Source organism: Rhamphochromis longiceps, unplaced genomic scaffold (genome assembly GCF_057381845.1).
Source record: "Rhamphochromis longiceps isolate RC_006_pf unplaced genomic scaffold, R_longiceps_female_GT1.1 unmapped_scaffold_4, whole genome shotgun sequence".
NCBI lineage: Eukaryota > Metazoa > Chordata > Actinopteri > Cichliformes > Cichlidae > Rhamphochromis > Rhamphochromis longiceps.
In genome coordinates this window covers 1,158,561-1,417,841 of record NW_028187224.1, presented here as the reverse complement: position 1 = coordinate 1,417,841, position 259,281 = coordinate 1,158,561, and the positions used below count along the sequence as shown (strand labels likewise).

General features: G+C 42.4%; 8 protein-coding genes and 9 long non-coding RNA genes across 24 annotated transcripts; 9 read left to right on the top strand and 8 right to left on the bottom strand.

Moving 5' to 3' along the window:
* The first annotated feature begins 17,003 nt into the window (after nucleotides 1-17,003).
* LOC146640635 (uncharacterized) lies at nucleotides 17,004-23,857 on the top strand. The gene is made up of 3 exons (XR_014910002.1): nucleotides 17,004-17,484; nucleotides 19,245-19,312; nucleotides 19,689-23,857. It is a non-coding gene; the product is annotated as an uncharacterized LOC146640635 (long non-coding RNA).
* Nucleotides 23,858-35,136: 11,279 nt separating this feature from the next.
* LOC146640634 (uncharacterized) lies at nucleotides 35,137-36,845 on the bottom strand. Its single transcript, XR_014909988.1, has 3 exons — nucleotides 36,528-36,845; nucleotides 36,345-36,438; nucleotides 35,137-36,002 (listed from the first exon to the last, which is right to left on the bottom strand). It is a non-coding gene; the product is annotated as an uncharacterized LOC146640634 (long non-coding RNA).
* Nucleotides 36,846-36,987: 142 nt separating this feature from the next.
* LOC146640628 (uncharacterized) lies at nucleotides 36,988-126,503 on the bottom strand. The gene is made up of 10 exons (XM_085400072.1): nucleotides 124,700-126,503; nucleotides 122,542-122,704; nucleotides 119,209-120,900; nucleotides 118,924-119,097; nucleotides 114,078-114,131; nucleotides 113,513-113,553; nucleotides 107,766-108,950; nucleotides 107,254-107,440; nucleotides 37,401-37,517; nucleotides 36,988-37,110 (listed from the first exon to the last, which is right to left on the bottom strand). The coding sequence occupies exons 1-9, from the start codon at nucleotides 125,270-125,272 to the stop codon at nucleotides 37,462-37,464; spliced, it is 4,125 nt and encodes a 1,374-aa protein (XP_085256198.1). The 5' UTR covers nucleotides 125,273-126,503; the 3' UTR covers nucleotides 36,988-37,110; nucleotides 37,401-37,461.
* LOC146640633 (uncharacterized) lies at nucleotides 40,240-45,857 on the bottom strand. The gene is made up of 4 exons (XM_085400013.1): nucleotides 45,783-45,857; nucleotides 45,218-45,258; nucleotides 41,540-42,136; nucleotides 40,240-41,214 (listed from the first exon to the last, which is right to left on the bottom strand). Exons 3-4 carry the CDS (start codon nucleotides 41,669-41,671, stop codon nucleotides 40,528-40,530), a joined length of 819 nt encoding a protein of 272 aa, XP_085256139.1. The 5' UTR covers nucleotides 41,672-42,136; nucleotides 45,218-45,258; nucleotides 45,783-45,857; the 3' UTR covers nucleotides 40,240-40,527.
* Nucleotides 61,969-76,899, top strand: LOC146640631 (uncharacterized). The gene is made up of 4 exons (XM_085399944.1): nucleotides 61,969-62,072; nucleotides 70,256-70,361; nucleotides 74,003-75,439; nucleotides 75,765-76,899. The coding sequence occupies exons 2-4, from the start codon at nucleotides 70,344-70,346 to the stop codon at nucleotides 76,455-76,457; spliced, it is 2,148 nt and encodes a 715-aa protein (XP_085256070.1). The 5' UTR covers nucleotides 61,969-62,072; nucleotides 70,256-70,343; the 3' UTR covers nucleotides 76,458-76,899.
* LOC146640632 (uncharacterized) lies at nucleotides 64,679-65,428 on the bottom strand. The gene is made up of 3 exons (XR_014910013.1): nucleotides 65,305-65,428; nucleotides 64,948-65,010; nucleotides 64,679-64,817 (listed from the first exon to the last, which is right to left on the bottom strand). It is a non-coding gene; the product is annotated as an uncharacterized LOC146640632 (long non-coding RNA).
* On the top strand, nucleotides 78,817-83,118 carry LOC146640630 (uncharacterized). 2 transcript variants are annotated; one of them, XR_014909987.1, is made up of 3 exons: nucleotides 81,129-81,727; nucleotides 81,817-81,910; nucleotides 82,249-83,118. It is a non-coding gene; the product is annotated as an uncharacterized LOC146640630 (long non-coding RNA). The 2 variants fall into 2 exon arrangements; XR_014909986.1 differs by having other exon boundaries at nucleotides 78,817-81,910.
* LOC146640629 (uncharacterized) lies at nucleotides 95,091-97,140 on the top strand. Its single transcript, XR_014910014.1, has 3 exons — nucleotides 95,091-95,403; nucleotides 96,105-96,269; nucleotides 96,347-97,140. It is a non-coding gene; the product is annotated as an uncharacterized LOC146640629 (long non-coding RNA).
* A 10,755-nt stretch (nucleotides 126,504-137,258) lies between the features above and the next one.
* On the bottom strand, nucleotides 137,259-139,803 carry LOC146640627 (uncharacterized). The gene is made up of 6 exons (XR_014909998.1): nucleotides 139,502-139,803; nucleotides 139,310-139,356; nucleotides 138,953-138,997; nucleotides 138,084-138,113; nucleotides 137,562-137,630; nucleotides 137,259-137,354 (listed from the first exon to the last, which is right to left on the bottom strand). It is a non-coding gene; the product is annotated as an uncharacterized LOC146640627 (long non-coding RNA).
* Nucleotides 139,804-140,272: 469 nt separating this feature from the next.
* LOC146640626 (uncharacterized) lies at nucleotides 140,273-142,274 on the top strand. Its single transcript, XR_014909991.1, has 2 exons — nucleotides 140,273-141,117; nucleotides 141,742-142,274. It is a non-coding gene; the product is annotated as an uncharacterized LOC146640626 (long non-coding RNA).
* Nucleotides 142,275-169,969: 27,695 nt separating this feature from the next.
* LOC146640625 (E3 SUMO-protein ligase ZBED1-like) lies at nucleotides 169,970-172,765 on the top strand. The gene is made up of 2 exons (XM_085400000.1): nucleotides 169,970-171,550; nucleotides 171,792-172,765. Exons 1-2 carry the CDS (start codon nucleotides 171,048-171,050, stop codon nucleotides 172,441-172,443), a joined length of 1,155 nt encoding a protein of 384 aa, XP_085256126.1. The 5' UTR covers nucleotides 169,970-171,047; the 3' UTR covers nucleotides 172,444-172,765.
* A 16,028-nt stretch (nucleotides 172,766-188,793) lies between these two features.
* LOC146640624 (uncharacterized) lies at nucleotides 188,794-189,364 on the top strand. The gene is made up of 3 exons (XR_014910008.1): nucleotides 188,794-188,928; nucleotides 189,020-189,080; nucleotides 189,191-189,364. It is a non-coding gene; the product is annotated as an uncharacterized LOC146640624 (long non-coding RNA).
* A 2,788-nt stretch (nucleotides 189,365-192,152) lies between these two features.
* Nucleotides 192,153-193,648, bottom strand: LOC146640623 (uncharacterized). 2 transcript variants are annotated; one of them, XR_014910006.1, is made up of 4 exons: nucleotides 193,513-193,648; nucleotides 193,324-193,436; nucleotides 193,127-193,238; nucleotides 192,153-193,046 (listed from the first exon to the last, which is right to left on the bottom strand). It is a non-coding gene; the product is annotated as an uncharacterized LOC146640623 (long non-coding RNA). The 2 variants fall into 2 exon arrangements; XR_014910005.1 differs by lacking the exon at nucleotides 193,513-193,648 and having other exon boundaries at nucleotides 193,324-193,504.
* Nucleotides 193,649-195,126: 1,478 nt separating this feature from the next.
* Nucleotides 195,127-205,564, bottom strand: LOC146640622 (uncharacterized). Of its 3 annotated transcripts, none has more exons than XM_085399972.1 (4): nucleotides 205,319-205,564; nucleotides 200,523-200,628; nucleotides 196,587-197,687; nucleotides 195,127-196,261 (listed from the first exon to the last, which is right to left on the bottom strand). In XM_085399972.1, exons 2-4 carry the CDS (start codon nucleotides 200,538-200,540, stop codon nucleotides 195,569-195,571), a joined length of 1,812 nt encoding a protein of 603 aa, XP_085256098.1. In that variant the 5' UTR covers nucleotides 200,541-200,628; nucleotides 205,319-205,564; the 3' UTR covers nucleotides 195,127-195,568. The 3 variants fall into 3 exon arrangements, with proteins under 3 accessions (XP_085256098.1, XP_085256100.1, XP_085256099.1); XM_085399974.1 differs by having other exon boundaries at nucleotides 195,127-196,258; XM_085399973.1 differs by lacking the exon at nucleotides 205,319-205,564 and having other exon boundaries at nucleotides 200,523-200,795.
* A 1,923-nt stretch (nucleotides 205,565-207,487) lies between these two features.
* On the top strand, nucleotides 207,488-209,780 carry LOC146640621 (uncharacterized). The gene is made up of 2 exons (XM_085399994.1): nucleotides 207,488-207,785; nucleotides 207,994-209,780. Exon 2 carries the CDS (start codon nucleotides 208,300-208,302, stop codon nucleotides 209,629-209,631), a length of 1,332 nt encoding a protein of 443 aa, XP_085256120.1. The 5' UTR covers nucleotides 207,488-207,785; nucleotides 207,994-208,299; the 3' UTR covers nucleotides 209,632-209,780.
* A 14,021-nt stretch (nucleotides 209,781-223,801) lies between these two features.
* Nucleotides 223,802-226,920, bottom strand: LOC146640620 (uncharacterized). The gene is made up of 2 exons (XM_085400016.1): nucleotides 225,819-226,920; nucleotides 223,802-224,041 (listed from the first exon to the last, which is right to left on the bottom strand). Exons 1-2 carry the CDS (start codon nucleotides 226,399-226,401, stop codon nucleotides 223,935-223,937), a joined length of 690 nt encoding a protein of 229 aa, XP_085256142.1. The 5' UTR covers nucleotides 226,402-226,920; the 3' UTR covers nucleotides 223,802-223,934.
* Nucleotides 226,921-227,921: 1,001 nt separating this feature from the next.
* On the top strand, nucleotides 227,922-255,370 carry LOC146640619 (uncharacterized). Of its 4 annotated transcripts, XM_085399955.1 has the most exons (5): nucleotides 227,922-227,976; nucleotides 228,673-228,745; nucleotides 245,042-245,147; nucleotides 248,487-249,671; nucleotides 249,997-255,370. In XM_085399955.1, exons 3-5 carry the CDS (start codon nucleotides 245,130-245,132, stop codon nucleotides 250,687-250,689), a joined length of 1,896 nt encoding a protein of 631 aa, XP_085256081.1. In that variant the 5' UTR covers nucleotides 227,922-227,976; nucleotides 228,673-228,745; nucleotides 245,042-245,129; the 3' UTR covers nucleotides 250,690-255,370. The 4 variants fall into 4 exon arrangements, with proteins under 4 accessions (XP_085256081.1, XP_085256080.1, XP_085256082.1 ...); XM_085399954.1 differs by having other exon boundaries at nucleotides 227,928-228,745; XM_085399956.1 differs by lacking the exons at nucleotides 227,922-227,976; nucleotides 228,673-228,745 and adding an exon at nucleotides 233,415-233,746 and having other exon boundaries at nucleotides 250,000-255,370.
* Nucleotides 255,371-259,281: the final 3,911 nt, after the last annotated feature.

Genomic DNA, 259,281 nt, shown 5'->3' with positions numbered 1-259,281 from the left:
TAGGTTGGCACAAATGTAGGATTGTGTTTGTGATATCACGATGTGTCTGTTTCCTTTTCATATTACACTAAAGAGATCATCGCCTACAAGCCTGCCGTAAACGAACAGCATGTCTATAAAAGCCCATTCATCATCCGGCCCTCCTGCTCAAACACAACCATGTAGCGCTCATCCCTCCACCCGTCTCATTCAGCATCCACACACATGTTGCAGGGAACGGGAAATAGAGTAGAGCAGCAAAGCTTGATTTCCTTTAGGATTGGTTAAACTAAAAGACGTTGACAAGGAATTTTAAGGGTTTTAGGAAGCATAAAACCGAAATCAGTTGTATTGGATACGAGTATAAATGAGTGCTTAGGCTCATGCAAGAAAAAACATCTTAGACAGGATATGACAAAACGTACTGTGATACAATTCTTCATTACTACAGCTCATTGAGTGCTTTTGTAAAAAGTCAAATCTGTGTGCTCCATTAAACCCTGTAGAAGTTGTTTCGAATGCTGACAGTGGACAAACAAAGTTGTCATTTAGCTTAAACATTAACAGTAGAAAAGGCCCGATAGGAATCTAACATCCTTGGAATCAAGCTGTGGGAGTGAGTTTTGAAACCTTTCTGTAGGACTGCTTTAAACTTGCCTTCTTGGTGATGTGTTGTCTGATGTCTTGTTTGACTTGAGCAGATTCTTTACGTGCTTTAAGTTTCTAACACATTTGCTTTAACCAGTAATTGAAACTGCTGAGTAGGAAGTACTAAAGTGGGTGTTGAGCATGTTGGGTGTGTCCTTATTACCTGTTTCGATGTTTTCTTTTAATTGAAAGCGTTTCATGAATATGAAATGCTTCTGCGTAATGTTAAACGTTATAAAATATTCTTATGATTTAAACTCTGTATTCATGGCTTATTCTTTCCTGGCCTTTCCTGTAAGCACTTTTATGCTCGGTGGTAAAATATCACAGAACAGTTTGGCGAGTGTCATACCGCCTGGATTAGTGGCTCAGCTGGTAATTCAGAGATTTATGTAGCTTAGTTTGCTGTGTCATGCTGATTTGGGGAGACTGGACACAGACCTGAGTCATTCTCTTCTGGGTGATCACAGTGGTTACTCTCCTCCCTTCCTCATCTCACCCTGCAAAGAAATCTGCCTTGACCTCTTCCTCTGTGTTAGTTTGCTGTCCTTTCATTAGCTAGCTTTAGGACTTCTCCTCTCCTCCATGAATGTATCCCCACTAATCCCATTACATGCTTGTCCTTGTCCCACATTTATCAAACATACTTTTTAAAATCAAACAGTTAGAAATGACATTCATTACTTCATTATGTAACATGTCCCTGTGATCTAAACAGCCTGTTAGCCCTCGGAGCACATTTAAGTAAATTGAAATAATTGTGCCAATAAATTAGATTTGAAAGCTCTTATTCTAATTTTCTGTTTTGATGATATTTGGGATATGCTGTTTATGTAGAACAGCTAAAACTAGTTCTTTATATTCCCATATAAATGATAAACACACATTATTTACAAAACACTGCCCGGTGGACGCCAAAGGACGGCCTGTTTTGATTACGCTGGGATCTTTTTGGAGCGCACATTTTTGGTCTACGATCAAAGCTGCCACACCACGCTGGATTAATCTCCCAGTAGCTGAGTTTATGAAGTCATAAGAAAGGAATGTCCCACACGTTCCTGCTGTTACACCATATTTGGACTGGGACACCTTTGCTAACCTCTGTTGCTCAATGACACACTGATTTGAATCTGAAGGCGCTGGCGACATATTTGCAGCAGTGTGGGTTCACAGAGGCTGTTTGGACTCTGAGCATGTGACACACCAGTAGCGTGCCACACTGGGCCTCTCGGGGTGGCGTACAGTGTCACTGTGTGTGTCTATTTAAGTGTTTGTCGTGTAAATGAGGACAACCAAGATATGTGAAGTATAGAGTGGTGTACCACAGTGACAGGTTAATGTCAGTGTGAGTGTGTGTAGCAGTTTGTGTGGCCAGAGAAGGTCAGCAGCCTCCAGAGGACAAAGCGCTTGTGTTCTTCCACAATCGCCCGTTTGATCAGACAGATCATTTGGCATCTGTCAGGCTAAAAACAACAACACAACATGAAACCAAGCATACGCTCTGCAGTCCTGCAGCTAACTCCTGACAGTCTGTCTGCTGTAGGCTGAAGAAATCAGGGGCTCATTCATCTGCACCTGTCAGCGTCTTTATGCTAACAATAGATCAAACAGTATGTGTCCACAGGATGTGTAATGTTGAAGGTTACCGTACATCCTTATCTCCAGCACTGAGAATCAGTTATCACTGATCGCTGTCTCTGCTTTGTTTTGACATGTTTCATATTTATATATTTCATATTTATAAGGTAAATACCCTACAACATTACAGAGAAGAAGAAGTAACCCCAGGCTCGGTGAGGGGCAGCCATCTGCCGTCACCAGCTGGAGGTGATGAGTGGAAGACTCGATAGGCCACTCTTATTTTCATCCACTGCTTCGTTACCTCGACACGATGTTTTGGATCATCGTCATGCTTGAACATCCATCTTCATGGGACGAAGGTTCCTCGTCACAGTACGATACGCGGTCCTGTCTATTGGCCCTCCATGCAGGGAGGTCATGTTGTGCTCTTAGCAGAAAAGTGACCCATGTTTCCACCGCTTTACTGTGGGGGCGGTGTTCTTTGGTTTTTAGTGATTGTAAAGAAGAAAAAACCCATTAAGTGCCAACATAACATAAACCTGTAGTTTTAAAAATAAATAACTACGAATTTTCAAAAACTTCTTAACAGAAAATCTGTTTAAACAAAAAGGTTTTGACCTGCTTTTTAAAAGAATGGACAGAGTCAGCTGTAGACTGGTGCAGAGCCTTGGTGGTTTCTCTAATCCAGCACAGAGGCCAGTACATTAATCTAAATGCAATGATGGAAACGCATTGATAATTTCTTCCAGTGCAGCAGAGGAGACCATGTTTAGAAATGTTAGGAGTGAGATAAAGATTTTACACAGTTGAAACTCAGAGAAGACTCAAACATTACACCAAGATTTTGAATGCTGAACTTAGCATGTGAACAAAAACAGAATAGAATAGAATGCGTTTTATTGTCACTACACACATGCACAATAAGCTTCAGAGCATCTCCTATTCAGTGCAGACGTGGGAAAGAAAGAGGGGTGAGTTGCACAGTTCTGCAGCACTATCTACAAATATAGAAACAAAACATAGTGCTATATATTACAGTGTGGGTTACTGCACGTAAATTAAGTGTTGCACTGTGGTGATGATAGTTGTGTAGTCTGTGTGTAGAGGTCCTAGATTGGGGGGTGGAACTGTGTTTATCATGTGTGAGTTCAGGCTGGTTATGGGTCTGTGGGTCTCCTTGCTGATGCACCTGTAGCGCCTCCCTGAGGGAAGCAGGCTGAACATGTTGAAACCAGAGTGGGAGCTGTCCTTGATGATGTTTGCTGCTCTGCTGAGGCAGTGGGAAGAATAAATGTCCTTCAGGGAGGGGAGAGGGCAGCCGATGATCTTCTGTGCTGTCTTGACCACACTCTGAAGCCTCTATCCGCCTTAGTGCAGCTGCCGTACCATACTGTGATGCAGTAGGTTAGCAGGTTCTCAATGGACGAGCGGTAGAAGGTCAGCAGCAGGTTGGAGTTCAGCTTGTACTTCCTGAGGACTCTCAGGAAGTACAAGCTATATGGGATATCTTGATAAACCGAGCAGATATTTGATGTTTACACAACTACTTTCTCGCCTGAAAATATGTTAAAAGTTTATTTTGTGACCCAGAAAGATTAGTATGAGTAATTTTAAAACTTAGTAGCGGCCGCCATTGCTGGAAACTGGAGTTTGGCTGGGCCGCGCTATGAATTCTGGGATATGGTAGTAATTTGGACAGCCTTATAATCGCAGTATAATCGCAGCCTTTGCGGTTAGAAAATTGCACTTGATCATGTCGCGATATTATCGCAAATGCGATATATCGTTCAGCCCTAGCTGAGATGTTGTCTGTCCAGGAGATGTCAGCAGAGATGAGGACACCAAGGAACCGGGAGGTGTGGACCCTCTCCACACGCTCCCCGTTGATGTAGAGGGGGGCCAAGTCAGTGCCTCCTGACATTGACAATGACCTCTTTGGTTTTCTTAGTGTTCAGTCCCAGGCTGTTTTCTGAACACCATGCTGCCAGCTTCAGGACTCTGTATGCTGAATCTTTCATCCGGGCTGGACTTCTTATTCTTGACTGAACTTGGCTTTGCCCTGGTGAGTTCTTTTCTTTCTCAGAACCAACCCGATTCACCTTTCTGAGCTCACCCCAGTCCACTGACAGAGGTGGAGGGCCAGCTTCAGTTTTTAAAAACAAATTTCGATGTCGGCCGCTGTCATCATGTACCCCAGCTTCGAGGTGCAGTTATTGGAACTGAACTGAACCTCATTTCTTTGCGCTGTGGTGTATCGCCCCCCGAAATTTGTTACGGATTTTATTTCTGAATTTGCTGACTTACTGGGGAGTGTCGTCTTACGCTATGATCGTATTTTAATTCTTTGTGATTTTAACTTCCACGTTTGTTGCGAGGACGGCTCACTAGTCAAAGACTTCCTTGCTCTTATGAATTCGTTTAATCTCACCCAGTTCGTAAGTGATCCAACTCACACAAAAGGTCACACACTCGACTTGGTACTGTCCCGTGGTTTGGATATCTGCATCACGGACATTAAGGACTTCGGGATTTCGGACCATTTTCCGGTTTTGTTTAATACTGTTATTAACAATGTTGATTTGTATAGTGATGGTTCTCTACGGCAAACGCGCTCGATGAGCTCTCAGTCACTTGCTCATTTCACTGCTGCTTTTCTTGATTCTCCTCTTTCTGATGTTAATGGTATTGCAGATTTATCAGCGGAGGAACTTGCCAACCTTCTTAATACTACATGCGCCGACATTCTTAATTCGGTGGCACCTCTGAGGACAAAAAGTGCCAAATTGTTACGCCAACCCTGGCGTAATGACCCTACCGGCGCCCTTAGGCGTGGATGTCGGCGCGCTGAGCGAAAATGGAAAAAAGATAAACTCCATGTCTCTCTGGACATGCTTCGTAAATGTCTATCTAGGTATCAAAAGTCTGTTAAAGCTGCTAAATCTGCCTCCTTCTCTGGTATTATTTGGTCTAACTGCCATAATCCCCGAGCCCTTTTTAGTATTTGTAATTCCTCGATAAACCCTTGCCCCTTTACTTGTAGGGATGCCTCTCCTGTACTTCGTGATAATTTTTTTTAAATATTTCACTGACAAAATTTAAGTTCTGAGGGCGTCTCTCTCATCTTGAGTCGTTGTTAGTTTCTGACCCTGTTCCAGTCCCTGAATGCTTGACTGTCCTTCAACAGTTCAATCCACTGTCTTATTCTCATTTAACAGCTATAAGTGATCATCTCTAACTCCCCCCGTGATATCGTTCCCTCTCGTTTTCTTAAGGAAGCTTTGCACACTATCGGTCCCTGTATCCAACTTTTACTAAATGTATCCCTGTCATCAGGTTGTGCACCGTCAGTATTTAAGCGCGCTGTCGTGCAACCCATTATAAAGAAAAAGGATCTTGACCCTAGTGCTCTAACTACAGACCGATCTCCAAACTCCCTCTGATATCCAAAATTCTGGAAAACGTGGTTCTAAAACAACTTCAGTCCTTCCTTGATACTAACGGTATCAGTGAAAGTCAGTCTGGCTTTAAACCTCGCCATCGCACTGAGACAGCGTTAGTTAGGCTTTTTAATGATCTTCTTCTACCTGTGGGCCATTGTTTTAGTTTTACTAGATCTGACTGCTGCCTTTGACACAGTCGACCACAAGATTCTCATCTCTAGAACATGTCGTTGGTCTTAAAGTTATAGCTTTATCTTGGTTCATCTGTCAGAGAGGTTGTTTTCCGTAGCCATGGAGCAACACTCCTCGGCCTCTGCCCCATTGTGGTGTGCCTCAAGGATCTGTGCTCGGCCCAGTTCTTTTTCCTTGTACATGCTGCCTTTGGGAGTAATACTTAAAAAATATAACATTTCCTTTCACTGCTACGCCGACGACATACAAATTTATTTCCCTTTGACATCAGATGTCTCTACGTCTCTGGAACCCCTATTTGACTGTCTAAATGAGGTCCAAACGTGGTCACGTCTCTCACACTGAACGAGGATAAGACAGAAGTTATAGTTTTTGATAGTCACACCCCGCTGGAACAACTGCCTTAGGGTCCCTTGGTAGCCATCTCTCACTCACTGTTAGAAACCTTGGTGTTTTCCTGGACAGCTCAAGAAATCGACCTCCTCTGTGGTAAAAAACAGTTTCTACCAGCTGCATCAGATATCTAAAGCAAAGCCATACCTCCCTTTGAAGGACCTTAAAAAACTCATTCATGGTCTTATCACTTCCAGATTAGACTACTGTGATTCCCTCTACTCGGGCCTCCCACCTTCCTCTATTCACTGGCTCCAGTTAGTTTGAAATGCAGCTGCGCGTCTCTTAACTGGAACTAGAAATTATGCCCACATCACACCAGTTTTAGCCAACCTACGTTGGCTCCCTGTTGATTATCGTACCAATATTCAAAATTCTTTTGCTTACCTTTAAAACTTTAAACAATTTAGCTCCCAGCTATCTACGCGAGCGCCTCCATTTGTGCATCCCTAATAAGGCACTTAGATCTTCCAATCAAATGCTCCTGACGCAACCGAGGTCTCGTCTGAAGTCCAGAGGGGATCGGGCCTTTGCTGTCGTACCTCCCAGACTCTGGAGTAACCTCCCTCTTTATATTCGTCTCTCCGAGTCCATGCAGTCTTTTAAATTGCGTCTTAAAACTTATTATTTTAGTCTGGCTTTTGATCCAAACTACTATGTTATTTCTATTTTGTTTATTTATTTATTTTGATAACACTTCTGAAGCGTCAGAGCTGTCCTTGCCTGTGATAGAGCTGACCTGCCATAGGACACTGGGACGAGTGTAAATCCAGGCTGAATTCCTTGTGTTGGACAGTATTTGTGTGCAGCAGCAGAGCGCACAAATCAAACTGTATGTTTTGGTAAGCCTGGCCTTCTTGTACTGGATGTCAGTGAGCCAGTAGCTGGTGAGTTTATCACATTAACATTTTTACTAGCAATTTCACTAGCTGGGACCACATCCTCAGTTACGATGAACGATGATGGATGAGGGAGCGTGTACTGGTGCTGCAGTGTGGGGAAGGCCTCAAAGAGGACCGGCAGCGGCTCCTGGGCTCCAGGTGGGCATGAAAATGAGAACAGAGGGTATTGGTGAAGGGGGCATATATAAACTGAGGCGGCGTGAATGAGGTGTAGTCCCACTCCTGAAATTCAGATAATATCTCCACTTAGAATAAACTGGGTCAAAGAAAAAGTGCCTCTGATTGGGCTGCTTTCTACAGTTGGCTGTGAGTCCATTGCAGGGCATCAAACATGGATAAGGGGTTGTTTCAACAGTAATTCTATGATGAAAAATTAACGAGGCATTTATCAGGATCTATATTTAATTTAATATCTATTTAACATATTTAATCAATATAAAGCTCAGTGTCTATTTCTTAGCTTGTAAAGTTGTGAAATTCATGGCAGATTCACTTCTTGGCTGTTTTGCGTTTTATTAGATAGTTGATAATAAAGAGTGTCTTTGCCTGTGGCTTTGTTAAGACTGCAGGTTTTTGTCCGCCTGACCTTTGGTGACCTTGGCGAGCTCAGGATGAACAGGCTGTCTGCTCTGTTTGGGTGTGATGCTGCCTGCAGAGACAGTCTACTCTCATGCAGACACAACATCTTTACTGATATAACGTGGTCATGGACTCTTCTCTGTTCTTCCTTATTAAATAATAGTAAAATGACTCTGCAGTTTTGATTCAAAATGCACCAGGTCTGCTCAGTCTGAATCACACCGTTAGAGCCAGACCAAATGATTGGAGCACCAATGTTAGCACTCAAAGAGTCTAAGCAGTACCATAAACAGTGGTAACCAGACTGAAAGGCAGCGCACATTTCGGTGCTTTATTTCTGTGCTTTTTTTTTCCTGAGCTGTCATACACTTTAGATTCTAGCCAATCATTTTACGTTTCCGAGGATAGTAGGCGGGCCCAGGTACGTACGTTCTTTTAGAGCAGAGCTCCAGATTAAAAATGCCCAAGGCGAAGCGGTCAAAGTCTGGCTGTACTTCACAGCAGAAGATGCAAACTCAGCAGCAACAAGTGCTTTAAGCTGATACTGTGATGTTGTCAAAGGAGGTAACACCTCGAATCTGATGACACACCTGGCGACGCATAGCATTTTTTTTAAAAGCCGAGAAATGCGCCGTATTTGATAGCTTGCTGCGAGACCTCACACCGTGCACATCTACTGCGGGTGTGGTGCCTGTTATCGGACCCGGAGTTAGCAACATCCCCAAGAACCCGAAGAGGAGAGTCCTGGCCCCTAGCCCTGCCAGTGTAGCAGAAATGATGAGGATGATGATGCAGCAGCAGCCGTTCTTCTCTGCCTGAGTAGCTTAATGTTGTTTGTGTGTAATTTACGTTGAGTAGGCTAACCACGTTTTTTTTTTTTTTTTTTTTTTTTTTATTAATATTTTTGGATGGACAGAAACATTAATAAATAAATATACAACTGCAATAATCATACTGTCAGTTCTCTGTCCATTTCTAAACAAACAAACAAACTAAGACAAGCAAACAAACAACACACTAACAAAAAAAAAAAAAAAAAAAAAAAAAAAAAAAAAAAAACCCACGTTATTACATTAATGCATGTAAGGTGAACTAGCAAACATCATCATAGCTACATGCGGCTGTCTTCTTGTTTGATGACAGATACTCCCTTCACCCTGGCCAAAAAGGCTAAAATGACCAAAGAAAAAGTGGGAAACAGCTAAACATGAGAGGTTTTTGGACAAAGTTTGTGTTTTTTCCATTGTTTAAGCACTGCTTCCAGCCAAGAGTGATACCATATATGCCCCATAGCTGCAGAAAAGGCGAACATTGTTATCTTTTTACAAAAAACAGCTGAACATGAGAGGTTTTTGGACCAATTTTGTGTTCTCCATTCGTTAAGCACCGGTTTGAGCACCGTTTAAGCACCGGCACCGTTTCAAAAGTAACGGTTTGGCACCGGTATCGGATAAAACCTAAACGATACCCATCCCTATTAGTAATAAACATTATCTGATTTCACTGCAGCTTTTACGAGTCAGCCGTGCTATTTCTGATAGGCTCCCCTCTTCTCTCTGTGAGTGTCGCTCATAGAAAACTTGGACACATTAGCCGGTCATGTGAGCTGCTGCCTGTTAGTGCACACGCCGCTGCCGCCTCGCAGCAGCCTGGGATTCCTGATTTACTGCTAATTCACTGAGCAGAAGAACAGCGTTTAATGGGGCTCTTTCCTAAAAGTCGTGGCCTGTGTGAGGGATCGTGGCGTGTAGTGTATGTGTTGTTGGCAAGCCGTCACAAGGGGGCGCCCTTCGACAACTTACCTTTGATTTTGTGACTCATGAGCAAGAAAAGCATAATGTCAGATTATTAAATGTAATTCATCTTCATAGTAAAGGAGGAAACACGGATGTTTCTCAGTGACTCATGTTTGTTGTGCTGTGTTTTCAGTCAGTTTGAGACAAGAAGAAAAGAAATGAGCAGGAAGCAGAACACATCACTGTTTGCTCCTCCTTTTATATAATAGGACTAATACAGCAGTGTTAGATATGTAAATGGCTCCAGCTGTCATAAACTAAGATTCAGGAAGTTCTCTGATTGAAATGCTGGCAGGTGATGGGTAACCCTCCCCAGCATGTTCCCAAGCGTTGCATACAAGCCACTGAAAAGTAGCTGACGACAGGCTGACTGTCTGTGTGGAGAATCAGTAGGAATACGATGGATGAGCACATGAATCTGACATATTTGGAACAACCAGGTCTCGTGAATGACGTCATTTTTACTCCACGTGAAGAGAAAAACATGTAAACAGATCGTGAGCATCAGATCTGTTTATGCACTGCTTCAGTTTCCTGCTATCCAAAGACGTCAGCTGACGGCCCCGCCTGCCTTTGTTGTCTCTGCCCAGCCTTCCTGTCGTTATCCGTGTTTTTGCTCCCCATCCCCTCTGCCCTGTTGCCCTGACAACAGACAGACACCTAGGTTTCCTTGGTGACCGGGCAGTTTCCTGCCTCCCTGCTTGGACGCTGTGACTGTAGCACAGAGTGTAAGATGTGATTTCAAAGCCAAACCTGGGGATGTGTGTGCTTCACAGCACGCGGCTGTGAGCGGCCCGACCTCACAGGACACGTCGAGCTTTGTCTGGGTTTGGATTTAAGGAGCTACAGGTTAGAGGAGCAGGGACAGAAATCGTCTGTCAGTGTCCCCGTGAAGCCATCGCTGATGTGATTACTGCTGTTTCACATCAAACACTGCAGTTTTCCAGCAGTGGAAAGAAGCTGCTTTTGCTGGCATCCTTATGGAAGTTTAAAGTTTACATATAAGTCATGCAGACCGTCAGTGATGCAGGTGTGTGGCTGTGATTATGACAGTTGGACGGTTTCTCCCCTTCTTAGTCCAGAAGACGTGGACACGTTGGACTGACAGCAGCACTGTTCCCTCTTGTCCTCGGTCAGTTTGTATGTTATGTTTACATACGGCTTCTTCTTCTTTGTTGTGGATGCAGGGTGAACTGACATCATGCAGTCTGATTAACATTTCCCACCAAAGAGCAGAACTGTGCTTTTCACAGATGAGAGCCGCTGCATGCTGAGCACATGTGGAAGAGGCTGCAGAGCATCGTGCTGCTGGAACCTCGTCAGCACGGCTGCTCTGGTGTTTCAGTGATGGTCTGGGGGACATCCCAACCACTCAGCACCCTTTGAGTCGCTCTAATAACAGCTACTTATTAATAACATTTGTGCACGAAGCTGCCACATAACACCTGGATTCTTGGGGTGTCTCTGCACCTACACAGAATGGTTTCAGTGATGGATGGAAGAACCCTCAGACGATGCCTTGCGTTGGGTTCTGCGTCGACTGGACGCCTTGTGTCGGAGGTGAACCGTTTGGATTTAAAGGTTGATCGTAGCGCTCCCTCTGTGACTCCCAACATTAACTAGCTCACTCGTGAGCGAGAGAAGATCAGCTGTGATCCTGTCTGCTTCATGTTTGTCGTGAACGTGAAATATTTTTCAGTGTAGGTGGAGCACAACCAGTGTGTATTAAGTTTCACACAGCACAGGTGAAACAGCTACTAACCATCACTGCAAGCTCGACAGCAGGAGCCGTCTTCCTGTCGCAGTATACCCCAAACAGCTAATTATTGGACTGCAGGGAAATGGGACGGGTGTTGGTGCCATGAGGGAAAACCGTCGTTCTCCTCGCTCCTCCCTTTGCCTCCTGCTTGCTCCTGCCGACCCCGCTGGTCTCCGTTTTCCCCGACACTGATTAACCCCCCTCCTCTTCCCTAACAACGTTAGGCCCCTTTGATCTCCAGCACTTAAAACCAGCAGCTACCATTGTGCCATCCAAAACATCTCTGTGGTTGCTATGGTTATTCACTTAGATACAATTACTATAGCAACAGTGTTTCTGAGGGCTGGGGAGGAAGTGGCTCAGCAGGGATCCAGGTGGAGACACATGAAAGACACAGGCTGCATATAAACGGTGGATCGGTGAGGGCCGGCCCTCCTCGCCAGCCTCGCCATCGATACGATTTCTCTTTATGTAAATACGTGACACAGATATGTATGTTGAAGAAAGACAGAACATCCTTTCACACGATCCTCTGACACACTTGTCTCTACAATTGGATGTGAAACAGACTTGAAAGGAAAGAAGTCGTGTCAGGTATTAACAGATATATCAAACACATTATCTTCATATGCAGGGGTTAAGACTCTGTCATCAAACACCTTTACAGAGAAAAGTAGCCAAGTGTGTGAGATGATAGCTACAGTGAGTGACAGCTTAGCAAAAATCCTGAAAGTTGGACACTTAATGTCAGCTTTGTCAGCCACACTGCAGAGCTCACAGAAGGCCCACAGCTCTGATGACTCAGTGGATGGAATAAAGCCCTCCAATGTGAACTGCACAGTGGTGTCATCATCACGTGTCCTTCATCTTCTCTGGGATGGATCAATAGATGGCTGATCCAGCCCCGTGTCATGAGGCAGCGCTGCCTGGTTGGCAGAATCTGACCCCAGACCAGCTATATACCATGTACAGTGTTCAATCAACCTTTCACTGGGCATGTGTATAAGGTCACAGCTGTCAGTGTGCTGGATATTTGCAGTGTTTTAAAATGTATTCCACTACAGACTACAGATTACATGCCCCAAAATGTATTCTGTAACGTTACTCAATGAGAGTAATGTATTCTGAATACTTTGGATTACTTAATATATTATCATGTTGTTTACAACTACATGAATGTACTGTTGCTGTGATTTATTACTGTTACTGAAGGTCCGCGGCTCCGAACCGTAGTAAAGGGACCTCTGGCTAACACGTCGGGTTCGTGTCGGGCTCGTAGCTGAAAACGAGCTTTACTTTGTTGTCTGGGTCGACTTTGCTAGCAGAGACAGAGAGGCGTTGAAAGGCTGCTCCAACAGAACTTATTGTCAAAGGAGCAGAACAGAGTCAAACCTCTGTTCTTAGAACTGAAGAAGCTTCTGGATGAGAGGTGAAACGTCTTCAAGCAACTTAAAGAAGTCCAGACGCTTTTCTTTGCAAGCTCCTCAGACTACGATGACCTGGATGACTGAGAACCTTCACAGACAACAGAACTTATTGTTTCGGAGGAAAACAGGAACACGGTGTACGGTCGAGTCTTAACAGCTTACTTACAGCTGGGCTCGTCAGGCTCTCTTCTTGCAGTGGTTATTATTATATTTACATGCTTCCAGCACCCGTTTCTGCTCGGTGACAGCTCGTGCTTTTCCTTTCTCTCCCTCCCTCGCTCACAGACACATCACGGGTACAGCAGTCCATTCTCCCTGCAGCACGGACTACACTGCCCATGATGCTACATTCTGCCTGTTAGCTTAGCACAACAACAACAAGGCCTCTCTCACCCAGGAAACACGCAGCGTGTCACCCTGTAACCATGGCAACCACAACGCTGCCGCCTGGAACAACAGAACATGTCAAACAAACCCAAACAGTCCTGACCCGCCACAATATGAAACAGGAAAGTACCGCCGTGTAATCCATTTATTTCAACAAAGTAACTGTATTCTAAATACCACCTGTTTAAACGGTAACTGTAACAGAATACAGTTACTCGTACGTGTACTCCGTTACTCCCCAACACTGGATGTTTGTCATATAATTGAAATATCATTAAACTCACTACTCGTACTCATAAATATGGTCCGTGCACAAAGCAGCGTCGTCTCTTTCTAACCATCCCTGCTCCAACAAACACGAGGTTGTTTCCATCGCTGCTGCTGTTCCATGTTGTTCAGCTCTTATTGTTACTGTAAGTCTCGTGTTTCTTATTTGTGTGAGACTTTGCTCCTGCCCGTCACTCTGCTGCTGTTCCATGTTGTACAGCTCTTATTGTTACTGTAAGTCTCGTGTTTCTTATTTGTGTGAGACTTTGCTCCTGCCCGTCACTCTGCTGCTGTTCCATGTTGTTCAGCTCTTATTGTTACTGTAAGTCTCGTGTTTCTTATTTGTGTGAGGCTTTGCTCCTGCCCGTCACTCTGCTGCTGTTACATGTTGTTCAGCTCTTATTGTTACTGTAAGTCTCGTAGTTCTTATTTGTGTGAGGCTTTGCTCCTGCCCGTCACTCTGCTGCTGGAGCACCGGGATTTCCCCAATCAGGACAATAACGGATGTTTCTGTTCGTTTCTGGTCTGTACATGTTTTATATCAGAGCATCTCCCAGAATCTGAACTGATCAAAAAGTGCCGACATGTCCGGAGGGATTTTGGCCCACTGCTCTTTACAGCTGCTTCCACAGATTTAGTAAAGGAGGCTCTGGAGGCTGGCTAGCCCACTTCTTCTTCAGCCCCTGCTTTGTTTGCACCCATCCACGGCCACCACTGTGTGTTTGACTGTGGGGATGTTGGTGTGTTGGCCCATCCAGCACCTTTCCTATGATCATCCTCCGCCCATGAGGCTGACTGATCACATCATGGTCAGAACTGCTGCTCCCACAGTCACCGAGCTTCATGCTGACGCCCTTTGCATCTATATGCTGAGAGTCCCACAGCCAGTCTGTGGGATCCAGGGTTGTAGAGGATCACACACTTCATTCAGGGACATGCAGATCTGTTCATAACTGATATGTTTTTTGTTCGATGTTTCTAAACTCAGGTAAAAATCAGAGACTGTTCATTTCTCTGTAAGTGAGCAAACTTATAAATTCAGCAGGGAGGATAATTGTTTCCCCGTCGTAGTTCAGTGTAGCTAGTCTCTTAACCCCCAACCAACCCGCTGCACCTCCTCCCTCCCCTCCCTCTCATAAAATATTGAGAGAGCCTGGCACTAGGCCAGACGCCCCCCTCCCTCTCTGCCAGGCAGACGGCCAGCTGACGGAGCATGTGGCTGTGGGAGGGGCACGAAGGGCGGCTCGGCTGAGGAGATACAGTAACCATGAACATATTCGTTCTCTAAATGAACGCCACGAGTTGTTCCCACATCGAGCTGCTCTACTCTGAACTCATTCACACGAGCACTTTCTGCTCGAGTGCTTCCTCTGTTCACAGCCACACTCACGGATGCGCTGGAGAACAGCTCGGGTAAGAAGTGTGAACAACATGCTGGCATTTCATTCTACCTGCAGTGGTCAAATCAAGGCAGTGGTCAAATCTAGCTTCTTTCAGCTCAGGCAGCTGCAAAAACAAAGCCAATTCTTTCACGGCAGCACTTTGAGACAGTGATCCAGGCCTTTGTCAGCACTCGGCTGCATTACTGTGATGACCTTCATGTTGGGGTCAGCGCATCATATATTAGTCAAAATGCTGCAGCTCGTCTTTTAACTGGCACTCGAAAGTTTGAGCACATTTCCCCTGTTTTAGCTTCACGTCACTGGCTGCCCATTTCTTTTAGGATTCATTTTAAAATTATTTTATTTACTTTTAAAGCTCTCCATGGCCTCGCCCCATCTCATCTCTCTGAGCTGCGACAGCCTCATACAGGCCAGCTGATCAGCTGCTCCTGCATGTACCCAGGACTGGGCGTAAACTTAGAGGAGATCCTGCTTTTGCTGTAGCAGCTGCAAACTGTGGAGCGAGCTTCCTTTGGAGATCAGACAGGCCACTTCTTTACCTGTTTTTAAGTCTTGAAAACCCGCCTCTTTACCCTGAGCTTTGACACCACGTGAGATGTTGGTTTTTATTTCAGTTGTTTTTAGGTGATTCGATGCTGTTTTATCTTGTTTTGTTTTCATTTGATGTTTTATGTGTTTTATTTATTTATTTTGCTGTTTTCTGTTGTTCTATTGTTTTAACTTATTTTCCGTGCAGCACTTTGTTCCTGTGCTGGCTATTTTAAAGTGCTTTATAAATAAGATTGGATTGGATTGGACTGCCACCAACAGCTCTGTAACACACTGTGCACACAATGCTATCATTGTCTTTTCTTTTTAGCTGCTTTTACATTTTAGTTGCTGACTTCTGATAAACTGAATAAAACAGGAGAACACACAACCTGGAAATCTTCAACCACACACAAAATACATACGTTTCCCTGGTAAAGTACACAACCTCTGCAGTACCGCTGAGTTTTCTACAAGCGCACAAAGCTGCTACCAGCTCTGCTGCTGTGACCTGTGTTACCTGTGTTAGGCTCTTACATCCATACGATGGTTGAAGGACCGGCCGTGTCCCGTCTTCCTTCTGTGCATAATCGTGGCCCCTGCTGAAAGCTGACCCCGTTCTCCCACAGTGTTGCTGAAATGGTGAAACTGGAGCACGAATCGATCTGGGAGCTTTGATGAGAGATCAGCTGAAGTTTGACTGCAGCCTGATTCACTTTAGGACAACCAGTTTGCTTTGAATGTTTTTCTGCCTGATTCATTCTGATACACAAACACAGGCTGAACGGTGTCTGTGCTCCCACATCCTCAGTGTCCGTCTCAACACCTCTGCATCCTTCACTCACTTCTTAGCATGCAGGACGTGTGTGTGTGTGTGTGTGTGTGTGTGTGTGTGTGTGTGTGTGTGTGTGTGTGTGTGTGTGTGTGTGTGTGTGTGTGTGTGTGTGTGTGTGTGTGTGTGTGTGTGGCACAGGGGAATGTGGGACTTTGTCCTGATGTGAATGTGTGTGTGGATCTTCTCCTCCCGGCCTATCACAGTGAGGAATGGAGGTGGTGTCAGTGTGGGTCAGTGTCACTGGGAGCTGTGGGCGTCTCCACAGTGGGCCTGGGAAACTTTGAAAAGATGTTTTCTTCTTTCGGCCATAAAATCCAGATCTTGGTTTCCTCTTTGTGAGCACAACAGAGACTCCCCTTGTCTCTTACACAGCCCCCCTTTGGCTTTCATGCACACACACCCACTCAGGGAATAAAGTCACTGCAGCCATTTAGCTGCTTCTCAGCACTCGCTGCATAACCTGAGGTTGGTCAGCCGGTCGACTCGTCGTGCATAGTGACAAATGAGGGATTTCAAATATTTCCAAAGCGATGCATCAGGTTTCTTTGCAGATGAAGTGAGACGTGGATGTTTCACAGCACCAATGAAGATTGTGTTTAAGTGCAGCCGGGCGCACGCTCCCCCAGCGACGCCAGCTTCTTCTCACCGTGCAAACACTTTGATTTGAAATAGATTACAGCCGTGAGTGTTTGACTGTGATGCACTGGTGATGTGTTCAGGGTCGCAGGTTTCCACCCGCCTCGTCTCTTTGCATGCAGTGAAGGAAACTATGCAAACTATGCAAGGTGTGCAGTAACAGGTCTGAACAAACCAGCAGCAAATAACTTCCAGTCTCCACAGGTTCAGTGCAGCTGGTGTAACAAAACGTTTGGTTACAACATATTAATGTTCGCACACTGCTGTAAAAACAGTTTTATTAAAATGAACGTGCACTTTTGTAGAAGCTCGTGGTGAACGCTCCACTGCCTTTGTTTTATTGTTACTATTATGTTGTGATGGGTTGAACAGGATGACTTGAGACGTGTGCGATGTGACAGAATAGACAGATGGAAGCCTTCATGTTGGATCAGAACGACGTCGGGCTTGTTGGTCTGCTGTGGTTTGATCAGAAGACTTCCTCAGATCAGCACCGTGGCCCTCCTCTTCCTCTCCCCCATCTGCTTCTTCTAGCAGCTTCCAACACACTGAGGTCTCTGACAGTGAGAGTGACTCCAGTGTTCCTGTAACTTTGAAGCAGAGGTTCAAGACAGATTTGATCTTTCCTTTCCTTCTGTTTGGGATTGAAGTGATGTAATATCAGGGGGGGCAGGGGGGGCTATGATGTCCTGTCATTCTCATGTAAATCTGTGTTGGGAACATTAATGTTTAGTAAATGTGAAGTTAGCAGAGCAGTTTTGGTCTGAATCACTGACGTCTTTCTTAAATACTGCAGGAACAGTTAGGAGTGTAACTGTAATCTGTAACTGTAGTTTGGCTGAGCTGGAGTCTTTGGGTTCATCATGTCGTTGGATGCTCACCTCCTGCAGCTGCTGGCTGCTCTCCCAGATGAGAGATGATATCTGAATGTCCTTTATAATAACCTTAATTCACCTCGCACACACACAATGAGCTGTCTAATCAGCTGACTGGAGCAGGTGCTGTGTGTGAGAGCGATGTTGGGGTTGTGAGGGCCCAAAGAGCTGGATCTCAGCCCCTGTGGAGGACAGAGGGGGTATGGACGTCGCGTGCGTGGACACCACTCCTCAGCTACTAGCTGCAGATGTGCAGTGCACATGTGGAACATGCAGCACCTGAAAGCCTCTTTTCCTCTGGAGTTAAACACTCTCCCTATCTGTTCACATACAGGTCTGTGTCCTCTGTACAAACCGCTGGTGACCGTAGCAAACTGGCAACCAGAGTAATGGTAAATGGTAAATGCACTGGTTCTTATACAGCACTCTTCTACCCTCCCTAAGCACTAAACCAGTTCCAGAGCATCTAATAAAAGCACTGGCAGCAACAGGGGCCAGTATCCCGCCCAAGGTGACTTTGGCACGCAGACTGGAGCAGCCGGGGATCGAACTACCGACTGACGTCCTGAGCCACAGTCGCCTCTTTTCCAGTAGAACATAACTGCCTCAGCTCAACTTGACTCTACTCGACGCTGTTTCTCAGTTACAGTTGAGCACCACCTCGGTGTGGGTGGGGCTGTTACAGCAACACAACCTGGAAGTCCCGTGACGCAAACACAACAAGCGATGACATCCCGGTGATGGAACATCTGCACCCCGTCACTGGACTTCCTGTGTAGCCGTTTCCCTCGTTGCCAGGCAGGTTTGAGTCTTGAAGGGTTCGCTCTCATAACTGATCCAGTGATGTCACTTCCTGGCCATCGGCGGCATGTATCTGGGACACAAACTGGGCTTGGAACTGGGTGAGAGATGAAACTCTGAGGACCTGCACAGACTTGCTGCCTCGCTCTTTGTGAGGAACGTCCTTCAGGAGTATGAAAGGGAAACTAGCAGTTTATTGAAACCAGCTGCGCTTCAACCTCAGATGCACACAAAGTAGACTCGTTCCCCAAGAGTTTGCACTTTGGATCCCAGGTATCGAACCAGCAACCCTCTGATTAGCAGATGAGCCAGTCGGGCTACAGCTACCCTACGTGTGTGTGTGTGTTGCCTGTTCATTCACATAATCCATCTTATCTCTAATGAAAAAGCCAAATGAAATCCTCAGATTTGCCCCTCAGGTTCCCACAGTGTTCAGGTCCCACATTTGAGCCACGACTGTGGGTCACACAGAGCATGTCCTTTAGCCTTCTTTGTTTTTGGATTGTGTGCCACAGAGTCTCACTGAACATGATTTTGGCACGTTTGCTGAGATTGTTTGAAAAACAAGCTAAAGAACACGTCCACGATGTGACAGCAGCTGTGGGCCTCGATGGAGCCCACGCTTGTCCTGGAGGCGTCCTCTGTGGAGTGAGGCCGGCTCACATGGTTCAGTCTGAACAGGGTGAAGCTCCAGCTTTGACCTGATTAACTTCCAGTAGTGGAAAAGCAGCTGTAACTGCATTTTTCATCACTATTAATGGGATGCTGCTATGACCTGCTGTTAGTGGGAGCTCAAAGCCTGAGGCCATCATTAAGATCTGTGTGGGTCTGTGTGGGTCTGTGTGGGTCTGTGTGGGTCTCTGTGTGTGTCTGTGTGGGTCTGTGTGGGTCTGTGTGTGTGTGGGACACTCACTGAGTAGTAGTCGACTGACCGACCCAAACACGGTGACTTCATATCACAGGAAATATTCAGCTCAGGCTTCTGTCTGACGCTTTGCTGTCTCACATTTAAATCACAAAGGTTGTTTCTACAAACACCCACTCATCTATCGTCCTCTTACACACCGGTCACAGACCCACTGCTGAACTCACAATATCATTTATTTTGTGTGTTTGATTGGTGGTACAGTTGTTTTATTTTGTGTGTTTGTTACACAGGAAAGCTGTTATTGATCAGTTTGAGAGTAAAACAGAAATTGTGAGTGTAAATGTGGAGATTACAGTCGTTTCATGCTGTAACCTACAAAATGCTTTGTGCAGACGAGTCAGTGAAATCATCCTGACTTCTTTAGCTCATGAACACAGTGTGGGGTCAGTGTTAACAACATGGTGCAGAAAGGAAACACAAGCGTGGAGTCGGTGGGATTGTGCAAACGGTCGCTCGTGCATCAATCAGCTCCAGCTGTGATGCATCTCTTTGATTAGTGGGAGCAGCAAACTCCATCCAGACAGCTTCCTTTGTTTTTTTCACTTGACTAATCAATCAGCGCACAGCTCCGTTTAGCACACACGCCATCTTTAACGACGGCGTGGAGTCTGTGCCCTGTTCCTCCCACACACGAGTGTTCGTTCATGTTCGGCCTTTGTGTCTGAGCGTTTCCTCTCGGTGTGTCTGTAACGAGGAAGCCACGGGCAGGTCGCACACAAACGTGTGGCTGCCGAGTGTGCGAGTGTGGCAACGTGTGGCAACTATTCTGGTTTGCCAGCGACGTTTCCAGATAAACACTGGTGGCAGCTGCTGCCATGGCAACACCATTGTGCTCCCTCCCTCCCTCGCTCGTCTCCCCTCCCTCTCCCCAACCACTCCTCTCTCTCATGCTCCGCCGGCTCAGAGAGCGAGGACCAGAGAGGAGAGAGGTCAGCTCGATTCAGAGGACAGAAAGAAGAAAGGAATAACCCGGAGTGGACGGGGACAGGATGAGCGAGGACAGCCACTCCCACTACAGGCTGGACCCCAGCGATCGCCTCAATGGGCTGGGACAGAGGAGGAAGAGACCCAAGAAGGTAAACGAATAGATGGAGAGCCACGTGGTGCAAAGTGTGTAAGGATGGAGCACCCCACCCTGCAAAAAGAGAAAGGAGGTGGGGTTAGGTGAGGTTTGTTTATGTGCAGACGAGCGTCCACATGATGTTAGGAGCACCGAACCATCTCTCACCCCGTCGTCTCCTGTGGAGTGTGTGGCTGCTCCCCCACAGCAGTTGTATCCTCTCTCATATCCTCCGTCTCCTGGTGTTGTGTTGCTCCACAGTGAGTCGTAGTAGGAGGCTCACATGCTGTCAGGGTGGGTCCCTGCTCGCTCTTTGTGTGCCTGTCGTTGGGGGTTTTGGTGTTTGCAGCTATCAGGAGGTTTGTGTTGTAGCCTGACGTGAGAAGTGTTGTTATTATCATCATTTTTAACATTTCTGCACCGCTACAATAAACAGACACACACCCATCAGCCTGTTTACAGATCTATACGCCCATAAAGACGTGAAACACACATTGCACAAATCTACTATAACGTGTTCATATGTGTTATAAAATAAAGAGGTAAACTATTAGCTGTTCAGGTTGATTCATAAATATGACATCAGCACGTGAAATCCTTCTGCTGACATCCCTAAAAGCTCGTCTTAATATCATGTCAGACCAACGAAGCCGTACAACACAAATAACCAGACCAAACCAGGGTTGTGCGTCTGTTGTTGAGAACATTGTCAGTAAACCACAGATCAGTGTTTATGTACCAGTGACGTCCTGTCAGTCTCGATGTAATGATTCCTAACAGCGCGTCTTTGTGTGCCACCTGCTCGCTCAGCAGCTACACAACCCAGGAGCTCCGTTTTGAAACAAACCTTAGCACAGTGTTTGTGTGTCCGCCGGGAGAGATGTCTCACTCTGTTTCCATCCTTTTCTCGTGAACAGCGATCTGGTGTTTCTGAGGACACAGAAGCATCCAGCGTCATTATTTTTGTGTATGTCGTGTGAGCTGAGAGCTGTAACCAAAGGTAGTGAGCGCGTCGGCCTTTAACGTCGCGGCTGGTTGTGCGATCGCGTCGCCGCTGAACTCGTGAGAGTTTGTCTCAGGGATCTTTACATTTGAAGTCAGGTGAACATCCAGTGAACTAACAGAACATTCAGGAGCATTTACTCTCATGAATGTCAGACAAACTGAGGTTTGTGTGTCAGTTAGATTCTTTAAGTCATTAAAGTGTCTCTGTTAGGAAAAGCATCTGTTTCCTCCACTTCTGCAGAACTGCGTGACCCGTAGCATCATTGCAGGAAGTATCCTGTGACAATGAGTGACTGCACATCATCATTATCAACACATAAACCTGTGGTCTGGACCTGCAGTTCTTATTTTTACTGTCTGGTTTTGTGTAAAGCAGCACTTCAGTAAGCACCTGTGAAGCACACAGTCATAGTCGAGTAATGAAGCGATCCATATGTGAAACATATTCCACGTCTACAGGATAGTGGAGGTTACATGGGTCAACCTGGCAAACTGTACCAGCACATGTGATCACACTGATAGCAGAACACAGGTATGTGAGTCTCTACGACGAGGTCAGAAACCAGTAACAAATGTTTCATGTGATTCGTTTTTCTCCAGTTTGTCTGCAGTGAACCTTAAATACTCACTGAACCAGCTGTTTCCTGATGTGGTGACGTGTGTCGGTGATGAAGCCAACACTCTGTCCAGTGTTGGGCAAGTTACTTGAAAACAGTAATCAGTAACTAATTACTTCCCAAAAAAAGTAATCCCGTTACTTTACTGATTACTTATTTTCAAAAGTAATTAATTACTTAGTTACTTTTTAAAAACCCGATTTCCAACCTGAAGAGGTGATAAAGCGATAGATCTTTCAGCCCAATTCTACTTTTTCTGCATAATCCATCATACAAAATGTAATCAAATGGAAAAGTCTCTTTTTAAAACTTGTTTTATTAGTTTTAATCTTTTAACTTTATGCATCAAGCAAACATTTAATTATCTGCAACATTCTCTGACTGGAAGAAATGAGTTTAACATTTAAACCTATTTTCTGCACATTCCAGCACATAAAATAAAATATTTTGTGTGTTTACACTCAGTCTTTCAAATAGATGCAAGTAAAACACAGCAGAAAATAAATAAAGTCAAAGACTCAGCGGTCCTGTTGCTCTATTTTCACCTGTAAAGCAGGAGTGGGGTAGGCGGAGGTTTACCCTGGTGCAGGTGTGCCGCGGTCAGTGGAAGAATCCGTGAGTTTCTCTGTGAGTTTCCCATTACGTCGTAGCTACTCGGTGCTTGTTGGAAGTTTAGGGGTTTTTTTCGCTGTAAAAAGAAGTTTTCTTCCCACGCACAGCGGACACTAATGTTTTTGTCACTTTTTATGGAATCAAACTCAAAGTAAGGTCAGTACTTCCACGCTTTAAACGCTGCACGCTCATACTCTCTCTGCACTCGATATATGATCCATTGTTGATCTGCACACAGCTGTTGTCACTAACGGCGCACTCGCTTACGTCACTGTCGTGAGACATTCTCGCAAAAAAATCACGGTTTTAGTAACGCAGTAACGCAGCGTTCCCACGGGAAAGTAACGGTAATCTAATTACTGTTTTTGCAATAGTAATCCCTTACTTTACTCGGTACTTCAAAAAAATAATCGGATTACGCGTTACTGGAGCGTTGTTCTCCTCTGTAACAAAGCAGTGATAAAGGAATAGATGCTGATTTTATTAACTTGTGTCTTTGTGCTGCTGGATTCAGTCTGAAGCAGGCAGCAGTGCTGAACCTACCAGTGTAAATGTGATGGTGGAAGCAGAGGCCAGCACTTGGCAGTGCTAAACACAATAAAAGACTCACAAGTTCCTGCTCAAAGGTCAGCTGCCTTCAGATCAATCATTAACCTGCAGCAGGTTGTGGCCTGATGTGTTTGTAAGAGTTTCACTTTCAGGAGGAGAAGATTTAAACGAGTCACACAAATGTGAACTACAAAGTCTGTGACACACAATTTATGCAAACTGCAGTAAATCTGACCTGAAGAAATCCAGTCTTCTGCCTGTTGTGGTTGTGACAGCTGCTCGTAGGAGAGTTTGTTTGTAGGAGGTGGAGATGTTCTCAGATCAAGTGCGTAATCGTCTCTTTGTGTAGACGCTAAAAGCTGTGAGCCAAAACTCTCTGCTCTGAAACTCTTCACTCAGTCCTCACGCTGAGAGTTTAGAGGCTGAACTTCTTGTTCCTCCATAACACTTTTCATGAAACAGCAGAAATGAGCTTGTGTTTCTCAGCAGTGCGCACACAGAGAACCGATCCTCTCTGCTCAGTCTGAACAAATCAAAGTGAAACGTCAGTGAAAACACAGCTGCTGATCAAACTGTGTCAGATTAATGCCTCAATGTTTCACTGTGACGTTAAAAAATACATAAAAATGATTTAAAGAAGTAGGAGGCAGATTTTCACAATAAGAGCACTTTGTTTTTAATTCAGTTAATGTCAAACTGTCATCAACACCTCTGTGTTGTCTCTGAGCAGATTCAGGCATTACTCAAATAATAAAGGCTTTCTTTCACTATTATACTTTTCATTAGTCTCCAGGTTGATGATTATAAACAGAATTATTAAAGTTTTTATCATTTCAGGCTGAAAATCAACATGAATTTGATTCTAATCAAAGAAGCTCCTTTAATGTGTGTCATTAAAATCCTCACACAGACTTAAAAAGGCGACATTAACATTAAAATAAATGAAAGAAGCTTCAGCTGAGAGCTTCATGCAGTCATCATCAGCAGCTCATAGCAGTCACAGCTCTTTATTACGCAGCTTTGCAGGAATTAAAGTGGCTGAAGTGTCAGAGTTTGTGTGAGAAGCTGCTTCATGGACAGCTGCACACACGTCTTTATTATTTCTTCATAAACCAAACACACAGGTTTGTCTGCAGATGATTTAAAGTGTGTCGTTGTGCAGTTAAAGCTGTTTGTGTGACGCCCTGACCTCCTGGGAATGAAACAGCCAATCAGATCCATCAGAGAGAGAGCAGGAAGTGTTGTGTGTTTGTGACAGAACAAGGAAACAGTGATGATGATGAACATAAAGGTCCTCTGATGTTTCCTGTTACAGTAACGCTTGTTCATCTGTTGCTCTCCTACACTTTCCTATAAATAAAGGAGAAAAAGTCCGTTTAGTTTCATTTCCTACAGCTCAGAGTTACACTTCACATTCCTGCTGTCACATCAAAAAGCTTCACTTTGGTCCAACATCTACATGTTAACATGAAACACAGACAGACTCAGAACATCTGGAACATCTGCACTTTGACCCAAACTGTTATAGCAGGATATTTTCTGCATATTTCTTATGTTGGACCTGTTTGAACTGTAAACGACCTGTAATCATCTGTAAATGGTGTGAGACACACTGAGGCCACCTACAGGGCAGCTGGGGAACAGCAGGGATCTGAAATCATACGAGACGTTAGTGAGTGAGAAGAACAAACGGACTTAAGATGGCTCGAAGTGATCAAAGTTGATCTAAAACAGAAGATAAATCCACTGATTCTTTGTAAAGTTCATCTGCTGCTCACATGAATCCATGAAAGATTTATTTCACTGAATGTTTCTTCAAAGCTCATTTCAACCTGTTGAAGTCATGAATGAAAGTGCAGACTGAGAGTGGATCACATGATGTTTGAGGTGTGTCATGTGACATGTTCAGTATTGTCACACATGTCTAGATTGTCCCTGATATCATAACTGCTCAAACACTGATGATTATATTTGAAGAATTATTCCTGATGGCAGCAAAGTTTGAATGGAGCTCTCTGTCTGTGCTGATTTGTCGCCCTCTGGAGGTCAAAGCACAAACCTACAGGGCAGCTGGGGAACAGCAGGGATCTGAAATCATACGAGATGTTAGTGAGAAGTTAGAACAAACGGACTTAAGATGGCTCGAAGTGATCAAAGTTGATCTAAAACAGAAGATAAATCCAAAGCAGCATCAGATGAATGTTACCATTTCCAGTTACGGTGCCCTTCATCTAATATGGAAATGTGTTGTTTTTTTTTTTGCCGTGTTGTTGTTCTTCCTATTGTGTTTAGGCCAGAGATGCTCTTCAAACAGCTGACAGACATGACCACATTACAAGAACATGGTGTGAGTCCGATTTGATATTCCAGTCAACGCTGAGAGACCTTAACCAGGAAGTCAGAGGTCAGCTGATGCTGCGAGCAGGAAGCGAACCAAGGGAAAGGTCCACTCTACTCAATCTCAAAGAAAATATGCTGGTATTTGTTGATGTTGATGGTACAATAAAAATATATAATATAATAAATAATAAAATATCATGTGATGATGAGATGTGTTGTTGGTGTTTGTATTTTCTGTAAATGTCTTTTTTAATGTAAATGCTTTGTTCCAGACAGACAGGGAATCAGTTGCTGTACGATGACATCATCTTGATGTTGACGAGGAGGGCGAGAAAAACTAGTTTTGTCCTGCAGATGGCGATCTTGCACCGTGTTCAGAGAGCCGACACTTTGATGGTGCTGCTCTACTCAGCTTACTTTAGCCTGGGTTGGACTCTATATGAGCAGCTTCCACTCTGGTTTCACTCTTAAACACACTTGTTTGATTTCACTTGTAAAAGTTGAAGAATAAATATTTTATTACAAAATTATTTGTTGATGCATTTTTTTAGGGTCAAATATCTTGTTTGATTTGAGGAATGAACTGTTAGGGTGGAAAAAGTGAATCAGGTTAAAATAGTGGTGCTTTATATCAGTGAAGATGTATAATGTAATTTAAAATGTTGATGATGGGTTGTAGTGGGCTTGTACTTACAAAACTGCCTCATTTTATTGGAACGATCCACAGTTGCATCCATTCACGGATGACATCTGACATCATTTGACATCTGGTCTGAACACGTTTGTACACAAGATGCCTCAGTTCTGGATGTTCCCACAGACTCCTCTGTGCACCTAAAGAAAAGGTCAAGGGTCAGCAGCACATGTAGTTGGGACAATTCTTCAGTCGCACAAACTACACAATGATTTTCCTCCAATGACGACTTTTCACTTGCAGAAATGGTCCTGTGTGATTTCCAGGCTGTGATATAAAAACTAGTTCCTAATGGCAGCGACTCACTCAGTAAACATGTGTTTCCTTCACCAACCTCACACACAGATCCAATAAGATCAGGAAGTGGGCAGTATAGTACAATATGTGTTATTCTGTGCTGCACTGCCCAAACTAAAGATCTGCTGAAGTGTTGGAAATGATCCAGATGTTTATTTTGGACGATACAGCAGAAGATCAGACATGAAAGTGGAGATAACACAGAAGACCTGCAGCAAAGGTCAGAGGTCAGGCTGGGCCCTGGATTCAACAATGAGCCAATGATCATCAAGCAGTGACTAAAGCAGAGCCCTGACGTTCTGACATTCATCACACAGTCAGAACAAATGTCTGCTGATGACTTCATCTCATGAAACGACTGATAGATGTCAGTTCATTGATCAGCTGAGCTGCTGATCTTCATCGTCACAGAAACATTCAGCTTGTTTCAATCAGTAAATAACTCCCACTACTCCCAGTTTGAACTGTTCCCACTCAAAATGCTGTGAGAACAATGATCATTGTAGAACTTCACAAACATCACGTGTTGTTTTCCACATGTAAGATCAGCAAACACACAGAAACTTCCTGTTGCCACACACGGCCTCTAAAATCTCTTCCACGCTTTCTGTCTGAAGTCCACTCTCTGTGTCGGATCCACAGGAAACAACAAGATCTTATTAACATGGTTTTCAATGTGTCTCCTTCCAAAAAGTCCAACCAATGAACAAATGTGTGTATTTGTGGAGGCCGAACAAAAGCATGACACATTTCTCTGTTTCTATAAACTGGAGTCAAACACAAACATGAAGAGTTTCACTGACAGACTCCAAAATGCCCCCACAGTGGATCAAAGGGAAATCCTACAGTGTGGCCAGAGACTCTTAATGGCTCCAACATCAACACATCCACAATGTTGGATCCAGTTCTGCCTCACAGAGTTACTAAGACACACCCTCTGCCAGCATCACAACAGCTCCACCTGCTTCACCTGCCTCCTCAGCATCTGTACACCTGAAGAGAAAAGAAAGGCTCCAACAGCTCAAATCTACAAAGGATTCATGAAGTTTCATCCAACAATAACATGTTTGCCTTCCACAGTGTGCTGTTAGACACCACTGTACCTCTGCCATTTCAAAAAGAGCAGCTTGGGAACATTTTGGCTCCAAACACTTTGTGTTTAAGTTCTTTGTTTTCTTTGTGAAGCCGACAACATCTGGAGCTTTGTGACTCATAGAAACATCATTTTGTTCTTTAGATGACAGCAGATTGGGACTGAATAATCAATCACTATCAAACCAATAAAGACAAACATGCTGATTTTACAGGAACTTTGTTGGAGAAGCTGCAAAGACATGAAACTGGTGGAGATCCCAAACCAGTTGATAGTGCTGGTTATTCCAAATAAAGCTGTTTCCCTTTGAGATGAAATGACTTTCTGTCCTGATATATAATAAAGATGTTGTTGTTTTTGAGCCCCTGTATTAAAAGTAGTTTAAAGTCAGCTTGAGTTTGATGTCTTTATGTCAAAGCTGCTCATGATGTTGAGCTGCTGATGGAATAAAAACAATATAAAAGCATGTAGTCCAGACTTAAATGTAGCCTGTTGTTAGCTGAGGTCCACACACAGTGTTTGACAGTGTAAAGTGTGTGAAAGGGCTGCTGGTGGAGCTCACTAGGATGAGCAGGTGACCACGAGGTGGAGAGCAGCTGGCCTGGCTTTGACCCGGGCCACGCCCCCTTTCTCTCTGCTTTGCTGTCACTTATCTTCACTGCTCTGTCCAATAAAGCTGAAAAAGGCCCCGAATCAAAGAAATCTGCTGCAGCCTCTGAAATGTCTTCTGTTTCCTTCCCGACGGCTTTTTCACCGTCAGCCCATCAGACAGTCCAGCAGCATTTATGATGATGTCATGATGTTGAAGAGGCTGCTACGGTGGCCTCCCATGACCCCCAGCCTCATCACAGCTGAGATGCAGACATTTGAAAACATTCAGCAGACAACTGAATAACAGTCCAACACAACAGTCTGTGTGCAGACACACACTGACCTTTCATATAGTCAAACACAGCTGGTTGAGTCATTTCTCTGTGAGTCTAAAGTGAATCTAGTATTTGAAAGTCCACTTCCTGTATTTGTTGTTGAAGACTTCTTCAGCTTCTTCTCAAGGACATCAGCTGCTTGTTTGGCAGCAGAGGCAGTTAAGAAGCTTCCTGAAAAACACTGAACAGTGAGTTCACTGTGGCATATGACAGATTCAGCTTTCTGTGTGCAAATGTGTCTGTGTCGACCTTTCAAATGCTGTTGAATCCAAAACATCAGCGGCTCCTCGGCTGCTCACTTCATGCACTTCTGTCTGTGTGACAGTCCAATGACATCACAGCTGTTTCCAGCCCCAGTGTCTCAGGACTGGACACCTTTAAACATGTCGAGGATCAAACAGCGTCCAGCTAAACACACATGAAACTATCAGAGCTGACAATCATTCCAATAACATCTAATGGTTCATGTATGTAGACACAGGACTACAAGGAAATGGCTCTCAGCATCTGGCTGTGGGAACACATGAGTCCCTGTTTGTGTTCAGATTGTGTGCATGTTTTAGACGTGTGTCACATGTAGAAACACAACAATCCCACAATGACACACAGATGTGTTTGACACAGCTGTGCAGCTGTAAGTTGTTTCTAATGATTCATTGAAGCTCTTCTAACATTCTGGAGACGATCAGTACATGAATCTGTTCAACACGACAACAGTTTGACTTCAGTGTGAACGTTTGCATTAAATAACCTTCTTCATCCAGCTGACAGCATCTTCATCCTATGATGTGAACAGTTCCTCCTGTTGATGACAAACCTCTGACAGGATCTGCTTGAGGAGCTTTTTCATGTGCAGCTCTCTGAGCTCAGGGCTGAGCTGCTGTTTCATCTTTAAGAGCTGCTGCCTCCTCGCCGGACTTGTTCTCCTCTTCTTCTCCTAATGACACCATTTCTGCTTCATATAAAATTCAATAAAGATGCTGACATGTATCTGTAGCAGCAACATCATTGAATCTGTAACAACTGGAGCCAAACCAGTGGCTCTGCTGGGATCACTGGTGAGCCAACACTTCCTTGTTGATGCAGATTTCAGGGCTTCCTTTTGCTCCTCCGTTATAACTGTTCTCTCTTCTCAACACATGATGACACAAAGGAATCAGCAGTGACAAAGATGATGCTGAAGAGAAGCACACACTTCACACATATAACAGACCAGTGCAGTTACACACACCTCTGCTCGACATCAGGCCTCAAACAAAGACACAAAACACTAACTTGACTCTAAACAGAAGAAACGAGCAGCTGTTTCTGTTCTGTGCTTATTTATATTTGACACACATGCTTCTCTTTGTGCAAACACACATCGCACTATAAGGGTAACCTCGCACACAATGATTGGACAGCACAGTGATGATGCTGGGAGATCCTATACGCAGCAACACAGAAACACTGAGAACTTTAAACAATGATGGAAAGTGTTATAAATGACTTGTTGGCCTCTGATCTGTCACAAACAGCTGAAACGTGTCTCTCATGAGTCACATGAAGGTTTTTGACAGAAAGGACAAAAAGTAGCTGCAGTCAGTTTGTGTCATTTTTATATTTATTCATCTGGGAGAAAAATCTGAGGGACATTAAAATGTGTTTTCAACAGAGACAAGAACATGAATATAACAGAACAGGTAAATGAACATGTTTCAAGTAAACAGCTGGACTGATCAGGTCCAAACACAGAGTGATAAACTTGTCAAACAGCTGTCATATCTTTATATAGAAGCTCTTTATAAATGCTGCTCACTGCAGTCTGTTTACTAATAATGTCAAAGTGTTAGAAACACAGAAACATCAGAATGGTCTTTGTTCACAGAAACCTGTCTGGGATCCTTTGTTGTTCTTTTGATGCAGAGTTACATTATAAATATAAAGAGTTATTTCAGAGTCTCATCAGTTTTCCTGCATGTCTTTATTTAACACATCAGCAGGGCTGAAGCTCTCATGTTAAACACACACTGATCTATGGACACGTTCATGTGTTTCTAACAGAACCAGGCTGTTATCAGCCTGCACTAACATTATGTCACACACACTGAATGTAACAGTGACAGTTTACATCATCACACAATCAGCTGTGATTGTTTCACTGTCATCAAACGAGTCAACAGGAAGTAGAATCAATAGAAACCAATCATTTACTGACAGCATGTCTGATGGAAATAAGTGCAGATTATGTATGAAGTCTAACTGCACACAGTAACTGTGTTACAATAAGGACTTAACAGCGCCCTCTGCTGGAGTGTTTCAGTACTGCGTTAACTAGAATACACCACCTCCTCCTCACACCACCTGCTACAGCTCTACTCTTCTATGACTACAGTCATCCACAGCACTGATGTGAGGTCACATGGTTCATATGTAAGGAGCACAGCTGACCTCAGGTCAGTTTAATGACTGTGAGCAGCAGCTGTGTTATTGTCACTGTGACAGGGAGACACTCTCAGACACAGCGCTCATGTCAGCTTGTTCTCATGCAGGAGGATCAGGAGCTCCATGTTTGTCTTTCTGTTTGAATCATGATGTGTTTGTGCCATCAGAGTCTGTCATGAGTACTCAGGGTTTCACAGCAGCTCTTCTGGATGCTGACGAGGACTCCAACCTCATGTTTCACCTCTCTGAGCTTCTGATGTCTGTGAACACTCGTGTTTCTTCTCTGGGCTCATCTGGACAAAAACACCTTTCTGTGTTTGGCTGCAGCCTCATTCTGACTGACAGGAAGTGTGTTATCCATGAGCTGCACTTCTGTGAGGAAGTTTCCTGCTGTGTTTCCTGTCTGTGGACAAACACGAGTGTTCCAGCTGAGGACTTGGTTCCTTCCACCTGTCCATACAGGACATCACGCTGTCTGCAGCTCTGTAAATGCAGCTCCAGGTCCTTCCACGTGCTGCTCTGTATTTGTGCAGTTTGTAGTGTGTCCTGGGAAACGTAGCACACATGGTGTTCTTCTGCTGTTTCCTCCTTTCACTGAGTGTGAAACACTGACGCTGTGCTGTTGTTCACAGAGGGGAGCTGATTCTAGCTGCAGCTGGACTCTGTCATCTAACTGAATGTGTTGGTGCTGATCACGGGGCTCTGAGGGGGGAGCAGCAGGAGGACTCTGGATGCTGACGTCAGTGTATCTGTGGAAGCTCCCACAGCGTGTCTGTCATTCAATATTGTGCTGTATATTGTATCTATGCAAAGATGAACAGACTGTGTGTTCACTGGTCTCTGTGCTGCAGCTCTGATGTCATCATCACTCCCTCCTCCACCCTCAGCAGTCCCAGCATGCTGCTGTGGTGCACCCCACCCTCACTCTACACCTGAGCCACAGACCACACCCTCCACCTCAATATACACCACAGTTTTCTCTGCTGTGGAAATGAGATCAGGAGGAAATCATCATTATTATTATTTAATAAACGCTCACATTAATGTGGGCTTATTTGTTTCATATTAGAAACATTAGTTGAGTGTTTTTAGTATAAAATGGTCAAAGTCCCTCTTTTTGCTCCTCCCCTCACCTGTGGATGGGCGGTGCTGTTACCGTGGTGACAGCTTGGATGTGTTTCAGTCCTGCCTGGTTATCACTGCAGGAATCTTTCACATTTATTACAGGTAATAACTCTGATTTTTCTGTGTATTATGAACCAAATGTATCCTGATACACACAGAGATGGATGAGCAGAGGTTTTTTTTGCAGTTTATGTAGTTACTATGGACTTAATGCATACATATTATTAAAATTAGGGCTATAACAGTTGTATTGATGTATAGCAACTTGAAATGCTCCCACAAATGGCTCCACAGCATGTAAAAATATAACAAAAGCTCTGGCGGACTTGGTTCTGTGGTCAGTCTTAAAGGGTGAAGTTAAACTCTGTAATCTTCACTGTGTCACAGAGTTCAGTGAGTCCCGTTATTCACAGTATCAATCAGATCATCAGAGAACAGCTGATCAGCAATCAGTGGTGCCAACAGCGCCTCCTGTGGTGAGAGGATGCAATAATGCAATGTAGCATTTTTCCACTCAACACTTGCAGTCATGGAAACTGTCTGTTGGATCTGTGTGACGTTGCTTTCTTGGTTAGAGTTCCTCACAAATGTCCAGATGATTCTTCTAATGAGGCGTCGACCATGTTTGCAGCTCTTTGGAAGAAAACGTCGCCCTTTGCCATCCTTACTTTTCTTTGACTTCTTCAAATGCAGCTGAACTCCAGCTGGTATTTTCTTGGACTTTGCAGCTGTTTCTGGTCATCAGTTCATTCCTGCAAACCTCTGAAGCTGAACAACAATGATGCTGCATTGCTGGCTGATCCCAAAAGGTTGATTCTGTTCATCTGGACGTTTTCAGAAACGTTTGCTCACTGATCAGGTGACTTCTTCAGTCTCAGCTGACTGCAGCTTTACAAGCTTACAAACAGCACATTTGCACAATGACTGAAAGCAGCAGCACCTGATATATATGATACTAATATAATACATATACATATATAATCCATACTAATGATGAAGGAACTGAGCTCACAGTCCATTGTTCATTCAGTGAACTACTCAGTTTATTTTGGGCCTCAGAAATGCTCACTCTGTTTGTACATCACTGTCAGCAAGACTCATTCTGCTGTGTGGACAGGAACACATGTGACATCACTTCCTGTTTGTTTGTGACTGAAGAAGTTTACAAGGAATCATTTAGAAGAGTTTCAAACATCAACTGATTGAATCCATGAATCTGAAAACGTGTTTGTGAGTGAAAGAGACAGACATGTACAGACTGAACTATCTGTTCAACAGTCAGAGTGTTTCTGTAACAGGAGACACTCTTTACACTCCACTCAGCACAGGGACACTGAGGAACCAGGAGACCAGAACATAAACCCAGGATAAAGAGTTTGAGTGAATGTGGTGTTGAAGGTGTGGAGGTGGATCAGAGTGTCAGAGGAGACTCTGTAGAAGGACAGAGTGCCAGCAGGACAGTCCACATACACTGCTGCTCTGTTAGAGACAGAGGAGGAGGAGGAGGAGATGGATGAGTTTTGTATGTATCAGAATCAGAATCAGAATCAGAATACTTTATTGATCCCTGGGGGAAATTATTTTTTGTTACAGTGCTCCATTTTAAACCAACATTAAGACAAGACAGACAATACGCTAACTAAGAATGTATTGTGTGTAACACAATAATGTGTTTAATATGCAAAAGAAGAAGAAGAAGTAAACACATATGGGACAAATGGAGACCATTGCAGCTCATCCACTTTGTCACACAGTAACAGTATAACTGGAACACATTTGCAATTTAGTTTCTGAGAGAAAGAAAAACTGATAGAGATATATGCATGTGTTATTATATTTATGTGTCCCAGATAATTGTTTTTCATCTAGTCATGGGACACCCACCCCTTCCTCCCAAGTTAACTGCAGCCAAAGCGAGCTAGTGGGGGTATTTAGACACTCACAACCAGTGGGGTAAAAAGAGCAACCAAGAAAGTGGCAGCCTGCACGGCCACAGATGTGCTGGAGGAGCTAGAAGCTCTACCCATGGAGAAACTCCTGGAGAACCTTGCTAAGCCTAACAGGGGACAGGTACTTCTGCCCAACCTGGCAGCCACAAAGTGAACTCATTTAGGTAAAGATAACCACATGCACCTAACCAGCCTGCACCAGCCTGACATTTCTTCCTCCTAAGTAAAAACCAATGGATGGATTGAACTTAGAGTCTCAGCTCAGTTTTCTATTTTGACCACCTACACCCCAAGATACTCTTTTAAAAAGTGTTGTTTTCAGATCCCTTTGAAGTTCATAAAGGGCCTGTTCATTTTCATTCAGATGTTTTATTACATAAATGTTACTGTTTTCTTTTGATTTATGCTCCCACTACACTGCACCTCTACAAACAACAATGCCACGGACTGTCAGCTGCTTTTACATGCTGTGAACATGAGTAGGTTTGATCAGAGTTTCAATTATCAAAGAAAAGACAAACTGAGCAAAAAGAAGGAAAAAAAGACCAACTTCTTCCCAACTGACAAGAAAAATACTCGTCATGTTTTCATAATAAAGGATCAGGCTCCCCATTTATGACAGCTTGGACCAATAATGTATGTTACACTGATGCTACTGTAGAGACAGGGTCAACATCTCTATTTAAATATAATTAATTTCCAAAACACAATAAAAGTTATACATGAATTATTCATTATTTTTACTATTGATAAAATTCATGTATACTAATCAAAGTTATACATGAGTAACGACATTATTAATAATGATTAATAATAATAATTCTAATGCCAACATGATGACTGTTCATAGCTCCTGCTTTGAAATACTGAACTTAAACATTGACCTGATGAAAGATCACAATTCACAGTGGCCCACTGTCAGAATCATTCTGAATATAAACTCATCGAGTTAATCTGAACCTTTCTCAAATGTGCTGTGAATAAATGCTGCTGCAAGCCACTGTGGGAAAGCTGTGTTATTATCATGGAAACATCTGTGACACATTCACAGAGGACGAGGACACAAAGGGACGACACGCAGAGGCTGTGTTAAAGTCAAAAATCCAAATCTTTAGTCCTAAACAGGCAGTGGTTACAAACAGGAAGACGAGCAGTCCATTAAACAGTCTACAGGGTCAAACATACAGAGAATTCAAACAGCTATTAAAAACAAATAACTGGACACTGAAAAACTTCAGTGATGTGTGAGGCACCAAAGGGAAGCAGCTGAGTATATTCAATGAATTCTCTTCAAATACAAAGACAGAAACTCCTACAGGCAGCATGCAAACTGAGCAGGATACACAAAGATCAGAGATTACAAAAGAAATCAGAAAAGGATTTCAAACTTACTGAGAGCAAGGCCTCTGTTACAAATCTGTCTAATAGAAAAACATGCTGTACAGATACAATACGCTCAGTGTTCATGGTCATTTAAAAACTGGCTCTACCTGAACCACTTCAATATTTTATGAAGTCACTGAGTCGACCATTTCTACAGTTTGTTTCCTTCATTGCAGTTAGAGTGCGGCTGGTAAGGATGAAAACACACACAGAGCGTAAATTGTCTTTGTTAGTAACAAACGTCAGCAAAGAAAAGACAAAACACACAAACACTCTCATGATATTCATGAATCATTAGAAAGCATCCAAACATTCTGCTCGTGGACTTTTACAGTCTTATTTGCACTCGCTCATCTTCATAATCATCCTGATCAATACATGACAGGGGAGGCTTTGAGGTAGGCGGGGCTCTCTGCTGATGTCAGCATGAAAGGCAGGACCAGCGTCTGCCACATGTTGGTGAAACATCACAGTACACTGGCGTGGTTTCCTTTCCAGATGTTGGACGTTTGACACTTCAACGTTGAGGCCAACAAGAAGACACAGTTTTGGGTCGGGTTGCTGCAGGGTTTCTAACTGAGCAAAAGCAGAAGCACACAGACCAACAGGGATCAGATGCTGAGTGTTAGAGGAACATCTGTGCTGATCACTGAATGCTGCTGTGCTCTCTTGTTGAAGTTGGCTGGTGGGACAGTCTAATAGTGATATCCTGCCCATCGGAGGAACACTTTTAAAAACACATGCAATACTTTGTTTGTGTTACAGTCACAGTTTATGTTATTTTTGTCCTTTAAAAGTGTTGCTGTACTATAAAGTCCTATAATTTGAGGCTAAAATGGCTCAGAGAGTCTCTCTCTCAGAGGATCTCCTTTGAAAGTGGAGACGGCTTTATCCGCTGATCCACGTCACTTTACCTGGATGTTTTCTTTGAAGCTGGATGAAGACTCCTCTCCCTCACTCCTGCTGCAGCTGTGTGGTCCAGTTGGCCTCTGAGGTCACAGTCAACATCTGTAGCAGAAGAGGGGAAATAAAAGTCCAGGTTACAAAAACTGGGAGCTTTTCCAAAATAGAGTGTAACTGGACTTTTTCAGCCTTACAGGCAGATAGTCGTCTGAAGCTGCAGCTTTTTCTTTTTAGCTTTTTCCAATCTCTGCTCTCGGCTTTCTTTGAGAACATGTCTGCTTTCTTGGCATGGGTCTGTCTGCTGTTGGTGAAGAGACTAAATCCACATACTCGCTACTAAGATCTCCTCAAGTAGTCTCAACCAGATTACAGTTTAAGAGTAAATGTCTCCTGAGAGTTTCACCTTGGGGAGATGCTGTCTGGCTAACATGCAATCATGAGCATTAATCTATGAGGTGAAAAAGTCATTTTAAAAGCTCCAGCCACAAGTTTTATTTCATCTGTGTTTTGGTCAGAGTCCCATCAGACCTCCAGAATGGTGTCAGAGTGTTTTCTATCCACGTGATGAGCACAGGCCTCAGGTCCAGACCTCCAGGGGCACCATAGCCTCTTTGGAGCTAATAGGTGCAAGAAGGTTTTGTTGGGATAGGAACTGAAGAGGAAACTGACGAGGAAGGCAAGGATCTTCTTCAGCTCCTCCGAGCCGGGACCTCTTTGTGGAGGCCAGCATTGGCCAGGTAGCCCTCCAGCATCGCTGGATGGCCGACAGTGGAAAACCTGGAGGAGTAGGAGAGAAACAGCAGCTTGGAGCATGTCTTTATACTGTTTAGTTTTTAGAGCCACAGACTTTCTTTTAATGTCATTGTTCAGGATCTATGACTGATTATGTATTTATTGTATTCCTCCATGACTGTGTGACAGCAAGTGGAAAAAACCAGCTTCACCTTTGTTGATATGCTTGTAATTTTAATATTGATTAAATGGCCCATGAAATAATAGAAAGCTCATATATGAAAATGTATTTTAAGAAGTAAAATGTTAATCTGAGTACAAAGGAGTACACTCACCTTCTGGTAGATGGAGGTGTAGCGAGCGCTGGTGAACATCCAGGCCTCCTCGTAGAACTGATCACTGATTGGATCCAAAACATCGATGGAGGATCTGTGTAAGCGCTGAGGATCGTCCTGATGGACAGAACAGAAGGAGAGTGAGACAAGTGAAGATATACTAAACAACACTGTGACATGAACTGAGCCACACACAGTTTGATTCACAGGTGATTGACACATTATTTGACCACGAGCAATCTTTTCTGGTTTGACGCCGTCTTTGTAGCCAGAAACCAGCTCTCTCCTCGGCTTCCTCCACTACACGCTTCCCCCACGCCAGTCTCCTCCGTCACTATAAAGGGGAGAGTCATGAGCTCCATCACCCTCACCTGTGCCGTCCAACGTCCCGCCACCAGCCTCCACTGCAGCAGGCCAGAGACCACACCCCTGCCACAATAAGTAAAAGTATATCCTTGCTGTACCCTTAATGCTAAATGTGCTAAATTAACCGCTGCCTTTGCCCCTTTGGGATTATTCTTATGTCACTGGGATGTTGACCTTTGACCTTCACATTAGAGAGATGGGCAGACATAATTAGTGTATGAATTTTAAAGTAACAGGTAATAAAGAGAGTGTAGCAAATGTAGTCAGGTTTATTACTCTGTATCACACATGAGTGCCCGAGGGAGGCGGGGCTGACTGGGGAGACACAGGAAACAGAGAGACAGGGCTGACTCGACATGAAACGATGAAACGTGGGACACGGGAACAGAAACTAAACACAGGCTGAAATGAACACTGAGGGAGGGAGAACTAAGATTACTGAGAGCCTGATAAATAAGAAGAACAAAAACCAAGAAAAACAAGAGTCAAAGAAAACCAAAAACACAAAGCATTGGGCCAGGACCCACTGCTGTGACATTTATATGTGATAAAAACATTAAAAACTGCTCACATGTTGAAATCTTTCTACGTATACTTTAGGTTCAGCTCTCCAGCCTGGCATTTGGTTAAGCATGATTCAAACATTTGATTTTGTTTAACTGGTTTTAATTATAGTTACTTTTTGTGAACATTTGTTGCAGCATTTAAAAATACATCATTTATTTTCAAACTTTTATTTGATTTAGAGCATCATATTTGACCAACGTAAATGTTTTAATTTCATATAAAATAACTGAAACAGTGAACTAAATATCTGAAATCTTTCCTTCCTTAAAAGTTATAATCCTACTTAAGTTATAGTGCAAACGCTTAAGCAACAAATATACTTGATGCTAATTAATTAATATTTCCCTTTGATGTTGCAACTATGCGGTCACTTCTGTCTTTAAACAAAATAATATTTTCCAGTTACAGAAATCATAAAGTCCAAACTAAAGTGCTACTGTTGCTATATGCATTTTATATAAATCATGGATGATGGTCCTGACATGAAGGAAGAGAAAGTTACAGGTTGCATCCTTTGACTTTGTCTCCGTGCCTTTGGGCGATTTTCAGAAGGACAGATGTTTCTGTTCAATTCTTAAATCAATTTTTTCAAACACAAACACTATTTTAAAGCTTCTAGAGAGTAAAATATTAATGATAATTATAATAACAATAATAAAAACAAAAGCTCTCAGATCCATCAAACCAAGCAGCAGAAAGAACAATAACTGAAGAGAAAACTTTAACCTTGTAGACTTCATTATGTTCCAGCTGCTCTACAGACGCTGTGACCTCGAACTTAAGCAGGTCGTAACGTATGTGCAGCTCAATAACTTCATAATCAGACCCTGTGGTATTTAGGCAGCAGAACAACTAAGAATAACAACTACAAATAATGTTTTTAGGTTTCTGTTGTACTGCAAGGTTCTGTACAGGAGAACCAAACCAAGAGCAAATATTACGTCTCATTTACACCTGAGCACGAAGAGCCATCAACATTTAGCAAATTGAATCATCTTTGTTTAGATGCAAGAAGAATCATATAGAAATGAAAAAGTAGAAATAGAAATCCAGAGCAAAGATATCCTCTAATTCAGCGTAGCACATGTGCAGCTGCTGCGATTCACATAAGCATTCGGCTCGTCGCTGTTGCAGATTTTTCTCTCGCTGTTCTGGCTCACAGCGCTGCAAACACAAAAATAAATATCCCCAAAGCTGTGGAAGGGAGCTAATTAGTAAGAGTATTGTTACTCTCCACAGGAGTAGTCCAGCAGTAGAAATCAGTCCAATAACAAGGTGTGTAACATCTAGCAGGGTGACAGAAAAACCCAGGGTAACTTCTAAGGACCTCAACGTCTCTCTCACATTGTGTTTTTTAAACATGCTTCCATTTGTCACTTCAGTCTTTACTCTGAAATACAGGAAGAGAAATCATGGCTGAAACAATTTCTCATGAAACCAGGGGTGTGGTCCAACAGTCAGTTTGGTGAGGAAGGTTCCTAACTGAGAGAAGTGACCCAGAAGTATCTGTGTAGCAGCCACAATGAATCCAGATCATGAGCTTTATTAACTGATCAAAGTCTCTTCTTTCATCTTCTGTATCATTCAGTTTGCATTGGTAATGCCCATTATTGTAATGCTTTTTTAAGACGAGCAAAACTTTATTTCACTTTGGGTTAGCTGGGATAAGTGATGGATGGAGGGAATTTTACTTCAGCCACAGAAATCCTAAACAGGAAGGAGGAGCAGAGTTACAGTGGATCACTATCCAGCAGGGAAACAAGGTTTATTTCAATTTCTTGGCCATGAGTGAGATTTACTGAGTGGGCAAATTAGGGAGACGACACCATCAGATCCCGAGCCCTCCATGTGTTAATCAAGAGACGGCTGCTGTGCTACATCCATAAATAATGAATAAATTAGGAGCTAAAGCTGAAAGGACAGTTTATTTGTACCATCAGTGAAGATATTTTACATTTGAATTTTTTATTTAACATTTGCAAGATTCAATAACATAAAGAACCTGAACAAGAAAACATTTATGTGGATCAAAATACATTAAAACAAAAACTTTATAATAATAAACTTTATAATGTTGAAACTTTTCAACCAACTGATGAAAAGAAAGCTAACCACTTGACATGAACACTACAGTAGGACAGTTTTGAAAGCTTAAAATGGAACTAGGGGAAGAGTTTGATTCACAGCTGCCTCATCAGATTTTTACAGGAGATTCTATCTGAACTCTGTGGAGCCTGATCTCAAGCTTTTTGAGTCTGACACAGAAACCAGAGGATCTTTCTGTGTCTTCAGATTCACTGTGATCCAGTGATGGGAGTGATTTCAGCCCTGAGTGATCGCGCTGATGTTTGCACAGAGCAGACAATGAGGTGAATGTTTGGGCACATTGGTAACAGTGAAACAGTTTATTAGTAACGTGGGATCGTTTGTGTGCAGAGTATGATCTGAGATTCCTGAAGCTCTTGTCACACTGGTCACAGCTGTAGTTTCCTTCCATGTGTGTACGTTCATGAAGGTTACGACTATGTGACTGTGAGAAGCTTCTGTCACAGTGTCTGCACTTGTGTGGTTTCTCTCCTGTGTGGACTCGTTTGTGTGATTTAAGCTTCCATGCAGTGGTGAAGGATGACCCACACTGATCACAGAGGTGCTTTTTAACCCCACTGTGAATCAGTTCATGTCGTTTTAAGTGATGTGATGTGGTGAAGCTTCTCCCACATTCTTTGCAGTATTTCAGTTTGTCTCCAGTGTGTCTACGTTGATGTGTTTTAAGGGCAGCTTGCCGACTGAAAGTTTTTCCACAGAGGTCACAATGAAAGTCTTTCCCACCACCACAGTGATGACAGGGTTGAGAACTGGATCCATCTGTGTCGCTCTGCTTCTAAACAAAGACACAAAGACAGTGTAAGTCAGTCCTTCAACATTTGTATCCTGAACGTCGCCTGAAATAAAGAGCATCTCTGCAGACGTCCAACTACATTTGACTGTTTCAGTTAACACACTCAGTTTACTGGGCTGCAATAACTACAATACTACCACCATAATACTACAGTAATACTAAAATCATAACTGAAAGGAAAATCTGAATAATCACTCAGAGCTGCTTTTCCATGCAGTAGAATTGCTAACATGCTAACACAGTTTAATGAGCAGAGTTGTTCCAAACAGTCAGGCTAAAATGACAAGATAACAATATAAATACATACCTCACAGTAGCTGCACTTGTAGAGTCTCTTTCTGGTGTGGATCTGTTGGTGTCGTCTCAGGTGACGTGGAGATTTAAAAGTCTTCTCACACAGGTCACATTGATAAGGTCTCTCCTCAGTGTGGGTAAACATGTGTCGTTGTAAGTCTGTGTGAGTTATAAACTCTTTGCCACACTGTTCACAGCAGTACACATCATGTCTGTTGTGAATGCGTAGGTGTGTATTTCGGCTCTCTCTCAGGCTGAAAGTTTTTCCACAGATGTCACAGCTGTATGCCTTAATTCCAGAGTGGGTAACTAGATGCCTCTGTAAGTGGCTACTGTGAGTAAAAGCTCTGCCACACTGATCACAGCTGTACGCTTTAACTCCACTGTGGATGAGTTGGTGTGTTTTTAGGGAACCCTTCAAGGAAAAAGACTTTCCACACAAGTCACAGCTGAACGGTCTCTCTCCAGTGTGGATGACCTGATGCTGTTTTAGTTTAGCCCTCACAGTAAAACCCTTCCCACACTCGTCACAGGTGTGTTTTTTCTCTCCCTTTCTTCTGTGAGGTTTGTCGGCCTCCTGAGAGCGCTGACTTCTGGCTCCATGTTGGTCCTGCAGTGACAGAGATACAAACAGAGGCAGTGAGTGAAATGCAGTCGTGGAACAAACTCAACCTTCAAACTCCATTAACACTAGTTTTAAACCTGAAGGTGGAGCGTGGCACCAAACACCTTAAAGGTCTCTTATCCCCACCTGCTGGTAGTTCTAACACATTACATCCAACCTGCTGTTAAAGATAATTCATGACTGTTCAAACACTAAAATCATGCACACACACACACACACACACACACACACACACACACACACACACACACACACACACACACACACACACACACACACACACACTTTTATAATTTAGATTATTTTGTTGTTTCCTATTACATATTTCTATAATTTGTATAAATTTATACAGAATTATTCAGTGATAATAAATCCTATGTTTGTTTATTCTAAAGGAACCCCGTTAGCTTCCACAACAGATGTTGCTCGTCTTCCGTCAAATACTCACATAAAATATTACACAATGAAGTGGATTCAAGATATCCACATAATTTCACTCTTACATCCACAGTGAGGTTTCACAATTGTTCAAATATAAGCAATCAATAATAATAATAATAATATCAATAACATTGAGGCACATTACACAAATTTCAAAAACAAATCATGTCTTACAATATTTACAACAACTAAAAGCTCTGTAAATCGGCTTTTAAGTGTTCATTGAAGTTTTGAATAATTCTCTAATTTTTTAAGGCAACTTATTCCACTTAAAAGTTGCTCTAAATGTAACAGTTTTACAAAACGTTACTTTTAACTCGAGCATTTACTAAGTTGCAGCTTGTTGAAAACTGTGTAATATGATGATGTATTTCATCTGGATACTGCAGCTGAGCAGAATAAATGTGGTGTGTTTAACAGAATTGCTTTCTTTAGAACTACAAGTAAGCCATAGAATATTTTAGCCTGTACAGGAAGCCAAGAAAGGTTATTATGCATTTGATCAATATTAGTATAGTATGAACATCTTCACACTAATCTGGATGCCTTATTCTGGACTAACTGAAGTCTGTTAAGATCTGTCTTATTAGCTGCTGACCAAATGATTGAACAATACTCCAGATGAGACATTACTAGTGCATTAATGACATCTTTCATAATGAAGAAGTGATACACAAAGAGCATTTCATAGCCATAGCTATGCCTTGTCGGCAGAGTTATGTGACATTAGTGATGTTTGTACTTTCAGCGTTAACTTGGTTTTAAAGCCTTTAAAATATACGCCGTTCAATAGTCGACCTTCATCTGACAGAGAATGTGATGATTTTGTGGATAATTAAAGTCAGTCATATATCCACAAACACAACAAGCTGAAAGTCAGTGATGCTGCTCGGTTTGCAGTCCTGAACATCACGGCACAAGCAGGATTCACTGCACTGTTAATGTTAGCTGTGTTATATTGCTGCCTCTGTTCGGTGGTGTCGAGCCAAACGCACTTTAACGTGTGTTTGAACGAGCTGACGGTTCACTCGTTAAGCTGAAAGAAAGATGCTTTAATCACAGCAGTCACACATGTGTCCACTGCACCATCTGGAACTCTTCTTGTTTACACTCGTAATAACACAAACACTAAATCCTGCTTCTCTGGTGCTGTTTTGTAGCAGTGTGTACACCTGAGACTGTCACCTGTCTGTCTGTCCTGCACTCTCTCTCTGTTTCTTTCTCTCTGATTGTGGAATAAAAGTATGAACATGTGTTTATAAGTTACACTTGTGTTTGAATCCTGCAGCTTATCACACATTTGATTTCCATGTGTGACGACTGCAAGTGTCCAGAGTGAGGACAGACTGAGGGAGCCACTGCTGCACATCATCTGTGAGGCTTTGCAGCCCTGATGATCCACCAGGACAAACTCAGCAGTGTGTGAGGAAGAGGAGGAGGAAGAGCCAGCAGCAGCTGACAGATGGAGAGAATAGACAGACTGTTCCCTGTTTGTGAAGGACTGCTAGGAAAGTTTAACATAACTGTCTGTGCTGAATCAGTCTTATTAGGTAATGTTCAAATAATGTGATCATCCCAGTGTTTTCAGTGTGGGAGAAAGTACTCAGGGCCTTCAAGTTACACACTATGAAAGGCAGCAACAAGTTTAATGTTCAGAAACCTAAAGTCTGTATCAGCAGCAGAATGGAGCTAAAATAAATGTTGGTTTCAGTTCTATGAAGCTTTGAGTGTTTTGGATCAGTAGCTGCTGTGTTTGTTGCATCATATTGCTGTAACTGTTTATATGCTTTATATATTCTGAGCTAAGTTGATCTATAGTGTTACATCATATTCTATAAGGATGTTATGTGTTTGTAGACTTTCTGCCCAGTTTGACCCATTTAGCAGAAGTCAGCCTGTTTAAGGCTCTGATATCTATTCTGTGTGACTTAAAGCAGTTATGACATGGTCTGATTTTCTCACCCAATAAAGGAATATTTCATATATCAGTCGACTCTTCATTCTATCAGACACAGTTATCACAGCTCGTACATTTGCTTTTTACACATATATGTAAGCATTCAGCCACATTTAGTACCAACATATTAAATGAACAATATTTGTCTCTTATATATGATACATCTGTATACACACTGTCACAGATACTTGTCTGTGAGTGAAGTGATTAATATAATAACTATAATATTGGCCATATTATATTTACATTGCCACAGTGAGATGACTTTAGTCTCATGAACAACATCAGCTAATTGTTATTTACAGCTAATCTTAAACGACTGTTCAGCACAGAAATGAAGCCCAACAATCATGTTTCACAGTCCTGTGGTCTCAGCCTCAGATACTCATCAAATCACACAGAGCTCATGTAGAAACAAATGAACTAAATATGTTCTCCTTCATTTCTGTCAAACAAAGCTGTATGAAACGTTTCCAGCTGTTAGTATCATGGTTGCTAGGCAACCTGGGCAGCACGACGGAGGCTAGACGTCCCATTTCACGAGCCTACGAGCCTCGCACTTCGGCCTTAGCGGTCTTTGAGTACGCGGCCCTTGAGGACTTTAAAGCTGCAGAACCTGAATCGGGAGCCATGATGATCTCCAGCCTCGTGCTCGCCAACATTCTCACCTGAGTTAAGAAGACGATCACTGAAATGGTCTCAGCAGGTCCTTTGATGACAGCAATGAAATGCAGTGGTAAGGCTTTTTGGGGATTAAGTTCGTTTTCATGGCAAAGAAGGACGATGCAGTTCATCTGATCACTCCTCATAACATTCTGGAGTGCAGGCAAAATGCTATTATAAAAACTTAAGCAGCAACTTCTCCAGGTTCCAATATTTATGCAATTCTCAAACCTTTTGGCCACGACTGTATAACCTCTTCTGAAGTTTAGTGGATATTATACATGGTTATGCTCAGGATGTGTCGGCCAGTTTCCACTGGAAACGCCTTTTGGTTAAACTGTCAGCGAGGAATTTGCATTTGCACTGTTACATTTTTATATAACTTTAATGCACATAAACAACAGCTGCTTGTTTCAGTGAAAATACATTGATGGCTTTTTAATAAAGTTGTGCAGCTGTAAAGTATTTTGTCTGCTGTCAATTCTATCGTCAGCTACATCGTTATGGCAAATGTTCAAATGTATATGGTGATAAATATCTTTGGTCATATGGTCCTGCTCTGTCTGTCACCTTCTGTGTTGAGCTCATTGTTTCCTCTGTAGTGGCTGAGCTGAGTCCAAGTAGCTGAAAATGTTCCTCTGCTGCTCCGTCAGACTCTCCTCCTCCTGCTGATCAGCTGGGACACAAAACAGATCTTTGTTAGGCTCCACACTGCACTGAAGAGTCAAAGTGTCTCATATGTTCATCTGACAAGTAAAAGAACACATTGTTGTTTCCCGAGGTGGGCAACTTGTTGGAAACAAACACAAAAGCTTTGAGCACTGATACCTGCCATTGCTGGCATTGAAAGATGCAACGCCAGCAATGTGGATTGTCAAGACTCAAACCAATCATCAAGCAAAGACAACAGGGATCATTTGTTTCTGTTTATTTAGCATTCACAGCATTTGTAGTTGCCTTCTGTGCAGGGGAAGTCCACGCACACTGTGTGGTACCGCCATCCGCAGAAGGTGCATTCAACCTCTGTAAGAGAAACGAGATTGTCTGAGACTGAAATGATATTCACTAAAGAAGTGGTGATTTGTAAAACTTCACATTTTGATCCGGGACGTACTCTGCATAAAAACAAGCGCTCACTCTTCCTGCTCAACAAATGACAAGGGCGGAGCCTTATACCACGTGATACAGAAGCTGTGCCGTGTGATGCTAAAATTAGCAGGGAAAAAACAACGGAGAGCACGTCAGGGATGATGAGAAAGTGACAGGAGAAAATCCGTCCCGGTCAACCACCCAAACATCAATAACGGGAACCTTAGACAGCGCTTCCCTATACACGTCGAACTGATATTCACTAAAGAAGTGGTGATTTGTAAAACTTCAAGTGTATGATAAGGTGAAAACAAATACACAACTGCATGTCATGTAGTTGAAGGTTTTTTTCTTTTGGAAGACCAGAAAACACTGAAAGTTACAAATTAGTCCTTTATTTATCCAGGTAAAAAAAAATCTCATTGAGATTAAAAATCTCATTTCCAAGAGAGACCTGGCGTCATGGCAACACAAGTCACATACCACACAGGTATATAACATTTAAAACAAACACAATATCCCAACATGTGTAACAAATGTATTGTGCTTGAAACAAATTCAGAATAGGTGATAAAGCAGCTGCACATGTGTGTCACGAGTAAATCTGGCTGTATAACAAACAGAAACAAGTGATCTGCTGTCTTTGCTCAACGGTTGGTTTGAGTCTTGACAATCCACATTGCTGCCATCTTTCAATATGTTGAATGCACCAGTGTAAGTGCAGCCACTCAGACTCAATGTGTTCATAGAAACAGGCGCAGATGTGTCACGAGTTCATCCAGCAGTAGCTATGGCACTTGGCCACAGGGGGCAGCAGTGGACTGACCTGCATTCGAGACTGCTCCAGCTGCTCTGTGACAGTCAGTAGATCTGCTACAAATTGCAGATCATATGCAAGTTTTGGAAATGACATTATAAATATTCCTAACTCAGCCACGGCAGCATTGTTGATGTATTACCTATATACTACAAATTATTCCACCTGCTGAAAAGTGGATCTAATGTGGGCGGACTCACACTTAGCAAATAAACCTGTGATGTGAGAATGTAATCAAACTGTTGATCAGAGGCAAAGTAATTTAAAGTTTATGATGCTATCGTCTAATGTTAGCTGACATGATGTTAGCTTGTAAACTTATGTTGTTGTCTGGGTCTCATGTCTGATCTGATGATAATAACTGTGACAACACAGAGATTAAATAAAGGACGTTGGTGGGACTTCTTATGTTAGAACTATAACTTCAGTTAAGGAGTGAGACGTAAGGTGACAAGGAGAATGAAGAGAATGAGAAAGAAGTAACTGGGAAGAGAAAATGAAAACACAAATTTTAAATGATCAAATTTGTGTTAACAGATGATGGTGATTTTAAAAATTCAAGTAATTTAAAGGTTTTATCCTATTTGTTGTTGTTTTTTTCATATTCTTCTATTTGCAAGAGGTTATTAATAAAACAGGTTCTCTTTCTGGTTTCTCTTTTTGGACGCACTCTCTACAGCTTATCACATCCAAAATGGCGGATGTCAAGTACAAAACCTCGACAGAAACAATCAGCAAGAATTTTAGCATCAGTCCAAAATAAAACTGTCCAACTACAGAGTTTTAAAATCCAACTAAACTATGAACAGAGATCTTTTACAAATAGGCTATTGATGAGATGACAGTGGTAACAAAAACGTACACATCCGCGCACACAGACAAAATGGCGGGAGAGCGTTTAACGGTCGATCTCATGAGTCCGTTACCGTGAACTATGGAGCGGCAGATTTGTGCTGGAACTGAGCTGCACACAGCTGATGTTAGCCAGGAAACATTACACACTGCTAACGTTACCTTCACACGGAGCTCCACACGGAGACGATCAGCGTCAGGCACAAACACCAAGTTCAGAAAAGAGGAACTTTGAGCAGGAAGGAAAGAGTCAGAGAGGCGTTTGAGGACACGTTTACAACCACGAACATCAGAATCTGTCTGTGCTGCATTCAAGTGCAACTTGGAAACTCACTAATCTCTGTCATGTTGTCCAAAGATGATTTATTTCTGCTGGTTTTCTTGTTTGAAACACAAACATGTGTCAGCACTTTGTTGTTCTTCACCCTGCAGCATTTGAATATTTCAGGAGTAAACTGATCATAAATTCATGAAGTCATGACTGAAAGTGCAGACTGAGAGTGGATCACATGATGTTTGAGGTGTGTCATGTGACATGTTCAGTATTGTCACACATGTCTAGATTGTCCCTGATATCATAACTGCTCAAACACTGATGATTATATTTGAAGAATTATTCCTGATGGCAGCAAAGTTTGAATGGAGCTCTCTGTCTGTGCTGATTTGTCGCCCTCTGGAGGTCAAAGCACAAACTGCATGATGTCACTGTAACCACCACGGTGACAGGAAGTGTTTTTAAATGATGAAATATGTCAGTGATGCTGATAGTGTGTTCATCACAGACGTTCAGGCTTCGTGTTGACATGAATCAAAGTTAATGTCATTATGGACCAAGGACAGTACTCTGGGTCTCCTGCAGAACAACTCGAGCTGTGATACCTGAATGAAGAGCCTCTGCTGCTTTAAAGAAGGAGGCTCGAGGCAGAGGTGAGGTGCAGACCAACCAGCTTTTATTCAGCAACTTTAACAGAAGGATCAGAAAAATAAAACTATACAGCACAGTGATGCTGACTGAAGCCACAGCATTAAACTAAACAAACATCTGATCATCTTTAACAACATCTAATAAATAATGACAACTATTTACTCCTGTATTTCCTACAATAAAGCCTGTTCAGATATTTGTTGCTGATGGAAATGTAAAAGGCTCCCAGGAACCAAAGGACAAAAACAGAGGCAACAGTCACAGCTGCAAAGGATCCCCTAACACATAAACTGGTTCGAAGATATTTTCTAGCTCTGCAGAGGAGCTTGATTGCACGGACAGTAAAAAGTGGATTCAATAACAGCAGCGAGCGCTGAGTGATATAACGGTGCTGCGAGCAGCAGTGCAAAGGCTCACACAGAGACAGCAGCTACACTGTGTGTGGATGTGATCCACAGTCACAGCTGTGGGTTTCAGTCAGTGTGTCTCTAACTTCATGGTCACATTTTAAAGCTTATTGGAGCCAGAAGATGTTCAAGTAAAAGATTTATTGCTGTACTCGTCTACCAGGATAACAGGAGGTTCATAAAGCTGTGTAATACTTCAGCTTTACATCATGCAGTAGTAGTTGTGTCCCTTTGTGTTTATTAGTGTGTTCACACGTCTACTTTAACTTCACTCTGTAATGAAAGGATTCAAATCCCTGATAAATACATACATGCTGACTCTGAGTCTCAGTGAAGGAGGAAAGGATGGATGAAGGCAGCCTAGTGTGGGTCATGTGTGTCCAGCAGTCATCCAGGGCCTGGATCCATCTGTAACAGGAAGACAAAGTCCAGCCTGTAATCATCCTATCAGGCACAGCGTTTCCATCCAGCATCCTGACGACGCTAACAACCCGTCAAACGTCTCCTCTGGTCCACAGAAGTCACACTTCCTGTGTCATGTTTACCTTTTTAAGTGTGCTATTCAAGCCTGTGTGACCAACTCTGACTCTCCAGATTCCATCCTGGTCTCTGCTGCAGCTTCTTCTACACGACTGTTTTCTGTATAATAATATCTGCCTTTCCCGTCTCTGTCCCAGTGTGCCTGCCACTCGTCCTTCATCTTTACCTTCATTATACTCTTCACCTCACTTTCACTGTATTTTATAGTCAAACCTGCACGACTTCTTCTTGCTGCACCTTTTTAAACTTATCGTCCTGTTCATTGCATCAACACCGATATTCACAGGGAGCCATAAGAAATCCACTTCTATCCCTCTGTGTTTGATTCTATACAGTAAATGAAGTATATCAAAAACAATATGTTGCCTAGAGTCTGAAGACATATCACCTGTGCTCACTAGCACGCTGCTAGAGTCCCAGCAAACCACATACCTCCATATTAGTGCGTCCTCCACCCAGTTCAAGCCAGTAACATCACTACCAGCTCCCAGTATAAACTGCCACATCATCTGTAATTCTTTTACTCATCACCAAACTTATTTGTGGGAGAACAAATGCAGATGAGAACAGCTCCACTGTTACTTTGGTCCAACCAAGTTTCAGTTAAAAACATAAAATCAAGGCTGTGCTCAGTGATTAAATCATTAATTAAAAATGTTTTCCCAGCTAAAGATCTAACGTTTAATAAAGCCAACTTAAGTGTTTTAGAGGTATTACTTGTCCCCTCGTGTTTGGGAGCAGTCTGTGGCACACAAGGTATGTTTACTATGTTTAAAGATCTTTTAGAGTGCAGCTCTCTGTGTTTTGACCAGGCCACATGTCTCCTTCTGTCACCTAAAAGTACAGAGATTTTAAAACCTTCTAGTAAACAGGGTCCCAGCTTCTCCTGGGAAAAGTCACCACTGCCATAATCCTCATAGCCCGGACCCTTCACACATCACACATCAGACTGTGGAGACAGAGCGTGAAGGTGGTAAAGAGGAACTAAGGGGGGCGAGGCTGGGCAATGTGACTTCGATTGCTCTGTTGAGGGTGGGGCTCGATGGCGAACCTTTGGCCGCTCTGGTGGGGGGTTTATGGGGGACAAAAAGGGATTGGGACGGGGGGTAGATCTGAGCCCAGCATTGACCCGCTCCATCATCTCCTCAGTGAATTTCAGGTGTGGGGGGGAGGGAGAAAGGGAGGGGGAGGAGGGTGATGGCCTGTCAGGGGTTTGGGGGACAGGGGAAGGTTGTGGTCCCTTGTCCTGGTCGTTGGTGTTGTTGAGAGAGTTGGAGGCAAATAGGGACCCCTCTTCTTGCCTTTCTGAGGCTCTTCCCGGGTGGGGGCAAATGGAGCTCCTCCTCAAGGTTTCTGCTGGGCTTTGTCTGTTCTTGGAGTACTGTTTGTTCCTCTTTATGAGATAACTCCTCGTTTATCTCAGCCTTGGCACCAAGCACAGATGGATAACGTATGGAATAAAACAAGTTGGAGGTTTAATAAACTTAAACCTACACCATCCTCCCTATTCTGGTATTTTAAAGAGTACTTAGCGTAAATATTAAGCAACCTAACTAATAGGGTTCCAACTCCCAGCAACAACAAAAATAAATAAATAAAAAATAGGGAACCACCCCTCACGCGCCACCCCATGATGCTTAATCGACGTAATCAACCTTAATTTGATGCAGTGTGAAAAAAAAATGCACAGAAATCAATTATTTTTCAAGAAATATTAAATAGATTCAACATCTTTCTTCAACAAAATTGCAGACTGCACAGATGGTACCTTCCCAAAGGAAAAAGTACTATAGCTTACTAGGGTATATATATTAGACTTAATAGTCACTATATACAGTAATGGACTTCTATTCATTTTACATCAAATTAAAACTTTGGGTGTCAGATAAGTATTTATTAAAAGCTGGACATTTTAAATGAGAATAAGAAAGAAAAGTCTGTCTTTGTGCCCCCTTTTCCCTGTTAATGCCCTATCGGCCCCCCTGGCTAAACTTTGCTAGATCCGCCCCTGCACAGTTACCAGCGTCAGCTACGTAGTAAAAGATCCTCGAGTAGAAAGTAATATTAAATAAATTGTAACAACAGCTTATCAAGCTTAAACGTGCTGCTGTTGTTCAGCCGCTGGTTTCCTCTTTCTGGTGCAAAGTGGGCCAAAAACAAACAAGAGAGACGGACTCGCGACAGAAAAGCCGATCAGCTGATCATTAAGCGAGAGGCAGTCGCTTGTTAAGCTTAACGTGGGAATGCTTTACAAACATTCAGAGATGGACTTACACACTTGCTTTACTTCTCTCGGGATAACTTTGTCGGAGATGAAATGCTGGGTTGCTAGCGAAGCTCCACATGCTATCCAGACCACCGACAGGTCCCGCATGCCACAGCCGCTCTATCACGTGATGCATACTGCTCCGACGTGCTAACGTTCTGAGGCGAGTTACGGCGTGTTGCAAGTTTTGTGAGGTGCTTTCGTGATATTTAATGGATCGGATTACATTTTTTATTTTTCTCCGATATCCGATCCAGTAATTTAGGTCAGTATCGGACCGATACCGATACGTAATATCGGATCGGTCCATCTCTACTACAAATTGCAGATCATATGCAAGTTTTGAAATGACATTATAAATATTCCTAACTTAGCCACGGCAGCCATGTTGATGTATTACCTATATTGGTATCACTGTGGGGTTGTATACTGTTGATCTAAGGTGGAATTACCCTGTGGAAATAGGAATTTTCCATTTTAGAGCATTTTGAAATCACTGAAAGTTAGGTCAATTATGGACAATTTGAAAGGGCTTTTATTTTTGAAAGCAAAATCAGAATGACTTGATACTGATATGGTATCACTGTGGGGCTTTATACTGTTGATCTAAAGTGGAATTACCCTGTGGAAACAAGAATTTTTCATTTTAGAGCATTTTGAATCGTTAGAAGATTAAGTCAAATATCCGCAATTTCAAAGGGCCATTACTATGAAAAGCAAAATCAGAATGACTTGATATTGATATGGAATCACTGTGGGGCTGTATACTGTAAATATAGAGTGAAGCTATCCTGTGGAAACAGGAATTTTCCATTTTAGAGCATTTTGAAATCACTGAAAGTTAGGTCAATTATGGACAATTTGAAAAGGCTTTTATTTTGGAAGGCATAATCAGAATGACTTGATATTGATATGGTATCACTGTGGGGCTGTATACTGTTGATCTAAAGTGGAATTACCCTGTGGAAACAAGAATTTTTCATTTTAGAGCATTTTGAATCGTTAGGAGATTAAGTCAAATATCGGCAATTTCAAAGGGCCATTACTATGAAAAGCAAAATCAGAAAGAATTAATTTTGATATGGTATTACTGTGAAAAAGCCTGCGGTTGAAAAGTGTTGATACAAAGTTCAAATAGTATTTGGAAATACGACTTTTGCTTTTAAGAGCATTATGAATTCATTGAAAGAGTACTTCAAAAATGAAGATTCACAGGGCTTTTACTTTGAAATCCAAAATAAGATGGCCTTGATAGTGACAGGGCACAATTAGGGTACAAGGCTGTGTCATATAGATGTAACATTAGAGTTTGTAAAAAAAAAAAAAAGCCTAAATTATATGTTATTATGTTCTTAACATATCTGTTTATTCACTCGAAGTTGGCTTTTATTTTGAAATCCGGTTTCCACATCCATTCCCGTAATACTTTGAATACACAGGGAACGTAAAACAAACTGGAGGCTGGCTTGACATCAGTGAATGCCTCTGTTAGCTACACAGAGTTGCTCAGAGTGCTTGTGTTACACTAGCTAATCTACTCAGTCACTTTAACAGAACTATTAACATTCACATCTCACAGAACTGATTTGATTGGAGCATTACAACACGTTTGCACAGAGCATAGGAGCGCACTGACTCTGCTTCACGAGCGCTCCACCTAACGAGCGGGCTCGCGGTGCGGTCGCGCGGGACACTCCTCTGGTTTTCTCCCGTGTTTACATATAAATAACTTTGGCGGACCGCCTTAACTCTCCCATTCACATTAACGTGGGTAACCATGGTGACAATAAACAACATTTTCGGTGCGAGCACCGTGTACCGACCTGTAAAAGCAGGTGAAGAGCAGAGTAAGGAAGACACGATGCGTCTCTGCTTTCCTCCAGAACGTGTCTGAGGAAGCAGCGGAAGGTGGGCTCCACTTACTGCTCCCCGAAACCCCGGAGCAAGCACCAAAGTTCCGCCCTCACTGCTTTCTAACATAAAATGAATCCCTGTTACATGGATTTTCTATCCTCTTAAAGAAACTGAAAATAAATACATATAGCAATGAAAAATGTCCCGTTACATGAGTGTTTTACACAAAATAATATTCATGTGGTCATTCCCTCACAGGGGTGCCACAACTACACTGCTGTTTTGACAGAGACACAGTGTGTTTATCTAACTTGGCTGAAGCCAAAGTTCTCCAGACAAATTCAGTCTGTTTCTGCCAAGTGTGAACTCACTGGATGAGCGCCAGATACACAGAATCAAAAAGGGATAAATTACTTTTCTTATGTCATGTTCCCGTCACAAACTGGCTCAAGGAGAGGGGAAGCAGGAGTCCACAGATGAAATGTTCCTATAAATAAAGTGGAATTTATTCAAACTTTACCAAAACTTCAACACATCAAATACAAGCAGTTCAGCAGGGAGTGGATGTGTGTTGCATGTGCCAGGTGGATGCAGAGAGAGGCCAGGGCCACGTTCAAACCTGAACACGCTGCACAGTGTTTTGTTCCATTTGTTAGGGATGAATGAAATGCTTCCTTGAAAGGATGTGTGCAGTCACCAGTGGGCGTGGAAGCATGTGCGCCCTCATTTGGTGGGTGTGCAAGAAAAGTCATTGTTACGCCCCAGTCTAGGGGTACAGGAACGCAACACAAGTTTGGAAGGATTGCCCCGCCCTGGTCCCCAAAACCATACACAAAGGGAAACCAATTTCTTAGTGAATCGTGATTTATTTTTCTACACTGCAAAAAAAAAGCTCCGGGGTGAACAAAGGCCAAAATAACAAACAAAACAAGCTAAGTCAGGAGAAGGTGTTATCTAAAACCCTATGTGAAATCAAACATCAAACAAAAGACAAGCGCTACACCTAACTCCCTAACTGAAATAAACAGGAGAAAACAGTGCAAGGAAAAACAATAAGGCAGCTCACCCCTTCTGTTGCAGTGCTATTTACAATGAAAACTAATGTACACACTATATACAAAACTCCGAAAAGTCGCAAAAAGTCACAGGCACAAATGTCTCAGGTGTTGGAGGCCAGGGTCAGGTCTGCTGCTGCTGTCAGTGGCTGCCCCAGGACAACTGCTGGTGAGGGATTTGAAGAGGATCACATGGCCAGGGGACCAATCAGCAGCCGTCAGCTCATCCACTGCGGGACCTGCAAAACTTAAAGGCACAGACAACAACAGCCACCAAAACAGATTATGGACAGGGCCATAACAGTCATCCTGTCACACAGCAATGCCTACATAAATCACACCACTCTGCTTAAAATAATAATGTTTAGTGAAGCAGGTGAAGCAAAGGGCTGCTTTTAATAGGCTGGGAGACCCAGGTGTGCTGCTTTAGCTGCTGAGCCTCTTATGACAGAACAGCGGAGAGTGGTAAGAAGGGAGGAGGGGGTCTGGCTGTGTTTGTGAACGATAGATGGTGTAACTCTGGGCATTTCTCTATCAAAGAGACGCTATGCTGTAAGGACATTGAGCTGCTAGCGGTTAGCATGAGACCGTACTATCTACCACGAGAGTTTACACACGTGATTATGATAGCTGTGTATGTCCCGCCCTCTGCTAACGCTGCAGCAGCCTGTGAGGTCCTGCACACTGTAACCAGCAGACTCCAAACACAGCACCCTCAGGCCCTTTTCCTGATCTCTGGGGACTAGTGGGCCTAGTGCAGGGGTCAGCAACCTTTAACACCCAAAGAGCCTTTTGGACCCGGTTTCCACGCAAAGGGTCAGGGTTCGGGAAAACACTGGGAGCCGCAAATACTTTGTGACATCTAAAATGAAGATAACACTGTGTATATTGTTTTTACCTTTATGCTTTGTGTGAACAACTACAGTGTGTTGCTTATGAAATCCATGAAGTGCTACAGAGAAAATTACATTTGATTTATGTAATGAAGACATTTTGAGCTCTTAAAGAAATATAACAAAGGAAAGCTGAACTACAATGATCCATGTAGCAAACACAAACTGTTATATCGCCTTTGGGCTTTTGGAGCCTTGACCTGACTTTTAAAAAATAATTGGAAAAAAGCTCTATGCTGCTACAAAATGAAAAATAGATTTATTTTTTTTGAGAAAAAAAAGTAATAGAATATAAATGTATTTTTATATTTCAATATCACAATAATCTTCCAATGTAGAACTACAAGTTAAAAAAGAAGTAACATAAATCAAATCCACTTCAGCTAAATACTTCTCATTTATTTCCATCTTACATGCTGTGACTGCAGCCATTCCCACATCTCTGTGAATGGGACTCATGGACATGGATCAGTGGTTGTTGATCAATGGTCCTGAGAATCTGCATAATTAAGATGAAGGAACGGAGCTCCCAGCCCATCGTTCCTGCAGCTGCTTTCAGTCTTTATGCAAATGTCCTGTTTGTAAGACTGAAACCTGCAGCTGAGACTGAAGACGTCACCTGATGATGACGACACGTTTCTCCCACAAAACGCTGCGTCCAGATGAACAGAAGCAACAGACTGACTTTCCTGGATGATTGAGATGCATCAAGACTTCATTGTGTGTTACTTCTCATTCAGCACAGACACATTATTCCTGTTAGGTCATGTCAGCTGTCACTCAGTACAAGCACAACTGTGAACAACACAAACTTCTCTTCAATGTGTCACAGAAACACTAAGTGTGAGAGCCTGTATGACACACAGGACAGACTGTAAGCTCTGCTGGCTGCACAGCACTTTGTAGCAGTTTTCCAACATGTCCTCCACCCGTGATGTCAGTGGTGGGACCCCAGTCACAGCACTCAGCACCACCTCCTTTAAATGGATTTTATAGCAGTTACTCCCGTTACTCGGTGCAACGCTTCTTAAATGTGTTTTTGCAGGATAAAACACAGCAGGTGGTGTAGAGAGGACGTCAGCTGACGGAGCAGAGGGAGGCAGACTGTGGATAAATGACAGAGTGAGAGGAGAGCAACCATGACAGAAGCACAGGTGTGGCAGATAGAAGTGGCTTTATAGACACTTATTGTCAGTCCTCGTGCATGCTGTGGAAATAAGTGTCTGTGTCATGAGGTGACATGTGAGCTTATCTTTGGTCAATAAAGCTGAACGACCAGTTTTCACTTTGCTTGTTACGCTTGTTTAGTGACGTCTGGGTTTCTGTGGAGCCCGAATTTTGATGAGTTCTGGTGAAATCATCTGAGATCATCTGAGCATCGGTGAAGAGTCAGCAGAGAAAGTGTGGGACAGAAGTTTGCTTTGGACACATGGACTGAAATCAAAAAGGAACAAACAGGATTTCCAATGGACAGTATGGAGAAGTGAAAGTACACAAAGGCTGTGCTGGAACACGTGTGTTACACTTTTTGACAGCTGAGAACAAAACACAATATTTTGCATCATCTCTGCAGTGTCTCTTCTTTCCTCTGCTGTTGTGCTTTTAGCTCCAAACTGTTTCAAATGGTTTGTCAGCAAGCTGACCTCTGACCTCTGCAGTACTAACTCCTGACCCGTACAAAGAGCGGGCGTTTCTGACCTTTGACCTGCAGCTGTATGTCTCTCAGTCTCAGTTCTTCTCTCCGTCACTGATGGAGCAGGTGTAGTTGCTGCTGACAGTCAGTCGTTTGTTTTCTCAGAGTGAGGCTGAAGTCTGAACTGTTCAGAGCATCAGGTCTCATCAACGTGCGCTGCTGTAACGCCGCTTTGTCCTCTGAGATCACCAGGTATGAAACCTGAGTGCTGACAGAGCAGCATGTTCCCCCTCATTCACCTCCACCACCACAGCCAAGGCATGCTGGGAAACTGAGGACACACAGACGGAGAACTGAAGTGTCTGCTGTGTGTTCATCTCAGAGTCCTCACAGGTGACACATTAGCTCCAGAACACCAAGCCAGGTGTTTGAAGCCTGACAGGGATTCTTCCCATCCAGAGGGAGGATTTAGCTGCACAACAATGAACATTAGTGTGTAGTTTAGAAACACAGACTGTGCCTGCACTGCATCTAGTGAAGAAAAGTGTTACTGCGAGAGAACCAGGCTCCTTTAAAGCAGCTGATATTAAGGTTGAAAAATCAACAATAAGCTGATGTAATCAACGTTTCACAAAATGGTCAGCAGCTAAAATCTGGAGCCGTTCTTTGGTGGTAATTAACAGTTTGTTCTTGTTAGCTAATTATGTCATTAAAGGTAGCAGCAGAAGCCTTGTGTTGAAAGCCCATTCACTCACACATTCACACAGTATGTGTGTGTCTGTGTTACACTGTGGACATCCCTTCTGTTGGAGCGCCATCTTGTGGCAGGTTTAAGAAATGTTCTTCTTGTAAATCCAAACTGATGCACCTCCATAGCAGACTGTGGAGGCTTTCAGTGACATGAAGACTTGATTTATACTGTCATATTCTCCTGTTACACAAAGCACAGCACGCTGAACATGGATGAACTGAAACTCCCAGCATCTGACTGAGGAAAAGCACAAATCATTCTCACACTGACTCCTGCTTGATTTTAGATTTGCTTTCAAATCCTCACACTTTCATATGAAGCACTAAATGGGCTCCAGACTGTTTATCTCAGCTTCCTGTCAAACACACTGCTGCTCACACCGAGGCTCAGTTTACTCCTCCAGCCTGGCTTAACCTGCTGTCTGTTAAAAACAGTCCCACACTCCTCTGTTTAATCCTTCTGATCAGACTCTTTGATTTTGTATTGTTTTTACCTGAAGTTGTGTTTTTGACATGGTTCTGTCTGTGAAATAAAGCTCACACACACACTGCTACAGTCCTTCATACACTTAGAAACGAAGCTGCTCCTTTCCTCAGTGCTGACACATAAAGAAGAGTTGCTTTTATATCCAACACGTCTCTGTTCCAGAAAACAGCTTCAGCAGCCTCTGAGTCTGAACTTGGAGTTGGTTATAAGCCACAGGCCTGTGTGCACAGCAATGAGGAAATATAATGCAGTAAGTGAAACATGGATGTGTGGAACAGATTATCCCAAAGGTTGATTCTGTTCATCTGGACGTTCTCAGTGAAACATTTGGTCTCTCGGTCAGGTGACTCCTTTAGTCTCAGCTGACTGCAGCTTTCCAAACCTTTGTCACTGGATCACTCACTTCATCTCCAACGTGTCCCTGACACAGACAGCTGGAGCCGTTACAGCAAAATCATTGATCATCGTTTTTAGAACATTAGCTGGTGTTGGTGGGCAGGCTAGCAGTGCTAATTGTTAGCACTAGTTCTGCTGCTCTCCCTTTGTCTCTGTTATTGTTGGTCTTTAGTGAACAATAGAAAGTGTCTTCATGAGACTGTTGCCTAATGTTCAAATGTAGATAACACCACCTGCACCAACCTGTTACACAGCACAACCCTCTGGTGTAGCTTTGGCTGGAGCACATATTGGCAGCTCCAGTGACATCACCACTCCATGGTGACATCATCTCTACAGACTGTGGCTGTTACATATCCTCACCTGGTAATAATAAGACTGTCCTCAGCTGCACACAGCTCCAAGATGAACAAACTGAAGTAAATACAAATTAGAGTTACGATAGATTGAAATCTTGTAATCAGAGCTAATTCTTAGTGAAACTCTCACAACATCATATCATGATCCTGGGTTAGTGTCTCGGTCTCAGATCACAACATCAGCACAGGCTTGGCTTGGGTGAGGTATTGAGTGGTTCTTGTCCATGACAGCTGCAGGTACAGTGCCATCAGCCATGCTGCACCACATGTCTGCCCAGGAACATTAGTGTGGCTGAGTCTCATGTAAACATTGTGCTAAAGTGGTGGGAAAGTGGCTGCAAGCTGGCTGCACTGTGTCCAATACTCTCAGTATGATATCCACAAACCTCTGAGTGTCACAGAGTGGGCCTGTGCTCAGCTCACTGTGCCCCATTCAATTCTACTTGCATAGTTTTACAAGTAAAATTAAAAGTTGCTCAATGATAAGTTATTGTAGTAACAACTAAGTCCATGGTCATTATTTGTTAATAGTAGCTTAAAGCTTCTGCACCAATCATGGAGCAGCAGGTTTAGAGCATGTGGATCTACAAAAGTAAGTCCCAGTAAGATGGGCTGAGCCTTACATACTAGAAGAAACATGTCATTCCCAGCAGATGAAGCGCCCTTTAAAGCAGGATCTCACTTTAAACCTAAAGAACTTGCTATGAGCATGCAGTGCATTCATGGTTATTATTCATACGATTGTGGGGAGCTAATAAAGTGCAACTATCACATTACATTTTATTATTAAATTGTTGTTAACAATCCCTTCACTTCTGCTTATCTAATTCATGGTTGCAGGATGGCTGACAGCTTCCATTAGGCAGGAGGTAATGTCCATTCTGGCCACAGTGCAACCCACAATGTGTAACTGACACTATTATATTGCATTATGTCACATTGTTACATCTTTTTAATAAATGATGACAGTCAGCTGAATTTGCTGCCCCCTTGGTGGAGGACATCAGGATCAGCAGCTGCTGCTCCATCACAAACACCACAGAAGAAGAACAACACTGGATCAGATTATCTGGACGTGTTTGACAGGGACAGTGTTCATGTTCATGGACATCAGGACAAAAACAGACGATGGAAACCTGCCAGATTTGAGCTAAACTGCTCGTTTCCATGTGTAGTCCCTGGGAGGTCACATGACCAACAAAGACACACAAGCTGTGTCCCAAAACGTCGGCCGCATCCTCCGGAGGCCGCATTTGAAGGCCGATGACGTCACAGCCAGGCGACGAAGGCTGTCCCGATTCCTCGACTCCTTCAAATGCGTCCTTCATTCCCCCGAGTTTGAAGGATGGGTCGGGTGTGTCCTTCGTGGCCCACCATATCCCAGAATTCATAGCGCGGCCCAGCCAAATTTCAGCTGCCAACAATGGCGGCCGCTACTAAGTTTTAAAATTTAACGAGGGAGCACTACTTACTTACAATGAATTCCTTACACTATATAATTTTCCCGTCAGTGTTGGGGAATTCTCAATGGTGCTTGGTGCCATACCCTCAGGGACTTTAATGTTATATAAAAACACTGACAGCTCAATATCTGCCTCAGTCACTCTCCCTGATCCAGCTGAGTCAGCAGTGGGAAAAATCTGCTTTTCACAGGAACTTGGTAACAGCAATAAGAGAATACGTAGTTTATTCCAAGAAGATATCATGTCTCTCCCATATATAGAATATCTTACTGGAACCGACATGTTCCAGATATCACCTGGAAGACAGTCTGGATGATCCCATAAATATCTAATTGTGAACAAGGTGAAGGAAATCTCATATAAAATTCTTCATAAATGTGACCCAGCCAGTCACTATATGGTAACATTTAAAAGAGACATAAATACTAATTGAACTTTCTGTGGGGATCATCCAGAAACTGTGGCACATCTCTTTTGGTTCCTCTACACAGAGATTCTGGAAGAATTTAGCAGTTTTGTTATTGTCCATATTTTAAGGGAGTTTTCTTTACGATGGGAAAATGTTTTATTCTGTTTCTTTAAGTTCCCCAGGAAGAATGATAAATGTTTTTTTTATAAAATATTTGTTAATACTTTTAGCTATTTTATATCCATGAATGTAAGTTTATTAATAAAACACCATATTTCTGCCTTTTTATAAGGATATGAATTGTACATACAATCAATTTCAGACTCAACCAACAAAAAGCCTCTCAGAACAATATTTATATGTTGATTTTTTTCGCCTACTCATATCATCATTTTTTTACTCCTGGTTCTGTATGTTCATGTTCTGTTCTTTTGTAAACTTCATCTGTTTGTATGTTGTATACTCATTGTGTTTCAATAAAGTTCGATTTAAAAAAAGGTACGTTCTAAACGAAGCTTCAGACGTCACTGACCACGTGACTCTGGCCAAACGAATCAAGCCTCGACACGGTGCTTCTGAAGCAGCGCGTTGATCTTTCTGACACACGCACCGGAGCGTCAGCTTCAAGCGGACCATCACTACGTCTCACATCTAAAGGTGTCAAGGTAACTTTGAACTGAGTTCAGTCAATCTGGAGTTTTTCCAAGTTTTCTGTTGCTCTCTGTGAGAGAAGAGCGTTAAAGGCGGGGCTCTCCAGAGTCCAGCAAAACAGGAAACCACAGCTGGGTGTGTGTAAGTGTGCAAACCAATAGAATGCATCGTGGTGGGGGGGGCATCACGGGCAAGAAAAAAATAAAATAATCGGTCGTACCCATGCTTCCCCGACGTCATGCCAGCGCATATTGGGAAATTCGTAGGCACCGATCGGTTTTCTATCAGCCATTTGCTGGGAGTAAGGGCGCCCTCCGTTTGCGAGGTGCGCCTGCTGCTGGCGGCACAGGGAGGAGAGGGCGGGGCGGCGGGGAGTCTCTGGCTGGCTGGAGCGGCATCTAATAACCAACTCGCAAAACAAAATAAAAACAACAAACAGATATTATGATACAGACTTATAATCTGCACCCATGTTTTTTCTACATTCTATAAAGTGAGCGCGAGAGCCCTCGGTGCGCCTGCGCGCTGCTGAAGTCAAAGTAAACTTTATTGTCATCTCCGCTACAGACAGTCCAGCATATAGAGAGACGAGACGACGAGGCTGCAGTTACAGCGGTGCAAGTAAACAAACAATAAATATAAGAAGAGTAAGAAAATAAATCTACACTTTAGGACTCGGGGTAAAGGATCAATAACAATTTAAATTTATAATTTACAGTTTGATGATTTAAAGTCTCACACAAGCCGTCAAAAGGGGCGGGGCCGGCTGCTTCCAAGTAGAGCACATTTCATTTATAATGATGTAAATCCAAGCCCATCATGGATTCACGATCTGAATCCTGGGTTGTGTGAAATCCCAGAAATCAACCTTAGACAAAGTGAATCTGTGAACTAAGGTGTAGGTCTGTTAGGCAGGGCTGTGCAGAGAGTTTTAAAGGGGCGGGTGCTCAAAGTTAAAAAGGGGCACATTGAACCAGGCTGAATAACAACAACACACTTTCATCAAGAATCTAATATGGGCAACAAGGCAAAGCAAACGTAGCCGATGCTTTACCTGATGGGTACAATGTTGCTGTTGAGGGGTTGCTGTGGATAGTGCTGGAGGGCAGGCAGGGCTGGACTGGGACAAAAAATCGGCCCGGGCATTTTGACTGGAGACCGGCCCACCAAAAATGTGACGTCATTCATGGATAAAATCGCAAAGGATTCTGGGAACTTTTGGCAAGCGGTACTAGCGCATGCAGGCTTTCAATTGAACTCAGTTACACAGCGATAAAAAGAAACACAAAAAATGGCAAGAAGCTGCTGTATTATTAACTGCAATAGCCGGTGTTGTGCCAAAAAGTGATTGTCTGCCAAAAACTGATTTCCGGTATTTGCAAAGAAACTGATTGCTCGTATTTAAATTGCTATAAATAACTTGTTGGGCTATAATATGTGAAACATATGTCAAATGCATCCCTCATGGATGACATAAAGTCATACTGAGCTACAAACAACATTAGTGTAACAAGGTAGAAGCCGCAATCAGTCTGTGGCAGTGACTTTTATATAACCTTTATTTATGCCGTAAAAAAAATCTAATTAACATTAAAAATGTATTTTGTAAGAAGTAGTTGGACAGCAGAAATGGCTCAAATATTACAATTATTTTTCCACTACTAATTAATTACCGTTGAGCTCAAAGGTTATATTAATACACGGTTAACGAATGTGTATTTATGACGACGATTTGTGAGACGAACAAAGGTAAGTTTACCTTTGTTCGTACAATGGTCTTTCGGTGCATTTCAAGGTCCTGTACCCATCCGTCGGTAAACTGTACCTGGGCTTGTTGCAGTGACCTGAAGTTACTAAACTTCATGAGTGTATGCACTCACTCCAAGAACCGTATAATTATAAATCTGAGCGTGGTGAAAGTTGGGCAGCACGCTAACGTCTTTTGTCCCTCTGTGTGCTCGTAAGGATCTGACCCTTTCACTCCTTTGATTTTTCCTCGTATCTTTTCTTTGTCTTTTCGTCGAGTCTGTCTTTGTACGGACCGGCATTGTTCTCCGTCGTTTTGTACATTCCTTTTTTGTGCAGCACAGAAAAAACAAGAAGGTATTGGAACCGGAGAATGAACGTTTTGCGGTGCTGCAATTGCAAATGCTTGTATTTGATGCGGTACTTGGATTGTTTTGCCAGGAGTTCCCGGCATGCAATGCGCAAAGTCACGTGGTCTGTCAATCGCTATAGGAAAAACCATAAAGCCTTTGCATGAAAACAACTGCTTTGATGTACACTGCCTTGTTGGTATATATGTATCAATCTGATAATGTTAAACCTACACCATTCTCCCTATTCAGGATTTTAAACAGTACATAGCGGAAACAAAAAGACTGCTTGGTAGAGTTAACCTCCTGAACTATCTACAACACATGGTAGAAACCTGAAATTAAGACCAAGAACACTAGAGGTGAGACATGATCATTAATTAATATTAAAATTAATAAATGACAGATTTAGGGATATTTTCATAAAGTATTTATTTACCAAAACAATAGAAAACAGCATGGTAGCACAATATATTTTGTTAACACAGCAACCTTTAAATATGAAAGGAGACAGAGAAAGAAAGGTGAGAAAGAAGAATAAGAATAACACTTAATTGAGTTTTTGATGGCATTTTACACACAGTACTAATACAGTATCTAGAAAATATGGGAAAATACTGGCATCATATACAGTACTTACTTCTGAAGAAATTATATGGGACCCTGAAAAACAGGACACAAGTGAAAGGACAAAGAACTGTGAATGGCAATTGATGGACTTGCTCAGATGATCACAGTACTGGCATCTTTATTCCAGAAAGGAATTAGAGAAATCATATACACTAGTACTTACGTTGATGAACTTAAAAAGTTGAATGGTCTCGAACCTCTTAAACAAACAATGTATGATCAGACCCTGACAAACAGGACAGAAAGGAATAAAGATTAGATGAATATTAAAATCTATAAAGGACAGATTATGATTGAATTGTATCACCAAAGACTATTCACTCATCAATAAAAGGTCACCTACAACACTTCCACAGCAGCAACACTGAACATATCTTAAGACATGGAAACCTTTATGAAGTGAAAGGACAGACAGTGAAGGTTGAGAAAGAATTGTACTTAATAGATTTTTTCAGACGATGACAGTACTGGTATGCTTACTCTAGAAAAATGGTTGAATCATATTCCATATAGTACTTACTTAAAATGAACACACTTCAGTCCTCCTAAAATGACTGACAGCATCTGAAATGAAACAATGACAGATTAAGACTGTAAGAATATATGTTTATAAATGCCTAATACTCCAATCTCATATTTATTCTGTCTATTAAGATGGACAAATTCTAAGCATTTACCAATCACTTGACTTGTTTGAAGTGAAGGTAGATACTAAACGTATTCATTTAGGCAATAACAATAAAGCTGAATCTAATATTAACAATAGATAATTAGGAATGTTTTGCTCATTTTTATTTCACCTCACCAGGTTACAAAAGGAGCTTTCTCAGCAGGTCACTCTTCTCAGCTACCCTGTCAATGACCATGTCAGAGTCCAATGACATGAGAATGTCCTTTTCAGTGGCCATCAGCATAAACATCTCCAGCTTGTTTGCAGACAGGCTGCTTCGGAGTCTGCTTTTAATGAACTTGAGTGTAGAGAATGTTCTTTCACAGGCAACCTGAGTGAGGGAGAGGGTCAGCAGGTACTTGTATGCCAGCCCAAGGAGACGATAGGCATCAGACAGCATGTTGAACCGCCTGAGTATTTGATAGCAGCACAGTGGGCAATTTTTGCAAGAACCACAGCTTTCGGTCACAATTTCACTTTCTTCGTCCCATTCTTCAGATCTGTCCTTTGCTGTTCTGGTCGTGTACTCATCTACATGTGATGTCTTAAGCCTTTCCCACTGTTCAGCAAAACGTTTCAGTTCTGACTGAAGGTTATTAACTGTAGCCCTGCTGTCAAATTTAAGTAGACAGGCGCTGAGGTTCTGAAATGCATTACTTGGAAGAGAAACTGTTCTGACCTGGCTAAACTTCCTGGGGTCCAACCATGCCAAATCGGCAAGAAGAGGGCCATGCATGACAAATCGTCTGTGGATTGCTTCAATAACTGTGTCCAGGATGATGTTGTGCACTTTCACCTCATATGATTTCTCAGCATTGATTTGCAACTCATCTTCAGGCATCTCTCCGGCCATGCCTTTTCTCTTTTTGGCTCTCTTTTTAGGTAGTTCAGCCTCCACTTCCATGTCTGTGTTGTTCTCCCTCTCCTCTAGTTTTTGATTTGTCTGTTTCACAAATGTGTCTGCAGCTGTCTTCACAGTTGGAAAGTCCCTGGCAATACTTTTGAGGCCATCTTGTGTGGCAGTCACCATATGATGGGCAGAGAGAATGTCCATCCCCTTTGACTGGAGGTACTTTGACAGAGGAGTTGTTTGCTCAAACACTCTAAGAAATATCTGTGCTGTTAACACAGTTTCATGCTTCAAGAGACACTCTTTAAAGCCTCGTGCTTTGGCACAAACAGCTGGCTTTTCTTTCTCCCTCTTTTCAATGGCTTCCATCGTCAGCACTACATCAACGAAGAGGCCATCATCTGGTTTTCCAAAATGTCCAAAGATTTTCTGGAGGGCATCGTGCTTGGCCCACCACCGTGTCTCACCTATTGGACTGAGGCGTCTGTGTCTTGTGTTTTCGGTTTGTTTCTCCCACAGATCAACCCTGTGATAGGACTCCTTGATGAACACAGCTATGTCATTAAGTAAATTAAAGAGTGATCCACTTTCAATGACACTTTGTGTTGTGTCAGCAATCACAAGATTAAGTATGTGTGCATAGCACCACACATGCACATGAGTTGGAGACTGGGCAGTCATAAGTGCTGAAAAGCCTTTGTACTGGCCCTGCATATTTGAAGCACCATCTGTTGCATTCCCAGTGCACATGGTCTTGTCTAGATTCAGATGCTCTAAAACTCCAGAAAGCAAGTTTACAAAGTACTGCCCCGTGGATGCTTCGCACCTCACTATGGAGACAAGCCTCTCCTGCACAGACTCAGTAACATACCTGATGATTACTGAACACTGATCATAACCTGTGATGTCTTGGGTTGTGTCTAGCTGAACAGAAAACATCCCAGCTTTCTGGACATCACTGGCGATGCTCTCTTGAAGGAGATGGCCAAGTGCATCAATCACTGAGTTGACAGTTGTTTTGGAGAGTAGGGTGATGAGAGATCCTCTACCTCTTGATCCACTGGTCTGATGCAACTTCTTGCTTTTTTCAATGCAGTCATTCAAATGTTCTCCAAGGCACATATCATACTTGCCTAATAACACAATCAGTTCCAGAAAGTTACCATGATCGATGGTGTTGTCACCTAAAGTGTATGCAGCCTCATTCTCCACATGCCTATAGCTGAGTCCCCTCTTCCCAAGTACTTTGATCACATCCACTATACGCTCTAAAACTTGCCGTCTCTTTTTCACTTGTGCTCTGTGAGCTGACAACTGACTGCCAGCAAACAAGCTCCTGATGTTGCCTTTTGAGCACCTTAAGAAAAAAGCTTCAGCACAGGTCTGGTGTGTGTTGCTCTTTTCATGCTCCTCTGTGCGCAGATGTATATGTCGCCAGTCACTCATGCCTGTTATAAATGTGCTGGTGTCAGTCAGCCTTGCAAATGCCAGACACACAAAGCAGAACAATAAATGGCGTTCTTTGCAATAAGTAAGCCACTTCCTGTTGGTGCCATCTTTACAGCTGAACACCCTCATCACAACTGCACTGCTACTGTTCTGCTGTGGGTGGTAATCTAAGAAGGCCTGTAATATGGCAGGTTCAGGGCGAGCAAAGTAATCGATGCCCTGGCTCTCACTCTCCTGCTCTTCTATCTCTCTCTCTTGCTCTTCCATCTCTCTCTCCTGCTCTTCCATCTCGCTCTCTTGCTCTTCCATCTCTCTCTCCTGCTCTTCCATCTCACTCTCCTGCTCTTCCATCTCTCTCTCTTGCTCTTCCATCTCTCTCTCTTGCTCTTCCATCTCTCTCTCTTGCTCTTCCATCTCTCTCTCTTGCTCTTCCATCTCTCTCTCTTGCTCTTCCATCTCTCTCTCTTGCTCTTCCATCTCTCTCTCCTGCTCTTCCATCTCTCTCTCTTGCTCCATCTCTCTCTGCTGCTCTTCTGTCTCCTCTGTCACAGACTTCTCCACTTTTGATGATAAATCAGCTGGTGCAACATGGATTGGCACAATTTGTTAAGATTTTGAGAAATTTGAGAAACTAACCTTAAGCATAAAATAAAATTTACTATCAGTAACTTCATAGCACCCGCCCAGCAGTATATAAACTCCGTCATGCTAGTTACGCTGTACGAGTTATTAACCTGTGCAGTTAATAAAAGGACAGGTAATGTTTGTCGCGCTGTTGCACACACAGCACGCTCGTTTGTTTCAGTTCGTCAGTAGCAACAAGACAGCTTACCAACGTGTACGTAATAAGCTAATACTCCTGTGTGCTACACACTACAGTGTGCGCTGTACACCTACTTACTGGTTGTGTCGCATCAGTCTGTGTCTCTGAGTTAACTTGTGTTTCTCCTACAGCTCCGGACCGCAACAAATGCGCGTGCTCTTTGTGAGCTCGTTCCCGGCTCGTAACCACCGCGTTCTGCTGTCAAGGGTGATCATTGGTTAAATGTGATCATGTGACTGATGCAAGCCAGATCCTTTTATTTAGCGAAACTGTGATTAATAGTTAAATATTATTGTTGAGGGGCACAGACAGGACTCCGCACACACACACACATAAAAAAAATAATAATAATATTTAAAAAAAAAAAGTTGCCTCAACAAAAGGGCACCTTGGGCACCCATCAGGAAAGGGGCGGGTGCTCAAGCCCCTCTAACCCCCCCCCCCCCCCCCCCCCCCCGCACGTGCCTGCTGTTAGGTTAATTGTGCTGATCCTCAGGTTGGGGGATTTGTGTTTGTACTGGAGCGCAAAATTCAATCCAATGGAAGATGGACAACAAAAGTTCAAAGCCATCAGGTGCTCAGGTTAGAAAAAAGAGAAAAGATGCAGGTAAGCAGACGTGTGATTGGATAATGGCAGGTCATCCTGAACCAGTCAGACTAAACTCCAAACAATACATTATGTTACAGATTTTAATATTAATTAGTCATTGTTACTTGTTGATTTGTCCTTTTCTCATTGTGTGACGAATTATGACGACTGTTTGGTAGCTGTTATTGTCTCTCTCTCTCTCTTCATGTGTGTTTCTCTGGTGAAACAATAGTTTTGTGTTAATGTTAGGGCTGCACGATTTTGCATAAAATGAGAATCACGATTTTTTGGCTTAGAATTGAGATCATGATTCTCTCATAACAATAAATAAACATAAAACAACAAATGTCTCACGTTTTGTTGTTGCAGCAAAATGTTGTCCTGCTTGAAATTCCGTCTCCACCGTTGCTCGACGCTGCGTGTACAGAGCAGGTAGTGCAACAATAGAAAAATAGTTGCTGGACGGCACTGTGTAGCGTTTGTCTAGGGTGTTGATCGTTTTCCTAAATCCCTCGTTTTGCACAGTGTTGATGGAGCCATATCTTTGGTCAGGTGATAAGTGATAGCCTCCGTAATGTCTTTGTGCCTGCGGGAGTTCGACGTGTATAGGGAAGCGCTGTATAAGGTTCCCGTTATTGATGTTTGGGTGGTTGACCGGGACGGATTTTCGCCTGTCACTTTCTCGTCATCCCTGACGTGCTCTCCGTGGTTTTTTCCTGCTAATTTTAGCATCACACGGCACAGCTTCTGTATCACGTGGTATAAGGCTCCGCCCTTGTCATTTGTTGAGCAGGAAGAGTGAGCGCTTGTTTTCATGCAGAGTACGTCCCGGATCAAAATGCGGTACATTTGATCTCTGTTGTTTTTGCCTGATGATTGGTTTGAGTCTTGACAATCCACATTGCTGGCGTTGCATCTTTCAATGCCAGCAATGGCAGGTATCAGTGCTCAAAGCTTTTGTGTTTGTTTCCAACAAGTTGCCCACCTCGGGAAACAAAAATGTGTTCTTTTACTTGTCAGATGAACATATGAGACACTTTGACTCTTCAGTGCAGTGTGGAGCCTAACAAAGATCTGTTTTGTGTCCCAGCTGATCAGCAGGAGGAGGAGAGTCTGACGGAGCAGCAGAGGAACATTTTCAGCTACTTGGACTCAGCTCAGCCACTACAGAGGAAACAATGAGCTCAACACAGAAGGTGACAGACAGAGCAGGACCATATGACCAAAGATATTTATCACCATATACATTTGAACATTTGCCATAACGATGTAGCTGACGATAGAATTGACACCAGACAAAATACTTTACAGCTGCACAACTTTATTAAAAACCCATCAATGTATTTTCACTGAAACAAGCAGCTGTTGTTTATGTGCATTAAAGTTATATAAAAATGTAACAGTGCAAATGCAAATTGCTCGCTGACAGTTTAACCAAAAGGCGTTTCCAGTGGAAACTGGCCGACACATCCTGAGCATAACCATGTATAATATCCACTAAACTTCAGAAGAGGTTATACAGTCGTGGCCAAAAGGTTTGAGAATTGCATAAATATTGGAACCTGGAGAAGTTGCTGCTTAAGTTTTTATAATAGCATTTTGCCTGCACTCCAGAATGTTATGAGGAGTGATCAGATGAACTGCATCGTCCTTCTTTGCCATGAAAACGAACTTAATCCCCAAAAAGCCTTACCACTGCATTTCATTGCTGTCATCAAAGGACCTGCTGAGACCATTTCAGTGATCGTCTTCTTAACTCAGGTGAGAATGTTGGCGAGCACGAGGCTGGAGATCATCATGGCTGTATCCCGATTCAGGTTCTGCAGCTTTAAAGTCCTCAAGGGCCGCGTACTCAAAGACCGCTAAGGCCGAAGTGCGAGGCTCGTAGGCTCGTGAAATGGGACGTCTAGCCTCCGTCGCGCTGCCCAGGTTGCCTAGCAACCATGATACTAACAGCTGGAAACGTTTCATACAGCTTTGTTTGACAGAAATGAAGGAGAACATATTTAGTTCATTTGTTTCTACATGAGCTCTGTGTGATTTGATGAGTATCTGAGGCTGAGACCACAGGACTGTGAAACATGATTGTTGGGCTTCATTTCTGTGCTGAACAGTCGTTTAAGATTAGCTGTAAATAACAATTAGCTGATGTTGTTCATGAGACTAAAGTCATCTCACTGTGGTAATGTAAATATGATATGGCCAATATTATAGTTATTATATTAATCACTTCACTCCCAGACAAGTATCTGTGACAGTGTGTATACAGATGTGTCATATATAAGAGACAAATATTGTTCATTTAATATGTTGGTACTAAATTTGGCTCAGTGCTTACATATATGTGTAAAAAGCAAATGTAGGAGCTGTGATAACTGTGTCTGATAGAATGAAGAGTAGACTGATATATGAAATATTCCTTTATTGGGTGAGAAAATCAGACCATGTCATAACTGCTGTAAGTCACACAGAATAGATATCAGAGCCTTAAACAGGCTGACTTCTGCTAAATGGGTCAAACTGGGCAGAAAGTCTACAAACACATAACATCCTTATAGAATATGATGTAACACTATAGATCAACTTAGCTCAGAATATATAAAGCATATAAACAGTTACAGCAATATGATGCAACAAACACAGCAGCTACTGATCCAAAATACTCAAAGCTTCATAGAACTGAAACCAACATTTATTTTTAGCTCCATTCTGCTGCTGATACAGACTTTAGGTTTCTGAACATTAAACTTGTTGCTGCCTTTCATAGTGTGTAACTTGAAGGCCCTGAGTACTTTCTCCCACACTGAAAACACTGGGATGATCACATTATTTGAACATTACCTAATAAGACTGATTCAGCACAGACAGTTATGTTAAACTTTCCTAGCCGTCCTTCACAAACAGGGAACAGTCTGTCTATTCTCTCCATCTGTCAGCTGCTGCTGGCTCTTCCTCCTCCTCTTCCTCACACACTGCTGAGTTTGTCCTGGTGGATCATCAGGGCTGCAAAGCCTCACAGATGATGTGCAGCAGTGGGTCCCTCAGTCTGTCCTCACTCTGGACACTTGCAGTCGTCACACATGGAAATCAAATGTGTGATAAGCTGCAGGATTCAAACACAAGTGTAACTAATAAACACATGTTCATACTTTTATTCCACAATCAGAGAGAAAGAAACAGAGAGAGAGTGCAGGACAGACAGACAGGTGACAGTCTCAGGTGTACACACTGCTACACAACAGCAGCAGAGAAGCAGGATTTAGTGTTTGTGTTATTACGAGTGTAAACAAGAAGAGTTCCAGATGGTGCAGTGGACACATGTGTGACTGCTGTGATTAAAGCATCTTTCTTTCAGCTTAACGAGTGAACCGTCAGCTCGTTCAAACACACGTTAAAGTGCGTTTGGCTCGACACCACCGAACAGAGGCAGCAATATAACACAGCTAACATTAACAGTGCAGTGGATCCTGCTTGTGCCGTGATGTTCAGGACTGCAAACCGAGCAGCATCACTGACTTTCAGCTTGTTGTGTTTGTGGATATATGACTGACTTTAATTATCCACAAAATCATCACATTCTCTGTCAGATTAAGGTCGACTATTGAACGGCGTATATTTTAAAGGCTTTAAAACCAAGTTAACGCTGAAAGTACAAACATCACTAATGTCACATAACTCTGCCGACAAGGCATAGCTATGGCTATGAAATGCTCTTTGTGTATCACTTCTTCATTATGAAAGATGTCATTAATGCACTAGTAATGTCTCATCTGGAGTATTGTTCAATCATTTGGTCAGCAGCTAATAAGACAGATCTTAACAGACTTCAGTTAGTCCAGAATAAGGCGTCCAGATTAGTGTGAAGATGTTCATACTATACTAATATTGATAAAATGCATAATAACCTTTCTTGGCTTCCTGTACAGGCTAAAATATTCTATGGCTTACTTGTAGTTCTAAAGAAAGCAATTCTGTTAAACACACCACATTTATTCTGCTCAGCTGCAGTATCCAGATGAAATACATCATCATATTACACAGTTTTCAACAAGCTGCAATTTAGTAAATGCTCGAGTTAAAAGTAACGTTTTGTAAAACTGTTACATTTAGAGCAACTTTTAAGTGGAATAAGTTGCCTTAAAAAATTAGAGAATTATTCAAAACTTCAATGAAGACTTAAAAGCCGATTTACAGAGCTTTTAGTTGTTGTAAATATTGTAAGACATGATTTGTTTTTGAAATTTGTGTAATGTGCCTCAATGTTATTGATATTATTATTATTATTATTGATTGCTTATATTTGAACAATTGTGAAACCTCACTGTGGATGTAAGAGTGAAATTATGTGGATATCTTGAATCCACTTTATTGTGTAATATTTTATGTGAGTATTTGACGGAAGACGAGCAACATCTGTTGTGGAAGCTAACGGGGTTCCTTTAGAATAAACAAACATAGGATTTATTATCACTGAATAATTCTGTATAAATCTATACAAATTATAGAAATATGTAATAGGAAACAACAAAATAATCTAAATTATAAAATAATGTGTGTGTGTGTGTGTGTGTGTGTGTGTGTGTGTGTGTGTGTGTGTGTGTGTGTGTGTGTGTGTGTGTGCATGATTTTAGTGTTTGAACAGTCATGAATTATCTTTAACAGCAGGTTGGATGTAATGTGTTAGAACTACCAGCAGGTGGGGATAAGAGACCTTTAAGGTGTTTGGTGCCACGCTCCACCTTCAGGTTTAAAACTAGTGTTAATGGAGTTTGAAGGTTGAGTTTGTTCCACGACTGCATTTCACTCACTGCCTCTGTTTGTATCTCTGTCACTGCAGGACCAACATGGAGCCAGAAGTCAGCGCTCTCAGGAGGCCGACAAACCTCACAGAAGAAAGGGAGAGAAAAAACACACCTGTGACGAGTGTGGGAAGGGTTTTACTGTGAGGGCTTCACTAAAACAGCATCAGGTCATCCACACTGGAGAGAGACCGTTCAGCTGTGACGAGTGTGGGAAGGGTTTTACTGAGAAGGCTAAACTAAAACGGCATCAGGTCATCCACACTGGAGAGAGACCGTTCAGCTGTGACTTGTGTGGAAAGTCTTTTTCCAGGAAGGGTCACCTAAAAACACACCAACTCATCCACAGTGGAGTTAAAGCGTACAGCTGTGATCAGTGTGGCAGAGCTTTTACTCAAAGTAGGAACTTACAGAATCATCTAGTTACCCACTCTGGAATTAAGCCATACAGCTGTGACGAGTGTGGGATGGGTTTTACTGTGAGGGCTTCACTAAAACAGCATCAGGTCATCCACACTGGAGAGAGACCGTTCAGCTGTGACTTTTGTGGGAAGTCTTTTTCCTTGAAGGGTTCCCTAAAACAACACCAACTCATCCACAGTGGAGTTAAAGCGTACAGCTGTGATCAGTGTGGCAGAGCTTTTACTCACAGTAGCAACTTACAGAAGCATCTAGTTACCCACTCTGGAATTAAGCCATACAGCTGTGACGAGTGTGGGAAGGGTTTTACTGTGAGGGCTAAACTAAAACAGCATCAGGTCATCCACACTGGAGAGAGACCGTTCAGCTGTGACTTGTGTGGAAAGTCTTTTTCCTTGAAGGATTCCCTAAAAAAACACCAACTCATCCACAGTGGAGTTAAAGCATACAGCTGTGGTCAGTGTGGCAGAGCTTTTACTCACAGTAGCAGCTTACAGAGTCATCTAGTTACCCACTCTGGAATTAAGCCATACAGCTGTGACGAGTGTGGGATGGAGTTTACTCTGAAGGCATCACTAAAACAGCATCAGGTCATCCACACTGGAGAGAGACCGTTCAGCTGTGACTTGTGTGGAAAGTCTTTTTCCTTCAAGCGTTCCCTAAAACAACACCAACTCATCCACAGTGGAGTTAAAGCGTACAGCTGTGATCAGTGTGGCAGAGCTTTTACTCACAGTAGCAGCTTACAGAGGCATCTAGTTACCCACTCTGGAATTAAGGCATACAGCTGTGACATCTGTGGAAAAACTTTCAGCCAGAGAGGGTACCGAAATACACACCTACGCATTCATACCAGACATGATGTGTACTGCTGTGAACAGTGTGGCAAACAGTTTACAAGAGACGCACACTTACAACAACACATGTTTACCCACACTGAGGAGAGACCTTATCAATGTGACCTGTGTGAGAAGACTTTTAAATCTCCACAGCACCTGAGACGACACCAACAGATCCACACCAGAAAGAGACTCTACAAGTGCAGCTACTGTGAGGTATGTATTTATATTGTTATCTTGTCATTTTAGCCTGACTGTTTGGAACAACTCTGCTCATTAAACTGTGTTAGCATGTTAGCAATTCTACTGCCTGGAAAAGCAGCTCTGAGTGATTATTCAGATTTTCCTTTCAGTTATGATTTTAGTATTACTGTAGTATTATGGTGGTAGTATTGTAGTTATTGCAGCCCAGTAAACTGAGTGTGTTAACTGAAACAGTCAAATGTAGTTGGACGTCTGCAGAGATGCTCTTTATTTCAGGCGACGTTCAGGATACAAATGTTGAAGGACTGACTTACACTGTCTTTGTGTCTTTGTTTAGAAGCAGAGCGACACAGATGGATCCAGTTCTCAACCCTGTCATCACTGTGGTGGTGGGAAAGACTTTCATTGTGACCTCTGTGGAAAAACTTTCAGTCGGCAAAAGACCCTAAAAGTACATCAACGTAGACACACTGGAGACAAACTGAAATACTGCAAAGAATGTGGGAGAAGCTTCACCACAACAAGTGAGTTAAAACAACATGAACTGATTCACAGTGGGGTTAAAAAGCACCTCTGTGATCAGTGTGGGTCATCATTCACCACTGCAGGTCAGCTTAAATCACACAAACGAGTCCACACAGGAGAGAAACCACACAAGTGCAGACACTGTGAGAGAAGCTTCTCACGGTCACATAGTCGTAACATTCATGAACGTGGACACATGGAAGGAAACTACAGCTGTGACCAGTGTGACAAGAGCTTCAGGAATCTCAGATCATACTCTGCACACAAACGATCCCACGTTACTAATAAACTGTTTCACTGTTACCAATGTGCCCAAACATTCACCTCATTGTCTGCTCTGTGCAAACATCAGCGCGATCACTCAGGGCTGAAATCACTCCCATCACTGGATCACAGTGAATCTGAAGACACAGAAAGATCCTCTGGTTTCTGTGTCAGACTCAAAAAGCTTGAGATCAGGCTCCACAGAGTTCAGATAGAATCATTTAAACTTGTGTTGAACTGAACTGGTTGCTGGGCTGAACTTCTACATAATACAGATCTACATGGGATCTTCTTTTCTGTTGTTTTACTGAGTCAGTTTTGTCCTTTTTTCTCTGTCCTGGTTTTGCTCGTCTGTAAATGATTGAAACTCAGTCAAATAGTTCATTGTTCTCCAGCAAAACGTTTTGGAAACTCATGTTTAACCTTTAAAACTCTGACATGTTTTAGCACACAAGGCTTCATCGGGGAGTTCACTCATGATTGGACCATGAGAACAAAGGTTTTTAGTTCTTTCAAAGAGAGTCTTGGAGATGTTTGATGTTTCTGTTTTTCTGAAACCACCTGAAAGAAAAACTATTTTTCTTGCTTTATGTAGTGTGGAAGTTTTTAATGTTTCTTCATCTGTGATGTTCTTGAATGTGTTCACGTGAAGATGGTATAAATAAACTGTCCTTTCAGCTTTAGCTCCTAATTTATTCATTATTTATGGATGTAGCACAGCAGCCGTCTCTTGATTAACACATGGAGGGCTCGGGATCTGATGGTGTCGTCTCCCTAATTTGCCCACTCAGTAAATCTCACTCATGGCCAAGAAATTGAAATAAACCTTGTTTCCCTGCTGGATAGTGATCCACTGTAACTCTGCTCCTCCTTCCTGTTTAGGATTTCTGTGGCTGAAGTAAAATTCCCTCCATCCATCACTTATCCCAGCTAACCCAAAGTGAAATAAAGTTTTGCTGGTCTTAAAAAAGCATTACAATAATGGGCATTACCAATGCAAACTGAATGATACAGAAGATGAAAGAAGAGACTTTGATCAGTTAATAAAGCTCATGATCTGGATTCATTGTGGCTGCTACACAGATACTTCTGGGTCACTTCTCTCAGTTAGGAACCTTCCTCACCAAACTGACTGTTGGACCACACCCCTGGTTTCATGAGAAATTGTTTCAGCCATGATTTCTCTTCCTGTATTTCAGAGTAAAGACTGAAGTGACAAATGGAAGCATGTTTAAAAAACACAATGTGAGAGAGACGTTGAGGTCCTTAGAAGTTACCCTGGGTTTTTCTGTCACCCTGCTAGATGTTACACACCTTGTTATTGGACTGATTTCTACTGCTGGACTACTCCTGCGGAGAGTAACAATACTCTTACTAATTAGCTCCCTTTCACACCTTTGGGGATATTTATTTTTGTGTTTGCAGCGCTGTGAGCCAGAACAGCGAGAGAAAAATCTGCAACAGCGACGAGCCGAATGCTTACGTGAATCGCAGCAGCTGCACATGTGCTACGCTGAATTAGAGGATATCTTTGCTCTGGATTTCTATTTCTACTTTTTCATTTCTATATGATTCTTCTTGCATCTAAACAAAGATGATTCAATTTGCTAAATGTTGATGGCTCTTCGTGCTCAGGTGTAAATGAGACGTAATATTTGCTCTTGGTTTGGTTCTCCTGTACAGAACCTTGCAGTACAACAGAAACCTAAAAACATTATTTGTAGTTGTTATTCTTAGTTGTTCTGCTGCCTAAATACCACAGGGTCTGATTATGAAGTTATTGAGCTGCACATACTTTACGACCTGCTTAAGTTCGAGGTCACAGCGTATGTAGAGCAGCTGGAACATAATGAAGTCTACAAGGTTAAAGTTTTCTCTTCAGTTATTGTTCTTTCTGCTGCTTGGTTTGATGGATCTGAGAGCTTTTGTTTTTATTATTGTTATTATAATTATCATTAATATTTTACTCTCTAGAAGCTTTAAAATAGTGTTTGTGTTTGAAAAAATTGATTTAAGAATTGAACAGAAACATCTGTCCTTCTGAAAATCGCCCAAAGGCACGGAGACAAAGTCAAAGGATGCAACCTGTAACTTTCTCTTCCTTCATGTCAGGACCATCATCCATGATTTATATAAAATGCATATAGCAACAGTAGCACTTTAGTTTGGACTTTATGATTTCTGTAACTGGAAAATATTATTTTGTTTAAAGACAGAAGAGACCGCATAGTTGCAACATCAAAGGGAAATATTAATTAATTAGCATCAAGTATATTTGTTGCTTAAGCGTTTGCACTATAACTTAAGTAGGATTATAACTTTTAAGGAAGGAAAGATTTCAGATATTCAGTTCACTGTTTCAGTTATTTTATATGAAATTAAAACATTTACGTTGGTCAAACATGATGCTCTAAATCAAATAAAAGTTTGAAAATAAATGATGTATTTTTAAATGCTGCAACAAATGTTCACAAAAAGTAACTATAATTAAAACCAGTTAAACAAAATCAAATGTTTGAATCATGCTTAACCAAATGCCAGGCTGGAGAGCTGAACCTAAAGTATACGTAGAAAGATTTCAACATGTGAGCAGTTTTTAATGTTTTTATCACATATAAATGTCACAGCAGTGGGTCCTGGCCCAATGCTTTGTGTTTTTGGTTTTCTTTGACTCTTGTTTTTCTTGGTTTTTGTTCTTCTTATTTATCAGGCTCTCAGTAATCTTAGTTCTCCCTCCCTCAGTGTTCATTTCAGCCTGTGTTTAGTTTCTGTTCCCGTGTCCCACGTTTCATCGTTTCATGTCGAGTCAGCCCTGTCTCTCTGTTTCCTGTGTCTCCCCAGTCAGCCCCGCCTCCCTCGGGCACTCATGTGTGATACAGAGTAATAAACCTGACTACATTTGCTACACTCTCTTTATTACCTGTTACTTTAAAATTCATACACTAATTATGTCTGCCCATCTCTCTAATGTGAAGGTCAAAGGTCAACATCCCAGTGACATAAGAATAATCCCAAAGGGGCAAAGGCAGCGGTTAATTTAGCACATTTAGCATTAAGGGTACAGCAAGGATATACTTTTACTTATTGTGGCAGGGGTGTGGTCTCTGGCCTGCTGCAGTGGAGGCTGGTGGCGGGACGTTGGACGGCACAGGTGAGGGTGATGGAGCTCATGACTCTCCCCTTTATAGTGACGGAGGAGACTGGCGTGGGGGAAGCGTGTAGTGGAGGAAGCCGAGGAGAGAGCTGGTTTCTGGCTACAAAGACGGCGTCAAACCAGAAAAGATTGCTTGTGGTCAAATGTCAAAGGAGCTTGCAAAGAAAAGCGTCTGGACTTCTTTAAGTTACTTGAAGACGTTTCACCTCTCATCCGAGAAGCTTCTTCAGTTCTAAGGTCAAATGGTGGAGAGTCCCAGATATAAACCTAGTGGGAGTTTCCCCCCACAGAGGGACAAAAGGACCCCCTGATGATCCTCTAATCGCCTGAGCCAAGGTGTGAAACTGGGTGTGGGCCCCAATCAGCCAGAGTTTCGGGTGTGTTCATTGTGAAACCTGGCCCCACCTTATCATGCGAATTCCTGAGATCAGATGGCCCAGGATGTGAGTGGGCGTTAAGGCGTCTGGGAAGGATCTCAAAACTGGATTATAGATGGCAGAGAGTTGGTGTCGTAAACCCCGCCTCTGTTCAAAGATGGTCGCTCACAGTGGACATAGATGCTTCTTTCACTCCTCTTTCAAACCATCTGTCCTCTCTGTCCAAAATGTGAACATTGGCATCCTCGAAAGAGTGACCTTTGACCTTAAGATGCAGATGGACTGCTGAGTCTTGTCCTGTGGAGGTGGCTCTTCTGTGTTGTGCCATGCGCTTGTGAAGTGGCTGTTTGGTCTCTCCAATGTAGAGGTCTGGGCATTCCTCGCTGCACTGTACAGCACACACCACATTGTTAAGTCTGTGTTTTGGCGTTTTGTCTTTCGGGTGAACCAGTTTTTGTCTGAGCGTGTTGCTGGGTCTGAAATACACCGGGATGTCATGCTTGGAGAAAACTCTCCTGAGTTTTTCTGATACACCGGCTACATAGGGGATGACAATGTTGTTGCGTCTGTCCTTCTTATCCTCCCTCGCTGGTGTCTGATCTTCTTTTCTGTGCCTCTTTTCTGACTTTAAATTCGGCAAATAGGCTCCTTTGACTATGATGACCTGGATGACTGAGAACCTTCACAGACACTTGTGGTCAAATAATGTGTCAATCACCTGTGAATCAAACTGTGTGTGGCTCAGTTCATGTCACAGTGTTGTTTAGTATATCTTCACTTGTCTCACTCTCCTTCTGTTCTGTCCATCAGGACGATCCTCAGCGCTTACAAAGATCCTCCATCGATGTTGTAACTGGTGGCATGATGACATTGTATATAATTTGGATTATTTCTTTATCTTGTCAAGATCCATGTCATGATTTTAAATTGTTTAAGCTGTACATTACTGTTTGTTTTTTGTAGTCAACGTTTTGGTGCTTTGTGCTTTTATTTTGAAAGTCAAGTTCGCTTACAAGTTGCGCTAGTTTCCTTTTTGGGTAGAACGAAGAAAACACCAGCGCTGTTTTCTTCGTTCACCAGCGCTCGCTACACCTCCATCTACCAGAAGGTGAGTGTACTCCTTTGTGCTCAGATTAACATTTTACTTCTTAAAATACATTTTCATATATGAGCTTTCTATTATTTCATGGCCATTTAATCAATATTAAAATTACAAGCATATCAACAAAGGTGAAGCTGGTTTTTTCCACTTGCTGTCACACAGTCATGGAGGAATACAATAAATACATAATCAGTCATAGATCCTGAACAATGACATTAAAAGAAAGTCTGTGGCTCTAAAAACTAAACAGTATAAAGGCATGCTCCAAGCTGCTGTTTCTCTCCTACTCCTCTAGGTTTTCCACTGTTGGCCATCCAGCGATGCTGGAGGGCTACCTGGCCAATGCTGGCCTACACAAAGAGGTCCCGGCTCGGAGGAGCTGAAGAAGATCCTTGCCTTCCTCGTCAGTTTCCTCTTCAGTTCCTATCCCAACAAAACCTTCTTGCACCTATTAGCTCCAAAGAGGCTATGGTGCCCGTGGAGGTCTGGACCTGAGGCCTGTGCTCATCACGTGGATAGAAAACACTCTGACACCATTCTGGAGGTCTGATGGGACTCTGACCAAAACACAGATGAAATAAAACTTGTGGCTGGAGCTTTTAAAATTACTTTTTCACCTCATAGATTAATGCTCATGATTGCATGTTAGCCAGACAGCATCTCCCCAAGGTGAAACTCTCAGGAGACATTTACTCTTAAACTGTAATCTGGTTGAGACTACTTGAGGAGATCTTAGTAGCGAGTATGTGGATTTAGTCTCTTCACCAACAGCAGACAGACCCATGCCAAGAAAGCAGACATGTTCTCAAAGAAAGCCGAGAGCAGAGATTGGAAAAAGCTCAAAAGAAAAAGCTGCAGCTTCAGACGACTATCTGCCTGTAAGGCTGAAAAAGTCCAGTTACGCTCTATTTTGGAAAAGCTCCCAGTTTTGGTAACCTGGACTTTTATTTCCCCTCTTCTGCTACAGATGTTGACTGTGACCTCAGAGGCCAACTGGACCACACAGCTGCAGCAGGAGTGAGGGAGAGGAGTCTTCATCCAGCTTCAAAGAAAACATCCAGGTAAAGTGACGTGGATCAGCGGATAAAGCCGTCTCCACTTTCAAAGGAGATCCTCTGAGAGAGAGACTCTCTGAGCCGTTTTAGCCTCAAATTATAGGACTTTATAGTACAGCAACACTTTTAAAGGACAAAAATAACATAAACTGTGACTGTAATACAAACAAAGTATTGCATGTGTTTTTAAAAGTGTTCCTCCGATGGGCAGGATATCACTATTAGACTGTCCCACCAGCCAACTTCAACAAGAGAGCACAGCAGCATTCAGTGATCAGCACAGATGTTCCTCTAACACTCAGCATCTGATCCCTGTTGGTCTGTGTGCTTCTGCTTTTGCTCAGTTAGAAACCCTGCAGCAACCCGACCCAAAACTGTGTCTTCTTGTTGGCCTCAACGTTGAAGTGTCAAACGTCCAACATCTGGAAAGGAAACCACGCCAGTGTACTGTGATGTTTCACCAACATGTGGCAGACGCTGGTCCTGCCTTTCATGCTGACATCAGCAGAGAGCCCCGCCTACCTCAAAGCCTCCCCTGTCATGTATTGATCAGGATGATTATGAAGATGAGCGAGTGCAAATAAGACTGTAAAAGTCCACGAGCAGAATGTTTGGATGCTTTCTAATGATTCATGAATATCATGAGAGTGTTTGTGTGTTTTGTCTTTTCTTTGCTGACGTTTCTTACTAACAAAGACAATTTACGCTCTGTGTGTGTTTTCATCCTTACCAGCCGCACTCTAACTGCAATGAAGGAAACAAACTGTAGAAATGGTCGACTCAGTGACTTCATAAAATATTGAAGTGGTTCAGGTAGAGCCAGTTTTTAAATGACCATGAACACTGAGCGTATTGTATCTGTACAGCATGTTTTTCTATTAGACAGATTTGTAACAGAGGCCTTGCTCTCAGTAAGTTTGAAATCCTTTTCTGATTTATTTTGTAATCTCTGATCTTTGTGTATCCTGCTCAGTTTGCATGCTGCCTGTAGGAGTTTCTGTCTTTGTATTTGAAGAGAATTCATTGAATATACTCAGCTGCTTCCCTTTGGTGCCTCACACATCACTGAAGTTTTTCAGTGTCCAGTTATTTGTTTTTAATAGCTGTTTGAATTCTCTGTATGTTTGACCCTGTAGACTGTTTAATGGACTGCTCGTCTTCCTGTTTGTAACCACTGCCTGTTTAGGACTAAAGATTTGGATTTTTGACTTTAACACAGCCTCTGCGTGTCGTCCCTTTGTGTCCTCGTCCTCTGTGTCACAGATGTTTCCATGATAATAACACAGCTTTCCCACAGTGGCTTGCAGCAGCATTTATTCACAGCACATTTGAGAAAGGTTCAGATTAACTCGATGAGTTTATATTCAGAATGATTCTGACAGTGGGCCACTGTGAATTGTGATCTTTCATCAGGTCAATGTTTAAGTTCAGTATTTCAAAGCAGGAGCTATGAACAGTCATCATGTTGGCATTAGAATTATTATTATTAATCATTATTAATAATGTCGTTACTCATGTATAACTTTGATTAGTATACATGAATTTTATCAATAGTAAAAATAATTCAACATCTCTATTTAAATAGAGATGTTGACCCTGTCTCTACAGTAGCATCAGGGTAACATACATTATTGGTCCAAGCTGTCATAAATGGGGAGCCTGATCCTTTATTATGAAAACATGACGAGTATTTTTCTTGTCAGTTGGGAAGAAGTTGGTCTTTTTTTCCTTCTTTTTGCTCAGTTTGTCTTTTCTTTGATAATTGAAACTCTGATCAAACCTACTCATGTTCACAGCATGTAAAAGCAGCTGACAGTCCGTGGCATTGTTGTTTGTAGAGGTGCAGTGTAGTGGGAGCATAAATCAAAAGAAAACAGTAACATTTATGTAATAAAACATCTGAATGAAAATGAACAGGCCCTTTATGAACTTCAAAGGGATCTGAAAACAACACTTTTTAAAAGAGTATCTTGGGGTGTAGGTGGTCAAAATAGAAAACTGAGCTGAGACTCTAAGTTCAATCCATACATTCGTTTTTACTTAGGAGGAAGAAATGTCAGGCTGGTGCAGGCTGGTTAGGTGCATGTGGTTATCTTTACCTAAATGAGTTCACTTTGTGGCTGCCAGGTTGGGCAGAAGTACCTGTCCCCTGTTAGGCTTAGCAAGGTTCTCCAGGAGTTTCTCCATGGGTAGAGCTTCTAGCTCCTCCAGCACATCTGTGGCCGTGCAGGCTGCCACTTTCTTGGTTGCTCTTTTTACCTCACTGGTGGATGAGCTGCAATGGTCTCCATTTGTCCCATATGTGTTTACTTCTTCTTCTTCTTTTGCATATTAAACACATTATTCTGTTTCTATGTATTTGCTATGATTTGCTATTTGTTAAGTAACATTGCTTCACTCACTATGCCGGGTTTGTGTGTGGAAGCATTCAGTTGCTGGCAAATCAAACATTCTGCAAATGAAGCTGAATACTCAGTTACATGTTTCTTTACATCTTATTATGTTACAGATTAAGTCATTTGTTCTTACTTTGTTTGTCTTTCCAGTCTTCATGAGGGTCAGGTGTGGGGAAACGCCCGCCCGGCATTTCCTCATTTTAAAGTCCTGCTGATGCCACACATGACATCAGCAGGTCAAACCAAGTGGAGGGGTTTCTTTTTCCATAGAGATGCTTCCTTTTGTTTGTTTTAAGGTTTAAATGGATTTGTTGAATGTGTTTCTTTTCATCAATACTGCCATTTAGTTGTGTAAATGTGCATGTTAGAAGTGTGAAGAGGTTTTGTGTTTAGAAATGTATAGAAACCAATCATTTACTGACAGCATGTCTGATGGAAATAAGTGCAGATTATGTATGAAGTCTAACTGCACACAGTAACTGTGTTACAATAAGGACTTAACAGCGCCCTCTGCTGGAGTGTTTCAGTACTGCGTTAACTAGAATACACCACCTCCTCCTCACACCACCTGCTACAGCTCTACTCTTCTATGACTACAGTCATCCACAGCACTGATGTGAGGTCACATGGTTCATATGTAAGGAGCACAGCTGACCTCAGGTCAGTTTAATGACTGTGAGCAGCAGCTGTGTTATTGTCACTGTGACAGGGAGACACTCTCAGACACAGCGCTCATGTCAGCTTGTTCTCATGCAGGAGGATCAGGAGCTCCATGTTTGTCTTTCTGTTTGAATCATGATGTGTTTGTGCCATCAGAGTCTGTCATGAGTACTCAGGGTTTGACAGCAGCTCTTCTGGATGCTGACGAGGACTCCAACCTCATGTTTCACCTCTCTGAGCTTCTGATGTCTGTGAACACTCGTGTTTCTTCTCTGGGCTCATCTGGACAAAAACACCTTTCTGTGTTTGGCTGCAGCCTCATTCTGACTGACAGGAAGTGTGTTATCCATGAGCTGCACTTCTGTGAGGAAGTTTCCTGCTGTGTTTCCTGTCTGTGGACAAACACGAGTGTTCCAGCTGAGGACTTGGTTCCTTCCACCTGTCCATACAGGACATCACGCTGTCTGCAGCTCTGTAAATGCAGCTCCAGGTCCTTCCACGTGCTGCTCTGTATTTGTGCAGTTTGTAGTGTGTCCTGGGAAACGTAGCACACATGGTGTTCTTCTGCTGTTTCCTCCTTTCACTGAGTGTGAAACACTGACGCTGTGCTGTTGTTCACAGAGGGGAGCTGATTCTAGCTGCAGCTGGACTCTGTCATCTAACTGAATGTGTTGGTGCTGATCACGGGGCTCTGAGGGGGGAGCAGCAGGAGGACTCTGGATGCTGACGTCAGTGTATCTGTGGAAGCTCCCACAGCGTGTCTGTCATTCAATATTGTGCTGTATATTGTATCTATGCAAAGATGAACAGACTGTGTGTTCACTGGTCTCTGTGCTGCAGCTCTGATGTCATCATCACTCCCTCCTCCACCCTCAGCAGTCCCAGCATGCTGCTGTGGTGCACCCCACCCTCACTCTACACCTGAGCCACAGACCACACCCTCCACCTCAATATACACCACAGTTTTCTCTGCTGTGGAAATGAGATCAGGAGGAAATCATCATTATTATTATTTAATAAACGCTCACATTAATGTGGGCTTATTTGTTTCATATTAGAAACATTAGTTGAGTGTTTTTAGTATAAAATGGTCAAAGTCCCTCTTTTTGCTCCTCCCCTCACCTGTGGATGGATGCTGCTGTTACCGTGGTGACAGCTTGGATGTGTTTCAGTCCTGCCTGGTTATCACTGCAGGAATCTTTCACATTTATTACAGGTAATAACTCTGATTTTTCTGTGTATTATGAACCAAATGTATCCTGATACACACAGAGATGGATGAGCAGAGGTCACATGATGAAAGAACAAACATGGAGTCTTTGATTTATTTAGATATTTATTGATGAATGCAAACAAACCTGACACTGAACCATCGTCCAGCAGAACAAACCTGATCACATGACCTGCTGACCCAAACAGTGCAAAGCTCCATGGCAACAACAACAAACAGCCTCACATATGTTAACAGAGGCTGTTAGAAGCACAGAGTCTTTACAGTCTTCCTCCTGTTTGGACACAGATCTCTGCACATCTTCATCACAGTTACTCACGGACGTGCAGAGTGTGTGGATATCAAAGCTAAGTTTCCACCATGTTTGTAGTCTGTACTGGGACTCATGGAGCATCTCTCTATGAGCACTCAGTGCTTTAAACAGTGAGTCCCACTCTCAGAAAAATTATGGTTCTTAAATGGTTCTTCAGATGTCTTCATGGTTCTTTAAAGAACCATCATACGTCAAAGAACCTTTTTATTTTGTGGATGGTTCTTCAGCTATTACAAATGGTTCTTTAAAGAACAAAAGGTTCTTCATCCTTAGCAATCTAAGTTTGATGGTGTAAATGGCATAAATATTTATTCACTATAACGAGGCTGTTATGCTCCGGTCATTTGATGTTTCCAAGATAGATGTTCTTTTGTAATATAGTTAAATTTTCGTTGTATATTTCATTTATCCACCATCATACATACAAGCTAAGAAGAGGTCGTTATACTAACAAGAGGTATCAATGCTGGGCCAAAGTTCAGCACATGGTTAAAGTTTGTAATCCAGCCGGGGTCTAAATATCACTCAGCAGCCAGAGCTGAAGCAGGTAGCATCAACACATAAATCTACTCTACCCGGTGTAGAATAAGGAGGGGTACCCGCGTACAAAGTAAGAGATTTGGAGGCATTGGTTAAACAGCTTCCACCTATAACTGGAGGAGGAGCAAGGTGGTTGCGTGAATTACGCAGGCTAACAGAAGGAGAAGAGCTTGCTATTGGTGATTTTCGCGCCATTTCTGCGCGATGTATGCTCGGTGGTGGGCTAGCAGATGTAGAGGCCATAGCTCGCACAACTCGCTATGCAAATGATTTGCCTTATCCTGAAGTGCAATGTGCCTTGTCTGACGCAGTCCGTGACAAGTACCCAACCCCCAATACAGGTGCCATACCTAAAATAATTTGGGACCCCCAAAACACACCTAGAGAATTTTTAGAAAAAGCCAGAGATCAGTGGTTGTTAGAAACAGGTACTCATCCGGGTAGAGAAGGTGAACATCAAGCGTGGTTTCGTGCAGCGGTGCTGGCAGGGCTGCCAAACCAGGTCATAGAAGATCTACAGAAAAATCCAGATTTTGCCGTAGCAGATTCGGTGCAGTGGGAAAGACACGTCTCACATCGTTTACAGCTGGAGCAGGACAGTGCGAACAAGCAGAAAAAAGAGTTGGAGGAGGCACAAGCGTCTCTGCTCAAACTACAGTTGGCGGAGGCCAGAAACAAAGCCGGCGAGAAGAAGAAAGAGGAATAAGAAAAAACAGAAAAAATGATGATAGTTGCGACCCAGCCTGGTCCTGGGCCCGAATGGCCAGATAGTGGCCCGGGTCCCTACACTAATGACGGATGGCCCGCCAATGCACCAAGGCAGAACAAACCCACAGGGAATTGGGGAACCGGTGGATCGTACAGAGGGCGTGGTGGCTCAGCGGGGGGAGTACAAAGAGCTCGTAACACGGGGAATCTCAGCGGTGCGCCTTGGAATGTCTGTTGGAGGTGTGGAGCAGAGGGTCATTGGAGCAGAATTTGCCCAGAACCTCGTCAGAACTATCAAAGACGAAACTACCAATCCCAGGCACGCGGAGCTCCGAGAGCAAGAGATGGCTATAGGGGAGCATATCAGGCCCCAAATCCGAGTGCAGCACCAGCCGCGCAGTATCCAGTGGCTGACTGGGGGGAGGACCAGTACTGAAGGGACCCGGAGGGACCAAACAGCATGGGAATGGCAGATCCCATGCTGTCAATGATTGTAGAAGGGACAGAATTGCCCTTCTTAGTAGACACTGGAGCAACATATTCAACCTTGAGAGCAGCACCAGACAGTGCAACGTTGTCCTGCCACACAGTGAACGTGGTGGGTTTTTCCGGGATCCCGATCACTCTGCCAGTGACTGACCCAGCTTTGACAAAGCTGGGCAAGCAGACTTTGAAACACAACTATGTGGTGTCATCGCAAGCGCCAGTAAATCTCACGGGCAGGGACCTGCTCGTGAAGTTGGGCGCCACAATCACATGTTCAGCAGATGGATTATCTGTGACTCTGCCAGGAGGACAGCATTTTCCGTGCCTGGGAACAAATACAAAGACTCAATATTTGCTTCAAGACTGTGAAAGAAAAAGTCGACATCTACTGGGGGAGATTAGTGAAAGAGGATGTTCTGAGGCAATTTCAGCTGTGGAGACCCTGGATAATGAGCTTGGCAGTTTACTCCCCTCCGCGCGACCCTCACCACATCACCCTGTTTTATGATAAAGATAATGACGACACCTATCGTGAATTATTTCAGTCTGATCTTGAGGGTCAGACGTGGAATGTGCAGACACATGACATCTACATCGGACCAGAAGGTGTAGCCGCGGCTGTGAAATTAACTGATGAACAATTGCTTTGGTATAATGTGGGAGAAAATTCTGCACCCCACATTGCATTGGCGGTCCACCAAGGTCATGGTGCAGGTGATCTAGGTCCAATGGTCAGGCGAGCACTGGACGACACAGGGTGGCAAAGAACCCAAATTCCTAACTTATGTTATGCTCCAAATTGTAAAACCTATCGCATAACCTGTGCCTGTGATGATACAGTGATCTTGGAACATAAAGAAATTTCAAAAACACATGCTGAGGAGTGTGTAGATCATCCTCACGCAGTTGCTGGACTGTCAAATCTGCCCAACAGTCTATGGTCAAAAGGGCCCACGGATGTTGGCCTAGCTGAGTGTCCTCCTGTCTTGTTCCAGCTCAAGTCAAACACACCAATCTATAGATCACAGTATAAACACAAACCTGAAGCAGAGGAAGGAATTACAGAAACAATAGAAGGCCTGTTAAGGGCCGGGGTGTTAGAGCCCTCTCACTCACTGTGGAACACACCAATTCTACCAGTGGAGAAACATGGAACAGGAAAATACCGCATGGCACATGACTTGAGAGCCATTAATGAAATATTACTCTCTACCACTGCACCTGTACCAAATCCGTACACAGCTTTATCAGCTATCACATGTGACCAAAAGTGGTTCACGTGCATTGATCTGGCAAATGCATTCTTTTGTCTTCCTCTGCATGAGTCACTCAGAGACATTTTTTCATTCACATACAGAGGCCAACAACTCAGATACACACGTTTGCCACAAGGCTTTGCGCTTTCTCCAGGCATTTTCAATCAGGTGCTTAAAGAAGCCCTGTCGTCATGTAATTTGCCTGATGATTGTACATTAATACAATATGTTGATGATCTTCTCATTGCAGCCCCGTCAGCAGCGGATTGTACAGCAGCGTCGTTCGTTGTGTTGAATAGGTTGGCGGAATGCGGCTTTAAAGTAAGTAAAGAAAAGCTGCAGTTAGTTCGCCCTGAAGTGACCTTTTTGGGCCGGGTAATCGCACACAAATCAGTGGGCTTGATGAACACACACAGAGACCAAATTCTGACACACCCAAAACCGCGAACTGTGAGAGAAATGCTTTCTTTTCTTGGTTTAACAGGTTACAGCAGGCAGTTCATTCCGGATTACGCAGGCAAAACTGCCCCTTTAAGGGGCCTAATGAAGCAAGTTGGCGTTCGAAACCTTAAGGCTGAATTGCCTTGGACGCCTGAAGCTGAAGCCGCATTTATTAGGGTAAAACAGGATTTGTCAAGGGCCTCAGATTTAGCCACACCCAATTATGATGAGCCATTCTATTTGGATGTTTCTGAAACAAACTCAATTGTAAATGGAGTGTTGTTTCAGAAAAAGGGGGGGGGGGGGGGGGTAGATATGTGCTCATGTATGTAAGTGTAAAACTACATCCAACAGAAGCAAAGCATCCTACATGCACACAACATGCAGCAGGGGTCGCTAGAATTATCCAAAAAACAGCACATGTAGTGAGAGAACACCCACTAAAAATACTTACTACACATAGTATAGTGGCATACGTGAATTCACAAGCATTTTGTATGTCACCACGGGCACAACAGAGACTGAGCAAAGTCTTAGAGGCCCCAAATTTGACATTCACACATGAAGGAATTAACATGGCAGATTTAATGGGAGTAGGGGAACCACATGACAGCGTTAAAAGAGCACAGATTGAGGAAAAGATTAGAGAGGACCTGAAGGCCGAACCCATACCGGGAGCTGAGGACTGGTTTACTGATGGATGTTGCCACCGAGATGAAGGAGGACTGAAAGCAGGGTATGCGGTGGTTTGCAGAGTAGAAGGAGATTATCAGGTCAGAGAGTCAGGAAGAATTGAGGGAAAGCAGTCGGCCCAGAGAGCTGAAGTGATAGCCCTAGCTCGAGCCTTGAGACTAGCCAAGAACAGGAGAGTGAACATCTACACCGATTCGGCATATGCGTTTGGAGCAGCGCATGTGGAGCTGCCTCAGTGGAAAAGAGCAGGATTCAGAACAGCAACCAATGCACCTATTTCCCACAAACATGAAATGGAGGAACTGGCAAAGGCCTTGGCTGACCCAGATGAGGTGAGCATCATAAAATGCAAAGCTCACTCCCAAGGAACCAGCATGGTGGAAAAAGGAAACCAGAGAGCAGACGAAGCCGCGAAGGAGGCCGCAGGCTACAAAGGACGGAGACAAATGATACAGGTAACTCCAGAAGAGGAGATATCTGTTGACCTGATTGAGGAAGTTAAACAGGCCCAGGAGGAGGCATCCCCAGAGGAAAAGGGGGTGTGGAAAAACAAAGGAGCCTGGCAGGATGGATATTTGTGGAGGGGCCCAGACGGGCGCCCCGTGCTGACAGCCAAAATGGCAGGACAGAAGGTGGATGAGGCCCACGGACTTGCCCACGTGGGGATAGCCCAGATGGAAAGAAACTTGTGTCATTGGTGGCATCCTGAGCTGCGAGCAATGATAAGAGAAAAGGCCAGGATGTGCTTAATCTGTGGGGCACACAATCCTAAGCCAGCAGTAAAACCGGAAGTGGGTAAGTTTCGGCCCCCTGAGAGGCCGGGAGAGGAGATTGTTATTGATTTCACTGATATGATTGATTCCGGGCCTGGCGGTGTAAGATATTTGTTGGTGTGTGTAGATGCTCTGACCGGCTGGCCAGAGGCGTGGGCTACAAAAAAGGAGGATGCTAAGACTGTCATTAAGTGTTTAATTAATCATTACATTCCCCGTCATGGGTTCCCCAAAAGAATTAGATCAGATAATGGAACCCATTTTAAAAATCAAGATTTGGCAAAAGTAGAAAAAATGTTGGGCGTCCAGCATAAATTTGGAACGGTCTATCATCCTCAGTCCCAGGGAAAAGTAGAAAGAATGAACCTAAATTTGAAAAACAAATTGGCAAAAATTTGTGCGCAAACAGGGCTAAATTGGGTCGCAGCCCTGCCGGTTGCGTTGATGACCATAAGATGTTCTGTTAATCAATCCACAGGTTTTACACCATACGAGCTGCAAACCGGGAGACAGTTTCCGGCACCTTGGACGGTGGGCTCGGTTGAACGGGACAAAAAGGGGAACCGGTCCCACGCAGAATACTGGAACGAGTTAAAGGCGCTCGTGTCCAGTTTCACAAAACAGGCGGCTTGTAAAGGGCCCACAGGAGAAGGAGAGGTCCCGGACGCGAAGGCAGTGTGGCTGAGAGTCATCAAACGCAAGTGGAAGGAACCCCGCTGGATTGGTCCATATGAGGTGTCGGCTCGGACGGCGACAGCAGTCCAACTGAAGGGGAAAGGCGACACCTGGTATCACTGGACGCAGTGCACGGCCGCGCACGAGGGCTTGGTGGGGAAGGATTAATCTCCACCCAACACAGGTGAAATAGAGAGGCAGAATAAACCCTCACACCTGTGCAACGGGCCGACCGGTGGTCTACCCGGAAGGTCGAAGAAAGAAGAGCAGCCTAGGAGGAGATCGCCGCGCCAACGAAAAGGAGCGGTACCACACTGAAGACCTAGAACAAGAGAGAGGCTCTGATAAAGGGCTTTGAACTTTATACTATACCATAATATTCACATACCACCATGCCATCACAACAATCAGACACTGGTGATGAAAGAAGAGTTTTAAAAGCCATCACAATGTTTAAAATTATTATGAGTTTGATGTCAATTATGTTGCTAATCATGGCTATTTGTTTTTTGATTTGTTTGTTGCAGACCGACCCGGGAAACCAGTCTGAGCACGGAGGTCATGCCAGTCCGGCGTTGTTTGATACACCAATTACATCACGCGTGATCCATAGTGATTTGAAACTGCGGGCAAGAGTGAAGCGTGAGGTCTCTGGTAAAAAGGATGAGTGTCTCAGCACATATGGTGGTTTAGAATTAGATTATGTTATTGGCTCCACAACTTCTTTCACGTTTGATCTGTGTGATGTTGTTAATTGCAGGGACGTCGGCAGTGCCTGGAGGGGATATAATGTGTGGGTCTGTTGGGATTATTCAGTGAGTACGCACTGCGAGAGGGGAAATCGTCCATATGACAGCTGGTGCCGTAATTGGGACCAGGTAAGGGGTTACACTGGGCAAAATTGGGAACCGTTAGAATTAGGATCCGAAAATGAGCTTAAACTACAGAGGGATTTCAGCCCCTCTGGAAACGCGTTAACCTTATCATTGGGGAATTGGCATCGTAAACAATCTATGTATTTAATTTTGGGGGTGGAAACAGCGGGGGTTGATCCAAAAGGGTTAATTAAGGTTAATTTCCTAGAAAAACTAATCGCGTACCGTCAGGTAGAGAAGAAATGACAACTCGTGTGATTTCCAGCCCCACCAGCTCTGTTGCATCTTTTACAGGGCGAGAGGGGAGCGGGTCGTCGGAAGCTACACCAGAAGAGCACGAACCAAGGGAGAGGCGAGTAGTGTCGGTGGACTACACCACCTTGAAACCTCAGGATTTGATTGAACGCGCTACCGGGTTCAGTGACAGTAACATCTGGCTGGACTGGATAGCCAAAAATGCTAGAGAACAAAAAGTGGCTAATTGTGTAGCTTGCGCTTCTGCAAGGCCGCGTTTATTTATAGAGCCTGCACCTCTGCATCCAGAGGATTCGTGGGGCTATAATTGTATGTTGCAAATAACTAGAGGAGCTGTGAATACGGGGAACTGCACTGTGTTGTCCAGTCTATTTCCCCCTATTGGCAAGCTCACGCAAGTAGGGCCGTTTATGCCCCGGAAAGATAATTATACGTGCTTCAAGTTTTCCACAGATAAAGTTAAATATCGGTTGGGGGAAATTGACCCCAGTTGGTGTTCGGTCACCCAGACGGGGAGGACCACCAACAATGTGAGTGATGCAGCCACTCTAATTGGGACTTGGGCTAGGAGCGGGCTGTATTACTATTGCGGGCACAGGACTCTACTGGTTCATGTTCCTCTTGGGAGCGTGGGGACGTGCGCGATGGTGAGATTAGGAGCGCCACTTATGCTAATCGGAAATAAGGTAAAATCAATTCCCACACACAATACGCGCACATTGGCAGCCAGGCGCAAAAGACACATTTTGAGGAAGAGAGGAATTCTTGTCTGAAAATATGCATGATCACTCCGGTGTTGATAGTCCGTTGGAAGGCTGGCTGACCTCAGTGTTCGGACGGTGGAAGGGGGTTATCGCTTCGGTCATGTTTTCTTTGTCTGTTGTGGTGGGTATTATGGTTATTTGTTGTTGTTGTCTCATCATTTGTGCCAGAAGAATGTTTAAAAGTATGTCTGTGAGGGCAGTGGACTCTGGAGTTATTACTCCAATGTCCATGATGCCAATGATGCATGTAGAACCGAATGTGTAGGCCAAGGAGGGACACAACTGTTTTGTGACCTCTGGATTCTCCAGAGGTCAACAGAGGGAATTGTAGAATAAGGAGGGGATGTTTTTTCTCATTATTATCCATTATTTTAATATGGCATTATTAGTTCATCAGAAGTATATAACCAGCTTTGCATTTTACATAAATTGAAGTTTTTGACCTTATATTATCCTTTGCATTACAGTGATGGTTTTAACTTTAGTTTGATTTTTCCCTTACAGGTACCAGAATAATAACATGATTTTTCATTGCAGATGTAACCATGATCATTCCATACACATTGCAGTTTGTTGCTTATTCTAGAGTTGTGCTCAAGTTAATTAAAGGTTAAAAGCTACAGCCAGCGTGATGTCTGGCTGATCTATGGAGGGCAAAGGCTTTGAGCTTGGAAGGCCACACGCGCTTACACAGCACTTATACGATGTTATCCTTGGTGATTTTGTGCTTAGTCATGTTTTAATATGTTTTAAGTAGAAGTAGCTGATCCAGCAATATTCATTTAATATTATATACTTGATTCAGAGCAATACACACTGATGGTCTTAATAAATGAAAGAGTCCTTGTAGCTGCCATGTTGTGTCTTAGCAGGGTACAGACGGTTCCAGGAGACGGGGGCAGTCAGCGTCTGCCCTCGGGAAGGAGACAATGTTATTCTTTGTGTTAAATAAAATTGTCAACATTGATTGTATTACACCTGTCACTACGCATGAGGGGGCGTTCTAATACCCTGATTTCATAAAACTATGGTGATGTGTTTTTTGAGATGAGATCTGAGACTGTCTGCATACAGTGTCCATCTCCCACGTGTGACCATTAAAATCATCGTTTGACTTAACCCGGCCGGACCAGTGTTGTTATTGTGGGTTTTTCCTCTGGTGTCCATCCCCAATATTTTGAACCTTAACACCGGCTTAAATCACAAGAGCACCTCTGACCAAAAAGCTGTAGATTTTTCTTGTTTGCACAAATTAATCCAGATTCACATTAATTGTGTTCACAGCTCCAACAAAATGAGGAAGAGGAGGGGGAGAAACACAATTAGGTTGAATTACAATTGGATGGAAGGCGAGGACAAGAAGAAGGAAGCTTAGGATGAGGAGGAAGAGAAGCAGCAGGAGCATCTTTAGGGATCCCTATGATGTCATTGAGGTTTGTTTCATTAATATGGTCCTCTCACAAAGAACGATGACTTGTTTTAGTTCACCTACTTCCTGTATTAAATAGTGATGTGCAAAATGTTGTGAAAAAACATGGAGCAGGCACGTATACTGCATCTGCAGGTAAATGAACATCAAATCTCTAAGACAGACTGAAATCTGTATATTTATCACCCTTATGATAAAACCCATGTCAGCCATTGGTTTATGGACTTTGTATTTTGAAGCCTCAACATTTGCATTATTGCTGTTGCTATGTTGGGACCATATTAGGATGAGGGATCAGAATCTGGAGTCATGCACACTATTGTTTCATTTAGTGTGTATCCATAAGATTCGTACAGCAGATCCAAGTTGTGCCTTGAAAACAGGAAAGTCGTCTGCATAGAGGAGAACTGTAATAGCAGGCTTGTACAAAATGAGGCTTTGTGCACTCGTTTTACTTCTGTCACCCTGTTTTGATGCAGATTTCACTTGAAATCAGGCAAGAACTGGACTTATTTTTTATAATGTGTTCTTGTGAATTGATTGTGTATCGCATATGTTTGATTTGACTTTCTGCAAGACAACAGTCGTCCACTGGCCAAAAAAGTTTTCCAAATACCGCCACGTGATCAAGCCTGGATTTAGAAAAGAATAGCAAAAAAAATCTGCACCTCCTGCTTCAGATGCAATTTGTGTTTCTGTGTTCAGAGGCAGCGGCGAGAGGGGAGACCTCGGCTCATCCAGCTGTAGAGCCTGACCAGGAGGAGTCGAACATTAACTCGGCTCTTCCAGGGCACCCTGCAGACTCGGCTGCTGGCATCGGCGAGGGATGACGTGAACGCCAAACTGGAGTCCATCACAGGTCAACTGCAGGTATGTGAGTCAGACCTTCTGAGGAGGGTTTCACTTTTCTCTCTTCTTTATAATTGACTCTTTTCTCTCTCTTTCAGCTCCTTGTCTCAGAGTGGGAGGGGTTTGAAGCACAAAAGGAGGAGCTTGTCGTTTGGTTGGCTGATATGGATGTCCGCCTGAGTGAGGTTGACCAGCTGACAGGAAACACCAGTGAAAAACTGAAACAACTGCAGGTGTGGGCTTGTTTTGATATGACATATATTTGATATGAAACATACGTCAGAGACATTATCCTAAACTGGACTAACAAAGGACCATGAGTACAACATGAAACATACATTACATAGCGTAAGGCTGAAGTTCATTGATCATTTTAATCATAAACTTGTTGTTGAAATGTTTTTATTGAACATGCAAACATCTGCTGATGAAAATGTGTTGATTTATTGGTCTGTTATGAAGCTATTGCTATTTCTAATGTGTTTTATCACTTTCTGATGTTTTATTAATTAAACAATACATGTATTGTTGTGTTATCTGTAGCTATAGTTTTTATATGTATATTTATTTATAGTATAGCAAATATATTTAATTATTACTGTTTAAAACACTTATATGTGACATGTATCAGTAGTGATGTTGTGCTGAGGGTTAAAATGCCTTTTTGTCTTTTGGTATACTACAAAATGACAATAAACCATTAATATATGTCTATGCTGTGCTCGTATTTATTTTACCCTACTCAAATTCAATTTATGATACATTTTATTTTGAAAGATTTAAAATGTTTTTTTAAAGAACCACTCAAAAAAGGTTATTTAAAATGGTTCTTTTAAAGAACCATTTTTAAAAAGGTTCTTTGAAAAACCATTAAAGGTGCCCCAAAGAACCATTTCTTGATGGTTCTTTGGGGCACATTTAATGGTTCTTCAATGAACCACTGAAAGAAATGGTTCTTCAAAGAACCATTGTTTGAAAGGTTCTTTGTGGCACCAAAAAAGGTTCTTCTATGGCATCACTCTAAAGAACCACTTTTGGTTCCAGTTGGCACCTTTATTTTTCTGAGTGCAGTTTAACCAGCAGCCTTCACACCACACATCACACAGACATGGAAACTTCAAACCTCAGACTGAAGACACCATCAGAAATAAACAGATTGTGATGAAGATGAAGAACTGGAACAGTTTGCTGTGGTTTCTTCTGTTCCTGTCAGAAATAAGAGTCTGGCAGCACTTTGCTCTCCTTCCACATGTTTAAGGAGGAAGTGAAGAAGAGCGAGTGAGTCGTCTTCCTCTGTGGGCCCAACATCAGGCAGCAGCCACGTATTTTTAAAAACCCAGCACACTGCTTCAGAAACACTGAGTCCAGGTGACAGAGTCATGTGATCAGTGAGGTCTTTACTCAGGACGTCACTGCTTCAGGACCTGATTCAGAGGTTTATAAGGACGTGGGATCATTAGTGCTGATGTTGTGTGAGAGCTGGTGAACCATGGGGAACATAAATAACAACCAGGCCATCAGCAGTTCTACCCCCAGCTCTAAAACCTACATAATACACTATACATATAGTTATATAGGTTATAGTATGTTATATATAAACGTAGCTGAAGCAGTTTCATTTGTAGCTTCACGCTGCACTTCATATGTTTGTCCACCAGATGGCAGCACAGAGGCCTGTGTTGGAAAGCTTTGAGTAATGAAGCATTTTCAATCCAAGCTTCAGAAAGCTTCATGTGGTCATCAAGGAAGCAACCAGGAAATATCTGCTGTGTGTAAAAACAGCAACACAAGAAACCAGGATGAAGACAAGAAACTCAAAGCTCACAAAACAGGTGGAGCTAATTTTGTGACGTGTTTCTGTAAAAACACCACAGAAGTGAATCATCAAAGTTTCCATGTGAGCTGATGATGCTGCTGCAGAGTTTCTGTGAACCTCCTGTGACCCCGCCTCCTCATACAGAGACATCTGATTGCTCTTCAAACTGCATCACGTGGACACATGTGATTGTGTGTTGTAATATTGATCCCAATGCTGGTATCAGTCCTGGATCAATAACACTGGATGGATGCGTTCAGCATGGAGCCCTGAGCTGTGTTACAGACAAACATGGAAACTGACAGGTCTGTGTCATTCACAGTCTGTAACACTTCTAAACAACAGAGGCTGACCCAAGTGCCTCAGAGCCAGGCACGCTCACATCACAGCTCTCTAAATAAGCCAGTTTCAAAATAAGAGCTGAAAGCTGTGTTTGCTTGTGTTAGCTTATTATTGTGGAGACTAACATTCAGTGATCATGTGTTCAGACTCATAATGATTACTCTCAGAAATCCTGATCTTTGTATTTACTGTGTGTTGGATCAATAACTGAGATTCATGGTATCACACAGCTGTGCTGCTGCTGATGTCAGCACATCTGGAACAATACGCGATATCTGCTACCAGACTGAGCAGGACGTGAGACCTGTGGACTGTTTAAAGCTGTCCCTCCACAGCTCACTCAGACCTGATCCACACCTCAGTGATATTCTCTGACTTCCTCAGTAGAGACAGAAACCATTCAGATCTGGGACCATCAGCTGACTGATGATGTCACACAGACTGTGTTTTTCAGGAACAGTGATTCTGATGTGAGCCTGCTAGCTGACAGCAGACCTGATGAAAGCACATGTTCACATCTGTGAGGACAGACTGGACTCTTTGACTGCACCTTGGTTCTCCTCAGAGGTCTGTACAGGAGCATGTCCACCCCCACTGAAGATCTCAGTCACTGTGAAACATAGAAAGCTGCTTGTGTGGCCTCTGCCTCACATGTAGATACAGCTACAGGTTTCTCTGTCAGTCAGACTGAAACAGTGTCCTGATGCTGCATCATTCAGCTCTGTGCCCCAGTCAGCATCACTGGGAGCTACCAGTGTTTCTGCCCTTTTCCTGTAACACTACACTCAGCACAGGCTCAGCTGGTATCCAGTGTTGGACTTTGGCTTCAGCTGCTGTGATAGATCCTCTAACATAGATCAGCTCTGCTACATGTTGTTAGATAAGTGCAGCTGCTGTCATGTCCTGATGTTTCTCTGGCTCAGCAGCTTCTCCATCAGAGGTTCACATGGAGCTGATCCAGTATCTCCAGTAACTGTGTTCTGTGCCTCACTGGTTCATCCTTCTGTCTGTGTGACGTCAGTCAGATGTTGAAGTTAAACTCTGTAATCTTCACTGTGTCACAGAGTTCAGTGAGTCCCGTTATTCACAGTATCAATCAGATCATCAGAGAACAGCTGATCAGCAATCAGTGGTGCCAACAGCGCCTCCTGTGGTGAGAGGATGCAATAATGCAACGTAGCATTTTTCCACTCAACACTTGCAGTCATGGAAACTGTCTGTTGGATCTGTGTGACGTTGCTTTCTTGGTTAGAGTTCCTCACAAATGTCCAGATGATTCTTCTAATGAGGCGTCGACCATGTTTGCAGCTCTTTGGAAGAAAACGTCGCCCTTTGCCATCCTTACTTTTCTTTGACTTCTTCAAATGCAGCTGAACTCCAGCTGGTATTTTCTTGGACTTTGCAGCTGTTTCTGGTCATCAGTTCATTCCTGCAAACCTCTGAAGCTGAACAATAATGATGCTGCATTGCTGGCTGATCCCAAAAGGTTGATTCTGTTCATCTGGACGTTTTCAGAAACGTTTGCTCACTGATCAGGTGACTTCTTCAGTCTCAGCTGACTGCAGCTTTACAAGCTTACAAACAGCACATTTGCACAATGACTGAAAGCAGCAGCACCTGATATATATGATACTAATATAATACATATACATATATAATCCATACTAATGATGAAGGAACTGAGCTCACAGTCCATTGTTCATTCAGTGAACTACTCAGTTTATTTTGGGCCTCAGAAATGCTCACTCTGTTTGTACATCACTGTCAGCAATAGACTCATTCTGCTGTGTGGACAGGAACACATGTGACATCACTTCCTGTTTGTTTGTGACTGAAGAGGAAGAAGTTTACAAGGAATCATTTAGAAGAGTTTCAAACATCAACTGATTGAATCCATGAATCTGAAAACGTGTTTGTGAGTGAAAGAGACAGACATGTACAGACTGAACTATCTGTTCAACAGTCAGAGTGTTTCTGTAACAGGAGACACTCTTTACACTCCACTCAGCACAGGGACACTGAGGAACCACGAGACCAGAGAAACCTAAACCCAGGATAAAGAGTTTGAGTGAATGTGGTGTTGAAGGTGTGGAGGTGGATCAGAGTGTCAGAGGAGACTCTGTAGAAGGACAGAGTGCCAGCAGGACAGTCCACATACACTGCTGCTCTGTTAGAGACGGAGGAGGAGGAGGAGGAGGAGGAGATGGATGTTTGACTCTTATTGTGCCTGACAGAATGAGGACCACGATCAGAGCAGATCAGACTCCAGGACTGATCAGTGAGTCCAAACACACAGTCACCACTGTCTCCTTTCCTTCTGATGCTTCTGTAACTCACTGATATAAAAACGTTTCCTCTCCACTCGACCTCCCAGTAACAGCGACCAGTCAGACCATCTCTCTACACAGCAGCTGTTCCCAAACATCAAATCTGTCTGGATGATCAGGATATGACTGAACCTCCTCCACACAATGTGCCTCAATGTTATTGATATTATTATTATCATTATTATATAATAATAAAACCTTTATAATAAAACCACTAAAAACCTTTATTCTAGCGCTTCTAGACTTTAAAGTCAGCAAAGAGGCACAGAAAAGAAGATCAGACACCAGCGAGGGAGGATAAGAAGGACAGACGCAACAACATTGTCATCCCCTATGTAGCCGGTGTATCAGAAAAACTCAGGAGAGTTTTCTCCAAGCATGACATCCCGGTGCATTTCAGACCAGCAACACGCTCAGACAAAAACTGGTTCACCCGAAAGATAAAACGCCAAAACACAGACTTAACAATGTGGTGTATGCTGTACAGTGCAGCGAGGAATGCCCAGACCTCTACATTGGAGAGACCAAACAGCCACTTCACAAGCGCATGGCACAACATAGAAGAGCCACCTCCACAGGACAAGACTCAGCAGTCCATCTGCATCTTAAGGATAAAGGACACTCTTTGAGGATGCTAATGTTCACATTTTGGACAGAGAGGACAGATGGTTTGAAAGAGGAGTGAAAGAAGCACAGTGTTGGGGAGTAACGGAATACATGTACCGCCGTTACGTATTTAAAATACAAAATATGAGTAACTGTATTCCGTTACAGTTACCGTTTTAAAAGGTGGTATTCAGAATACAGTTACTTTGTTGAAATAAATGGATTACACTGCGGTACTCTCCTGTTTCATTTTTTCGCGGGTCAGGACTGTTTAGGTTTTGTTTGACAGCTACGTTCTATTGTTCCAGGCGGCAGCGTTACCATGGTTGCCATGGTTACAGGGCAACTCTCTCTCTCTCTCTCTCTGCGACTGTGTGTTTCCTGGGTGAGAGAGCACCTTTTCATTGTTGTTGTTGTGCTAAGCTAACAGGCAGAATGCTACAAGCATAGCTCTAAAGAATGTAGCATCATGGGCAGTGTAGTCCGTGCTGCAGGGAGAATGGACTGCCATACACGTTATGGGTCTGTGAACGCGAGGAGGGAGAAAAAGGGGAGTGGAAAGGTAGGAGTTGTCATCAAGGAAAAACGGGAGCTGGAAGCATGTAAATATAATAATAACCACTTCAGCCAAGAAGAGTGCCTGACGAGCCCAGTTGTAAGTAAGCTATTAAGACTCGACTGTACACCGTGTTCGTGTTTTCCTCTGAAAACAATAAATTCCGTTGGAGCAGTCTTTCAACGCCTCTCTCTGTCTCTCGCAAGAAAAGTTGACCCACACAACAAAGTAAAGCTAGTTTTCGGCTACGAGCCGACAGGGACCCCGCCGTATTAGTCAGAGGTCCCTTTACTACAGTTCGGAGTCGCGGACCTTCAGTAATAGTAATAAATCACACAGCAATAGTACATTCACGTTGTTGTAAAAAGCATGATAATATATTAAGTAATCCAAAGTATTCAGAATACGTTACTGTCATTGAGTAACGTAACGGAATACGTTACAGAATACATTTTGAGGGCATGTATTCTGTATTCTGTAATGGAATACATTTTAAAAGTAACCTTCCCAACACTGAAGAAGCATCAATGTCAACTGTGAGCGACCATCTTTGAACAGAGGCGGGGTTTACGACACCAACTCTCTGCCATCTATAATCCAGTTTTGAGTTCCCTTCCCAGACGCCTTAACGCCCACTCACATCCTGGGCCATCTGATTTTTGACCAGGACATGTCCTTCAACGCACATATTAAACAAATATGTAAGACTGCTTTCTTCCATTTGCGCAACATCTCTAAAATTAGAAATATCCTGTCTCAGAGTGACGCTGAAAAACTAGTTCATGCATTTATTACTTCCAGGCTGGACTACTGTAATTCATTATTATCAGGATGTCCAAAAAACTCACTGAAAAGCCTTCAGCTAATCCAAAATGCTGCAGCAAGAGTCCTGACAGGGACTAGAAAGAGAGAGCATATTTCTCCTGTTTTGGCTTCCCTTCATTGGCTTCCTGTTAAATCCAGAATTGAATTCAAAATCCTGCTCCTCACATACAAGGTCTTAAATAATCAGGCCCCATCTTATCTTAATGACCTTGTAGTACCATATCACCCTATTAGAGCGCTCCGCTCTCGCTCTGCAGGCCTACTTGTTGTTCCTAGAGTATTTAAAAGTAGAATGGGAGGGAGAGCCTTCAGTTTTCAGGCCCCTCTTCTGTGGAACCAGCTTCCAGTTTGGATTCGGGAGACAGACACTATCTCTACTTTTAAGATTAGGCTTAAAACTTTCCTTTTTTCTAAAGCATATAGTTAGGGCTGGACCAGGTGACCCTGAATCCTCCCTTTGTTATGCTGCAATAGATGTAGGCTGCCGGGGGATTCCCATGATGCATTGAGTTTTTCCTTTCCAGTCACCTTTCTCACTCACTATGTATTAATAGACCTCTCTGCATTGAATCATATCTGTTATTAACCTCTGTCTCTCTTCCACAGCATGTCTTTATCCTGTCTTCCTTCTCTCACCCCAACCGGTCGCAGCAGATGGCCGCCCCTCCCTGAGCCTGGTTCTGCCGGAGGTTTCTTCCTGTTAAAAGGGAGTTTTTCCTTCCCACTGTCGCCAAAGTGCTTGCTCATAGGGGGTCATATGATTGTTGGGTTTTTCTCTGTATCTATGAAGCGCCTTGAGGCGACTTTTGTTGTGATTTGGCGCTATATAAATAAAATTGAATTGAATTGAATTGAATTAAGGTGGGGCCAGGTTTCACAATGAACTCACCCGAAACTCTGGCTGATTGGGGCCCACACCCAGTTTCACACCTTGGCTCAGGCGATTAGAGGATCATCAGGGGGTCCTTTTGTCCCTCTGGGGGGGGGGGGGGGGGCACTCCCACTAGGTTTATATCTGGGACTCTCCACCATTTGACCTTAGAACTGAAGAAGCTTCTCGGATGAGAGGTGAAACGTCTTCAAGTAACTTAAAGAAGTCCAGACGCTTTTCTTTGCAAGCTCCTTTGACATTTGACCACGAGCAATCTTTTCTGGTTTGACGCCGTCTTTGTAGCCAGAAACCAGCTCTCTCCTCGGCTTCCTCCAATACACGCTTCCCCCACGCCAGTCTCCTCCGTCACTATAAAGGGGAGAGTCATGAGCTCCATCACCCTCACCTGTGCCGTCCAACGTCCCGCCACCAGCCTCCACTGCAGCAGGCCAGAGACCACACCCCTGCCACAATAAGTAAAAGTATATCCTTGCTGTACCCTTAATGCTAAATGTGCTAAATTAACCGCTGCCTTTGCCCCTTTGGGATTATTCTTATGTCACTAGGATGTTGACCTTTGACCTTCACATTAGAGAGATGGGCAGACATAATTAGTGTATGAATTTTAAAGTAACAGGTAATAAAGAGAGTGTAGCAAATGTAGTCAGGTTTATTACTCTGTATCACACATGAGTGCCCGAGGGAGGCGGGGCTGACTGGGGAGACACAGGAAACAGAGAGACAGGGCTGACTCGACATGAAACGATGAAACGTGGGACACGGGAACAGAAACTAAACACAGGCTGAAATGAACACTGAGGGAGGGAGAACTAAGATTACTGAGAGCCTGATAAATAAGAAGAACAAAAACCAAGAAAAACAAGAGTCAAAGAAAACCAAAAACACAAAGCATTGGGCCAGGACCCACTGCTGTGACATTTATATGTGATAAAAACATTAAAAACTGCTCAGATGTTGAAATCTTTCTACGTATACTTTAGGTTCAGCTCTCCAGCCTGGCATTTGGTTAAGCATGATTCAAACATTTGATTTTGTTTAACTGGTTTTAATTATAGTTACTTTTTGTGAACATTTGTTGCAGCATTTAAAAATACATCATTTATTTTCAAACTTTTATTTGATTTAGAGCATCATATTTGACCAACGTAAATGTTTTAATTTCATATAAAATAACTGAAGCAGTGAACTAAATATCTGAAATCTTTGCTTCCTTAAAAGTTATAATCCTACTTAAGTTATAGTGCAAACGCTTAAGCAACAAATATACTTGATGCTAATTAATTAATATTTCCCTTTGATGTTGCAACTATGCGGTCACTTCTGTCTTTAAACAAAATAATATTTTCCAGTTACAGAAATCATAAAGTCCAAACTAAAGTGCTACTGTTGCTATATGCATTTTATATAAATCATGGATGATGGTCCTGACATGAAGGAAGAGAAAGTTACAGGTTGCATCCTTTGACTTTGTCTCCGTGCCTTTGGGCGATTTTCAGAAGGACAGATGTTTCTGTTCAATTCTTAAATCAATTTTTTCAAACACAAACACTATTTTAAAGCTTCTAGAGAGTAAAATATTAATGATAATTATAATAACAATAATAAAAACAAAAGCTCTCAGATCCATCAAACCAAGCAGCAGAAAGAACAATAACTGAAGAGAAAACTTTAACCTTGTAGACTTCATTATGTTCCAGCTGCTCTACAGACGCTGTGACCTCGAACTTAAGCAGGTCGTAACGTATGTGCAGCTCAATAACTTCATAATCAGACCCTGTGGTATTTAGGCAGCAGAACAACTAAGAATAACAACTACAAATAATGTTTTTAGGTTTCTGTTGTACTGCAAGGTTCTGTACAGGAGAACCAAACCAAGAGCAAATATTACGTCTCATTTACACCTGAGCACGAAGAGCCATCAACATTTAGCAAATTGAATCATCTTTGTTTAGATGCAAGAAGAATCATATAGAAATGAAAAAGTAGAAATAGAAATCCAGAGCAAAGATATCCTCTAATTCAGCGTAGCACATGTGCAGCTGCTGCGATTCACGTAAGCATTCGGCTCGTCGCTGTTGCAGATTTTTCTCTCGCTGTTCTGGCTCACAGCGCTGCAAACACAAAAATAAATATCCCCAAAGGTGTGAAAGGGAGCTAATTAGTAAGAGTATTGTTACTCTCCGCAGGAGTAGTCCAGCAGTAGAAATCAGTCCAATAACAAGGTGTGTAACATCTAGCAGGGTGACAGAAAAACCCAGGGTAACTTCTAAGGACCTCAACGTCTCTCTCACATTGTGTTTTTTAAACATGCTTCCATTTGTCACTTCAGTCTTTACTCTGAAATACAGGAAGAGAAATCATGGCTGAAACAATTTCTCATGAAACCAGGGGTGTGGTCCAACAGTCAGTTTGGTGAGGAAGGTTCCTAACTGAGAGAAGTGACCCAGAAGTATCTGTGTAGCAGCCACAATGAATCCAGATCATGAGCTTTATTAACTGATCAAAGTCTCTTCTTACATCTTCTGTATCATTCAGTTTGCATTGGTAATGCCCATTATTGTAATGCTTTTTTAAGACGAGCAAAACTTTATTTCACTTTGGGTTAGCTGGGATAAGTGATGGATGGAGGGAATTTTACTTCAGCCACAGAAATCCTAAACAGGAAGGAGGAGCAGAGTTACAGTGGATCACTATCCAGCAGGGAAACAAGGTTTATTTCAATTTCTTGGCCATGAGTGAGATTTACTGAGTGGGCAAATTAGGGAGACGACACCATCAGATCCCGAGCCCTCCATGTGTTAATCAAGAGACGGCTGCTGTGCTACATCCATAAATAATGAATAAATTAGGAGCTAAAGCTGAAAGGACAGTTTATTTGTACCATCAGTGAAGATATTTTACATTTGAATTTTTTATTTAACATTTGCAAGATTCAATAACATAAAGAACCTGAACAAAAAAACATTTATGTGGATCAAAATACATTAAAACAAAAACTTTATAATAATAAACTTTATAATGTTGAAACTTTTCAACCAACTGATGAAAACAAAGCTAACCACTTGACATGAACACTACAGTAGGACAGTTTTGAAAGCTTAAAATGGAACTAGGGGAAGAGTTTGATTCACAGCTGCCTCATCAGATTTTTACAGGAGATTCTATCTGAACTCTGTGGAGCCTGATCTCAAGCTTTTTGAGTCTGACACAGAAACCAGAGGATCTTTCTGTGTCTTCAGATTCACTGTGATCCAGTGATGGGAGTGATTTCAGCCCTGAGTGATCGCGCTGATGTTTGCACAGAGCAGACAATGAGGTGAATGTTTGGGCACATTGGTAACAGTGAAACAGTTTATTAGTAACGTGGGATCGTTTGTGTTCAGAGTATGAACTGAGATTCCTGAAGCTCTTGTCACACTGGTCACAGCTGTAGTTTCCTTCCATGTGTGCACGTTCATGCCTGTTACAAGTACTTGAATGTGAGAAGCTTCTGTCACAGTGTCTGCACTTGTGTGGTTTCTCTCCTGTGTGGACTCGTTTGTGTGATTTAAGCTTCCATGCAGTGGTAAAGGATGACCCACACTGATCACAGAGGTGCTTTTTAACCCCACTGTGAATCAGTTCATGTTGTTTTAAATCACTTGATGTGGTGAAGCTTCTCCCACATTCTTTGCAGTATTTCAGTTTGTCTCCAGTGTGTCTACGTTGATGTGTTTTAAGGGCAGCTTGCCGACTGAAAGTTTTTCCACAGAGGTCACAATGAAAGTCTTTCCCACCACCACAGTGATGACAGGGTTGAGAACTGGATCCATCTGTGTCGCTCTGCTTCTAAACAAAGACACAAAGACAGTGTAAGTCAGTCCTTCAACATTTGTATCCTGAACGTCGCCTGAAATAAAGAGCATCTCTGCAGACGTCCAACTACATTTGACTGTTTCAGTTAACACACTCAGTTTACTGGGCTGCAATAACTACAATACTACCACCATAATACTACAGTAATACTAAAATCATAACTGAAAGGAAAATCTGAATAATCACTCAGAGCTGCTTTACCATGCAGTAGAATTGCTAACATGCTAACACAGTTTAATGAGCAGAGTTGTTCCAAACAGTCAGGCTAAAATGACAAGATAACAATATAAATACATACCTCACAGTAACTGCACTTGTAGAGTCTCTTTCTGGTGTGGATCTGTTGGTGTTGTCTCAGGTGATGTGGAGTTTTAAAAGTCTTCTCACACAGGTCACATTGATAAGGTCTCTCCTCAGTGTGGGTAAACATGTGTTGTTGTAAGTGTGCGTCTCTTGTAAACTGTTTGCCACACTGTTCACAGCAGTACACATCATGTCTGGTGTGAATGCGTAGGTGTGCATTTCGGTTCCCTCTCTGGCTGAAAGTTTTTCCACAGATGTCACAGCTGTATGCCTTAATTCCAGAGTGGGTAACTAGATGCCTCTGTAAGCTGCTACTGTGAGTAAAAGCTCTGCCACACTGATCACAGCTGTACGCTTTAACTCCACTGTGGATGAGTTGGTGTTGTTTTAGGTAACCCTTCAAGGAAAAAGACTTTCCACACAAGTCACAGCTGAACGGTCTCTCTCCAGTGTGGATGACCTGATGCTGTTTTAGTGAAGCCTTCAGAGTAAACTCCATCCCACACTCGTCACAGCTGTATGCCTTAATTCCAGAGTGGGTAACTAGATGACTCTGTAAGCTGCTACTTTGAGTAAAAGCTCTGCCACACAAGTCACAGCTGAACGGTCTCTCTCCAGTGTGGATGACCTGATGCTGTTTTAGTGAAGCCTTCAGAGTAAACTCCATCCCACACTTGTCACAGCTGTATGCCTTAATTCCAGAGTGGGTAACTAGATGTTTCTGTAAGTGGCTACTTTGAGTAAAAGCTCTGCCACACTGATCACAGCTGTATGCCTTAATTCCAGAGTGGGTAACTAGATGTTTCTGTAAGTTGCTACTGTCAGTAAAAGCTCTGCCACACTGATCACAGCTGTACGCTTTAACTCCACTGTGGATGAGTTGGTGTTTTTTTAGGGAACCCTTGAAGGAAAAAGACTTTCCACACAAGTCACAGCTGAACGGTCTCTCTCCAGTGTGGATGACCTGATGCTGTTTTAGTTTAGCCCTCACAGTAAAACCCTTCCCACACAAGTGACAGCTGAACGGTCTCTCTCCAGTGTGGATGACCTGATGCTGTTTTAGTGAAGCCTTCAGAGTAAAACCCTTCCCACACTCGTCACAGGTGTGTTTTTTCTCTCCCTTTCTTCTGTGAGGTTTGTCGGCCTCCTGAGAGCGCTGACTTCTGGCTCCATGTTGGTCCTGCAGTGACAGAGATACAAACAGAGGCAGTGAGTGAAATGCAGTCGTGGAACAAACTCAACCTTCAAACTCCATTAACACTAGTTTTAAACCTGAAGGTGGAGCGTGGCACCAAACACCTTAAAGGTCTCTTATCCCCACCTGCTGGTAGTTCTAACACATTACATCCAACCTGCTGTTAAAGATAATTCATGACTGTTCAAACACTAAAATCATGCCCATCCCTCCTGATTGTACACACACACACACACACACACACACACACACACACACACACACACACACACACACACACACACACAATTTTATAATTTAGATTATTTTGTTGTTTCCTATTACATATTTCTATAATTTGTATAGATTTATACAGAATTATTCAGTGATAATAAATCCTATGTTTGTTTATTCTAAAGGAACCCCGTTAGCTTCCACAACAGATGTTGCTCGTCTTCCATCAAATACTCACATAAAATATTACACAATAAAGTGGATTCAAGATATCCACATAATTTCACTCTTACATCCACAGTGAGGTTTCACAATTGTTCAAATATAAGCAATCAATAATAATAATAATAATAATAATAATAATAATAATAATAATAATATCAATAACATTGAGGCACATTACACAAATTTCAAAAACAAATCATGTCTTACAATATTTACAACAACTAAAAGCTCTGTAAATCGGCTTTTAAGTGTTCATTGAAGTTTTGAATAATTCTCTAATTTTTTAAGGCAACTTATTCCACTTAAAAGTTGCTCTAAATGTAACAGTTTTACAAAACGTTACTTTTAACTCGAGCATTTACTAAATTGCAGCTTGTTGAAAACTGTGTAATATGATGATGTATTTCATCTGGATACTGCAGCTGAGCAGAATAAATGTGGTGTGTTTAACAGAATTGCTTTCTTTAGAACTACAAGTAAGCCATAGAATATTTTAGCCTGTACAGGAAGCCAAGAAAGGTTATTATGCATTTTATCAATATTAGTATAGTATGAACATCTTCACACTAATCTGGACGCCTTATTCTGGACTAACTGAAGTCTGTTAAGATCTGTCTTATTAGCTGCTGACCAAATGATTGAACAATACTCCAGATGAGACATTACTAGTGCATTAATGACATCTTTCATAATGAAGAAGTGATACACAAAGAGCATTTCATAGCCATAGCTATGCCTTGTCAGCAGAGTTATGTGACATTAGTGATGTTTGTACTTTCAGCGTTAACTTGGTTTTAAAGCCTTTAAAATATACGCCGTTCAATAGTCGACCTTAATCTGACAGAGAATGTGATGATTTTGTGGATAATTAAAGTCAGTCATATATCCACAAACACAACAAGCTGAAAGTCAGTGATGCTGCTCGGTTTGCAGTCCTGAACATCACGGCACAAGCAGGATTCACTGCCCTGTTAATGTTAGCTGTGTTATATTGCTGCCTCTGTTCGGTGGTGTCGAGCCAAACGCACTTTAACGTGTGTTTGAACGAGCTGACGGTTCACTCGTTAAGCTGAAAGAAAGATGCTTTAATCACAGCAGTCACACATGTGTCCACTGCACCATCTGGAACTCTTCTTGTTTACACTCGTAATAACACAAACACTAAATCCTGCTTCTCTGGTGCTGTTGTGTAGCAGTGTGTACACCTGAGACTGTCACCTGTCATGCACACAGGTGTACACATGGGTATTCACAGACGCGGACTACAGCTTTCTTGGCTGCTGCCTCAAAGCACACTGTGCGCTGTCTATCTTGAGTGTTGCACAATATCGTTTATTATTTAGTAACTATTGATATCTATGGCTAGCTAGTTTATTGTGATGGTGCTTTTTTTTTCTATTATTATGTTGCTCTTTGTTGTTTGCTGTCTCCTCTGTTTTTTTTTTCTCCATACAGGTGACCCAGGAGGTTTTTTTTGTTTTTGGTTTTTTTTGTTTGTTTTTTTTCTCTCTTCCCCCCCTTCTCACCGTCTCTTCTCCCCTTTGGTTTTCTTTCTTTGTCTCCCCCTCTTTCTTTCATTCTTTCCCCCTGTCCTATCCCACAGTTATGTCTGTCCCGTTTGCAACTGAAAATAAAATAAATTCATAATTATAATAAAGGTCAATCAAATGGACCAATATGGCAAGGCCATGATGATCCACTTGGTAAAATAAATCCGCTTGGCATCTTTCTTGGCCTCAAGACAACAATTCTGATGGCTATAGATCCAAACGGGACACAAAAAAAAAAAAAAAAAAAAAAAAAAGAGACTGTCACCTGTCTGTCTGTCCTGCACTCTCTCTCTGTTTCTTTCTCTCTGATTGTGGAATAAAAGTATGAACATGTGTTTATAAGTTACACTTGTGTTTGAATCCTGCAGCTTATCACACATTTGATTTCCATGTGTGACGACTGCAAGTGTCCAGAGTGAGGACAGACTGAGGGACCCACTGCTGCACATCATCTGTGAGGCTTTGCAGCCCTGATGATCCACCAGGACAAACTCAGCAGTGTGTGAGGAAGAGGAGGAGGAAGAGCCAGCAGCAGCTGACAGATGGAGAGAATAGACAGACTGTTCCCTGTTTGTGAAGGACTGCTAGGAAAGTTTAACATAACTGTCTGTGCTGAATCAGTCTTATTAGGTAATGTTCAAATAATGTGATCATCCCAGTGTTTTCAGTGTGGGAGAAAGTACTCAGAGTACTCAGGGCCTTCAAGTTACACACTATGAAAGGCAGCAACAAGTTTAATGTTCAGAAACCTAAAGTCTGTATCAGCAGCAGGATGGAGCTAACAATAAATGTTGGTTTCAGTTCTATGAAGCTTTGAGTATTTTGGATCAGTAGCTGCTGTGTTTGTTGCATCATATTGCTGTAACTGTTTATATGCTTTATATATTCTGAGCTAAGTTGATCTATAGTGTTACATCATATTCTATAAGGATGTTATGTGTTTGTAGACTTTCTGCCCAGTTTGACCCATTTAGCAGAAGTCAGCCTGTTTAAGGCTCTGATATCTATTCTGTGTGACTTACAGCAGTTATGACATGGTCTGATTTTCTCACCCATCCATCCATCCATCCATCCATCCATCTTCATCCGCTTTATCCGGGGCCGGGTCGCGGGGGCAGCAGCCTAAGCAAAGAGGCCCAGACCTCCCTCTCCCCAGCCACCTCCTCCAGCTTGTCCGGGGGAATACCAAGGCGTTCCCAGGCCAGCCGAGAGATATAATCTCTCCAGCGTGTCCTGGGTCTGCCCCGGGGCCTCCTCCCGGTGGGACATGCCTGGAACACCTCGCCCAGGAGGCGCCCAGGGGGCATCCTTATCAGATGCCCGAACCACCTCAGCTGGCTCCTTTCGATGTGGAGCAGCAGCTGCTCTACTCTGAGCCCCTCCCGGATGGCCGAACTTCTCACCCTATCTCTAAGGGAGAGGCCAGCCACCCTTCGGAGGAAGCTCATTTCCGCCGCTTGTATCCGCGATCTCGTTCTTTCGGTCACTACCCACAGCTCGTGGCCATAGGTGAGGGTAGGGACGTAGATCGACCGGTAAATTGAGAGCTTCGCTTTTACACTCAGCTCCCTCTTCACCAAGACTGACCGGTGCAGCGTCCGCATTGCTGCAGCTGCAGCCCCAATCCGTCTGTCGATCTCCGGCTCCCTTCTCCCATCACTCGCAAACAAGACCCCGAGATACTTGAACTCCTCCACTTGGGGCAGGAACTCATCCCCGACCCGGAGTGGGCACTCCACCCTTTTCCGGCTGAGAACCATGGCCTCAGATTTGGAGGTGCTGATCCTCATTCCCGCTGCTTCACACTCGGCTGCGAACCGTTCCAGTGCGAGCTGGAGGCCCTCACCCGATGAAGCCAACAGAACCACATCATCTGCAAAATTTTTTCTCACCCAATAAAGGAATATTTCATATATCAGTCTACTCTTCATTCTATCAGACACAGTTATCACAGCTCCTACATTTGCTTTTTACACATATATGTAAGCACTGAGCCACATTTAGTACCAACATATTAAACGAACAATATTTGTCTCTTATATATGATACATCTGTATACACACTGTCACAGATACTTGTCTGTGAGTGAAGTGATTAATATAATAACTATAATATTGGCCATATTATATTTACATTACCACAGTGAGATGACTTTAGTCTCATGAACAACATCAGCTAATTGTTATTTACAGCTAATCTTAAACGACTGTTCAGCACAGAAATGAAGCCCAACAATCATGTTTCACAGTCCTGTGGTCTCAGCCTCAGATACTCATCAAATCACACAGAGCTCATGTAGAAACAAATGAACTAAATATGTTCTCCTTCATTTCTGTCAAACAAAGCTGTATGAAACGTTTCCAGCTGTTAGTATCATGGTTGCTAGGCAACCTGGGCAGCGCGACGGAGGCTAGACGTCCCATTTCACGAGCCTACGAGCCTCGCACTTCGGCCTTAGCGGTCTTTGAGTACGCGGCCCTTGAGGACTTTAAAGCTGCAGAACCTGAATCGGGATACAGCCATGATGATCTCCAGCCTCGTGCTCGCCAACATTCTCACCTGAGTTAAGAAGACGATCACTGAAATGGTCTCAGCAGGTCCTTTGATGACAGCAATGAAATGCAGTGGTAAGGCTTTTTGGGGATTAAGTTCGTTTTCATGGCAAAGAAGGACGATGCAGTTCATCTGATCACTCCTCATAACATTCTGGAGTGCAGGCAAAATGCTATTATAAAAACTTAAGCAGCAACTTCTCCAGGTTCCAATATTTATGCAATTCTCAAACCTTTTGGCCACGACTGTATAACCTCTTCTGAAGTTTAGTGGATATTATACATGGTTATGCTCAGGATGTGTCGGCCAGTTTCCACTGGAAACGCCTTTTGGTTAAACTGTCAGCGAGGAATTTGCATTTGCACTGTTACATTTTTATATAACTTTAATGCACATAAACAACAGCTGCTTGTTTCAGTGAAAATACATTGATGGGTTTTTAATAAAGTTGTGCAGCTGTAAAGTATTTTGTCTGGTGTCAATTATATCGTCAGCTACATCGTTATGGCAAATGTTCCAATGTATATGGTGATAAATATCTTTGGTCATATGGTCCTGCTCTGTCTGTCACCTTCTGTGTTGAGCTCATTGTTTCCTCTGTAGTGGCTGAGCTGAGTCCAAGTAGCTGAAAATGTTCCTCTGCTGCTCCGTCAGACTCTCCTCCTCCTGCTGATCAGCTGGGACACAAAACAGATCTTTGTTAGGCTCCGCACTGCACTGAAGAGTCAAAGTGTCTCATATGTTCATCTGACAAGTAAAAGAACACATTTTTGTTTCCCGAGGTGGGCAACTTGTTGGAAACAAACACAAAAGGTTTGAGCACTGATACCTGCCATTGCTGCCATTGAAAGATGCAACGCCAGCAATGTGGATTGTCAAGACTCAAACCAATCATCAAGCAAAGACAACAGGGATCAAATGTACCGCATTTTGATCCGGGACGTACTCTGCATGAAAACAAGCGCTCACTCTTCCTGCTCAACAAATGACAAGGGCGGAGCCTTATACCACATGATACAGAAGCTGTGCCGTGTGATGCTAAAATTAGCAGGGAAAAAACAACGGAGAGCACGTCAGGGATGACGAGAAAGTGACAGGGGAAAAATCCGTCCCGGTCAACCACCCAAACATCAATAACGGGAACCTTATACAGCGCTTCCCTATACACGTCGAACTCCCGCAGGCACAAAGACATCACGGAGGCGATCACTTATCACCTGACCAAAGATATGGCTCCATCAACACTGTGCAAAACGAGGGATTTAGGAAAACGATCAACACCCTAGACAAACGCTACACAGTGCCGTCCCGCAACTATTTTTCTATTGTTGCACTACCTGCTCTGTACACGCAGCGTCGAGCAACGGTGGAGACGGAATTTCAAGCAGGACAACATTTTGCTGCAACAACAAAACGTGAGACATTTGTTGTTTTATGTTTATTTATTGTTATGAGAGAATCATGATCTCAATTCTAAGCCAAAAAATCGTGATTCTCATTTTATGCAAAATCGTGCAGCCCTAACATTAACACAAAACTATTGTTTCACCAGAGAAACACACATGAAGAGAGAGAGAGAGAGACAATAACAGCTACCAAACAGTCGTCATAATTCGTCACACAATGAGAAAAGGACAAATCAACAAGTAACAATGACTAATTAATATTAAAATCTGTAACATAATGTATTGTTTGGAGTTTAGTCTGATTGGTTCAGGATGAGCTGCCATTATCCAATCACACGTCTGCTTACCTGCATCTTTTCTCTTTTTTCTAACCTGAGCACCTGATGGCTTTGAACTTTTGTTGTCCATCTTCCATTGGTTTGAATTTTGCGCTCCAGTACAAACACAAATCCCCCAACCCGAGGATCAGCACAATTAACCTAACAGACCTACACCTTAGTTCACAGATTCACTTTGTCTAAGGTTGATTTCTGGGATTTCACACAACCCAGGATTCAGATCGTGAATCCATGATGGGCTTGGATTTACATCATTATAAATGAAATGCGCTCTACTTGGAAGCAGCCGGCCCCGCCCCTTTTGACGGGTTGTGTGAGACTTTAAATCATCAAACTGTAAATTATAAATTTAAATTGTTATTGATCCTTTACCCCGAGTCCTAAAGTGTAGATTTATTTTCTTACTCTTCTTATATTTATTGTTTGTTTACTTGCACCGCTGTAACTGCAGCCTCGTTGTCTCGTCTCTCTATATGCTGGACTGTCTGTAGCGGAGATGACAATAAAGTTTACTTTGACTTCAGCAGCGCGCAGGCGCACCGAGGGCTCTCGCGCTCACTTTATAGAATTTAGAAAAAACATCGGTGCAGATTATAAGTCTGTATCATAATATCTGTTTGTTGTTTTTATTTTGTTTTGCGAGTTGGTTATTAGATGCCGCTCCAGCCAGCCAGACTCCCCGCCGCCCTGCCCTCTCCTCCCTGTGCCGCCAGCAGCAGGCGCACCTCGCAAACGGAGGGCGCCCTTACTCCCAGCAAATGGCTGATAGAAAACCGATCGGTGCCTACGAATTTCCCAATATGCGCTGGCTCTGGAGAGCCCCGCCTTTAACGCTCTTCTCTCACAGAGAGCAACAGAAAACTTGGAAAAACTCCAGATTGACTGAACTCAGTTCAAAGTTACCTTGACACCTTTAGATGTGAGACGTAGTGATGGTCCGCTTGAAGCTGACGCTCCGGTGCGTGTGTCAGAAAGATCAACGCGCTGCTTCAGAAGCACCGTGTCGAGGCTTGATTCGTTTGGCCAGAGTCACGTGATCAGTGACGTCTGAAGCTTCGTTTAGAACGTACCTTTTTTTAAATCGAACTTTATTGAAACACAATGAGTATACAACATACAAACAGATGAAGTTTACAAAAGAACAGAACATGAACATACAGAACCAGGAGTAAAAAAATTATGATATGAGTAGGCGAAAAAAATCAACATATTGTAACGTGCAGTGGAGATGAAGCCAGCCGCGGAGGTGTGCAGGTGGATAGCGAATGAGCAACAGCTTCTGACTTTCCAAAAAGTACTCATTTATTTACAATATCAAAAATAAAAGTGCTACCTCTACCACACATTACTAAAGAGCACACTAGTCCGCGTACACACGGGAGCATCCATTACAGGAGGAGTGCGAAGAACAACAAAAAGGGGGTGACACCAGTCGTGAGACAGGAGGCGCCGCCATGTGGTGATACACTGCATTACAATAGCAACTGTTACATAGTCCCCCCCTGGTGAGAAAAAGGCTGTCCTCAGCCGTACACAGCTGAAAAAGCACACACCACACCTAACAGTACCCTATACATAGAGGTTACAGTTAAGATTGGTGCACACACACATTGCAAAAGACCATTTAAAAATGAAATTGGTAAAAATAAGACGAATATGTACAGTGGAAAATCAGTTTTCTTAGTTTTTTTCACTTTTTTCTTTTGTTCTTTTTTTTTTTCTAAGTAAATGCCAAGAATGAACCTTAACGCACGAAAGAGCCATAAAACTGGATTAAGTAGAGCAAACAGAAACATCTACATATCATGACTCAAAGTAGCAATGCAACAAGACAGCATCAAACAGGTTTAACAAAAACATTTCACTTCAGATCAAGCCTGGTTGTGTGAAAATCATTAGTCCATCTTTTGTTGCTCCAGCCAGACGTAACTCTGGGGCAACGTCTGGGCCTGAGATTGTAATGTCCACCAGCAGCTGGGTGCTGGACAGATCTGGGTGAAACACTCTCTGGAACAGCGCCCACACCAGAAGAAGAGTCAATGTCCGGTAAATCAAAGGGGAATGGCTCAGAGTCAATGTCAGTGTCTGCAGGGGGGCCAGGGTGGGCCTGAGAGTCAGAGTTCAGACCCTCTGCGGTCTCTCTCTCAGCAGGCAATGAAACAGAATGTTCTTTGGAAGTGAGAGAGTCCCAGGTATGGAACGGTTGCATGTTCACAACATGATAAACACCTGCATCCACACCGGAGTCCACCCAAGTGAGCCTGTAATTAACATCACTGAGTCTCTGAGATACACACAATGGTCCCTGAAACAGTGGTGCAAGTTTAGCAGTAAAGTTAGACTGAGCGTCTGACCTGGGGTGCGTCTTAACTCTCACAAGGTCACCAACACGAAACGTGGCATGTCGATGTCTGAAGTCTAGGGATGGGTATTGATAAGATTTTAACGATTCCGATTCCATTTTCGATTCTGTTTAACGATTCGATTCTTTATCGATTCTCTTATCGATTCTTTTTTTATTTTTTAAAAAGGAGAACACTAAGGTCGATTAGCTTAGAACTTTGTTTTATATCTTCTCTTTGAACAAGATAGAAATTTAGGAGTGACATGGCCTTACAAACCCAACAGTGAGATCTTAAGAGATCCAGCCTACGGCTCTTCAATGGGGTGTCACAGGGTCCCCAGGAAAAAAAATTGTAAATGTAAAATAATAAAATAAATATTCTTCTGTAGCAATAACAAAGTATAACATAAATTGTTCTGTGGCAATTACACAAGAATATCCAGTAATGTCCCTGCCTACAATTAAACACATTCACTTACCAAAAATCGGGGGCATCTGCTGTGGCAAACGGGTGCAAGCCTTTGACCACAAACTTAGACACTGCTCGGTGACATTCGTCTATCCTGGCCTGAAAGGAGACGCTACCGGTAGACTGCAGCGAGAACTGCCAGCGAGCGCTAGCCAGACTCTGTCTGTCTCTCTCATCATGGTCACCTACATGTACAGTAATGGCAGGTCTTGTAATAAGGCAGATCGCGCTAACATAATATGCACTGTTAGTTGATTATTTACCTGCCGCATTAACGGGAGAGGACGTGCAAACGTTACCGCTGCTGCTGGGTTGAGAGTCACGAGTCCGGAGCGGAATTAAAAACACGTGTCATCGCGTGTTTTGTGAGCAAATGCTTTTGCATATTCGTAGTGTTTCCTCCCTTAAATGCAATATCTACTTTGCAAGTTGCCCTGTTGTCATCGGTTCTCATAAAGTATAATCAAACTTTTGAGCGTTTGAGCCGCTTAGGCGCCGTGTTTCCTGCCAGGTAAATGACACTCCGCAACGTGGTGACGTCATTCGGGGCGACTGGAATCGATAAGGGAATCGTTTGCAAAAATGGCAAACTATTCCAAGGAATTGAAACAGTGGGAACCGGTTCTCAACAAGAACCGGTTTTCGATACCCATCCCTACTCAAGTCATAGTAATGTTTTTGTCTGTCATGGCTATAGTCCAAAGCTGCTTTGGCGTGGTTGTGAGCTTCCTGCAGGGAGGCTCTCAGAGTCTCAGGGTAAGGCACACCCGGTTCATCAACACCTGCTGTAGAAGGCTGAGTGATAAGGTCAAGCGGGGTGTCTAACTCACGACCATAAAGCATCATGGCAGGAGTCATACCTGTACTGTCATGGGGGGCGGTGCGCAGAGCAAAGCAAATCTGAGGGAGAAACTTGTCCCATGATGTGTGCTTATCACCTACATAAGCGCGGATTGCAGTTTTCAGAGTCCGGTTGACGCGTTCAGTAGCATTTGTCTGAGGGTGATATACCGTAGTGAGTCTGTGCACCGAGCCTAAGGCAGAAACAACATGTTCAAAAAGCTCACTCACAAAAGGAGACCCTCTGTCAGAAATGAGGTAAGTGGGTGTACCATGCCTAGCAAAAATGTCAGTGACGAATTTACCAGCTGCTACCTGAGATGTAGCTTCTTTGACAGCACTGGCTTCAACCCATTTAGTCAAATAGTCAACAAACACGATCAAATAAGCATTACCAGTGGGGGTGCGGGGAAGTGGTCCAACAAAATCCACACCCACATACTCCCAGGGTTTCTGGGGGACAATGGGAACCATAAGACCAGCTGCTTTTTTCTGACTTGGCTTGGTGAGTTGGCACACTGAGCATGAAATCACATAGCGTTTCACATCAGCTGCCATTTTGGGCCAGAAAAACCTAAAACGCAGTCTAGCCAATGTCTTAGAAACACCCAAGTGACCTGCTGTGGGGTGGTCATGGTAATAGTCCAGCAAGGTGCCTCTCATGGAAGTAGGGGCAAACCGTTTCAGCTCTTTCAAAGGGTGCAAAGCACATGTGGACTTGGGTTCTCTGTGATACAAAAGAGAGTCATACACAACATACTGTAACAAGGTGGCATTGTCCGAGCTGTTCAGAGAGTCTGCTTCAATGTCTCTGAGGAGTGGACCTGTGACATGATCGTCTAACTGCAGCTGCCTCAATTGTGAACGGTCAGCCAGAATGACGGGGGGCAGAGTACGAATGTCCAGGCTGCCCATAACAGCATGATCTGGTAAAAGATCAGTCGGCCTGTCACAGGTCAGAGGCAAAGGGTTGCGTGACAATGCGTCAGGAACTTTGTTCTGTGCACCAGGTTTGTGCACTATTGTGAAATCAAAGTCCTGCAAACGAAGTGACCAGCGGGCGAGTCGGCCCGTTGGGTTTTGACGAGACATGAGCCACCTGAGACTGTTGTGGTCAGTGAAGATAGTAACATGAACACCTTCAACATATGGGCGGAAGTGTTCCAGAGCCCATATCACAGCGAGGCACTCCTCCTCTGAAGTGCAGTAGGGGAGTTCAGCTTTGTGAAGGGAGCGACTAGCAAAAGCCACAACATACTCACGACCCTTGTCATCCTTTTGCATCAACACTGCCCCAAGACCAATGTCACATGCATCGGCGTGAATGGAAAAGGGATGGTTGAAGTCTGGAAATGACAGGATCGGGGCTGATGTGACATGATCCTTCAAAGTGTCCATGGCCCTTCGACAGCTGTCGTCCCAGTGGAAAGCATTGTCCTTTCTGGTGATGGTGTGAAGAGGTTCAGCATGGCGGGCATAATTCTGAATGAAGCGTCGATAATAGCCAGTCAAGCCAAGGAACTGACGGACGTGTTTCACTGAGGTTGGGGTATCAAACTCCTTAACCGCCTTTACTTTGTCCGGATCGGGCTTAACACCTAATGATGTGATGCGGTACCCAAGAAAGGTGAATTCATCGAGGCAGAATTGGCACTTTTTGAGCTTCAATGACAAGCCAGCAGCCTGGAGTCTGCCCAGCACCTCCTCAAGATCCACTAAGTGCTGTTCAAAGGTAGGTGAGGCGATAACAATGTCATCCAGGTAGACTGCGCACGTTTTGCAAATGAGGCCAGCAAGCACAGAGTTCATGAGTCTCTGAAAAGTTGCAGGTGCGTTGCAGAGCCCAAAGGGCAGCACCCGAAACTGGAAGAGACCGCAGTGAGAGATGAAGGCAGTTTTAGGCTTCGAGTCCTCTGCTACAGCAACCTGCCAATAGCCTCGCGCTAAGTCCAATGTCGAGACAAACTTTCCTCTTGCCAGAAAGTCCAAAGACTCATCTACACGAGGCAGGGGATAAGAGTCTTTTCGGGTAACTTGATTGAGCCCTCGAAAGTCCACACAAAACCTTGGTTCCGTGGCCGCTCTATTTACAATGACTACAGGAGCTGCCCAAGGGCTTGTGGAAAGTTCAATGATGTTGTCCTTCAACATTTGTTGCACTTGTTCTTCAATCACACGTTTCTTAGCAGGTGACGTGCGATAGGGTGGGAGATTGACAGGTGTTGCATTGCCAGTCTATGGTGTGCTCAGTGAGAGCCGTTCGACCAAGTTGACCATCAAACAAGGAGCTAAACTTGCTGAGCAGATTTAGTAAAGCATCCTTGTTGTTCTCTGAGAGACTTGCTTCAGACAGTTTGGCTGTTAAGTCTGAGCGAACCAAGTCCAAAGACATCAGTGTTCCAGGTGAATGTGAGTAATCATTTTGAAGGTCCTCTTCATTGTCTGCGAGTGGGCAGGGGATGTCCTCAATGTAGACTGTTCTAGTGGGAATGTGAATAGAAACAGAAGCTCTTGCCATAAAATCCATTCCCAGAATGAAAGGAGAGGACAAATCTGGTATTATGGCAAAACGCTGGTAAAAGTTCTTGTTCATGAATCCAATATTGAGCCAAATAACACCAACAGGGATACAGGGAGCATTATTGGCGAGGTTAAGTGCAGGACCATTCCACTCACTTGTGTTTCTCGGGTAAGAGTCATTTACTTGAATGAGATCTGTTCGTTGTTGAAAACACGCAGTTCTTTGAATCTTTGGGCTGAAGGAAGGACAATACTCGGTGTATCAATGCTCAATCAACAATCATTTATTTCCATACAATTCAACAATAAGAGCATTAGAACGTCCGGACGGGAGAGATGCCTGCAGAGGTTCGACAGCATGTCTCAACTAATATGTGAATATGTTCTGTTAACTCAAAAGTATAATGAGAACTAAACTACATACAGCTCACACACTCTATATTAAAGGGTATAATATGATCTACAGCAGTATTCTAATTCAACTACTTTGATTACATATATAAGGTAACATATAATAACAGAATAATATCACATCGTACAGCCGAGAGGGAAGCACCTGTGTCGAGGGTAGCATCCACAGATGAAGCATTGAAGTTCACTTTCGTTCTTAGTGGGGTATTCCAGTGGACTTGTGAAAAATTGTCTTCCAAGTGTCCAAGACTGTGTCCACCCTGTAGTGAATCGGGCGTGTGAGGCTCCGTTAGTAACTGGGGGAAGGTTGGCCTCTGTGAAATGTCCTCCCCCCCCGCCGTAGTTTCCCGACTGCCTGTATTGTGGCTGGGATGTGGTGCTGCTTAATTCCACCTTTTCATGGCCAGGGTCAGAGGGGCCAGGTGCTGGCAATGGCTGGACTGGGCCATGCCTAGCGGTGTTCGAGGCTCGTTGTGGCAAATGAGGTTGGGTGTTACAGTTTGGGCAGGTGCGTGTAGTGAACCCTGGCTGAGAGCATTTGAAGCAGTAAGGTTCAGGCTTATAGTTGTCTTTGCTACATAAAGCAGGCTGTGGTCTTTGTGGTCCAAGCACTGAGTGAAGCTCATGAGCGCGTAGCAGCAGGTCCATTACAGAAGTGACATTAGCGCCATACAGGGCAACTCTGTATTTTTCGAGAGCATGTTTACTAATTAGGTCAATTCTGTCTTTTTCAGGTGGGGGGCTCTTCAGTTTGTCAAACTCACTCAACATGTGGGCAACAAAGGTTGGGAGCGGCTCGTCCTGAGCCTGAACACGATCCAAAATTCCTCTCAGGATGCGTTCTTGGTTGTCGGAGGGCAGAAAAACTGTCTTAAACAGTTGACAGAATTGAGCCCATGATGTGATGTGGGAGCTCAGTGCCTTGAACCATTTCCAGTAGGGGTGCAACGATACACAAAATTCACGGTTCGGTTCGGTTCGATACTTTGGTGTCACGGTTCGATATTTTTTCGATACAAAAAAAATGTTCATGCCTTTTTAATTTGTCATTTATTAAAATTATAAATATATATTTTAACACAAAAGTACAGTTTTTAAATTTAACCCTAACCCTTGTGCGTGTTTTTTAGCTCGTCATATTGCAGCCACAGAAATTCTTTTGTCCATGAAACCATAAAGCTGCACTTTCTTTTTGCCTTATAGTCTGATTTGTCATAACTTCTCCGTTTTGTGGTAAGCTTTTCTTTGGCTGTCACTTCTTCACCCTGACCTGTCTTATTTGGCTCAGCAGAACTAAAATATATATCTGTCTGTGAAGGTTCTCAGTCATCCAGGTCATCGTAGTGAAATATATATCCTGCCGCACTCACATAAGCTCAGCGATTCTCTGCGCGATCAACCTCTCACATGTTTAAGCTGCGGGAGATTTCACTTGTCATGTTTGCATAGTAAGCTAACAATTAATAAGACGATGTCAGAGGAATTTGTGCACAAATTATCATCACTCACAGATCAGTGCTGTCGCTCTCTATACACAGTTCGCGCGATTGCAAAGTGAAAGCAAAAAAACAAGCGCAAATTCAAACACGATTTCAATATGTCACATATTGACAGTGGCTCACCCAATGACATAATTACCCAGCTACATTTCTGAAAGAATGCAAACGCATTGACATATATTTTTCCTTCCTACAATAGCCCGACAGGCAGGGCAGAGATAGCCCCGGGACGTCGGGCTAGCGATATTGCGAGCCCTGTATCTGATTGAGGAATCACTCATCTTTGGAAAAGAGAGTTTATTACAGAGAAATGTCTCTTTCCAAAATAAAAGCTATACTATCCGCTTCTTCTGGGCTATATTCTCAGCAGCATATTAAACATATCAGGTCTCCATAAGGAGAATCCTGTGCTAACAGCTGTCTAAATGACTCGGCTAAAGTTTGTAGCATGCATGCTTGTTGTTTTTGTCTTTGCACTAGGATGATGTCGGTGTAAATGTGCAGTCATATTCGTTTTGTTCCCACTAGTGCTTTCAGGTTAATCTCGTTGAAATAACCTTAACGCCACAACACGGCAAATCTCCGTTAACGAGCTACCCTATACAGAGGGGCTAGACGGCCAACACGTTAACGAGCTAACTGCGCTAACACACTAGCTCCCACCCATGTAATTGAGCATTGCATGGCACATCCAACATACTGTTTTACTTTAGTCCATGACTCGCTTACCTTCAGGGTCATACGTCACATGAAAACCAAAATAATTCCAAACGCCAGATCTGAATGAGGGTGGGGAGGTCCACTTCTGTCTTGCTAGCTTGCCCTGCGCTCTTCCTTCTGACCATGCTGTCTGTGTTGAGTGCTCAGTGAATCTGCGTTCGACTACTCCGCCTAGGCTGCACTCTCGAGCCTAAGCAGAGTAGTCAAATGCAGATTCACTGAGCGCTCAACACAGACAGCATCGTCAGAAGGAAAGTTGATAAAATAAATTACAAATTTTGTATTGTTCTTTTTTTTTTCTCCCCTTTGGTTTTCTTTCTTTCTCTCCCCCTCTTTCTTTCATTCTTTCCCCCTGTCCTATCCCACAGTCATGTCTGTCCCGTTTGCAACTGAAAATAAAATAAATTCATAATTATAATAAAGGTCAATCAAATGGACCAATATGATGATCCACTTAAAATAAATCCTCTTGGCATCTTTCTTGGCCTCAAGACAACAATTCTGATGGCTATAGATCCAAACGGGACACAAAAAAAAAATAAAATAAAATAAAAAATTGAAAAAAATTGTATTGTTCGATACATATGCGTACCGAACCGAAAGCACTGTATCGAACGGTTCAATATCGATACGAATATCGTTGCACCCCTAATTTCCAGGGCTCTTTTCCAAGAAAGTGTGGCAGTTCATTTAGCAATTGCCCATCAGTTAGGTTCAATGAGGCTTTGTATATGCCAACTGTATTTAACCAGTCCTCAGGTTGCACTTTTCCGTCCCCAGCATACACAGGAGGCTCCAGCTTTGCGTGATGTAAAGCTGCCGCAATCACTCTGGAAGTGCTGCTGACTTCAACTGAGTGAGATGGGAGGAAAGGATTTGTAGGTTGAAATGGGTTGCTGGGCAGGAACGGATTGGTACTGTTGGTGGGTTCAGTTTTGTCCATCACATGAACATGAGGTGTCGATGTGGCCATTGGGAAAACAGGAGACTGTGGGACTGCAGGAGGGGGAGAGTTCCCCGTTGTGAGTTGGTCCCACTGCCTTAGTAAACTCTGCTGTATGTTCAGTGAGTCACGTAAACAATCACTAAGCTTATTCACCTCAGTTCTTAACTCCACCACTTGTTGGCTAAGGCTAGGAGTCACATTTTCAACTATCTGGCACATAGGTAACGAGGTAAGTTCCATGTCTGAGTCAGAGTCGTCTGGGCAGTGTGCCATTGCGATTTCAAAAAAATTAAGCCGCTCCAGGGCACAGCGCAGTTATTGATATAGCAGTAAAAGAGTCAGTTAGGTCAGACTAGAAAGACAAAACTGCAAAAATGCGTTCAAGATTAAATTTAGAAAAACCACATATAAAATTTCGCCCAACAACTGAAATTAGACTGGAGTGATCAGAACCATGTTATTACAATAGCATGTCTGCAACACTAGAGCTCAATGCAAGATTAGTTTTAAGTTGTTTCGTTATACTGAGCCGAAGACCAGCACCAACGGTTGTAGTCGGCCAAGCTATCACTTACATGTGCTACAGTCAGTCTCAGCAGAGGGAAAGGGGAATGAAAAGCCAGCAGAAATGTTCATGTCCAGGCTCTCCACAGAAGAATTAATCCTTAGAAGACGAAACCAACAACAAATAACAAATCCACGGAGTCCATTCGCGTCGCGGAGTCAGCTTCTCTCTTTTTCTTTCTCCCAAGCGGAGCAGCGGCACATCACGGTATCCAGAAATTAGTCGGGTCCAACCTGAGCTGAGGCTGCGGCCATGGCTGGAGAAAACGTCCGAGCGTCCGCAAAACTGGGGGGATTTCCGAGACAGTTCACGTGCTAGAAGAGAAGAATCCTCGGCGGGATGCAAAAATCGTCTGAAGTCCAAGGGGAAAAAGTTCGGGCGCCAGTTGTAACGTGCAGTGGAGATGAAGCCAGCCGCAGTGTGCAGGTGGATAGCGAATGAGCAACAGCTTCTGACTTTCCAAAAAGTACTCATTTATTTACAATATCAAAAATAAAAGTGCTACCTCTACCACACATTACTAAAGAGCACACTAGTCCGCGTACACACGGGAGCATCCATTACAGGAGGAGTGCGAAGAAGAACAAAAAGGGGGTGACACCAGTCGTGAGACAGGAGGCGCCGCCATGTGGTGATACACTGCATTACAATAGCAACTGTTACAATATAAATATTGTTCTGAGAGGCTTTTTGTTGGTTGAGTCTGAAATTGATTGTATGTACAATTCATATCCTTATAAAAAGGCAGAAATATGGTGTTTTATTAATAAACTTACATTTATGGATATAAAATAGCTAAAAGTATTAACAAATATTTTATAAAAAAAAACATTTATCATTCTTCCTGGGGAACTTAAAGAAAAAGAATAAAACATTTTCCATCGTAAAGAAAACTCCCTTAAAATATGGACAATAACAAAACTGCTAAATTCTTCCAGAATCTCTGTGTAGAGGAACCAAAAGAGATGTGCCACAGTTTCTGGATGATCCCCACAGAAAGTTCAATTAGTATTTATGTCTCTTTTAAATGTTACCATATAGTGACTGGCTGGGTCACATTTATGAAGAATTTTATATGAGATTTCCTTCACCTTGTTCACAATTAGATATTTATGGGATCATCCAGACTGTCTTCCAGGTGATATCTGGAACATGTCGGTTCCAGTAAGATATTCTATATATGGGAGAGACATGATATCTTCTTGGAATAAACTACGTATTCTCTTATTGCTGTTACCAAGTTCCTGTGAAAAGCAGATTTTTCCCACTGCTGACTCAGCTGGATCAGGGAGAGTGACTGAGGCAGATATTGAGCTGTCAGTGTTTTTATATAACATTAAAGTCCCTGAGGGTATGGCACCAAGCACCATTGAGAATTCCCCAACACTGACAAGTTTGACGAGCATCTTGACTTTTGGTCTTTGGATATTAACAGTCCTGGATATGTGACTTCTTGTTTAACAGAAATGTTACAGAGAGCATTTGCAGTGCAGCCTTTAATTGCTAGTAATTCACATTTTTTTAGATTTAGACATAAAGCAGATGCCTCAGAGAAATCACTAATAACACTAAGGGCTGGACGGATTTGATTTGCATTCTTCAAGAAGAGTGTGGTGTCATCAGCTAGCTGGCTGATGATGAGCTCCTTATCAGCTGTGCTGATTCCTTGTATAACAGGTCAAATCTCGGGGTGGAGTCTTAATCATTTTAATTGAGCTATTGCCATTCGTGTACAAGGTTTTGATAGCTTTACAGAAAAATGCCAAATTTTTCCAAAGAGTGGAAAATAAATTGATGTTCAATTGTATCAAAAGCCTTTTAAAAATCCAGGAAGAGAATGAAGCTATAGTCAGATACCAAATCAGAGTAATCAAGTAGATCTAAAACCAGTCTCATGTTCTTAGAAAGGTGTCTGTTTCTCATAAAGCCTGATTGTGTCTCATCCATAATTGTGTCCAAGAACTCTTTCATTCTGTTAGCAAGTACTAAAGCCATAATCTCATAGTCATCATTGAGCAGACAGATGGGTCTCCAATTATCAATAAGAAGTAAGTCTTTGTTTGGCTTTGGAATAAGAGACATATATATATATATATATATATATATATATATATATATATATTCTACTTTTCTAAATGATTGACTATTTCAATGGAGAACCTAAATGACACGGACCCGTGTTTGTTATTACATATCTCTATTTTGAATGTGACAAGTCTATCATTGCCTGTTATTCATAGGTATTAACAGAGTTTTTGGCCTTTTTTCCTCTATAACAGTTAATTGACTCTTTACAGTGGCCTGCTATGGTTAATAATAACATGTTCAGTCATGAGTGAAATCAAAGCTTTTCTTCACTTTAGCATTTAACATTCCCAACAATATAATGTGATACCTTAATTAAAACATGGCTAATAAAACACAATTTTCTTAATGCAAACATCAGTGACTCAACATTAGCAACCAAAGGGTTCAGTCTGCAGCTCACACTCATGTGAAGCTACAGCCTCCCCCTTTAGTCTCTGTCATCCTTCTGCTCCTGCAACAACAAAGCAAGACAAAACCTCCACCCTTCTTCTACAGGCTGGGTGAATTGTTGTGGACATTCACTAATCCTAAAGTCGGCACCGTTTTTGTCTCAGTATCAAGTCAGTTAAACTTTTAGTCGTCAGTCCGTCACAGTCCAGTCACATGCATACATCCACACACATTCATACCAGATATTGCTGATAATGGAGTATCAAGCGCAACCTATTCGAGCCTCCATCACCAGCAAGATGACGTCATCATTTTAAAGGAAAACAGCTCCTTGTTTTTGGACTGGATTGACTCGCTGCAATCCTTTTAGGCTCAGGACTTCTCATGTGATCAATGTCACATATAAGTGAATTTCTCCCAAGCCCATTATAATCATGGAGAAAAACACTTTGCCACTGTTTCCAGTAAGAATATTTTATAGTGCTTTAAAGTTCAACCTCTCAGGTCTGGATTAAAGAGCTGATTTGTTAAATCGGGAACTCACAAAATACCAAAATATCACCACCGGTGGATCACACCTCTCAGATGTTCTTATCTCAGTGCACTGTAACAAAAGCACAAACAAACGCAACCAATAAAATACTAATAAAGTAACAAATACTGGGGGCCATTGCAAACATGTCCAAGCATAAAACCATCTTTCTCTCTCTTAGAGAAAGAAAACAATCCAAACCTCACTGATAAAATCAACCTAGTGTCAAGCAAAACCCAAAAATAACCAAAACTTCACCAGAAAGTTTTCCTCCCTCCCGGGACAATATTGTGCAGGAATACAGGCACCGTAACTCCTTTTGCACTGACAAAAACATGTTGGATTTACTTGATCCAATAGTGGACACTGGTTGCACACAAAGGTTTTGCTTTGGCAGAAACTTAAACAACTGAGTTAAATCAACACAACCTTTTCATATTCAGTAAACCTGCATGTTGTGTTCATAAAACACGATTGAAACATGTTCAGATGGAGTAAGTTGAGCTCCTGGAACATTTTAATCCTTCAATTGAAATTGAATGGGTCTACAACAACTACCATCCTCCTATCTCTATCCTGGTTGCAGCAGGGCTGGGAAATAACCCTGAAGTGATAGGTTACCAGGCAGGGTACACCCTGGACAGCTCACCAGTCTATCAGATAGAAACACACAGCCGTTTACATTCATGGATAATTTAGCCCAGGACCTTCTTACTGTGGAGCAACAGCACTAACCAGCATGCCAACAATGGAGGAAATACAGGAAAGCTATGATTTCCTGTATTTGAGGCAGAATTATTTTGTTCTTGCCCTTGACAGGTTAATCCACAATAAATAGCAACAGCATGCATGTGGTGTGTGTGTCGTTGTCTGCCTCTTATAACTCCAGTGATTTTCCTGTAGTTTGAAATCTTATGCGGTGTTGACACAATAATTTGTTGTAAACCAGGAAATTCCCAACTGTGGTAGAAAGCACAGCTTAGCCTGAGCAAATGTTCAAAGAAAAGTCGTCACTTCCTGATTTCTGCTTCACTGATAAATATTGTCACACTGGGGTTTTTGCAAATGATATCAGTGAGCACTGTGTGGCAGCTGGAGTCAGACAACTGAAGCTCCCACAATCAAGACCACAAACAGCTTTCAAAGGAGATTTGAAGCTTTTCTGGCAGCAAGCTTCATGATTTATGGGACTGGAACTGGAACAGAAACTACCTGATCACCAATGGTGAGCTGGCATGGAATTATTTTTATGACATTTTATCAAAGTTATAAATAAGCATGCCCATTAACACATAGTGAGTGAGCATGTTGTCTTCCCACGCAGTGAACAGCGGATGCTAATGTTTTTGTCACTTTTTACAGAGTCAAACTCAAAGTAAGGTCAGTGCGTCCACGCTTTAAACGCTGCACGCTCACACTCTCTCCACACTCGATAGATTATCCATTGTTCATCTGCACACAGCTGCGGTTTTAGTAACGCAGTAACGCAGCGTGCTTACGGGAAAGTAACAGTAATCTAATTACCTTTTTTGCAATAGTAATCCCTCACTTTACTCGTTTCTTGAAAAAAGTAATCGGATTACTGCCCATCTCTGGTTGGAGCTGTGCACTTGTGGGTTCAACCTTGTGTACACGTTTATCTTTGCTGTGTGTACTTGTACCTCTGAGTGGAAGCTGAACTCTTGAGTTCGAGTATCGAAGCATCAGCTGTGACGTTAAAGTCCAAACAGCTCGTTCATTTGACGTGCAAATGAACGAAGGTAACGCCGTTTTCATGTGGATGTGTCACTGAGACACTTTCCACATCCACAGCTCACAAAATGGGAAAACTATAGAAGTATAACAATGAAGAAGTTACTATGTTACGGGTCCCAAGGATGAAGACCTCGATGACAAATATGTTACCTGTAAAAGCAGGTGAAGAGCAGAGTAAGGAAGACACGATGCGTCTCTGCTTTCCTCCAGAACGTGTCTGAGTCTGATTTATTTCACAAATAAATGCTATAAAACACTAAACATGAGCTTTCAATATACTGTTCAGCTGGTTCCTCGTTCACATCAATTACATTTACTTATTTCACAACATCAGTGAAATATACTCTTTTTAACTGGTTCAGTTTCTCAAGTTCACACTTCTTTCCATAACAGCTACATCCTTTTATCATATCAATAAACACATCACATTGTCTTCTGCAGTGTCTTACTGGCTAAACAGTTCTATTCAATAACAGCATTGGTAAATACATTACATTTGTTCCCTCCAGTAATTTACTGGCAAAATCACTATTTAGTGCATCATGAAACACAGCTTGTTGAATCAACCCATGAATGCCTCTGTTAGCTACACAGAGTTGCTCAGAGTGCTTGTGTTACACTAGCTAATCTACTCAGTCACTTTAACAGAACTATTAACATTCACATCTCACAGAACTGATTTGATTGGAGCATTACAACACGTTTGCACAGAGCATAGGAGCGCACTGACTCTGCTTCACGAGCGCTCCACCTAACGAGCGGGCTCGCGGTGCGGTCGCGCGGGACACTCCTCTGGTTTTCTCCCGTGTTTACATATAAATAACTTTGGCGGACCGCCTTAACTCTCCCATTCACATTAACCTGGGTAACCATGGTGACAATAAACAACATTTTCGGTGCGAGCACCGTGTACCGACCTGTAAAAGCAGGTGAAGAGCAGAGTAAGGAAGACACGATGCGTCTCTGCTTTCCTCCAGAACGTGTCTGAGGAAGCAGCGGAAGGTGGGCTCCACTTACTGCTCCCCGAAACCCCGGAGCAAGCACCAAAGTTCCGCCCTCACTGCTTTCTAACATAAAATGAATCCCTGTTACATGGATTTTCTATCCTCTTAAAGAAACTGAAAATAAATACATATAGCAATGAAAAATGTCCCGTTACATGAGTGTTTTACACAAAATAATATTCATGTGGTCATTCCCTCACAGGGGTGCCACAACTACACTGCTGTTTTGACAGAGACACAGTGTGTTTATCTAACTTGGCTGAAGCCAAAGTTCTCCAGACAAATTCAGTCTGTTTCTGCCAAGTGTGAACTCACTGGATGAGCGCCAGATACACAGAATCAAAAAGGGATAAATTACTTTTCTTATGTCATGTTCCCGTCACAAACTGGCTCAAGGAGAGGGGAAGCAGGAGTCCACAGATGAAATGTTCCTATAAATAAAGTGGAATTTATTCAAACTTTACCAAAACTTCAACACATCAAATACAAGCAGTTCAGCAGGGAGTGGATGTGTGTTGCATGTGCCAGGTGGATGCAGAGAGAGGCCAGGGCCACGTTCAAACCTGAACACGCTGCACAGTGTTTTGTTCCATTTGTTAGGGATGAATGAAATGCTTCCTTGAAAGGATGTGTGCAGTCACCAGTGGGCGTGGAAGCATGTGCGCCCTCATTTGGTGGGTGTGCAAGAAAAGTCATCCTGTCACACAGCAATGCCTACATAAATCACACCACTCTGCTTAAAATAATAATGTTTAGTGAAGCAGGTGAAGCAAAGGGCTGCTTTTAATAGGCTGGGAGACCCAGGTGTGCTGCTTTAGCTGCTGAGCCTCTTATGACAGAACAGCGGAGAGTGGTAAGAAGGGAGGAGGGGGTCTGGCTGTGTTTGTGAACGATAGATGGTGTAACTCTGGGCATTTCTCTATCAAAGAGACACTATGCTGTAAGGACATTGAGCTTACATTACATTACATTTTATTTATGTAATGAACACATTTTGAGCTCTTAAAGAAATATAACAAAGGAAAGCTGAACTACAATGATCCATGTAGCAAACACAAACTGTTATATCTCCTTTGGGCTTTTGGAGCCTTGACCTGACTTTTAAAAAAAGCGCCTTCATGCAAACATCGTCGGGTCTGCCGTGATATGTTTACAACGGGACTTCTGCTCCTGAACCTCTGCGCACAGCGTCTGCAGGTCGGGGCTGTACGAAGTCACTTTATCTCTACAGGACTGTAAGCTGTCGTCTGTGAGGCGTGAGCGTGTTTGTTTGAACACAGTTCACGGTGGAGAACAGCTGCTGACATAATGTGGATCCGAAGATCCATAACTGGCCTACCTGGGGCTGAAAGTCTCCATAAATGCAGGCGTTTCGGCGGCTACACCGGCTTCCACGAGTGTGACGCTTATTTTGAGAAAATAATAGAATATAAATGTATTTTTATATTCCAATATCACAATAATCTTCCAATGTAGAACTACAAGTTAAAAAAGAAGTAACATAAATCAAATCCACTTCAGCTAAATACTTCTCATTTATTTCCATCTTACATGCTGTGACTGCAGCCATTCCCACATCTCTGTGAATGGGACTCATGGACATGGATCAGTGGTTGTTGATCAATGGTCCTGAGAATCTGCATAATTAAGATGAAGGAACGGAGCTCCCAGCCCATCGTTCCTGCAGCTGCTTTCAGTCTTTATGCAAATGTCCTGTTTGTAAGACTGAAACCTGCAGCTGAGACTGAAGACGTCACCTGATGATGACGACACGTTTCTCCCACAAAACGCTGCGTCCAGATGAACAGAAGCAACAGACTCACTTTCCTGGATGATTGAGATGCATCAAGACTTCATTGTGTGTTACTTCTCATTCAGCACAGACACATTATTCCTGTTAGGTCATGTCAGCTGTCACTCAGTACAAGCACAACTGTGAACAACACAAACTTCTCTTCAATGTGTCACAGAAACACTAAGTGTGAGAGCCTGTATGACACACAGGACAGACTGTAAGCTCTGCTGGCTGCACAGCACTTTGTAGCAGTTTTCCAACATGTCCTCCACCCGTGATGTCAGTGGTGGGACCCCAGTCACAGCACTCAGCACCACCTCCTTTAAATGGATTTTATAGCAGTTCCTCCCGTTACTCGGTGCAACGCTTCTTAAATGTGTTTTTGCAGGATAAAACACAGCAGGTGGTGTAGAGAGGACGTCAGCTGACGGAGCAGAGGGAGGCAGACTGTGGATAAATGACAGAGTGAGAGGAGAGCAACCATGACAGAAGCACAGGTGTGGCAGATAGAAGTGGCTTTATAGACACTTATTGTCAGTCCTCGTGCATGCTGTGGAAATAAGTGTCTGTGTCATGAGGTGACATGTGAGCTTATCTTTGGTCAATAAAGCTGAACGACCAGTTTTCACTTTGCTTGTTACGCTTGTTTAGTGACGTCTGGGTTTCTGTGGAGCCCGAATTTTGATGAGTTCTGGTGAAATCATCTGAGATCATCTGAGCATCGGTGAAGAGTCAGCAGAGAAAGTGTGGGACAGAAGTTTGCTTTGGACACATGGACTGAAATCAAAAAGTAACAAACAGGATTTCCAATGGACAGTATGGAGAAGTGAAAGTACACAAAGGCTGTGCTGGAACACGTGTGTTACACTTTTTGACAGCTGAGAACAAAACACAATATTTTGCATCATCTCTGCAGTGTCTCTTCTTTCCTCTGCTGTTGTGCTTTTAGCTCCAAACTGTTTCAAATGGTTTGTCAGCAAGCTGACCTCTGACCTCTGCAGTACTAACTCCTGACCCGTACAAAGAGCGGGCGTTTCTGACCTTTGACCTGCAGCTGTATGTCTCTCAGTCTCAGTTCTTCTCTCCGTCACTGATGGAGCAGGTGTAGTTGCTGCTGACAGTCAGTCGTTTGTTTTCTCAGAGTGAGGCTGAAGTCTGAACTGTTCAGAGCATCAGGTCTCATCAACGTGCGCTGCTGTAACGCCGCTTTGTCCTCTGAGATCACCAGGTATGAAACCTGAGTGCTGACAGAGCAGCATGTTCCCCCTCATTCACCTCCACCACCACAGCCAAGGCATGCTGGGAAACTGAGGACACACAGACGGAGAACTGAAGTGTCTGCTGTGTGTTCATCTCAGAGTCCTCACAGGTGACACATTAGCTCCAGAACACCAAGCCAGGTGTTTGAAGCCTGACAGGGATTCTTCCCATCCAGAGGGAGGATTTAGCTGCACAACAATGAACATTAGTGTGTAGTTTAGAAACACAGACTGTGCCTGCACTGCATCTAGTGAAGAAAACTGTTACTGCGAGAGAACGAGGCTCCTTTAAAGCAGCTGATATTAAGGTTGAAAAATCAACAATAAGCTGATGTAATCAACGTTTCACAAAATGGTCAGCAGCTAAAATCTGGAGCCGTTCTTTGGTGGTAATTAACAGTTTGTTCTTGTTAGCTAATTATGTAATTAAAGGTAGCAGCAGAAGCCTTGTGTTGAAAGCCCATTCACTCACACATTCACACAGTATGTGTGTGTCTGTGTTACACTGTGGACATCCCTTCTGTTGGAGCGCCATCTTGTGGCAGGTTTAAGAAATGTTCTTCTTGTAAATCCAAACTGATGCACCTCCATAGCAGACTGTGGAGGCTTTCAGTGACATGAAGACTTGATTTATACTGTCATATTCTCCTGTTACACAAAGCACAGCACGCTGAACATGGATGAACTGAAACTCCCAGCATCTGACTGAGGAAAAGCACAAATCATTCTCACACTGACTCCTGCTTGATTTTAGATTTGCTTTCAAATCCTCACACTTTCATATGAAGCACTAAATGGGCTCCAGACTGTTTATCTCAGCTTCCTGTCAAACACACTGCTGCTCACACCGAGGCTCAGTTTACTCCTCCAGCCTGGCTTAACCTGCTGTCTGTTAAAAACAGTCCCACACTCCTCTGTTTAATCCTTCTGATCAGACTCTTTGATTTTGTATTGTTTTTACCTGAAGTTGTGTTTTTGACATGGTTCTGTCTGTGAAATAAAGCTCACACACACACTGCTACAGTCCTTCATACACTTAGAAACGAAGCTGCTCCTTTCCTCAGTGCTGACACATAAAGAAGAGTTGGTTTTATATCCAACACGTCTCTGTTCCAGAAAACAGCTTCAGCAGCCTCTGAGTCTGAACTTGGAGTTGGTTATAAGCCACAGGCCTGTGTGCACAGCAATGAGGAAATATAATGCAGTAAGTGAAACATGGATGTGTGGAACAGATTATCCCAAAGGTTGATTCTGTTCATCTGGACGTTCTCAGTGAAACATTTGGTCTCTCGGTCAGGTGACTCCTTTAGTCTCAGCTGACTGCAGGTTTCCAAACCTTTGTCACTGGATCACTCACTTCATCTCCAACGTGTCCCTGACACAGACAGCTGGAGCCGTTACAGCAAAATCATTGATCATCGTTTTTAGAACATTAGCTGGTGTTGGTGGGCAGGCTAGCAGTGCTAATTGTTAGCACTAGTTCTGCTGCTCTCCCTTTGTCTCTGTTATTGTTGGTCTTTAGTGAACAATAGAAAGTGTCTTCATGAGACTGTTGCCTAATGTTCAAATGTAGATAACACCACCTGCACCAACCTGTTACACAGCACAACCCTCTGGTGTAGCTTTGCCCATACGGTAAAAAAATATATTTTAAAATACATTTTAAAATATATTTATATATTTAAAATGTATTTTAGCACATATATTTTTTGGCCATTTTTTGTATATTTTGAAATATATTAATAAAATATATTTCAAAATACAATTTAAATGTATTTAAAATCATTCAAAAAAATATAAATTTAACCCTTCATATATTTCTAAGAAAACACATTCACATGTAACATCTGAAAGAAATTTTTATTTGATGTTTAAAACATACATATAGCATATCAATCAAGCAAGGAATATTCATTTTATAAGTTTATTCTCATTACATACTTAAACATTCTAAAAGAAACACACACACATATACATATATGTGTATATATATATATATATATATATATATATATATATATATATATATATATATATATATATATATATATATATATATATATATATTGTGGCGTGGGTGTGGTCCTTGGCCAGCTGCAGAGGAGGCGTGACGCAGTGAGCTCCCGGGGCGGCGCAGGGGCGGGGTGAACAGGTGTGCTGGGATCTGACAGTGATTGTGTCTCTTTATATGTTGGCAGTGACAGACGGAGATGGAGGTGACAGCAGAGAAAGAGAGCGCGGAGTATATGTGTCCACGTACAACCCCGAGTTTAATAAAAAGTTCTGCATTGTCAAAGTCGCTCCGGCTGGTATTTCTTGGGTCCACCGTTACATATATATATATATATATATATATATATATATATATATATATATATATATATATATATATATATATATATAGATATATATATACACACAGTCTCAGTTCCCCCAGCTTTCACTGCAATCCTCAAAGCCCTTCTGGACACGCTGGGAAACCCCTTCCTTACCCCCACTGTAACAAACAAAAGTCACAGTTCTATTACTTTTATCAGAGTTAAAATAAAAATGTGATTTATGTTAGCTGGCTTCATTTAGCAAACAGATATTTCTGTTTATACAGATACAGATATTAATACAGATATATTTTACGCATAATTTACCTCTTTTTTTTTCCTAGATGGGAAGTCTATCCAGTTCACATTACAGTAATGCTAACACCCCTTTTGGTCGTCTCTCCTTACCTTCCAGCATTCATAAATCTGTTGACCTTCTTTGTCTGAGACCAACCACTACAATGCATCATCACCTATTTGTATTGGTAACTTACTTTACAACCTATTTTAATGGTTGCAAAGTAAGTTACTTGTGGTGTATGCAATTTTAGATACACAGAAAGTCTTCACTTACTATATATGGCTGTCATAGTGTCCTTATCAAGGGCAGTTCTTCACTCTGCGCCGATGTCCGTTTTGCTCTGTCCTCCTATAAAAAGCATGAACATTTGAGTGTTTGACTAGTTTTAGATTTCCAAAAATTTGATATTTGTACAACTAAACATTTGAACTACAATTATATGCTATTGAGCGATACTTTTATGGGTAATTTTTGGTAAAGAAACTGGTGACAGAGTTGTAGGCTTTTTAAAGTACTATTAGCTAACCATTTGAACTGACTTTCAAAGCTGATTACCTTTTAAATTGCTGTGGATCAAAACCTCCAGTGGGAAGGCGGCCATTAGAAGAACACGCACCATTGAACCTGAAAATAACAAAAACAAACAAAAAACAGAACAATATATAAGAGTCCGGTAGGGTAATAAATCTCTTCTGAAGCAATATAGTTATTTTGGGTGAAAAACAAAACATTCCTCTAAAATATATATACTGACATCAGCAATCAACATCATGATTGTAATTATTTCCTTTTTAGTACATCTACTGCTGTTTGCATGTGTCAAGCACTACGACTGTATCTATGCATATAAATTCACCATATATATCCAGCAAAAATGTTTTGTTATAGGAAAACAAACAAAGGCATTCAATCAGAGGTGAGAAATTAATTGGGAATATGAATTATAGGTGAACTATTCTTTACCTACTAGCAATCAAGCTTCTTTAACCAAGAAGCTTGAAATATTTGAATGTAAAATAAAATAAATAAATAAATAATAATAAAAATAACATGATGTAATTAAAATGCACAACTTACATTAAGGAAATCTGCATTTGTATCCACAGGCTAAAAGTAAAACAGTAAATGTGTTAGTGATAGTACAGGTATTTGTAAAAAAAAAAAAAAGAGGCAGTAACTGTGACGCTTCTAGTGGGATGCTAAATGCAGAGATTTATATTTACAGTATAATACTGCATGTACGGGTAGCTGTGTTGTGAACTGTAACTGAATATTAGAGAATCTCAGAGAAATTAAATGTATTTATTTTTTTAATTTATCAATCATAAAACCGTCTGTTTTGAAGGCCTGTTACGATAACGACTTTTTGTTGGTCGGTATATTGCACCATAAACAATTGCGACAAGTTATGTCATTGTCATTTTAAGACCATTTTATGTCTTTGAATGTATAATCATAATATAACACCATAATAATGCAAGATCTACACACTTTTGATTGACAAACCAACATCTAATTCTTAAAGTATTTAGATCATTGAAATTAGGAATCAAAATATTAGATACCTTAAAAACTTGAATAAATAGTAAGTTTTCTAACAAATAGAAAACAATGTTATTTAATGTTATTGTTTTGTTATCATTATATTTTATTTTTGTAAATATAATGGCACATAAATTACATCATCAACAATTATTGAGGTCATGTACATGTACTGTGTGTTAAGTCGATATATCGATTATTGTGATAGGCCTACTGTTTTGGTATCATAACGAGCTTGTCAAACATGCATGACCACTAAACAATGTCTAAGCAGTAGTACTGGTCTGAATGACAACAAACATAACTAGTGTTTTGGAAAATCTGTTAGAAAACAGTTATTTCAATAATTATGATTAGCATGTGACACAGACACCGCATAAAAAACTACAACAACAAATACTTACTTTAGGAGGATGGGGGAGGGCAGCATGAGGTTGAGACTTTGACATCTGTAAAAAACAAATTCATGTATTACAAACAAGTCACTTAAAAATACATTAATGTGGCAGACTGTTCCCTGTTCAGATGCAGTGTATAAGTACAATCAGGGCTGTCACAACAATGGGGTGGGGCCAAGTGGCTGCAACCCTAGGTACAATGTGCAGGTATATATAATTACATATAATATATGTGAATAAAGCAAGAATCTGTTTAGGTTAGTCACTGTGCTGACTGATGCTTGCTAGGTTTATATGATTGCAAACTGCACAAAAACAACAACAGCAACAACATTAATGACAATGACAAAAAAAATTACTTACATTTATGTAAATCTCACATTAGGAAGATCTGCATTCGATTTCATGGGCTGAAATAAATAGGCAGAAACATTACTGCTAAAAAAATAAAAAACAAAAACTCTAAAAAGCCTAAAAATGACTGAAAAAGCAAGGAAATGTGGAACATTGTAATTAGCGAACATTAATAAAGCATAACTGTTCTTTGTTTCTAACCTTGGTAAGTACTCTGTAGCCAGAAGGAGAGGTAGGATTTCTGTGAAAGCCAAATTAAATGTGAATAGGCTTTGATAGTTATTGAGAAGGCAGAATAATAAGAAAAGGCAAAAGTACGTCACAATATAATTAATTAAGTTACATATTTTGATTACCAAATTATGGAAGCGTGGAGCTGCCACCCAGGCAAAAGAAAAATAGAGCTGTATCACGTTATGACGTGAAATGTTTATTGTTCTAACATTATGCTTTTCATGTTTGTATAATACAGTGGTTCTTAACCTTGTTGGAGGTACCGAACCCCACCAGTTTCATATGCGCATTCATTGAACCCCTCTTTAGTGAAAAATAAAGTGTGTTTTTTTTTTTCAAATTAGACGTAGATATTTTTTTTACTGGTGCACAAAATGAGCCGTGCACGTCACAGCGGAGGCTCTGCCGAACCCCTGAGACCAACTCACCGAACCCCTAGGGTTCGATCGAACCCAGGTTAAGAACCACTGGTATAATATAATATCACATTATTATAATATACATAATTGTCACGTTCGCACAATATTGTACGGACGTGATAATTATGTACATTTTTCGTACAATGTTGTTCAAACATGTTGTTCAAACATGATAGTATATTGTTAGAACGATAAACTTTTCACGTTATAACGTGATATACTTATATTTCTCTTTTGCCTGGGTGGCAGCTCTACGCTTCCGTTCCAAATACACGAGAATAAAGTAATATTATATGGGAAAAGGCACCTGCTAGCTTGATGATGGAGGCGTCTTAGACTGGCCACCCGCCTTGGCTTCTTGTCGCCACTCCACGAAATAAAGGTCCGTTTCCTCCATGCCGGCTAATTATTCATCCTCATTAAAATCTCGTATATGTTCAGTTGGCAGAATTGAGAATTTTACATCTTCCAACCACTTAATTAACGCGAACATAATCGGCTTGTTTCTTCCCGTCTCCTGTATCCGGCCGTTCCTCTCGCTGTCAGATTTCGCGCCTCAGAGACGTCGTTATTTTTCAAAAAAAAAAAAAGAAGAAAGAAAGAAAGAAACAGCAACAACTACTAAAGAGAGTTTTTGCACGTTCATTGCACATTTGTGGGAATGTTTAAATATTTAATTTTTATTAATTACTTTTCATTATATCTTTATTTTTTAAACCACCGTGGCAATGCGCATGCGCATACACTCCTGCACGCAAAGGGCTTTGGAGTTGACGTAATGTCGCAATGCATTGTGGGAGCGCAGCACCATCTTGGCAGGTCACGAATCAAAACAAGTTTGCTACGAACCATTCTGAAACGTAGCTCAAAAGAAAATGACGGTATAGAGACAGATTCTGTCCAGATGCAAAGAGACGGTACTTGATTGTTGAAATGTGGACCCGTATGAAATATAGCCGTGGAGTAGAAACCCTGAAGACCAAACCACTATTGACTTAGCATGATCTACTCTCATACCTTGTCTGTGGAGTCAGAGCATACACGGCGCACCAATTTCGCAATTATAAATCTCTGGAGGCGCACATCCAATTCACCAAGGACTGGGTACAAGATTTGGCTATTTTTAAGCCTCCACGTTGTGAGTACGCCGTCATTCAAGCAAAGGTAAGTCAGCTTGAGTACTGCGAGTAAAATGCGTTTGATTCCCCCCAACATTCAAATTAGTGCTAGCAAAAATTCATTCGTGAGGGGGAAATTACAGTGAGAACATGTAGAGGCTCTGTTAGAGGGATAACATAGTGAGTTCAGTGCATTGATGTGACATTGTCCTGAAGGATTTAGTTATTCTTTATGGTTAAAGAAATTGCCCTAATTAATTCATATTTATTATAAATAATCCTAATTACACATCTTGCTTCCTTGTTTGTGTCCTGTGTCACTAAAAATACATTCTGTTTTAGTTTTATACATTGATTAATGACCTGCAGAATCTGCTTGTCATATTAGGTGTCCATAATTGTCACTTAAAGTTGAACTTTATGTTTTCTCCCTCCTGAAAGTGATTACATCCTTGCATTACATACTTTAGGTTCATTTTTTGCTGATAGGTTTCTAAAAAGAAACATGCAGATTTAGAATATAACATGCAGCGTTCTATAGATGGATACATAAAAACACTTTATTTGTTACATTTATGATAAATGGATTTGAAAGTAAATAAAACACATTTGTGTCGGCCTTGGCTCATAGTTCTTGTCTTTAAATGAACTTTGTCTGTGTGTGTTTCAGGTCCTGCACTCTTAAAGACTGAATTGCAGCATTGCAGCCACAGGTCATTGTGAGCATCACAGGGAAGGTTGAAGCCGCCCACTGCAGCTGTATGGCTAGAGTCGTGGAGACTTGCAGCCATGTCACTGCTCTTCTGTTTAATGTAGAAGCAACAGTGAGGATCTGTGGCACAAGGACTGTTACAGATGAACCTGCATACTGGGTTTTGCTGGGTAATATGACCAAGATACAGCCAGAGGTTGGCCATAAGATAGACTTCTCCTCTTCAGCTGCCCAAAAAAAAGGTTCTTGATCAAAACATAAACAGACCATTCGTTGTGACAGGTAAAAGAAGCCATCCTCAAAAAAGAAAAGTTCCACCTGCTACTGTGGAGGAGTTGGATCAACTGATGGGACAATATTTTTCCAAGCATAGTTCTGTTCTGAATAACCCATAATGTTTTAATTTAGGGGGCCATGTAAATACTTTGCATTTACTGAATATGTACTTACTAAATACCACTGTTCAAAAGTTGAATAAAGAAACAAAGAAATGTTTGCCTATTTTTAATTAAAAGCACTTTGTAGAACATCACATCAGTTACAATGTAGAAAAAATGTTATGTATAGTTTACAAATGACAAAATGTTCACATAAAATCATGACAGCATTTGTATAATATCACCCACTACTAGCATTCTGTAATTTACTGTCTCTTTTGAAAACTTATCACTTATCACATGGAGAAACCTTTGGAATGCAAGCATGCTGATCCACACAGGTATGCACACAGGTGTACACACGGGTATTCACAGATGCGGACTACAGCTTTCTTGGCTGCTGCCTCAAAGCACACTGTGCGCTGTCTATCCTGCGTGCTGCACAATATCGTTTATTATTTAGTAACTATTGATATCTATGGCTAGCTAGTTTATTGTGATGGTGCTTTTTTTTCTATTATTATGTTGCTCTTTGTTGTTTGCTGTCTCCTCTGTTTTTTTTTTTCTCCATACAGGTGACCCAGGAGTTTTTTTTTGTTGTTTGTTTTTTTCTCTCTCTTCCCCCCTTCTCACCGTCTCTTCCCCCCTTTGGTTTTCTTTCTTTCTCTCCCCCTCTTTCTTTCATTCTTTCCCCCTGTCCTATCCCACAGTTATGTCTGTCCCGTTTGCAACTGAAAATAAAATAAATTCATAATTATAATAAAGGTCAATCAAATGGACCAATATGGCAAGGCCATGATGATCCACTTGGTAAAATAAATCCGCTTGCCATCTTTCTTGGCCTCAAGACAACAATTCTGATGGCTATAGATCCAAACGGGACAAAAAAAATAAAAAAATAAAGTAGTCTCAGAATAGTGAATTAAACCAACATTTATTGTTGATTTTTTTTTTTAACAAGAAAAACATTTTTCAACTGAATAAAAACAATGCCAATAACCAAAATAAATAGAAGCGTACATGAAAACTACACAGTCCTTCACCTTTCTGTCTGATTTTTTTAAGGAAAACAGTTTTTCATTCCACTAAAAACAGGACAAACCCACCAGCATGAACATTAAATAAACTATTACAATTGTAAAACAAAACTCATTTACAAAATGTAATAATTATCAGTGGGTCCCAGGAAATAGAATGTGACATGGGATTTAGATTTCCGTTACCAGGATGGTCGGGTTCAGCGTAGTCTTTATCACCACCTGTCAAAGACACATCATCAATATTCATGTTTGCTCAGGTTATTCACTTGTTCACATCTGTCTGAGATCATTCATACTGTTGTATGGATGTGTGTACAGTATGTATATAATTATCAGCTATGTAAAAGATATTATCATCTCTGTTCTTACCTAGTTGGAAGTCCTCCATTCAAACTCAGAGAGCCGCTGGAGGAAGGTGGTGATCCGAGGGCTGATGCTTGTAACCTTCCTCTTTACGACACGACCTGTCTTGCGGCTTGTACCAAGTTTTGCAGGGCATTTTGTTCCCATGTCTGGATTGATCCTCACAAAGAACCTTTTAACGGAAAAAAGGCTGCTTTAATTTCAAAATTAAAACATACGTTACAGCAATCACCTATATGTTTCTGCAACTGTAAAAAGAGAAGGAGAAAAAAAAAAAAGAAGAGAAAAAAAAAAAAAAAGAAAGAAAACTTATCACTACATAAACAGCACAAGACTTAAGAGTATTTAACAAGAGCATTTTTCCCTGGTTTTACTACCACACTGGGGCACATGTTCACCAAAACGCAGCAAACCTTTGCCATCTTATCCAGGAAGGTCACCTTTTTACCCTCACATGGAAGAAGTAATCTGATTGGCATGGTGGTATGTAGCATGTAGTTTGAAGCAGGGATTTCGTAGTGCCCCATGTGTAGTGTTGGAACCCAGTCAGGATTTGTTTCATTCATTTCATAGGCTGGTTTGTTGCAATAATGCCAAATAATTAGCAACTCCATAAATAGAAGGTAGTTCTGCATGTTTGTTCTAAGTTTGTGCTATTGAAAATAAAATTAACAGGCTATAAAGAATAATATGAACTTATTTAGAACTTACCTGAATGAAAATACTGGAGCACACCAACAGATATCTGTGGCTGGTAGAGAACTGAATATCAGCTCGTCTCGCAGCTGCTATCCAGGCTAGACGCCTTCTTTTGGTAACATCCAACACATAAGCTCCCTCATGATGTTTCCAGGTGAGGAAACAATGAAAAGAGAGCCTGTTTTCAAGCTTATTCCTTTGTCGGTAGTGCAATCTAACATTACAACCGACCACACAGCAAGCATTTGTTTGGCCTGCTAATATGGCGCCTTGACCAAAAATCCTGGCTACGCCCCATCCCGTAAGATCACGCTCCAGAGCCCTATTAACGTACGGATCTAGAAAGAAGACGCTGCATTTTTAACTCTGAGGGAGATGGAGAATGAGCCTATTTCCAAAACAGTGGAGTGTGTTCCTTTAAGTACTAAATTGTATATATTGTCAAAAACTAAAGTGTACATAGCAGTTGTTGTATCTTGTTTACTGTATCACTGACAGATAATTTCAAAGTCAATGAACGCTACATTATAGTGAGATATTGTGTAATGTGAAATACTGTAAGCAAATGAATAAACAACCTAATTCGTGATAGACCTTTGACTCTGTTTTGTTTGAATCCAACTGTTTTTTGCAGATGTGCATAAAACATGTTACTTTTAGTATTGTTATCATTATCATCATTATTGCACTAAATATATTTTAAATAAAGGATACTTTGATATACATTCTACTGTAAGGTTGGAAATGTATTTTCTTCACCCTAAAATATGTTTTGAAATGTATTTTGGTTTGAAAGAAATATATTTTCAATTTCAAAAATATATTTTTTTGGAGCATCACAAATACAAAATATATTTACCATATATTTGAAATATATTTTGGCCAGGAAAAATGTATTTTTTTACCGTATGGGTTTGCTGCTGCTGACTTTGAAAATCACACCAAACATGGAATCAAATATATCGACTCGGCTTAGACTACAGAGAAGCTCGGCACTGCTCACAAAACTCAACACAAAAGGCTTTTTAAAGACAACAATTACTTTGACAGACACACAAACACGACTGAGTACAGAGCAGCTGCTGGTTTGAAGCCACAGAAATGTTCAAATGTTTAAACACACTGCAGCGTTGCAGCCGTGATGCATTTGTGCTGCTAAGGCCACACACATCAGCTGCCTTACATTTTAGTACCAGTTCATCTCTGACCATGGCAGCACAGTCTTTCCAGTACAGTGATGTTGGTGGGGACAGTGGGGACTGATTGTTCATTGGCTGTAAGCCGGTCACATGGACGTTTAACTGGTGCTTTGATTGCTCTGTAGTCTGTTGTGCCTGTGAGCTGCTCCTAAAATGAGACAGATTATAATTGTCACCATTCTGTTAATGACTCTTATTATGTGCGCTCTCCTCCACTGTCACACTAAACACATTAAATCTTTATTTTTGTGTAAAGTCAGGATTTATTGGCTCTTCTTAAAAGCGTCATGAAGTGCAAAACTCAGCAAACATTATACAAAAGTAGATTTAGAAGCTGAACAGAAAACATTTAAAGTGACAGTCAGCACAAATCCAGCTGACATCTCCATCCAACCCAAGTCTTCATTTAAAGTCATTATAACTGTGACACACGTTTGTTACAGTATTAATCCTGCCTGATGCTGCAGGGCCAACATCATGAAACAGGCTCAGCATTTATTTCCATTATGAAACTTTATCATTAAAAACAAACCATTGTTCTGCAGTCGTCCCAGGACTGTCGGTCAAACGTTCTCTCCACATGTTTAAGGCTGAGCTCACTTTATCGTCTGCCTGAAGGAGGGAAGCAGATGTTACTAAACATCACAATAAAACATATGAAATGGGTGCACATGAGGAACGTCTGCACTGTTAAAGCCATGCAAACATCTTCACACATGAAGCAGCAACACCTCTCAGTTTAGCAGCAGCTGGTAAAAGCCACAGTGATCCTGGAGCCTCCCTGAAGGACTCGTTCATCAGTAACTGTCAGGAGGACGATTAAACCTGCTGCACACGTCCTGTAGTTACACACTCGGGAGGAAAGACGACGTCCTCGCTCTGCAACATGATCTGTGTTTCATCCAGGACGCTCAAACACAGATTGGTTTCCAAATATTAGACGCACTGGTTCTTCATGCGTTTCTACCTGAGCACTCAGAGTCATTTCTACAACAGGCCTCCTTCACCTGCTGGTGCCTCTGTTTCTGTGTTTGGCTGTTTCCATCAGTGCCTGATGTTTGTGATCTTTGATCTGTTCTGAAGTCTCTCTTTGTAACACAAATGTTGTTTGGCTTCTTTTGCAAACAAGGCAAAAGAACTTTAATGGATTCATTTGCTGATCTTACTGTTCTGATGCAAAGCCGTCCTTTCAACGCTTTAGAAAGAAAACCAAACAATGTTTTTAAAACTTTCCCAAAATGTAAAAGCTATTAAAACCATAAACTTCTGCTCCTTGATCATGTGATTCTTCTTCTAGACTGTCTGTAATTGTTATTGCTGATTGTCAATAAAGTTGTTTTTTATAAGTTATGTTGTAAAGGAAGCTTGTGGCGAGGGAGGAGGGGCGACTAAAAGCAGGTTCATATAGTGGGAAAGTCCTCAGGTCATGTGAGGATATTTACTGATGCGTCAACACTGTCAGATAAAAGAACGGCTGCTGCATTTGTTCTCCCACAAATAAGTTTGGTGATGAGTAAAAGAATTACAGATGATGTGGCAGTTTATACTGGGAGCTGGTAGTGATGTTACTGGCTTGAACTGGGTGGAGGACGCACTAATATGCAGGTATGTGGTTTGCTGGGACTCTAGCAGCGTGCTAGTGAGTACAGGTGATATGTCTTCAGACTCTAGGCAACATATTGTTTTTGATATACTTCATTTACTGTATAGAATCAAACACAGAGGGATAGAAGTGGATTTCTTATGGCTCCCTGTGAATATCGGTGTTGATGCAATGAACAGGACGATAAGTTTAAAAAGGTGCAGCAAGAAGAAGTCGTGCAGGTTTGACTATAAAATACAGTGAAAGTGAGGTGAAGAGTATAATGAAGGTAAAGATGAAGGACGAGTGGCAGGCACACTGGGACAGAGACGGGAAAGGCAGATATTATTATACAGAAAACAGTCGTGTAGAAGAAGCTGCAGCAGAGACCAGGATGGAATCTGGAGAGTCAGAGTTGGTCACACAGGCTTGAATAGCACACTTAAAAAGGTAAACATGACACAGGAAGTGTGACTTCTGTGGACCAGAGGAGACGTTTGACGGGTTGTTAGCGTCGTCAGGATGCTGGATGGAAACGCTGTGCCTGATAGGATGATTACAGGCTGGACTTTGTCTTCCTGTTACAGATGGATCCAGGCCCTGGATGACTGCTGGACACACATGACCCACACTAGGCTGCCTTCATCCATCCTTTCCTCCTTCACTGAGACTCAGAGTCAGCATGTATGTATTTATCAGTGATTTGAATCCTTTCATTACAGAGTGAAGTTAAAGTAGACGTGTGAACACACTAATAAACACAAAGGGACACAACTACTACTCCATGATGGAAAGCTGAAGTATTACACAGCTTTATGAACCTCCTGTTATCCTGGTAGACGAGTACAGCAATAAATCTTTTACTTGAACATCTTCTGGCTCCAATAAGCTTTGAAATGTGACCATGAAGTTAGAGACACACTGACTGAAACCCACAGCTGTGACTGTGGATCACATCCACACACAGTGTAGCTGCTGTCTCTGTGTGAGCCTTTGCACTGCTGCTCGCAGCACCGTTATATCACTCAGCGCTCGCTGCTGTTATTGAATCCACTTTTTACTGTCCGTGCAATCAAGCTCCTCTGCAGAGCTAGAAAATATCTTCGAACCAGTTTATGTGTTAGGGGATCCTTTGCAGTTGTGACTGTTGCCTCTGTTTTTGTCCTTTGGTTCCTGGGAGCCTTTTACATTTCCATCAGCAACAAATATCTGAACAGGCTTTATTGTAGGAAATACAGGAGTAAATAGTTGTCATTATTTATTAGATGTTGTTAAAGATGATCAGATGTTTGTTTAGTTTAATGCTGTGGCTTCAGTCAGCATCACTGTGCTGTATAGTTTTATTTTTCTGATCCTTCTGTTAAAGTTGCTGAATAAAAGCTGGTTGGTCTGCACCTCACCTCTGCCTCGAGCCTCCTTCTTTAAAGCAGCAGAGGCTCTTCATTCAGGTATCACAGCTCGAGTTGTTCTGCAGGAGACCCAGAGTACTGTCCTTGGTCCATAATGACATTAACTTTGATTCATGTCAACACGAAGCCTGAACGTCTGTGATGAACACACTATCAGCATCACTGACATATTTCATCATTTAAAAACACTTCCTGTCTCTGTGGTGGTTACAGTGACATCATGCAGTTTGTGCTTTGACCTCCAGAGGGCGACAAATCAGCACAGACAGAGAGCTCCATTCAAACTTTGCTGCCATCAGGAATAATTCTTCAAATATAATCATCAGTGTTTGAGCAGTTATGATATCAGGGACAATCTAGACATGTGTGACAATACTGAACATGTCACATGACACACCTCAAACATCATGTGATCCACTCTCAGTCTGCACTTTCAGTCATGACTTCATGAATTTATGATCAGTTTACTCCTGAAATATTCAAATGCTGCAGGGTGAAGAACAACAAAGTGCTGACACATGTTTGTGTTTCAAACAGGAAAACCAGCAGAAATAAATCATCTTTGGACAACATGACAGAGATTAGTGAGTTTCCAACTTGCACTTGAATGCAGCACAGACAGATTCTGATGTTCGTGGTTGTAAACGTGTCCTCAAACGCCGCTCTGACTCTTTCCTTCCTGCTCAAAGTTCCTCTTTTCTGAACTTGGTGTTTGTGCCTGACGCTGATCGTCTCCGTGTGGAGCTCCGTGTGAAGGTAACGTTAGCAGTGTGTAATGTTTCCTGGCTAACATCAGCTGTGTGCAGCTCAGTTCCAGCACAAATCTGCCGCTCCATAGTTCACGGTAACGGACTCATGAGGTCGACCGTTAAACGCTCTCCCGCCATTTTGTCTGTGTGCGCGGATGTGTACGTTTTTGTTACCACTGTCATCTCATCAATAGCCTATTTGTAAAAGATCTCTGTTCATAGTTTAGTTGGATTTTAAAACTCTGTAGTTGGACAGTTTTATTTTGGACTGATGCTAAAATTCTTGCTGATTGTTTCTGTCGAGGTTTTGTACTTGACATCCGCCATTTTGGATGTGATAAGCTGTAGAGAGTGCGTCCAAAAAGAGAAACCAGAAAGAGAACCTGTTTTATTAATAACCTCTTGCAAATAGAAGAATATGAAAAAAACAACAACAAATAGGATAAAACCTTTAAATTACTTGAATTTTTAAAATCACCATCATCTGTTAACACAAATTTGATCATTTAAAATTTGTGTTTTCATTTTCTCTTCCCAGTTACTTCTTTCTCATTCTCTTCATTCTCCTTGTCACCTTACGTCTCACTCCTTAACTGAAGTTATAGTTCTAACATAAGAAGTCCCACCAACGTCCTTTATTTAATCTCTGTGTTGTCACAGTTATTATCATCAGATCAGACATGAGACCCAGACAACAACATAAGTTTACAAGCTAACATCATGTCAGCTAACATTAGACGATAGCATCATAAACTTTAAATTACTTTGCCTCTGATCAACAGTTTGATTACATTCTCACATCACAGGTTTATTTGCTAAGTGTGAGTCCGCCCACATTAGATCCACTTTTCAGCAGGTGGAATAATTTGTAGTATATAGGTAATACATCAACAATGCTGCCGTGGCTAAGTTAAGAATATTTAAAATGTCATTTCCAAAACTTGCATATGATCTGCAATTTGTAGCAGATCTACTGACTGTCACAGAGCAGCTGGAGCAGTCTCGAATGCAGGTCAGTCCACTGCTGCCCCCTGTGGCCAAGTGCCATAGCTACTGCTGGATGAACTCGTGACACATCTGCACCTGTTTCTATGAACACATTGAGTCTGAGTGGCTGCACTTACACTGGTGCATTCAACATATTGAAAGATGGCAGCAATGTGGATTGTCAAGACTCAAACCAACCATTGAGCAAAGACAGCAGATCACTTGTTTCTGTTTGTTATACAGCCAGATTTACTCGTGACACACATGTGCAGCTGCTTTATCACCTATTCTGAATTTGTTTCAAGCACAATACATTTGTTACACATGTTGGGATATTGTGTTTGTTTTAAATGTTATATACCTGTGTGGTATGTGACTTGTGTTGCCATGACGCCAGGTCTCTCTTGGAAATGAGATTTTTAATCTCAATGAGATTTTTTTTTTTACCTGGATAAATAAAGGACTAATTTATAACTTTCAGTGTTTTCCGGTCTTCCAAAAGAAAAAAAACCCTTCAACTACATGACATGCAGTTGTGTATTTGTTTTCACCTTATCATACACTTGAAGTTTTACAAATCACCACTTCTTTAGTGAATATCATTTCAGTCTCAGACAATCTCGTTTCTCTTACAGAGGTTGAATGCACCTTCTGCGGATGGTGGTACCACACAGTGTGCGTGGACTTCCCCTGCACAGAAGGCAACTACAAATGCTGTGAATGCTAAATAAACAGAAACAAATGATCCCTGTTGTCTTTGCTTGATGATTGGTTTGAGTCTTGACAATCCACATTGCTGGCGTTGCATCTTTCAATGCCAGCAATGGCAGGTATCAGTGCTCAAAGCTTTTGTGTTTGTTTCCAACAAGTTGCCCACCTCGGGAAACAAAAATGTGTTCTTTTACTTGTCAGATGAACATATGAGACACTTTGACTCTTCAGTGCAGTGTGGAGCCTAACAAAGATCTGTTTTGTGTCCCAGCTGATCAGCAGGAGGAGGAGAGTCTGACGGAGCAGCAGAGGAACATTTTCAGCTACTTGGACTCAGCTCAGCCACTACAGAGGAAACAATGAGCTCAACACAGAAGGTGACAGACAGAGCAGGACCATATGACCAAAGATATTTATCACCATATACATTTGAACATTTGCCATAACGATGTAGCTGACGATAGAATTGACACCAGACAAAATACTTTACAGCTGCACAACTTTATTAAAAACCCATCAATGTATTTTCACTGAAACAAGCAGCTGTTGTTTATGTGCATTAAAGTTATATAAAAATGTAACAGTGCAAATGCAAATTCCTCGCTGACAGTTTAACCAAAAGGCGTTTCCAGTGGAAACTGGCCGACACATCCTGAGCATAACCATGTATAATATCCACTAAACTTCAGAAGAGGTTATACAGTCGTGGCCAAAAGGTTTGAGAATTGCATAAATATTGGAAGCTGGAGAAGTTGCTGCTTAAGTTTTTATAATAGCATTTTGCCTGCACTCCAGAATGTTATGAGGAGTAATCAGATGAACTGCATCGTCCTTCTTTGCCATGAAAACGAACTTAATCCCCAAAACGCCTTACCACTGCATAGGGCTGCCACAAACGATTATTTTGATAGTCGACTAGTCACCGATTATTTTTGCGATTAGTCGACTAATCAGATCATCATCCATTGGACGTAAAACGTACAGCTTATTGCACCAGCAGCATCTGCTCTTATATAACTATCATTAGCTTACAGCTTTAAGTGTTTAAGGTATGTGCTAACTAAAAATAAAGACAAGATGGTAGTTTATTAAATTTTAATTAAATGTGCAGATTGTTTTGGTGAAGTTTAATAAACTCAGCCGAATTACTCAGGAACAAATAAAATACTGAAAAAAGCCAAACAATAACATTTTTAAGTTTATCTAAGTGACTTATATATCATGTTTAACCTGAGTAGGGCGGTGGGTTTGAAAACGATCTGCCGGGAGTCCGGTGCTCTCATGGCCCCCGGCTAGCTATCGAGCTAGTGGGTAACAGACGTCTCCGAAAACGTCGGAGCGCTTTTGAAAATATGTGATGTCTTGATAAACTGAGCCGATATTTGAGGTTTACACAGCTACATTCTCGCCTGAAAATATGTTAAACGTTTATTTTGTGACCCAGAAAGAATAATAAGAGTAATATTAAAACTAACTAGCTGCCGCCATTGTTGGAAACTGCGCTGGGCCGCGCTATGAATTCTGGGACACAGTTTCTTCTTCTTCGGGGTTTAACGGCAGCTGGCATCCTTGTACATGCAGTGCTGCCATCTTCTGTTTCAGTCCATTATTACACTCTTAAATCCTGCTACTTATTCCTGCTTTTGGGATCTTACAAAGCTTCAAACGACGCGTCGACTATTAAATCAGTCGTCGACGATTTTGATAGTCGACGTAATCGTGACTAGTCGACTAATCGTGGCAGCCTTACCACTGCATTTCATTGCTGTCATCAAAGGACCTGCTGAGACCATTTCAGTGATCGTCTTCTTAACTCAGGTCAGAATGTTGGCGAGCACGAGGCTGGAGATCATCATGGCTGTATCCCGATTCAGGTTCTGCAGCTTTAAAGTCCTCAAGGGCCGCAGACTCAAAGACCGCTAAGGCCGAAGTGCGAGGCTCGTAGGTTCGTGAAATGGGACGTCTAACCTCCGTCGCGCTGCCCAGGTTGCCTAGCAACCATGATACTAACAGTTATTTATATATATATATTTATATTATTTCTGAGAGTGTATCATGTAACACTATAGATCAACTTAGCTCAGAATATATAAAGCATATAAACAGTTACAGCAATATGATGCAACAAACACAGCAGCTACTGATCCAAAATACTCAAAGCTTCATAGAACTGAAACCAACATTTATTTTTAGCTCCATCCTGCTGCTGATACATACTTTAGGTTTCTGAACATTAAACTTGTTGCTGCCTTTCATAGTGTGTAACTTGAAGGCCCTGAGTACTTTCTCCCACACTGAAAACACTGGGATGATCACATTATTTGAACATTACCTAATAAGACTGATTCAGCACAGACAGTTATGTTAAACTTTCCTAGCAGTCCTTCACAAACAGGGAACAGTCTGTCTATTCTCTCCATCTGTCAGCTGCTGCTGGCTCTTCCTCCTCCTCTTCCTCACACACTGCTGAGTTTGTCCTGGTGGATCATCAGGGGTGCAAAGCCTCACAGATGATGTGCAGCAGTGGGTCCCTCAGTCTGTCCTCACTCTGGACACTTGCAGTCGTCACACATGGAAATCAAATGTGTGATAAGCTGCAGGATTCAAACACAAGTGTAACTTATAAACACATGTTCATACTTTTATTCCACAATCAGAGAGAAAGAAACAGAGAGAGAGTGCAGGACAGACAGACAGGTGACAGTCTCAGGTGTACACACTGCTACACAACAGCACAGAGAAGCAGGATTTAGTGTTTGTGTTATTACGAGTGTAAACAAGAAGAGTTCCAGATGGTGCAGTGGACACATGTGTGACTGCTGTGATTAAAGCATCTTTCTTTCAGCTTAACGAGTGAACCGTCAGCTTGTTCAAACACACGTTAAAGTGCGTTTGGCTCGACACCACCGAACAGAGGCAGCAATATAACACAGCTAACATTAACAGTGCAGTGGATCCTGCTTGTGCCGTGATGTTCAGGACTGCAAACCGAGCAGCATCACTGACTTTCAGCTTGTTGTGTTTGTGGATATATGACTGACTTTAATTATCCACAAAATCATCACATTCTCTGTCAGATTAAGGTCGACTATTGAACGGCGTATATTTTAAAGGCTTTAAAACCAAGTTAACGCTGAAAGTACAAACATCACTAATGTCACATAACTCTGCCGACAAGGCATAGCTATGGCTATGAAATGCTCTTTGTGTATCACTTCTTCATTATGAAAGATGTCATTAATGCACTAGTAATGTCTCATCTGGAGTATTGTTCAATCATTTGGTCAGCAGCTAATAAGACAGATCTTAACAGACTTCAGTTAGTCCAGAATAAGGCGTCCAGATTAGTGTGAAGATGTTCATACTATACTAATATTGATCAAATGCATAATAACCTTTCTTGGCTTCCTGTACAGGCTAAAATATTCTATGGCTTACTTGTAGTTCTAAAGAAAGCAATTCTGTTAAACACACCACATTTATTCTGCTCAGCTGCAGTATCCAGATGAAATACATCATCATATTACACAGTTTTCAACAAGCTGCAATTTAGTAAATGCTCGAGTTAAAAGTAACGTTTTGTAAAACTGTTACATTTAGAGCAACTTTTAAGTGGAATAAGTTGCCTTAAAAAATTAGAGAATTATTCAAAACTTCAATGAACACTTAAAAGCCGATTTACAGAGCTTTTAGTTGTTGTAAATATTGTAAGACATGATTTGTTTTTGAAATTTGTGTAATGTGCCTCAATGTTATTGATATTATTATTATTATTATTATTATTATTATTGATTGCTTATATTTGAACAATTGTGAAACCTCACTGTGGATGTAAGAGTGAAATTATGTGGATATCTTGAATCCACTTTATTGTGTAATATTTTATGTGAGTATTTGACGGAAGACGAGCAACATCTGTTGTGGAAGCTAACGGGGTTCCTTTAGAATAAACAAACATAGGATTTATTATCACTGAATAATTCTGTATAAATCTATACAAATTATAGAAATATGTAATAGGAACCAACAAAATAATCTAAATTATAAAATAATGTGTGTGTGTGTGTGTGTGTGTGTGTGTGTGTGTCTGTGTGTGTGTGTGTGTGTGTGTGTGTGTGTGTGTGTGTGTGTGCATGATTTTAGTGTTTGAACAGTCATGAATTATCTTTAACAGCAGGTTGGATGTAATGTGTTAGAACTACCAGCAGGTGGGGATAAGAGACCTTTAAGGTGTTTGGTGCCACGCTCCACCTTCAGGTTTAAAACTAGTGTTAATGGAGTTTGAAGGTTGAGTTTGTTCCACGACTGCATTTCACTCACTGCCTCTGTTTGTATCTCTGTCACTGCAGGACCAACATGGAGCCAGAAGTCAGCGCTCTCAGGAGGCCGACAAACCTCACAGAAGAAAGGGAGAGAAAAAACACACCTGTGACGAGTGTGGGAAGGGTTTTACTGTGAGGGCTAAACTAAAACAGCATCAGGTCATCCACGCTGGAGAGAGACCGTTCAGCTGTGACTTGTGTGGAAAGTCTTTTTCCTGGAAGGGTTACCTAAAAACACACCAACTCATCCACAGTGGAGTTAAAGCGTACAGCTGTGATCAGTGTGGCAGAGCTTTTACTCACAGTAGCAACTTACAGAGGCATCTAGTTACCCACTCTGGAATTAAGGCATACAGCTGTGACATCTGTGGAAAAACTTTCAGCCAGAGAGGGAACCGAAATACACACCTACGCATTCACACCAGACATGATGTGTACTGCTGTGAACAGTGTGGCAAAGAGTTTATAACTCACACAGACTTACAACAACACATGTTTACCCACACTGAGGAGAGACCTTATCAATGTGACCTGTGTGAGAAGACTTTTAAATCTCCACGTCACCTGAGACGACACCAACAGATCCACACCAGAAAGAGACTCTACAAGTGCAGCTACTGTGAGGTATGTATTTATATTGTTATCTTGTCATTTTAGCCTGACTGTTTGGAACAACTCTGCTCATTAAACTGTGTTAGCATGTTAGCAATTCTACTGCATGGAAAAGTAGCTCTGAGTGATTATTCAGATTTTCCTTTCAGTTATGATTTTAGTATTACTGTAGTATTATGGTGGTAGTATTGTAGTTATTGCAGCCCAGTAAACTGAGTGTGTTAACTGAAACAGTCAAATGTAGTTGGATGTCTGCAGAGATGCTCTTTATTTCAGGCGACGTTCAGGATACAAATGTTGAAGGACTGACTTACACTGTCTTTGTGTCTTTGTTTAGAAGCAGAGCGACACAGATGGATCCAGTTCTCAACCCTGTCATCACTGTGGTGGTGGGAAAGACTTTCATTGTGACCTCTGTGGAAAAACTTTCAGTCAGCAAATTACCCTAAAAGTACATCAACGTAGACACACTGGAGACAAACTGAAATACTGCAAAGAATGTGGGAGAAGCTTCACCACAACAAGTGAGTTAAAACAACATGAACTGATTCACAGTGGGGTTAAAAAGCACCTCTGTGATCAGTGTGGGTCATCCTTCACCACTGCAAGGGACCTTAAATTACACAAACGAGTCCACACAGGAGAGAAACCACACAAGTGCAGACACTGTGACAGAAGCTTCTCACAGTCAGGTAATCGTAACATTCATGAACGTACACACATGGAAGGAAACTACAGCTGTGACCAGTGTGACAAGAGCTTCAGGAATCTCAGTTCATACTCTGCACACAAACGATCCCACGTTACTAATAAACTGTTTCACTGTTACCAATGTGCCCAAACATTCACCTCATTGTCTGCTCTGTGCAAACATCAGCGCGATCACTCAGGGCTGAAATCACTCCCATCACTGGATCACAGTGAATCTGAAGACACAGAAAGATCCTCTGGTTTCTGTGTCAGACTCAAAAAGCTTGAGATCAGGCTCCACAGAGTTCAGATAGAATCATTTAAACTTGTGTTGAACTGAACTGGTTGCTGGGCTGAACTTCTACATAATACAGATCTACATGGGATCTTCTTTTCTGTTGTTTTACTGAGTCAGTTTTGTCCTTTTTTCTCTGTCCTGGTTTTGCTCGTCTGTAAATGATTGAAACTCAGTCAAATAGTTCATTGTTCTCCAGCAAAACGTTTTGGAAACTCATGTTTAACCTTTAAAACTCTGACATGTTTTAGCACACAAGGCTTCATCGGGGAGTTCACTCATGATTGGACCATGAGAACAAAGGTTTTTAGTTCTTTCAAAGAGAGTCTTGGAGATGTTTGATGTTTCTGTTTTTCTGAAACCACCTGAAAGAAAAACTATTTTTCTTGCTTTATGTAGTGTGGAAGTTTTTAATGTTTCTTCATCTGTGATGTTCTTGAATGTGTTCACGTGAAGATGGTATAAATAAACTGTCCTTTCAGCTTTAGCTCCTAATTTATTCATTATTTATGGATGTAGCACAGCAGCCGTCTCTTGATTAACACATGGAGGGCTCGGGATCTGATGGTGTCGTCTCCCTAATTTGCCCACTCAGTAAATCTCACTCATGGCCAAGAAATTGAAATAAACCTTGTTTCCCTGCTGGATAGTGATCCACTGTAACTCTGCTCCTCCTTCCTGTTTAGGATTTCTGTGGCTGAAGTAAAATTCCCTCCATCCATCACTTATCCCAGCTAACCCAAAGTGAAATAAAGTTTTGCTGGTCTTAAAAAAGCATTACAATAATGGGCATTACCAATGCAAACTGAATGATACAGAAGATGAAAGAAGAGACTTTGATCAGTTAATAAAGCTCATGATCTGGATTCATTGTGGCTGCTACACAGATACTTCTGGGTCACTTCTCTCAGTTAGGAACCTTCCTCACCAAACTGACTGTTGGACCACACCCCTGGTTTCATGAGAAATTGTTTCAGCCATGATTTCTCTTCCTGTATTTCAGAGTAAAGACTGAAGTGACAAATGGAAGCATGTTTAAAAACACAATGTGAGAGAGACGTTGAGGTCCTTAGAAGTTACCCTGGGTTTTTCTGTCACCCTGCTAGATGTTACACACCTTGTTATTGGACTGATTTCTACTGCTGGACTACTCCTGCGGAGAGTAACAATACTCTTACTAATTAGCTCCCTTTCACACCTTTGGGGATATTTATTTTTGTGTTTGCAGCGCTGTGAGCCAGAACAGCGAGAGAAAAATCTGCAACAGCGACGAGCCGAATGCTTACGTGAATCGCAGCAGCTGCACATGTGCTACGCTGAATTAGAGGATATCTTTGCTCTGGATTTCTATTTCTACTCTTTCATTTCTATATGATTCTTCTTGCATCTAAACAAAGATGATTCAATTTGCTAAATGTTGATGGCTCTTCGTGCTCAGGTGTAAATGAGACGTAATATTTGCTCTTGGTTTGGTTCTCCTGTACAGAACCTTGCAGTACAACAGAAACCTAAAAACATTATTTGTAGTTGTTATTCTTAGTTGTTCTGCTGCCTAAATACCACAGGGTCTGATTATGAAGTTATTGAGCTGCACATACTTTACGACCTGCTTAAGTTCGAGGTCACAGCGTATGTAGAGCAGCTGGAACATAATGAAGTCTACAAGGTTAAAGTTTTCTCTTCAGTTATTGTTCTTTCTGCTGCTTGGTTTGATGGATCTGAGAGCTTTTGTTTTTATTATTGTTATTATAATTATCATTAATATTTTACTCTCTAGAAGCTTTAAAATAGTGTTTGTGTTTGAAAAAATTGATTTAAGAATTGAACAGAAACATCTGTCCTTCTGAAAATCGCCCAAAGGCACGGAGACAAAGTCAAAGGATGCAACCTGTAACTTTCTCTTCCTTCATGTCAGGACCATCATCCATGATTTATATAAAATGCATATAGCAACAGTAGCACTTTAGTTTGGACTTTATGATTTCTGTAACTGGAAAATATTATTTTGTTTAAAGACAGAAGTGACCGCATAGTTGCAACATCAAAGGGAAATATTAATTAATTAGCATCAAGTATATTTGTTGCTTAAGCGTTTGCACTATAACTTAAGTAGGATTATAACTTTTAAGGAAGCAAAGATTTCAGATATTTAGTTCACTGCTTCAGTTATTTTATATGAAATTAAAACATTTACGTTGGTCAAATATGATGCTCTAAATCAAATAAAAGTTTGAAAATAAATGATGTATTTTTAAATGCTGCAACAAATGTTCACAAAAAGTAACTATAATTAAAACCAGTTAAACAAAATCAAATGTTTGAATCATGCTTAACCAAATGCCAGGCTGGAGAGCTGAACCTAAAGTATACGTAGAAAGATTTCAACATCTGAGCAGTTTTTAATGTTTTTATCACATATAAATGTCACAGCAGTGGGTCCTGGCCCAATGCTTTGTGTTTTTGGTTTTCTTTGACTCTTGTTTTTCTTGGTTTTTGTTCTTCTTATTTATCAGGCTCTCAGTAATCTTAGTTCTCCCTCCCTCAGTGTTCATTTCAGCCTGTGTTTAGTTTCTGTTCCCGTGTCCCGCGTTTCATCGTTTCATGTCGAGTCAGCCCTGTCTCTCTGTTTCCTGTGTCTCCCCAGTCAGCCCCGCCTCCCTCGGGCACTCATGTGTGATACAGAGTAATAAACCTGACTACATTTGCTGCACTCTCTTTATTACCTGTTACTTTAAAATTCATACACTAATTATGTCTGCCCATCTCTCTAATGTGAAGGTCAAAGGTCAACATCCCAGTGACATAAGAATAATCCCAAAGGGGCAAAGGCAGCGGTTAATTTAGCACATTTAGCATTAAGGGTACAGCAAGGATATACTTTTACTTATTGTGGCAGGGGTGTGGTCTCTGGCCTGCTGCAGTGGAGGCTGGTGGCGGGACGTTGGACGGCACAGGTGAGGGTGATGGAGCTCATGACTCTCCCCTTTATAGTGACGGAGGAGACTGGCGTGGGGCAAGCGTGTAGTGGAGGAAGCCGAGGAGAGAGCTGGTTTCTGGCTACAAAGAAACCAGAAAAGATTGCTCGTGGTCAAATGTCAAAGGAGCTTGCAAAGAAAAGCGTCTGGACTTCTTTAAGTTACTTGAAGACGTTTCACCTCTCATCCGAGAAGCTTCTTCAGTTCTAAGGTCAAATGGTGGAGAGTCCCAGATATAAACCTAGTGGGAGTGACCCCCCACAGAGGGACATATGTGCATGTATGCAGGCAAAGACCTGCAGTTAAAAAAAAGCGCCCCTCGACAGCCAAACCCATCTGTTCTCTAATTGGATTGTTACATTGTTGATTGACATGACATTGACCAATCAGATGAAAGGAAGAAAAATAGGGTCAAAATCCGTACTTGTAACTTGCAGGGGTTTTTTTTCTAAGTCCACACACAAATCTTTTATACACATACAAATCTTTTTTACAAGTACAAAATATTTATGACCACATTTTGAGCCCATACGAGAACAACTGAGATCATTTGTCCACAACACGAGGTTAGTTATTAATATACCGTATTTTCACGACCATAAGACGCACTGTGCTAAAAGGCGCAGTCTCAGTTATGTGTGCCCTTACTGTATTTAACACACACATAAGGCGCACTGGACCATAGGGCGCATACAAGTACCGTATGAGTATTTAAAAATAAAGCGGGAGCAAACCTGAGTTCGGTACCTTACTCACATTCCTATTGCCGGTAATCGTCATCATCAACAACACACAAGCATACAAGTGTGCGTATTTAAAACTAAAGCAGGAGCAAAACAAAGTTTGGTACTCACATTTTTATCATCAAACCCATCGAAGTCCTCATCCTCTGTGTCTGAATTGAACAGCTAAATCTCCATCAAACATGCCAGGTTCACTTTCTTCACCGTCAGAGTCACTTTCCGTGCCGTGCGGCTCCTCAGAAATGATGCCGGCTTTTGCGAAAGCTCGAACAACAGTGCCAGCAGACATGTTAGCCCAAGCATCTACAATCCATTGGCAAATTGTGGCGTAACTCTCCCGGCGCTGCCTTCCACTCTTGGTGAAACTGTGGTCTCCATCGGTCATCCATCGCTGGATGTGTTTGTCGCCGATGTGTTTGCTGCAGTAGGAGCGGAAGATGGCCAGCTTTTCCTTATAATCCGCTGGAAGTTGCTGCGCTACCGTAGTCCTGGTCCGGATGGAAAAATGGCACCGTTTCATAAAAAGTGAAAGTGAAACTGCTTTTAGCCGAATGGTGACCGTCGAAACGCTTCTCCCGCTCGTTCTTTGCTCGATGATCGCTGTCAGGGGTTTAGACATCTGTTCACAAGTAAGAGAAATAAGACACTGCAGACCGACTCAGAGTTTAAGAACGTGTACACGGGTGAATGCCTCTGAGAAGACAGACACAACGAGTACAGGCTGCTTGCTTTATTTATAGTTCAAAATGGATTACATAGCACTTCCTCTTTTAACGGAAAGGGGAGAGCTCAGGCATTGTCTTAGCTATCTAACCTCTGCACACAAACTGAAAAATAACGACACAGCAGTATTCATGCTTATCTGACATCACAGACACTGAAGTAAAGAATGCATGTATATCCTGTCTTGTCAAACATCTCAAACACTGAAGTAAGGAATGCATTGTGTTTTGTTTAACAATAGGCTTGGTTATGTGAAAATATATGAACACTAGAAAATAAAACACACTTGATTATATTGTATTTCATAAAAATCCTCTATCATTCCCTCCTGTTGTTAATATTTTTCACAGGTTTAATCAATGCATAGTCACTTGTTAGTCACATTTTCAACTTGCATGTCATTTGGTGAAAACATACATGATCATCAGTTAAAATTCATCTTCTTCAAGTTCAATCTCTGCTTGTGGTTCGTATTGGGGTAGGGAGACATATGCTAGTAGTTTTGTGGTGAACATATTGTTTACCATTCTGTGGACACAGGGCAATATGCATGTTGAGAATAAGCAAAGGAGTATGAGCAGTACTCCAACGAGTACTAGTCCTTTCATGAGCAACGTCTTCCATGACCCACTAAGAAGCCATGTGAGCCAGTCCTCTTCACCAGTGATGTAGTCCTGTCGTTGAGCTTGACTCAGTTGTCGCAGCACGTCCAGTGCGTCAGTCATATTGTTGGAGTGCACATTATCAGGAATGTATGTGCAGCAAGTCGTGTTGAAGAGCACACATAAGCCTCCTTTCTCGGCTAGTATCACGTCCAATGCGACTCGGTGTTGCATTATTGTGATGCGCACTGCATCGATTTCTTCATTCTGAGCCTTGTTGATCTTTGTTGAAGCATTCAGAAACAGTCCAAAACGGTAGTCGAGTGTCTCTATCCTGAGCATGTTTTTGGCATTTCCTGCCCACGGGAATAGAGAAAGCATTACTTTTTGTCCTTTGGTCCATGTTTGAATTCGTCTGGTACGTCAGTTCCCCAGATTGAGTCGTGAGGTTGCACGTCTCTAGTGCTCCTCTTGCGTCTCATCTGATGTGGTTCATCAAGCCTCGGGGCCTCCAGGATCCTCGCCGGGATCTTCTGCAAAGGAAGCAAAACACCTTTTCCTGCACCTCCCTAACTTATCCTATTTGGGACTCTTTAATCAAAAGCATGATCCTAATTATGTTCTTAACTTATTGACTTGTATTTATATATATTCTTCAATGTTACTCATCCCTTTAAAACTCTTTAAGCGCTGGTTTCCCGTCCGGTTGCTCGCTATCATCAACATCCTGTACACGAATTGTCGCTGCTGCAAGTGCCTCTACTCTAATCTTAAGTCACCTTTTTAACCAGAAAATCATTATAAGCGCCTATTCTACTAAAAGATCCAAAAGAAAACAACCTCTTTAATCCTTTAACCTTAACATAAAAATAACAGTTTCAGTTTTACCATATCCAAATGATCAACAAACCCCCAAACATAATCACGCATAATAAGAACCAAAAAAGTCCTAAAATGATCCTAAATTATTAAACAATTAAATTATTAAACCCTAAATTCCCCCTTTTATTTTGACACATGAAATGTGTCACAATACTATACAAAACTCAAAATGCTCAGTTTTCCCACTCATGTTCCAATCTATGTCATAAAAATAAACTTGAAACAGAACAATTATCAGTCATGTGTTTCTCCAATTAATGGTAACATGAGTTACATCAAAAATGTTTCCCCTTTAACATTTGGCATTCTCCCAACAATATACTATAATCCCATAATCTAACCCCAGTCTACAAAACAGAAATTTTCTCTGCCACACATTCACTCACATGCAGTCACACCATATATTTGCTAATAGTGGAGCTTCCCGCACGATCAGATTCTCCACCCTCAGCAAAATGAGCTCATTCATTTTTTTTTATTTTCCATAGGAAAATATTTCTTTATGCTTTTGGACTGGATTGACTCGCATAAAATCCTACAATTTTGGACAGGGACTTACGACCTGATCAGTCCCCACAGGTAGCTTTCTCCTCAGCCAATTGTAATCTGGAAAGCCCCCCTTTTATTTGCTCTCCCCGAGAATTTGTCAGCGCTGTTGCAGGCCTGCTTAGAACAGAAATGAGAAAAAATAGAGCTGATTATTAGCTCACAAAACACAAAACAAAATCACCTGACAGGTTTCCTTTAAGTGCACTGTTACAAACTAATGGGCCCCTCAGACATGTCCGTGTTTCCTAAAACTCCCTCTATTAAAACAAAAACAACAACAACCCAAACCTTACTGACAGAATCAACCCATCACCACAACAACCTTAAACACACAAGTTTTGCCACCACATAATCTCACCCCCTCAATACACCGAAAGTCTCATTAAAACCACACAATTTGCACACAAAAATCACCCCCTTTAACATACTTAAATTCAGCATAAAACCCCTTTACGACAACATATAATCACTAAACTATAAATGTCCTACCCAACTCTGCACTTCTCTTGTCTGCTATGCTTCCTCTTCTGAAAGCCTCAGTCACACACACACACAGGAAGTTCCTCCGTCACCACTCACTTCAGCTAATTTGCATACTGAGTCATCTCTCAATGAGTTGCTGTAACAACAGAAACATATGTTTAAACATTACCACCTTATTAAATTATTTTATTTCTTTCTACAGTGATCACTACTGTTGATCACTTAGTCCCAGAGCACTCCTAAGTCACTCTTTTAAAACTACTTTAATCACTTTTTGTTTTCATAACTCACTTTGTCATATAGCTTCTTTGAGTTCCTCAATTTCAAACTCAAATGTATTTTATGTTTGTGTATGTGAATTTGCATATGTTGCTTTTCCAGTGTGTCAGACTCCTTCATAATTTTGCCTTTAAACAGTCAATTTTCTCCTTCCCAAATTTACTAACCCAAATTTTGATTTCCCACCTTAAATAACAGCATTCCTTGTCCTCAGCCAGAAGTTAGGGCTCCACTTGCCACTTTCCACCTCTGCCTTAGCCCAGCGGCTTTACCCTTGAGGTCCCGTCTTCTTCACTTCATCTCACCCGTGAGTCTGAGCTCACAGGGACTGAGTGAGGCCGAGTAATCGTGACTGTGCCTGCCTTAGGTTGTCCCAGGGTTTCGAGGTGGGATCTTACCCGTCATGGGCTATCCAGCCTTCCATACTCGCCTGATACGGGGCCCAAGTGGGCAGGGGAGGGAACACACTGGCTCTGGGAATTAAAGGAATGTAAGCTGCTTCCTTCATTGCATCTTATATTAAACTATCCCACTTCTGATTCTTTCCTAGAATAATTTCACATATGGCACTTTGTGTATGTGTGTTTTCTATTCATTAATGTAATTGTCAGTTATTTTCTCTCTTCATTTTACTTTTTTATCTGTTTGTTTGTGACGTTCTACTTTAGTTCTACTAAACCTTGATGTAAAAACAATACACCCTCTTTTGACGCACATACTCTGCAGTTTGCCTACGCACGCACTTCTCTCTCAGACTTCCTCTTTTCACACACCGCCTTGCACTCACCCTACTATCAACTTTCATAGTGTTATTATTATTTATTATTTTGTACCCGTCACACCCAATCCCTCAAGTATCGGCACAAATTTGTTTCCAAACCAACAAAATAATCAAAAAACAAAAACATACATGAGTCAGGACACAAAAAGACAAAGAAAAATGTTGCCAGAAACAAAGCAGAAGTGTGAGGGGAAACTGAGCTCACAGACAGCTGCATGTGTTGGCTTTTAATAGCATGCAGCCTCTGCTCTAAAAAACCAATAAATAAAAAATAAAAGAAAATGTGTAACATGCTCATCAACTTAGCGGTGTCCACACATTTAATTCAGCTTCATAATCCTGTAGGTTTAGTTATTATCTACAGGGTTTGGCTTATTAGTTGTTATTATAGATGTGCTCTGTATCTCAGTAATATTTATCTAGGATAAATGACAGGTTTTCAAGCAGGTTAAGTGCCTCTATGCACCTAATTGGTTTAGATATTGCCTTTATTTTCTTCATCTCATATGTCATTATACTGAGTTTGAGCAAACCTTAAGCTTGGTGCAGACTACTTCATAACAATTGTCCATCTCACATCATACTGACTAGGATACTTCTTGTCAATATTAATTTTATATCATTATTAATATCATCATCTTTTTCTCTCTATATAGTAACAATAGTATATTACAATATTTTACTAGTGTATATCACTATACTACTACTGAGACAATTTAATAGTTAGGATCATCTTACTCAGCAAACAGATAATTTATAGTTCATCCAATCTGTACAATTTGCTTCATCTCTGAACAGGTTTGTGCCTACTTTTAGACTGGTCTTCTGTTTGCCTCATCTCAGATCCAACCTTCAGTCACATGCATTCTCTCTGTTGCATGTCGAACCAAGTAGTTTATTATTATATTTTATTTTGTATCCATCAAGGACGTGAATGAGCTGCAGTCTCACCCACCTCCAGGATGGAAACATTTATCTTTTCACACACTTTCCTTGGCTGTACAATGATACAGCCTTAATCTACCTTATGCATCTCTCTTTTTTTTTTTTTTTTTTTTTTTTTTTAGAAAAGGTCTTCATCCAAATCACCATCAGGGTGTATACCTCACCCCTGACGTCGTTGCCCACCTCTCAATTTTAAATACACTTAGTCATTGAGGGCTAGCAGGAGGGACTATGCGCTTACCTGCTGCTCTCTGGCAGGTAGCTCCATGCCCTCCTGGGTTTTAAATGCACCTTAGAACACACATGCATCAACACTACAATGAGCGGGTGGAGGGAGGTTTGGAGTCTTCTCCCACCCCCATTCTCTGCGGCCTGCTGGAGCGGGAGGGCTAGTAGGAGGAGTTGGCCGTCCGACTGCGGTCTGGGGTGTGGGGCCTCCCTGCTGCTGCGGAGTCGGGGTGGTCTGCCTCTCCCCACCGCAGGGAAAAGGGTAACACCACCTGGGTCTGGGTGCAATTCCCCCCTCCAGGGGCAAGGGTACCTAGACCCGGTTTGTAGAGTACGCTTGGGGAGTGTGATTGTGTGTACAGCGTCTCTTTATGTCTGTCTCCACGTTGGTTGAGTGTGGAGTGAGTGCATATGAGAGCATGAGGGTGGGAATGGATGTTTGTGTCTGTGTGTGCCTGTATGTCTGTGTCTATATGTCAGGTTGGGTATCAGACGCCACCTCTCTGGGGACACCTCAGGACCTCCAAGGTTTGGAGGCCTATCTCCACCCACCACCACTTCCCCTGCCGGTGGCGGACTCCCTCAGGTGTCGGTGTGTTGGTGGTTCTTTGTGTCTGGGGGTGGGCGTCCGGGTACACACCGGCTCACTCCTTGGCGGCCGCTTGTCGGGGCCTGGGGCCTGGGGCTCGCTCGGGCCCCTTTGGAGGTGGGGTGCCCCCGGCCTCTCGGCCTGGGGCTCGGTCACTCAGGCACAGCTGGGGGCCGGCGGAGCTCACGGGCGCGTCACTGCAACTCCCCCTGACTTCTGCTCCACGGCTGCTGGGCGAGCCCTCATCTGGGACTCTCCTCAGCTCTTACTGGAACAGTGGCGCGGCTGCCCCTCTGTTGGTCTTCCATGGTCTCTTGTGTTCTGGGGGCCTCTGGATGTCTGGAGTTTTGATCTCCTCCATACCTGCTTCACACCCTGGAGGACGGGGCTGTGGCCCCCCCACACTCCCTAGCAGATCATTACATGGAGAAACCTTTGGAATGCAAGCATGCTGATCCACACAGGTATGCACACATGGGTATTCACAGACGCGGACTAAAGCTTTCTTGGCTGCTGCCTCAAAGCACACTGTGCGCTGTCTATCTTGCGTGCTGCACAATATCGTTTATTATTTAGTAACTATTGATATCTATGACTAGCTAGTTTATTGTGATGGTGCTTTGTTTTCTCTATTATTATGTTGCTCTTTGTTGTTTGCTGTCTCCTCTGTTTGTTTTTTTTGTTTGTTTTTTTTTTTTTCTCCATACAGGTGACCCAGGAGTTCTTTTTTTTTTTTTTCTCTCTCTTCCCCCCCCTTCTCACCGTCTCTTCTCCCCTTTGGTTTTCTTTCTTTCTCTCCCTCTCTTTCTCTCATTCATTCCCCCTGTCCTATTTATTAAAAAAAAAAAAAAAAAAAAATGACAAAGGATGAACTGAAGCTCTGCCATCACGTAATGTCGCATACTGCTGTTTCTGATGTCATTTAAAAAAAAAAAAAAAGAAAAAAGAAAAAAAAAAAGAAAAGGTCTTCATATGAATGATTTCCTTTTATTTATTTCATACAATCTGGGCATGATGGGTCATAAATGCACTGATTTTTGCAGCCACGGCCACTATCTCTATGTGACATAAAAAGGGGATCGGTTAGATGCTGTTTTGTCACATGTCCTGAGGCTGATTTCACAATTATAGTGTTTTTTGAGAATGTTACATTTGGGACTTCTACAGTTAAAACAGTTTTACAAGCTCCTGTGTCTCAAAACATTTTTTTTTAACGGCACACCTTTCACATATACTACAACTGCTGGTTTGGCTTCTGACCCTAGCAGCAGTTGTTCTATATTGTAAACTTCCGCTTCATTTGTTTCACTTCCTTCCTCTCCACGTCTTCTACGTCTGTCATCATCACTTTGAAAAGATGCCATTCTGCTAGACGTTTTGCTTTTTTCTTCTGACTTTTTTCCACATATAGCTCTTTTTGCAAAGCGGTTTTTAAAGCATTTATTAAATCAGGGGTGCATTTGCCTTGCCAAGCTGGACAATATATTTTATTTTGTATTTCTCCACCTTTTTGCACTGACTATTCCTGCATTTGAACAGTTTTTTTCTAACCACTCTTCATCTGCTGTTAATTTTACTTTAGTTTTAGAGTTACCCATTTTAAACTAATTACGTCAGAACTGTGACACCTTCTCTGGCACAAAGGAGCGGGCAGGTGATCAATAACAGGCTTCTACTTTCTCACTATTTGAGAAAGCGGTTATTGATTTTACGTGATGACGCACAACCTTAGTTTCCCACTCCAGCCAGTTCGTGAGTGTACACAGGAAAACAGCTTGAGAAGGGTTCGACCGCGTATTGGGTCGTAAATGACAACTCACTTCTCTTTGTTAACACAAACAGAGCGCGCTTTTATAATTTTTATTGAGACTTTCCGTATTTTTATTGTGCAACCTTCTAACTGTTCCGTTGCAGCCACTCCCAGAGCGACCGGAACTCGTTCCGTTACAGCTGCTTTCCCAAAGCAACCGGAACTTTTAATAGCGATTTCTAGAATTTCGCTCTTGCCTGTTGTCTCTTAAATCCCTTCTGGATTGAGATCTGTCGGCGCTAACCAGGTTTACACACTATTTTAAAGGAAAATCTCAATATCAACGTATTTTAGCGCTAGATGGAATGCAGTGTTTCATATTCACCTTACTGTGGCGCTGCGTTTTGGATCCGGCACATCTGGTCCTGGCGTCGTGGGGCCTCGCTGACCAGAGATCGAATTCACGCTCCCGGATTTTCCTTTTTACTGTGCACAGATTTTTTCCAGCGCAGGCAACACGACGTCAGAATCCGATGAAAACCGTCTGTGGACAACTAGACGTTAAAAATAACAGTTAGTTATCCGGCTACGAAGGACCAATTAAATGTCAGGGGTTTAGACATCTGTTCACAAGTAAGAGAAATAAGACACTGCAGACCGACTCAGAGTTTAAGAACGTGTACACGGGTGAATGCCTCTGAGAAGACAGACACAACGAGTACAGGCTGCTTGCTTTATTTATAGTTCAAAATGGATTACATAGCACTTCCTCTTTTAACGGAAAGGGGAGAGCTCAGGCATTGTCTTAGCTATCTAACCTCTGCACACAAACTGAAAAATAACGACACAGCAGTATTCATGCTTATCTGACATCACAGACACTGAAGTAAAGAATGCATGTATATCCTGTCTTGTCAAACATCTCAAACACTGAAGTAAGGAATGCATTGTGTTTTGTTTAACAATAGGCTTGGTTATGTGAAAATATATGAACACTAGAAAATAAAACACACTTGATTATATTGTATTTCATAAAAATCCTCTATCAATCGCCTTATGTCCGCGGAAACTCAGCTGCGTATTCTTGACCTGTCGGAGCTTGTTTTCCAGCTTCCTCCACTTGCGAACCATCGATTCATTAAATTAACCTTAAATTCTCTCGCCGCTGCTCGATTTCCATGTTCCTCCGCGTAGCTGATGGCCTTCAGTTTAAACTGTGCTTCGTAAGCGTGTCTCTTTGCCATTTTCAGGGTTGTTAAAACAACGATGTCCTGCATAACGCACATACCTGTTCTTTTATACACGTATGTGCGATTGTCCCGGTATATACGATCAACGCCCACACTTCACCCTTTAACGTTCTCATGGTGTTCTCTACTATGTCCTCCTTACAACACATAGGGGGCACTGCGCTATAGGGCGCGCCGTACTTTTTGAAGAAAATCTAAGACTTTTAAGTGCGCCTTATGGTCGTGAAAATACGGTACTGAAACAACATGGCAACAGAGCAGCTGCAGAGAATTCAACATTAATGAATCGATGTCCACAACCTGCTGCACAACCTGCAGCAGGTTGTGGCCTGATGTGTTTTTAAGAGTTTCACTTTCAGGAGGAGAAGATTTAAACGAGTCACACAAATGTGAACTACAATGTCTGTGACACACAATTTATGCAAACTGCAGTAAATCTGACCTGAAGAAATCCAGTCTTCTGCCTGTTGTGGTTGTGACAGCTGCTCGTAGGAGAGTTTGTTTGTAGGAGGTGGAGATGTTCTCAGATCAAGTGCGTAATCGTCTCTTTGTGTAGACGCTAAAAGCTGTGAGCCAAAACTCTCTGCTCTGAAACTCTTCACTCAGTCCTCACGCTGAGAGTTTAGAGGCTGAACTTCTTGTTCCTCCATAACACTTTTCATGAAACAGCAGAAATGAGCTTGTGTTTCTCAGCAGTGCGCACACAGAGAGCCGATCCTCTCTGCTCAGTCTGAACAAATCAAAGTGAAACGTCAGTGAAAACACAGCTGCTGATCAAACTGTGTCAGATTAATGCCTCAATGTTTCACTGTGACGTTAAAAAATACATACAAATAATTTAAAGAAGTAGGAGGCAGATTTTCACAATAAGAGCACTTTGTTTTTAATATAGCTGTCGAAATTAACGCGTTAATTGCGATAATTAAATTTTGGAATTAATTACGTTAGAATATTTAACTATTTAGCGCAACACGCAGATAAAAAAAAAAAAATGTCGCTCCCATAATTCCACTTGATTTGTTTACCGCGCCACTGAAAATGGAGAAGCAGGAACAGGATGGCCTTCTGGATGGGGAATTCAAATACAAGAAGAACATAGATGGGACAATAAACAAACGCGTTGTAATTTGCACTCACTGTAGTAAAGAGTTTCAATTTCACCGTTCAAATTCTACCTTAAAATACCACCTTAATGCCAAACACGCGTTTGTCGGGGCAGCAGCTTCACCCGGCCTGCGTCAGACCACTCTTAGTGAACGCAGGCCACTCGGTAAGTCTTCTTTGGACAAACTGACCGACAATATAGCCAAATGGATAGTAAAGGACTGTAGACCACTAAGCATTGTGGAGGACAAGGGCTTTGCGGATGTTTTAAAGGTTGCATCTCAGGACGCGTCCTACAAGCCCCCAGCGAGAAGCCTGGGGTCTGACATCCTTTGCGCTGACTATAATGAAAACGGAAGAGCGGCACTTTGCGGAGGCTTGTGCAGAGCAGTTCCAGACTGTTGCTCGCAGGTGGAGAATTGAGGAGAAGGTGACAACAGTAGGCACGGACAGTGCGCGCAATATGATCGCTGCGGCTCGCATCATGCCATTCAATCACATGCCGTGTACCGCGCACATTCTACAGAGATGCATCACAGTGAGTCTCGCAGACAGTGGCTTTGTCACTGCGCTGGCCAAATGCCGCAAAATTGTTGGCCATTTTAAGCACAGCCCAGCAAACACAGCAGAGCTGAACGCAGAGCAGGTGTCACTGGGGCGCAAGCAGGAGCCGTTGGCCCAGGACGTGCCTACGCGCTGGAACTCCACGCTGGAGATGGTGAAGCGCTTGATCCGCAACCAAACTGCAGTAACCGCGACTCTGGATAAACAAAAGCATAAACTTGTCCTCCTGACGCCTCCAGAGTGGGACAAACTCCAGAGACTGGAGACACTTCTAGAGCCCTGCAGGTGAGCCTGTCATTGTGACCATAATTGTAGGTTTAGATTAAATGTATCAAACATACATCTTAAATCAGTTTTGTTATTATGAAAATGTCTTAATACCTAGTAATAAAAAGCTTTTTTTAATTTGCTGTCTTATCTGTGTGTGTGTGTGTGTGTGTGTGTGTGTGTGTGTGTGTGTGTGTGTGTGTGTGTGTGTGTGTGTGTGTGTGTGTGTGTGTGTGTGTGTGTGTGTATTCCACTGCAGATATGTGACTGAACTGCTGGGAGGAGAGGCCTACGTCTCCTGCTCTGTAGTTCTACCAGCCTTCTGCCACCTGCGCCGTGTCATGGAAGTAACTGATGAGGACCCTGCATATGTGGTGAGGTTTAAAGAGAAGTTTAAGGAAGACCTTGCTTCCCGCCAGGAACATACCAACTATGCATGGCTCCAGATCGCAACTGCACTGGACCCACATTTTAAAGACCTACGCAGTGTGCCCAAGACTGACAGAGAAGCAGTGTGGATCACACTGGCAGGCATGCTGCATGAAGACTCTCCTAGAAGATCACACACTGCAGAAGAAGGTCCAGCCAAGAAGAGGCTGAGCCTGCTGCAGATGGACTCTGACTCTGAGTCAGAGGAGGAGGTACAGCAGGACAGAGCCATACAGCGCTACAGAGCAGAGCCCTGCACTGCCTTAGAGGACTGTTCCTTACAGTGGTGGGCAGCTCATGCAGGAGCCCACAGCCAGCTGGCCCGCCTTGCTCGCAGATACCTGGCCACTCCTGCCTCCACAGTGCCCTGTGAGAGGCTGTTCTCTGTAGCAGGGCACATTGTGAACAAGAAGAGGTCTGCTCTGCACTCAGAGAACGTGGACAAGTTGGTTTGTCTCAGCAACTGGCTGAAGGATGAGTAGACCAGAGGACCGTGTGTTTAGAGCTTGTTCTATGGTTGAATGTGATTTAAACAATACTTTTCACTGTTGTTCATATTTTTTTGCACTAATCTACCTTACCCAAAAGGATGATTGGAGATTTTTTCTATTTTGCCTGTTGAATTAGGCCTATGTTCTGTGAACTTGAAGATGTATATGGATAAAACAATGTGCTAGATTTAAACGGGTGGAAAACATTCAGTAAAAATCCCTCACAATTATTTGAAGCCCTGTTCTGCTTGTACTGTTTGTACTCACAATTAATAATAAATAAAACAAACAAGTGTGTTAAAAACCACTATCTGTCCCGATTTTTACACATATACACATATATTTCGAGTTGCGATTAATCAATTTTTAGGCTGTGATTAATTCGCTTCCAGCACAACACCCAGCCTACGTCAGACCACGCTGAGTGAACGCAGGCCACTCAGCGTGGTCTTAGCATTAAATAACACTAACAAGTGTGTAAAAATCCGCTATCTGTCCGTATGTTTGCACACATTTTGGTCATATTTCGAGTTGCAATTAATCATGATTAATTAATTTTTAGGCTGTGATTAATCTGATTAAAAATTTTAATCATTTGACAGCCCTAGTTTTTAATTCAGTTAATGTCAAACTGTCATCAACACCTCTGTGTTGTCTCTGAGCAGATTCAGGCATTACTCAAATAATAAAGGATTTTTTTCACTATTATACTTTCATTAGTCTCCAGGTTGATGATTATAAACAGAATTATTAAAGTTTTTATCATTTCAGGCTGAAAATCAACATGAATTTGGTTCTAATCAAAGAAGCTCCTTTAATGTGTGTCATTAAAATCCTCACACAGACTTAAAAAGGCGACATTAACATTAAAATAAATGAAAGAAGCTTCAGCTGAGAGCTTCATGCAGTCATCATCAGCAGCTCATAGCAGTCACAGCTCTTTATTACGCAGCTTTGCAGGAATTAAAGTGGCTGAAGTGTCAGAGTTTGTGTGAGAAGCTGCTTCATGGACAGCTGTACACACGTCTTTATTATTTCTTCATAAATCAAACACACAGGTTTGTCTGCAGATGATTTAAAGTGTGTCGTTGTGCAGTTAAAGCTGTTTGTGTGACGCCCTGACCTCCTGTGAATGAAACAGCCAATCAGATCCATCAGAGAGAGAGCAGGAAGTGTTGTGTGTTTGTGACAGAACAAGGAAACAGTGATGATGATGAACATACAGGTCCTCTGATGTTTCCTGTTACAGTAACGCTTGTTCATCTGTTGCTCTCCTACACTTTCCTATAAATAAAGGAGAAAAAGTCCGTTTAGTTTCATTTCCTACAGCTCAGAGTTACACTTCACATTCCTGCAGTCACATCAAAAAGCTTCACTTTGGTCCAACATCTACATGTTAACATGAAACACAGACAGACTCAGAACATCTGGAACATCTGCACTTTGACCCAAACTGTTATAGCAGGATATTTTCTGCATATTTCTTATGTTGGACCTGTTTGAACTGTAAACGACCTGTAATCATCTGTAAATGGTGTGAGACACACTGAGGCCACCTACAGGGCAGCTGGGGAACAGCAGGGATCTGAAATCATACGAGACGTTAGTGAGTGAGAAGAACAAACGGACTTAAGATGGCTCGAAGTGATCAAAGTTGGTCTAAAACAGAAGATAAATCCAAAGCAGCATCAGATGAATGTTACCATTTCCAGTTACGGTGCCCTTCATCTAATATGGAAATGTGTTGTTTTCTTTTTGTCGTGTTGTTGTTCTTCCTATTGTGTTTAGGCCAGAGATGCTCTTCAAACAGCGGACAGACATGACCACATTACAAGAACATGGTGTGAGTCCGATTTGATATTCCAGTCAACGCTGAGAGACCTTAACCAGGAAGTCAGAGGTCAGCTGATGCTGCGAGCAGGAAGTGAACCAAGGGAAAGGTCCACTCTACTCAATCTCAAAGAAAATATGCTGGTATTTGTTGATGTTGATGGTACAATAAAAATATATAATATAATAAATAATAAAATATCATGTGATGATGAGATGTGTTGTTGGTGTTTGTATTTTCTGTAAATGTCTTTTTTAATGTAAATGCTTTGTTCCAGACGGACAGGGAATCAGTTGCTGTACGATGACATCATCTTGATGTTGACGAGGAGGGCGAGAAAAACTAGTTTTGTCCTGCAGATGGCGATCTTGCACCGTGTTCAGAGAGCCGACACTTTGATGGTGCTGCTCTACTCAGCTTACTTTAGCCTGGGTTGGACTCTATATGAGCAGCTTCCACTCTGGTTTCACTCTTAAACACACTTGTTTGATTTCACTTGTAAAAGTTGAAGAATAAATATTTTATTACAAAATTATTTGTTGGTACATTTTTTGAGGGTCAAATATCTTGTTTGATTTGAGGAATGAACTGTTAGGGTGGAAAAATGAATCAGGTTAAAATACTTTAAATCAGTGCAGATGTATAATGTAATTTAACATGTTGATAATGGTTGTAGTGGGCTTGTAATGTAAATGTGGTCTGATTAAATGTGACATTAATGCTGACGCTGCATAAACCTGATGAAACAGTTCTATTAGTGGGTCTGTGTGATCAGCATCAGTGGGTTAAGGTGAGGCCTTGACTAGCAGAACGTCATGTTGGTGACAACACATGAGCCAACATCAGACTCCGAGCGCTACGATGCTAAAGATCAGAAGTGTGACATCATCGTTACCTGGCAACAGCAGCCCTCATCTGACTTGATTGGAGGATATTTACACCAGCAACACTGTTTAGTTTGATATGACGGATTAACAACATGCTGTGATATCCAGTTCATCTGTAACAAATACTGGATCTAATCAGTCAGCAGATATTTGATCAGCTTATTTATAATTATACTAGAAACAAACACAACTGTGTTGGTGATTCATGCAAACTTGCATATCAGCCTTTGAAGGTTTTGTAGTATTGAGAACAAAGAGGTTGTGTTAGGGCTGAAAAGCCCGACTTGTTCTCCTCTGCAGGTCATCAAATGCACCACAGAAGTTTGGATTTACAAAACTGTCTCATGTTATTGGAACGATCCACATTTGCATCCATTCACGGTACATTTGACATCTGAACACGTTTGTACACATGATGAAAGGATAGATGGTGTTTGTGTGTCCTTCTTAAACTCAGTGTGGATGTTTCATCATGTAGAACGAGTTAGAACAAAGTCTTTGGAACATTTGGAGAACACGTTTAGGAAAGTAACATCCTGGTAGAACATTTTCTTAAAGCAGAGCAGAGCTGCAACATGACTGTGAGGATTCAGAAGAATAAAGTCAGAATACTTTATTATTATGAAGACTAAAGTGCACCTTGATGCTGCCGATGAACACACATGTTCTTTGTGAAAGCATGTGTGAGCACAGCTGACGTGCACCACACTGACCCCACTCGCCCCATTTCTTCATCCACTTCTTGCTCTTGTGCTTGAAATGAGACGCAGCAAAAGTCAGAGGCTCTAAAATCCACAAAAAGGGGGCTCGTTAGATCAGGATACTGGATGTGATCCATAGAAAACATGGATAATACACCACTTTATTTGAAGCATCTGTAGCACTGCCTCAGTTCTGGATGTTTCCACAGACTCCTCTGTGCACCTAAAGGAAAGGTCAAAGGTCAGCAGCACATGTAGTTGGGACAAGTCTTCAGTTGCACAAACTACACAATCATTTTCCTCCAATGACGACTTTTCACTTGCAGAAATGGTCCTGTGTGATTTCCAGGCTGTGATATAAAAACTAGTTCCTAATGGCAGCGACTCACTCAGTAAACATGTGTTTCCTTCACCAACCTCACACACAGATCCAATAAGATCAGGAAGTGGGCAGTATAGTACAATATGTGTTATTCTGTGCTGCACTGCCCAAACTAAAGATCTGCTGAAGTGTTGGAAATGATCCAGATGTTTATTTTGGACGATACAGCAGAAGATCAGACATGAAAGTGGAGATAACACAGAAGACCTGCAGCAAAGGTCAGAGGTCAGACTGGGCCCTGGATTCAACAATGAGCCAATGATCATCAAGCAGTGACTAAAGCAGAGCCCTGACGTTCTGACATTCATCACACAGTCAGAACAAATGTCTGCTGATGACTTCATCTCATGAAACGACTGATAGATGTCAGTTCATTGATCAGCTGAGCTGCTGATCTTCATCGTCACAGAAACATTCAGCTTGTTTCAATCAGTAAATAACTCCCACTACTCCCAGTTTGAACTGTTCCCACTCAAAATGCTGTGAGAACAATGATCATTGTAGAACTTCACAAACATCACGTGTTGTTTTCCACATGTAAGATCAGCAAACACACAGAAACTTCCTGTTGCCACACACGGCCTATAAAATCTCTTCCACGCTTTCTGTCTGAAGTCCACTCTCTGTGTCGGATCCACAGGAAACAACAAGATCTTATTAACATGGTTTTCAATGTGTCTCCTTCCAAAAAGTCCAACCAATGAACAAATGTGTGTATTTGTGGAGGCCGAACAAAAGCATGACACATTTCTCTGTTTCTATAAACTGGAGTCAAACACAAACATGAAGAGTTTCACTGACAGACTCCAAAATGCCCCCACAGTGGATCAAAGGGAAATCCTACAGTGTGGCCAGAGACTCTTAATGGCTCCAACATCAACACATCCACAATGTTGGATCCAGTTCTGCCTCACAGAGTTACTAAGACACACCCTCTGCCAGCATCACAACAGCTCCACCTGCTTCACCTGCCTCCTCAGCATCTGTACACCTGAAGAGAAAAGAAAGGCTCCAACAGCTCAAATCTACAAAGGATTCATGAAGTTTCATCCAACAATAACATGTTTGCCTTCCACAGTGTGCTGTTAGACACCACTGTACCTCTGCCATTTCAAAAAGAGCAGCTTGGGAACATTTTGGCTCCAAACACTTTGTGTTTAAGTTCTTTGTTTTCTTTGTGAAGCCGACAACATCTGGAGCTTTGTGACTCATAGAAACATCATTTTGTTCTTTAGATGACAGCAGATTGGGACTGAATAATCAATCACTATCAAACCAATAAAGACAAACATGCTGATTTTACAGGAACTTTGTTGGAGAAGCTGCAAAGACATGAAACTGGTGGAGATCCCAAACCAGTTGATAGTGCTGGTTATTCCAAATAAAGCTGTTTCCCTTTGAGATGAAATGACTTTCTGTCCTGATATATAATAAAGATGTTGTTGTTTTTGAGCCCCTGTATTAAAAGTAGTTTAAAGTCAGCTTGAGTTTGATGTCTTTATGTCAAAGCTGCTCATGATGTTGAGCTGCTGATGGAATAAAAACAATATAAAAGCATGTAGTCCAGACTTAAATGCAGCCTGTTGTTAGCTGAGGTCCACACACAGTGTTTGACAGTGTAAAGTGTGTGAAAGGGCTGCTGGTGGAGCTCACTAGGATGAGCAGGTGACCACGAGGTGGAGAGCAGCTGGCCTGGCTTTGACCCGGGCCACGCCCCCTTTCTCTCTGCTTTGCTGTCACTTATCTTCACTGCTCTGTCCAATAAAGCTGAAAAAGGCCCCGAATCAAAGAAATCTGCTGCAGCCTCTGAAATGTCTTCTGTTTCCTTCCCGACGGCTTTTTCACCGTCAGCCCATCAGACAGTCCAGCAGCATTTATGATGATGTCATGATGTTGAAGAGGCTGCTACGGTGGCCTCCCATGACCCCCAGCCTCATCACAGCTGAGATGCAGACATTTGAAAACATTCAGCAGACAACTGAATAACAGTCCAACACAACAGTCTGTGTGCAGACACACACTGACCTTTCATATAGTCAAACACAGCTGGTTGAGTCATTTCTCTGTGAGTCTAAAGTGAATCTAGTATTTGAAAGTCCACTTCCTGTATTTGTTGTTGAAGACTTCTTCAGCTTCTTCTCAAGGACATCAGCTGCTTGTTTGGCAGCAGAGGCAGTTAAGAAGCTTCCTGAAAAACACTGAACAGTGAGTTCACTGTGGCATATGACAGATTCAGCTTTCTGTGTGCAAATGTGTCTGTGTCGACCTTTCAAATGCTGTTGAATCCAAAACATCAGCGGCTCCTCGGCTGCTCACTTCATGCACTTCTGTCTGTGTGACAGTCCAATGACATCACAGCTGTTTCCAGCCCCAGTGTCTCAGGACTGGACACCTTTAAACATGTCGAGGATCAAACAGCGTCCAGCTAAACACACATGAAACTATCAGAGCTGACAATCATTCCAATAACATCTAATGGTTCATGTATGTAGACACGGGACTACAAGGAAATGGCTCTCAGCATCTGGCTGTGGGAACACATGAGTCCCTGTTTGTGTTCAGATTGTGTGCATGTTTTAGACGTGTGTCACATGTAGAAACACAACAATCCCACAATGACACACAGATGTGTTTGACACAGCTGTGCAGCTGTAAGTTGTTTCTAATGATTCATTGAAGCTCTTCTAACATTCTGGAGACGATCAGTACATGAATCTGTTCAACACGACAACAATTTGACTTCAGTGTGAACGTTTGCCATTAAATAACCTTCTTCATCCAGCTGACAGCATCTTCATCCTATGATGTGAACAGTTCCTCCTGTTGATGACAAACCTCTGACAGGATCTGCTTGAGGAGCTTTTTCATGTGCAGCTCTCTGAGCTCAGGGCTGAGCTGCTGTTTCATCTTTAAGAGCTGCTGCCTCCTCGCCGGACTTGTTCTCCTCTTCTTCTCCTAATGACACCATTTCTGCTTCATATTAAATTCAATAAAGATGCTGACATGTATCTGTAGCAACAACATCATTGAATCTAGAACAACTGGAGCCAAACCAGTGGCTCTGCTGGGATCACTGGTGAGCCAACACTTCCTTGTTGATGCAGATTTCAGGGCTTCCTTTTGCTCCTCCGTTATAACTGTTCTCTCTTCTCAACACATGATGACACAAAGGAATCAGCAGTGACAAAGATGATGCTGAAGAGAAGCACACACTTCACACATATAACAGACCAGTGCAGTTACACACACCTCTGCTCGACATCAGGCCTCAAACAAAGACACAAAACACTAACTTGACTCCAAACAGAAGACATTCTCGCAAAAAAATCACGGTTTTAGTAACGCAGTAACGCAGCGTTCCTACGGGAAAGTAACGGTAATCTAATTACTGTTTTTGCAATAGTAATCCCTTACTTTACTCGTTACTTCAAAAAAGTAATCGGATTACGCGTTACTGGAGCGTTGTTCTCCTCTGTAACAAAGCAGTGATAAAGGAATAGATGCTGATTTTATTAACTTGTGTCTTTGTGCTGCTGGATTCAGTCTGAAGCAGGCAGCAGTGCTGAACCTACCAGTGTAAATGTGATGGTGGAAGCAGAGGCCAGCACTTGGCAGTGCTAAACACAATAAAAGACTCACAAGTTCCTGCTCAAAGGTCAGCTGCCTTCAGATCAATCATTAACCTGCAGCAGGTTGTGGCCTGATGTGTTTGTAAGAGTTTCACTTTCAGGAGGAGAAGATTTAAACGAGTCACACAAATGTGAACTACAAAGTCTGTGACACACAATTTATGCAAACTGCAGGAAATCTGACCTGAAGAAATCCAGTCTTCTGCCTGTTGTGGTTGTGACAGCTGCTCGTAGGAGAGTTTGTTTGTAGGAGGTGGAGATGTTCTCAGATCAAGTGCGTAATCGTCTCTTTGTGTAGACGCTAAAAGCTGTGAGCCAAAACTCTCTGCTCTGAAACTCTTCACTCAGTCCTCACGCTGAGAGTTTAGAGGCTGAACTTCTTGTTCCTCCATAACACTTTTCATGAAACAGCAGAAATGAGCTTGTGTTTCTCAGCAGTGCGCACACAGAGAACCGATCCTCTCTGCTCAGTCTGAACAAATCAAAGTGAAACGTCAGTGAAAACACAGCTGCTGATCAAACTGTGTCAGATTAATGCCTCAATGTTTCACTGTGAGGTTAAAAAATACATAAAAATGATTTAAAGAAGTAGGAGGCAGATTTTCACAATAAGAGCACTTTGTTTTTAATTCAGTTAATGTCAAACTGTCATCAACACCTCTGTGTTGTCTCCGTCTCTGAGCAGATTCAGGCATTACTCAAATAATAAAGGCTTTTTTTCACTATTATACTTTTCATTAGTCTCCAGGTTGATGATTATAAACAGAATTATTAAAGTTTTTATCATTTCAGGCTGAAAATCAACATGAATTTGGTTCTAATCAAAGAAGCTCCTTTAATGTGTGTCATTAAAATCCTCACACAGGCTTAAAAAGGCGACATTAACATTAAAATAAATGAAAGAAGCTTCAGCTGAGAGCTTCATGCAGTCATCATCAGCAGCTCATAGCAGTCACAGCTCTTTATTACGCAGCTTTGCAGGAATTAAAGTGGCTGAAGTGTCAGAGTTTGTGTGAGAAGCTGCTTCATGGACAGCTGTACACACGTCTTTATTATTTCTTCATAAATCAAACACACAGGTTTGTCTGCAGATGATTTAAAGTGTGTCGTTGTGCAGTTAAAGCTGTTTGTGTGACGCCCTGACCTCCTGTGAATGAAACAGCCAATCAGATCCATCAGAGAGAGAGCAGGAAGTGTTGTGTGTTTGTGACAGAACAAGGAAACAGTGATGATGATGAACATAAAGGTCCTCTGATGTTTCCTGTTACAGTAACGCTTGTTCATCTGTTGCTCTCCTACACTTTCCTATAAATAAAGGAGAAAAAGTCCGTTTAGTTTCATTTCCTATATATGCCTCTCCCCACCGCAGGGAAAAGGGTAACACCACCTGGGTCTGGGTGCAGTTCCCCCCTCCAGGGGCAAGGGTACCTAGACCCGGTTTGTAGAGTACGCTTGGGGAGTGTGATTGTGTGTACAGCGTCTCTTTATGTCTGTCTCCACGTCGGTTGAGTGTGGAGTAAGTGCATATGAGAGCATGAGGGGGGGAATGGATGTTTGTGTCTGTGTGTGCCTGTATGTCTGTGTCTATATGTCAGGTTGGGTATCAGACGCCCCACCACCACTTCCCCTGCCAGTGGCGGACTCCCTCAGGTGTCGGTGCGTTGGTGGTCCTTTGTGTCTGGGGATGGGCGTCCAGGTACACACCGGCTCACTCCTTGGCGGCCGCTTATCGGGGCCTGGAGCCTGGGGCTCGCTCAGGCCACTTCGGAGGTGGGGTGCCCCCGGCCTCTCGGCCTGGGGCTCGGTCACTCAGGCACAGCTGGCTGCCGGCGGAGCTCACGGGCGCGTCACTGCAACTCCCCCTGGCTTCTGCTCCGTGGCTGCTGAATGAGCCCTCATCTGGGACTCTCCTCAGCTCTTTCCGGGACAGTGGCACGGCTGCCCCTCTGTGGGTCTTCCTTGGTCTCTCGAGTTCTGGGGGCCTCTGGATGTCTGGAGTTTTGATCTCCTCCACACCTGCTTCATGCCCTGGAGGACGGGGCTGTGGCCCCCCCACACCCTCTAGCAGATCATTACATGAAGGAACCTTTTAAAAACAAGCGCGTCCATGCTCACAGGTGTACACACGGGTGATCACACCCACAAACTACACCCTTTTTGGCTCCTACCTCAAAGCACACTGTGTTCTGTTGATCTTATGTGCTGCACAATAATGTTTAATATTTAGTATTTACTGTCATATTCCCATATATCATTGTGATGTTGTTTATTATGTTGCTCTCTTTTTTTGCTTGTTTTCTTTTTTTTCTTTCTCAACAGGTGATCGATAGATGCATTTTGATCGATGGATGTATATTTTAAAATAGTGGCGCTTTATATCAGTGAAGATGTATAATGTAATTTAAAATGTTGATGATGGGTTGTAGTGGGCTTGTACTTACAAAACTGCCTCATTTTATTGGAACGATCCACAGTTGCATCCATTCACGGATGACATCTGACATCATTTGACATCTGGTCTGAACACGTTTGTACACAAGATGCCTCAGTTCTGGATGTTCCCACAGACTCCTCTGTGCACCTAAAGAAAAGGTCAAGGGTCAGCAGCACATGTAGTTGGGACAATTCTTCAGTTGCACAAACTACACAATCATTTTCCTCCAATGACGACTTTTCACTTGCAGAAATGGTCCTGTGTGATTTCCAGGCTGTGATATAAAAACTAGTTCCTAATGGCAGCGACTCACTCAGTAAACATGTGTTTCCTTCACCAACCTCACACACAGATCCAATAAGATCAGGAAGTGGGCAGTATAGTACAATATGTGTTATTCTGTGCTGCACTGCCCAAACTAAAGATCTGCTGAAGTGTTGGAAATGATCCAGATGTTTATTTTGGACGATACAGCAGAAGATCAGACATGAAAGTGGAGATAACACAGAAGACCTGCAGCAAAGGTCAGAGGTCAGACTGGGCCCCTGGATTCAACAATGAGCCAATGATCATCAAGCAGTGACTAAAGCAGAGCCCTGACGTTCTGACATTCATCACACAGTCAGAACAAATGTCTGCTGATGACTTCATCTCATGAAACGACTGATAGATGTCAGTTCATTGATCAGCTGAGCTGCTGATCTTCATCGTCACAGAAACATTCAGCTTGTTTCAATCAGTAAACAACTCCCACTACTCCCAGTTTGAACTGTTCCCACTCAAAATGCTGTGAGAACAATGATCATTGTAGAACTTCACAAACATCACGTGTTGTTTTCCACATGTAAGATCAGCAAACACACAGAAACTTCCTGTTGCCACACACGGCCTCTAAAATCTCTTCCACGCTTTCTGTCTGAAGTCCACTCTCTGTGTCGGATCCACAGGAAACAACAAGATCTTCTTAACATGGTTTTCAATGTGTCTTGTTGAGAATTCAGTTTTACCCCGGTTCTTCTTATTCCTCGAGCATCCAGAGATGGCACCGGACTCAGTAGTCATTTTCACAAAATCTTTATTCATCTACATTCATCTTCATTTAAGCATGCACTTCTAGAAGGGAAGATGAGGCCGGTGTCCCTCTACAAAAATCTTCACTCCTTTGTTGGTTACAGTCAGCTTTATAGAAGTGACCCCATCATAAAACCCCCTCTACGGTGTGCTGCAAACTCTCTCTGTTTGTATGTGCACGAGCACGTGAATGCCTACATGTGCACGTTCCCACGTGTCTATGTGAGTGCTCGTGAGTGAGTGTGTGCGCATACCTGTGTGTATGTGTGAGTGCACATGAGTGAGTGTGCGTGTGGATGTGTGTGTGTAACAGTTAAAACACTGTGGGGGTAGATGACTCCCTAGAGGTCATAAACCCCTACCTTGCATCCTCTGGGGAATTTCCACTCAGTGGGGGAGAAGCCTTCTAAAATCTACTCCTAACTTCACAAGAGAGTGAGGCCTTTATTACTTTACAAACAGTGTCCCTACAATAATTCTACATTCTATGATAACATATTTCTAAACTCTAAAATAAGCTAAACATTCCTACAAGTCCCCCTTTTTTATCTGCTCCATGGCAGATAAAACTAAACTAAATCTTTCACCATAATGTTTTCATACTGTGACTCCCCATTTCCCAAAAGTGGCATCATGGTGTCGGCCTTTGTATCAGACTCTCCCACAGCACGATTGATGAGTCTTACGAACAAGGCTCTGATACAAGGCACACAACAACACCCACATGTCACTAATACTGCAATGAAAACAGACAAAGAAACCATAATTGACATACGTAATAAAATCTTTCCATTGCCCAAAGACAGAGGTCGTCCACGCTTCCAACAGGTCATCTAATCCCGAATGCTCATACACTGCGGTGGACGTCTTTAGGCCTTCCAGAACTCGGGTCACAGAGCCGTCGGGAACTGTGTTATTTGGAATGAAAGTACAATACATATCCCCAAACGCCCCCTTTTTATCCCAACAACATATCTAACGCCATCCGATTTAGTACTGCCATTAAAGACGTTGGACTCAACTGTTCAGTAAGCCCTTGCATTTAATGACAGCACAAAGATCAAATGCATACGAGATTGTGGACCCTTTAACGTAGTCCAACTCTACACCGCCATAATAATCCAAACACTCATCTGATTTACCTGTTTCACTACGTTTGGTTCGCTCCACTGTGGTCTGTGATGGTGGAGTTGCTGGAATGGATTCAGGTCTGTCTCTGGGCAATTCACTTGGAAGAAAAATCACAGTTACAATCACAACAGTTATCACTCCTAACACTACCATTGCTCTCCACTTTCCCCATAACCCCATTTTAGTTATTTCTCTCATCGCTTTTGTCCAATGTAATCTCACTTGTTCTTTTGTTTTGTTTTGTCTTTTTGTTTTTTATTTACTTTTGTTTTTGTCGTTATTATTATTATTATTTTTAAACCTTTATCTTCTGAGTCGGGTGATTCTCTCTTACTCTTCTTTCTTCAACTTCCGGGGTAGACTACCCTTCAGTCGTTGCATGGATCAGGGATTTATTCTGTCCCTGGGCTGGGATCCATGTAGGGGGGTCTCAGCCGAGTTCCCCCTCTTTTCCTTTGCAGAGAGCCTTTCCGACCTCTTAGGCTCTTCCGCTACAGCACACTAGCTCCAGTGGTACCAGGTTTCCCCTTTCCCTTTCAGTCGGACCGCGTGTGAGGTCCTGGTCTCCACCTCGAATGGACCCCCCGTCCACCTGGGCTCGTTCCACTTTCGTTTGTAGACCTTCAGCCACACCCACTTTGCCTCTGGCACCTCACGACATCTACAAATTGAAAAAATAACACTCCTCTCGCCACACGGCTTTCGCCATGTGTCAACTCCCCAATGAGACATGCATAAGAATGTTGCACAGTCTCCCTAAAACAATCTAAATCAAACTTCACATTTGCAACCAACTATAGATCATGAAAGTGATAAAGTACTCAGCATAACAGACAAGTATCATGTGCAGGTTTTCTCCAATCATTAAATCACTATTATTACCATAATTTGTCCCAAATCATGAATCATCCCAATTTATTCCACAATTTAATCTGTGACTTCCCTTAAACAATGTCACTCCACCCATTTCATCACTATGAGCTCAATAGCCCATCTTCAAATATTCCATAAAAGCTGCATCCCTTATTTGTTTTTCTCATGTCACTTGTCCACTTCTGCTGAATGCTACATGCACTCTTAAAGAAAACAAAACCTGTAATAAAGAAACAAACATCCACCAATTGTTCTGCTAAAAACCACATCATCAAATCACATAAAAAACTGCAATGCTGTAGAAAAAATGCAAATGTTAGCGCTGCGCAGGTGTGTACACACTTTCTCACAGTAACTTCTGTGAGTACCACAAGCCCATGAATAACACACCTCTGATAGATTCACAAACATAAAAATGGCATTTAAAAGGTTAAACCATCACGCAACCTCAGATGTTGCTATCATTTTTCTGCTCCTGTAACAGAGACACACACAGAGATACATCCACACCTTTGTCAGGTGGGGGTTGACTTCACGCAATGGTGTTAAGTCAGTCAGTCTTGTCAGCTTTTACCAGTCAGTCAGTTTGTTTTATTTCCATTCATTCATTCATTCATTCATCCATTCTTACTTTCTTTGCTGATAGTGGAACCTGTCGTCGCATTTAGTTTCCACTCTCAGCAAAATGACGTCATTTCAAAAAGAAAAGAAGAACTTTAGATCAGATTACATCGCTGAATCCTTTTTGGACAGGGACTTGTCCCAATAAGTGGCTTTCTCCAGAGCCCATTTTAATGTGGAGAAACCCACCCGCAACGGTTTTCTTCCCGACGTGCAGATCTGCTTAAAGAAAAGAAATTCACAAACAAAAATCAGTGCACTGTTCAAAAAATAAAAATAAAATGAAAAATGACAAATAAACTGAAAAACAAAAGAAAAAATACAAAAGCCCGGTCTTAGGACTTGTCATAAAATGTTCTTTCTCTTATAGGTGAGAAAACACCCGTACTTCAAAAACAAAAACAAAACAAAACAAAAATCTGCCAGTTTCACTCATTTAAACTCTGGCTGCAAGATTCTGATCACCCTGCTCTCATGTTCCCCAAAATAATACTAATTCAGTCGTCTATGTATCAGTTCTCAACCCACTCAATAAACCAGACAGGATGATGGTAACTGTATTGCCTACTTAAAATTGTGTGTGTGTGTGTGTGTGTGTGTGTGTGTGTGTGTGTGTGTGTGTGTGTGTGTGTGTGTGTGTGTGTGCCCTCACAGAAGGAAGGTCACAAACCAATGATTCTAAAGACAGAACAGAAAGATACAGTTGGAAGATGAATGATTGCGTTTTTATGATGCGTAGTAAAACGACTTCTTCTTCTCTTTGTTGGTGTTGTTGTTGTTCGTGTGCGCGCGCGCGTGTGTGTGTGTGTGTGTGTGTGTGTGTGTGTGTGTGTGTGTGTGTGTGCCTTAGAAGTCAATTAATACATTAGCCATACTTAAAAAAACATCTGAATTTCATTTAGAACTGAGATTCTAAGTTGTAAGGAGGAATCTTATGCACAGCCAGAAACATGTTTCCCCACTTTCACAATGCTGAGGTGTCAAATCCACAACCCCCAACAAATGGTTTGTTACACGCGGGTGTGAAGGGCAAGCTTTACTTACACAGCCTCACACACACTAGATTTTTAAAGTTTTTGGGTACAGGGGTTTAGCCACAGATGCAACATCCACTTTTGATAAAGATCCCTCCACCTGTTTATTTCTTAAGAAATTAAGCATCTTTTATTAAGCTCTTATTTATAATTGTCTACACAATAATAGACACCGTGTGCTCTGTGACATTATAGTCTTCTACTGCTGCTTCCATCGGTTTGCATTTTAAACTCCCGGCCTTTCAGTTTGTTATGAACGACTTTATATGTTGATGATGAACATCAAGTTCACCAGGGAAGACACAAAGGACAACTGTTTGCCTTTCCTGGACTGCGCCGTGCACATTGAAGAGAACGGCAACCTCAACATCGAAATTTACCGGAAGCCCACACACACGGACCAGTACCTCCTCTTTGACTCCCATCACCCTCTGGAACACAAACTTGGAGTAATTAGGACCCTACACCACCGAGCAGAACATGTTCCCTCTAAGCCTGAAGGAAAAAAGAAGGAACACACACATGTAAAGGAAGCACTCAAAACGTGCAGCTATCCTAAATGGGCGTTTTTAAAGTCAGCAAAGAGGCAAAGAAAAGAAGACCAGACACCAGCGAAGGAGGATAAGAAGGACAGACGCAACAACATTGTCATCCCCTATGTAGCCGGTGTATCAGAAAAACTCAGGAGAGTTTTCTCCAAGCATGACATCCCGGTGCATTTCAGACCCAACAACACGCTCAGACACAAACTGGTTCACCCGAAAGACAAAATGCCAAAACACAAACTTAACAACGTGGTGTATGCTGTACAGTGAAGCGAGGAATGCTCAGACCTCTACATTGGAGAGACCAAACAGCCACTTCACAAGCGCATGGCACAACACAGAAGAGCCACCTCCACAGGACAAGACTCAGCTGTCCATCTGCATCTTAAGGTCAAAGGTCACTCTTTCGAGGATGCCAATGTTCACATTTTGGACAGAGAGGACAGATGGTTTGAAAGAGGAGTGAAAGAAGCCATCTATGTCCACTGTGAGCGACCATCATTGAACAGAGGCGGGGGTTTACGACACCAACTCTCTGCCATCTATAATCCAGTTTTGAGATCCCTCCCAGACGCCTTAACGCCCACTCACACCCTGGGCCATCTGATCTCAGGAATTCGCATGATAAGGTGGGGCCAGGTTTCACAATGAACACACCCGAAACTCTGGCTGATTGGGACCCACACCCAGTTTCACACCTTGGCTCAGGCGATTAGAGGATCATCAGGGGTCCTTTTGTCCCTCTTTGGGGGGAAACTCCCACTAGGTTTATATCTGGGACTCTCCACCATTTTACCTTAGAACTGAAGAAGCTTCTCGGATGAGAGGTGAAACGTCTTCAAGTAACTTAAAGAAGTCCAGACGCTTTTCTTTGCAAGCTCCTTTGACTACGATGACCTGGATGACTGAGAACCTTCACAGATATATGAATATAAAACAGTGTGAACAACAAAACATCAGCTTTGGAAACTTTGATGTAAAATTCTGCAATTGTTTTCTCAGATATAGCATAAATCAAACTAACATACATCAGTGTATTATTAATGTGCACACACACACACACACACACACACACACACACACACACACACACACACACACACACACACACACACACACACACACACACACACACACACATGTGTTACAATAAACAGCTCTTATGCTTCTGTATGATTCTCAGTGCTTTCCATTTACATGTCCACAGGTTGCTGTAAGTGGTGCTTGACTGCAGTTTGCTCTCATTTCAAGTGGTTTGCTGTCACAAAGCCAACAGGAAGTCCGGCCATGGTTGAGCCAACTGAAGATGGGTTGAAGGTGGCGTCCTCGTTTCCTCTGTGAGTGCGAGAGGACAGACAAAGCAAACACCGTTTGGACAGCATTAAAATATTTACACTGATGATTAATGTTGTGTCTTTGCACCTGTAGCGATACATGTTGGAAAATGGAGACTTTAGCCACCAAGACTGCCGTGCCTGGAAACTTCCCTGTGAGTACGCCCACAAAGACAGGAAACAGTTTAGCCACCGCGGTTAATCCTCCATCATCATCATCCAGTATTTTTCACATCTTTTCTTCTGCTGTTTCCCTTGTTGTCAGTCACGGGTTTGTGACTGAAATGCGTGTGGTCGACGGGAAGCCTGACGAGTACGGCCTGAATCATTCCATCAACACCGGACGGAGTGAAACCTTTGTTGAAAACAGATTATATGGTAACGTTGCATTTAGCTTCAGTAAACTGTGAAGTTACAGCAGCAGATTTACATCACGTGGCTTCACAGGAAGTAGTCTGGACCTCAGCGCTGAGGTTCAAGCAGCTCTGCTTGCAGACGGCATCCTTCCTGAAAATGTTCTTCATCTTCCTCAAACCAGAACTTTTACATTGGTGCTGAAGTTCTATATAAAAACAGCCTGAAATACAAAGTGATGTTGTGCACTGATTACCTCACACTTTCCATGTTTCCTTCTACAGAGGAGTGTCCGCCTGAGTGTTTTGTCTGATCTGTTGTTGATCGTCTCATTGACACTGCATGCAGATCTGACACCAGGGGCCCGTTCTTCGTACCTCGCTAAGTAAGTTAGCTGGATTAGATTGTTGACAATTTCGCGTGATCTTGGATCGTTCGGTTCCCCGAAGCTCATCCGGGACTTGCTGTCATAGCAACAGAGCCGTAAGCGTAAACCTGCTCGGGAGCAGGTTTACTTTATGTAAACAGGATTAGATCGCGGCCACGCAGGTATGTCCGCTTCATTTATACGAAAGCAACAGCGATATTTTTCCACTGTTTCACCATAAATAAATATTATCAATGTAACTAAAGATAATGCAGCACTTGATCCTTTTATTGATGTCACACAGATACATACAGGTCATTTCCTAAAAAAGGGAAATGTACTATTAACATTCTATTACATGTATGTGATTATTACAGATGTAATTCATATTTCAGAGTAGTAATTGTAAATTACTTCGTGTAATCAAGATGAGAGACCACGGCTATAAAAGCGAAGGTGGATTTGGGAAGCCTGTCGCAGCCATGTCCTGTCCGTATACGCGACCAACCCATTGCGGAAGGTGCAAGATTGATAAGGAGAGTCCTCAGAATTCAGCGTATATTGCGGGACAGACAGGATCCTTTAGCTCAGCGCGACAGTGTGCTCATAGAGAGATATCGATATTCCCGTGAGGGTATTATTTACTTAACCAACTTGTTGACGAGGGGGTGCAGGACCACCACCTGTCTTTTTTTCCTCTGCCCTTTTCTTGGTTGCTGTTATGAACAAACTAACAGAGTATTACAGGCCAGTATTACCTTGCCAAGAGACGCAAAGCAATCTAAGAGATAAATATTACCATTCTGTAGAATACTCCTGTATTCCACTTTTACTTGTTCCCATGTTCTTGTGGGTCCTGTTGTGGCTCTAATGTGAAAGGGGATATAATATAACATATTATAATATAATATAATGCCATATGATATTGGACAATATAGTGTCATATGATAGATCTACCCTACCGCCTACTGGTGTTGGCCAGAGGGGCCGATGGCGCGATATGGCAGCCTGGCTACAACCGTAGCTGCCTCCACCAGTGTGTGAATGTGGGAGTGAATGAATAGTGGTATCGTAAAGCGCTTTGGGTGCCTTGGAAAGCGCTATATAAACCCAATCCATTATTATTATTATTATTAAATTACCTACGAGTTTGATTTGTCAGCAACTTTCTGCCAGCCCTCTCTCCTTGCTTTTGCAGCCTTTGCAGTGTTCTCTTGCGTTTTAATTAAACTCTGAAACTCCTGAAATCCCTCACTCATGAGTTCTTGCTCTGCTGCCGAAAAATACCGAGCACGCCCCTTGGACATTTTCGCCGACCAATCAGCGGGTTGCCGATCAATGTTTCTACTATCGATGCGTAGCCCCTTTTACGACACCCAGTGATGTCACATTCCTGCGTCCAGCTGTAGTAATCGTCAACAGCAGGTGTGTTCGGGGAACCGGATTAGCGAGCTCACGGTTAGCGCGATGATTTGATCTTGGATGTGTCATTTGATCTTGGATGTAGTAAGCGACGTACGAAGAACGGGCCCCTGGGCCCTGTTTCAGGAAGCCGGTTTAGAAAACTCAGTGTGAAAAACGATACGCAGGGTTGAGTAACCCCGAACTGTCCAACTCGGAATATTCGGTTTCAGAAAGGCTGATAACAATTAGTTCAGTCAACGCGGAGTTGCTTTAACCCCAAGTTAAGCGCGTGGACGAGGATACATAAAGCCCTGATAAGCGGAGCACAGATAAGCGAGTCACCATGGAGACGGAGGGAAAGAAGGCGCGGTCAATGTATTTTACAGCGCTTGAGGCCGAAATTCTGATGGCAGCATATGCCGATAACATGCAAATTCCGCGGAAAAAAGTAACACAGCCACAGCTGCAAAAGAAAGGGAGCATGCATGGCAAAACATAGCCGACAGAGTCAATGCGTGAGTGTTAATATAAACATTGATCTAGGGATTTCCACCCATTTAACACGTTATTTTATCATATGTTATTTTATTTGTTATTTTATACATTTTATTTTGTGATGTGATGTGAGCGCAGGTGCAACCCAACAGGCCCCAAACGTTCCTGGCAGCAAGTAAAAATGAAATATAAAAATATAGTCCAAACAGGTAAGGTACAATTGTATTATGAGCCATAGTGCTTGGTCTGTTTGTCCGATGTAAATCAATTGCAGTTAGAGGCTACATTAATTTTCTTTCTGTAAGCACTTATTGAAATTATCTGAGCACATTACAAGTACATATTTGCTTACTCTGTGTGCTCAAATGTGACCCGTTATAGCCAACAGAAAAAAAGCGGAGGCCCGAAAAACAGGTGGGGGTCCTCCACCACCACCACTCACAGAGGCTGAGCAGTTGCTCTCAGCCAAAACAGTGGGCGCCCTGTGGCTGAAGGCATCTCTGCGGGGACATCCTCTGAGTCAATAACCCCGCAAGACACAAGTGCCTACATAAGGGGTACATTCAAAATAATACATGATGTGCATACATCCTTTCTTCACAGTCACCTTTGCAGTGCTACTCATTCATTTGATAAACTCTTTACCATAATGGATTATTTTGTAGTGAAGTTATTTTCCTACTGATTTTGCCTTCCCTCAGTCTTGGTTGTCTTTGAGAGCATAATGACAATGAAGTGTAAGGTGATTGGTATGTTTGTTAATTGCCATTTGGTCCCTTGTAAGTTATAAGTGACCTGTATAAACCTCATATTCTATCAGTTGATGGTGGTGGTGTACTGCATCTGGTGCAGCCTCCTGTTGAGCCAGACCAACATGCAGTTGTGAGTAATACTCCACAGATTATATGAGTTTACAGTAGAACAGCAATGTTGTTTATTTCTTTACTGCAGGAAAATAATGAAGAAACATTGACAGCTGTTACAGAGGAGGAAGCAACAGAGACACTTTATGAGGTTTACATCTTTTAATACTTTGTGTACAGGAAATACAGGCGACCAATAAAGCCAGTTGAACAAAAAATCTGTTTATTCTTCTTTCAACATGTTGAGGTGATGGGTCAAAAGAAATGATTGTGACATATGGTGTCTCTGACTGCTCTTCCATCTTGTATGTCCGTGGGAGGGTCAGGATGTTCATGGTTTGGATCACTGCTGCTGTTTGGTTCAGAAGGACAGTGTTCTCCTCTAATTGTGGCAATGTTGTGAAGAATCACACATGCCACAATAATGTCACATGCCCTTTCTGGGGTGACCCTGAGTCTTTGCAGGCACTGGAACCGGGCCTTAAGCATTCCGATAGTCATTTCAATTCTGGCTCTTGTCCTGCAATTAGCCAGATTATATCGCTGCTGTGGGCCCGGTTCAGGGTCAGAGTAAGGGGTAAGCAAATAGGGTAAACATGGATACCCCCTATCACCAAGCAAGTAGCCAGTGAACTCTCCTAAGACAGAAGGATACACTTCAGTTCAAATGTCCCTGAAGCAATTGGTCTTTATATATTTTAAGGTATTCTCAACTCACCATGTCCAAATTTTGTGCTCAGTGTACATTCACGGAATATTTGTGAGTCATGGACAGAGCCTGGCCACTTGGCTTCCACATTTGTGATAATGTTGGCAGCATCACATATGATCTTCACAGTGCAGAGAACACAAATTAGCATCCATTACTATAATGAAATAATTTGTTAGTTTGACATGCTACAGGGAACTATGTACCTGTACATTAATGCTGTGGAAAGACTTCCTGTTCACATAGTCTCCTTCATTTACTGAAGGAGCAATGATTGGAATGTGAGTGCCATCTGTACAGCCAATCACGCCTGGGAACCCTGAAAATAAATGTAAAATTTAAGTAGTAGTTCAAGTATCACCACATCATAAATTAAGTTTTGGTCATCCTGATACCTGCAATTTTGTGGCATCCCTCTTTGATAAATCTTGTGGGTCTGTGACCGGGGAACACCACAAACGAGTACAGGAGACGTTTCAGTGCAACTGTAACATTCCTGACTGCCCGACAGACGGTAGCCTTGGAAACGTGCTCAGCGTCACCAATATTATACAGAAAGCTGCCGTTTGCAAAAAACCGAAGTGCAATACAAATAATATGTACAGAACTGAGAGCATGTCCGCGATGTGTCACATGCGTAATATATTTTCAGAAGGACAGATGTTTCTGTTCAATTCTTAAATCAATTTTTTCAAACACAAACACTATTTTAAAGCTTCTAGAGAGTAAAATATTAATGATGATTATAATAACAATAATAAAAACAAAAGCTCTCAGATCCATCAAACCAAGCAGCAGAAAGAACAATAACTGAAGAGAAAACTTTAACCTTGTAGACTTCATTATGTTCCAGCTGCTCTACAGACGCTGTGACCTCGAACTTAAGCAGATCGTAAAGTATGTGCAGCTCAATAACTTCATAATCAGACCCTGTGGTATTTAGGCAGCAGAACAACTAAGAATAACCACTACAAATAATGTTTTTAGGTTTCTGTTGTACTGCAAGGTTCTGTACAGGAGAACCAAACCAAGAGCAAATATTACGTCTCATTTACACCTGAGCACGAAGAGCCATCAACATTTAGCAAATTGAATCATCTTTGTTTAGATGCAAGAAGAATCATATAGAAATGAAAAAGTAGAAATAGAAATCCAGAGCAAAGATATCCTCTAATTCAGCGTAGCACATGTGCAGCTGCTGCGATTCACGTAAGCATTCGGCTCGTCGCTGTTGCAGATTTTTCTCTCGCTGTTCTGGCTCACAGCGCTGCAAACACAAAAATAAATATCCCCAAAGGTGTGAAAGGGAGCTAATTAGTAAGAGTATTGTGACTCTCCGCAGGAGTAGTCCAGCAGTAGAAATCAGTCCAATAACAAGGTGTGTAACATCTAGCAGGGTGACAGAAAAACCCAGGGTAACTTCTAAGGACTTCAACGTCTCTCTCACATTGTGTTTTTTAAACATGCTTCCATTTGTCACTTCAGTCTTTACTCTGAAATACAGGAAGAGAAATCGTGGCTGAAACAATTTCTCATGAAACCAGGGGTGTGGTCCAACAGTCAGTTTGGTGAGGAAGGTTCCTAACTGAGAGAAGTGACCCAGAAGTATCTGTGTAGCAGCCACAATGAATCAAGACCATGAGCTTTATTAACTGATCAAAGTCTCTTCTTTCATCTTCTGTATCATTCAGTTTGCATTGGTAATGCCCATTATTGTAATGCTTTTTTAAGACCAGCAAAACTTTATTTCACTTTGGGTTAGCTGGGATAAGTGATGGATGGAGGGAATTTTACTTCAGCCACAGAAATCCTAAACAGGAAGGAGGAGCAGAGTTACAGTGGATCACTATCCAGCAGGGAAACAAGGTTTATTTCAATTTCTTGGCCATGAGTGAGATTTACTGAGTGGGCAAATTAGGGAGACGACACCATCAGATCCCGAGCCCTCCATGTGTTAATCAAGAGACGGCTGCTGTGCTACATCCATAAATAATGAATAAATTAGGAGCTAAAGCTGAAAGGACAGTTTATTTGTACCATCTTCACGTGAACACATTCAAGAACATCACAGATGAAGAAACATTAAAAACTTCCACACTACATAAAGCAAGAAAAATAGTTTTTCTTTCAGGTGGTTTCAGAAAAACAGAAACATCAAACATCTCCAAGACTCTCTTTGAAAGAACTAAAAACCTTTGTTCTCATGGTCCAATCATGAGTGAACTCCCCGATGAAGCCTTGTGTGCTAAAACATGTCAGAGTTTTAAAGGTTAAACATGAGTTTCCAAAACGTTTTGCTGGAGAACAATGAACTATTTGACTGAGTTTCAATCATTTACAGACGAGCAAAACCAGGACAGAGAAAAAAGGACAAAACTGACTCAGTAAAACAACAGAAAAGAAGATCCCATGTAGATCTGTATTATGTAGAAGTTCAGCCCAGCAACCAGTTCAGTTCAACACAAGTTTAAATGATTCTATCTGAACTCTGTGGAGCCTGATCTCAAGCTTTTTGAGTCTGACACAGAAACCAGAGGATCTTTTTGTGTCTTCAGATTCACTGTGATCCAGTGATGGGAGTGATTTCAGCCCTGAGTGATCGCGCTGATGTTTGCACAGAGCAGACAATGAGGTGAATGTTTGGGCACATTGGTAACAGTGAAACAGTTTATTAGTAACGTGGGATCGTTTGTGTTTGGAGTATGAACTGAGATTCCTGAAGCTCTTGTCACACTGGTCACAGCTGTAGTTTCCTTCCATGTGTGCACGTTCATGAATGTTACGAGTACTTGAATGTGAGAAGCTTCTCTCACAGTGTCTGCACTTGTGTGGTTTCTCTCCTGTGTGGACTCCTTTGTGTGATTTAAGCTGACCTGCAGTGGTGAAGGATGACCCACACTGATCACAGAGGTGCTTTTTAACCCCACTGTGAATCAGTTCATGTTGTTTTAAGTGATGTGATGTGGTGAAGCTTCTCCCACATTCTTTGCAGTATTTCAGTTTGTCTCCAGTGTGTCTACGTTGATGTACTTTTAGGGTCTTTTGCTGACTGAAAGTTTTTCCACAGAGGTCACAATGAAAGTCTTTCCCACCACCACAGTGATGACAGGGTTGAGAACTGGATCCATCTGTGTCGCTCTGCTTCTAAACAAAGACACAAAGACAGTGTAAGTCAGTCCTTCAACATTTGTATCCTGAACGTCGCCTGAAATAAAGAGCATCTCTGCAGACGTCCAACTACATTTGACTGTTTCAGTTAACACACTCAGTTTACTGGGCTGCAATAACTACAATACTACCACCATAATACTACAGTAATACTAAAATCATAACTGAAAGGAAAATCTGAATAATCACTCAGAGCTGCTTTTCCATGCAGTAGAATTGCTAACATGCTAACACAGTTTAATGAGCAGAGTTGTTCCAAACAGTCAGGCTAAAATGACAAGATAACAATATAAATACATACCTCACAGTAGCTGCACTTGTAGAGTCTCTTTCTGGTGTGGATCTGTTGGTGTCGTCTCAGGTAATGTGGAGCTTTAAAAGTCTTCTCACACAGGTCACATTGATAAGGTCTCTCCTCAGTGTGGGTAAACATGTGTCGTTGTAACTGTGCGTCTGTTGTAAACTCTTTGCCACACTGTTCACAGCAGTACACATCATGTCTGGTGTGAATGCGTAGGTGTGTATTTCGGTTCCCTCTCTGGCTGAAAGTTTTTCCACAGATGTCACAGCTGTATGCCTTAATTCCAGAGTGGGTAACTAGATGCTTCTGTAAGCTGCTACTGTGAGTAAAAGCTCTGCCACACTGATCACAGCTGTACGCTTTAACTCCACTGTGGATGAGTTGGTGTTGTTTTAGGGAACGCTTCAAGGAAAAAGACTTTCCACACAAGTCACAGCTGAACGGTCTCTCTCCAGTGTGGATGACCTGATGCTGTTTTAGTGAAGCCTTCTCAGTAAAACACATCCCACACTCGTCACAGCTGTATGGCTTAATTCCAGAGTGGGTAACTAGATGACTCTGTAAGCTGCTACTGTGAGTAAAAGCTCTGCCACACTGATCACAGCTGTATGGCTTAATTCCAGAGTGGGTAACTAGATGACTCTGTAAGCTGCTACTGTGAGTAAAAGCTCTGCCACACTGATCACAGCTGTATGGCTTAATTCCAGAGTGGGTAACTAGATGCCTCTGTAAGTGGCTACTTTGAGTAAAAGCTCTGCCACACTGATCACAGCTGTATGGCTTAATTCCAGAGTGGGTAACTAGATGCCTCTGTAAGTGGCTACTGTGAGTAAAAGCTCTGCCACACTGATCACAGCTGTACGCTTTAACTCCACTGTGGATGAGTTGGTGTTTTTTTAGGGAACCCTTCAAGGAAAAAGAATTTCCACACAAGTCACAGCTGAACGGTCTCTCTCCAGTGTGGATGACCTGATGCTGTTTTAGTGAAGCCCTCACAGTAAAACCCTTCCCACACTCGTCACAGGTGTGTTTTTTCTCTCCCTTTCTTCTGTGAGGTTTGTCGGCCTCCTGAGAGCGCTGACTTCTGGCTCCATGTTGGTCCTGCAGTGACAGAGATACAAACAGAGGCAGTGAGTGAAATGCAGTCGTGGAACAAACTCAACCTTCAAACTCCATTAACACTAGTTTTAAACCTGAAGGTGGAGCGTGGCACCAAACACCTTAAAGGTCTCTTATCCCCACCTGCTGGTAGTTCTAACACATTACATCCAACCTGCTGTTAAAGATAATTCATGACTGTTCAAACACTAAACTCATGCACACACACACACACACACACACACACACACACACACACACACACACACACACACACACACACACACACACACACACACACACACACTTTTATAATTTAGATTATTTTGTTGTTTCCTATTACATATTTCTATAATTTGTATAGATTTATACAGAATTATTCAGTGATAATAAATCCTATGTTTGTTTATTCTAAAGGAACCCCGTTAGCTTCCACAACAGATGTTGCTCGTCTTCCGTCAAATACTCACATAAAATATTACACAATAAAGTGGATTCAAGATATCCACATAATTTCACTCTTACATCCACAGTGAGGTTTCACAATTGTTCAAATATAAGCAATCAATAATAATAATATCAATAACATTGAGGCACATTACACAAATTTCAAAAACAAATCATGTCTTACAATATTTACAACAACTAAAAGCTCTGTAAATCGGCTTTTAAGTGTTCATTGAAGTTTTGAATAATTCTCTAATTTTTTAAGGCAACTTATTCCACTTAAAAGTTGCTCTAAATGTAACAGTTTTACAAAATGTTACTTTTAACTCGAGCATTTACTAAATTGCAGCTTGTTGAAAACTGTGTAATATGATGATGTATTTCATCTGGATACTGCAGCTGAGCAGAATAAATGTGGTGTGTTTAACAGAATTGCTTTCTTTAGAACTACAAGTAAGCCGTAGAATATTTTAGCCTGTACAGGAAGCCAAGAAAGGTTATTATGCATTTTATCAATATTAGTATAGTATGAACATCTTCACACTAATCTGGACGCCTTATTCTGGACTAACTGAAGTCTGTTAAGATCTGTCTTATTAGCTGCTGACCAAATGATTGAACAATACTCCAGATGAGACATTACTAGTGCATTAATGACATCTTTCATAATGAAGAAGTGATACACAAAGAGCATTTCATAGCCATAGCTATGCCTTGTCGGCAGAGTTATGTGACATTAGTGATGTTTGTACTTTCAGCGTTAACTTGGTTTTAAAGCCTTTAAAATATACGCCGTTCAATAGTCGACCTTAATCTGACAGAGAATGTGATGATTTTGTGGATAATTAAAGTCAGTCATATATCCACAAACACAACAAGCTGAAAGTCAGTGATGCTGCTTGGTTTGCAGTCCTGAACATCACGGCACAAGCAGGATTCACTGCACTGTTAATGTTAGCTGTGTTATATTGCTGCCTCTGTTCGGTGGTGTCGAGCCAAACGCACTTTAACGTGTGTTTGAACGAGCTGACGGTTCACTCGTTAAGCTGAAAGAAAGATGCTTTAATCACAGCAGTCACACATGTGTCCACTGCACCATCTGGAACTCTTCTTGTTTACACTCGTAATAACACAAACACTAAATCCTGCTTCTCTGCTGCTGTTGTGTAGCAGTGTGTACACCTGAGACTGTCACCTGTCTGTCTGTCCTGCACTCTCTCTCTGTTTCTTTCTCTCTGATTGTGGAATAAAAGTATGAACATGTGTTTATAAGTTACACTTGTGTCTGAATCCTGCAGCTTATCACACATTTGATTTCCATGTGTGACGACTGCAAGTGTCCAGAGTGAGGACAGACTGAGGGAGCCACTGCTGCACATCATCTGTGAGGCTTTGCAGCCCTGATGATCCACCAGGACAAACTCAGCAGTGTGTGAGGAAGAGGAGGAGGAAGAGCCAGCAGCAGCTGACAGATGGAGAGAATAGACAGACTGTTCCCTGTTTGTGAAGGACTGCTAGGAAAGTTTAACATAACTGTCTGTGCTGAATCAGTCTTATTAGGTAATGTTCAAATAATGTGATCATCCCAGTGTTTCCAGTGTGGGAGAAAGTACTCAGGGCCTTCAAGTTACACACTATGAAAGGCAGCAACAAGTTTAATGTTCAGAAACCTAAAGTCTGTATCAGCAGCAGGATGGAGCTAAAATAAATGTTGGTTTCAGTTCTATGAAGCTTTGAGTATTTTGGATCAGTAGCTGCTGTGTTTGTTGCATCATATTGCTGTAACTGTTTATATGCTTTATATATTCTGAGCTAAGTTGATCTATAGTGTTACATGATACACTCTCAGAAATACGAGAGAGAACAAGGGGAGAGAAGAGAAGAGAGAAGAACATTTTTGGTCTTTAAATATTTGGTCTATAGGAACATACTGGCGTTTAAAAGTCCAGAAATGCCCCTTTAAAGGTTCAATCTGAAATAAAGTACAAATCTGTATTATAAAATCTTAAGCAGCAACTTCTCCAGGTTCCAATATTTATGCAATTCTCAAACCTTTTGGCCACGACTGTATAACCTCTTCTGAAGTTTAGTGGATATTATACATGGTTATGCTCAGGATGTGTCGGCCAGTTTCCACTGGAAACGCCTTTTGGTTAAACTGTCAGCGAGGAATTTGCATTTGCACTGTTACATTTTTATATAACTTTAATGCACATAAACAACAGCTGCTTGTTTCAGTGAAAATACATTGATGGGTTTTTAATAAAGTTGTGCAGCTGTAAAGTATTTTGTCTGGTGTCAATTCTATCGTCAGCTACATCGTTATGGCAAATGTTCAAATGTATATGGTGATAAATATCTTTGGTCATATGGTCCTGCTCTGTCTGTCACCTTCTGTGTTGAGCTCATTGTTTCCTCTGTAGTGGCTGAGCTGAGTCCAAGTAGCTGAAAATGTTCCTCTGCTGCTCCGTCAGACTCTCCTCCTCCTGCTGATCAGCTGGGACACAAAACAGATCTTTGTTAGGCTCCACACTGCACTGAAGAGTCAAAGTGTCTCATATGTTCATCTGACAAGTAAAAGAACACATTTTTGTTTCCCGAGGTGGGCAACTTGTTGGAAACAAACACAAAAGCTTTGAGCACTGATACCTGCCATTGCTGCCATTGAAAGATGCAACGCCAGCAATGTGGATTGTCAAGACTCAAACCAATCATCAAGCAAAGACAACAGGGATCATTTGTTTCTCTTTATTTAGCATTCACAGCATTTGTAGTTTCCTTCTGTGCAGGGGAAGTCCACGCACACTGTGTGGTACCGCCATCCGCAGAAGGTGCATTCAACCTCTGTAAGAGAAACGAGATTGTCTGAGACTGAAATGATATTCACTAAAGAAGTGGTGATTTGTAAAACTTCACATTTTGATCCGGGACGTACTCTGCATGAAAACAAGCGCTCACTCTTCCTGCTCAACAAATGACAAGGGCGGAGCCTTATACCACGTGATACAGAAGCTGTGCCGTGTGATGCTAAAATTAGCAGGGAAACAACAACGGAGAGCACGTCAGGGACTGTGCAAAACGAGGGATTTAGGAAAAGGAAGAGAGAGAGCAAGCAAGAGAGAGAAATAAAAGAGCAAGAGAGAGAGATGGAAGAGCAGGAGAGAGAGATGGAAGAGCAAGAGAGAGAGATGGAAGAGCAGGAGAGAGAGATGGAAGAGCAGGAGAGAGAGATTGAAGAGCAAGAGAGAGAGAGCCAGGGCATCGATTATGGTTAGTTTGAGTCTTGACAATCCACATTGCTGCCATCTTTCAATATGTTTGAATGCACCAGTGTAAGTGCAGCCACTCAGACTCAATGTGTTCATAGAAACAGGTGCAGATGTGTCACGAGTTCATCCAGCAGTAGCTATGGCACTTGGCCACAGGGGGCAGCAGTGGACTGACCTGCATTTGAGACTGCTCCAGCTGCTCTGTGACAGTCAGTAGATCTGCTACAAATTGCAGATCATATGCAAGTTTTGGAAATGACATTATAAATATTCCTAACTTAGCCACGGCAGCCATGTTGATGCATTACCTATATTGGCTGAAAATGTTCATTTGCAGAGAAAAGACACAGGCAGACTGTGCTTACAGGACAACAACAACAACAATCTTTATTTATAGAGCACATTTAAAAACCAACGGCATGCCAAAGTGCTTAACATAGAACAAATTAACACAAGTATAATCAGAGTCATAAAAATAAAAGTGTAGAATTATGTTCACAGGAAAAAGCCACCAATAGAAAAAATATAACTATAGCACATAGCTATAGCACAATATAACTGTGCCATCAACACACAATGGGGATAAGACATACACAGTGCAAATAAAAAGCAAGATAGGAAAATTAGTAAAATAAATCACTGCAGACAAGGCCAGCATTTAACCAGTAGAAAACGCAAGATTAAACAAATACGTTTTAAGCCGTGATTTAAAAGATTGAATAGAGTCAGACGCCCGAATGCCAATGGGAAGGTTGTTCCACAACTCTGGTGCGGCCAGGGCAAACGCTCGATCACCTCTAGACTTCAGCCGAGATCTAGGCTGCACCAACAGTAACTGTGAGGATGATCTTAAAGCCCTAGCAGGAACATATAAGCTTAAGAGTACCTTAAGATAGCTCGGTGCTGTGTTATTAGTGATTTTAAAAGTAAACAGCAGAATTTTAAATTGGATACGATATTTCACAGGCAACCAGTGCAAATCAGCTAGGACGGGAGTAATGTGGGCAAACTTCTTAGTTTTGGTTAGAATGCCTGCAGCAGCATTTTGGACTGTCTGTAAACTATGGAGGAGGGAGAGTGGAGTCCAAAATAGAGTGAATTGCAGTAATCCAGCCTCGAAGTTACAAAGGCATGGATGAGTTTTTCCAGGTCTTTATGCGGGATATACTGCCTGGCCTTAGAAATAAGGCGGAGTTGGTATAAACTCGATCTAACAACAGCAGACACTTGTCTATCAAGTTTAAATGAGCTGTCAAGTAACACGCCCAGATTCCTAACAGTGTCGTAAAAGGAGCTAGTGAGAAAACCAAAAGCATCACGAAGTTTGGCACGAAGGACGTCACTGCCAAAGACCACAATTTCAGTTTTCTTATCATTAAGGATAAGAGTATTTGCCAGGAGCCATTGCCTGACCTCACACATGCACCCTCGAAAACTATTCAAGGACAAAGCTAGGTCATCATTTAACTCAAAGTAGATCTGAATGTCATCAGCATAATAATGAAAAGCGATGTGATATTTCTCAAAGATAGCGCTTAATGGAAGCATGTACAATGAGAACAGAGTAGGGCCTAACACAGATCCCTGAGGGACACCACAACAGACAGGTACAGCGAAGGAAGAGGAAGTGGCCAAGTGAACCGAGGAGAGCCGATTGGACAAGTATGATTTAAACCAATCCAAGGCAACACCCTTGATGCCTACAGCGTGCTCAAGTCTCGCCAATAGGATTTTATGATCAACCATATCGAAAGCCGACGATAAATCCAATAGCACTAGGACCGAGGAGCGCCCATTATCAGCCATTAGTAGAAGGTCATTGAGAACTCGGAGCAGCGCTGACTCAGTGCTATGATGTGGTTTGAAGGCCGATTGGAATTTATCATTAATGCTATTCTCATCCAGGTAGGCCTGGAGTTGAAGCAACACTATCTTCTCAAGAATTTTGGCCAAGAACGGAAGCTTGGAAATCGGCCTATAGTTCGCATAATCATTATAATCGAGGTTCCTTTTTTTAAGAAGAGGCTGAATTATAGCATGTTTAAAGGCTGATGGTACGCAACCAGAGAGCAAAGAAGAGTTCAAAAGGGACAATATACTAGGTCCAATTGCACTAAAACAGTCCTTAACTATACGAGATGGAAGAACATCATATACGAGATTAGTATTGTTCAGTTGTTCAACCAGACGCTTAAGAGTAGGGAGTGAAACGGGTTCAAACTGATAGAAGAGGAACAGTCAGGGGTAAACGCAGGGCCTGTCATTAAAGGAAGAGCAGATTTAAGAGATGAGACTTTATCTAAAAAATAATTTAAAAATTGTTCGCAAAGAACCGTGGAGCACAGCAGCGGCATAGTGGGGCAGGGGTTGACCACAGAGTTAAAAATTTTAAATAAAATTCGAGGATTGTTACCATTGGTAGAGATAATTTTTGAAAGAAAAGCTGCTTTAGCCATTTTGGCAGCAGTTTGAAACTTCAAGCGACTAGTACGTAGGATGTCGTAAGATGCCTGGAGTTTATCTTTCCTCCACCTTCTCTCATCCCGCCGACACGCACGTCGTAGAGCGCGAACAGAGTCACTTAACCAACATTGTGAGTAAGTTCTGGGGCGCTTCATTTTAATAGGTGCCACAGTGTCGAGGATGGAGGAACATGTAGTTAACAGGGTATTGGCAAAATTCTCAACCATATGAGGGGTAAGACAATCTGACGTAATAGATGCAGAATACACAAAAGAAGCAGAGAATTTCACCACAGTATCAGCATTAACAGTACGCACATCACATAATAACGTTACATGTTATTATGTGATGTTACTGAAATCATCATGAATAACAGGAGTGGTGATTCCTGTAACTTTGTGTATATAATTTGGCATTTCTTACTGATGTAGGCCAAAAATAAATACATAAACTGAGCACCTGATGGCTTTGAACTTTTGTTGTCCATCTTCCATTGGTTTGAATTTTGCGCTCCAGTACAAACACAAATCCCCCAACCCGAGGGTCAGCACAATTAACCTAACAGACCTACACCTTAGTTCACAGATTCACTTTGTCTAAGGTTGATTTCTGGGATTTCACACAACCCAGGATTCAGATCGTGAATCCATGATGGGCTTGGATTTACATCATTATAAATGAAATGTGCTCTACTTGGAAGCAGCCGGCCCCGCCCCTTTTGACGGGTTGTGTGAGACTTTAAATCATCAAACTGTAAATTATAAATTTAAATTGTTATTGATCCTTTACCCCGAGTCCTAAAGTGTAGATTTATTTTCTTACTCTTCTTATATTTATTGTTTGTTTACTTGCACCGCTGTAACTGCAGCCTCGTTGTCTCGTCTCTCTATATGCTGGACTGTCTGTAGCGGAGATGACAATAAAGTTTACTTTGACTTCAGCAGCGCGCAGGCGCACCGAGGGCTCTCGCGCTCACTTTATAGAATTTAGAAAAAACATGGGTGCAGATTATAAGTCTGTATCATAATATCTGTTTGTTGTTTTTATTTTGTTTTGCGAGTTGGTTATTAGATGCCGCTCCAGCCAGCCAGAGACTCCCCGCCGCCCCGCCCTCTCCTCCCTGTGCCGCCAGCAGCAGGCGCACCTCGCAAACGGAGGGCGCCCTTACTCCCAGCAAATGGCTGATAGAAAACCGATCGGTGCCTACGAATTTCCCAATATGCGCTGGCATGACGTCGGGGAAGCATGGGTACGACCGATTATTTTATTTTTTTCTTGCCCGTGATGCCCCCCCCACCACGATGCATTCTATTGGTTTGCACACTTACACACACCCAGCTGTGGTTTCCTGTTTTGCTGGACTCTGGAGAGCCCCGCCTTTAACGCTCTTCTCTCACAGAGAGCAACAGAAAACTTGGAAAAACTCCAGATTGACTGAACTCAGTTCAAAGTTACCTTGACACCTTTAGATGTGAGACGTAGTGATGGTCCGCTTGAAGCTGACGCTCCGGTGCGTGTGTCAGAAAGATCAACGCGCTGCTTCAGAAGCACCGTGTCGAGGCTTGATTCGTTTGGCCAGAGTCACGTGATCAGTGACGTCTGAAGCTTCGTTTAGAACGTACCTTTTTTTAAATCGAACTTTATTGAAACACAATGAGTATACAACATACAAACAGATGAAGTTTACAAAAGAACAGAACATGAACATACAGAACCAGGAGTAAAAAAATTATGATATGAGTAGGCGAAAAAAATCAACATATAAATATTGTTCTGAGAGGCTTTTTGTTGGTTGAGTCTGAAATTGATTGTATGTACAATTCATATCCTTATAAAAAGGCAGAAATATGGTGTTTTATTAATAAACTTACATTTATGGATATAAAATAGCTAAAAGTATTAACAAATTTTTTTATAAAAAAACATTTATCATTCTTCCTGGGGAACTTAAAGAAACAGAATAAAACATTTTCCCATCGTAAAGAAAACTCCCTTAAAATATGGACAATAACAAAACTGCTAAATTCTTCCAGAATCTCTGTGTAGAGGAACCAAAAGAGATGTGCCACAGTTTCTGGATGATCCCCACAGAAAGTTCAATTAGTATTTATGTCTCTTTTAAATGTTACCATATAGTGACTGGCTGGGTCACATTTAGGAAGAATTTTATATGAGATTTCCTTCACCTTGTTCACAATTAGATATTTATGGGATCATCCAGACTGTCTTCCAGGTGATATCTGGAACATGTCGGTTCCAGTAAGATATTCTATATATGGGAGAGACATGATATCTTCTTGGAATAAACTACGTATTCTCTTATTGCTGTTACCAAGTTCCTGTGAAAAGCAGATTTTTCCCACTGCTGACTCAGCTGGATCAGGGAGAGTGACTGAGGCAGATATTGAGCTGTCAGTGTTTTTATATAACATTAAAGTCCCTGAGGGTATGGCACCAAGCACCATTGAGAATTCCCCAACACTGACGGGAAAATTATATAGTGTAAGGAATTCATTGTAAGTAAGTAGTGCTCCCTCGTTAAATTTTAAAACTTAGTAGCGGCCGCCATTGTTGGCAGCTGAAATTTGGCTGGGCCGCGCTATGAATTCTGGGATATGGTGGGCCACGAAGGACACACCCGACCCATCCTTCAAACTCGGGGGAATGAAGGACGCATTTGAAGGAGTCGAGGAATCGGGACAGCCTTCGTCGCCTGGCTGTGACGTCATCGGCCTTCAAATGCGGCCTCCGGAGGATGCAGCCGACGTTTTGGGACACAGCTTGTGTGTCTTTGTTGGTCATGTGACCTCCCAGGGACTACACATGGAAACGAGCAGTTTAGCTCAAATCTGGCAGGTTTCCATCGTCTGTTTTTGTCCTGATGTCCATGAACATGAACACTGTCCCTGTCAAACACGTCCAGATAATCTGATCCAGTGTTGTTCTTCTTCTGTGGTGTTTGTGATGGAGCAGCAGATCCTGATCCTGATGTCCTCCACCAAGGGGGCAGCAAATTCAGCTGACTGTCATCATTTATTAAAAAGATGTAACAATGTGACATAATGCAATATAATAGTGTCAGTTACACATTGTGGGTTGCACTGTGGCCAGAATGGACATTACCTCCTGCCTAATGGAAGCTGTCAGCCATCCTGCAACCATGAATTAAATAAGCAGAAGTGAAGGGATTGTTAACAACAATTTAATAATAAAATGTAATGTGATAGTTGCACTTTATTAGCTACCCACAATCGTATGAATAATAACCATGAATGCACTGCATGCTCATAGCAAGTTCTTTAGGTTTAAAGTGAGATCCTGCTTTAAAGGGCGCTTCATCTGCTGGGAATGACATGTTTCTTCTAGTATGTAAGGCTCAGCCCATCTTACTGGGACTTACTTTTGTAGATCCACATGCTCTAAACCTGGTGCTCCATGATTGGTGCAGAAGCTTTAAGCTCCTATTAACAAATAATAACCATGTGTAACATAGTTAAATAGAGTTGAAGTTAAATCCCGCTAAATGGGACATTGGCGCCACCTACTGTCGAAAAAGTGACCCTGCAATATTCACAAAGGGCAAGGGATTCTGGGTAATCCTCAGAATAATGGAAGATTCCTGCGAGGTAAGGAATGCGCAAATGTCGTGGGGAGGAAAAATCATATCGCAGGCTGTTAAAGTAATACAGTCTGACCCGATTATTTTTGTTGTTTATACATCATTTGTTGCGGGTCATTTCTCCAGTCTTTATGTTGAACTGAGTGCACGTTTATGTGAGATTTCTTTATTGGGAGGAGAGGAAACAAAATGGGAGCATAGTTAGCTAACTCTGTTGTTGCTTTCCCGTTTAGATTTTGTGCTGATTGCCCACGACATTAAAAAGAGAGCATTCTAACCATTGCCTTTTTGTTGTGAATGCAGGTATGTGACTGTGCCACACTGTTTAGAGAATTTACATTGTTTCATGTACAGCTTTAAAATATATTTCTATATTCCTTTCATTTGGGAAATTTAACATGCAATGTTAATGGTGTTGAAGCTTTTCTATTTTGGTTGTATAAATTTACCACTATACGATCACACTGCAAGTGGAAATGTAATCCTCAGAATAATGGAGGATTCCTGCGAGATTTTGTGCTGATTGCCCACGACATTAAAAAGAGAGCATTCTAACCATTGCCTTTTTGTTGTGAATGCAGACCAGAGAAGACACTACACAGAGGTCACATTGGTGCCGTGACTCGTTCGTGACGCTGCTGAATCGGGCTGGTGTCCTCTCGTCGCAGCATCATCGTGGAGCATCAGCTTCCTTATTGTTTAGTCTGTTGGGTAACGGAATCAAACTTTGGGGACTGTTGGACATACTTTTATATTGGCTTTGTATATTGCCATATTGTATTAAGTCCACCTTAGCTCTATTAATATTCTGCTAGATATGGATCTAAGTTACTCTGATGACACCCCAAATGTGACTCCCCTTGTTGTGGGTAGGGGCAGAGGGTTCACAACTGTTCCTTTTTCACTGGGTGACTGTCGGGTGGGGCATAGAGCAGCAGATAGTTCTTGTGAGCTGGTGGCTGAGTCGCAGTCAGTACAGTGCACTAAGTCATCTACCTCAGACCCCCCAATAACTGATGTGAGTCTAGTCGACCAAATGAGCGACATTGTGCAGCAAATTGGGCAATGCCTGGCTGATAGCATTCTGTCACACCTGACTACGCCACACACTTCGAGCCCTGCATCTGCTACATATACATGTCCTGAGGTGGCGCATGAAACAACAGATCTCCCCTCCAGCCGCTCACTAGATCTCTCTCAAGTCCAGCTGGTGGCTCCACGACAGGTTAAAGACCCACCTGTGTTTCGGGGGGAGAGTTCGGACTCATTGTCTGTTGATGAGTGGCAGGAAGCCATGCAGAGTTACATAAAGAAGAGTGCCATTCTTCCAGAAAACCAAGCTGAGGAGATTTTGATGCATCTGAGAGGCAGGGCAAAAGATGTTGTGAAATTTGGTGTGAGGAATGGTGGAATTGATGTCCAGCATAATCCACAAGCTATCTACAGACTTCTGCACAAACATTTTAGTTCCACCCAGTGCTCGTCTGTGCCCCTGGCTGACTTTTATTCCACCCTGCCGAAGGACCGAGAGGATCCATATGAGTACTGGCTGAGGCTGAACAAGGCTGCTGATGTTGTTGGCAACTGTCTTAAGGAGCAGGGGAAATCTTTTGAGAACTCTGGTGTGGAGGTTGCACACATGTTCATCAGACACTGCCCCTGCAGAGACTTGGCTCTTATTTTTAGAACCAAAACATGTGATAAATGGTCAGCTCGTGAAGTTCAGGAGGTACTGGATGAGTATCACCTGGGTAAGGGGTTCCAGTCTCCTCCACAGACGGGTAACTGTGTCTATGTGAATAAGGCAGAGGTTAGCACAAATGGTACTCCTTGTTTGGCTGACCATGAGCAGAGGCCAGCTGTGAGTCAGGATGGCTCTGCTATTGAGAGGTTGATCAGCATGCTAGAGAAGGTGCTGCTTCAAGGCCCAGGCTATGCTCGAGCTAATGCCAGGCGACAGAGTGCCCGACTGCCGAGAATACCGGGCTTAGATGACACACCATGTTCCATCTGCAGAGATAGCTCCCACTCCACACTCACGCACTGTCGGGAAAACAGATTGTGCTTCATGTGTCACCTACCTGGTCATTCGAGACGTAACTGCCCAGAGGGCAAGTGTACTCCTTCCAGTGGTCATCAGGGAAACTGAACGATCTGCGTGGAGGGGAGGACAGCGCAGATCCAGCAAGTAAGCCTCCCATCTTGGATGTGACTGATATTAATGATTATGACACTTTGTATTCTACTTACAGTGGCATTGTCCCGCCAAATAAAACACTGATTGCACAGGGCTTGCATAGGCTCTCAAACACTGATAGTTTATTCTACTCTGCAGTGACTACTAGTGGTGGACAAGTTCTTAAAGCATTAGTGGACAGTGGCTCTATGGCGTGCACCATAAGTGAGACAGTTGATGAGAAACTTTCACAATCGATACCTGATATTGAGAGACGTTCAGCTGAAGACGTTGTCATTGTTGGTTGTGGGGGTCACCTCGTTACGCCTTCTGCTATGTATGATCTTACAGTGTCAATATATGGCTTTAAGGTGGTGATTCCTGTTCTGGTGGTTCCGGGCCAGGCTGATGACATGATTCTGGGCAGCAATGCGATAAAGTGGCTTATTTCACAGTTAAAAATGACTGTTGGTACCCAGGATGATGCTTTCCCTCATTTGGCAACTTTGCTGTCCTATTCTGATGACTGTGGTGGCAGAGCAATGCCTCCAAGTTTCGGCACTGCAAAGCTTAAGAGACGCATCACCTTGCAGCCCTTGTCTGAACATTTAGTGTGGGCTAAGCTGCCTGCTCCTGATGCCTCAGCGGTGGGAAGTGCTGTCATTATTGAACCCACTCAGTCTCGATCCAAACCTGCACAGATCCTAGTGGGGCGAGTTGTCACTTCCTTGTTTGGGGATGGTTGGGTCCCTGTTAAAGTGGTGAATCCCTCCGACAAGCCCCTCACTCTCAGGAGAAATGCTAAGGTTGCTGATGTGTCCCCCTGTCTTTCTGTGCAGGACTTACCTGAACCTGTTCAAATTCGATCCAGTACACAATACACACAGAACTCGTCGCCCGCACCGAGATCAGAAGCGGAGATGTCACAGCGCTTGTGTGATTTGGGCCTGCAGGACCTGGACCTCTCGTCCTGTGAAGTTTCCCCAGAATGGAGAGATAGGCTGCTGCGACTCATTGAGCAGTATGAGTCCATCTTTTCAAGGCACAAAATGGACTGCGGTGAGGCTGCTGACTTTGTCCACAGAATCCGCCTGGTGGATGACAAGCCCTTCAGACTGCCATACAGACGGGTCCCACCATGCCATTACGAGAAGCTTCGCACTGCCCTAGATGAGATGGAGGAGTCAGGGATAATCCGTAAGTCCCAGAGTGAATTCTCATCCCCCCTTGTCTTAGTTGTTAAGCCAAATGGTGACCTGCGCATATGCAATGACTTTAGATGGTTAAATGCAAGAACAGTTAAAGATGCACATCCATTGCCTCATCAGTCAGACGCCCTCGCAGCACTTAGTGGGAATGTTTTTTTTTCTACAATGGATCTCACATCGGGGTTTTACAATGTCAGACTCCACGAGGACGACAAAAAATACACGGCATTCTCCTCCCCATTTGGCCTTCATGAATATAACAGGATGCCTCAAGGCCTGACAAATAGTCCTGCTACTTTTATGCGGATGATGATGTCCATTTTTGGTGATGAGAACTTCACAAGTTTGTTGTGTTATCTGGATGACCTTATGGTCTATGCCCCATCCGAACAGGTGGCTCTTGAACGTCTGCAGATGGTTTTCTCACGACTTTCTGCCAACAACCTGAAGCTCGCACCAAAGAAATGCCACTTTCTTCAGCGGTCTGTGAAGTTCCTGGGACACATCATATGTGGTGAGGGTGTGAAAACAGACCCAAGTAAAGTGCAGGCTATAGACAATGTGGAGGAAGCAGACCTGATGGAGTCTGACGGGGTGACACCATGTGCAAGGAAAATCAGATCCTTCCTGGGGATGGTTCTCTACTACCGTCATTTTATCGAGCGGTGCTCTGCAAAAGCTAAGCCACTGTTTCATCTTGTGGCTGAACCAGCTGCGCTACGCAAGAGAGGTAGAGGCCGTAAGCCTAAATTTAAAAGGGGCCACGTGAAGCTGTCTCCGGCTGACTGGACTGATGAGTGCAGGGAAGCATTCAAGGCCCTAAAACATGAACTTGTGCATAGTGTCACATTAGCCCATCCAGATTTTACTGCGCCCTTTCTCCTTGCAGTTGATGCTTCCTTTGACGGCCTTGGAGCCGTCCTCTCACAGTTGCCCCCTGATGGTAGCATCGCCAGACCAGTGGCATTCGCCAGTAAGACCCTGTCACACTCTCAGCTAAACTATCCAGCGCATCGTTTGGAGTTTCTTGCTCTGAAATGGGCAGTCTGTGACAAGTTTAGCCATTGGCTGAAAGGGAGCCACTTCACAGTGTGGACGGACAATAACCCGCTGACATACATCTTAACCAAGCCTAGGTTAGATGCATGTGAGCAACGATGGGTTTCAAAGCTTGCAGCATACAGTTTTGAACTGAAGTATGTCCCTGGCACCAAAAATGTTGTCGCGGATGCATTGAGTAGAGAGCCATTTGTCCAGTCGTGCATAGGCCACAGGCTAGTCACTGAACCTTATGCTGCCCTATTGAACCAAATGCACGGTCTGGTGGATGGGACTGTGCAGGATATGTTTCGGTGTGCTGCAAACTGCCAGTTGGTTGTGGATCAGTCGGAGGAAGGAGCTACAACTATCCTAGCTAACCCTCAAGGTTCTCTCTCGTCACAGGATGTTTCTGCTGTGTTGGCTGCACATGACACTGGTGGTATCAGCCATGTGAGAGGTGTGGGATCTGATATCCCTCAGGTTCCAACTATTGCCCGTCCAGCCTGTACGCCGAGAAGTGAACTCGCTAATCTGCAGGAACAAGATGAGGTTTTGGGCAGAGTTTTCTTTTATGTCCGGCGTCACAAGAGGCCCACCAGGCATGAACGTGCTAGCGAGTCCCGTGGTGTAATGAAATTACTCAGACATTGGTCCAGACTCTTGATTAAAGATGGTATGTTGTATAAAGTGAAGAAAGACAGGAACATGAACGTGACGATTTACCAGTTTGTTGTCCCAGACACTCTGAAGACTGAAGTTCTCCGAGGCATCCATGATACGGCAGGTCATCAGGGCCAAGTCCGCACCCTGTCTCTTGCAAGGCAGAGATTCTTTTGGACAGGGATGGAGCGTGACATCATCAATCATGTGAAAGGCTGTTTTCGTTGTGTGGTTGGGAAAACCCCAGAGCCGAATGACCGTGCCACACTGGAGAGCATTTGTACCACTGAACCGATGGAGCTAGTCTGCATCGACTTCTGGACTGCTGAACAGACTGACAAGAAGTGCGTTGATGTTTTGGTTGTCACAGACCATTTTTCCAAATTAGCGCATGCATTCCCTTGTAAGAATCAGTCTGCCAAGCAGGTTGCTCGCCGCCTGTGGAATGACTTTTTCTGTGTGTACGGCTTTCCCAGACGTATACACTCTGATCAAGGAGCCAACTTTGAGAGTCAACTCATTAAGGAGCTCCTGGACATGGCTGGCATCCAGAAATCACACACCACTCCTTACCACCCAATGGGGAATGGTATTGTCGAGCGATACAACAGGACCTTGGGAAATATGATACGGGCTTTGCCCCCTCAATCCAAAGCCAGGTGGCCGCAAATGCTTCAGATGTTGACGTTCTGCTACAATTGCACTGAACATGAAACAACAGGTTTCGCACCTTTTTTTCTCGTATTTGGGAGAATTCCTCGTCTGCCTGTTGATGTTGTTTTCCAGCATGTTCTCCCTGATGGTGCCGTTGTTGACCACGGTGAATTTGTCGCCCATTTGAAGCGTGACCTGTCTGAGGCTGCCCGCATTGCCAGGCAGAACAGCCGTATTGCCCAGGCTCGCCAGGCGAGGAATTATGACCGCAAGGCTAAGGGTGCGCCCCTCTCAGTCGGTGACAGAGTCTTGCTTGCTAATCGTGGTGAGAGAGGAAAGAGGAAGATCGCTGACAAATGGGAATCCACAGTTTTTGAGGTGGCGTCTGTGAAACCTGACATCAATGTGTACCACATCAGAGACCCTGTGACTCTCAGGGAAAAAGTTGTTCACCGAAACCTACTACTTCCTGTGAGTTTCATTCCTGCAGGAAACGAGTGCATACCAGTGTCAACCTGCCCCTCGGTTGCGGATAGTGGACAAGGTGAACCAGAACTTCCAGGTGATGTGCAGGATGGTGAGACGAAGACGGTTCGCTGGCTCATGCAGATGGACCAAGCAAGTGACAGGGACTCTGTGGTTGGTCAACCTGGTTGTTCTCTTGGTGCGGCTTTCAGCGTCCCAACCTCTGAGGCAGAATCGACTGTGGCCCCGCCTGCTGGGTGTGACCCGTTGGTTTCCCGGTTGCCCTCCCCTGCCCCCTCTATTGAATCTGTTGTGTCCCGGAGTGCCTCCTCGCAGCTTCTGGCGGGAGATGCTCCACATGTCCTTTCCCCTGAGCTTGTGACTGACACACGACTGAGTACAGGGGACCGTGTAGTGCGTACACAGCCACCACCTCTTTGTACTAGATCAGGTAGACCTGTGAAACCTCCAACACGTCTCATTTGTGAGATCAATGAACAACAGGTTGATGATTCAGTGTCGACAGTTGACTCCTTGTTTTCATTTGTGCGAAATATGTTTTCAGGATAGATTACTAGCCGTTTTGCAAATGTGCTGTTACTCAGAACGTTTTGGGTAATACCTGCGTGGAGCAATGTTCACATCATGGGAGGTGTATACGGCATCTTTCATATCTGGGTTGGCAGGGGAATTGGCCGCTCTCTTGCTTGCCTTATTCCATATGGAAAGTTTTTTTAACTGACTTGAACTATCTTGTGCTCCCACGGTCACACTGTTATGTTTTATGCATTGGAAGTTTCTGTTTTTCTGTTGTCATGCCCCAATTTAGCAGGATTTAAGGAGGGTGTGTGTAACATAGTTAAATAGAGTTGAAGTTAAATCCCGCTAAATGGGACATTGGCGCCACCTACTGTCGAAAAAGTGACCCTGCAATATTCACAAAGGGCAAGGGATTCTGGGTAATCCTCAGAATAATGAAGGATTCCTGCGAGGTAAGGAATGCGCAAATGTCGTGGGGAGGAAAAATCATATCGCAGGCTGTTAAAGTAATACAGTCTGACCCGATTATTTTTGTTGTTTATACATCATTTGTTGCGGGTCATTTCTCCAGTCTTTATGTTGAACTGAGTGCACGTTTATGTGAGATTTCTTTATTGGGAGGAGAGGAAACAAAATGGGAGCATAGTTAGCTAACTCTGTTGTTGCTTTCCCGTTTAGATTTTGTGCTGATTGCCCACGACATTAAAAAGAGAGCATTCTAACCATTGCCTTTTTGTTGTGAATGCAGGTATGTGACTGTGCCACACTGTTTAGAGAATTTACATTGTTTCATGTACAGCTTTAAAATATATTTCTATATTCCTTTCATTTGGGAAATTTAACATGCAATGTTAATGGTGTTGAAGTTTTTCTATTTTGGTTGTATAAATTTACCACTATACGATCACACTGCAAGTGGAAATGTAATCCTGAGAATAATGAAGGATTCCTGCGAGATTTTGTGCTGATTGCCCACGACATTAAAAAGAGAGCATTCTAACCATTGCCTTTTTGTTGTGAATGCAGACCAGAGAAGACACTACACAGAGGTCACACATGGACTTAGTTGTTACTACAATAACTTATCATTGAGCAACTTTTAATTTTACTTGTAAAACTATGCAAGTAGAATTGAATGGGGCACAGTGAGCTGAGCACAGGCCCACTCTGTGACACTCAGAGGTTTGTGGATATCATACTGAGAGTATTGGACACAGTGCAGCCAGCTTGCAGCCACTTTCCCACCACTTTAGCACAATGTTTACATGAGACTCAGCCACACTAATGTTCCTGGGCAGACATGTGGTGCAGCATGGCTGATGGCACTGTACCTGCAGCTGTCATGGACAAGAACCACTCAATACCTCACCCAAGCCAAGCCTGTGCTGATGTTGTGATCTGAGACCGAGACACTAACCCAGGATCATGATATGATGTTGTGAGAGTTTCACTAAGAATTAGCTCTGATTACAAGATTTCAATCTATCGTAACTCTAATTTGTATTTACTTCAGTTTGTTCATCTTGGAGCTGTGTGCAGCTGAGGACAGTCTTATTATTACCAGGTGAGGATATGTAACAGCCACAGTCTGTAGAGATGATGTCACCATGGAGTGGTGATGTCACTGGAGCTGCCAATATGTGCTCCAGCCAAAGCTACACCAGAGGGTTGTGCTGTGTAACAGGTTGGTGCAGGTGGTGTTATCTACATTTGAACATTAGGCAACAGTCTCATGAAGACACTTTCTATTGTTCACTAAAGACCAACAATAACAGAGACAAAGGGAGAGCAGCAGAACTAGTGCTAACAATTAGCACTGCTAGCCTGCCCACCAACACCAGCTAATGTTCTAAAAACGATGATCAATGATTTTGCTGTAACGGCTCCAGCTGTCTGTGTCAGGGACACGTTGGAGATGAAGTGAGTGATCCAGTGACAAAGGTTTGGAAAGCTGCAGTCAGCTGAGACTAAAGGAGTCACCTGACCGAGAGACCAAATGTTTCACTGAGAACGTCCAGATGAACAGAATCAACCTTTGGGATAATCTGTTCCACACATCCATGTTTCACTTACTGCATTATATTTCCTCATTGCTGTGCACACAGGCCTGTGGCTTATAACCAACTCCAAGTTCAGACTCAGAGGCTGCTGAAGCTGTTTTCTGGAACAGAGACGTGTTGGATATAAAACCAACTCTTCTTTATGTGTCAGCACTGAGGAAAGGAGCAGCTTCGTTTCTAAGTGTATGAAGGACTGTAGCAGTGTGTGTGTGAGCTTTATTTCACAGACAGAACCATGTCAAAAACACAACTTCAGGTAAAAACAATACAAAATCAAAGAGTCTGATCAGAAGGATTAAACAGAGGAGTGTGGGACTGTTTTTAACAGACAGCAGGTTAAGCCAGGCTGGAGGAGTAAACTGAGCCTCGGTGTGAGCAGCAGTGTGTTTGACAGGAAGCTGAGATAAACAGTCTGGAGCCCATTTAGTGCTTCATATGAAAGTGTGAGGATTTGAAAGCAAATCTAAAATCAAGCAGGAGTCAGTGTGAGAATGATTTGTGCTTTTCCTCAGTCAGATGCTGGGAGTTTCAGTTCATCCATGTTCAGCGTGCTGTGCTTTGTGTAACAGGAGAATATGACAGTATAAATCAAGTCTTCATGTCACTGAAAGCCTCCACAGTCTGCTATGGAGGTGCATCAGTTTGGATTTACAAGAAGAACATTTCTTAAACCTGCCACAAGATGGCGCTCCAACAGAAGGGATGTCCACAGTGTAACACAGACACACACATACTGTGTGAATGTGTGAGTGAATGGGCTTTCAACACAAGGCTTCTGCTGCTACCTTTAATGACATAATTAGCTAACAAGAACAAACTGTTAATTACCACCAAAGAACGGCTCCAGATTTTAGCTGCTGACCATTTTGTGAAACGTTGATTACATCAGCTTATTGTTGATTTTTCAACCTTAATATCAGCTGCTTTAAAGGAGCCTCGTTCTCTCGCAGTAACACTTTTCTTCACTAGATGCAGTGCAGGCACAGTCTGTGTTTCTAAACTACACACTAATGTTCATTGTTGTGCAGCTAAATCCTCCCTCTGGATGGGAAGAATCCCTGTCAGGCTTCAAACACCTGGCTTGGTGTTCTGGAGCTAATGTGTCACCTGTGAGGACTCTGAGATGAACACACAGCAGACACTTCAGTTCTCCGTCTGTGTGTCCTCAGTTTCCCAGCATGCCTTGGCTGTGGTGGTGGAGGTGAATGAGGGGGAACATGCTGCTCTGTCAGCACTCAGGGTTCATACCTGGTGATCTCAGAGGACAAAGCGGCGTTACAGCAGCGCACGTTGATGAGACCTGATGCTCTGAACAGTTCAGACTTCAGCCTCACTCTGAGAAAACAAACGACTGACTGTCAGCAGCAACTACACCTGCTCCATCAGAGAGAAGAACTGAGACTGAGAGACATACAGCTGCAGGTCAAAGGTCAGAAACGCCCGCTCTTTGTACGGGTCAGGAGTTAGTACTGCAGAGGTCAGAGGTCAGCTTGCTGACAAACCATTTGAAACAGTTTGGAGCTAAAAGCACAACAGCAGAGGAAAGAAGAGACACTGCAGAGATGATGCAAAATATTGTGTTTTGTTCTCAGCTGTCAAAAAGTGTAACACACGTGTTCCAGCACAGCCTTTGTGTACTTTCACTTCTCCATACTGTCCATTGGAAATCCTGTTTGTTACTTTTTGATTTCAGTCCATGTGTCCAAAGCAAACTTCTGTCCCACACTTTCTCTGCTGACTCTTCACCGATGCTCAGATGATCTCAGATGATTTCACCAGAACTCATCAAAATTCGGGCTCCACAGAAACCCAGACGTCACTAAACAAGCGTAACAAGCAAAGTGAAAACTGGTCGTTCAGCTTTATTGACCAAAGATAAGCTCACATGTCACCTCATGACACAGACACTTATTTCCACAGCATGCACGAGGACTGACAATAAGTGTCTATAAAGCCACTTCTATCTGCCACACCTGTGCTTCTGTCATGGTTGCTCTCCTCTCACTCTGTCATTTATCCACAGTCTGCCTCCCTCTGCTCCGTCAGCTGACGTCCTCTCTACACCACCTGCTGTGTTTTATCCTGCAAAAACACATTTAAGAAGCGTTGCACCGAGTAACGGGAGGAACTGCTATAAAATCCATTTAAAGGAGGTGGTGCTGAGTGCTGTGACTGGGGTCCCACCACTGACATCACGGGTGGAGGACATGTTGGAAAACTGCTACAAAGTGCTGTGCAGCCAGCAGAGCTTACAGTCTGTCCTGTGTGTCATACAGGCTCTCACACTTAGTGTTTCTGTGACACATTGAAGAGAAGTTTGTGTTGTTCACAGTTGTGCTTGTACTGAGTGACAGCTGACATGACCTAACAGGAATAATGTGTCTGTGCTGAATGAGAAGTAACACACAATGAAGTCTTGATGCATCTCAATCATCCAGGAAAGTGAGTCTGTTGCTTCTGTTCATCTGGACGCAGCGTTTTGTGGGAGAAACGTGTCGTCATCATCAGGTGACGTCTTCAGTCTCAGCTGCAGGTTTCAGTCTTACAAACAGGACATTTGCATAAAGACTGAAAGCAGCTGCAGGAACGATGGGCTGGGAGCTCCGTTCCTTCATCTTAATTATGCAGATTCTCAGGACCATTGATCAACAACCACTGATCCATGTCCATGAGTCCCATTCACAGAGATGTGGGAATGGCTGCAGTCACAGCATGTAAGATGGAAATAAATGAGAAGTATTTAGCTGAAGTGGATTTGATTTATGTTACTTCTTTTTTAACTTGTAGTTCTACATTGGAAGATTATTGTGATATTGGAATCTAAAAATACATTTATATTCTATTATTTTCTCAAAATAAGCGTCACACTCGTGGAAGCCGGTGTAGCCGCCGAAACGCCTGCATTTATGGAGACTTTCAGCCCCAGGTAGGCCAGTTATGGATCTTCGGATCCACATTATGTCAGCAGCTGTTCTCCACCGTGAACTGTGTTCAAACAAACACGCTCACGCCTCACAGACGACAGCTTACAGTCCTGTAGAGATAAAGTGACTTCGTACAGCCCCGACCTGCAGACGCTGTGCGCAGAGGTTCAGGAGCAGAAGTCCCGTTGTAAACATATCACGGCAGACCCGACGATGTTTGCATGAACGCGCTTTTCAGCATCTCTTTATTGACCACTTTACACACACGGTTGCTGTGCGCACACAGCCGGCTGTAGCTTTGCAGCTCACAGCCCGACACACACCAACAACAGCAGAGAGAGCACAGACGTTAAGGTGCGTCCGCCTCCCCTGCAGCGGCGCTGCAGACCACGCCCGCCACACGCAGTAACCAGGTAAAATACATACTTGGGCAGAATTTTGCAAATATCTATTTTTCATTTTGTAGCAGCATAGAGCTTTTTTCCAATTATTTTTTAAAAGTCAGGTCAAGGCTCCAAAAGCCCAAAGGCGATATAACAGTTTGTGTTTGCTACATGGATCATTGTAGTTCAGCTGTTTGAGTGAGTTAGTGTTTGTGTGTCTCTCTGTGTGTGTGACTTCCAACTGTTTCTAACAGCATCCTTAGCCATAAAATGGTGATCTCCCCCACACCCAATATATGGTTCACTTCCTGTATTGGTTCAGCGTGCACAACACAGTGAAGCCACTAAAGGGCAGGAAGCTGACCACACAAGAAACAGAATCTTCACAAGAGATGTGTCGACAATAATCCTCCCCCAGCACAGAGTGGGTGGAGAGGTGGTCAGGATCAAAGGAATGTCTTGATCCTACAGATTGAACTAAGACCTGTAAAATTTAAGAAACACATTGACAACATTCAACAATTAGACTCAAGAGGGGCCATTAGGAAAGCCACAATGTTCATAGAGGGGCCATGCAGCTCACACTTGACTGTGACTCCTGACCAGGGCTGGACTGGGACAAAAAATGGTCGCGGGCATTTTGACTGGAGACCGGCCCCCCAGGTATTAAAGGAAAAACCATGAAGCCTTTGAATGAAAACAAACGCTGTTGTCACAGTGATGGATGCTGTCTTGTTGGTATACATGCATCAGTCTAATAAACTTAAACCTGCACCATCCTCCCTGTCCTGGTATTCTAAACAGGAAGTAGACTGTTGCTCGAGTTAACCTCCTGAACATCTACAACACACGGTGGAAACCTGACATTAAGACAGAGACTAGAGGTGAGACATGATCATTGCTGATTACTGATGACAGATTTAGATATATTTTCATAAACCTTTCATTTGCCACATCAATAAACAGCACGGCAGGGCAAAATATGTTTTCTAACATGGCAACCTTTAAAAAGTGAAAGGAGACAGAAAGACAGGTGAGAAAGAATCAAACGGACTTTTTGATGCATTTTACACACAGTACTGGTGCAGAATCTAGAAAATGTGGGAAACACTGGCATCATATGCAGTACTTACTTCTGAAGAAATTATGATGGGACCCTAAAAAAATGACTATGTACAATAATGGATTTCTATACATTTTACATCAGATGAAAACGTTTGTTGTAAGATTCAGATAATTATTTATTAAAAGTGAGACATTTTAAATGAGAACAAGAAAGAAAAGTATTTCTTTGTGCCCCCCTCTCCCTGTTAATGCCCTGCCTGCCCCCCTGGCAACACTTTGCTAGACCCGCCCCTGCACAGTTACCAGCTGTCAGCTACACAAAAAGGATCCTGGTGTTATTTGTCTCTCAGAAACAGTTCATAACTTCAACTCATTTTTGTTTTGTCATGTTTTGTTCTTTACATTGTCTTTCTTCTATATAATTGTTAAACATTTAATAAATATGTCTACAAAAAGATTTTAAAAATCAGACATTTCACACAGACACCCAAATGATTTCTGACTGATGAAGGGGGCTGAAGGTGCCCTGCTCTTGCCCAGCTTCTGCTGCTCTCTCCCTGCTCACTGTCAGCAGCTGGCAGCCTCGGTCCTGCCTGAGACTCTTCATCTATCAGTGCCAAAGAATATGGGAAATAGCAACGCACAACATGCACATTACAAAACAAGCACATGAATCAGCATTACATTCATTAGTGAAGTGCTGACGTTCGTTCCTAAACTTTGTTTGCTTTGCTTCTTAACCAGTGAAGCAGCGAGGGGCTTTCTGAGGTTCCTGCTCGTAAATGCCCAAAATGAGTCGAGTATTTCTCTGCAACTACAAACTCTGCTTTCATCAGAGGTGTAAATATTACAGCACTGTGTCAGAGTCACTGAGGCTGGAACACAGAAAAAGGAAGTAGATGTATTTATTTTTAGACTTTATTGCCTGGAACCACTTTAAAAATACGCTTTGGGTCACAGTTAACTGCAGAAAACCAGGAATCCACATATGAACATTATCTGTGCAAAGATTTATGCTCACGTCACACGAGCTGATAAGGAGAAGCCAAACCTGGAAGCCACGACTTTGTTGAGGGTGTTTTTTGCAAACTTCTCTCCACAAATTCACATTTTCAAACTGCTTCAACATCTCACTCTGTGTATTCGTGTGTCTCTGAGCTTCGGTGCAGGATCATCATTAAAATGGTGGAAAAATGAGCATGATTGCAACGACCACGGCAAATGGATCAAGTTACAAAAATTAAGCGATACTGATCAACGCACCACAACGATTATGTCGCACGACACAGGATGTGATGTCACAACTGGTGCGAGACTTGCTGGCCTGCTCCTATGAGGGTTGTTTTCCGGGGATGGCTTGTTCCTCTTAGTTGCGCGGTCGGGGTTCCCCCAGGTGTCGGGTGGTTCTTGGGGTCCAGGGTCCTGTCTTTGGCTTTCTCTGAAGTGGCCGGCCTCTGCATTGGTTGGCTGGCCGCTGCTTCTGGACTGCTAGTACTCCTTCCCCTGGCTGTGGGAGCTCCATCTGTGGCAGCAAGACCAGGGGCGGATCTAGAGAAATTTTCTTGGTCGACATGGTGCATTTTTCCACCGATAGGAAACGTGGATTTTTTCCTTTCTTTACTGTTTTCGCGCTGTCCTTAGAAAACGCTTAAAACACACACAAACGTGATGACAGTGTTTAGAACAAAGCGTGGCTGATATATATGATCATAACTCTGGATTTACTGGCCTGTAATTAAAATTTAAAAACTTTGAAGTCTGAACTTTCAATGTGGCTGAAACAGAGACTCAGCGTTGCTGCAGCTTGTTGCTATGGCAGCTTACATCAGTCATGTGATTTGGAGGTGCAGCGTGTCCGTGGACCACAGAGGGTTAATAACACTCACCTTCCTCCATTTCCACAGTGTAACATCCACCCACCTGTGTAAAATCCAAAATTCCCATGGTGTTGTTCAGAATGTGCTCTGGCACGATCATAAGCATCGCTTGCTGCTGAAAACAAGAAAAAAGCTGTCCTGCTATGGGCTGAACCATTTGTTACTGATGCAGGGGGGGACACTATGGAATATACTCAGTTTTAGCATTTATATTCACTGTTGACTGTAACTACGCTCAAACTGTTAATGCGATCTTATTTTAATAAACAACACTGTCATATGCAAAACTGGGGTGGCACTTGGGGTGGCAAGAGATCATTTTAGGGTGGCACTTGCCACCCCACACTCAGAAAAATAAAGGTGCCAACTGGAACCAAAAGTGGTTCTTTAGACTGATGCCATAGAAGAACCTTTTTTGGTGCCACAAAGAACCTTTCAAACAATGGTTCTTTGAAGAACCATTTCTTTCAGTGGTTCATTGAAGAACCTTTAAAGGAAGGCACGTGCAGAGGGGGGGGGGGCTAGAGGGGCTTGAGCACCCGCCCCTTTCCTGATGGGTGCCCAAGGTGCCCTTTTGTTGAGGCAACTTTAAAAAAAAAAATTATTATTATTTTTTAATGTGTGTGTGCGTGCGGAGTCCTGTCTGTGCCCCTCAACAATAATATTTAACTATTAATCACAGTTTTGCTAAATAAAAGGATCTGGCTTGCATCAGTCACATGATCACATTTAACCAATGATCGCCCTTGACGGCAGAACGCTGTTGTGCCAAAGTAGTTACCCCCGTCAAAAATTGTTTCCCCATTCACGGGAGTGCGCAAAGTAGGAGGAGCCACTTGCCCAGCTCCGTTCTGTACGCTACTTGTCACTGATCTGCAGTCGACGCGATAAAGAGTAAAAGCTGGAAAACAGCAGACTCGATGAATTTAATATTAGTTTCGTGACATTGTAATGTGCCGTGTGGAAGACAGTTTACCTTATACTGTACACTGAAATAACCTGCTGGGAATACTTTGTCTAGAAAAAGACTTTGATACTATAATACTGTAAAACCAGATGGAAACACGTCGCTCTCCAGTGAATTTACACTCGGTTTACACTTTGTAGCGAAGCTATCACGAATGAGTTCATTTGCAAAATCAATCTCAATCTAACCAATAAGTACTGTAACTTCAGAGAAGATGTCTTATTCACAGCAAAAGTTATGGAGGGATACAGATTTTATCAGGCTGTGTGGCATCGGCTGCCAAAATGTGTGCCCCCCCCCCCCATCTGTAATCCATATTGGCTTTGTTATCACAAAGGGTATATTTGCCAAATAAGTCACAGTATAACCAATAAGTACAGTAACTTTGGAGACCATTTGGTTTTTTTAGACTTCTTAATTTAACATCTACATCTAGATCACTGTACCAATTTGTTGGATATCCCAGTAGAATAATTTGTAAGCACCAATTCTGGAGAGTAGAATGTGAGGACTCTTTCCAGCCCAGGCATCCATTATATCTACAAAAAGTAATAAGAAAAAGAGATAAGTCAGCAGGACTAAATGTAAATCAAAATTTAAAATGCATAATTTCTTATGTAGTGTCTGACAAAAGACGTGTTTCAGGGTAAATACTTTTAAGACGCTGATAAAATGGGCACATGGTTTAACATTGTATTTTGTAAAAAAAAAAAAAAAAAAAGAGCACTTAAATTTGCTTTTATTTGGGGGTAAAGTTACACTTACAATGTTCTACAAAGACATTTAAATAAATTCATATTAATGAAAGAAAAGAAATTTAAATACATAGCAATAGAAAAGCTCTTGGCCCCTATCAAATTTTTTTCCTGCAGAAACACCTATTACAACAAATTTTTAAAATTATGTTTAGTTGAAGCTACATGACTATATTTTAAAATACTCAGGCTCAAGGCTTGCACCTGTGGCCTTTACTATTACATAACCGTTTCTGGAAAAATGTTATTTTTCTCCTCCAAAACTAGTTTTATTATCTCTAAAATATAGTGTCAATTTTTGGGCTGTTAAAAGCAGCGTCTTAAAGAGTATTTGATCTTTCAAACTGTTGCTGGCAGGCAGTCATCATCACAACATTAATATACTTCTTGTAGTGGGCATTCTATGTCACTAGCAGCATATATGACAGCAATTTTAGAAAATAAGAAAATGAAGAACATACACTACTAGTCAAAATTTGGGACACACCTTCCCATTCAGTGTTTTTCTGTGTGTTCATGCTTTTAATGCAGTGACAATCATCTTAGGTGACTACCCCATGAAGCTCACTGACAGAATGCCTAGAGTGTTCAAAGCAGTGATCAAAGCAAAGGGTGGCTAATTTGAAGAATCTAAGATATAAAAAATATTTTTGATTCTTTCATACTTTTTGGTTTACTACATCATTTGTGTTAGGGTTAGTGCTCCATATCAATCAATCAATCTTTATTTATAAAGCACTTTTCATACAAAAAAAATTTAGCACAAAGTGCTTTACATAGTTAAAAGCAGCCCACCCCACCCTCCAACTCACTCCCCACACTCTCAATACACACACACACACACACACACACACACACACACACACACACACACACACACACACACAGAAGATTAAGAAGATTAAAAAATTAATAAGAATAAAACCAAAAAATATTAGGTAAAGCCTAAATTAATAATAGAATGACAGGATAGAATAAATAAGCATAAAATAAATAAACGCTAAGTAAAAGCTAAATTAAAAAGGTGGGTCTTGAGCCTGTTCTTAAAAACATGTACGTTCTCTACGGCCCTGAGCTCCTCCGGCAGGCTGTTCCACAGCTCCATATGTGTCCATTCATAGTTTTGATGCCTCGAGTTCTAATCAACAATGAATCTACAAAATAGACAAGGAAATTAAGAAGCAACATTAAAATGAAGGTGTGTCCAAACTTTTCACTCTTAGTGTACATCAGATATACAATATAAATCATGAACATTCTGGGTTACACAACAACAAAAGAAAGATTCACAGTTTTGAAGGACTCACTTTTTCATTTGTGTAATTTTACACATGTGGCTTACATTCTTTTACAAGTTTTCTATAATGTTTTGCCCCATGAATGTTTTTTTAAAGCATTAACATATTATTAAATTTAAATATTCTGTTAGGAAATATACCTAACAAAATCTTTTTAAAGGTGTAAAATTTCCTATGCCATGATCTACAGAGTACTGAAACAAACACTGTCATAGGAACAAAAGTCCTTTTTTTAAAAATAAAAAAATATTATATTTATTTACATTTCTCTGCAACTGTTGGTTCTATGGTTTGTGCTGTAGATTGCTGGGCTGTAATCTGTGGAGCTGAGGCTTGTGTGGTTGTAGCATTTGGAGCTGTGGTCTGTGAGGCTGGGTCTGCTGTTGTGGTTTGTGAGGCTGGGTCTGCTGTTGTGGTTTGTGAGGCTGGGTCTGCTGCCGTTGTGGTCTGTGAGGCCTGGTCTGCTGTTATTGTCTTTGAGGCTGGGTCTGCTGCTGTTTTGGATTCGCTTTGTAGAGCTGTAGCGTGTTCTGGTGCTGTAACACTTGTGGCTGGTTCTGGTGGTTCGTTCTCTTTCTGTGCTGTTGATCCTGACTCTGGTTCTGATACCGTTATTGGTATACCTTGTGGAACTGGAGATGGAAGTTGTGTTTGAACTGGTAGTGATGTAAGTGATGCCATTGGTGCTGTAGCCTGTGTAGCTCTAGGAGGAGGTGGTGGTGCTACCGCCACTGGTGCTGCTGTAGCCTGTGAAGCTAGAGCAGATGCTGGTGCTGCTGGACCTGGTTGTGCTGTTAGTAATGTGGCTGCTGTTTTCTTTAAACCCTGGTGTGGCACTCTTGGCATGCTGTCTTTGCTTAACTTTAGTTGGTCAATATTTACTTTTGGAATGATTGTCCCATTGGAATCCTGAAGATCTGCACTTTTACCTTGGATTGCTGTAATAATGTAAGGGCCTAAAAAGTTTGCTTCAAGTTTCCCCCCTTTCCTCTGCTAGACTCTTATGTTAGCTCTTAAAACTTTGTCACCAACTTTGAAGACGACATCTCTCTTCATCATTTTTATTTTGCCCTTTGTTTTTTCCTGAGCTTTGACCACGTTGTCCTTCACCAGTTCCAACAGTTTTTGATGCTTTTGAATGTCTTCCGACACCTTCCGACAGATCAGTTTCAGTGAACATTATTCACAGAGGGATCTACAGAAACTGTAACACTGTGCAGCTCTGCGACTCAACAATATGACAACAATGTAACACACACTAGAATCATCAAATAAAGCCCCACTAACCACTAGAACTAGAACTAACTAACTAGCACTGGACACTTGCATATTAGAGATTTCTACCACCATAGGAGGCGAGATATCATCCTTGAACCAGAGCATCCAGCCCTCAATTTCGGACATAAAAAGCGACGTGGCCAGGCATGATAACACTTTGACTGAACTGCAGGACTGTGCCTCGAACCACTCTGACACCATCGCCACTCTCCAGGCCACTGTGGAGCGTTTGTCTGCGGAGGTAAAGAAGTTAGATGAGAGATGTGGAGCTCTTGAGGCACTCCAAGAGGAATAATTTAAGAACTGCAGGAATACCAGAAGGCACAGAGGGACCCAAGATGACTGAGTTGGTTCACACCTGTTGGCGGAGGCGCTATCTTTCGAGGAGAAGCCACTCGTCGATCGAGCACATAGAGTGAATCGCCAGCGTCCCAAACAAAGTCATCTTCCTCGGCCCATCATCTTGAGATTGCACTACTACCACATTGGTGAGGAAATTCTGCTGAAAGCTGCAGAGAACAAGAACCTGATGTATAAGGGTTTTTAAAATAAACATCCTCCCAGATTTCCCTCCCTCTGTTGGAAACGCAGAGCCGCATTTGCAAATATGAGAGGAAGACTACGTGGGATGACCGGCGTCAGGTACAGACTGCTATACCCTGCAAAGCTGTTAGTGACATGAACTTGACATAAGAAAAGTAATTTATCCCTTTTTGATTCTGTGTATCTGGCGCTCATCCAGTGAGTTCACACTTGGCAGAAACAGACTGAATTTGTCTGGAGAACTTTGGCTTCAGCCAAGTTAGATAAACACACTGTGTCTCTGTCAAAACAGCAGTGTAGTTGTGGCACCCCTGTGAGGGAATGACCACATGAATATTATTTTGTGTAAAACACTCATGTAACGGGACATTTTTCATTGCTATATGTATTTATTTTCAGTTTCTTTAAGAGGATAGAAAATCCATGTAACAGGGATTCATTTTATGTTAGAAAGCAGTGAGGGCGGAACTTTGGTGCTTGCTCCGGGGTTTCGGGGAGCAGTAAGTGGAGCCCACCTTCCGCTGCTTCCTCAGACACGTTCTGGAGGAAAGCAGAGACGCATCGTGTCTTCCTTACTCTGCTCTTCACCTGCTTTTACAGGTCGGTACACGGTGCTCGCACCGAAAATGTTGTTTATTGTCACCATGGTTACCCACGTTAACGTGAATGGGAGAGTTAAGGCGGTCCGCCAAAGTTATTTATATGTAAACACGGGAGAAAACCAGAGGAGTGTCCCGCGCGACCGCACCGCGAGCCCGCTCGTTAGGTGGAGCGCTCGTGAAGCAGAGTCAGTGCGCTCCTATGCTCTGTGCAAACGTGTTGTAATGCTCCAATCAAATCAGTTCTGTGAGATGTGAATGTTAATAGTTCTGTTAAAGTGACTGAGTAGATTAGCTAGTGTAACACAAGCACTCTGAGCAACTCTGTGTAGCTAACAGAGGCATTCATGGGTTGATTCAACAAGCTGTGTTTCATGATGCACTAAATAGTGATTTTGCCAGTAAATTACTGGAGGGAACAAATGTAATGTATTTACCAATGCTGTTATTGAATAGAACTGTTTAGCCAGTAAGACACTGCAGAAGACAATGTGATGTGTTTATTGATATGATAAAAGGATGTAGCTGTTATGGAAAGAAGTGTGAACTTGAGAAACTGAACCAGTTAAAAAGAGTATATTTCACTGATGTTGTGAAATAAGTAAATGTAATTGATGTGAATGAGGAACCAGCTGAACAGTATATTGAAAGCTCATGTTTAGTGTTTTATAGCATTTATTTGTGTGAAATAAATCAGACTCAGACACGTTCTGGAGGAAAGCAGAGACGCATCGTGTCTTCCTTACTCTGCTCTTCACCTGCTTTTACAGGTAACATATTTGTCATCGAGGTCTTCATCCTTGGGACCCGTAACATAGTAACTTCTTCATTGTTATACTTCTATAGTTTTCCCATTTTGTGAGCTGTGGATGTGGAAAGTGTCTCAGTGACACATCCACATGAAAACGGCGTTACCTTCGTGCATTTGCACGTCAAATGAACGAGCTGTTTGGACTTTAACGTCACAGCTGATGCTTCGATACTCGAACTCAAGAGTTCAGCTTCCACTCAGAGGTACAAGTACACACAGCAAAGATAAACGTGTACACAAGGTGGAACCCACAAGTGCACAGCTCCAACCAGAGATGGGCAGTAATCCGATTACGTTTTTCAAGAAACGAGTAAAGTGAGGGATTACTATTGCAAAAAAGGTAATTAGATTACTGTTACTTTCCCGTAAGCACGCTGCGTTACTGCGTTACTAAAACCGCAGCTGTGTGCAGATGAACAATGGATAATCTATCGAGTGTGGAGAGAGTGTGAGCGTGCAGCGTTTAAAGCGTGGAAGCACTGACCTTACTTTGAGTTTGACTCTGTAAAAAGTGACAAAAACATTAGCATCCGCTGTTCACTGCGTGGGAAGACAACATGCTCACTCACTATGTGTTAATGGGCATGCTTATTTATAACTTTGATAAAATGTCATAAAAATAATTCCATGCCAGCTCACCATTGGTGATCAGGTAGTTTCTGTTCCAGTTCCAGTCCCATAAATCATGAAGCTTGCTGCCAGAAAAGCTTCAAATCTCCTTTGAAAGCTGTTTGTGGTCTTGATTGTGGGAGCTTCAGTTGTCTGACTCCAGCTGCCACACAGTGCTCACTGATATCATTTGCAAAAACCCCAGTGTGACAATATTTATCAGTGAAGCAGAAATCAGGAAGTGACGACTTTTCTTTGAACATTTGCTAAGGCTAAGCTGTGCTTTCTACCACAGTTGGGAATTTCCTGGTTTACAACAAATTATTGTGTCAACACCGCATAAGATTTCAAACTACAGGAAAATCACTGGAGTTATAAGAGGCAGACAACCACACACACACCACATGCATGCTGTTGCTATTTATTGTGGATTAACCTGTCAAGGGCAAGAACAAAAGAATTCTGCCTCAAATACAGGAAATCATAGCTTTCCTGTATTTCCTCCATTGTTGGCATGCTGGTTAGTGCTGTTGCTCCACAGTAAGAAGGTCCTGGGCTAAATTATCCATGAATGTAAACGGCTGTGTGTTTCTATCTGATAGACTGGTGAGCTGTCCAGGGTGTACCCTGCCTGGTAACCTATCACTTCATGGTTATTTCCCAGCCCTGCTGCAACCAGGATAGAGATAGGAGGATGGTAGTTGTTGTAGACCCATTCAATTTCAATTGAAGGATTAAAATGTTCCAGGAGCTCAACTTACTCCATCTGAACATGTTTCAATCGTGTTTTATGAACACAACATGCAGCTTTACTGAATATGAAAAGGTTGTGTTGATTTAACTCAGTTGTTTAAGTTTCTGCCAAAGCAAAACCTTTGTGTGCAACCAGTGTCCACTATTGAATCAAGTCAATCCAACATGTTTTTGTCAGTGCAAAAGGAGTTACGGTGCCTGTATTCCTGCACAATATTGTCCCGGGAGGGAGGAAAACTTTCTGGTGAAGTTTTGGTTGATTTTTGGGTTTTGCTTGACACTAGGTTGATTTTATCAGTGAGGTTTGGATTGTTTTCTTTCTCTAAGAGAGAGAAAGATGGTTTTATGCTTGGACATGTTTGCAATGGGCCCCAGTATTTGTTACTTTATTAGTATTTTATTGGTTGCGTTTGTTTGTGCTTTTGTTACAGTGCACTGAGATAAGAACATCTGAGAGGTGTGATCCACCGGTGGTGATATTTTGGTATTTTGTGAGTTCCTGATTTAACAAATCAGCTCTTTAATCCAGACCTGAGAGGTTGAACTTTAAAGCGCTATAAAATATCCTTACTTGAAACAGTGGCAAAGTGTTTTTCTCCATGATTATAATGGGCTTGGGAGAAATTCACTTATATGTGACATTGATCACATGAGAAGACCTGAGTCCGATGCATGTGACATTGGTCTTGGGGCAGTGTTGATGAAAAAGGATGACAAGGGTCGTGAGTACGTTGTGGCTTTTCCTAGTCGCTCCCTTCACAAAGCTGAACTCCCCTACTGCACTTCAGAGAAGGAGTGCCTCGCTGTGATATGGGCTCTGGAACACTTCCGCCCATATGTTGAAGGTGTTCATGTTACTATCTTCACTGACCACAACAGTCTCAGGTGGCTCATGTCTCGTCAAAACCCAACGGGCCGACTCGCCCGCTGGTCACTTCGTTTGCAGGACTTTGATTTCACAATAGTGCACAAACCTGGTGCACAGAACAAAGTTCCCGACGCACTGTCATGCAACCCTTTGCCTCTGACCTGTGACAGGCCGACTGATCTTTTACCAGATCATGCTGTTATGGGCAGCCTGGACATTCGTACTCTGCCCCCCGTCATTCTGGCTGACCGTTCACAATTCAGACAGCTGCAGTTAGACGATCATGTCACAGGTCCACTCCTCAGAGACATTGAAGCAGACTCTCTGAACAGCTTGGACAATGCCACCTTGTTACAGTATGTTGTGTATGACTCTCTTTTGTATCACAGAGAACCCAATTCCACATGTGCTTTGCACCCTTTGAAAGAGCTGAAACTGTTTGCCCCTACTTCCATGAAAGGCACCTTGCTGGACTATTACCATGACCACCCCACAGCAGGTCACTTGGGTGTTTCTAAGACATTGGCTAGACTGCGTTTTAGGTTTTTCTGGCCCAAAATGGCAGCTGATGTGAAACGCTATGTGATTTCATGCTCAGTGTGCCAACTCACCAAGCCAAGTCAGAAAAAAGCAGCCGGTCTTATGGTTCCCATTGTCCCCCAGAAACCCTGGGAGTATGTGGGTGTGGATTTTGTTGGGCCACTTCCCCGCACCCCCACTGGTAATGCTTATTTGATCGTGTTTGTTGACTATTTGACTAAATGGGTTGAAGCCAGTGCTGTCAAAGAAGCTACATCTCAGGTAGCAGCTGGTAAATTCGTCACTGACATTTTTGCTAGGCATGGTACACCCACTTACCTCATTTCTGACAGAGGGTCTCCTTTTGTGAGTGAGCTTTTTGAACATGTTGTTTCTGCCTTAGGCTCGGTGCACAGACTCACTACGGCATATCACCCCCAGACAAATGCTACTGAACGCGTCAACCGGACTCTGAAAACTGCAATCCGCGCTTATGTAGGTGATAAGCACACATCATGGGACAAGTTTCTCCCTCAGATTTGCTTTGCTCTGCGCACCGCCCCCCATGACAGTACAGGTATGACTCCTGCCATGATGCTTTATGGTCGTGAGTTAGACACCCCGCTTGACCTTATCACTCAGCCTTCTACAGCAGGTGTTGATGAACCGGGTGTGCCTTACCCTGAGACTCTGAGAGCCTCCATGCAGGAAGCTCACGACCACGCCAAAGCAGCTTTGGACTATAGCCATGACAGACAAAAACATTACTATGACTTGAGACATCGACATGCCACGTTTCGTGTTGGTGACCTTGTGAGAGTTAAGACGCTCAGTCTAACTTTACTGCTAAACTTGCACCACTGTTTCAGGGACCATTGTGTGTATCTCAGAGACTCAGTGATGTTAATTACAGGCTCACTTGGGTGGACTCCGGTGTGGATGCAGGTGTTTATCATGTTGTGAACATGCAACCGTTCCATACCTGGGACTCTCTCACTTCCAAAGAACATTCTGTTTCATTGCCTGTTGAGAGAGAGACCGCAGAGGGTCTGAACTCTGACTCTCAGGCCCACCCTGGCCCCCCTGCAGACACTGACATTGACTCTGAGCCATTCCCCTTTGATTTACCGGACATTGACTCTTCTTCTGGTGTGGGCGCTGTTCCAGAGAGTGTTTCACCCAGATCTGTCCAGCACCCAGCTGCTGGTGGACATTACAATCTCAGGCCCAGACGTTGCCCCAGAGTTACGTCTGGCTGGAGCAACAAAAGATGGACTAATGATTTTCACACAACCAGGCTTGATCTGAAGTGAAATGTTTTGGTTAAACCTGTTTGATGCTGTCTTGTTGCATTGCTACTTTGAGTCATGATATGTAGATGTTTCTGTTTGGTTCATTCTTGGCATTTACTTAGAAAAAAAAAGAACAAAAGAAAAAAGTGAAAAAAACTGTACATATTCGTCTTATTTTCACCAATTTCATTTTTAAATGGTCTTTTGCCCTGTGTGTGTGTGCACCAATCTTAGCTGTAACCTCTATGTATAGGGTACTGTTTGGTGTGGTGTGTGCTTTTTCAGCTGTGTACGGCTGAGGACAGCCTTTTTCTCACCAGGGGGGGACTGTATAACAGTTGCTATTGTAATGCAGTGTATCACCACATGGCGGCGCCTCTTGTCTCACGACTGGTGTCACCCCCTTTTTGTTCTTCTTCGCACTCCTCCTGTAATGGATGCTCCCGTGTGTACGCGGACTAGTGTGCTCTTTAGTAATGTGTGGTAGAGGTAGCACTTTTATTTTTGATATTGTAAATAAATGAGTACTTTTTGGAAAGTCAGAAGCTGTTGCTCATTCGCTATCCACCTCCACACCTCCGCGGCTGGCTTCATCTCCACTGCACGTTACAATATGTTGATTTTTTTCGCCTACTCATATCATAATTTTTTTACTCCTGGTTCTGTATGTTCATGTTCTGTTCTTTTGTAAACTTCATCTGTTTGTATGTTGTATACTCATTGTGTTTCAATAAAGTTCGATTTAAAAAAAGGTACGTTCTAAACGAAGCTTCAGACGTCACTGATCACGTGACTCTGGCCAAACGAATCAAGCCTCGACACGGTGCTTCTGAAGCAGCGCGTTGATCTTTCTGACACACGCACCGGAGCGTCAGCTTCAAGCGGACCATCACTACGTCTCACATCTAAAGGTGTCAAGGTAACTTTGAACTGAGTTCAGTCAATCTGGAGTTTTTCCAAGTTTTCTGTTGCTCTCTGTGAGAGAAGAGCGTTAAAGGCGGGGCTCTCCAGAGTCCAGCAAAACAGGAAACCACAGCTGGGTGTGTGTAAGTGTGCAAACCAATAGAATGCATCGTGGTGGGGGGGCATCACGGGCAAGAAAAAAATAAAATAATCGGTCGTACCCATGCTTCCCCGACGTCATGCCAGCGCATATTGGGAAATTCGTAGGCACCGATCGGTTTTCTATCAGCCATTTGCTGGGAGTAAGGGCGCCCTCCGTTTGCGAGGTGCGCCTGCTGCTGGCGGCACAGGGAGGAGAGGGCGGGGCGGTGGGGAGTCTCTGGCTGGCTGGAGCGGCATCTAATAACCAACTCACAAAACAAAATAAAAACAACACAACAAACAGATATTATGATACAGACTTATAATCTGCACCGATGTTTTTTCTAAATTCTATAAAGTGAGCGCGAGAGCCCTCGGTGCGCCTGCGCGCTGCTGAAGTCAAAGTAAACTTTATTGTCATCTCCGCTACAGACAGTCCAGCATATAGAGAGACGAGACGACGAGGCTGCAGTTACAGCGGTGCAAGTAAACAAACAATAAATATAAGAAGAGTAACGGTGTGTTCACACCGAACGCGATGGATGCGAATAAAACGCCCCAAACGCCCCTAATTTGACGCGTGCACATTCGCGTCTCAACACGTGTCCAAGAAAAATCCATCGTCAACCGGAAATGTGGGAGGAATGTGGGAGGAAGTTGTGCCAGACATCTTTGCAAGATGGCAGCTGTCGAGCTAGCGCTTGAAGAGAGACTCTCCCTTCTCTATGTACTGTGGAGAGCAGAGCAGCAGCGTAAAAGACGTCCTCGCCGTACCCGGGTCCATCAGGTCCTCCAGAGGCATGAGCAGTTTGGTGAGTTTCACCACTTGCTCCAGTAGCTGCGCCTGGATGACGGCCGATTCCAGCGCTATCACCGTCGGCCAGTTTGAGGACCTGCTTTCCCTCGTCGGTCCCAGAATCGCCCGCCTAGACACCAACTACAGGCGCTCAATCCCACCTGCAAAGCGCCTGTCCGTCTGCCTGAGGTTAGTAAAAGTATTTAATACGGTAGTCCTTTAATGATACCTGTGCTAATATATGCTAAACCATCCATTTATACACTGCTAACATGGATGTGCTATGCTAACAGTGAATGCTGTCGGTGTTTACTGAAAGCAAACTGTGGTACAGAGACGACTGTTTATAATATTTCTAGTGATACTCAGAAGGTCTCAAGTCCCGATTTAATTCGATTTATGCTGTTATCAGTGTTTGCAATGATAGCATGGCTGTGGTGTCACATCAATGTATGCGCTCGGTGTTTGCTGATATCAAACTGTAGCATTAGGACCACTGAGTTAACCTTGTAGTGATACTCACTCCTTTATATTTAGACCTGGTTTAATTCTGGGATAGTTGAATATTTGTATATAATCCCTGCAGCTGTCAGACTCTATAGCAGGGGTCACCAGCCTTTATTAAAACAGAGTTAGATAAAACTGTGAACAGTTTGGTTCATCTCTAGTTACATGGTTCTATCTTGATAAGCTGTCTTATCACAGATTAATTTTTCAAAAATATTAATGATTTAAGCAAGGAAAGGGCTACATGTCAACATACAACTCTTTATTTCTATTAATGTCTTACTTCATTCCTACCTGATTGACATGTTTAGGAATTATGAGTGATTGGCTCACTGTAGTTGTGAAAGTTGCTACCAATCAAATTATGATATGTTAAAGTTAAAACAAAACACAACTGTTTTAGATATTATCTAATATACATTTTGTAATTATCCTTATAATTACAAAATGTTTTATGTAAGATTTAAGTTTTGTGATTTAAATCTGACATCACAAAAGTATTTTGGAATTTGAATAATGTATTTTGTAACTGCAGTACACATAATACTGATTTTGAACAATTTTGTCCAGGTTCCTTGTCACCGCGGACTCCTTCACGACCAAGCGTTCAGTTACAGATTCGGTGTGTCCACGGTGAGCCAGATCATCCCCCAGGTAGCGACGGCCAACTGGGACTGTCTAGTGGACGATTTCATGGCTGTGCCTTCACCTGGAGACTGGCGGTCCATCACAGAGGGATTCCAGGAGCGCTGGAACTTTCCTCTCTGCTGTGCAGCTCTGGATGGGAAGCACGTCCAGACAAAGGCACCCCATATATCATATAGGAGACACACACATTGATATACACTAAATATTTATTTCATTTCTTTTTTGTGGTGCCCAAATTTATGCACCTGCTTGATTTTGTTTGAACAATTATTGCACACTTTCTGTAAATCCAGTAAACTTCTTTTCACTTCTCAAATATCACTGTGTGTGTCTCCTGTATGATATTTAACTGACATTTTTTATTGTAACAACCAACGATTTATACAGGAAAATAATGTCTATTAACAAGGTTGCCCAAACCTTTGCATCCCACTGTATTAGTATATTTTGTCATTAGTATAATATGAAATAAATTCTACATGTGTCAAGTCGTGTGCCAACATTTGCTGTGTAGTAGAACTGAGACATCAGTCATTATAAAAATTTATTTGAAATAATATTAAAATTCTCAAACAGAAAAACATTAAACATAAATATATAAAATATAAGAATTTACAGAGACAGGAATAAAAAGGACCAGCTGCTCTCCAGAGCAGGAACAAGGCTGAGGAGGAAATGCTCCATTGGAGACTGGTGTGAACTCTTCAGGCATACCAGGATGGCCAGCTCCACCGCCGATGGACCGTCCTGGGACCCGTCCCTCATCTGCCTCGGAGCTGTCCTCCCCTGTGGGCCTGTAAAACAGCACAAAACACAAAGAAATGAGAAGGCTGCTACTAGATTTTAATTTCAACATTGAAAAAACCAAAAACAGGATATAATCAGATTGGTTTTAGATATTTAGTAAAGGTGATCACAGGCAATCCCACCGACTAAAAAGGTATCAGTGCTTGCTGTACATATCTGTGGGTGCAGCAGCAGGAGCTCAGGGACTGGGGAGCCAGGAGAAGCAACAGGGGATGCTCTGCTGCAGAATCAGTTGGTTCTATCAATACAGTATTAAATGTTAACAGGTTGAATATAATAATCGTAGAGTAGACAGTGGTCCCTCATTTATTGCAGCAGGGGTTCTCAGAATAACTAGCCCCTGGCCACGCACTTTATACACTTTTTTCCACACACACACATGAACATTGGTCACAGTTCTCACAATTGATTCTCAAAGTGCAAACCTTTGTAGATTGCAAAACGTAAAAGTATTATTATGCCGCGGTTTGTCTTCATCTGCCCGCCACTTTCTTGCACCTTTTCCCCTCGCGGTGCAGGTGTTTATTTCCGAATGAGGCTCATAGTTATGGGTGTTTTTGTGCTGTTTTTTCTATTGAACGTGATGGTTATCAAAACCAAACATGATAAATTTGGCAAGCGCAGGAGACACGACACGGAGCAGATTTGTCAATCAGGCTGCAGAATGCAATGCTGTACGGTGCAATAAAAAAATCAGCGAAAAAGCGAAGCAGTGACGGATGAGCGGGACCACTGTGTGCTGTTTATTAATAAAAAATATATATTCCTATGGGAAGCAGGGAAAGCTGTGATGAGAGGTAAAATAATTTCTTTCTCATCACACAAAAAGAAAGAAGAAAACAAAAATATTCAGGAATTAGAAAAAAACATCAAATCACTAGAAGAAGCCTACGCGTCCCACCAAGATCAGGAAACATTGAACAAAATATGCAAAACAAAACTAGAATTAAATGAAACTATTAATAAAAAAACACAATTCCTTATACAAAGACTTCGCTTGCAGAATTTTGAACACAGTAACAAATCAGGTCGATTTCTAGCTAACCAGCTAAAAATAAATAAAGAAAAAACAACTATATGTGCTGCTAAAGATTTATCGGGGAACACAATATATGATCCTGGAAGAATAAACAACATTTTTAGGGATTTCTATGAAACTTTATACTCACCACAAATAAACCCATCTAAAAATGAAATTGATCTGTTTCTTGACAACGTAACTCTTCCAAAATTACTAGACAGTCAAGCAATGGAACTGGATTCGCCACTTACGCCAAGTGAACTCCAGGAAGCCCTGATAAGTATGCCCAATAATAAGGCTCCAGGTCCAGACGGCTTCCCTGCAGAATTCTACAAAGAATTCTGGACAATTTTGGCACCAGTATTCCACAGCATGTTGCAGGAAATCGAGGAAAAGGGCAGACTACCACCAAATATGAATTCTGCCAACATTAGTCTCCTGCTAAAACCAGGCAAAGACCCTTTATTTCCCTCAAGCTATCGTCCAATTTCTCTTTTAAATGTAGACCTTAAAATAATCTGCAAAGCTCTCTCAAAGAGATTAGAGAAAATGACCCCCCTCTTAATTCATCCTGACCAAACTGGTTTCATAAAAGGTCGGCACTCCTCAACAAACACTCGTAGATTACTTAATTTAATAGACTACTCATACGATAAAAACATCGAAGCCATAATATTATCTCTAGATGCAGAAAAAGCATTTGACAGAGTTAATTGGAAATTTTTATTCGCAACTTTACACAAATTTGGTTTTGGAAACTCTTTCATAAACTGGATAAGAATATTATACAATTCCCCAACGGCTCGTATCAGAACAAATGACCAGACATCCTCCAGCTTCTGTCTCCTGAGGGGCACCAGACAGGGATGCCCACTCTCCCCCTCACTTTTTGCAATTTTTATCGAACCTCTAGCAGCAGCATTTAGACAGGCTACAACAATTAAGGGCATAAAATGTAAGAACATAGAACATAAAATCAGTCTCTATGCGGATGATGTGTTGCTTTTTCTGCAAAACACACAAACCAACCTCTCTGAGGTAATTATTTTAATAAACTGGTTTTCAAGAGTTTCAGATTATTCAATTAACTGGCCAAAATCTACAGTTCTCCCCATTAACTGCTCCTTCCATAATTCTTCCTCTGCCCCACTGCAATCCGGAAATATTAAATATTTAGGTATTAATGTCTCTCCTAAGCTTTCAGACTTAACTAAACTAAACCACATCCCACTTCTAAAGAAAGTAGAAGGCGATCTGACTAGATGGAAATCTTTACCCATATCACTCATGGGAAGGGTCGCCACTATAAAAATGATGATCTTGCCAAAAATAAATTACTTATTTTTGATGATCCCTAACAAACCATCACAAGATTGGTTCAGATCTCTGGATTCATATATTTCCAAATTCCTTTGGAAAGATAAACCCCCGCGTATTAGCTTAAAAACGCTACAAAGAACCAAGGATAGAGGAGGATTAGATCTGCCTAATTTTCACCAATACTTCTTAGCCAACAGGCTTCAGTTCATCTCAGAATGGTTAAAACATACCTTCTTAGTTGAGCCCTGGCTAGATGTTGAACAGGCACTATGCAAGGATCTAGAGATTTCAGACCTACCATTTATTAGCTCAAACATCAAAAGACATGAATGCTTTAAAAGTATCAACATCAGCTTTTCTCTAACAGCATGGTGGGAGTTTCTAAAAATAACGGAGTCTCCATTAATCCCATGCAAACGTACACCTATCTGGAATAACCCTGACATATTACAAAACAATAATATGATTAATTTCCCAGAATGGAGTTGTAAAGGAATTAAATACTTAGAACATATATTAGAGGGAACAGAATTTATTCCATTTGACAGACTAGTTGAACAATATGGGATCAACAAGACAAGGTTTTTAGAATATCAACAAATTAAATCCATAGTAAAAAAGAAATTTAACCTCAGTCAAGTTGAATTACAAACACCACTAAGTGCGGCACATTTTCTTACTCTTAAATCCCCCAAATTATTATCTAAAATATACAGAACACTTTCTAAATTAGATGAATCAATATCCCTTCCTACTGCAAAGTGGGAAGCAGATTTATCAGTCAACCTAGACCAAAACTTCTGGTCTCAGATTTGCTTAAAAACTTTTAAATTAATTAAAAATCCCAGTCTGCAATTAATACAATACAAAATACTTCATAGAGTGCACTATACAGGTCATCGGATGTTCAAGATGGGCTTTACATCTTCCAACAACTGCTCACACTGTCAAGGCAATACACCAGACAATTACATCCACGCTCTTTGGTTCTGTCCACCAGTGCAAAAGTTTTGGCGCGAGATATGTGAAGACTTATCAAAGTGTCTGAAATGTAACATTCCAACCTCCCCTTTAGTGTGTTTGTTGGGCAGCTTAGATAATATCACTTCAGAAAAGAATATAGCCCATATGATCTTCACTGCCCTATGCATAGCCAAGAAAACAGTCCTCATGAACTGGAAAAATAAAAATAATCTTAATTCTAACCAATATAGAAATTATCTATTAGATTACATTAGTCTTGACACAGCCTCTGCCACCACATCAGATCAATTGCTCTGGGCCCCTTTTATCAGCTCCATCACCTAGTGGGGGTGGGGGGTCATAGTTTGGTCCCGCCTTCACTGTTGTGATTGGTGAGGGGGTAGGGACAGGCTTAGGGCGTCGGGGGGTTCCCCGGAGGCATCTTCCTTGGGGGGCTCAACCCGGGGTAGCGGTCACGTCCGGTTGAGGGCTCTGTTGGCTCTCAGGTGACTGTTTCCTCGCGGCTGCGTGCAGCGGGGCTAGGGGAGGGTCTGTGCTGACGGACGTGGGTTACTGACCTGGCTGCCCCTGGGTGGGTCCGGGATGGGCGTGAGGTTCTGGGGGCGCTCCGTCTCTGGGCTGGGGGCCGGGCCTCGGGGGCTTGGGTCCTGGTTGGTGTGTTGCCGGGGTTGTGGGCGGGTGGGTGCATGGGGGCCCGGCCCTGGAGCAGGGTGCCGCCGGTGCGTCGAGCCGCCTGGGGGGCTCTTCAACTGGTGGGGGGGATGGTCACATCTTGCAGGAGCTTTCTTCTCTTCAGGAACTCTCTGCAGGAGGGGGAGATACAGGAGAGGTGGAGGAAGATCTCAGCCTGGGCGTTTACCGTCTTATGTAGTCTGGAAGATGTGTGGTTGGTGGGGTGGGTGCAGTTTTCTCTGTGGTGGGGTTGGGTGGACTGTCCAGGGCTCTGTGGAGCCGGGGGGCGCTACTGCACTGGGCCCCGGTCTGGATGGGCCTGGGCCCCCCTTCCCTGGCGGGTCGCGGAGGGTGGGAGTGCCTACTGGGGTCAGCGGGGGAGCTGGCCCCAGGGAGGGGTTACCTGCCCCTCCCTTCCTTCCCTCCCCATCTCCAGCTGCCTCCCTCTTCCCGCTCCTCCACAACCACCCACACATGCAGGGCCTTGGAGTGGGGGTATGTCACCAGGGTGCATAGGAGGCAACCCCCCCCCCCCCCCCCCCCCCCCCTGTCCCCTTCTGGCTGCCTCTGCCTCAATTTTATCCCACAACTTAGACATTCACATTATTCACACTCTCATTACACATACATATAGGATCTTGGGGGTGGGCACAATCACGGAGTCCAAATCACCATCAGGGTGTATACCTCACCCCTGACGTCGTTGCCCACCTCTCAATTTTAAATACACTTAGTCATTGAGGGTTAGCAGGAGGGACTATGCGCTTACCTGCTGCTCCTTGGCAGGTAGCTCCATGCCCTCCTGGGTTTTAATTGCACCTTAGAACACATATGCATCAACACTACAATGAGCGGGTGGAGGGAGGTTTGGAGTCTTCTCCCACCCCCATTCTCTGCGGCCTGCTGGAGCGGGAGGGCTAGTAGGAGGAGTTGGCCGTCCGACTGCGGTCTGGGGTGTGGGGCCTCCCTGCTGCTGCGGAGTCGGGGTGGTCTGCCTCTCCCCACCGCAGGGAAAAGGGTAACACCACCTGGGTCTGGGTGCAATTCCCCCCTCCAGGGGCAAGGGTACCTAGACCCGGTTTGTAGAGTACGCTTGGGGAGTGTGATTGTGTGTACAGCGTCTCTTTATGTCTGTCTCCACGTTGGTTGAGTGTGGAGTGAGTGCATATGAGAGCATGAGGGTGGGAATGGATGTTTGTGTCTGTGTGTGCCTGTATGTCTGTGTCTATATGTCAGGTTGGGTATCAGACGCCACCTCTCTGGGGACACCTCAGGCCCTCCAAGGTTTGGAGGCCTATCTCCACCCACCACCACTTCCCCTGCCGGTGGCGGACTCCCTCAGGTGTCGGTGTGTTGGTGGTTCTTTGTGTCTGGGGGTGGGCGTCCGGGTACACACCGGCTCACTCCTTGGCGGCCACTTGTCGGGGCCTGGGGCCTGGGGCTCGCTCGGGCCCCTTTGGAGGTGGGGTGCCCCCGGCCTCTCGGCCTAGGGCTCGGTCACTCAGGCGCAGCTGGGGGCCGGCGGAGCTCACGGGCGCGTCACTGCAACTCCCCCTGACTTCTGCTCCGCGGCTGCTGGGCGAGCCCTCATCTGGGACTCTCCTCAGCTCTTACTGGGACAGTGGCGCGGCTGCCCCTCTGTTGGTCTTCCATGGTCTCTTGTGTTCTGGGGGCCTCTGGATGTCTGGAGTTTTGATCTCCTCCATACCCGCTTCACACCCTGGAGGACGGGGCTGTGGCCCCCCCACACTCCCTAGCAGATCATTACATGAAGAAACCTTTGGAATGCAAGCATGCTGATCCACACAGGTATGCACACATGGGTATTCACAGACGCGGACTAAAGCTTTCTTGGCTGCTGCCTCAAAGCACACTGTGCGCTGTCTATCTTGCGTGCTGCACAATATCGTTTATTACTTAGTAAATACTGATATCTATGACTAGCTAGTTTATTGTGATGGTGCTTTGTTTTCTCTATTATTATGTTGCTCTTTGTTGTTTGCTGTCTCCTCTGTTTGTTTTTGTTTGTTTGTTTGTTTTTTTTTCTCCATACAGGTGACCCAGGAGTTCTTTTTTTTTTTCTCTCTCTTCCCCCCCCTTCTCACCGTCTCTTCTCCCCTTTGGTTTTCTTTCTTTCTCTCCCCCTCTCTCTCTCATTCATTCCCCCTGTCCTATTTATTAAAAAAAAAAAAAAAAAAAATGACAAAGGATGAACTGAAGCTCTGCCATCACGTAATGTCGCATACTGCTGTTTCTGATGTCGTTTAAAAAAAAAAAAAAAAAAAAAAATATATATTAAATATATATATATATATATATATATATATATATTCCTATATGACAACATGCATAAAAGCAGAACGGTATTTGTACGTCAGTGGGAAAATAGCAGTGGCTTGCTAGCTTTTGTGCGGCTTCCCCGGGTCAGTGAAAACTTTCAAAAGAGAAATGAATGAACTTACCAGGTTGCCCGATCTCTTCACATATCTTCCTCCAAGCTCGGTCCTTTTTATTCCTGTCTCGGTACAGAAAGCAGCTGGTGTCGTACAGCTCCGAGTTGTTTGCTACGCGTTGATTAGCCTTCCCTCCATTGAAGTATGAAGGGATTTGGCTGGATCTGCCCCTTTGACCTAGGTCACAGCCACGTCACCAGGCTCCTGATTGGTTGTCGCGGCGCGATTTGATGCTGGAGTTCAGCTTTTTCCAACTCGAGCGGTAGACGCGAAACGCGCGTATGCACAAAATGCAACACAAAAACTCACGCGCGTGGTTTTATTCGCGCATCAAACGCGCCAGACGCGCTACACTGACGCGCGTTTCACGCGTTTTGGCGTTTTGGCGACGCAAATCTGCTTCCGAATTTTCGCGGGACCCGCAATCGCGCGTCATCGCACCTTTCCATTGACTTTACATGTAAACCTGACGCTCTATTCGCGTCCATCGCGTTCGGTGTGAACACACCGTAAGAAAATAAATCTACACTTTAGGACTCGGGGTAAAGGATCAATAACAATTTAAATTTATAATTTACAGTTTGATGATTTAAAGTCTCACACAACCCGTCAAAAGGGGCGGGGCCGGCTGCTTCCAAGTAGAGCACATTTCATTTATAATGATGTAAATCCAAGCCCATCATGGATTCACGATCTGAATCCTGGGTTGTGTGAAATCCCAGAAATCAACCTTAGACAAAGTGAATCTGTGAACTAAGGTGTAGGTCTGTTAGGTTAATTGTGCTGATCCTCGGGTTGGGGGATTTGTGTTTGTACTGGAGCGCAAAATTCAAACCAATAAAAGTTCAAAGCCATCAGGTGCTCAGGTTAGAAAAAAGAGAAAAGATGCAGGTAAGCAGACGTGTGATTGGATAATGGCAGCTCATCCTGAACCAATCAGACTAAACTCCAAACAATACATTATGTTACAGATTTTAATATTAATTAGTCATTGTTACTTGTTGATTTGTCCTTTTCTCATTGTGTGACGAATTATGACGACTGTTTGGTAGCTGTTATTGTCTCTCTCTCTCTTCATGTGTGTTTCTCTGGTGAAACAATAGTTTTGTGTTAATGTTAGGGCTGCACGATTTTGCATAAAATGAGAATCACGATTTTTTGGCTTAGAATTGAGATCATGATTCTCTCATAACAATAAATAAACATAAAACAACAAATGTCTCACGTTTTGTTGTTGCAGCAAAATGTTGTCCTGCTTGAAATTCCGTCTCCACCGTTGCTCGACGCTGCGTGTACAGAGCAGGTAGTGCAACAATAGAAAAATAGTTGCGGGACGGCACTGTGTAGCGTTTGTCTAGGGTGTTGATCGTTTTCCTAAATCCCTCGTTTTGCACAGTGTTGATGGAGCCATATCTTTGGTCAGGTGATAAGTGATAGCCTCCGTAATGTCTTTGTGCCTGCGGGAGTTCGACGTGTATAGGGAAGCGCTGTATAAGGTTCCCGTTATTGATGTTTGGGTGGTTGACCGGGACGGATTTTCTCCTGTCACTTTCTCGTCATCCCTGACGTGCTCTCCGTTGTTGTTTCCCTGCTAATTTTAGCATCACACGGCACAGCTTCTGTATCACGTGGTATAAGGCTCCGCCCTTGTCATTTGTTGAGCAGGAAGAGTGGGCGCTTGTTTTCATGCAGAGTACGTCCCGGATCAAAATGCGGTACATTTGATCCCTGTTGTCTTTGCTTGATGATTGGTTTGAGTCTTGACAATCCACATTGCTGGCGTTGCATCTTTCAATGCCAGCAATGGCAGGTATCAGTGCTCAAACCTTTTGTGTTTGTTTCCAACAAGTTGCCCACCTCGGGAAACAAAAATGTGTTCTTTTACTTGTCAGATGAACATATGAGACACTTTGACTCTTCAGTGCAGTGTGGAGCCTAACAAAGATCTGTTTTGTGTCCCAGCTGATCAGCAGGAGGAGGAGAGTCTGACGGAGCAGCAGAGGAACATTTTCAGCTACTTGGACTCAGCTCAGCCACTACAGAGGAAACAATGAGCTCAACACAGAAGGTGACAGACAGAGCAGGACCATGTGACCAAAGATATTTATCACCATATACATCTGAACATTTGCCATAACGATACATCCTGAGCATAACCATGTATAATATCCACTAAACTTCAGAAGAGGTTATACAGTCGTGGCCAAAAGGTTTGAGAATTGCATAAATATTGGAACCTGGAGAAGTTGCTGCTTAAGTTTTTATAATAGCATTTTGCCTGCACTCCAGAATGTTATGAGGAGTGATCAGATGAACTGCATCGTCCTTCTTTGCCATGAAAACGAACTTAATCCCCAAAAAGCCTTACCACTGCATTTCATTGCTGTCATCAAAGGACCTGCTGAGACCATTTCAGTGATCGTCTTCTTAACTCAGGTGAGAATGTTGGCGAGCACGAGGCTGGAGATCATCATGGCTGTATCCCGATTCAGGTTCTGCAGCTTTAAAGTCCTCAAGGGCCGCGTACTCAAAGACCGCTAAGGCCGAAGTGCGAGGCTCGTAGGCTCGTGAAATGGGACGTCTAGCCTCCGTCGCGCTGCCCAGGTTGCCTAGCAACCATGATACTAACAGCTGGAAACGTTTCATACAGCTTTGTTTGACAGAAATGAAGGAGAACATATTTAGTTCATTTGTTTCTACATGAGCTCTGTGTGATTTGATGAGTATCTGAGGCTGAGACCACAGGACTGTGAAACATGATTGTTGGGCTTCATTTCTGTGCTGAACAGTCGTTTAAGATTAGCTGTAAATAACAATTAGCTGATGTTGTTCATGAGACTAAAGTCACCTCACTGTGGCAATGTAAATATAATATGGCCAATATTATAGTTATTATATTGTTGGCATTACTAAATTTGGCTCAGTGCTTACATATATGTGTAAAAAGCAAATGTAGGAGCTGTGATAACTGTGTCTGATAGAATGAAGAGTAGACTGATAGATGAAATATTCCTTTATTGGGTGAGAAAATCAGACCATGTCATAACTGCTTTAAGTCACACAGAATAGATATCAGAGCCTTAAACAGGCTGACTTCTGCTAAATGGGTCAAACTGGGCAGAAAGTCTACAAACACATAACATCCTTATAGAATATGATGTAACACTATAGATCAACTTAGCTCAGAATATATAAAGCATATAAACAGTTACAGCAATATGATGCAACAAACACAGCAGCTACTGATCCAAAATCCTCAAAGCTTCATAGAACTGAAACCAACATTTATTTTAGCTCCATCCTGCTGCTGATACAGACTTTAGGTTTCTGAACATTAAACTTGTTGCTGCCTTTCATAGTGTGTAACTTGAAGGCCCTGAGTACTTTCTCCCACACTGAAAACACTGGGATGATCACATTATTTGAACATTACCTAATAAGACTGATTCAGCACAGACAGTTATGTTAAACTTTCCTAGCAGTCCTTCACAAACAGGGAACAGTCTGTCTCTCCATCTGTCAGCTGCTGCTGGCTCTTCCTCCTCCTCTTCCTCACACACTGCTGAGTTTGTCCTGGTGGATCATCAGGGCTGCAAAGCCTCACAGATGATGTGCAGCAGTGGGTCCCTCAGTCTGTCCTCACTCTGGACACTTGCAGTCGTCACACATGGAAATCAAATGTGTGATAAGCTGCAGGATTCAAACACAAGTGTAACTTATAAACACATGTTCATACTTTTATTCCACAATCAGAGAGAAAGAAACAGAGAGAGAGTGCAGGACAGACAGACAGGTGACAGTCTCAGGTGTACACACTGCTACACAACAGCACCAGAGAAGCAGGATTTAGTGTTTGTGTTATTACGAGTGTAAACAAGAAGAGTTCCAGATGGTGCAGTGGACACATGTGTGACTGCTGTGATTAAAGCATCTTTCTTTCAGCTTAACGAGTGAACCGTCAGCTCGTTCAAACACACGTTAAAGTGCATTTGGCTCGACACCACCGAACAGAGGCAGCAATATAACACAGCTCAGATTAACAGTGCAGTGGATCCTGCTTGTGCCGTGATGTTCAGGACTGCAAACCGAGCAGCATCACTGACTTTCAGCTTGTTGTGTTTGTGGATATATGACTGACTTTAATTATCCACAAAATCATCACATTCTCTGTCAGATTAAGGTCGACTATTGAACGGCGTATATTTTAAAGGCTTTAAAACCAAGTTAACGCTGAAAGTACAAGCATCACTAATGTCACATAACTCTGCCGACAAGGCATAGCTATGGCTATGAAATGCTCTTTGTGTATCACTTCTTCATTATGAAAGATGTCATTAATGCACTAGTAATGTCTCATCTGGAGTATTGTTCAATCATTTGGTCAGCAGCTAATAAGACAGATCTTAACAGACTTCAGTTAGTCCAGAATAAGGCGTCCAGATTAGTGTGAAGATGTTCATACTATACTAATATTGATCAAATGCATAATAACCTTTCTTGGCTTCCTGTACAGGCTAAAATATTCTATGGCTTACTTGTAGTTCTAAAGAAAGCAATTCTGTTAAACACACCACATTTATTCTGCTCAGCTGCAGTATCCAGATGAAATACATCATCATATTACACAGTTTTCAACAAGCTGCAATTTAGTAAATGCTCGAGTTAAAAGTAACGTTTTGTAAAACTGTTACATTTAGAGCAACTTTTAAGTGGAATAAGTTGCCTTAAAAAATTAGAGAATTATTCAAAACTTCAATGAACACTTAAAAGCCGATTTACAGAGCTTTTAGTTGTTGTAAATATTGTAAGACATGATTTGTTTTTGAAATTTGTGTAATGTGCCTCAATGTTATTGATATTATTATTATTATTATTGATTGCTTATATTTGAACAATTGTGAAACCTCACTGTGGATGTAAGAGTGAAATTATGTGGATATCTTGAATCCACTTTATTGTGTAATATTTTATGTGAGTATTTGACGGAAGACGAGCAACATCTGTTGTGGAAGCTAACGGGGTTCCTTTAGAATAAACAAACATAGGATTTATTATCACTGAATAATTCTGTATAAATCTATACAAATTATAGAAATATGTAATAGGAAACAACAAAATAATCTAAATTATAAAATTGTGTGTGTGTGTGTGTGTGTGTGTGTGTGTGTGTGTACAATCAGGAGGGATGGGCATGATTTTAGTGTTTGAACAGTCATGAATTATCTTTAACAGCAGGTTGGATGTAATGTGTTAGAACTACCAGCAGGTGGGGATAAGAGACCTTTAAGGTGTTTGGTGCCACGCTCCACCTTCAGGTTTAAAACTAGTGTTAATGGAGTTTGAAGGTTGAGTTTGTTCCACGACTGCATTTCACTCACTGCCTCTGTTTGTATCTCTGTCACTGCAGGACCAACATGGAGCCAGAAGTCAGCGCTCTCAGGAGGCCGACAAACCTCACAGAAGAAAGGGAGAGAAAAAACACACCTGTGACGAGTGTGGGAAGGGTTTTACTGTGAGGGCTAAACTAAAACAGCATCAGGTCATCCACACTGGAGAGAGACCGTTCAGCTGTGACTTGTGTGGAAAGTCTTTTTCCTTGAAGGGTTCCCTAAAACAACACCAACTCATCCACAGTGGAGTTAAAGCGTACAGCTGTGATCAGTGTGGCAGAGCTTTTACTCAAAGTAGCAGCTTACAGAGGCATCTAGTTACCCACTCTGGAATTAAGGCATACAGCTGTGACGAGTGTGGGATGGAGTTTACTCTGAAGGCTTCACTAAAACAGCATCAGGTCATCCACACTGGAGAGAGACCGTTCAGCTGTGACTTGTGTGGAAAGTCTTTTTCCTTGAAGGGTTACCTAAAAACACACCAACTCATCCACAGTGGAGTTAAAGCGTACAGCTGTGATCAGTGTGGCAGAGCTTTTACTCAAAGTAGCAGCTTACAGAAGCATCTAGTTACCCACTCTGGAATTAAGGCATACAGCTGTGATCAGTGTGGCAGAGCTTTTACTCGCAGTAGCCACTTACAGAGTCATCTAGTTACCCACTCTGGAATTAAGGCATACACCTGTGACGAGTGTGGGATGGAGTTTACTCTGAAGGCTTCACTAAAACAGCATCAGGTCATCCACACTGGAGAGAGACCGTTCAGCTGTGACTTGTGTGGAAAGTCTTTTTCCTGGAAGGTTTCCCTAAAAACACACCAACTCATCCACAGTGGAGTTAAAGCGTACAGCTGTGATCGGTGTGGCAGAGCTTTTACTCGCAGTAGCCACTTACAGAGGCATCTAGTTACCCACTCTGGAATTAAGGCATACAGCTGTGACATCTGTGGAAAAACTTTCAGCCGGAGAGGGAGCCGAAATACACACCTACGCATTCACACCAGACATGATGTGTACTGCTGTGAACAGTGTGGCAAACAGTTTACAACAGACGCACACTTACAACGACACATGTTTACCCACACTGAGGAGAGACCTTATCAATGTGACCTGTGTGAGAAGACTTTTAAATCTCCACATGACCTGAGACGACACCAACAGATCCACACCAGAAAGAGACTCTACAAGTGCAGTTACTGTGAGGTATGTATTTATATTGTTATCTTGTCATTTTAGCCTGACTGTTTGGAACAACTCTGCTCATTAAACTGTGTTAGCATGTTAGCAATTCTACTGCATGGAAAAGCAGCTCTGAGTGATTATTCAGATTTTCCTTTCAGTTATGATTTTAGTATTACTGTAGTATTATGGTGGTAGTATTGTAGTTATTGCAGCCCAGTAAACTGAGTGTGTTAACTGAAACAGTCAAATGTAGTTGGACGTCTGCAGAGATGCTCTTTATTTCAGGCGACGTTCAGGATACAAATGTTGAAGGACTGACTTACACTGTCTTTGTGTCTTTGTTTAGAAGCAGAGCGACACAGATGGATCCAGTTCTCAACCCTGTCCTCACTGTGGTGGTGTGAAAGACTTTCATTGTGACCTCTGTGGAAAAACTTTCAGTCGGCAAAATACCCTAAAACTACATCAACGTAGACACACTGGAGACAAACTGAAATACTGCAAAGAATGTGGGAGAAGCTTCTCCACAACAAGTGAGTTAAAACGACATGAACTGTTTCACAGTGGGGTTAAAAAGCACCTCTGTGATCAGTGTGGGTCATCCTTCACTACTGAAGGTGAGCTTAAATCACACAAACGAGTCCACACAGGAGAGAAACCACACAAGTGCAGACACTGTGAGAGAAGCTTCTCACATTTAAGTAATCGTAACAGGCATGAACGTGCACACATGGAAGGAAACTACAGCTGTGACCAGTGTGACAAGAGCTTCAGGAATCTCAGTTCATACTCTTCACACAAACGATCCCACGTTACTAATAAACTGTTTCACTGTTACCAATGTGCCCAAACATTCACCTCATTGTCTGCTCTGTGCAAACATCAGCGCGATCACTCAGGGCTGAAATCACTCCCATCACTGGATCACAGTGAATCTGAAGACACAGAAAGATCCTCTGGTTTCTGTGTCAGACTCAAAAAGCTTGAGATCAGGCTCCACAGAGTTCAGATAGAATCATTTAAACTTGTGTTGAACTGAACTGGTTGCTGGGCTGAACTTCTACATAATACAGATCTACATGGGATCTTCTTTTCTGTTGTTTTACTGAGTCAGTTTTGTCCTTTTTTCTCTGTCCTGGTTTTGCTCGTCTGTAAATGATTGAAACTCAGTCAAATAGTTCATTGTTCTCCAGCAAAACGTTTTGGAAACTCATGTTTAACCTTTAAAACTCTGACATGTTTTAGCACACAAGGCTTCATCGGGGAGTTCACTCATGATTGGACCATGAGAACAAAGGTTTTTAGTTCTTTCAAAGAGAGTCTTGGAGATGTTTGATGTTTCTGTTTTTCTGAAACCACCTGAAAGAAAAACAATTTTTCTTGCTTTATGTAGTGTGGAAGTTTTTAATGTTTCTTCATCTGTGATGTTCTTGAATGTGTTCACGTGAAGATGGTACAAATAAAGAGAAAGAGAAGTGGAGAAAGGACAGAGAGGAAGGGGAAAAAAAGAAAGTGGCAGATCTCAGTGAACGACTACGGCGTAGTGGGTCGGTCCCGGAATGAGCCCCGTGGGTGCTGGGACGTAGCGCAGCGTCTCGGCGTTTGTTGCGGCCCATTTCTTCCCATCTTTGGAGGTCCACGCCGCTGCTTCCTCCGGCGTCCTCCCCTCGTTCTCATCTTCAGATGAAAAATCAGAGGACGACTCCTGGTGATCAGTGTCGAGAGACAAATCATCCGTGTCATCCCCGGAATCAGAGTCACTCTCGGCAGATGAAGAGGAGAGATCCTCGCTGTCAGAGCGCATCAGGATGTCCACTACTTCCTCGGTCCTGTAGTACCGTGCCATCGTGAAAATGCCTACTCCCGCGCTACGGCTTATTCTTATAACCTCTCCTGCCTGCACCTGCATAAACAAGCTGAGGTTGGCGACAAAATAAAGTCTAATTTGTTTTTTATTCTTGTTTTCATGTTAGATTTGTTTGCATTGCAGGGTGTACTTCAAAGAGGGAGGGAAGGCTTTTATCTAAACTTAGAATGAGACCGACACAATTTTTTTTCTTTTAGGCAGAGAGACCTTTATTTTATTTTATCAGAATCAGAATCAGAAAGGGGTTTATTGCCAAATGTTGAGCAGGTTTACAACATTAGGAAATTGCTGCGGTGCTTCAGTGCAGACATAGTGTCATAAATAGCACTTAAATAGACATGAAAAAATAAAAGTAGGAATAAGAATTAAAAGTGCTACGTTTATATTTTATTTTTAATATAAAAGGTCAAAATGCACCCTCTAAAATGGTACCGAACGAGCAGCGGCCCAAGCTGCCGCTGCACGCGGGGAATGAGGCTGCCTTTTCCGGGTATCTGTTTCGAGCAGGCCGCTGGAGAAGGTGTATGTTCCAGCAGGCGTCACATGTGGAACAAGGGCGCCACCCGGTGGCCAAATAAAAAAAATTACAATTCTAAGGCCTTTTGTCCAAAGCAAAAGCGATCACCCAGATGTTTACGGTATAAATCCTGCAGTGAAAAATAGCGTTTATAATGGGTTTCAATGGGGCGATTTATGGCTCTAGGACCTCATGTGGATGGCGGTTTTTAGCTTAGCCACCTTAAGCTAATCGAATAAATGGAGACGGCAATTCTAAAGAAAAAAAAAAAAGGGTTGGGAGGTTTGGCTATATTCTATTCAACACAGTGAAAATGGCCTAATATTAAAAAACGCTGTGGATGAAAAATGGCCGTAGGTACTACCAAGGGTTAAGACAATAACAAAATCAGCTTACTATCGCCTCAAGAATATTTCAAGGCTAAAAGATCTGATGTCTCAACAGGACCTGGAAAAACTAGTCCATGCATTCATCTTTAGTAGGCTTGATTACTGTAACAGCATCTTTACAGGTCTACCTAAAACATCAGTCAGACAACTACAGCTCATTCAGAACTCTGCTGCTCGAGTCCTCACTAAGACCAAAAAAGCGGACATCAGTCCAGCTCTGAGGTCTTTACACTGGCTGCCTGTCCGTCAGAGGATAGACTTTAAAGGTCTGATGCTGGTCTATAAAGCTCTGAATGGTTTAGGACCAAAATACATCAATGACCTCCTGACCCAGTATGAACCTTCCAGATCCCTCAGGTCATCTGAATCCGGTCTTTTATCAGTTCCCAGAGTCAGAACCAGACACGGAGAAGCTGCATTCAGCTTTTATGCTCCTTATATCTGGAACAAACTCCCAGAAAGCCTCAGATCAGCTGAAACACTCAGTTTATTTAAATCCAGGTTGAAGACTCACCTGTTCTCAGCTGCATTTGAATAAAGCACCAAATCCACACTTTTAAGCTTAAATTTCAAAACATACATTTAACTACTGATTTTATCTACTGTTCTGATCTGTTTTGATTTTATATACTGTTTTGTTTGTTTGTTTGTTAATTAGTTAGTTTGTTTGCTTGTTTTAATCAATTTTAAATCATGCTTTTTATTTGTTTTTGTTTCTAATGTCTCTGTAAAGCACTTTGAATCACCTTGTTGTTGAATTGTGCTATACAAATAAACTTGCCTTGCCTTGCCATCAGAAGGGCTCAAACCTCCTGCTGTTTCTACTGGACCATAAATTCTACTTTATGATCATCTTCAAAGATAAAAACGTGAGTTTATTTGTGAACTCTGTGAAATGTGTCTGATGTTTAGTTTGAACCAATCCTGTGTCAGCCGCAGCCACATCATTGCCACACATACAAATGGGTGCGTTCCTGTTTAGACCTGCTGGCTGTCAATGGGCTTCATTCCATTTCAGACTGCCGGTGGTCGGCTGTGATCTAAACTCAACATGGCCCCTGTGTTAGAAGAGCCTCTGATTTTAAACTTTGCACATTTAATAGTTTCTTTCCAACACTGTGGAGCTACCAGCCCAGTATATGTAGCCACAGTAGATGGAGTTATCAAGCTGGACTGACAAACATCAGGACTCATGTGATCCCTACATGTGGACCTTTCACAGATGGATCCAAGTGCAGATTCAACTCTGCATCACATTTGACTTCAGCTGTTACACACTTTCTAGCTGTGTCACTTCCTGCTTTTTGGATCAGATAGTTTATCCATGTCCACAAATGTTTGGCTGCATGTTTTTATCATCTATATTTCCAGTCTTCATACAGCCGATATTTCATGTGAACTCCAACCTGCCAGCTGCCATCATGTTTTCAGGGTTCATTCAGTGTTGAAATGTTGGACAAACAGCAGCACATGTTCTCTAAATGTTTGCTGCAGTCAATTTAAATGAAGCTGATACTACATGAGACATTTTCCATATTTACTGTCTTTGAACAGAGAATAATAAAGCCATCAAACATATACAGGCTGTGCAAATACAAACTTCTGTGGTGCATTTGATGACCTGCAGAGGAGAACAAGTCGGGCTTTTCAGCCCTAACACAACCTCTTTGTTCTCAATACTACAAAACCTTCAAAGGCTGATATGCAAGTTTGCATGAATCACCAACACAGTTGTGTTTGTTTCTAGTATAGTTATAAATAAGCTGATCAAATATCTGCTGACTGATTAGATCCAGTATCTATTACAGATGAAATGGATATCACAGCGCATGTTGTTAATCCGTCATATCAAACTAAACCGTGTTGCTGGTGTAAATATTGTGGAGCAGCGAAATTATTTTACTGCTATTGTTAAAGAATCATCATCATCATTACCATTGCATTAATAATATAATCTGCAGCATTGATATTGCATTCAGAGGTTTAACAGTGTGTGAAAGATTAAAGTCACAGGCTGACAGGAAACTGCAGGCTTGCAGAGAGTTTGCAGAAGTGAAAGCAGAATCTAAGTTATTCTGAGCAGCTGGCTAGACGAGGCTATTTGAATTACTAGGTTATTCAAATTGATCATTGCTTTAACAATGTAACAGATGGCTTTAAGATGGCCTTAAGATGTTTAAGCATACAGTTATTATATTAACCTTGTATTCCAGATGCAGTTATAACTATTTTATACATATTGCATATCTGTGGTTATTTTGAGTTGATGTTCAGTTCATTAAGGGTCTTAAGCTTCACTGGTGAGAGTGTCCAGATGATACATGCTGAGGGAAAACTAGAACATAGAAGGAATTGCAATACATGCTTACAAAACACTTATATCAGGTCATTTTATATTAAGTTTTCATTAGAGGTTCTTGATTAAAACATTTATTCAACATAGTACATGTAGTTTCAGTTAGGTTATTGTACCTAAGGATGAGCCTCTGGTCTGGTAAAAGGTCAGAAGTGCAACGGTGAGATGAGAGAGCATGTGAGGTCAACACACACACACACACACACACACACACATTAGTTAGATTTATTTATAGGTGAGAGATTAGTCATGTCTGGTTGTAACTGCGAAAGCGTCTCTGTAAACGAGGAACAGTTTCTTGTTGTCTCGGCAAGAAAGAGGAACAATCCACTTCAAGACAAGAACTGAAAGGTAGACAGGAAGTACCGGCCATGAAAATAGAAGACGATGTTCTTTCGAACTGTGTTAAAAGTCATTGTGGTTTTGATTTGACGTATGTATATATCCTGTCTGTGACGTATGAAGGGGCGTCATTAATTCAAACCCTGATGCTATAAAAATCTGTGTATGCTTTGATTAAGTCGAAGATCAGTTCCTGTCTGCGAACGGAGCTTGACTTCCCACGTGTGTATTCATTAAAATCATTGTTTGACCAAGATCTTCTGGACCATGGTTGTTTGTACTCTCCTTCCTCAATATTTGAACCTTAACAATATCCTCCAATAAAGTCAGATGAGGGCTACTGTTGCCAGGTAACGATGATGTCACACTGGATCTTCTGATCTTTAGCATCGTAGCGCTCGGAGTCTGATGTTGGCTCATGTGTTGTTAAACACCAACATGACGTTCTACTAGTCAAGGCCTCACCTTCACCCACTGATGCTGATCACACAGACCCACTAATAGAACTGTTTTATCAGGGTTTGATGCAGCGTCAGCATTAATGTCACATTTAATCAGAACACATTTACATTACAAGCCCACTACAACCATATGGAACTCCAAAGTGTTCAAAATTAAATAAATAAATAAGTCATGATGAAATAAATAACTATGTGAATAAATAAGACACAGATATGTAATGTGAGAATGATATTGTGAAATAATTGAACACATTTTGAAAAAAAGATCATTATTGTGAAATATATTGTATTCTGCTATATAAATTTACTTATTATTGTGAAATATTATTTCATGATCATTATTTTTCACAATAACAGAGATTATTCCTGAGGCATTTTATTTATTGCCAGCCATTTTTAATCCAAAATGTCCTTTTTTTCAAAGTCAGTCTTTATTTCAAAATCCCGTTTTTCCCAATGGCCTATTTATTTCATTATTATTACACATTATTTGACCACGAGCAATCTTTTCTGGTTTGACGCCGTCTTTGTAGCCAGAAACCAGCTCTCTCCTCGGCTTCCTCCACTACACGCTTCCCCCACGCCAGTCTCCTCCGTCACTATAAAGGGGAGAGTCATGAGCTCCATCACCCTCACCTGTGCCGTCCAACGTCCCGCCACCAGCCTCCACTGCAGCAGGCCAGAGACCACACCCCTGCCACAATAAGTAAAAGTATATCCTTGCTGTACCCTTAATGCTAAATGTGCTAAATTAACCGCTGCCTTTGCCCCTTTGGGATTATTCTTATGTCACTGGGATGTTGACCTTTGACCTTCACATTAGAGAGATGGGCAGACATAATTAGTGTATGAATTTTAAAGTAACAGGTAATAAAGAGAGTGTAGCAAATGTAGTCAGGTTTATTACTCTGTATCACACATGAGTGCCCGAGGGAGGCGGGGCTGACTGGGGAGACACAGGAAACAGAGAGACAGGGCTGACTCGACATGAAACGATGAAACGTGGGACACGGGAACAGAAACTAAACACAGGCTGAAATGAACACTGAGGGAGGGAGAACTAAGATTACTGAGAGCCTGATAAATAAGAAGAACAAAAACCAAGAAAAACAAGAGTCAAAGAAAAGCAAAAACACAAAGCATTGGGCCAGGACCCACTGCTGTGACATTTATATGTGATAAAAACATTAAAAACTGCTCACATGTTGAAATCTTTCTACGTATACTTTAGGTTCAGCTCTCCAGCCTGGCATTTGGTTAAGCATGATTCAAACATTTGATTTTGTTTAACTGGTTTTAATTATAGTTACTTTTTGTGAACATTTGTTGCAGCATTTAAAAATACATCATTTATTTTCAAACTTTTATTTGATTTAGAGCATCATATTTGACCAACGTAAATGTTTTAATTTCATATAAAATAACTGAAACAGTGAACTAAATATCTGAAATCTTTCCTTCCTTAAAAGTTATAATCCTACTTAAGTTATAGTGCAAACGCTTAAGCAACAAATATACTTGATGCTAATTAATTAATATTTCCCTTTGATGTTGCAACTATGCGGTCACTTCTGTCTTTAAACAAAATAATATTTTCCAGTTACAGAAATCATAAAGTCCAAACTACACTGAAAAAAATATGTTGTTGGATTTACTTAATTCAATGGTGGACATTTGTTGCACACAGATGTTTTGCTTTGGCAGCAACTTAAACAATTGAGTTAAATTAACACAATTTATTCATGTTCAATAAGCCTGTGCAATTTGTGTTGATAAAATGTGACTTAAACATGTTTTGATGAAGTAATTTGAGCTCTTGGAATATTTTAATCCTTCACAATTTTCTCACTTTATCCCAACACCATTCAATAACTTTTACCCAATACTACTTGGTCACTTAAATACTACATGTTATCTTCAAATTACATTTTGCTATTATATTCTAGTATCAAATACACAATTTTCAAATGGAGGCCTTATAACAGATTATATTGTTCTCTTCCAAGATGGTTGCTGGCATCCACCAGTAACCTTTCAAAACAAAATGTCTAATTTCACTGCATTGACAGTAGGTAAAGAATTAAACTGACATTACTCCTCCACTGAATCTACATAAATCAACAGTTAAATAATGTCAGTTCTTCCGTGTTCTCTGGAATCAATCACAGCAAAGAAATTAGACTGTTTCTTTTGAAAAATGTTGGGAAAGAACAAATCAAGATCAAAAATCAAGATTCAGTTAAACAACAATTATAACTAAACAATTTGAGATAATGTTAGTTTCCATTAACATTAAATTAGGTTACTGAATTGGCAAACACCTTCCTATTAACATTACCCATTTTACCCCAATAACTAAAGAAATTAGCACTTGCAGGTCAAAACCTTTATTCAAGAGATGCAAAAATAACATTGATACAGTGACTGTCAAAAATTACAGCACTGATCATACTGTGACATGTTGGTTCAAAACAGCACACTTAGAAATATTCAACGTTCTTTACTTCAGCTGAATGAAACTGAAAACACCATTTCACACGACCCATATGGGATATTTAGACTGTATAACTGTTCACGCTACATCTCTTCACTAGTAAAAGAAAGAAAAAATACAAAGAGAAATTTAAAAATGCTGCCAAAATGCTGCACAGAGCAAAAGGAAAAACAAACAACAACAAAAAAATGGCCCTGACCTCATGGCAGTTGCAGTGTATATAAAAATGAACCCTGCGATCTGTTCCTGGAATTGAGCTTCAAAAATGCAGCAGAACAAGTGTGAGATTTAAATGTCTTCTCACCTAGAGCTGGTCACCTTGCATGCATAACAGTGAGCTTTCCTTGCAGGAGCAGTTTTGTCTTAGTTGTGAGCTTTTCTTGTACCGGACTCTGCGCCCCAATTTTAGTGTCAGACCACACCTTCAGAGTATTCCATCAGAACCAACCACGACGCAAGAGGAACACTGATGACGTGCAACCCCATGACCCAATCTGGGGCAGTGATGTACCAGCGGAGTTCAAGTTGTGGACCACCGGACAGAAGGTCCTGCACTCACTGTTCCCATGGGTCGGAACTGGAAAAAACACGTTAAGAATTGAGACTCTTGACTACCGATTTGGACTTTTCCTGAACAGCTCAACAAAGATAAATAAGGCTCAGAATGAGGAAATCGACGCGATCAGAATAGTGGTCATGCAACACAGGGTCGCCCTGGACATGATTCTCGCTGAGAGAGGGGGCCTCTGTGTCTTATTCAACACCACTTGTTGCACCTATATCCCGGACAACGTGCACTCCTTGACCATGACCACCGCCCTAGACAAGTTGCGACAACTGAGTAATGCGCAGCAACAAGACTATGTCACGAACAATGAGGACTGGCTGACCTGGCTGCTGAGTGGCAGCTGGAAGACCCTCGTGATAAAAGGACTCGTACTGATAGGAGTTCTGCTTCTATTATTGTGCTTGTTTTCTACATGTGTCCTACCATGCATAAGATCCATGATTGACAAAATGGTACAGGCCACAGTAATTACCTATGTTGGACTGCCACTAGAAGATGAACCGGATGAAGAAGATTTAGTATAGAAACACACACACACACATACTGAATGATGCTACAATTGAAAATGTTATAAGCAAGTGATTGTTGGCTGATAATAAAGTATGATTAAGTGAAAAATATTAACATCAGGAGGGGA

Excerpts from the sequence above, each read along its gene's own strand:
- LOC146640625 (XM_085400000.1), top strand. The coding sequence starts at position 171,048 with ATGAAAACGGAAGAGCGGCACTTTGCGGAGGCTTGTGCAGAGCAGTTC. Across the intron at positions 171,551-171,791 it reads ACACTTCTAGAGCCCTGCAG|ATATGTGACTGAACTGCTGG; the intron begins GTGAGCCTGTCA and ends ATTCCACTGCAG.
- LOC146640619 (XM_085399955.1), top strand. Across the intron at positions 249,672-249,996 it reads ACAAGTGCAGTTACTGTGAG|AAGCAGAGCGACACAGATGG; the intron begins GTATGTATTTAT and ends GTCTTTGTTTAG.
- LOC146640622 (XM_085399972.1), bottom strand. Across the intron at positions 196,262-196,586 it reads ACAAGTGCAGCTACTGTGAG|AAGCAGAGCGACACAGATGG; the intron begins GTATGTATTTAT and ends GTCTTTGTTTAG.
- LOC146640628 (XM_085400072.1), bottom strand. The coding sequence starts at position 125,272 with ATGGCACACTGCCCAGACGACTCTGACTCAGACATGGAACTTACCTCG. Across the intron at positions 119,098-119,208 it reads TACATCTCAGGTAGCAGCTG|GCTCGGTGCACAGACTCACT; the intron begins GTAAATTCGTCA and ends TTTCTGCCTTAG. Across the intron at positions 113,554-114,077 it reads CAATGAGCTCAACACAGAAG|GACCTGCTGAGACCATTTCA; the intron begins GTGACAGACAGA and ends CTGTCATCAAAG.
- LOC146640621 (XM_085399994.1), top strand. The coding sequence starts at position 208,300 with ATGGATCTAAGTTACTCTGATGACACCCCAAATGTGACTCCCCTTGTT.
- LOC146640633 (XM_085400013.1), bottom strand. The coding sequence starts at position 41,671 with ATGTTTACCCACACTGAGGAGAGACCTTATCAATGTGACCTGTGTGAG. Across the intron at positions 41,215-41,539 it reads ACAAGTGCAGCTACTGTGAG|AAGCAGAGCGACACAGATGG; the intron begins GTATGTATTTAT and ends GTCTTTGTTTAG.
- LOC146640620 (XM_085400016.1), bottom strand. The coding sequence starts at position 226,401 with ATGCCAAGAGTGCCACACCAGGGTTTAAAGAAAACAGCAGCCACATTA. Across the intron at positions 224,042-225,818 it reads ACCAACAGTTGCAGAGAAAT|ATATAATGGATGCCTGGGCT; the intron begins GTAAATAAATAT and ends TACTTTTTGTAG.
- LOC146640631 (XM_085399944.1), top strand. Across the intron at positions 75,440-75,764 it reads ACAAGTGCAGCTACTGTGAG|AAGCAGAGCGACACAGATGG; the intron begins GTATGTATTTAT and ends GTCTTTGTTTAG.